The sequence below is a fragment of the Dendrobates tinctorius genome, unplaced genomic scaffold (assembly GCF_039654945.1).
Source record: "Dendrobates tinctorius isolate UK_male_01 unplaced genomic scaffold, ASM3965494v1 ptg000020l, whole genome shotgun sequence".
In the NCBI taxonomy this organism is placed as follows: Eukaryota; Metazoa; Chordata; class Amphibia; order Anura; family Dendrobatidae; genus Dendrobates; species Dendrobates tinctorius.
Window position 1 is genome coordinate 53,890,284 of NW_027361688.1, and position 247,217 is coordinate 54,137,500.

General features: G+C 44.8%; 2 protein-coding genes across 5 annotated transcripts in view; both read left to right on the forward strand.

The window, feature by feature from the left end:
* Positions 1-48,896: 48,896 nt before the first annotated feature.
* Positions 48,897-169,269, forward strand: LOC141083669 (protocadherin gamma-A4-like). 3 transcript variants are annotated; one of them, XM_073568049.1, is made up of 4 exons: positions 48,897-49,449; positions 161,500-161,558; positions 163,332-163,420; positions 167,670-169,269. In XM_073568049.1, exons 1-4 carry the CDS (start codon positions 49,255-49,257, stop codon positions 167,885-167,887), a joined length of 561 nt encoding a protein of 186 aa, XP_073424150.1. In that variant the 5' UTR covers positions 48,897-49,254; the 3' UTR covers positions 167,888-169,269. The 3 variants fall into 3 exon arrangements, with proteins under 3 accessions (XP_073424150.1, XP_073424149.1, XP_073424151.1); XM_073568048.1 differs by lacking the exon at positions 48,897-49,449 and adding an exon at positions 49,456-51,699; XM_073568050.1 differs by lacking the exon at positions 48,897-49,449 and adding an exon at positions 51,756-53,242.
* Positions 169,270-199,504: 30,235 nt separating this feature from the next.
* HDAC3 (histone deacetylase 3) overlaps positions 199,505-247,217 on the forward strand; it is a 91,918-nt gene continuing 44,205 nt past the window's right edge. Inside the window, exons 1-8 of one of the 2 annotated variants that reach the window (XM_073568051.1) lie at positions 199,505-199,651; positions 199,904-199,957; positions 203,877-203,959; positions 214,306-214,383; positions 215,266-215,408; positions 228,940-229,021; positions 235,047-235,103; positions 235,184-235,239. In XM_073568051.1, coding sequence (XP_073424152.1) covers positions 199,597-199,651; positions 199,904-199,957; positions 203,877-203,959; positions 214,306-214,383; positions 215,266-215,408; positions 228,940-229,021; positions 235,047-235,103; positions 235,184-235,239 — 608 coding nt within the window. In that variant the 5' untranslated portion in view covers positions 199,505-199,596. The remainder of the gene's footprint in view (positions 199,652-199,903; positions 199,958-203,876; positions 203,960-214,305; positions 214,384-215,265; positions 215,409-228,939; positions 229,022-235,046; positions 235,104-235,183; positions 235,240-247,217) is intronic. The other variant, XM_073568052.1, reaches the window with a different exon arrangement.

The window sequence follows — 247,217 nt, forward strand, 5'->3', positions numbered from 1 at the left end:
ACCTTCCCCCAGGCATGAACGTCTGATGACGAGGGTCAGAATGCTGTTCAAACTCTACTTCATCCTGCCCCAGATCCAAGCTAAAAAAAATTGGGGCATCAGTGCAGATTTCCTCCTCTTGACTCTGTGAAACTTTTGAGTACGCTTCTGATGACGATAACATATGTGAACAGCTCTTCAGACTCACCCATCTGTTGTTCCATACAGTCAGTTGTGCGTTTGGCGAGTTGGGACGTGGGGGGAAGCAAAGGGAATTTGGGTGCCACCTCCGTGGACTGTACTGGGTGTGATGTTGAGGTGGAGGAGTAGGGGCCACTTGAAGCTGCGTTTGCCATCCACTAGAGCACATGCTCTTTCTGGGCCTCATCCATGAGGCGTACTGCTGTGCGTCTGCTAAAGAAAGGTAAAGAAGTATCCCATTCATTAACAGAAGTTGTCAGTTGTCTTTGCATAGGACGCAATGTTGCTGGTTCACTAGTGCTTTCACAAACATTACCACTTACCCCATGTACACCTTGAACACCAAGCCTAATTCACTTTCTTAGCTTTATCCCAGTCATGTTGCTCAGATAGTAGGATGGTAGGAGCTTTGCAAACCCCCTCCCCTCATCAAACATGTGCCAAACACTAATGATACACCACGATTATCGTTGCTAAAGTGCTGAAAATACTTTCTGGCAAGGCAAATATTTTCCTGCAATTTTTACCGAATGTTACCATTGTTTTCTGATTTTATAAGATTTTGCTCGTGTCTCCGATCACTAATCCAAATGTGCCATATTCATGCCGAATTTATGTTTGATGATCGTATTCCGAATAAATTCACTCATTACTAGTCACAAGGTCTGGCCTTAAATGGCTGAAGGCCAGAGCTTTCAGTGTTCAGTAGGTGGCTGGAGAAGGAGCACTCCAGAAAAGTATTGCCTGGACTTGTAAAGCTGAATAGTGTGTGTTCTTCCAGTTGTGAGCAGGAGGAACTCTGCTCACAGAAGAACTGTTTGCTCTGCCACCATTTTGTTTTGTTTTCCTGTTTTGCCCAGAGGGCTGTATTTTCTTTACCCCACCATGGTTTATGCTGCCTACAATAAACCAAAGGAAGTTCTTAAAGCCGCAGTGTACCCGTGTCTACCTCCGTGTGCAGCCGAGTGAGCCAATCTACCACAGGACCTATATGAGGCCATGAGGAAATGTACATACTATGAACCTTTTGTGTGTAGTGCTGTGATTTAGATGTATTGTGAAAAGCCAGAGGACCTGTTTTTACTTTTATGGCAGTAGACCAGAGGTTTTTGATTTATATTTTAGGGGCATGAATGTGACAGCCTCGGGGTGGAGTGAAGTGTGGCATTGTTGAATTTTTTCGTAACCTCTTCTTTCCTTGGATGAGGTAATAATACGGGATAGAGGAGGTGTAAGGAAAAGAAGAAATAAGGAATGAAAATGAAAGGCAAAGTCGTGGAAAAGGAAAACATGACAAGAATAACGATGAAGACAAAGTAAAGAGAGAATGACAAGTATATGAGGTTTTTGCTGGGAGGTTAGTTTTGCTGGACTTTTAGTTTTTTAGGGCTGTGGTTTTGTTTGGGTTTTAAGTATTTATCGTTTTGTATTTTTATAATAAAAAAAGAGTTTCAGCTCCAACAGCGTACACTAAATCTCCCACCACTACCAAGTACACACGGATGGCACAGTGAAACTATGAATTGTCATTAAATCAATCAATTTGGATTACATTTTTGTATCTCTGTCTACAGATCACTGTTAAATTATGAACATGTCAATGAATGCATGGAAAGCAGCTAACATGTGGACTGTGGAGGAGTTGTCTTTGAAGAGACTGAACACTCATTTCCATCTGATTATACTGATGTGAAACAAGAAACAGAATAAGATGGATAAAAAGCAAGAACTTGATTCGGCATTTGAAAAAATTTTGGAGGAATTTAAAAAGATTATGAAGTGGATTGGATTTTAAAAAGTTTGAAAGATGAGGCCCTGTAGCATGACTGCCGCGAATACAAGGATGGTACAGTGAAACTGTGAATGGTCATTAAATCAGTCAATTTGGATTTAATTTTTTGAACCTCTGTCTACAGCTCATCATCAAGTTATGAACCTGTCAATGAATGCATGAAAAGGTGCTAACATGTTGTGGACAGTGGAAGAGATGTCTTTGAAGACACTGAAATAATTTCCATCTGGTGATACTGATATGAAACAAGAAGAAACAGAATAAGATGGCTAAAAAGGAACAAATTGACTTGGCCTCAGATGACATTTTGGGATGATTGTTAAGTGCATTGGATTTCAAAAAGTTAGGAAAAGGAGACCCTGTAACACAATTAACACGCACACAGATTGGAGAAGTTTGATGATGCAATGGGGGGGTGATGAGGTCCTAGACCCTACATGGCCAGTTCTGAGGAGGAGGTGATGGTCACGCTGCCCCAGCTGCACAGCAAACGAGGGAGCAGGGTGCAAAAGTGCCGAGGTTGCCCCCAGCCACTAAATTGGCTAATACTTTGCTCCGCTGCCGGCCCTTACCCTTTTCCCTTTTTTTATTTCTATACAACAACATATTCTGCAGCACTTTACATTTAAATTGGGACATATACAGAAAAAAGTCAAAACAAAGTAAGAAAGTTTAAACAGTTACAGGAGTAGGGAGGGCCCTACTACAATCTACATGTTGCCTCCTTCTCTACTCCACTTCCTCCATCCTTTCCCCATCCGGTAATAAAGTGTGAGCAGCGTGCAGGTTATTTTGGCGTTCTCACCCTGCTTCTGCACTCCACCACCTCATATGCGACATACCCACAAAGCAGAACTCCACCTTGCATGTGTAGAAATACTGTGCGAACAATACAGGATGATAGGTGAGGTTGTGGCACAAGAGGAGGAAGAACAGGGACCATTATCAGGCCAGGGGTCCACACATGTCTTTGAGGATGGGTTCCTGTACCAAAAGCTTCTAGGTACACAAATGTTCAGCCAGGGGACAGCTTTGAAGAATGGGGAGAAGGAGTATGAGGCGGAAGATGAGGAACAACCGTGTTTACAGCAGGGTGGCACTCATACCAGCTCCCGGGCATCACTAGTGCATGGCTGGCGGTATAGAGACGACACAGAAGACACAGCTTGTCCTCCCACTGAGGACAGGTTGTTGTTGCTTCTGGACAGCCTGGCACGCGTGAGCCAAGACATGCTGCTGTGTCTATGCAATGACCACGGAGTTATCCGAATTGTTACAAGTGCTGATTACTGTGTGGCCATCCTGCTACAAGCACAACGTGCCATCCTTACTTCTATCACTAGAGCGTGATTGGAAAATGTGTGAATTCTAGCGCACACTGGTAGATGCACTGCTAACGTAGTCCTCACCTTCAAGCGGGGGCTTAGTGGAAGCACAAGGCAGGGGAGGAGGAAGTCGCCAATGCAGCTGGGATACCGTCGCCACCTCAAAAGGAAGGGTTAGCAAGGCACAAATGGGCAAAACTTTACTCAGCACACCACAGCATCCAGCACCACCATTATAATAAACCAAACGTGGATTCCACAGGACTTGGTAATACCTTTGGCTAAATAGAGAAGTATACAAACTGCAACCAGCCATTGTTAGACTGTACCGCTTTTTGTTTGTTCTATTTTACATTCACAATGTTTTGAAGCCTACCCCCTCCCAAAAAAAAGCTGTTTTGCAGAGTATGACCACAGAGACTGCTTTGCAGAGTACACACACAGCTTTTTGGCACAGTATTGCCACAGACACGGTTGCAGAGTATAACTCTTTTTTAGGCCAACAACTCACAGAGACATGGATGCACAGAGGCTTTTTGGACAGTACTCCGAGAGGCTTTTTGGCACAGTACTCCCAGAGGTTTTTTGGCATAGTACTATGAGAGGCAGGGTTGCAGAGTACACACAGAAGCTTAAAGGAACATTTATTTTAGGCATAGCCACAACTGGTACAGATACAGCAGTAGAGTAGAATTATTATTTTTTTAGACCCACAATTCACAAAAAGAAGGATGCATAGCACAATTATGGTTTAGACACATTATTTGTACAGACACAGTGGTAGAATAAAATAGTTCTTTTGGCCCGCAAATGGGAAAGACAACCACAACCACACTAGAATCATTTTTTGGGAACACTATTATTATTTATTATTATTATTTATTATTATAGTGCCATTTATTCCATGGCCACAAAACAGGATGCAGTAGGTTGCAGTAGTCAAGGCGGAAGATGATGAGTACATGGACTAGGGTTTTTGCAGATTCTTGTTTGAGGAATGTACATACTGTATTTGTGAAATATTTTTGAGTTGAAGTCGACAGGAAGCGGAAATGGCTTGGATAAGTGGTTTGAGGGAGAGATCAGAGTCAAGAATTACCCCAAGGCAGTGAGCTTGTGGGACTTGGGAGAGTGAGCAGCCATTTACTTTAATGGATAGGTCTGTTAGGGGGGTCGAGTGAGTTGGGAAAAGATGATGAATTCTGTTGTGTCCATATTAAGTTTTAGAAATCTAGAGGAGAAGAAGGATGAAATAGTGGACAGACATTGTGGGATTCTGGTGAATAGGGAGGTGATATTGAGTCCAGAGAGGTAGATCTGTATGTCATCAGTATAGAGGTGATACTGAAAGCCGTAAGATTCTATGAGCTGTTCCAGGCTGAAGGTGTAGATGGAGAAGAGCAGGGACACTAGGACTGAACCTTGCAGGACTCCGACAGATAGGAAGAGAGCTGAGGAGATGGTGTGTGAGTGGGAGATGCTGAATGTCCTGTCTGTTAGATATGATGAGACCCAGGATAGGGCCAGTTCTGTGATTCCAAGAGATGAGAGGGTCTGTAGTAATAAGGAATGGTCCAATGTGTCAATGGCACAGGACAGGTCCAGGAGGAGGTGCACAGCATCGTGTCGCTTCGCTTTGGCGGTTAGTAGGTCATTGGTGACTTTAGTCAGGGCAGTTTTAGTGAAGTGATGAGGTCAGAAGCCAGATTGTAAGCAGTCAAAGAGGGAGCGGGAGGAGAGGTGGGAGGATAGGTCAAAATGGATGTGTAGTTCCAGTAGTTTTGAGGCAAACAGTAGGGGAGAAGTAATATGAGGCAATAGCTACAGCTCTGGGAAAAATCAAGAGACCACTTTCAAATGTTCAGTTTATCTGATTTTTCTCTTTATTGGTATATTTTTGAGTAAAATGTAAATTGTTCTTTTAGTTTACAAACTTCTGACAACATGTCTCCAAATTTCCAAGCAAGAAATTTTGGGGGTTTTTTCTGAAAAGGAGAAATGGTCAAAATTGAAAAAACAAAACAGTGCTTTCAGACCTCAAAAAATGCAAAGAAAACAAGTTCACAATCATTTAGAAACAACAATACTAATGTTTTAATTCAGTAAGAGTTCAGAAATCAATATTTTGTGGAATAGCCATGATTTTTAATCACAGCTTTCATGTGTCTTGGCATACTTTCCACCAATCTTTCACACTACTTCTGGCGCAAAAATTTAAGCAGTTCTTCTTTGCTTGATGGTTTATGATTATCCATCATCCTCTTGATTACATTACAGAGGTTTTCAATGGGGTTCAGGTCTGGAGAATGGGCTCCATGACAGGGTTTTGATGTGGTGGTCTCTTAATTTTTGCCAGATCTGTAGATACAGAGGATGGGTCAAGAGAGGGCTTTTTGAGGATGGGTGTGATTGAGACATGTTTGAAGCATGAGGGGGAAACACTAGTTGCTAGTAATAGGTTGAAAAGATGGGTTAGGGTTGGGATGAAGACTGTGGTGAGGCTTGGGATGAGGTGGGATGGGATCGGGTCAAGTACACAGGTGGTGAGATGTGATCTTGAGAGTAGAATAGAAAGTTGATCCTATGTAATGGTGGAGAAGTTGGTTTTGGAGGAGGGGCTTTTGGGGTTGTAGGCCAAAGCTTTCTCTGAGGTTATCCATCGACTGCTTGAAGAATGAGCACTACTCCTACAGACACAGCTGCAAAGTACACTAAGGCTTATTGGAACAGTACTACCTCAGGTGGGGTATCAGAGTACACAGAGTCTTAAAAGCACAGTACTTTCACAGGCGGAGGTAGTGGAGCGCCCACCAGGGCAGTGAGGTACTCGGTACCGGGCTGCTTATTAAAGGGGCAGTGTCACAGTGGCAGTGACCCGATCCATGGCCCTGGGCATCCAATAAAAGGGGTGTATTTACAGGGAATAAGAAAATAAAGAGTTTTTGTAATGAGAGTTTGTGACGTCACCTGTAGTATCTGGTTAGAGGCGACCAGCGCTGCAGTGCAGATCCTGTGTGACTCATGGTGCGATGCAGCAGAGGTGGAATAGCTCTCCACAGGCAGAGATTTGTCCCAGGACAGATGAAAGATGGTGAGGGAAAGATGGTGATGTAGTGTGGAGCAAAGGATGTGGCAGTGCTGAGAACGTGATGCAGGGAGAATTCAAAGGACACAACAGAGTGCAGTTTCTTTTACCTTTTACTGTGCTTTGTAGGTACAGCCAAGGATTCAGATTACAGATGGTACAGGAGTTGATCAGCCTGGAAGCAATTTGGGATACTCTCTATGCAGGTGGGTTGTGAGGTCTCATTTTCTAGTGCTATTCTGACGTACTTGCAGTTCTGAACTCCACTCAAGTTCCTCTTTCTGTCTGTTACTTAGAACTCCACTCGTATGACAGGTATCTGTAGCCTCCTTCATGAACTGCCCTTAATGGTGTCTCTGGCTCACACGTTGCTACTGTGTCGTCGAGTCTCAGTTTTGAACAAAGCATTTACAGCCTCTATTCCTCCGGTTTCTGCTGTGGGACCTTTAGTATCCACACAACCTTGGACTCTGGCGTCCAGTCTCTGCACTTCAACTTGGGGATGAGCTCTGCTCTAGCTCCAGTCCCCAGCACCTCTCCCATGTCCTGCTTCTTCCCTGTCCACACCTCTACTAACTAACTTCCTATTCCTGACCACAGAGAGCAGCTCCTCTGCAGTTAGGTTCAGAGCTCCCTCTGCTGGCTTGGAGAAGTAACTGTGTTGTGTGCTGGAACTACCTGATAAAAAGATCCTTTCACTGCTTCCAGGCATGACATCACTCCCCCTTAGAGGGAGGTAAGGTCACTGTGGCAACCGTACTCCTGGAGGCACCACAGTAGAGAGAACACACAGGAGATTTTTGGCACAGTACTCCCACAGATATGGGTGCAGAGTACACACAGTACACACAGAGGATTGTTGGCATAGTACTATCACAGAAATGGGTGCATAACATTAGAAAAATTCATTTTGACCCACAGTACTATCAGGCAAATGTGCATAAGAGTAGAAAAATCTGTTTGAACAGTTCTATCACAGACATGGGTGTATAATAGTATAAAAATTTGTTTGGATGCACCACACTATCAGAGACATGGGTGCATAAGAGTAGAAAAATCTGTTTGGACACACATGAGTCTCACAGACATGGTTACAGATTGCAAAAACTTTTTGTTTTGCACAGCACTATCATTGGCATGGGTCCAGAGTACAAATAGAAAGTGTTTTTGGAAAACTGTGCACATACAAAACTTAATACTGTCCCTCACTACAGCTGCATCCTGTCCCTACACTAAGCAGAGCAGAAATGAAAAATACATTTTGAACCAGAAGAACAGTTCTAAGTGGAGGAAGAGGTGGACATGGTGGTATAGGTGGAAGAGGCAAGGGAGGTGTAATCCAACACTGTTTGTTTTGGCAGTTTTTTTGGGAGGAACCTGACTTAAAAGAACGTAGAATGAACCCTAAATAAGTTAATAAACAACAATCAAGCGGCAGAAGTTCAACTGTAGCAGGAGGTAGATGTGACTGTCTAGGTGGAAGAGGCGGAGGAGGAGGTAGCCAACACAGTTTTTGTTTTTTTTATTTAGGGAGGAGGCATCCAAATGAAACAAATGGCAAATAGAGTTGAATACTGGATATTACGGCCGGTATAGTTTTCTAGTCATCCAGAGGTGTGGACAATTCCTGTCGGATACATGCCTGGTTCATTTTAAGGCATTTTAGCTTCCCCACAGTGGCTGTGGACAGGCGCATGCACCTGTCTATGTTCACAACCCCTGCCATGCTAAACACACGTTTCGACAGTACAATTGCCGAAGAGCTGGACAGCGCCTCCAAGGCATAAAGAGGACTCTCAGGTCATGTGTCCAATTTGGAGACCCAAAAGTTAAATAGGGCAGACTCATCATTTAGTATGTGAAAACATGTGTGTAAGGAGGTGGCGAGGAACCTCACGTGCCTCCTATCCCCTGGACACTGTTCACACAATTACTTGCGGCACCTCATTGTTATTAATATGTAGTGTAATGTTTATGTACTGTGATGTCTTGTATCTTCCATGTACTGTGTATATGTTTAGGATTAGGGATAGAAGTTAGCATCGAGTAATAGCAGGGTTAGAATAGAGGGGAGCACATTAGAGATAGATAATAGGATAGATAATAGTGCTAGTTTAGGCACAGGCAGCAAGGAGTTAAGTAGATGGGAGGGGCACAGAGTAGAGCAGCACAGAGCAGGTAGATATAGGATAGGCACTTCCTGCTTAGAATCAGACGCCCGGGCAGTCTGCCCAAGAGCAGGAGGTATGCAGTGGACAGTAGCAAGCTGTGGGGATAAGTCTGCGGATGGCAGTAAGGGGCCCCCAGCTGAAGAATAGTGTAAACGGGCACCAGCTTAAAAGAATCATCCCCAGGAAGGATTTGGAGTCTAAGACCGGGGCGGGAGCAGCTGATATGGTGTTTCCAGCACCTGTCCATATTGGAACCCGACAAGGGGCTGACAGAGAGCTGGTGATGCTGAAGGTACAGATGGAATATGGACTGTGCAAAGGGACTGCCCGTATGGCAGAGGAAGGGAAAGTACAGGAAACGTTGCCCTGTGTGAACTGTGCTACTGATGTGATGGATGCCTTACTGTTTAGTAAAGTTCAACTGTTGGAAAAGAACTGTGACTCTGTGGTGTTTCCTGGAACCTGGAAGGCAAAAGCTGGAGTAACAGAAGTAATCAACTGTATAGCACAACCAGGACTTTATTTATCCTTTCATGTACAAGGTGCCGGGATGCTCACTGGCTGTGACTTAGTGAATATGCCCACAACTACCACCCCGTGCCACCTTGTTACATTTGGACGGGTACTCTTACATGAAGTTATTGTAATACTGCCTCCTGCTAATATGGACCATATGACATGGTGGAGCCAGATGTGGTGGCCATGCTAATCCTGCCTACCTACGTGATGGCGGTACCCCAGTTGTGTTGGGCAATTACTCCTTCACCTCTGACTTTGCCTTGATCTTCCATTGAGCCCCCGCTGTCAGGTGGGTAAATGATCAGTAGTTTCTCTTGTTTTGGGATCACACTTTAGTGACGGAGGTAATGATGGAACATTGTTCTTGTAGCAGGGATCCAGTAGGGTGGCCACCCAGTGATCAGCACTGGTTGCAATCCAGCCAATTTGTTGGTAGTTAAGCAGGAACAGCATTTTTAGAGACAGTATTTGCAAAAAAAGCACTGCAGAGTACATTTATTTTTTTAAGACATACCACTGGCAAAATAACAGTGCAGAGTACAATCATTTTTTACACATACTACTAGAAAAAAATACTTCAGAGTGCACTTATTTCTTAGACATACTGCTAACAAAAAAAGCTCTGCAGAGTACACTTATTTTTTCAAACACAGTACTCACAAAAAACCACTGCAGAGTTGTGACGGATCGCACAGGGGAAGGGAGTGTTGACTTTGCTCACTTCAGGGGAGGAGAGCGAGAAGGATCCAGCAGGGATCGGCTCTCTGGCGCTACCACTTGCCCCAGGTCAGTCAGGAAACTGCACCGAGGGCAAATAGTTGCCAGAAAGGCTTCCCTTAGAGGTACGAGTTATTGAGGCGCTCCAATGAGGGGGATATATATCAACAGTCCAGTCTGTGGATATATATACAGAATAAACCTCCTGGCCATGACTGCCAGAGTTCCTCACTAAAAGAGTATGGTCTGCTGCCACCAGTTCCTCATTTGAAATAAGCCCCGTCCGTCAGCAGGGTTATATCAGGTCAGAAACCAACACAGGTAGCGTATAATAACTAACGGAGCATGCGGACATGGGCATTCATGTATCGAGATAAAAGATAAATGAGCAGCCCAAGATTAATTTTATATTTAATCGCCGGAAGGCACACTAGAAATATACAGGCATATATTTACAGAACAATATACAGGTATACAGTCAAGAGTGTAGTACAAGGATAGCGTATAGATAGGTTGCAATTACCGTGTTATGTAGCATGTCACCACAGGGAGGCGCTGATGGATCAGAGGTCCAAAACTTAGTTACGGGCATTCCTGGCCGAGTCTGGTAACAGATCCTCCTTCCCTCGCACACTCTGTGCCCACGCCTGGGCTTGTGCAGCCTCTCTCCTCCCATATCTGAGAGTATGATTTTCTGTCCAGAACCGTGGACCACCCAAAGCTCTGAATGGAACGGCAGCAGTGCCACTGGATTCTGCTAGATTTTATCTGCGCAAGGAGACCAAATATACCTGCATTATGTAATTCCTGGTAGCTATGCTTCATAACTCCATAACACAGGGGTCTACAGGGGGCTGCCGGAAGGAATGCCGATTCCGAGAATGTGCTCGGCTAGGCTCAGAGATATTGCATTCTGTTATTATAGGTAATTTTCCAGATTCAATACCTCAGAGCCTTGCTGTGACCTGTGGTGCTTGAGTTAGACAAAGGAATCCAGTTTGGCTGTAGGTGCACTAGAGCTCACATCCTTGTGCTAATTGCTAGCACAGTGCTTCAAAGGGCTTGTTCTTAAAGTTAATTAAAAGAAAATATTGCATTGCTTTTTATGGCCTGAGGGAATGCCAAGGTGGGGGCACATTTCAGGAGTGGGGGGGATCTCTTGAACCTATAATCCAAAATAGAGTCTCCCTCGTCCCTCACAAGAATACACTGATTTCTTTAGACACACTACTCGCAAATAAATGCAGAATTACTTATTTTTTAGACACACTACTTGCAACAAACCACTGCAGAGTGCAATGTTTGACACACACTACTCGCAAAAAAAGCTGCAGACTACACTGTTTTTTTTAGATACTACTCTCAAAAAATGATATATGTAGACTTATCTTTTAGACACACTAATCACAAAATAATGCTGCAGAGTGCAATTATTTTTTAGACACAGCATTCATAAAAAAACAGACAAAAAAAGCAATGCAGAGTACAATAATTTTTTACACACACTGCTCACACAAAAATGCTGCAGACTAAAAAATGTTTTAACCACACTGCTCGTATGGACGCAGCTGTACAGTAAAATTATTTGTTTGGCCTACAAATGGCAAAAAGACAGCTGATGCCAATATTTTTTTTTTAGACTACTAAATAACACAAACCGGTTCAGAAAAATTATTTCTTTGGCCTAGAAATAGCAATGAGCTGGCTGATGCCAGTTATTAATTTGCAACATTACTAGAAAACACACAGCGGTCATGAAAATTGATTTCTTTGGCCTATAAATTGCAACAAGATGGCTGATGACAATTATTTTTTCCCTGACTACTAGAAAACACACATTGGTCCTAAAGATGTTTTAATTATTTATTTGGCCTACTAATGGCACTGAGATGGCAGATGCCAATTATTTACTTCTAAGACTACTAGATAACATACAGCAGGAACAGCACTCCCACATGTGTGGGGGGTGCAGAGTACACACAGCGGCTTAAACGACAGTACTCCGACAAGTGGGAGGGTGCAGAGTGCAGACAGCAGCTTAAAGGAACAGTACTCTCACAGGTGGGCAGAGGGTTGCAGAGTACACACAGCGACTTAAAGGACACTACTGGTGGGGGGTGCAAAATACACACAGCACCTTTAATCACAGTACTAGCTCACATATGGGTTGCAGAGTACACATAGCATTTTTTTTAACCCAAAGGTATAAACTGGGATATAAACTGGTGTGCACGCAGGATGTAAGCACACATTCACATCGACCACTAGAGTTGAGCGAAACGGGTCGGTCATATTAAAAAGTCGGCGACTTTCGCTGAAGTTGGGTTTCATGAAACGAAACCCGACCATAGCGTGAGGTTGGCCACGAGGTCGGCGACCAGAGCGCCAAAGTCATGTTTCAAAAGATGCTTCCAGCGCCCTTTTTCAGCCAATGATGGAGGACGCACACTGTGGGCAACGCGATGACATAGGCATCGGTCACCACCATCTTTGAGAAGGGCATGCAAGTGATTTGCTGGCTTTGTGTGGTGTCACAGGGGCTATAAAAGGGCATGAACACCGACCGCCATCTTACTTCTGACGATCTTAGCATTAGGGAGAGGTTGCTGCTGCTGATTCAGAATAAGGGAGAGTGTTAGGCAGGGAAGGAGAGTCAAAAAACTGCTTCTGCTGTTAGCGATTTCCACTTACAACACAACACTTTGTGTGCAGCAACAGGTGAGGCTCTCTTTTTGTGCATCAGCTCTGTTGGTTATTAGGCTGCCTTATAAGGATCCCTGATAGCTGCATTGCTGTTTGCACACTGCTGTGCAAACTGCTTTTTAAAAAGCAAAAATACTTTTCTTCCTCTTTTCTGCACAGTTACAAAGCGTTCATTTTTCCACCCTTTTGTGTGTGCAGCAGTCCTGCTTATTAGGCTGCCTGGGCCTGAGACAATAGTTCAGCGTCCTCAAATCTATAGTGAGATTCAAATTTTCTCAAATCCTAAAGACACCCTCCACCTTGTCATTCACCATCCAATTTCAGCCCGTTACATTGAGGTGTAATCTCTCCTGGGCCTGAGACAACAGTTCAGCGTCCTCAAATCTATAGTGAGATTCAAATTTTCTCAAATCCTAAAGACACCCTCCACCTTGTCATTCACCATCCAATTTCAGCCCGTTACATTGAGGTGTAATCTCTCCTGGGCCTGAGACAACAGTTCAGCGTCCTCAAATCTATAGTGAGATTCAAATTCTCACCAATCCTATAGACACCCTTCACCTTGTCATACACCATCCAATTTCAGCCTGTTACATTGAGGTGTAATCTCTACTGGGCCTGAGACAACAGTTCAGCATCCTCAAATCTATAGTGAGATTCAAATTCTCACCAATCCTATAGACACCCTCCACCTTGTCATACACCATCCAATTTCAGCCTGATACATTGAGGTGTAATCTCTACTGGTCCCGAGACAGTAGTTCAGCGTCCTCAAATCTATAGTGAGATTCAAATTTTCTCAAATCCTAAAGACACCCTCCACCTTGTCATTCACCATCCAATTTCAGCCTGTTACATTGAGGTGTAATCTCTACTGGGCCTGAGACAACAGTTCAGCGTCCTCAAATCTATAGTGAGATTCAAATTCTCACCAATCCTATAGACACCCTCCACCTTGTCATACACCATCCAATTTCAGCCTGTTACATTGAGGTGTAATCTCTACTGGGCCTGAGACAATAGTTCTGCGTCCTCAAATCTGTAGTGAAATTCAAATTCTCACCAATCCTATAGACATCCTCCACCTTGTCTTACACCATCCAATTTCAGCCTGTTACATTGAGGTGTAATCTCTCCTGGGCCTGAGACAATAGTTCTGCGTCCTCAAATCTATAGTGAGATTCAAATTCTCACAAATCCTATAGACACCCTCCACCTTGTCACACACCATCCAATTTCAGCCTGTTACATTGAGGTGTAATCTCTCCTGGGCCTGAGACAATAGTTCTGCATCCTCAAATCTATAGTGAGATTCAAATTGTCATCAATCCTATAGACACCATCCACCTTGTCATACACCATCCAATTTCAGCCTGTTACATTGAGGTGTAATCTCTCCTGGGCCTTAGACAATAGTTCTGCGTCCTCAAATCTATAGTGAGATTCAAATTCTCACCATTCCTATAGACACCCTCCACCTTGTCATACACCATCCAATTTCAGCCTGTTACATTGAGTTGTAATCTCTCCTGGGCCTGAGACAATAGTTCTGCGTCCTCAAATCTATAGTGAGATTCAAATTCTCAACAATCCTATAGACACCCTCCACCTTGTTATACACCATCCAATTTCAGCCTCCTACATTGAGGTGTAATCTCTACTGGGCCTGAGACAATAGTTCAGCGTCCTCAAATCTATAGTGAGATTCAAATTCTCACCAATCCTATAGACGCGCTCCACCTTGTCATACACCATCCAATTTCAGCCTGTTACATTGAGGTGTAATCTCTCCTGGGCCTGAGACAATAGTTCTGCGTCCTCAAATCTATAGTGAGATTCAAATTCTCACCAATCCTATAGACACCCTCCACCTTGTCATACACCATCCAATTTCAGCCTGTTACATTGAGGTGTAATCTCTCCTGGGCCTGAAATAATAGTTCAGAGTCCTCAAATCTATAGTGAGATTCAAATTTTCTCAAATCCTAAAGACACCCTCCACCTTGTCTTTCACCATCCAATTTCAGCCTGTTACATTGAGGTGTAATCTCTACTTGGCCTGAGACAACAGTTCAGCGTCCTCAAATCTATAGTGAGATTCAAATTCTCACCAATCCTATAGACACCCTGCACCTTGTCATACACCATCCAATTTCAGCCTGTTACATTGAGGTGTAATCTCTACTTGGCCTGAGACAACAGTTCAGCGTCCTCAAATCTATAGTGAGATTCAAATTCTCACCAATCCTATAGACACCCTGCACCTTGTCATACACGATCCAATTTCAGCCTGTTACATTGAGGTGTAATCTCTACTGGGCCTGAGACAGTAGTTCAGGGTCCTCAAATCTATAGTGAGATTCAAATTTTCTCAAATCCTAAAGACACCCTCCACCTTGTCTTTCACCATCCAATTTCAGCCTGTTACATTGAGGTGTAATCTCTACTTGGCCTGAGACAATAGTTCAGCGTCCTCAAATCTATAGTGAGATTCAAGTTTTCTCAAATCCTATAGACATCCTCCACCTTGTCATACACCATCCAATTTCAGCTGGTTATATTGAGGTGTAATCTCTACTGGGCCTGAGACAATAGTTCGGCATCCTCAAATCTATAGTGAGATTCAAATTCTTACCAATCCTATTGACACCCTCCACCTTGTCATACACCATCCTATTTCAGCATGTTACATTGAGGTGTAATCTCTACTGGGCCTGAGACAATACTTCAGCGTCCTCAAATCTATAGTGAGATTCAAATTCTCACCAATCCTATAGACACCATCCACCTTGTCATACACCATCCAATTTCAGCCTGTTACATTGAAGTGTAATCTCTCCTGGGCCTGAGACAATAGTTCTATGTCCTCAAATCTATAGTGAGATTCAAATTCTCACCAATAGTAGATACACCTTCTACCTTGTTTTACAGTACCATATAGCTGGTGGTATTTTGGGTACATTTTCACAAAAATGAGGAAGTATGGTGGAAGATGCCATGGAAGTGGGCGGGGGTTGCTAGCTGGTCCCGATGGTGGTGGTGGTGGTGGTGGTGTTGCATGTGTTGGTAGTGGCAAAAGCACAATAGCACCTAAGGCAGGAGGTGTTGAGCCTGCGTCATCGTCTGGCTCCACAAGGCCTCGAAGGCTCTCTTTTCTGGGAGTAGGTAAACCACTTTTAAAGCCGGATCTTCAGGAACAAGTTTTGGCTTACATTGCTGACACAGCCTCCAGCTCTCTCGCCTCCTCTTCTGAAGTTTCAAAAAATAAAAGCACCGAGTCATCAGTGGAGGCTTCTGGTCAGGAACAACACCTTTCCTTGTGTCCTTCACCCCTACCAAAAGTGAAGGATGTGGCAGACCACACTACCGATTACTCCATGGAGCTCTTTTCACATACCATGCCTGGGTTAGCAAGTCAAATCGTGAATTCAGCAGTCCAAGATGAATCTGACATGGAGTGCACTGATGCACAGCCACTGCTAGATTTTTCTGCTGGTACATTCACTCAGAGCACTACATTGTCCTCGCAGTGTACTGAGGCAGAATCAGACCCTGATGAAACTCAGGTGCCCCTTTCCGCATACTATACCACCTTACACGGTGACACAGAGGAAGGTGCACATGAAAATGAAGAGGAGGTGATGGATGACCCAGTTGTTGACCCAGATTGGCATCCATTGGGGGAAGAGGGTGCCGCTGCCAATAGCTCAGAAGAGGAGGAGGAGGATCCGCAGCAGGCAACGACATCGCAACAGCTGTTATCTGGCAGGACCGTAGCAGTCCAAAAACGTGCTACAAAAACCAAAAGGGTTGCAGGACAGCTTAGCCAGATGGTCAAATTAGCACAATGTGCAAGGTCTCAAAATGTCTTCCATAGTAGGAAGAGTGCAGTGTGGCACTTTTTTGAACAAAATCCTAATGATCAGGCAAAAGTTATCTGTAAGAAGTGCGCAAAGACCTTTAGCCGAGGGTAAAATCTGAGAAATTTGAATATCAGTTGCATGCTTAGACATTTAACCACCATGCACTTGCAAGCATGGACGGACTTCCAAACCTCACGTACCACATGTGCACCTGCTCCGAATGAAGGTAGTCAGCAACGCTACATCGCTTCCCCCACTGTAAGCCCACCGGTTAGCACACCACCAGTAGTAAATGTCGAGGTGTCGTCGCAAGGGCAAAGCAGTCATGTTATCACAATGTTATTGCTATGAAAGACTGAATCTAGGCCATCAGCAACACCACCAACACCATCACCATCACCAACCCTCTCTCAGTCCGCCATGTCCACCGCTAGTTCCACCATATGCAGCTCTCAAGTCCAGCGCACCCTACCAGAGACTGGTAGGACAAAAAAGTACTCATCCTCTCATCCGCGTACACTGTGTTTGAACGCCCACATTGCCAAACTAATCTCATTAGAGATGATGCCCTACCGGTTGGTTGAAAGCAAAGCTTTCCGCGAACTTATGGCCTACGCAGTACCACGCTATGACCTACCCAGTCGGCACTTCTTTTCGCGATAAGCCATCCCAGCCCTCCACGTGCATGTGAAAGACCGCATTGTCCATGCACTCAAGCAATCAGTGAGTGGAAAGGTGCACCTCACAACAGATGCATGGTCCAGTAGGCATGGCCAGGGCCGTTACGTGTCCATCACTGCGCACTGGGTTAATGTGGTGGATGCAGGGTCCACAGGGGACAGCGGCGGTGGGACAGTGCTGCCTAGCCCACGGTATAGGAAACAGTTGGCTGTAGGCGTTCGACCCTCCTCCTCCAGAAGCGAAAGCTCGTCCACAGAGCGCAGTGGCACGAGAACTCCATTCGCAGCTGCCAGTGTTGCACACGAGGTGTCCCACTATCGAACAGCTAGTGGTAAGCGTCAGCAGGCTGTGTTGAAGATGATGTGTTTGGGCGACAACAGACACACCACGGAGGTACTGGCCGACTACTTGCAACGACAAACTGAGTCATGGCTGGGCAGTCTACAGCTTGAGGCAGGCAAGGTAGTTAGTGATAACGGCCGGAATTTTGTGGCAGCCATAGCCCTTTCAAAACTCAGCACATACCTTGCCTGGCTCACACCTTGAACCTGGTGGTGCAGTGTTTCCTCAATAATTATCCGGAGTTAACACCCCTGGTCCATAAGGTGCGAAGACTGTGCTCGCACATCCGCTGGTCGCCCGTACACTCCAGTCGTATGCAGAAGCTGCAGCGATTGCTCCACCTTCCCAAGCACCGCCTAATTATCGACGTTGCAACAAGGTGGAACTCCACCCTGCACATGGTTCAGAGGCTGTGCGAACAGAGGCAGGCTGTAATTCATTTGTGGGAGGATACATGGGCAGGCAGTTTGCAGGCAGACATGGAGTTGTCTGATGTGCAGTGGTCGAAGCTGAAAGACCTCTGTAAAGTCCTTCAGTGTTTGGAGGAATGCACACGGCTGGTGAGCGCAGACAACGCCATCATAAGCATGAGCATCCCACTTATGCGTCTGCTCATGCAAACTTTGACGCACATTAAGGAGCAGGCGTCTGCAGGTGAGGAGGAAGAGGAGGAGGGAAGCCTTGATGACAGTCAGCCATTGTCTGCTCAGGGAAGTCTCGTGGACGAGGTGGAGGAAGAGGAAGAGGAGGAGGATGATGGGGATGATTATTTTGGGGAGGAGGATGCTTCTCAGGGGGCAAGAAAAAATGTTGGCGTGGCAAGGTCAGGTACAGGGTTTGTGCGTGACTGGAGGGATGTTGATTTGCCAGAAAGTGCTCCTCCACCCAGCATTCGCAGTGCATCATTGACACCTGGAACATTGGCCCACATATCTGATTATGCCTTGCAGATCCTAAAAAGGGACCCCCGCATTGCCAAAATGATGAACAATGACGACTTCTGGTTGGCCAGCATCCTGGATCCACGCTATAAAGACAAATTCCAAAACATCATGCCATAGGAGAACCTAGAGCTAATATTGGCTAACAAACAAGCAACTCTGGTAAACCGTTTGTTTGAGGCATTCCCAGCACACAGTGGCGGTGATGTTTTTCCAACGAGCTGTAGTGAGCAACATGGAAGAGCTGTTCTTGGTGCACACAGCTGAAGTGGCATTGGACACAGGGGTTTCATGATCATGTTGTGGACTGATTTTTCAAGTACCGCTCACACGACTGGTAATACTGCATTGATCGAAAGTGACAGGAGACAGCAGTTGTCAACTATGGTAACAAACTACTTCTCCTCCCATATCGATGTTCTCCCTCACCGGTCATTCCCCTTTGACTATTGGGCCAGTAAACTTGACACCTGGCCTGAATTGGCACAATATGCCTTACAGGAGCTCACTTGCCCTGCTGCTAGTGTGTTATCTGAAAGAGTCTTCAGTGCTGCTGGATCAATTTGTTGACCCAAAATGTTGATGATCTAACCTTCGTTAAAATGAACCATGCATGGGTTTCAAAGGATTTTGTCCCACCCTCCCCTGCTGACACGTAGGTTGCCAGAAAAATGGCTTGCTTTTGTCCTCCTCTTCCGCGGACTTCTCCAATTACTCCATTTGCAGCTGCTAAATGTCCAACATCAACATATGCCATTTTTTCCACCTCCCTAACTGGGCTGCCTCCCCCCGCAGGGCCGGGGTCACCACCTGTCGCACGCAACCGTGCGAGTGCCGTTGCCCTGGACAGGTGGATGGGCACACTCTTTGGCAACGGCACTGGCACAAGGTCCCTCATAGTAGAATCAAGTGTCTCTGACAGTGGGGGTGCACACCTGCCGTCAGACACACCGGCGTACTATGCCAGTACCGCCACCCACGAGTGGGCCCCCCCTGCTTGCTCAGGGCACCAGCACTTGCAATACTTACCTCTCCCTGCTCCACTACTGTGTAGTCTGGCCTGTTAAATACTTAACTGGGACTGCCAATACAAATTTGGTGAAATGATAGATGATGGTTAAGACGTAGCTATGCCCTGTCCTGCTGGGCTCTATCTTCAGATGATCAATGGCTTCCATTTGTTATGGACGTCGACTCACAATGAGATGCAGTGGTGGTTTGTCATCAGCTTTCACAGTTTTCCGACTCACAGACGTGTGACATTCCTGCCCACATTTTTAAATGTGTCCTCTCATGCCAATCCAATAGAATCACCTACGGCCTGTGGCTTGTGCCTTTTGCACTCCAAAGTTACCTGACAGATCATGATAGGCAGTGAGGACAATGTCTACATCTGTCCCTGTGATCACAATTTGATGGAGATGAGTAACGGTGATGGGTTCCACAGTACAGCGATACAGCAAACCTTTCTTCACAAGAACTGTTTTCGCTGTCTCCACAGACAAAGTAATTGAGGGTCAGCATCGCCTCTGAGAATTCTCCCGGGAGTTTTTAAAGTGATTAGTAATTCCAAAATTTCTGCAATCAGTCGGCTTTCCATCTGTACTTGTATCCATCTCGTTTCCTCTTGCGGAGAGTCTGGACTGTCTTACTGAGACTGAAATATATATGAAGATTGAAAAATACCCCAACAGTGTATACTGGTGTACGCTTTGAATACATAGCCCTTTTTCTACTTTTTAGATTCTTGTCTAATCCATACTGAGGCTGTGAGTGTCTTTGTCGGACTCTGGAAATATACACGCAGATTTTTAATGTTTAAACTATGCTATATAAACCTGTTATCCGGTGATACTGTACCCTTTCTCAACTTTGTACAATCACGTCAAATCCATACTGGGCCTGAGACCCTCTGAGTCTGCCTCCTGATATATAGACATAGGTTTTTCATGTGTAAACTATGCTACATATATACCTGTTATCGGGTGATACTGTACCCTTTCTCAACTTTCTACAATCTTGTCGAATCCATACTGGGCCTGAGAACGTCTGAGTCTGCCTCCTGATTAGAGATGAGTGGTGTTCGAGTCGACCTGTTCGCCAAGTTAAAATTCTAGCTGTTTTGGGCGGTGTTCGAGCCGTTCGTCGAACTCGAACACTTTGCTTAAAATTCGGCTGTTCGAGGTTCCGTTCGAGAACGGTTCATTCACCAAAAGCGTAACTTCATTTTCACATTAATAATGGTTTTCAATGTTAATAGACTGTTTTATGGCATAGTAGCGGTGTGTGGTAGCAAGCGGTGTAGTACACCTGTCAAGGAGCTACCCGTGTGTGTTTCTAATTATTTTTTACTGCATCTTGTCCAGAAAATCCTTTTGGGCCTTGTAGCACTGTCTGCTACTCAGCAGAGGAGCCCACCAGTGAACCAAGCTATGCCGCCTGTTTATGTAAGAACTGCGTGCTACTCAGCATAGGAGCCCAGCTGTTAAGCAAGCTACAGCACCTGTGGTTTGGACACTTATTTTTTTCATTTTTTCTGGAATGCCGGTTAGGCCTAATTCCGGAATTCCGGTTGACCTGCACTTACTGGGAAATCCTCGTTCGCGGGGAAGAATTGGAATCCCAGATCCCCATCACTACCTGGGTTCAGCGGGTTATCTGCACCTGTGTGACGATCCAGGTTGGATCTGACAGAGTAAATGCACAAGGTAACCTTTTTTTTCCCTTGGCTGTGTGCCAAAGGTGGTTTTGCCCCCGGTGGCCATTAGGGTTATTGCACTGTGGTGATTTCAGTTGTAGTTTTCCCCCCGGTGGCCATTAGGGTCATTGCACTCTGGTTACCTTAGTTTGTGCATGTAATTATGTTACAGGTGTGAGTGCTCTATAAGAGAGTATCAGGTGTGTTGATCACTGTTGGTGATAGTGCCTCATTTGCAAGCAAGCCTTGGTGAAGGATGGAGCTAAAGGAGAGTCACAGGCAGCTCAGAGTGAGTCCTAGAGTGGATTGGTGAAGTCAGCGATGGTGTCTGCAAGGAGTGTTGGCATGGAGTGGTGGAGTCGCAGCGATGGTGTCAGCAAGGAGTGCCTGCATGGCTTGGTGGAGTGGCAGTTGCGGTGTAGAACTGCACTCACGGTGCTGAACTTGGTTGCTGAGAGCTGGACTCAAGCATGCTGGACTTTTTGGCAGAAAAGCTGGACTCATTTGCGGGACTCCGCTTCTGGACAGCTGCATGGAGGTGGTGGACTCTGGTTGCTCCAAGGCTGCACTATGGTGTTGGACCCGGTTGGAGGAAAAGATGCACGCAGGTGGTGGGCTCTGTTGCTAGGAGCGTAAGCAACAGAGCAAAGCTAAGTGGTGTTTCCCCTGATTTGTCACTTTTCCTTATGTGTTTTTAGTGCAGTGGTGGGATTAGTTTCCGCACTGACCAATTCCCTAGTGAGTATTTAGGTGCAGGGCGATTCAGGGATTTGAGGTTCCTGATCGTCGCCCGGTGTGGAACCGGCCTATGGAACACTAGGAGTGTAGAGACACTGACTCAGGGGAGTGCAGGAGGTCTCCACGTTCCCGTTTCCCTATCGCAGGGCCACCATTGTTATTGTTACCCAGGTTTTCCCTTTCCCTTGTCTTATTGTATTAGTTACCGGCCTGCGGGCCACGTCACATAGGACAATTACATGTGCCGCGTCCTGTTGTATCAGTTACCGGCCTGCTGGCCGTGTCACTCAGGACGGGGCACGTGACAACCTGTAAGCGACACACGCTGGACCTTTCAGTGTAGCGCGCATGCAGCCCCGGACATGTAAGGGCATGACAGACCTGTTATTGATCAATCTCGCGTGCCAGAGCCTCGTGTGTCCCTCTAGTAAGCTTGACGCGTACCGCGGGGGCATGCCGAAGTCTCGTTCGTTAACGGAATTAAGCTGACAAATCGCTAGCACAACTAAAAACGGACATCCACCACCACCCACAGAATCAACAAAGCTTGCAATCTGTCAATCTTTTCTGTATCTGGCATGTTTGAGGTTTCCCGGGTGGAGTCGAACTAAGCCGCAGGCTCCACTCCTGGTGGTGCCCTTCTGGACATTCCTTTAAGGTTCAGCTTTGCAACCATACTGCCCCCCCTGGAAACCAAACACTTTGCCTTCATGGACGCTGTTTGGAGGTTCGTGGGAATAACGCCGCCTGATCAGCAGTTGGCCTAATTTATGGTGGGAAGTCCGACGGTATATGATCGTTTTCGATTTCAGATTTTTACTGTTTTTTGGTATTTTACATTTTTATTCCAGCCTTTCTTGACTTCATAAGGGCATGACATGCCTATATCTGTGTCTCCTCCTCCTCATTTTTCTCCTCCACCTCTTTTCTATATGTAGTTGCCATTTTCCATATGTTATTTTTGTATTCTGAGCATTTTGTCTGCTTTGGGACACCTTTTAAGGTGTTTTGTAATTGCTTTCTATGTGTTTGTATGTGTTTGTGTTTGCCTACCATTGTTTTCAATGGTGTTGGACGTTGTTCGTCGAACGTTCGACAAACATTCGACAAACTTGCCTCGTGTTCGACGAACCAAAACGAACTGGAACACTAGCGGGGTGACTCAAGACTACTCCTGAAAATATAGACGTACATTTTTAATGTTTAAACTATGCTATATATACCTGGTATTTGGTGATACTGTACCGTTTCTGCCAGGAAGTCCTCCTCCACCCACCACTCTAAGTGTATCATTGACACCTGGAACATTGTCCCACATGTGTGATTATTTCTTGCGGATCTTCTTATTATATTGTAGTGTGATCCATCCTGAGCGTGTGACATTCTGTGGGTTACTCCTGCAATTTAGATGTACATTTAAAAATTACCCCAACACTAGTGTATACAGCTTAACGCTTGTGATACACTACCCATTTACTGCTTTTTATATTCTGGTCTAATCCAAACTGACCAAGTGAGAGTTAAGGTACTATCACACTAAGCGATATCGCTAGCAATATCACTATAACTTGTGATGTTATAGCGATATTGCTAGCGACATCACTGTATCTGATACTTACCTACGACCAGCTCCCCCGCTGGTTATCGCTGATCGCGCGAGAACGTCCAGGACAGTTTCTCGTTGTCAGCTTCCTGCGGCGCTTCCTGTGGAGAGACGAGCGACGAGCGTGGAACCGGGCGGGAGGACGCAGGATCGCCTAGTGTGACAGGTAAGTAGCGACCCCAGTCCCCAGCGATGTCGCTGGTGAGATCTGCCTGTGTGGCAGCTCACTAGTGACCACTTAGCGATGTACCAGCGATCCTGACCGCGTCATATCGCTGGTCAGGATCGCTGGTACATTGCTAAGTGTGACAGTACCTTTATTTTCTGACTGTGGAAATAAATACTGAGATTGACAACAATGACCCCTACACTGTGTACAGCTGTACTCTTCAGAGCCATTACCATTTTATGGCTTTTTATATTGTGTTGTAATCCATACTGAGCCTGAGAGCGTCTGTGTCTGCCTCCTGAAATATCTACGGAGATTTAGAATGTTTAAACTATACTATATATACCTGCTATCTGATGATACTGTACACTTTTTCTACTTTTTATATTCTTGTCTAATCCATACTGAGCCTGTGAGCGTCTCTGTGTGACTGATGGTATATATAGTGAGATTGACAATCATCCTTTGACTGTATAGAGCTGTACGCTTCTGATACAGTACCATATATCTGATGTTATTTTGGGTTCATTTTCTGCAACATTTTGAAGTTTGGTGGAAGAGGCCGCGGACGTGGGCGAGGGGGGGGGCAGCTGGTGCTGATGGTGGTGGTGCATCTGCTGGTAGTGGCAAAAGCACAATAGAAGTTAAGACAGAAGGTGTTGAGCCTGCATCATGGTCTTTACCTCCGGAACGCCTGGAAGGCTACCTGTTATGAGTGAGTCACCGAGGAGGAAAAACAAAAACAAGCTAAGCCCCAGAAAACCAGAGAGGTTGGTAACTAAGCAGATTGCAGGCCCCTGATCCTATCCACACAACTAGCAGTAGCCGTGGAGCGTACCTACAATGATCCTAGATGCCTCGTCACAGCCGGAGAACTAAATAAGCTTAAAGCAAGAAAAGAGGAAATCTAAACTGCCCCAGAGCAGACCCCAAAGCAATAGACAGCCCCCAAACATGTATTGTCGGTGAGTCAAGATGAAAACACAAACACAGATAGAAAGATAGGCTGAGCAAACGATGGGGCCCACACTAACTAGATAGGACAGGAAAGGAAAGATGCTGTCTGCAATCTCGCACAAAACCCTGCCAAAAAATATTCAACACTTTCTGATAACAAAAACCCTGAAGTCGCTAGACTTCAATTCCCTATATCAGCACTCTGGTATATTCTGAAGAAAGAGCAAAAATAGACCAATCTGATCAGGGACAAAAAGCAAACTGGCATAAACAGAGAAATAAGAATGGAAATTCAGCACAGCCCCAGCAGGTGCTGGCTGACCACAAAAACTTAGTAAACCAGATCAAATCTCTTGTGAAAAAATAGCAGAGCACACTTAGCTTGAGAAGGCAGGAACAGAACTGGAAACCAGAACCTCAGGGCAGGAAAAAATCACCAGCACAAAATTAGGTAGTCGGCTGTCTTAAATCCAGTCAGAGACTCCTAATGTCCAATCACAGTCCTCCTCCTCAGGTGGCAGGTCCCTGCCATTTAGATCAGCTTCATTACTGTTAGGAGTGGCAGAAGACACTAAATAAAAAATAAATAAAGTGCCTTCGCCACTTGGGGTCCACCGTGCGGTGGATGGAAAAACCGCTGCTAAAAGAGGCAGAGCACTATGGCGGTAATATGCACAGGGTTTTAACTGCACCCAGTGCACTAAAACAAGCTCTGTTATGCTCACAGAGCTGCAGGCACAAAGCATAAACTAAACGCCGAGTCTGTTCAGGTCACAGATTTTCAGCGACGCAGACACGGTATTAAGGGTCACAGGAGTAGCCTTATACAGCAGGACTACTCCATCTAGACCAACCGTCAAATGAGGTGCGTGGCGTCGCAACTGCGGACGCGCAGATAAGCTGCAACTGCAGGGCGGCAAGAACTGAGCCGCTGGCAAGGTGCTGCAATAACGCTGGCGCAATGCAGACGCTAAGCTGCTGAGCAAGATGGAGCTTTGGCGCGCTGGCGCTAGCGCTGCTAATGGCTGAACCCAAACACTCACACAATCGTATTATCAGAGGGAAGGGGTTTCTTAATAAGTCAGTCACCAGTCCAAGCATCCATCACCATACATACAGCAGCAAGTATGAAAAATACTAGCACATGGCGGAACAGCCAAGCGCTTTTTATACCAAACGGGACCTTCCGGAAATCTCCAAGGCTCCAGGAGGAGCCAATAGGGTTCGACACAGGACCTGAGCACCTGACCCCTGAACTCCAATGGGAGTTCATCCCATGAGCATGCTCAGTTGAGGGAACAAAGGACTTAGCCTCTGGAGAGAGTTGCCGCAAGGCACTCTCCTCTGCAATCACCTCTGCAGCAGATGAAGCGCAGGAGACTGCAGAATGTAAGGGTCTAGATTTCATCATAGGAGAGGAAGAAATCTGATTCCTAACATTTACCTGCTGTCACCACCAGGGGAAGCCTGGATGGAGAACTCACAACTCCTCTGTCAACACAGCCAGCTCCCCCACCCTCACCAGAAGCCAGAGGTAAACCAGAACATGAGTTCACAACAGTACCCCCCTTGAGGAGGGGTCACCGAACCCTCATCCACGCCACCAGGCCGATCAGGATGGGCCCGGTGAAAAGCACGAACCAATCTATCGGCATGAATGTCAGAGGCAGAGACCCAAGAATTGTCCTCCTGGCCATAACCCTTCCACTTGACCAAATACTGGAGTCTCTGTCTAGCCAGACGAGAATCCAGTATTTTCTCTACCTCATATTCCACATTACATTCAACCAACACAGGGTCAGGAGATGCCGCCATAGGAACCACTGGCTCAACAAACCTCTTCAACAGAGACTTATGAAACACGTTATGGATCTTAAACGTAACTGGAAGAGCCAATTGAAAAGAAAACGGGTTAAGAATCTCCAAAATCCTATAAGGCCCAATAAATCTTGGCTTGAACTTTGGAGACGCAACCTTCATAGAGATATTTTTTGACGACAACCAAACCATATCACCCACTTTAAACCGGGGACCAATGGTCCTATGCCGGTTGGAAAACTGCTGGGCCTTTTCTTGAGAGAGGGACAACTTATCCACCACTTGGTCCCAAATCTGCTGCATTCTCTCTACCACAGTGTCAACACCTGGGCAGGCTGAAGATTCCACTTGCCCTGAAGAAAATCGAGGATGAAACCCAAAGTTACAGAAAAAGGGCGACATCAATGTGGCAGAACTAGCTCTATTATTTAGGGCGAATTCGGCCAAGGGCAAAAATGAGACCCAATCATCCTGATCAGCAGATATAAAACATCTCAAATAGGACTCCAAAGTCAGGTTTGTTCTCTTAGTCTGCCCATTGGTCTGTGGGTGAAACGCAGAGGAGAAGGGTAACTGAATTCCCAGCTTGGAACAAAAGGCTTTCCAAAATCTGGAGACAAACTGAACTCCTCTGTCCGACACAATGTTCTCAGGAATCCCATGCAACCGAACCACCTGTTGTAAAAACAAGGGCACCAACTCTGAGGAAGTTGGCATCTTTGGGAGTGGTACAAGATGGACCATCTTAGAAAATCTATCACAAATCACCCAGATAACAGTCATTCTCTGAGAGACAGGAAGATCAGAATTATAATCCATTGAGATATGGGTCCATGGCCTCTTGGGCACCGGCAAGGGCATCAACAACCCACTAGAACGAGAACAGGGTTTAGACCGGGAACAAGTCCCACAAGACTGCACAAAATTCCTGACATCACGAGATAAGGCGGGCCACCGAAAAGACCGACTCACCAAATCTCTGGTACCAAAAATACCTGGATGACCAGCCAACACGGAGCAATGAACTTCAGACATCACTCTCTTCCTCCACTGGTCAGGAACATACAATTTTCCCATAGGACAGCGCTCAGGTTTGTTCTCCTGAAATTCTTCCAGGGCACGTATCAAATCAGGCGAAATGGCAGAAAGAACTACCCCCTCACCTAGGATGGTAGTAGGCTCGGTCACATAAAGAGAATCAGCAAAGAAACTCGTAGAAAGGGCGTCTGCCTTAACATTCTTAGTGCCCGGAAGAAAGGAGACCACAAAATCAAAACGCGTGAAAAACAAGGCCCACCTAGCCTGTCTAGGATTCAAGTGTTTGACTGACTCCAGGTAAATCAAATTCTTGTGGTCAGTGAGGACCACAACTTGATGTCTAGCTCCCTCCAACCAATGTCTCCACTCCTCGAATGCCCACTTCATGGCCAACAATTACCGATTCCCCACATCATAGTTGTGTTCAGATGGGGAGAACTTTCGGGAAAAGAAGGCACAGGGATTCATTTTAGAAGTCACCGGATCTTTTTGGGACAAAACAGCTCCTGCACCAATCTCCGAAGCATCTACCTCTACCTGAAATGGAAGTGAGACATCAGGTTGCCGTAAAACCGGAGCAGAAGTGAACCTCCGCTTCAGCTCTTGAAATGCCAAAACAGCCTCTGGAGACCAATTCAGCACATCAGCGCCCTTCTTGGTCAGATCAGTCAGTGGTTTGGCAATACCAGAAAAATTAGCTATAAATTTACGATAAAAATTAGCAAAACCCAAAAACTTTTGGAGAGCCTTTAAAGAAGTGGGCTGAACCCAATCATAAATGGCCTGTACCTTGGCCGGATCCATTTCAATAGTTGACGGACACAAAATAATTCCCAAAAATGAAATCCTCTGTACACCAAAAAGGCATTTCGATCCCTTAACATACAGGGAGTTCTCCCTCAAAATCCGGAACACAGTCCGAACATGTTCCACATGAGAATACCAATCACTGGAAAAGATCAGAATATCATCCAAATAGATGATCAAAAACTTATCCACAAAGTCCCGGAAAATATAATTCATAAAGGATTGGAAGACAGAAGGGGCATTAGTGAGCCAAAAAGGCATCACCAGGTACTCAAAATGTCCCTCTGGAGTATTAAACGCCGTCTTCCATTCATCTCCATGCTTGATGCGAATAAGATTATACGCCCCCCTGAGGTCAAGCTTAGTAAACCAGCAGGCACCTTTAACTCTGGAGAATAAATCAGAAATCAGGGTTAACGGATACTGATATTTAACAGTAATCTTGTTAAGGGAACGATAGTCAATACAAGGCCTTAATGAACCATCTTTCTTAGCCACAAAAAAAAACAGCACCTAAGGGTGAAGAAGATGGTCTAATATGACCCTTCTCCAACGACTCCTTAATATAAGATCGCATAGCCTCGTGTTCAGGTACAGATAAGTTGAAAAGCCGACCCTTGGGAAATTTACACCCAGGCCTCAACTCAATTGCACAGTCATAACTCCTATGAGGAGGCAGGGACGCAGACTTACTCTCACTAAATACATCATAAAAATCAGCCAAATAGTCAGGAACATCATGAGACTGGGGAGAGGTGGAGAAAACAGGAGTGTCACCACGAGCACACCGACAGTCCCAACTCACCACAGACACAGATTTCCAATCTGGATTTGCAACCAGGGGAAACCCAGAACAATAGTATCATGCAAATTATGCAGTACCAAAAATCTACAATTTTCTTGGTGGTCTGGAGCGACCCGCATTATCACCTGGGTCCAAAACTCAGGTTTATTCTCCGCCAAAGGAGTAGCATCAATACCCCTCAAAGGAATAGGCGACCGCAGGGGTATCATGGGAAAACCACAACGTTTAGCAAAATCCAAATCCATCAGATTCAAAGCCGCTCCTGAATCCACAAAAGCCTTGGCGGAAAATGTGGATAAGGAGCAGATCAGAGTAATTGCCAAAAGAAACTTAGGTTGTATGCCACCCACAGCAAATGTGTGTGCAAAACGTTTCTCTCGTTTAGGGCAGACATAAATAATATGAGAGGCATTGCCACAGAAAAAACACAGCTTAGTGCGCCTTCTATACTCCTGACGTTGCACCCTAGACAAAACTCTATCACATTGCATAGGTTCAGACATTTGTTGAAAAGGTGGCAACACCTCTCGTGTAGTTTTATGTTCACGTAAATGCAGATGAACTTGAATGGCTAATGACAGAATCGTCAAGACCAGAGGGAACAGGAAATCCCACCATAATATTCTTTACGGTTTCTGATAAACCCTTGCGAAAGAGAGCTGCCAAGGCACCATCATTCCATGTAGTAAGGACCACCCACTTTTGGAATTTTTGACAGTATAACTCTGCAGAATCCTGACCCTGGTTCAATGCCAATAGGGCTCTCTCAGCTTGATCAATAGCATTAGGTTCATCATACAACAACCCCAAGGCTTGAAAAAATGCATCCACATTAGTCAGAATAGGATTTTCAGGTGTCAAAGAAAACGCCCAATCCTGGGGATCGCCGCACAGCAAGGAGATGACAATTTTAACCTGCTGCGCAGAGCACCCCGATGAGTTAGGCTTCAAGGCAAGAAATAATTTACAATTATTCTTAAAATTCAAAAATTTAGACCGATCCCCAGAAAACAGATCAGGAGTAGGGATTTTTGGTGCAACAGCATGTGATTGAGCGAGATAGGCGAAATTCACCGCACTTCAGCAGTGAGCTGCTCCACATGATCAGACAATTGCTTAATCTCCATTAAGGAAAAAAATCCTCCTACGGCCCCAGAGAAACAGAGGAAAAAATACATATAAAAAAGAAAAAATTCTGACACTTTTTTTTTTCACAATTTTTTTTTTCCTGCTGTAGAGTACCCTAGAATCTGCGGTATGGCTGGTGATTCTGTTACGAATGAGTCACCAAGGAGGAAAAACAAAAACAAGTTAAGCCCCAGAAAACCAGAGAGGTTGGTAACTAAGCAGATTGCAGGCCCCTGATCCTATCCACACAACTAGCAGTAGCCGTGGAGCGTACCTACGATGATTCTAGACGCCCCATCACAGCCGGAGAACTAAATAAGCCTAAAGCAAGAAAAGAGGAAATCTAAACTGCCCCAGAGCAGACCCCAAAGCAATAGACAGCCCCCAAACATGTATTGTCGGTGAGAAAAGATGAAAACACCAACACAGATAGAAAGATAGGCTGAGCAAACGATGGGGCCCACACTAACTAGAAAGGACAGGAAAGGAAAGATGCTGTCTGCAATCACGCACAAAACCTGGCCAAAAAAATGTCCAACACTTTCTGATAACAAAAACCCTGAAGTCGCTAGACTTCAATTCCCTATATCAGCACTCTGGTATATTCTGAAGAAAGAGCAAAAATAGACCAATCTGATCAGGGACAAAAAGCAAACTGGCATAAACAGAGAAATAAGAATGGAAATTCAGCACAGCCCCAGTAGGGGCTGGCTGACCACAAAAACTGAGTAAACCAGACCAAATCTCAAGTGAAAAAATAGCAGAGCACACTTAGCTTGAGAAGGCAGGAACAGAACTGGAAACCAGAACCTCAGGGCAGGAAAAAATCACCAGCACAAAATTAGGGAGTCGGCTGTCTTAAATCCAGTCAGAGACTCCTGATGTCCAATCACATGTGGCAGGTCTCTGCCATTTAGATCAGCTTCATTACCTGCTGTCACCACCAGAGGGAGCCCGGATGGAGAACTCACGACTCCTCTGTCAACACAGACAGCTCCACCACCCTCACCAGAAGCCAGAGGTAAACCAGAAAATGAGTTCACAACAGCTACCTTTTCTGGGAGTAGGTTAACTGCTTTTAAAGCCAGAGCATCAGGAACTGGTTTTGGCTTACATTGCCTAAACAGACTCCAGCAAATATGCCCTCCTCTTCTGAAGTTTCAAAAAATGCAAGCACTGAGTCGTCAAGTGCTGGCTCCTGGTCAGGAAGAACCCCTTTCCTTGTGTCCTTCACCCCCACCAAAAGTGAATGATGCAGCAGGCCACACTTCACATTAGTCCATGTAGCTCTTTCTATCATACCATGCCTGGGTTATCAAGTCAAATCGTGAATTCCCCAGTCCAAGATGAATCTGACATTGAGTGTGGGTGGCCAGCCAGGGCAGTGGGGTTAATTGGTACCGGGCTGGTGTGTCAGGGGGATGTGTCACGTTGGTGGTGATGACACGTTCCGTGGCCCTGGGCGTCCATGCAAAGGGTTGAATAACGTTTATAGGTGAAGGATACATGACGCCACCTGTGGTTTCTGATCAGATTGACCCGCGCTGCAGTGTCGCTTCTCTGGGACAGATGTTGTGGTGCAGCTAAGATGTAGAAGCCCTGCACAGGTAAGGCCGTAGTCGCAGGGCAGATGAAAGAGTTGGTAGATGGTGTGCAGTGCAGGATGTAGCAGAGTCATGCGCCAGGCGCAGGAGAAAGATGACAGACACAGTCGTGCTGTTCCTTTACCTGTACTTGGTAAGTGCCGTCCAGGACCCAGAGTACAGATGGAGAAGGAGTTGGTCAGCCTGGAAGCAAATTTGGAATTCTCTCTCTGCAGATAGGTAGTGTGGCCTCCGTTCTAGCGCTTATCTGAATTACTCGCAGTACTGAGTTCACTGAAGTTCCCCCTGTTGACTCTCTTTTAGAATTTTCGCGTATGGCAGTCAGCCGTAGCCTTTTCCTTCTGGCTCACACACGTCGCTTCTGGGGCCTCCGAGCCTTAGTTGGGAACAGAGCATTTACAGCTGCTACTTCCTCCGGTTTCTTCTGCAGGACCGTCAGTGTCCCTACAAACTCGGAGACCGGAATCCCGACCATGAGCTTCAGCTAGGAGTGAGCCTTAACTCTGCTCATCCTCCAGCTTCCCTTCTCACATCCACACACTTCCCCTTCCCTTCACAGACTGCCCTAACTTCCCTCCTCCTGACCACAGAGAGCAGCTCCTCAGCAGTCAGGTTCAGAAGTCTCCCTGCTGGCCTGGAGTGGGAACTGTGTTGTGTGTTGGTTTAACTGCTAGAGACCTCCCAAGCATGACATCACACTCCCTAGGAGGAAGGTAATGCCACTGTGGCGACCGTACTCCTGGGGGCGCCACAAGTGCACTGATGACCAGCCACTGTTAGATGATTCTGCTGGTACATTGACCCAGACCACTACATTCCCCTCGCACTCTACACAGCCAGAATCTGACCCTGATGAAACTCAGGTTCCCCTTCCCGCATACTATACCACCTTACACGGTGACAAAGAGGAAGGTGCAGATGAAAGTGCTGGTTCCTTGAGCAGGTGGGGGAGCATACTCATGGGCGACGGCACTGGCACAGGGCCCCTCATAGTATGCAAAAGTGTCTCTGCCAGTGGGAGGTCCCACCCGCCATCAGACACACCGCCCTACTATGAGGGGCCCTGTGCCAGTGCTGTCGCCAACGAGTGGGTCCCCCTGCTTGCTCAGGATCACAGCACTTGCAAAGTTGAAATACTTACCTCTCCCTCCTCCACCGCCGTGACGTCTTCCGTGTTTCCTGACAGTAACATTCTGGTCAGAGAGCGCGATGACATCATGTCTGTACGCCCTCTGCCTAAACAGTCCAAGTGCAGTGAGATGGAAGATGGGGACGACGAGGAGTCCAGACTAGTACAGGGATTCCCTAGCGAGGAGTCTTATTTAATTGTTTTCAATGTTGGGACAGCTATTTTTGGGGAGCACTATACTCTGGAGAATGATATATGAGGCCCACCATACACTGGAGCATTCCAAAGGTGGACATCAGACACTGGAGCAGCATTTACAGGGCCCATTGTGCACTGGAGCATTAGAAATGGGGCCCATTATATATGGAGCATTATTTGGGCCCATAACACAGTGGAGCTTCATCCATGGGGACCAACATATACTGTAGCATTATGTGGAGCTCATCATATACTGTTTCAAACATTATATGGGACCAATTATTCTGTATGGAGAAATATATGGGCCTCATTACTCTGTATAGCGCACTATGCGGTGGCCATAATACTGTATGGAGTAATATACTGTCCGTTTTTGGAGCTATTGGAGAATTTAAAATGGATATCAGTCATGAGATGTAAGAAGTGAAGTATTTTTCATTGGACTATACCGCTATTACTCTGCCGTATCAGAGGATCATGAATTGTGGCATGTGTTAAAAGAGCCCAGTGACACTCTTTGGCCCAGGGCCCACGAAAATCTGGAGCCAGCCCTACCCCCCCCCACACAACTTTATCCAAATAACCCCCAGTTTTCAATGCCTAACTATTATTATAAAGTAAATTAAGGTTGACAGCTTACATAATAAGAATTCATGTTTTTGGCATTAAAATGGGCACTGTAGGTGTGTTTCCTGTCCTCCACTCCCTGCCGACCTTGGTTCCCCACTGACTTGCATTGGGTTTCGTGCTTCAGTCGGCCTTCGACTTTTCACGATAATCAGCCGATTTCGTTCGACCCGACTTTTGAGAAAGTCGGGTTTCATGAAACCCGACTCGACCCGAAAAAAGGCAAAGTCGCTCATCTCTACCGACCACTAAACAGAAAAAAACAAAGACAGAAACATAATGATTGAATACCCTGCATTAAATAAATAAACAACAAGTGCATAAAAATAATATAGGGTACTTAGTTAACATGTTGTTTGATAAAAAATCCAAAAGCCATCCCACCACTTCATGGTGACCCTAACTGGGACAGTCCTAACTCTAATATTAAAAACCTTGCCATTTGTCAAGTGACATGCATGTGAATAAGGGCTGAGAAGGACTGGGCCCAACTAGTAAACACACAGCCATGGGAGATCTGCCTGCCTTTCCTTAAGATGGGCATTATATGGATGTGGTCTCCAAAGGATAGGCCATCAATAAAAAAGTACAGGAGAGCAACTTCTTTAACTTTGCTAAAGTCCAAATGAATTTTCATCCTAAATCCCTATCTATTTATTGCCATAATTTAAACTATTTTCTAACATACGTAAATTTAAAAATTCCCTATCTTTCCCTAACTACTCTATCCAACTGTTTTTTTTTCCACTTCCGTTTTGATGACTCTTCATTTCAGTGAGGGAGCAGAGGCTGTGTAAGTGACCACAGCCTCTGCCCTCTAAGGACGCTTTGCTTGAGTATCTCAGCATGAGGGCTGCCACTAGGATTTTCAGGGCCCCATACTGGCAAAAATTTTCTGGGCCCCCTTGAGACTCCTCCCAGGCTCCACCCCAGTTCTGCCTCCACCCCTCGAACTGTTCACAGTCCCACCGCTCTCTCTTGGAAAAACTCCACTTCTCACTAATCACACATTAACAGTTCCCATCTCCAGATCACACATATAGCCAGCAGCTTTTGTTTTGGCCAAAAGATTTTTTTAATCTGTCCCAACGACAAAGTTGGCTCTTTTGGCCGAGCACTACTCTAACCTATTAAACATTTGTTAAAATATGCAGTACAATTTAAGTATATTTTTATTTATTTTTCAATTTTTAAAATGACCAATAATATCACATACAAGGGACAAATAAAACCACACCATGTCCAGACCACATATTACCACCACATTGACAAATAATAGCACATACAAGGAACAAATACCACCATGCCATGACCAGACCACATATTACCACCACAATGACCGAATAATATCACATACAAGGGACAAATACCACTACACCATGACCAGACCACATATTACCACCACAGTGACTGAATAATATCACATAAAAAGAACAAATACCACCGCACCATATCCAGACCACATATTACCACCACACAGTGACAAAATAAAAGCAAATACAAGGAACAAATACCACCACACCATGATCAGACAACATATTACCACCACACAGTGACCGAATAATAGCACATGCAAGGAACAAATACCGCCACACCATGGCTGGACAACATATTACCACCACATTGTGACTGAATAGTACAATACTAATCATTAATTTTAAAAAAATACTTTGACTATAAGTCCCATTATACACAGGAGATCTGTACTTAGTATGCAGTGTCCTCTAACCTATTCAAGTCTTTTCTTAGCTTTGCAGTAATATTTGTTCCATTTCCTTAGAAGTCTGTAAGATACATATTTGCTCCATATTTAGATAAATGTATTGATTTCATTGTATGAAGAGGAAAATGAGAGTGGAATTGCTACTGCTTGAGGTTTTTTACAAATGTAAAAATGGCAATTGTCAGTAGTAGCAAATGTGATGGTAACACTCTTCTAGATCAAAGGGTAGTGTATGTCTAGACTAGCTGCACAGGTAATAAACTTGATCACCAGTGCCATTATATACAGAAGCTCTGTATATAGTGTCAGTGTACAGGTAATACAATGATCACCAGTGACATTATGCACAGGACCTCTGTATACAGTATACAGTGTATAGTGTCAGTGTACAGGTAACACACTGACTCACCAGTGATGTCTCTAGCTGAAGTCCTTCATCTTTGCATTTCTTTTTAATCCAGCGCAGACTGCCATCATTTCTTTCAGCCAGGACTGCACGGGAACGCAACAAGTTGCATATTGTGCAGACAGCAGGTGCGTCAAAACGATGCATCCTCATACATCCGCATGTCCTGCGTACCCAATGTTAAAGATAGGTAAGCAGGACGCATGCAGAAGTAGGCAGACGTAAACCGAAGAAGTGCTGAAATGGGCAGAGATTCAGGGAGGAAGTACACAGCTCTCCGCAGAGCCCTGGTACACTAATGTGAAACCAGCCTAAGACAGTCGTCGACAGCTCCAAAGAGGCTCTGGGCCCCAGTGCCGATGTGTGCGCCCTAGTGCACAGTATTTTAGTGCACAATGGGGCCCGTTCAGCAGAAGCACAAGAGCGGGGCCCCAGACCTGCGGGCTCCTCTGTGTACTGCTGCTGACCGAGCCCCAAACAGTAGTGTAGTGATGGCGGCCCTGCCCATCACCCCCATGTCATCATTTTCAGTCCCCCATCATCCCCACATCATCATTTGCAGTCCCATCACCCCCACATCATCATTTGCAGTCCCCATCACCCCCAATTCATAATTTGCTGGCCCCATCACCCCCACTTCATCATTTGCAGTTCCCATCACCCCCACTTCATCATCTGCAGTCCCTCTTACTTCATCATTTTCAGCCCCCTATCATTTCATCATGAGCAGTACCCTCTCAAACACACTTCATCATCTACAGTCTCAATCCCCCCCACCTCACACATTTAAAAAAAAAAAAAAAAAGTTTTTTTATACTTACCTCAGTCGTTCCCGGGGAGTCTAGTGTGTTTTCAGCAGTGAAGCAACTAGAATGTGTGAGCTATATTCAGGACCTGCCTGGTGCCCATGCATTCTAGTGCATTCACTACTGAGATGGCTAGAATATATGGACTGTAGTCAGGATCTGCAGGGAGCCCATACATTCTAGCTACAGCTGAGCAGGAGCTAACGTGTGCGCCGCAGTGCACAGTATTTTAGTGCACAATGGGACCCGATCAGCAGAAGCACAAGAGCTGGGCCCCGGATCTGCAGGCCCCTCAGTGTACTGCTGCTGACTGGACCCCATACGACAGTAAGGGCAGTAATGACCTGATGGGGGCCCTGCTCAGCATACACTGGGATTCTCAAACAAAGCGTCATCAAACATGAAGTGGAAAAGCAGTTAGATAGCATAGGTAGGTAAGGATAGGGATTTTTTTATTCAAGCACATTAGAAAATAGTTTCCATTGATTTAGGCCACATATAGATGGTCAGTATTTTACTTCAGTATTTGTAATCCAAAACCAGGGGTGGGTGATAAATGCAGAAGCGGTGATGTGTTTCTTTTATACTTTTATTCTGATTGCTCCACTCCTGGTTTTATCTTAGAAATAATGATGAAAAATACAGACTAAATACTGAACATATGAACATGGACCAAATGTGATGATCAGCCCAAGGATTCATTTCAAAGTATATTTAACATTGACTGTTCTTCAGTAAAGTTATAGAGAGCAAGCACCGTAATTACCACTCCTTGCCAGATGAGGTCTCCTCTAACCTAGTCAAGTCTTTTCTTAGCTTTGCAGTAACATTTGTTCTATTTCCTTAGAAGTCTGTAAGATACATATTTGCTCCATATTTAGATAAATGTATTGATTGCATTGTATGAAGAGGAAAAAGAGAGTGGAATTGCTATTGCTTGAGGTTTTTTACAGATGTAAAAATGGCAAATGTCAGTAGTAGCAAAGGTGATGGTAACACTCTTATAGATCAAAGGGGAGTGTATGTCTAGACTAGCTGCACATACCTATAGTGGCTGTGTAAGGCTAGGTTCACATTTGCGGTTGAGTCCTCAGCGTATCGTATGCAACCACAAACGCGTGTAAAAATGCATGCAAATGCATGCAAACGCAGCTGTCAGGAACACCGCACTGCACTTTCTCACTGAGCCAGTGCGTGTGTCCTGAGTGCAAAAACAGTGCTCAAAGATACCTGTGGAGCGGGCAGCAGCGGTGACGGTGCATGCTCCAGGACTTGAAGCACGTGACTGCTGGGGGCGTGGCCTAAGCTCCACAGAGCTAGGAGCTGCAGGGAAACTCCTAGAAAGGTAACTACAGGACAATGTTACCAAGGGGCATAGACAGAGACAGAAGCCAGATCACGCCGGGTCAAAGCACGAGATATCAGGACAATACCAAAGGGTTAGACAGAGCGAATAGTCAGGATGTAGCAATAGATCAGAAAACCAGAACGGGCAATGGATGGTACAATAGGGACAAAGTGCAACGGAGTAACAATAGCCAAGCCAGGAGGTCAGAACCGGATAAGACAATAGTACCAAAACGAGAGACGGAGTACAGAGTGAGGGAACAGGCCGAGTCACACACAGGAATCAAACAAGCAATGCAGAATACATGCACACCAGGAGGGTCGGTCAGACACACAGCCAGTATAGCTGACAGAGAATGCTAGTCTGGAGTGAGTATAAATACCCCTCCCAGATCCAAAGAGAGGCCGGCAAAAGTTAACCCTGTGAGAACAGGACATTGACCATGTCCTAACCATGACAGCAGCGTATTTTAGCCGCATAATCTTACTTATGACGTCAAAAAACGCAGCGTTTTTATGCGTTTGCATGCATTTTTGCATGCATTTGCGTTTTTTAGGCGCATGCGCTCCATAGGGAAAAGAATTTCCTGGAGATTTTCCTTGACACAAGCCACTCCCAATGGGCGTGTTTCATGGGATTTTTGTATATAGACCTTTGGGCAGATGAAATCCTCAGATTTTGCTGCTGTATACTACACGTCAAGATGGATCTTTACATAGAGAGTTTCTATAGGAATCTGGATTTGGATATCAACTTGTTTCTTGCTTTTGCCTTTGCTTGTGAGCAAGAATGGAAAAGACAAAGTTGGAGAAGACGGCGTCGGTGTTTTTTGGTAACACCCCAATGTTGAAGTCCGGGATTGCCGTGGAGCCCACCACTCCTTATTCAGTGAGTTCCGTGAAAACCAGGAGAAATATTTTGACTACACGAGGATGTCTCAAGAGAGCTTCCGGGATTTGCTGGGTCGTGTACAAGGTTCCATCAGCAGGCAGGACACCCAGCTCCGTAGAGTGATTCCTGCTGAGGACCGTCTGCTGGTGACACTAAGGTGCGTAATATTTTAAAATAAATGCCTGTCATAATTATTATTGTTCTGCAATGTACTTAATTATTTTCCTTTTTTTGTTTTTCAAAACCCCTGTCGTAACTAATATTATTCTGAATATTTTTTTTCTTTCTTTGATTGTCAGATTCCTGTCTACAATAGAGAGCCTATCATCGCTCCATTTCCAGTTCCGGATTGATGTTTCCACCCTTTCTGGGATTGTTGCAGAAACCTGCCGGGCTTTGTGGGACGTTCTGCGTGAGGAATTTATCCCCTACCCACCACGGAAATCTGGCAGGAAACTGAAGAAAAATTCTGGGAAATTTTAATTTCCCCAACTGTTTGGGAGCAGTGGATGGAAAACATATTAGGATTACCAAACAGGCTCTAAGTGGATCCAAGTACTTTAATTATTAAAAATACTTCTCTATAGTCTCATGGCAATTGCAGCTGCGGACTGTAGATTTCTCACCGTGGACATTGGTTCTTTTGGCCGTGGTAATGACTCCCAGACATTTAAAAATTCGGACATGCGCCAACGGTGGTATGGGAATAACTTTAATTTTCCCCTGCCACGACATCTTCCCAACACTGAAGGCCCACCAATGCCATTTGTTGTGGTTGGGGATGAGGCCTTTCACATGTGTGGAAACCTCCTTAAACCATATTCCAGTCATGACTTGAACCACACAAAAAGGATTTTTAATTACCGACTGACCAGGGCACGAAGAACTGTTGAGTGTGTGTGGCGCCCCTGAGGCTCAGTCGCCACAGAGGTACTGCACCTTCTCCTAAGGTGTGGTGCCCCACTGCCTAGGTAAGTTGGGAACTCCTTTCCACACTCCAACATCTACATCCCACACACAGGATAGTTCAGTAGGTTCACCTAGCAGCTTCAGGCTGGGGGTAGCAGAGCACCCTTCGTGGAACCCTGCTTCGTAACACGAGATGTGCTGGGAGGTGGGTGGAGTTAGTATAAAAGAGAGGGAAAGTTTAGAATTGTAGGTCAGTCTGGGGTGAGTCACAGAGGAAGAGGAGTTCAGTTCTGAAGTTAGTTTTGAGTTCAGTTTAGAAAGAGTGCTGCAGCTGCCTCAGCGATCTGAGCCAGCTGGAACGGGAAAGAGAAGAGAAGGAGAAAGACGTAGACCTGCAACCTAAGCTTCCAAAAGAGAGAGAAGGAACAGCGCGGAACGAAGGAGTAGGAGAACAGAGAGGAGTTGTGGGTTGGAAGAGGAACCCTGCCTATAGGTTCTCAGCGCGAGGCCGGGGCCCTGTCCCCGAGGTTGTATGGACACTTATGGTTCTGCAGCAGACACCGGTGGAGTAGTTGGCTGTAAATGCACTACTCCTATCCAAGACTTGGGACACAACAGCAACCGATTAGAGAGCCAGCACTCTGAGAAGAGCCCCCGATATAGGCTACTGCTGTCTGTCATACAAGTAGAATTGTTAGGAACATTTGACAGGAGGAACTTCAGAGTAACCACGGTACTGGAGCTCTTCACACTAAAGGCGCAATAGAGGAGTCGTTCAGGAAAGGCACATGTTGGCGGAGTGTTGGAGAGGAGAACCCTGACTTGCCCGGGAGGTTGATTGAGTCTCTACCCCGGAGGACACGGCACGGAGGCAGGCACCAGTGGGTACCACGGACTGTGAGTAAAGCTTTGAAACTGCAAGCCCTGGTGTCCTCCATTCATTCGCCGCTAACAACTTCAGCACCGCTACATCTGGGTACCAGCATCTATACCATTCTGCGCCTCTCCTCATCCATTGCACCCACACTGCCCTGGGACTACAGCTCCACCTGTGGGAAGCTACCCCAACTTTGCTGCACCACACCATCAGTCCCAGTGAATCTGCATGCAGCGTTGGCTCAACATCTTATTTGCCAAACACCACGGGTGGCGTCACGAACTATCCATATAAACTATACTATTAACATCCCCGCCATTGATATTGGGCGCCAAGGGCCACGGACCAGGTCACTGCTGCTGTGACACATCCCCCTGACACCGGCCCGGTACCGAGTACCCCGCTGCCCTGGGTGTGGGGGCGACCCATGTGCCTTTGGTATGCTTGTCTCGAAATGGCGTATTTTAGGGACAGCAATTAATCCCAAAAATGGAGACAGTCGAGGAGGTGGTCAAGGCGTGTGTGGTTCTCCACAACTATATAATGGCTAAAGAGAGTCCAAACTTCAAACTTGATGAACCTGTTTGTAAGCCGTTGGCAGATTACCATCATCACCCTCAGAGGAAAACAAGGGAAGTTGCACAAATGAGGGATACATTTGCGGCCTACTTTGATTCTGAGATTGGACGTGTGGCGTGGCAAGATGAAATGGTTTAGTAAAATGTTCTTGTAATTTCATATAATGTTATGGACCTGGAATGTTAGAATGTAGCTTTAAGTTTTGATGACAATAAAAAAACTCTAATGAAACACCTGTCCACTCCCTGTCTCATGCAGATTGAGTTATGTCACCCATGCTTTACACTACACCTGTTCAATCTGTCAGTACTATGGTAGGTGACTTCTCATTAGCTCCATTCGTCTCTTCATTCTCCATTAATCTATAGTCTCCATTAATCTATAGTCCAATAGATTAATGCACATTGAAGAGATGATGGAGCTAATCCACCTCATATCTTTACTCACCTGCCCATGTGTCAGAACTAGTGCAATCAGGATGCAGAAAACACAGCATCCTGAGTCCACTAGTGCTGACACCTGGGCAGGTGAGGATTTTCAGTCCTCTTTGTGTTTTTGCCACCTCATAGCTCCATGACAGAGACATGAAGCAAAGCTGAAGTGTAAATCAAAGAAAGAAAAAGAAGAAAAGATTGTGTTTCATGGAGCTATGAGGTGGCAAAAACCACAGTGTGTGTAGACGCCGATATGTGTGTTGACGGCGCATGGTGTGTGTTGCTGGCGATGAATAAGACAAAGAACAAGCAGTGATAGGGGAAAAACAACACAATTTTATTTACAAAAAAAAAATTTACTTTTTACAAAATGAGGGGGAAATGTTACAGACCTGGGGGTGTGGAGATGAGAGGATTGGCTAGGGGTGGACAATGAAGGGGTTCCAGGGGAAATGTGGCGCTCCCAGGAGTATGGTCGCCACAATGGCATTACCTTCCTCCTAGGGAGTGTGATGTCATGCTTGGAAGCAATAAAGGATCTCTCTGGCAATTAACCACAACACACAGCACAGTTCCATTCCAGGTCAGCAGAGGGAGATCTGAACCAAAACTGGGGGAAGAGCTACTCTCTGGGGGCCAGGAAGGGAGAATTGCGAGTTCGTGTGAGGAGGGCAACGTGTGTGGACGTGAGGAGAAGAGCTGGGAGATTCAGCAGAGAGTTCAGGCTCATTCCCAGCTATAGCGCATGATCTGGAGCCCGGTCTCCAAGGCTGTACGGACAATGATGGTCCTGCAACAGAAACCGGAAGAATAGGAATCTGTAAATGCTCTATTCCCACATAAGACTCGGAGGCACAACAGCGACATGTGAGCCAGAAGAAGAAGGCTACTGCTGTCTGCCATACAAGGGAGTTCTAAAGAGAATAAGCAAGTGGAACTTCAGTGTAACACAGTACTGCAATTACCTAAAACTAAGCGCTAGGAAGGAGACTACACAACCCATCTGCCTAGAGAGATTCCTAAGTTGCTTCCAGGCTAGCCAGCTCCTGTGCCATCTGTAATCTGGACCCTGGACTGCATTTGCCAAGCAAATTAAAGGTAAAGAAACTGCACCCTGTTGTGTCCTTGCCTTCTTCCTGCAACCCCGTCAGCACGGCTACATCTCTGTGCCAGACACTACACCCTCTTCCTCAACACCTATCCTCACTGCCCTGGGATTACTGCACTACCTGTGGAGGGCCACAACATCATAGCTGCACCACACCAGCTGTCCCAGTGGATCTGTCTGCAGCGTTGGCTTAACATCTCCATTGCCGAACACCAGAGGTGGCGTCACGAATCATTCACTCATAAACTTTATTCCATCACATTCCCCTTTTACATGGGCGCCCAGGGCCACGGACCGGGTCACCGCTGCTGTGACATTCCCCTTTGAGAAACCGGCCCGGTACCTAGTACCCCACAGTCCTGGGAGGGCGACCCAGAAGGGCCTAATAAATGTGTGGGGTCTGGGAGGTCAAGGATGGAAGTAGACACATTAGGAGTGGAAACATGGGACGAAAAAAAAAAGATTGTAACACGCAGTATTGGGCATAGCACCCTCCGGTTCTTGTTTCACTAACACAATACATTTTCTGCTTCACTTTCAGTTCCACATGGACCATCACTATGCTTACTGGTTCCATCAGCCCCATGGATTTCCCGTCCGATGACACAGTATTGTCATTATTCACTAACTTTCACAAACACGGCTCCATGTCCATCTTCCTCTGTACGGAAAGGGTTAAGGTGCACTCCATAGCACCTGTATTGAGCCGTAGGGTCTGGACATTGCGGGAATGTCCACTGGGAGTCTTGTAAGGCCTCATACCACCCCGAACACTTTGTACTCACTTCTGCTGTCAGCCCACTTCATCTTGTCACGTAGCAAATTTACTCTCCTCTAAAAATCGGAAGCGGTTTCATTTTTACTGGCCCTAACCACTGGACTCAAATTCACAGACGGCCTAAATTTTTTATGGACATTTGACACGCCCCCTTAAGACCATGCCTCATAAAGACTACACAACCTTAAGACCACACCCCTTATGGCTAAACTTCAAAATGACCAGAATAGGAGCCAAAGGACTTTTACACAGTCTGTGCCCCCTATTCACCCCTTTATTACACAGTTTACGCCCCTATGAACCTCTCTATTACATCTGCTCCCTGAGCTCTGTAGCTGCTCATTATCAATCACCAGTGCAGTGCTCGTCTTCTTCTCCTGCTTCTTCACTGACATTTTGGAGTCTTCTTCTAAGGGAAACACCAAAACAGCTTCCTGTGCCCTCTAGCTCCATCCACCCGTCTCTGGTCACATGGCCATGACGTCATGTCAGATCCTTCAGCTCCACTAGCGCTGAGAATTTACAGGCTTTCTCTCCGGTGTGGAGCCACACTTTACGGTCCTGTCACTGGTGTTTATTTAACTCACAGTGCCACCAGCCAAGGACAATGAGCTGTTTGTGAGGTGGATGGGTCCTATCCTGTTTGTACGGTGCATGGCAGCTTCTTTAGAGCATGTGCAGTACAAACTTTAGGGTTGGGAGGAAAAGTCACGAACAGTGCTTTTTTCTGCTGGATGCTACGGATGGGAGAAAAAAAGCACTGGGTTTTTACAGACTGTCAGTAAATTTACGGACAGTTGGCAGTCATGCCCTGCCGATTGTTGCTGGGCAGATCTCCGTTACAAACACTATGCATCTTATAGCAGTATGCACTAAGCATAGTACACTTACAATGCTTATCACAGTCTATCTTATGTCCTAAATCTTAATCTATTCTTATCCTATGCAAGTCTTTTACTGTACGCTACCAACACTATTATTCTTTATCCTAAGCACTAAACTATGTCTTATCCTGTGCTTACACTTTGCACATTCTGCACTATACACTGCTCACATTGTGCATTAACGCTTTACATTACCTATACGCTGTACATTTCCATAACCCAATACATGGCAATTCACATCATATCACATGACGACCTAACACATCTATATATGAAAAGTTGCCCAAACGCAGTACTGAAAGTGATTCCCCGGAGAGAAAATTAACTCTATTTATCCTGGAAGCCTCAGCTTTCAGTCATAGAGGCTTGTGGAGTGTCAGCTTGGCTGCTGTAACCACGCCCCAGCACTTTCACTGACAGTCGGTTCTGCACTGATACACTGCACGGCCGACTGTCAGTGCTGGGTCGGTGACAGAAGCCGTGTGGGGACACATGTATGACTGAAAGTCGGCAGCTCCCAACAGGGAAAAAAGTTAATTTTCCCTTGGGTGGCGAACATTCAATATGGCGGCTGGTCACCTTTCTAATGCTATTAACCTGCAGCTTAACCCTATATCTGAAGGTTAATAGTGTTATCTGATGTGACAGGTTCCTTTTAAAGGGAACCTGACAGCTGATACATGCTTCCAGGGCCATAGAAGGCATGTATCACACACACAGGCTGTATCATTCCTACTTTTTTTTTTAACTATAAATACTGTGTTGTTTCAGAGAAATGTATATATTTAAATCTGGGTGGGGATCACGGGTAACTACTCCAAAAGTACAGTCTACCTAACTCCCTATAGAAATAAATATAGATAAAACTGTTAAAGAAGGAAAATGGTGCAGGGAAAAGCCACCAAAATCCACCCTTTTGGACTAGTCACCCAGGTGGCATGATCCCCGGCCAGCATTAAATGTATGCATTTCTCTGAAACACCGCAGCGTTGTGTAGTAAAACATGTCTGTCTGAAATGATAAGGTCTCCCAGCTAAGATGGCTTGCACTGCTCCCTTAACCACCAGGTCCTCATTAAAATTTTAATTCCAAGCTGTAAATGCTGGCTCAGACCCTGTCTCATGCATTGTACTTGCCTGACTGCTGCGCCATTATAAAATTTATACTGTAGGTCAATTGATGCCACTCTTCATGGTGTCTGCCCCTAATTTGAGCTTTTTGGGCAGCTTTTTGCCCCCCTCAAGGTGTTGGATTCAATGAGGTTCGAATACATTCGCCGAACTTGAAAGGTTCGCTTATCTCTACTTGGCACAAGCCACTCAGTCTGGCAGACTCCAGATAAATCCCAATAATATTTAACCCCTCTACAGGGATCTGGTTTTACAATAGGACCCAGTGGAATGCTACCATGAAAGCGCTGGCATCTAGAGGTAGGAATGGTCGCCAAGCAGGGTCAGACCTGAGAGGTCACTTCAAGGACAAAGTCAGGATCTGTAAGACTAGTCAGAAACAAGCTGGGGTCAAAACAGGAATACAGTTAACAAACCAGGAAGAGAAGATGCACACTTAACCAGGAAACACTAAGCTATATCTGGCAGCCTCCAGCAGTAAGCTGGAAGCTTTAGTTGGTTATGGTGCTCTCCAATTGGCTGGAGTAGGAAGCTGATAACTTTGGCGGGAAGCACACACACCCATACTGCCAGACTGGATGGCACCACAGGTCCCAAGCACTCTAACCTTAGTGACTGGACAGAGTCTGCCATCCAGAGCTCCTGGTTTTGACATTTCTATCACCAGCACCACACACAGAGTGAATATGGCGGCAACTGGCAACAAAAGCAGAAATGACAGAAGTATGTTCTGGTGGAAAATGTGCCACGTGGCAATACTTGAGCCTCCCACAATTCTACCGACCTGCACTTTGATCATCTTAGGATTCTTTAAGGTATGAGTGAAATACACTCACTTCTATGCTTTTTGAACTCCACGTTAATAAAACTTGTTTTACGAGTGCTCGGGAAATAAATATAGCACAGCCTTGTGTGGTGTACTCGGTATTTCTGCTTTATTAGCACATGCAAGCTATTTAAGTAGTGTCACAGAGAAATGAAATATTCCCTCCAAAATATGTAGCCAACAGGTATTTTAGGGGTGTGAAAAGAAATGAGAAACTTCCCCGTACATCAGTGTTATTTGATCACCATGACAGAGCTGTTATAAGGCAAGATGGATACCACAGAAGCAAAATGGAATCTGTTCTGTGACAAAGGGATTGTCCACTTTTTGTTTTTAAAAAATATGTTGGGGACATGATTTCATGGCACTTACTAATATAGGTATTAGAAGTCATATGTCCGTTCATCAAAGAGGAGTGCTGTGTAGCCAGTCAGAAAGACTGAACTATCAAGCATCAGATTCACCAGGGACGGGAACTTGTAATATTGTCTCTGATGGATTTGCTAGATTTCTAGCAGAATTGATTCAGTCTGAATACGATAAGTCTGACAACAAAGCATAATCAGTGGAGGAGAGATAAGGAGTTGAAAAATAACAAAAAAAACAATACTCACCTGAGCTTACATTGCCTCCACCGCTGCCACAACCACTTATTTACTTACGTTGAGCCCGGATTCACATGGTCATGTGGCAAGGGGTAATGAATGTCATTGAAATGAATGTCATACGACTCCCCCACATTACATGCGTTGCTCCCCATGTTACTGTTTGAGCCTGATCACTAGCCCCAGCACCAAAAGAACCAAAAACCGATATAAAGGACCAGGGAGCTGTGGCAGAGGCAGGGAAAGGCCTGGTGAGGACATAGGACAGGTATTTTATTATTTTAATAATTAGACAACAAAATGCAGGCCATTTGTCCGCCATCAGACTGGTTTCATGCTAATCGAATTCCAAATTTTCAGATTCATCAGAATCCAAAATTTTGTGGACATGTGTAATAAATTAGATAAGTTATGAATCTATTTTCTCATCTGTATCCTCAACATGTTTGTTAACATGGTGTTGACGTAGACAACCTTTTCAATAAAGGTCCTGGCACTGCAAACACAAGGGTGTAGCTGATTGTACATTTTAATCAGGGGCGAACATATCATTGGTGCAACCTGTGGGGCCTCACAGGAGCGCAAATGGTAAGGGGGCCACTTCCATCTTCATAGCACGTGGAATTGTGCATTGTGGAATTGTCAAAGCACAAATAGCACAGGGGCCCCCATCTGCATGTGCTCGACACTGATTGTATTCTCAAGACTATGAAGGTATACCTAAATGAGCCATTTACAAAATGAATCAGCACTGTGAGTATGAGTCCACATTTATACAGAAATGTGGGGAAAGAGGAGGGTAATACATGTACACATACATGTGTATTTAGCATACGAAATGTGCACCAATCATTTCTTTTGTCCGTCAGTCTACACTGAACTGATGGGTGCAGGGTAGAGGCATTGTGACCAATTCTTTTTGTTTCTTTCCCCCTCTTGCAGTGAATGGATGGATCCCTCCCCTCCTCTTTCTTGCCATTTACACTGTCAAAGAACAGATACTCTAGAGAAACACAGTTGCTGTTTGAGAAGGGAAGTACAGGATTTAATAAGCTCAGTAGAACAATGCCAGGACCATACTCATCAAACTGCATGGTTAGGTGGTACTCCGGATTTTTTACTTTTTTTATTTTCTGGATTATTATTTCTGGATATGCAGTCCCAAGGCTTCATGCATGATTAAAATGGCAAGTATTTCTTGGATTCTCTAAGTCACTGGTTGCTAAGTATTAACTCTATATAATCTTATTGGGTTGGATATGAAGGGTCTCTAGTAATATAAGTCACTCTTTGAACAGCACTGTGGAATATGTTACTGCTATATTGACTTTTTTACCTTATATAGAGCTTTTTCCATTGTAAGATGCAGAGATTTGGAAAGATGGCTCCTTCCAAAGTTGTTAATGTAACTAAGAATCTGCAAAAGTAGAAAGTGTAGTGTAATTTGTTGATAAACATGGTGAAATTGATGAATCGGTGGCTTTTTTATGGAAATGTTCCATATGTCTCGTGGACTCTTTGTGCATTGTGTCGTCAAACTGTTAACAGCAATTGAAGAGCTGATATTAGTCATTTAAGAGATAGTCTGTTGGAAGGATGACACTTGGAAAGTTCTTCCAATGTTATTTTAATTAGCTCCGAACATTAAAATGGCAGATTGTGTTGTGGGTGTAATGTTTTCTTCTGTTTCCCAAACACATTATAATTTATAAAGCCATCATATTTCGTTCCCAGCTCCTGCCTTCTTTTCTTTCACTAGCTGCAGAATTTTCATTTTTTTTTTTTTAAATATTACACATATACTGGATCTAAGAAACGCTCCCATTCAGTATTGGCCGCATGCATTACAAGCCCCTTTCAGCACAGGCTTGCCTCATGTGGGCGTACAAAGGGTTACACTACAATCCATCCTGACGTGAATTTCTATTTTTGCCTATTTTTGGCAGAACAGGATTGCGTTTTTTGACATTCGCAATAATTGACATTTAAATTTGAATTTGCTTTCTTGGAACGTCGGTAACTTATTTTAATACGTAGAAAATATTTTTCCAGCCGGTGATTGGATATACTAAAACATATCTCGAGCCAATGCAGTGCTGCATACAATTCAATGGCTGCTATGTGCTTGCCCCTCCTTCGTTTCCTTTCTGTTGCCAGCTAGATTTTTACCTTAGCCTCTCTGTCTGATGGAAAAAGAAATTACAAAACAACCTTGACTGCATCCTTCTTTTTTTTTCCAAAGGATTAACTGCTCTGTATTCAAGATGTGCTGAGACGAAAAAGGGACGGCTTTCAGACAAGGCTTTTCTGCAATGATTCATCCAGCAGGTTACCGTGTTTTGCAAGTAGGAATTCTGCATCTCTTTCCTTTGTGGCTGCTTGTAAACCTTACATATGCCCAGTTCCGATACTCTATCCCCGAGGAGCTGAACAGGGGTGAAATTGTTGGGAATATCGCTAAGGATCTTGGAACAGATGTGGCAAAACTAGTAGCTGCTAACCTCCAGGTACTTTCTGATTCCGATTCCCAATATTTCTCTATCAATGTAAACAATGGAGCCATATTGGTGAATGACAGAATAGACAGGGAGCTGCTATGTGCTCAGAGTATTACATGTATTTTAAATCTAAAATTTGCTATAGAGAATCCAGTGGAAGTATACAGGATCGAGGTTGAGATATTAGATATAAATGATAATTCACCTCGATTCCAGAGCGAAGAGCTGACTTTAAAAATAAATGAGTTGGCTTCCCCTGGTGCTAGGTTTTTAATTCCAAATGCACAGGATCCAGATATAGGCTCTAATGCATTGCAGGAATACCATCTTAGCCCAAGTGAAAATTTTGCTCTCATTGTTAAAAAACGCACTGATGGTAGCAAATTTCCAGAGTTAGTACTGGAAAAGGCTCTAGATAGAGAACAGACAGCAGTCCACCATCTGGTACTCAAAGCAGAAGATGGTGGGGTACCATGTAGATCGAGTACCATGCAGATCACAATTATCGTCCTAGATGCCAATGATAATCATCCAGCATTTGATCAGCCTTCTTATAATGTCCAGCTGAAAGAAAATGCCCCCAAAAACTCTCTAGTCATAAAACTTAATGCCACAGACTTAGATGAAGGGCCTAATGGAGAAATTGAGTACTTTTTTAGTAGCCACAATTCAGAAGCCTTAAGCAATATTTTTCAGCTTAATTCAGAAACTGGTGAAATCCGAGTACTTGGAAATTTAGATTTTGAAGAGATTTCAGTTTATGAAATTGATATTGAAGCTAGAGATAAAGGAAGCCCCATTATGGAAGAGCATTGCAGTGTAATTGTCCACATTATTGACGTAAATGACAATACTCCAGAAATGACTATAAGTGCATTTTCTAGTTCAGTTCCAGAAGACTCACCAGCTGGGACAGTAGTTGCTGTAATCACTATCAAAGACAAAGATCATGGTGATAATGGAAGGGTACAATGCCAAGTAGACAAAAATCTTCCCTTTACGGTAAGGGAGGATTTTGAGCAGCAGTTTTCTTTGATTACAAGCGATAACTTAGACCGTGAAAGTGTTTCTGAATACCAAATCACAATTACTGCAAAGGATATGGGGAACCCCCCTCTTTCCACTGTGAATGTTATATCAGTTGCAGTTTCTGATGTGAACGATAACACCCCTCAGTTTGTTGAACCAGTTTATGAAGTCTTCGTGGAAGAAAACAACAAAGCTGGTGAGTTACTTTGTACTGTTTCTGCTACAGATCCGGACTTGGACCAGAATTCACGCCTCTCTTATGCTATATTGCAGAACCCTAAAGAGGACTATGCTAGTTCATCTCATATATACATTAATTCAGAAAATGGACAGGTGTACCTTAAATTTCCTCTAGATTATGAAAGGATTAATTACTTCCAGTTCCAGATCGAAGTTTCTGATGCAGGCTCTCCGCCTCTTAGAAATAAGACTGTTGTACATGTTTTTGTTCTAGATCAAAATGATAACTCTCCAGTAGTTGTGTTTCCTGTAATTGGAGCCAATTCTGTTGCCCAGTGTAAGATTCCACGTTCTACTGGGCCAAATGTTATGGTAAGCAAAGTATCTGCTGTAGATCATGATTCAGGACGAAACGCGTGGCTTTCCTACAACTTACTCGAAGCAACAGATCCAACTCTATTTAGCATTGTTATGAGAACTGGTGAAATAAGAACTAAAAGAGCAATTCAAGATGTTGATCCTAATGTACATGAGCTCCTTCTACTTGTGAAAGATTCTGGAGAACCCTGTTTATCAACTTCAGTAACAGTAATGATGACTCTAGAAGACAAAGACCTAGAAGTCTCACAAGGTGTAAAAGACCATTCAAAAAAAAGAAATATTTCTAGTCTCACCTTGTATCTTATTGTCTGCTTAATTGTGATTTCAGTCATCTCACTAATTGGTTTGGCAGCCCTTGGAATTAAAATTCACAAATGTGAGAACAAGAATTTTCCTCTATGTTGTCGGCAAAACCAAAAGAAAGCATTGGTGGCAGGATCCAAGCTCCACGGAACTTTTCAACTACACCCCAGCCTTTGTAATACCATAATAGGTGTCCGAGTGGATTGTGCTGGAAATATTCCATCAAATCGAAGGGTCAGAACATGTTTCTCCCCAGTCTCAGATATTAGTGAGTTTATGTTTATGAGGCCACCTCATGTCACTGCTAGTTCCTCCTCCCCGGGAATACTGGTTCCAGATCCTAACTTCTCCATTGCTTCCAATGAGGTGAGCTCCCAGTATTTGCCATTACTTGAAACCAAAGTCAAACAAGATGAATGTCATTAAATTTTCTATATTTCATCTTTCATGGCATCTGTGAGCAGTGTGGTGAACATATCTACAGCCCATTTTTATCATCATTATGCCATAGACTCCACCTTTTGAAAGAAAGGAAACATTACTACATTAACATTGAAGGAGAAATCCACTAATAATCAAATTAATGATAAATTATCGTCAATATGACAGAATTTAGAAATTCTTTAATTTGGATGACAAAATAACGCACTCATAGACATCAAGGTCTTTACATTGACATTAGGTATTACTGTAACTAGCACCTTTGGCACGTGCCAAGTACAGCATTAACATGAACAACTACCAAACAGGCAAAGGTTTCAAATTAATTGATAGACATTTTACTGTTAATTTTTACAATAGACGAGAAAATACAGAATGTATACCATGTCTTAATAGTTTTAATATAGGTGTTAAGGGTACAGCATAACATAAAAATGTCAAATATGGTCTAAGCAAAAAAAAAACTCTGAATGCATTTGAGATATTCTGCTCTAGGATCAAAGTGCCTGAATAAAAGACTAAAGAAATTTTAGGAACAAGTTCAAATGGAGTAATGGTAATGCTAATAGTCTTTGTTAAATTCTAAAAGTGAATATTAATGTTGGTTACAAGTTTAAATTTAAGCAGAAATATATGGAGAGGAAATTTTAATAGTGTAAGGAACTCACATTGAGTCTTATAAAGCAAATATTAAATTTACAGGCCAAAATGTACTTTATTACTTGAGAACATAGAAAATTCTAGAATTATATTAATTATATTATTTAAATCAAGTATAGTCAACTTAGTCTCCATAGATAGACAATAATCGATCTAGCTGCAAAATTAATGTAGGATCATATGCTATTTGGAGCCCTACAAAAGTGGTAGTTTAGGGATTTTATGCTGTATAGCTTCTGCACATAAAATATGTTCATCCATTATAAATATTTAAGATACAATTACATGTGATCAGCCCCAGGGATTCTCCAGGCAATGATATTTTCACAGCCCATAGTCATTTGTGCCAAACCTGACTGCTAAATATGTTCCTTACGGACAATGATACTTGCCAAGATGAAGTCTAGAATTAGACTTTTCGATGCGGATTGTCAATCTGGAATATTGTACTTAACAAACTTCTTGCAACTTAAGAAAGATGAAAGTCCACCAGGCCTTTTTGGGTTTTTGGATCTTGGTTAAGCAACTGACTGACTGATGTGTCTTTATCTTCTATCTATAAACCTGCAGCACTTATTAAAGTGCCTTATTAAAGTTGGTTCTGTATTGGATAAGAAAGAAACTTTTGAGGAATACACACCAGCAAAAAAAAACAAAAAAAAACGCCATAATTACAATGTAATCAACAAGGCGTACAGAAGTACACTGTCATGTGTTTCGGTCTGTTCTAACAGACCAAGACTTGTTTATAAAGTTTTTAGTGAGTCCAGATTAATATACAAGCATCTATTGAAGACCATACGATGGGGTAAGAGACATCACGATTCATGAAATTCTTCTTTATTTTGTCATACAAAAATCATTTCTGTGCTTTACATTTTCTTACATTCATAATAAAGCATTTTCATATTTCCTTTGTGTCAATTGAGTGTGTGGAACATCGTTTTTTTCATCCTGTTTTACATATTTCTTATAATGCTCATAATTAATGATGCAATGATGCAAACATTACTATGGAAAGTTGGGTGACGGATATGAACATGAGGTATATTTTGCCAGTCAATTGTTTAAATGCTCCTGTACAATGTGGAGGTAAACATTTTATGGGTTTATCCAAGAGTTAAAATATAGAATTTCATGCCTGAGGATTTCAGTACCTTAAAGAGGTTGGCCACATATTTGGTGGGGGTGCAACACCTGCCGTTCAGCTCTTACCGGAAGTTCTCGAATGCTGCTGGAACACAGCAGTTCCATCATTTCTATAGAGGTCGTGCCTGGGTACTGTAGATCCACCTCCCTAGGAAGTGGATCTGCAGTACTCAGCCGTGGCCACTATAGTTTTGCCGGACCTGCTGTATTCAGGCAGCATCAAAGACCTTCCGGCTGGCCACGGTAACCGCTGATCAGTGTAGGTGCCGGGTGTGGCACCCTCACCAACCAGATATTGATGGCCAAAAAAAGGTAGTGGCCAACCCCTTTAAAGGTATACTCAAAAGTTGAAAATACACCCATTGCCTGTAAAGCAAGTACATAACTGTAGCTGAGCACCATATTTCACCCATGTTGTCCCTTTTAAGCTCACTTAGAAGTTTGTCATGAACTACCCATGAACAAGTAAAAGACTTATGCTGCACGAATGCACACACGCTTTACTGTAAGTCATTGTCTGTACAGGTTCACAGACATTTTATGGCAACCAATAACGATAAATAAAAATGCAAGCAGGAGTGGCCTGCTAAAAAACACTTGCAAATCCCACAGAAGGTTATGGCCATGTAGAAACACTGGAGATGATTCCAAGCAATTGCTGTATTTTCATCTTTTGCCCAAAGTATCACTTTAAAGAGATTGTCTTTATTTTTGGTTCATGCTAGTGGATGCTTGAATGGTGCCGAGCAGCAATATGAGGCACAACTAATGGCAAAAGTGGCACAGAACTTTCCGAATTTAAGACATTTATGGTACAGCACATGATTCCTTTATAAAATAGTGATGTTATCATAGATAATGGATATTGTAATAAATCTGTCCAATATAATATAATTTTTTATCTTTAAAGAGGTTTTCCTGCTTTAGTAAACCTCTGTCTCCAGGCGGTTTGATTTAGAAAATGTCCTTGGGTCCAGCACTGAGTCTTCGACACTGCTCCCAGGGTGTTATTGTCTGAAACGCTGACGTCACTTCGACAGCGCTGCAGCCAATCAGAAAGCTCAGTGGTTCTGAGCGGCTCATGCTGTCTATTCGGGCACAGCCATTGAGTTCACTGATTGGCTGCAGCGCTGCCAGCGTGACGTCAGCACTGCAGACAATAACAGCTATTGGAAGCAACTGAGGAGACTCAACGTTGGACCTTGGGAGGGTGAGTAAAGTAATGCAAAGTTTGTCTTTTTAAAACAAACTGCAGCCAAGTGAGGAAGGGGTTTTCCAAAACCTCTTTAACGTTGGCAAGACATTAACACAAATTAATTTTATATATTATATTTTTCTCAATATCAATGTAAACTATCGGTTAATAAGTGGAATGAATATAAAGGTGATATTTTTTATTTAAAACTATTATTTTTTCCAACTGTGACCTATTGGAAATATCACTTCATCAAACGTTTGCAAACACTAAATATCTATGCATTATTAGTATTTTAAAATGTCTTTTCATATCTATTAGTTAGCAGTCTTTCTATGTTTTAAAAAATGACAACAAGAAAGAGCAACTTATTCAAGCTCCTAAAGGGTTGTAAGCTAATTTTCCGACAGACCTTAATCAATGCAGTGGTGAAGGAGCAAACAAAGCATCAATATATCATATACTAAAACAGTTATCTCAAGAGTTTGGATATAAGAGTTGATATCATAACAGTCGAACAGCATCTTCTGGTAAGATGCCACTAGTTGTCACCCTGATCCAGCGGCCATGAACTACTGGGATGCTAGCCGCTTGAGAGCCCTGTGAACCAACTTTCACCTGCTTACCTCCTATCTTTTGTCAAGCCACAAAAATAACATCATGCCAGGCCTACAAATCCGATGAGATTAGAGCAGGTAGCAGGTGGTTTTGCTGGGCTCCCTTCTGTGGTTCATGGGCTTCTGACAAGGCCACTAGACCAGAGTCCTACAGATTGATTTGATCATCTCTAGTGGCAACTATATGAGTTATGCACGTAGCAACTTCCCAGAGGAAGATTGATGTCACTAGACAATACAAAGGTGACATCAACCCCACAAATATGAACTCCACTTGCCACTGCTACAAAGCAAGCAGGAAGAACTGGGCAAAGTGTTAGAATTGGCTCATCTAATAGATGTGCCTTTTCCAGGCAGCTGCAGGCTGCTATTTTTAGGCTGGGGGGTACATTTTTGACAACCAAGGCTGGTTGTCAACATGGGGGGACCCCACGTCATTTTTTTAAATGATTTAAATAATTTTAAAAATCAGAGTGGGTACCCCTCTATTCTTAATAACCAGCCTTGCTGAAGCTGTGAATTTTGCCTGGCTGGTTATCAAAAATACAGGGGAACTCATGTTGTTTTTTTTTTATTATCTATTTACGGGTGTCGGCTGATGAATACTCCCATCAGCCGCTGCCTGCTCTTGCTGTTATTTGCGGCAGCAGGTAACGACTGATGGGAGCAGTAGTCCCATCAGACAACACAAGTGACCAGAGGTAAACTTTATACCTCCGATCACAGCTGCGTGCTCACAATGTCTTTTGACAGCGTGAGAATTGCGACCGACTGACCCGAGGTGATCATTTTACTGCCAATCAGAAGCGGTGTTTGCTGTACTGTCATGCACATGACAGCATGCAGACACTGGCTGTTCCGGCCCCCCATTCAAGTGAATGGGGTCTGGGTTTGTGTTTTGGGTCCAGATTCTGGTACCTGAACCCGTACTTTTTGTAACTGTTTAGCTGAACCTGTCGGACCCGAACATACAGGTGTCTGCCCATCTCTAGTTGTAACGTCAATCATTTTATTTTTTAATTAATACTAGGAGATGACTAAGTTCTTAAAAATTCTTGAAAACTCAAGGGAAAAGAATACCGTAATTAGATTTTAAAGGTTTGTCAGAGATGTTTCAAATTACATGAAATACTCATAGCGTTATTAAAACAAAGGTGAATTTTATTCACTAAATCTAGATTCTAATTATAAGATGTTCCAAATGCTAAAAACATTCTGAAATAGTTACTTCATTGTTTTAGTTTGTGACCAATGCAGCCAACCACTGATTAAAATGAGGACATTAAAGTGATTACTGTGCTACTCATATAAAAATAGGAATCACCCGAAGATGCAAGTTATCACCAACACTGGAATTGCCCTAGTAGTTAGTATACTAGAGTTATTTTATTTTTTTTACATTTTTTTAACATTTTTTCTGTAGGGGAAAAAAACCTCATTCAGCAAACAATGATATCTGTTTCTATCTTTTTTTCCTCAGGAAAATTGCAATTATTTAATGAATTTAGTTCTTGATGTAGATGCTGAGACGGCTATACCAGTTTCCTTCGTCTTAGGCAACTTTCATGGATAATTTTCACAAAGAAGCCGCATGAATATTTATGGTTCATTTTTGCTATATACTATTAAGCCTTAGGACTGCACTGCAGTTTTTCAACTACAAAATCATGTACAGAATTTAGAGTATGACATTACTATCCTTAGAACTCAATGGAGTTACACTAAACTTACAATTTAATACCAACTGTACTCCATCTCCAACAGTAAAATGGCAGACTACTCACAAATGTCAAGTTAGAGAAAATATGGTGAGAAACGGTTGTAAAATTGCAGTGTCATTATATAGATTATAGTATTGCTCCAGCAGATTCTGTATTACTGGGGTATTGTTCCCTAGAATCATTGCTTCTAAGAACATAAAGTGCGGCACAGAGCACCATATGGAGGCATACAAGAATATTTGTGTCTCCAGACTCTTTGAGACACAGCATAACCACATCCATAAAACAAAGTTTCAAAAGAGTTATCCAGGACTATTTTTTTTACTATGTGCCTAAGAACTAATATTCAGGTAGTTCCTAACTCCCTATTTATTGTGTTAAGCGCTGATCTCTGCCAGCACAGATCGGTCATAGACCACTCATGCCAGCGATTCAGTGGTTTTTGTCATGGAAGACAGAGAAGCAGCTTATTTTCCACTGTGTTGACAAGGCTTGACGGCTGACGTCATGCTGATTGACAGCCTGCTCCCTATTGCCTAACTGCGGGTAGCTGGCTGTCAATCAACATGATGTCAGTAGTCATGCCCCGTCAACAGAGCAGCCTGGAAGAGAAAGAGTGGCTCCATTGGCATGGAGCAGCTGAATCGTAAGCAGGAGCGAGCGCCGGGTAGAACTGGCAGGTAGTTGCCTCTGGTAGCAACTACCTGCCTGTTAGTTTTTAAGCCCATAGTAAAAAATTAAAATAAAATAGTTTTAGGCCACCCCTTAAAATCTGTCAGCAGGTTTTTGCTACATCATATGACAGCAGCATAATGTCAACAAAGAGATGCTGCATAAAACGATGTATCACTTAGTTTACTTGGTGCAGCCGTTCTGACACATTCAAGAATAATTTATAAGGAAAAGTGCTGGTAAAATGCTCGAAAAGATGCCTGGGCATCTTCTGTATGTATCTTGTCCCTTCCCATTGACTTGTATTATAAAATATAGAGCATCATCAGGATGAAAGAAGAATGGTCCGCTCTTTTTTTTGAACCACTTGTCATCTTTGGAAACCTAAAGCTATGTGCACACGTTGCGGATTTTGATGCGGGTCCGGAGTGTTTTTGGACACACGGAATTGCATCAGATCCGCAGTGTAGTGCACAACCATTGTTAGTCAATGAGAAATTCAGAATTTGTGTGCACATGCTGCGGAAAAATAAGCGCAGATTTATTTTCCGCAGCATGTCAATTCTTTTTGCAGATCTGCTGCATTTCTGCACCCATTGACTTCCATTGAGTCAGTCAAATCTGCAGTAAAACCACAGGTTTAAAAAGATTTGCGGTTTTGCTGTGGAGTTGTGCGTGAGAAATGCTGCAGATAGGGAGGAGGAAGAGTCTGTGGGCAGAGACTATGTGTGTGGGCTGAGGCTATGTGTGCGTGGAGAATGTGTGTGGGTCTGTGTGCGGGTGTCTGTGTGTATCTGTGTGTGTGTGTGTGTGTGTGTGTGTGTGTGTGTGGGTGTCTGCTGGTGTGTGCGCATCTGTGTGTGTGCGGGTCTGTGTGTAGGCAGGCATCATCCGATGGGAGTACTAGTCCCATCCGGCTATGTCTGCTACAATGACAGCATTAGCCAATGATGCGACAGTAGTAGTCCCCTCATCCAGCTACTGTGTTGAATAGTAAAAAAAAACACATACACACATACACATACTCACCAAACAGCTAATCCCTGACGCCAGCAAAAAAAATAAAATAATAAACCAACAGTATACTCCCTGTTCCGATGTAATTAATTTATAATGATTGTCCCATGATGATCTCCCATGTAGAGCTGTCACATCGGGAGACGTGACCGCTCTACAGGAGCTCCAGTGTACAGTGACCGGAGGTGATCCTCCGCAGTGTATCCCTCCGCCGCCTAGAGGTCACGGGAGTTCATCCTGTCACTTGCAGCACCACTACGTGAGAAAATTCTCACAGCAGTGGTGCCATAAAGTGAGAGCAAGAACTCCAATGAACTACACTGTGGGAGTATTATCTCCGGTCAGTGTGTCATCGGAGGACCTGTTGAGAGGTCACATCTCCCAATGTGACTGCTCTATAGGGGAGATTGTCGCAGGACACTCATTATTAAATGGATTAGATCGAAACAAGTATTTGTGTTGGTTTATTATTTTATTTTTTTGCAGGAGAATGAGAGCGTCGCAGGAATTAGACGTATAATAAATATGGGAAACTGTTGGGTTTTATTTCATTAAAATACTTTATTCTGGCTGCATTTTTGTTTAGCCCCTTAACAACTATAGGATTAGTAATGGATAGGTGTCTTATTGACACCTCTCCATTACTAATCCATGGGCTTGATGTCACCTTATAATACAAAGGTGACATCAACCCCACAACTATTACCCCATATGCCATTGCTACAGGGCAGTGGGAAGAGAGAGGCTAAGTGCCGTAATTGGCGCATTTTAGAGATGCACCATTTCAGGGGCGGCTGAGACCTGGTGTTTGTAGCCGGGGGGCGGCCAATATCCATGGCCCCTTCCTAGGCTATTAATATCAGCCCGCAGCTGTCTTCACAGCTTTTCTGGTTATTAATTATAGGGGGACCCCATGTCATTTTTTGGGGGCTCCCCTATTTTAATAGCCAGTAAAGGCTAAATATACAGCTAGGAGCTGATATTAATAGCCTGGGAAGATCCATGAGTATTACCCCCTTCCCAGGGTATAAACATCTTCCCCCAATCACTGGCTTTCCCTGTTCTAGTTTTGAAAATTGCACGGGAGCCCACACATTTTTTTTCCCTTTTTTTAAATTAAACAGATATTGCGTTTAATGCAGATTTTGTGTGTGTGTGTGTGTGTGTCTTTATTTAACTCTTTATGTACCATTTTATTATGTTCATTACTAAATATCGGCCTTGGTATTATATATCTATCTATCTATAGATATATCTATCCATAGATATCTCTATCTATCCATAGATATATCTATAAATAGATAGAAAGATATATCTATAGATATATCTCTATCTATCTATCTATCTATAGCTATATCTATCTATAGATAAATCTATCTATCTATAGATATACCTATCCATCCATAGATATATCTATTGATAGAAAGATATCTCTATAGATAGAAAGATATAGCTATCTATAGATATTCACTTATATTTGTTTTGTGTGTGTAAACATTCTATGTAAACATGGTATGTGATGATATTATGGTCTTCAATGGAGTATGTAAAAGAAGAGATTGGACAAATCAATGACATCACATTTTTTTTTGTTAAATAATAGATCTTTATATAGCTTACAAAAACGCATACAAATCTGCACGAAAAAAATGCATGAAAATCTGCAAAAATGTGCGGATTTTCAACTGCGTTTTCTGTCAAGAAAGGAAGAATCTGCGCAGAAAATTCCACAGGCAAATCCGCAACGTGTGCACATAGCCTTAAGCAGGTACGAGACACCGAAAAGCATGAACATATACACAGTGTTTTTACATGGGAATGTACAGTATATGTTCATTCTTTTCTGCATTTAGTTAGCGCTTTTTCAGGCAGTTATTGTAATGGAATCCAAATTAAATAGACATCATGTGAACATACCCTTACTTTGCTTAAATGAGTTGTCCAAGCTTTCTGTATGATTTGTGTGTGTACCTAGGATGCAGAATGCTGACAGTGTGTAATATACTCCCTGTCAGCATTCTGAATGGTGTCCTAGCTACACAGTCATGTGAGCAGCCATCTCCTGATTCTGGAGGAGATGCTCACTCACCTACTAGAGTTTTCCTGTCTGGCAGAGACTGGTGTTAACCATCCCTTGTCTCTACCAGACAATCCCCTCTTGCTCCAACCTCCCCATGCAGTGCACAGTGGGAGACAGCAGGGGAATAACTCCGCTGATTATATGAACCAGGCAGAATAAGGTTACTACATAGGTGAATATAATATGCTGTGGGCATCCATCCCTCATTCCTCCATCCTTCCCTCCCTCATACTGTACATCCATCCATGAATCCATACATCCCTCCCTCCCTCATCCATCCACACACACATCACTATAGACTGAGGTTCTGCAGTAACTGAAGTGTATTATGTGGTACATACAGTATGTAGATACACACACACACACATCACTATAAACTCTTCACCTCACGGTACTCATATGTCAGGGGTAATGTGGGGACATTTGAAGCTCTATCACCACTGTGGTTGTGATTTGAGGACATGTGACACTCTTTTACCACTGTGGATGTGATGTTGAGATGTGTCAAGATCTGCCACCACTGTGGATTTGGTGTGGAGACATGTGAAGCTCTGTCATCACTGTGGATGTGTGGAGGCATGTGAAGCTCTATCACCACTGTGGATGTGATGTTGAGACATGTGATGCTCTATCACCACTATGAATGTGGTGTGGAGGCATGTGATGCTCTATCACCATTGTGGATATAATGTGGAGGCATGGGAAGCTCTATCACCACTGTGGATGTGATGTTGAGACATGTGATGCTCTATCACCATTAGAGAAGAGCGACTTTTCCTTTTTTCGGGTCGACTCGGGTTTCATGAAACCCGACTTTCTAAAAAGTCGGGTCGAACGAAATAGGCCAACTATAGGGAAAAGTCGGAGTCCGACTGAAACATGAAACACAATGCAAGTCAATGGGGAAGCAAAGTCGGCAGGGAGTGGAGGACAGTAAACACACCTACAGTGCCCATTTCAATGCCAACGACATCAATTCTTATTACTTAAGATTGACAACTTTAATTTACTTTATAATAATAGTTACGCATTGAAAACTGGGGGTTATTTGGCTAAAGTTGTGGGGGTGTAGGGCTGGCGCCAGGTTTTCGTGTGCCCTGGGCCAAAGAGTGTCAGTGCGCCCTTTTAACACATACCACAATTCATAATGCTCCGATACGGCACAGAAATATAGGTATAGTACAATGAAAAATACTTCACTGATTACATGACATGACTGATATCTATTTTAAATTCTACAATAGCTCAAAAACCGGACAGTATATTACTCCATACAGTATTATGGCCACTACCTAGTGCGCCATACAGAATAATGAGCCCTATATATTTCTCCATACAGAATAATTGGTCCCATATAATGTTCCATACAGTATATGATGAGCTCCACATAATGCTACAGTATATGTTGGCCCCCAGGGATGATGCTCCACTGTCTTATGGGCCCAAATAATGCTCCATATATAATGGGCCCCATTTCTAATGCTCCAGTGTATAATGGGCCCCGTAAATGCTGCTCCAGTGTCTGATGTCCCCCATTTGGAATGCTCCAGTATATGTTGGTCCCTATGGACGATGCTCCAGTGCGTTATGGGCCCAAATAATGCTCCATATATAATGGGCCCCATTTCTAATGCTCCAGTGTATAATGGGCCCTGTAAATGCTGCTCCAGTGTCTGATGTCCCCCATTTGGAATGCTCCAGTATATGATGGGCCAAATGGATAATACTCCAGTGTATGATAGGCCCCATATATCATTCTCCAGTGTATATTGCTCCCCAAAAAATGCTCCCAACATTTAAAAAAATGAAATACCTCTCATCGCTGGGCGCTGCTCTACTCTGGACTCCTCAGCAATGCCATTTTAAAGCTCTCTGCACTTGTACTGTTTCGGTAGAGGGCATACAGACGTGATGTCATCGCGCTCTGTAACCTGAATGTCACTGTCAGGAAAGGCGGAAGACGTCACGGCGGTGGAGCAGGGAGAGGTAAGTATTGCAAGTGCTGTGGCCCTGAGCAAGCATGGGGGGCCCACTCGTGGGCGATGACACTGGCACAGGGCCCCTCATAGTATGACGGTATGTCTGACGGCGAGTGGGTCCTCCCATCGGCAGAGACACTTTTGAATACTATGAGGGGCCCTGTGCCACTGCCATCGCCCATGAGTTGGACCCCCCCACCTGCTCAGGGAACCGGCACTTTCATCTGCACCTTCCGCTGTGTCACCGTGTAAGGTGGTATAGTATGTGGGCATGGGCACCTGAGTTTCATCAGTGTGACATTCTGGCTCTGTAGAGTGTGAGGGGAATGTAGTGCTGTGGGTCAATGTACCAGCAGAATCATCTAGCAGTGGCTGTGCAACAGTGCACTCCATCTCCAATTCATGTTGGACTGAGGAGTTCAGAATTTCACTTGATAGCACAGGCATAGCCTGTGAAAAGAGCTCCATGGAGTAATCTGAAGTGTGGGCTTCCGCATCCTTCACTTTTAGTGGGGGTGAAGGAGACAAGGAAAGGGGTGGTTCCTGACCAGAAGCCTGCACTGACGTCTCAGTGCTTGCATTTTATTAAACTTCAGAAGAGGAGGCGATAGAGCTGGAGGCTTTTTCGGCAATGTAAGGTAAAACCAGTTCCTGATGCTCCGGCTTTAAACGCAGTTTACCTACTCCCAAAAAAGGGTGCTTTAAAGGCCTTCTTGTGCCAGCTGATGATGCAGGCTCAACACCTCCTGCCTTAGCTGCTATTGTGCTTTTGGCAATACGAGCAGATGCACCACCACCACCATCAGTACCAGCTGGCCCCCCCACACCCACGTCCGCAGCCTCTTCCACCATACGTAATAATTTTTGTGAAAATGGACTAAAAATACCAGCAGATATATGGTACTGTTTCAGAAGCGGACAGCTCTATACAGTCTAGGGATAATTGTAAATCTCCGTATATATTTCATGAGTCAGACAGATGGTCACAGGCTCAGTATGGATTAGACAATAATATAAAAATTTCCAAAAGGATACAGTATCACTAGATACAAGGTATATATAGTATAGTTTAAACATACTGAATCTCCGTATACATTTCAGGAGGCAAACACAGACGCTCTCTGGCCCAGTATGGATCCGACAACAATATAGAAAGTTGAGAAAGGGTACTATGGCACCCCTGAGGGTATGGTTGCCACAGAGGCCCTGCACCTCATCCAAAGGTGTGGTATCCCACCCTCAGGTAAGGAGGGATCACCACTCAGGACTCCTAACCCTGCACTCAACACACACACATGTTAGTCAGTGCTTTCTGGGTGTACCCGGTGGGAGGATGGCCTCATCCCAGACTGACTAGGAAAGGGTGTTGGGGGTTAGTGTGGAGGGTAGGTACAGCGGGAAGAGCTTAGGTAGTGGAGTGATTGTGGGCATCCAATCCGAGAGAGCAAGCTGACAGTTGATGGGTGGAGCTAGTCTGAGGTAAATGGATCTTTCTAGAGAGCTGTCAGTCAGTGACAGGACAGAGTAAGAGCAAGATTGCTGTGAGAGGGCTGAGGGTCAGAGAAGAGAGAAAAATCTTGTCCAAGCTCCTAGACTGGAAGGAAGGGGTCCTTGGGGCACGGGAAATGCAATAAGCCACCTGTGAAGCCCGTTTCTAGAGAAGGAAGGACCAGGCCTCGTTGGGGAAGGTGGCTCCTGAAGGTAGTGGAGAAATACAGGGCTCAGTTAGAAAGACGGAGGCTGAGGTAACTTTAAGTGCCTCAGTTGCAGCCGCATTTAATACTCAAAAAGTCAGCAGTTGGAATAAAAGACCACGAAGCCTGACCCACGTCGCCCAGTGTGATCCATGGCTGCCAGCTTGGGACACTGTTTGCGAAGGCCCACAGCAGGAAGGATGGGAGAGATCAGTGCAGAGACACGGCCTAGAAAGGATACACAAACAAGAGTCTTGAACAGGTGTTCCTGATTTACCTTTGAGTTTGCTGGACCCCTCCCTCAGATGACACAGTACCAATCGGGTCATCTTGTGCACAAAACTTTTGAGGAAAAACTCAGAAACTACACCCAACTGCATCCTTGGTGGCTTTTACAACTCGCCTGCTACACACGCTACACTCACCATCACCATCAATGGCTCACAAACACCATTTCAACTGCCCTTGGATACAGCTCTGCCCATGGAGAGCTTCATCATCTTGCCTGCTTTAACACCGGCACAGAGGATCTGCATTGCAGCGTCGGCTACCCTAGCCGAGTACCACGGGTGGCGTCACGATCCCCCATTTCCAAATTAATTATCATACCATCTTCCCCCTCATCTGAACTGTCATCTTCTTTATTGGACACCCAGGGCCAAAGACCGGGTCCCAATCACCACCGTGACATACTTCCCCCTTAAAAGACGCAAACAAAAAGACCAAGTGGAGTAACCATGAACCACAAAAAAGGATGAGATAGATTGTATACAAAACACATCTTTATTAAAGTTAAAAATATCAAACACTTATAAAATAAGAGGTATCTAGAAGGTGCAATCCAGAAAAACAATCAGCAGTGAGGAGCTAACATGGTATAAATAATCCACAGCGGCAAGGAAATATTACAGGCGTGAGTCCCAATATGTAAGACACAGGGTATAAAAATAAGCCTAGATGGCAGTGCAGCAATATCAGTTCCAATTATAGATGTAAGCAATCATTAGCAGCCTATTACCAGGTGCACCCCATGCAGGTCAGATCAAGGTAAGTTAACAGAAATATATCTCCATATCTCCACATCAAGTGCTTAATCACTCACCCATATTGCCAAGGTACCCAGGTCAGCGCCTCACGCCTGTAATATTTCCTTGCCGCTGTGGATTATTTATACCATGTTAGCTCCTCACTGCTGATTGTTTTTCTGGATTGCACCTTCTAGATACCTCTTATATTATAAGTGTTTGATATTTTTAACTTTAATAAAGATGTGTTTTGTATACAATCTATCTCATCCTTTTTTGTGGTTCATGGTTACTCCACTTGGTCTTTTTGTTTGCATGCTATTGGGAGTACTCCACATTTATTCTTATGTCCATATATTAAGGGGGAGTTAGAGTGGGTTTTCACAATCTCCTGGCCTATTAATAGAATTATGTATGTTTTGATACTTTGGTTGATATTCCCCCTTAAAAGAGCCTGAAAGGCCCGGTACTGAGTAACCCCCAGCCCTGCGTGGTATTTCATTTTAACACCAGATAACAGGGATATATTGTATAGTTTCAACATTATAAATCTACGTATATATTTGAGGAGGCAGACACAGACGCTGTCATGGCCAGTATGGATTCGACAACAAACTAAAAAGTAGAAAAGGGTACAGTATCACCAGATCCAAGGTATATATTGCATAGTTTCAACATTCAAAATCTCCGTATTTATTTCAGGAGGCAGACACAGACACTGTGAGGCCCAGTATGGATTACACAACAATGCAAAAGGTGAATGGATCCCAAGCGTACTGCTGCATACAGTGTTGGGGTCATTTGGCAATCTACATATATATTTCAAGAGTAACACACAGCCTCTCACAGGCTCAATATGGATCACACCATAATATAAAAAGAAGATCCGCAAGAAATAATCACACATGTGTGCCAATGTTCCAGGTGTCAATGATGCACTTTGAGTGGTGGGTGGAGGATGAATTTCGGGCACATAGGGTATTGGATCAACAGATACAAGGTATATATAGTCTACTTAAAATGCAAAAAATATTCCGTATGTATTTCAGGAGGCAGACACATATGCTCACACGCTCAGTATGGATTTGACAATAATGTAACAAGTTGAAAAAGGGTACAGTATGACCAGATACAAGGTATATATAGTATAGTTTAAACATCCTAAATCTCCGTAGTCATTTCATGAGGCAGACACAGACGCTCTCAGTCCCAGTATGCAATAGCCCAGTATGCATTAATCCATACTGACCCTGAGAGCGTCTGTGTCTGCCTCCTGAAAAAAATAAGGAGATTTATAATGTTTAAACCATACTATATGTACCTTGTATCTGGTGATACAGTAACCTTTTTATACTTTTTATAATCATAAAAAGTATAAAAAGGTTACTGTATCACCAGATACAAGGTACATATAGTATGGTTTAAACATTATAAATCTCCTTATTTTTTTCAGGAGGCAGACACAGACGCTCTCAGGGTCAGTATGGATTACATAATATAAAAAGCAGTAAAAGGGTAATGGATCAGAAGCCTACAGCTGCATACAGTGTTGGGGTAATTGTAAATCTCAGCAGATATTTCCTGAGTCAGAAACAGACTCTCACTGGCCCAGTATGGATTAGACCACTATATAAAAAGTAGTAAATGGGTAAGGTATCACAAGCGTACAGCTGTATACAGTGTTGGGTTAATCTTAAATCTGCAAATATATTTCTGGAGTTACAGACAGATGTTCAGAGGCTCAGTATGGATTACACAAGAATATAAAAACTTGAAAAAGGGTAATGTTTTACAATCGGTCAGCTGCATACAGTGTTGGTGTCATTTTAAATCTCCTTATATTTTACCAGAGTAAGACACAAACTCTCACAGGCTCAGTATGGATTACACCCGAATATAAAAATGAGAAAAAGGGAAATGTATTCGAAACGTACACCAGTGTATAGTGTTGGAGTACTTTGAAATCTTCGTTTATATTTCAGTGTCAGTCTGCCAGTACAGACTCTCTGCTAGAGAAAGGAAGAAGGATAAAAGTACAGACGTAAAATCGAGTGATTTTAGATGTTTTTGAATTTGTAATCACGGGAAAACCTCCGTGGAGAATTCGCAGAGGCAATGCTGACCCTCAATAACTATAACTGTGGATACCGCTAAAACTCAAATTAGTGAAAAAGGGTTGCTGTATCGCAGTTGCGTCGATCCCATCACTGTAACTCGTCTCCATCAAATTGTGATCACAGGGAGAGCTGTAGACATGGTCCTCACTGCCTATCATGATCTGTCTGATCACTTTGGAGTGCAAAACACACAAGCCACAGGCCGTAGGGGATTCTATTGGATTGCCATGAGAGGACACATTGAAAAATGGTGGCAGGAATGTCACACATCTGTGACTATGAAAAATGTGAAATGTGATCATAAAGCACCATTGCATCTGATTGGGAGTTGACATCCATTACAAATGGTAGCCATTGGTAATCTGAAGGTAGAGGCCAGCAGGACAGGACATAGCTACATCTTAACCATCATCGATCAGTACACCAAATTTGTAGTGGCCAGATTTAACTGGCCAGACTACACAGCGGTGGAGCAGGGAGAGGTAAGTAATGCAACTGCTGTGTCCCTGAGCAAGCAGGGGGGACCCACTCGTGGGCGCCGGTACTGGCACAGGGCCCCTCATAGTACGCCAGTGTGTCTGATGGCGAGTGGGCCCCCCCCACCGTCAGAGACACTTTATTGTGCTATGAGAGGCCCTGTGCCAGTGCTGTCGCCCAAGGGTTGGGCCACACACCTGTTCAGGGCAACAGCACTTGCCCGGGTGCGGCAGGTGTTGACCCCGGGCCTGGGGTGAGGGGGCAGCCCATTTCAGGTGGTTTAAAAAACGGCATATGTTGATGTGTAGGCTAGACTTTCAGCTGCTGCAAATGGAGGAATTAGAGAAGTCAGAGGAAGAGGAGGACAAAAGCGAGCCTTTTTTCTGGCAACCTATGTGTTATCAGGGGAGGGTGGGACAAAATCTTTTGAAACCCATGCATGGTTCATTTTAATAAAAGTTAGATCATCAACATTTTGGGTCGACAGATGGGTCCTTATTTCTGTCAGGATTGATCCAGCAGCACTGAAGACTCTTTCAGATAGCACACTACCAGCAGGGCAAGCGAGCTCCTGTAAGACATATTGTGCCAATTCAGGCCATGTGTCCAGTTTTGAGGCCCAATAATCAAAGGGAATGACCTGTGAGGGAGAACCTCGATATGGGAGTAGTTTGTAACCATAGTTGACAACTGCTGTCTCCTGTCACTTGCAATCGATTCTGTATTAGCTGTCGTGTGCGCGGGACTTGAGAAATCAGACCACAACAAGGTCAGGAAACCCCTGTCTCCAACGCCAGTTCGGCTGTGTGCACCACGAACACCAATTCCATTTTGCCCACTATGGCTCGTGGGAGAACCAGCTCCACTGCTGTGTGCTGGGAATGCCTCAAACAACCTGTTTACCAGAGTTGCTTGTTTGTTAGCCAATATTAGCTCTAGGTTCTCCTGTGGCATGATGTTGTGTAATTTGCCTTTATAGCGTGGATCGAGGAAGCTAGCCAACCAGTAGTCATCATCCCTCATCATTTTGGCAATGCGGGGGTCCCTTTTTAGGATCCGCAAGGCATAGTCACACATGTGGGCCAATGTTCCAGATGTCAATGCTGCACTGCCAGTGGTGGGTGGAGGAGCAATTTCTGGCAAATCCACATCCCTCCAGTCACGCACAAACCCTGTACCTGACCTTGGCACGCCCACATGTTCTCTTGACCCCTGAGAAGCATCCTCCTCCCCAAAATAATCATCCCCCTCATCCTCCTCCTCATCTTCCTCTTCTTCCTCCACCTCGTTCACGACAGTTCTCTGACCAGACAATGGCTGACTGTCATCAAGGCTTCCCTCCTCCTCCTCCTCCTCCTGTTGCTCCTCAGCTGCAGACGCCTGATCCTTGATGTGCGTCAAAGTTTGCATGAGCAGACACATAAGTGGTATGCTTATGATGGCGTCATCTGCGCTTACCAGCCGTGTGCATTCCTCAAAACACTGAAGGACTTTACAGAGGTCTTTCAGCTTTGACCACTGCACACCCGACAATTTCAAGTCTGCCCTCAAACTGCCTGCCCGTGTATCCTCCCACAAACGCATTACAGCCTGCCTCTGTTCACACAGCCTCTCAACCATGTGCATGGTGGAGTTCCATCTTGTAGCAACGTCTATGATTAGGTGGTGCTTAGGGAGGTTGAGTGATCGCTGCAGCTTCTGCATACGGCTGGAGTGGACATTTGAGCGACGGATGTGCAAGCACAGTCTTCGCACCTTATGGAGTAGGGCTGTTAACTCCGGATAATTATTTAGGAAGCGCTGCACCACCAGGTTCAAGGTGTGAGCCAGGCAAGGTATGTGTGTGAGTTTTGAAAGGGCTATGGCTGCCACAAAATTCTGCCCATTATCACTGACTACCTTGCCTTGCTTAAGATGTAGACTGCCCAGCCATGACTCAGTTTGTCGATGCAAGTAGTCAGCCAATACCTCCGCGGTGTGTATACTGTTGCCCAAAGACATCATTTTTAAAACAGCCTGCTGCCGCTTACCACTAGCTGTTCGATAGTGGGACACCTCGTGTGCAACACTGACAGATGTGGATGGAGTGCTCTTGCGACTGCGCTCTGTCGACGAGCTTTCGCTTCTGGAGGAGGAGGAGGGTCGAACGCCTACACCCAACTGTTTCCTATACTGTGGGCTAGGCAGCACTGTTCCACCGCCTCTGTCCCCTGTGGAGCCTGCATCCACCACATTAACCCAGTGCGCAGTGATGGACACGTAACGGCCCTGGCCATGCCTACCGGTCCATGCATCTGTTGTGAGGTGCACCTTTCCACTCACTGATTGTTTTAGTGCATGGACAATGCAGTCTTTCACATGCCGGTGGAGGGCAGGGATGGCTTTTCGACAAAAGAAGTGCCGACTGGGTAGGTCATAGCGTGGGACAGCGTAGGCCATAAGCTCTCGGAAAGCTTTGCTTTCTACCAAACGGAAGGGCATCATCTCTAATGAGATCAGTTTGGCAATGTAGGCGTTCAAAGCCAGTGTACGCGGATGAGAGGATGAGTACTTTCTTGTCCTACTCAGAGTGTCTGGTAGGGTGAGCTGGATTTGAGAGCTACATATGGGGGAACTAGCATTGGACATGACGGACTGAGAAGGGGTTGGTGATGGTGAGGGTGTTGATGGCCTAGATTCAGTGTTTCCTCGTGAAAATATTGTGTTTGCGTGACTGGTTTGGCCTAACGACGACACCTCAACATTTCTTGATGGTGGTATGCTTAGCGGTGGCATTACAGTGGGGGAAGCGATGGAGTGTTGCCAGCTAACTTGAGTCGGAGCAGGTGCACACGTGCTACCTGAGCTTTTGTAGTCCGTCCACGCTTGCAAGTGCATGTTGGTTAAATGTCTAAGCATGCAACTGGTAATCAAATTTCTTAGACTTTTCCCTCTGCTAAAGGTCCTTCAGCACTTCTTACAGATAACCTTTGCGTCATCAGTAGGATTTTGTTCAAAAAAGTGCCACACTGCACTCTTCCTACTATGGTACAAATTTTCAGGGCTTGCACGCTGTGCTAATTTGACCGTCTGGCCAAGCTGTCCTGCAACTCTTTTAGTTTTCTTGCCAGGTTTTTTGACAGCTACGGGCCTGCCGGATAACCGCTGCTGCGATGACGATGCCTGCTGCGGATCCTTCTCTTGTTCTGACCTATTGTCACCAGCACCCTCTTCCCCCAATGGATGCCAATCCGGGTCAACAACTGGTGTCATCCATGACCTCGTCTGCAATGTCATCTGCACCTTCCTCTGTACCTTCCTCTGTGTCACCGTGTAAGGTGGTATAGTTTGCAGGAAGGGGCACCTGAGTTTCATCAGGGTCTGATTCATGCTCAGTAGACTGTGAGGGCAATGTAGTGCTGTGGGTGAATGTACCAGCAGATTCGTCTAGCAGTGGCTGTGCATCAGTGCACCCCATGTCAGATTCATCTTGGACTGGGGAATTCAGGATTTGACTTGATAGCCCAGGAATGGTATGTGAAAAGAGATCCATGGAGTAATCTGAAGGGTGTGCTGCAGCATCCTTCACTTTTGGTGTGGGTGAAGGACACAACGAAAGGTGTTGCTCCTGACCAGAGGCCTGCACTGATGACTCTGTGCTTGCTGTTTTTGTAACTTTAGAAGAGGAGGCAATAGAGCTGGAGACTGTTTCGGCAATATAAGCCAAAACCTGTTCCTGATGCTCCAGCTTTAAAAGCGGTTTACCTACTCCCAGAAAAGGGATCCTTAAAGGCCTTCTTGTGCCAGAGGATGGCGCAGGCTGAACACCTCCTGCCTTAACTGCTATTGTGCTTTTGCCAGAACCAGCCAATGCACCAACACCACCATCAGTACCAGCTGCGCCCCCCCCACGTCCATGGCCTCTTCCACCAGACTTCCTCATGTTTGGGAAAATGTACCAAAAGTACCAGCAGACAAATGGTACTGTATGAGTAGCGTACAGCTGTGTAAGGTGTATGTAAGAAGTGAAATCTCTGTATATATTTTGTGAGTCACAGACTCTCACCAAGTATGTATTTCACCGTAATCCAACAAGCAGATATACGGTACTGTATCAGAGGTGTACAGCTGTATACGTTGTTGGTGAAACTGTCAATCTCCGTATATGTATTTACGGAATGTCACACACACACGCTGACTCTGTGTAGATGTGACAGTAATAAGAACACCAGATATCTGATGCTGTTTGACAATCAGACTGCTCAATACGGTGTATAAAGAAATGAAAATGTCTGTATATGTATTTATGGAGTGTCACACATACACACTGACTCTGTGTAGATGTGACAGTAATAAGAACACCAGATATCCGATACTGTTTGACAATCGGACTGCTCAATGCGGTGTATAAAGAAATGGAAATGTCTGTATATGTATTTATGGAGTGTCACACATACACGCTGACTCTGTTTAGATGTGACAGTAATAAGAACACCAGATATCTGATACTGTTTGATAATCGGACACCTCTATTCGGTGCATAGAGAAATGGAAATGTCCGTATATGTATTTATGGAGTGTCACACACACACACACACGCTGACTCTGTGTAGATGTGACCGTTATAAGAACACCAGATATCCGATACTGTCTGATAATCGGACACCTCTATACGGTGTATGTATGGAAAACTGTTAATCTCTGTGTATTTTTTTTTACGGAGTCACACACATGTTCCATATATTTGTCCGTGATACCAGCCGGTACACGGTAGTGTGTGAGGAGCTTACACCTGTATACGGTGTGTGAAAAAATTTACGCTCAGTATCTACTGTGCAGAAAAAAACGAATAAAAGGATTTTTGCTTTTAAAAAAGCAGTCTGCACAGCAGTTTGCAAACAGCAATGCAGCTATCAGGGAGCCTTATAAGGCAGCCTAATCACCAACAGAGCTGCTGCACAAAAAAGTGTGAAAAAATGAATGCTTGCTAACTGTGCAGAGAAAAGAAAAAAAAAAATTTTGCTTTTAAACAAGCACCCTGCACAGCAGTGTGCAAACAGCAATGCAGCTATCAGGGAGCCTTATAAGGCAGCCTAATAGCCAACAGAGCTGCTGCACACAAATACATACTCCCCTCTCACTGCACACTATACAGTTGTGTTTTACAGTGACATTCGCTATCAACACAAGCAATTTTTTTTTACTTTTTCCCTGCCTAAACACTCTCCTTATTGAGAACGATCAGCAGCAACCTCTCCCTATGCTAAGATCGGCAGAAGTAAGATGGCGGTCGGCGGTCCTTTTATAGGCACTGTGACGCCACACAAAGCCAGTCAATCACTTGCATGCCCTTCTCTAACATGGTGGGGGCCGCTGCCGACGTTATCGCGTTGCCCACAGTGTGCGTCCTTCCTGATTGGCTGAAAATAGGCGCTGGAAGGATTGTGGGAAACGCGACTTTGGCACTCAAGTCGGCGACTTCATGGCCGACCTCACGCTATGGTCGGGTTTCTATCGGCGAAACCCGACTTTAGCAAAAGTCGGCTGATTCTGAATTTGGCAGACCCGTTTCGCTCAACTCTAGTCACCACTATGAATGTAGTGTGGAGGCATGTGATGCACTATCACCACTGTGGATATGATGTGGATGCATGGGAAGCTCTGTCACCACTGTGAATATGGTGTGGAGACGTGACGATCTATCACCACTGTGGATGTGATGTGGGGACATTTCTTCCCTTTGCCTGCTCCCGAAATGCTGCTGTCGAGTTTGATCGCCTCATTTAGGAAGTTAAAGTACCAGGAGCAGTGCGGGACAGCTCCTGGCACAGAATCAGCTGACACCTGGCGGCGATCACACATGCACAGCGTCTGTGTAGGCAAAATCACATGGATGTATCCATACGTCCCAGGTCTATAATTACGAGGTCACAGGGACGTATGGATATGTCTAAGGTGGGAAAGGTGTTAAAGAAGCACCCCCATCAAAATGTTTATCCTTTTAATATACTGTAATCATCATATTGTATAACACTGTGTACTTACAACTGCCCATTTTGCCCTTCTACTCAGCTAATTCTTCTCTTTTCCATTAGGTCTATGACATCACGTGATAAAAAACTGACTAGCTAAATTGTTCAAAGCTGTATGTAGAAACAGGAGGTCAATTTTCCCTGGGCACACCTATTTACAAAATAAATAAACCACACTTTGTTCACCTTCCACAGGTTCTCTGCTGAGTCTCTGCTGCTTCTGGGATCTGATATTGGCTGCAGCGCTGACATCATGTCAACAGCTAATTAATGAGCTCAGGAGCGCTGAGCGGGTTATACCCCTGCTAGAGGAGTATCACTCAGCTCAGTGATTGGCTGCCGTGCTGTCGATGTGACATTATCAGATACCGGGAGCATTGGCAAAGACTCAGCAATGGACATGAGGAGAGTGAGTAAAGCACTTTTTTTTAAAAACAAACTGCACCTTGGGCAGTGCAGAGCCAATGTCAGTCAGGGCCGGGAGCACAGAAACAGCAACCACTCTGTATTCTTACACCAGTAAGTACAGTGGCCAGGCATGTTAGTAATGTTATTAACCTACAGATTAACCCCATAGAGTTGGTGCCAAAAGTATTGACACCCCTGCAATTCTGTCAGATAATACTCAGTTTCTTCCTGAAAATGATTGCAAACACAAATTCTTTGGTATTATTATCTTCATTTAATTTGTCTTAAATGAAAAAACACAAAAGAGAATGAAGCAAAAAGCAAAACATTGATCATTTCACACAAAACTCCAAAAATGGGCCAGACAAAATTATTGGCATCCTCAGCCTAATACTTGGTTGCACAACCTTTAGCCAAAATAACTGCGACCAACCGCTTCCGGTAACCATCAATGAGTTTCTTACAATGCTCTGCTGGAATTTTAGACCATTCTTCAATGGCAAACTGCTCCAGGTCCCTGATATTTGAAGGGTGCCTTCTCCAAACTGCCATTTTTAGATCTCTCCACAGGTGTTCTATGGGATTCAGGTCTGGACTCATTGCTGGCCACCTTAGAAGTCTCCAGTGCTTTCTCTCAAAACATTTTCTATAGTTCTTTTTGAAGTGTGTTTTGGGTCATTGTCCTGCTGGAAGACCCATGACCTCTGAGGGAGACCCAGCGTTCTCACACTGGGCCCTACATTATGCTGCAAAATTTGTTGGTAGTCTTCAGACTTCATAATGCCATGCACATGGTCAAGCAGTCCAGTGCCAGAGGCAGCAAAGCAACCCCAAAACATCAGGGAACCTCCACCATGTTTGACTGTAGGGACCGTGTTCTTTTCTTTGAATGCCTCTTTTTTTCTCCTGTAAACTCTATGTTGATGCCTTTGCCCAAAAAGCTCTACTTTTGTCTCATCTGACCAGAGAACATTCTTCCAAAACGTTTTAGGCTTTTTCAGGTAAGTTTTGGCAAACTCCAGCCTGGCTTTTTTATGTCTTGGGGTAAGAAGTGGGGTCTTCCTGGGTCTCCTACCATACAGTCCCTTTTCATTCAGACGCTGACGGATAGTACGGGTTGACACTGTTGTACCCTCGGACTGCAGGGCAGCTTGAACTTGCTTGGATGTTAGTCGAGGTTCTTTATCCAACATCCGCACAATCTTGCGTTGAAATCTCTTGTCAATTTTTCTTTTCCATCCACATCTAGGGAGGTTAGCCACAGTGCCATGGGCTTTAAACTTCTTGATGACACTGCGCACGGTAGACACAGGAGCATTCAGGTCTTTGGAGATGGACTTGTAGCCTTGAGATTGCTTATACTTCCTCACAATTTGGATTCTCAAGTCCTCAGACAGTTCTTTGGTCTTCTTTCTTTTCTCCATGCTCAATCTGGTACACACAAGGACACAGGACGGAGGTTGAGTCAACTTTAATCCATGTCAACTGGCTGCAAGTGTGATTTAGTTATTGCCAACACCTGTTAGGTGCCACAGGTAAGTTACAGGTGCTGTTAATTGCACAAATTAGAGAAGCATCACATGAATTATATCCAATTTGGCTTTAGGACAATTCTTTTTGTGTTTTTTCATTTAAGGCCGGAGTCACACTAACCTGCGCAAAATACGGTCCGTAGTTTACTTGCGTAATACGGATGAATGACCACTAAATAGTGCTCCGTAGGTCATCCGTAAGCAAGGTGAGGTCGCGTATTTTGCGCATGTGTGCATCCGTATGTAATCCGTGTGGCATCCGTATGCAATCCGTATGGCGAGATTTTCTCGCAGCCTTGCAAAATGGACGTTTAACGGTTTTGAGGCCTGCAAACAATTTAAATCATTAGCCTGCACCCTATTTAGACACTCAGAAACAGGTGGATGCCTACATTCTGTACATTTGTCACCTTGCTTTCACGAGGTGTGTTGGTGTTCTTTGTGCAGCATGGCAGAGGGTCTGCGATTCAATACAACTGAGCAGGTTCTCTTTACCTGGCTTCTGTCACGGCGCTTTGGGCAACCATATCCTGTGATAGTGGATCCGCGGAGGAGGAGACGCATGTGGGTCCATCCACTTTTGAGGCAATGACTCACAAGAGGTTATTTTCACCGCCTCTATTCTTCTCTGCGGGAGCATCCGGATAAATTTTACCAGTACTGTCGCCTGAGCATTTCCACATTTGATCGACTCTTGGAGACAGTGCGCCCTGGGATAACCTTTCAGGACACAAGGATGCGCAAAGCCATATCTGCAGAGGAGCGACTTCTACTCACAATACGGTATGTACTACACAACCACATTCTCTATGTTCATAATGTGTGTGCTAAATTATGCTTTTTGGCCTTCTTGGACAAAGTTTAATGCCCTCATCTTACTCCAAATATGTTTCACCGGACACAACAGAATGTTAGATAAAATATGTCCTGCATATCACTTAGTCATTGTGCCACCAAATATGTGTGTGTTCTTCTCTCTCATTTCCTAACAAGTTTGGTCGCCATGTGACTGATTTTTTTTACTTTAGCCATTCTAAACTTTACTATTTCTGTTGCTCTACAGCTTCCTGTCCACTGGCCTGTCTTATGCCGCCCTCCACCATGAGTTTCTCATTGGAAAGTCAACCATTTCAGGCATAGTGAGGTCTACATGTGCACAAATCTGGACAAGACTCCATCAAGTGGTCATGCCCGAGCCCAGGATGGAAGACTGGTTAAGGATATCAAGGGACTTTGAGGAGGACTGCCAGTTTCCAAATTGTATTGGGGCCCTGGATGGCAAACATATCAGGGTGCGTAAGCCGCCGAACTCAGGCTCCCAATTCTTCAATTATAAACAATACTTTTCTGTTGTATTGTTGGCTCTGGTAGACCCTCAATACAAGTTTATAATTGTTAACATAGGGGCCTATGTAAGGACGGGAGACTCAAGAGTCTTCAATACTTCCATAATGGCTCGGCGGCTACGCACCAACCAGTTGGATCTACCACCACCACGCCAGCTACCATGCTCCCCCGAACAATCAGTCCCTTATGTCCTTGTGGCAGATGAGGCCTTTCAGTTATCGCGCAATGTCATGAGGCCATATCCCCGGCGCAACCTTGACCACAGGCGCAGAATTTTTAACTTGCGCCTATCACGTGCTAGTCGACTGGTGGAGTGTTCCTTTGGGATTCTTTGTGCCAAATGGCGGGTACTCCAGTCTGCCATTCAGTTGAGTGAGCAAAATGTGAATGAAGTTGTGAAAGCCTGTGTTGTTCTGCATAACTTCACCAGGATACATGATTGTTCCTCCTCTGATGGTGTTGTGCGTAGGCCGGACAATGTGCGCAGGGTGAGACCACCTATGAACCCTCAACGTAGACCGCTCTCTGGCCTAAAAGTGCGTGATATTTTCACTAATTACTTTATCTCACCTGAGGGGGCAACTTCTTGGCAAGAGCATGCTGTGTCTATGTTATAATTTGTTGCTTTATGTGTGTCTAAATATATATTACTCAAGCCTTTATGATTCTATGAGTGTTTCATTGCATTGGTTGGTGTCTGTTAGTATGTTGTGAGGGATTGTGAAAAATCACACAGAGACGTTAACTAGAGTAGACAAATTTTTAGTTTTGCCTTTTTTTTTTTTTTTTTGCTTAAAGGCAAACATAATATTGCCATAAAACAAATTTGGCAATGGCCAAAATGACCCTTTGTGCCTTCTTTAACTTGTTGTAAAATTAACATTACATAACAAAACAGCAACAAATATTAGGAAATAACAACATTGCTGCATGACTAGATTAACCTAGATTTGCCAACAAAAGGTGAGCTCCATCACCAAAATAAAGGCAACAAGATAACACTCACATTTCCTCATAATGTTATCCAATCATAGAAAGATTCCACCATGACAGGCAAGGCTACCTCACAGCTTTCACACAGATATTATCTGTCTGTAGAACAGACAATATTTAAGCATGCTATACTGGAAAGGATGAAAATACAAAACTCACTTGTTAAGACATAGAGAGAGCGTGATATTCTGAATGCTGGTCGCCTAGAATTTTTGTACTAGAGATTGCTAACAAAAAAGGTGACTACTTCACTAAGGCCAGCACGCCTTTCCTAGGCGTTAGCAAGTGAGTAGTGTATTTTCATCCTTTCATTTTACAGTATAGCGCATTTAAATATTCTCTTTTCTACACACATGTAATATCTGTCTGAAAGGCGTGAGGTAGCGTTGCCTGTCATGATGGATTGTTTCATATGTTTGGAAAACATAGTTTAAAAATGTGAATGATAAATTATGTTCTAAATGTTGGTGAAGGAGAACACCTGTTTTTTCATTTATATTAGGAGCACCAGTTACATCTCACTGGACATCTCCACCCATCAGAATCATAAATCCTCATATGTTGGGGAAGGTGAACGTGGAAGAACAGCCTGTGGGTGCTGCTAGACATTGTGGCCAACATCGCCCTGTGTGGGGCCAAACTGTTGCCCATGATGCTGGGATTGTCCAGCCTCCTGGGACTGTTGGGGATACTGGCCAGAGTAATGATGATGGTGAGGGGCTTCTTGTTGGCTCTGGTAGGCCCGTGGCTCATACCCACCAAGATAGCTAGATCGTCCTCAACCAGGTTGGGACCAGCCTCCAACACTGGGTGGGTACAAGTGGCCATATTGGTGGGGTTGCCTTGAGGAAGACATTTGGGGCTGTGGAATAGAAGGTTGGGTAGGGGGAGGAAGGGGTTGAGGTGTTGGCCCACGTATTAGGGGCTGTTCAGACCCTGCTTGAGCAAGCATCTGTGTGGATGGTCTCATGCGCATTAAATTTTGTGGTGAGAGCTGCCACCTCTCCAGAAATTCAAAAACCTCATATGGGGTATTGGGGGGGTGCTTGCATCAAGCAGGATCTGAATACATCCCCTAATACGGAGCCTGACCTCACGGGTAAGGGCACGGAGATAAAGGGTGAGGCTACGTGCATAGGCCTCCTCCCCATCATCTGTAGTTACTCTGGACAAATAATTGAGCACCCCTGTGTCCACATTGGTCCTGCTCTCTTGAATAGTGACCTGGCGCCTTCTTCTTGTTCGCCGTGATGCTAGAGCAGCCTGTGGGGAGGACCTGATCTGGGCAGTTGGGCTGCTGCTCAAGTTGCCCGGCTCTTCCAGGATGGGTGAGGTGGCAGCAGTAGTCCGTCCTGGTGGTGTGGTGTGTAGGCCAGCCATTGTGTGGTCTTGTGATGCCTCATCTTCAGCCATCCTTCTTGTAGGGGGAGAAGATGAGCCAGCCACCTCATCCCCTACAAGATCTATAATGGGCTCTGCCTCTGAGGCCGTTCCTCGATCCGTAAGGTTGGATTGAGTTCTGTTATGAAATTGAACAGAGGCAAAAATACATCAATATTTTTGTCCCTGTAAAGTATTTGTGTAATGTATTTGTGTAATGTGGTGTGAGGTATGTACTTACGGTCTCAGATCCAGAATTGGGGTGAGGAAGTTCAGCCGGTCATAGTATATATATTTTCTTTTCACATGTCCAGCATCCCCACTCCTGGACCGCTGCTGGCGTTCCCGGCGGAACTGGTCCCGGATGCTTCACCAGCGTTTCATCACATCTTCCACTGCAATGTGACAGGAAAGATTGTCAAAATCACATATTTGAGAGGTCACATTTTCTAACAGTAGTCTAGGCATGGGGCCTTCTGGGGTGTGCTTTCTACCCATGGTGGCATATGTAATTGGGCAGATACACAGGGTCTCATTAGCTACACTTAAACTAATTTTATTGGCTAGGAGGATGAGGAGCTTGTGGCCTAACCCCTAATTATGGCTGTGTGAAGCCTCGTGTCACATCCAAATGTAACGGCCTCATGAGGCTAATAAAATTACATGCACAGGAAGGGGGGTGCTGATTGTAGAATCATTTTTTAGCGCGCGCTAAGGTTAATGATGTTTTTGTGGTTGCACTTACGAATTTTATGCTGCTCATCACGTGGTCTGTCACCAAAGTCATGGTACATCTGGCGACAGATGCGCCTCCATGACGCCTCCTTTCTTGTCCGGTTCGCATAATTTGCATCGCGTGGGTCCCATATTTCGGGACGCTCCTGCACCAGCACAATTAGCATCTCAACATTAATATATGTGGACGCCATGCTGCTGCTGTACTCCGTGGAGGCGTACTTCCTGGATGTCTGGAGCGGTTTTTGAGCTCATTTGCATGTCTAGGCTTCCTGATGATGGATTGGCCCATTTCCTGTCACCAGCCAAAAGACCTGCATATTGCTCGCAGGTCACACGTGTGTTCCGTGTGTAATCCGTATTTTTTGCGCACCCATTGACTTGCATTGGCGTACTACGGGCGTAGTAGGCTGACAATCGCAGCGTGCTGCGATTGGCACGGAGCGTAGGATACGGATGAGAAATATACGCCTGGTGCGAGTGACCCCATAGAAAATCATTTGTCCGTGTCTAATGCGCGCTTTTTGCGCCTCTCACTCGCCCGTATTCCTCGCCAGTGTGACTTGCAATCATTTTCAGGAAGAAACTGAGTATTATCTGACAGAATTGCAGGGGTGTCAATACTTTTGGCCACAACTGCAGGAAAATAGCATTCTGAGGGGGTGAGAGGTTCCCTTTATGCGTCAATAATTTCTTCATAGTCAGTATTTTCTTATAGACTTTTTTTTTTTACAATTTTCAGCAGGGCATAAAACAGAATATAACAATATGACAACAGTGGAATACAGCCTGTTAATGCTATATGATTATTTGTTAACAGAAGTGAGAAGACTGCTAGAAATAGAAATTGAAGTTATTATGTTAATACTAGAGGTGTGCCCGGGAAGTGTGTGTGTGTGTGAGTACGTGTGTGTGTGTGTGTGTATGTGAATGCGTGTGTGTGTATGTGAATACGTACGTGTGTGTGTGTGTGTGTGTGTGTGAATACGTGTGTGTATGTGAGTACAGGCGGCGGTGGGGGAGTTCAGCGGTGGCAGTTCCAGTGGTGGGGGGTCCTGGCAGCGGCCAGCCGTCAGGAAAGACCGCGGCTTGCGGCCTGTGCACAGGCCGCAAGCCGCGGTCTTTCCTGCCGGCTATGACGGAGGTGGGTGGGAGGGCAGTGGCGGGTCTGGCGAGGGGGTCCTGGCGGCAGCCATGGAACTCCACACTGCACATGCTGGCAAGGCTTTGTGAGTGCAGAGGCAAGTTACCAGCTCCAACACACCCATCGGTGTTCTGGTCAGCCTACTCACCTATCAACTAAACAGTGGGTGTGGATGTCTGACTTTTGTGTAGTTATCCATGTCTTTGAGGATGGTGAGCGGCAATGACGCCATAATCAACGCAACGATACCAATCGTGTGCCTACTTAAACAGCCACTGCTAACAATTTAAGGTTATTTTTGCACGCGTACCAGGTGGAGATGGAGGAAGATAGGGAGATACTATCCACCCAGCCTCATCTTATCTGCTCAATGCGGATTGGGTAACAATGAGGAGGTAGAGGCGGAGGAGGAACAGGAGCTGCTTGGTAGCACAACAGAAGCTACTACCCATACAAGCTTTATCCATTCTCTCCTAAGTGAATGGGCTGAGGAGGAGAATGAGGAGGAAGAGATGGAGAGTGGTCATCATGGTGGAGACAGGGAAGTGTTGGCTGTAGGGAGCTTGGCATGTTGGCATATATGGCCGACTTTATGCATAGCTGCCTTTCCTGTGAGCCTCGCCTTACATTCATCTTGGCGAAAAAGAGTACTGGTTGTTCACCCTGCTAAACCCATGATACAAGGAGAACCTTGCATCGCTCCTTCCTGAGGCAGAGTGGTCAACTAAAATGGTGCTATACCAGAAGGCCATTGTGGAAAATATATTGAAAAAATTCTCATCAGACATAACTAGCAGCAGGGGGCAAGCCTCCTTGCCCAAACAAGGAGGAGAGATGAGGGAAAGTTTTAAAAGATGGTCAAGCAATAACTGGCTGACAAAACCAGCATACTCTCTAATTCCTCTGTGACCTTCAACTATTGAGTCTCAAAGCTGGACACCTGGAATGAGCTGTACTTCTGTGCTTTGAAGGTGTGCTGCCCTGCAGTTAGCTTCTTGTTTGAGAGGGTTTGTACTGCTGCAGGGGGAGTCATAACAGACAGGCTCTTTCGGCTCTCAACAGAAAATGCAGACAGGCTCACTCTGATAAATATGAACAAAGCCTGGATTAGACCTGATTTTTCCAGACCACCAGAGAGAGCCAGACTGGCCATCTGGCAATTCTGGCAAATGCCAGAAGAGCCTGTCTGGTCATGGGCCACCTTGTCTGCTACATTGTTGGTAGAATCTGTGTTCTCAAGACACCCATACTGTTAACAGTTGTGACAGATCACGAAGTCGCTGACTTCGTCACTTACCCCAGCAGGCCATGGATATCATTAGAAATATTGGTCTTGTGGTAAAACTTCCTTTCCTCCATCCAGGGAAATATTAGTAATATATGCCCATCTGGTGCTTGGAGACAGGGACAACATGGGCCTGCTTGATTGCAAATGCCAGGGCTGAATTTCATCCCCAGTCCGTACCTGCCACCAGATGATAGCAGCACATAAAGTGTTTCAATCAGGCCCGGATTGGCAATATAACCAACCGGGCATTTTCCCGCTGGGCCGCTGTCATGTGGGCCGCGGGCGGCAGCGCCCGATCATCTGGCCGCTTGCCAGCTGCTGCGGCCACTGTGGCTCCTGCCGCCGGCCCTCTGCGGCACGGCGGTGATAGTTTCAAGTTCCTCCCGCACTGCAGGGAGATAAGCCACCACGCCTCCCCCCACGCACCCCATCCTCGCCGTAACATGAGACCCCCCACCCCCCGCAGCCACTCACAGTGTCGCTTGCCTTCTCTGTTCGCAGGACCTGTGATGAGGTCACAGGAGGGGAGGAGTCAGGGGGTCACATGATCAGGAGCCTTTGTCCAGACCCCTGATCATGTGACCCCCTGACTCCGCCCCTCCTGTGACCTCATCACAGGTCCTGTGCGCACAGCCTTGCCTCTTGGTGTCTGCAAGACTCTGCTGTGCTGTTGTCATGGTGCTGGATGAGATAAGTATGTGTGGGGACAGGAGGGGTTTACAGGGTAGATGTAGCAGGGCTGTATGTGTATGGGGTGTACTGAGCGGAGCCGTGTGTGTATGAGGTGTACGGAGCGGAGCCGTGTGTGTACGAGGTGTACGGAGCGGAGCCGCGTGTACGAGGTGTACGGAGCGGAGCCGTGTGTATACGAGGTGTACGGAGCGGAGCCGCGTGTACGAGGTGTACGGAGCAGAGCCACGTATACGAGGTGTACGGAGCGGAGCCGTGTGTGTATGAGGTGTATGGAACAGAGCCGCGTGCACGAGGTGTATGAAGTGGTGCTGCGTGCACGAGGTGTATGGAGCGGAGCCGTGTGCACGAGGTGTATGGAGCGGAGCCGTGTGCACGAGGTGTATGGAGCGGAGCCGTGTGTGTACGAGGTGTATGGAGCGGAGCCGTGTGTGTACGAGGTGTACGGAACAGAGCCGCGTGCACGAGGTGTATGGAGCAGAGCCGCATGCACGAGGTGTACGGAGCCGTGTGTGTACGAAGTGTATGGAGAGGAGCCGTGTGTGTATGAGGTGTACGGAGCGGAGCCGCGTGTGTACTTGGTGTACGGAGCGGAGCTGCGTGTGTTTGGGGTATACGGAGCGGAGCCATATGTGTACGGGATGTACGGAGCGGAGCCAAGTGTGTACGAAGCATACAAAGCAGGCTTTTCCCACGGACACAGGAGTACACGGTGGAGCCCCGAGGAGCATTTTAAAACACACATGATGTTCCACCTGAAGTGATGTGCTTGAAGCTGACCGGAAGTGAGATAATTTCTTGAGGAGATTGTAACAGAACCAGGAATGCTTCAGATCCATCACCGTGTCCTCCTCCGACAGCGCAGACAGCGGGATCGCCTTGGAATCGGGGATGTCGGCCATGTGAGCGGATCATGATATGTCCTGCACCGGGAGGCTCAGGTGGGACTACAATGGGAGCCGGGCTGCTATAGTATCTTTATAGAATCTTTCTTTATTTCTTTCTCTCGTTTTCTTTCTTTCTCTGTTCTTTCTCATTCTCTGTTCTGTCTTTCCCTCATTTTCTTTCTCTCTCTCTCTGTTCTTTCTTTCTCTCTCTAATCTTTCTTTTTTCTTTCTCTCTCTGTTCTTTCTTTCCCCTCTTTCTTTCTTTTTCTTTCCTCTCTTTCTTTCTGTTCTTTCTTTCTTTTCTTCTTTCTCTCTCTATTCTTTCTCTGTCTCTCTCTGTTCTTTCTTTCCCCTCTTTCTTTCTCTCTATTCTTTCTCTGTCTCTCTCTGTTCTTTCTTTCTTTTTTCCCCTCTTTCTTTCTTTCTTTCTTTCTTTCTCTTTTTTCTCTCTCTCTGTTTTCTCTCTTCCTTAGTGCCAGTCAGTGTGCCCATAATGCCAGCCACTGTGCCCTCAATACAAGTCAGTGTGATCAGCAGTGCTAAATGGGTGCGATTAGGCGTGGACATGGGTGTGACTAGTTGCGGAATGGGTGTGGCCAGGCGTGGCCTAAAATTTGCGCCGCAGTCTTTGTCCCTCTTACCCTTCCTCAAAAGTTGGGAGGTATGATAGAGGCGGCTATGACCAGGGGGTCTGGTTGCCCAATGGATAGCAGTTCTGCCAGGAATTCTGTCACTGTGTGTACAAAAGGGGACAGAGCTTTGGGAGGAGTACTGTACCTAAAAGCAATAAATAGGACTGAGCTGAAATACTGGACACAGCTGTGACTACATGTTATATAGTCGTGTTAATCTCCTCTCACTGCTTGTAACCTACAACTATACAAAAATCTATAATAATAAATGCCCTAAGCAACTTCCGGTTGTAACAACTTCCGTCCAGTTGTAACCGGTGACGTCACCGCACACCTCTTTCCATGTTAACCCTCAACCAGCGTCGGACTGGAACACCTTGGGCCCACCAGAGAAAATCATTCTTGGGGCCCACTATGTAGCTGCATAGAGTTAAATACCAGACCACCAATTGTGCGGTAAAACACGCTAATATCCGGGTATAATATAAGGTTGTACATGTCTTAATTATGTAGCAGGAGTTGGGGTAGCCCCCTCATAGAATATAAAGCAGCCCCCTCATAGAATATAATGTAGACCCCGCATAGAATATAATACTGCCCCCCTCATAGGGTATAATGCACCCCCTCATAGGGTATAATGCACCCCCTCATAGGGTATAATACTGCCCCCCTCATAGGGTATAATACTGCCCCCCTCATAGGGAATAATGCACCCCCTCATAGGGTATAATGCTGCCCCCTAATAGGGTATAATACTGCCCCCCCATAGGGTATAATACTGCCCCCCTCATAGGGAATAATGCACCCCGTCATAGGGAATAATGCTGCCCTCCTCGTAGGGTATAATGCTGCCTCCTCATAGGGTATAATACTGCCCCCCTCATAGGGAATAATGCTGCCTCCTCATAGGGTATAATGCTGCCCCCTCATAGGGTATAATACTGCCCCCCTCATAGGGAATAATGCACCCCCTCATAGGGTATAATGCACCCCCTCATAGGGAATAATGCACCCCGTCATAGGGAATAATGCTGCCCTCCTCATAGGGTATAATGCTGCCTCCTCATAGGGTATAATACTGCCCCCCTCATAGGGAATAATGCTGCCTCCTCATAGGGTATAATGCTGCCCCCTCATAGGGTATAATACTGCCCCCCTCATAGGGAATAATGCACCCCCTCATAGGGTATAATGCTGCCTCCTCATAGGGTATAATACTGCCCCCCTCATAGGGAATAATGCTGCCCTCCTCATAAGGTATAATGCTGCCTCCTCATAGGGTATAATACTACCCCCCTCATAGGGAATAATGCTGCCCTCCTCATAGGGTATAATGCTGCCTCCTCATAGGGTATAATGCTGCCTCCTCATAGGGTATAATGCTGCCCCCCTCATAGGGAATAATGCACCCCCTCATAGGGTATAATGCTATATAGATATATAGATATAGAGTTAGATAGATATAGATAGAAAGATAGATGTAGAAATAGATAGATATAGAGATAGATAGTAGATAATGGATAGAAAGTAGATAATGGATAGATATAGATAGAAAGATTCATAGAGATAGATAGAGATAGATAGAGATAGATATAAAGATAGATATAGAAAGAAATATAGATAGATAGATAGATAGATAGATAGATAGATAGATCGATAGATCGATAGGTAGATAGATATAGAGATAGATAGAAAATAGATAATGGATAGATAGATAGATAGGTATAGAGATACATAGCTATAGATAGAAAGATATAGAGAGATAGATATATAGATAGAGATAGATAATAGATAGAGATATACAGAAATAATAATAATAATAATAATAATAATAATATAGATATAGAGATAAATATATATAGATAGATGGCTATAAATAAAAATAGATATAGAGATATATATAGAGATAGAGAGATAATAGATATAGATAGATAGATATAGAGATAGATATAGAGACAGATAGATATAGAGATAGATATAGAGATAATAGCTAGATATAGAGATATGTATAGAGATAGACAGATAGAGTTAGAAAGATAGATAGATAGATAGATAGATAGATAGATAGATAGATATAGAGAGAGATATAGAGATAGATAGAGATAGCTAGATAGATAGATGGATAGATAGATATAGATAATAGAGATAATAGATAGATGTAATAGATAGATATAGAGATAGATATAGAGATAGATCAATAGATAGATAAAGAGAGAGAGATAGAGATAGATAGATAATGAGATATAGAGATATAGTGTTAGATAGAAAGATAGATATAGAGATAGATATAGAGATAGATAGATATAGAGATAGATAGATATAGAGATAGATATGGATATAGAGATAACAGATAGATATAGAGATAGATAGATAGATATAGAGATAGATAGATATAGAGATAATATATAGATAGATAGATAGATATAGAGATAATATATAGATAGCTATAGAGAGAGAGATATAGAGATAGATATTGAGAGAAACAGATATAGATATAGAGATAGATATAGAGATAGATAGATATAGAGATAATAGATAGATATAGAGATAATAGATAGATATAGAGATAGATAGATATAGATATAAAGATAGATAGAGATAGAGAGAGCGGTAGATAGAGAGAGAGATAGATATATAGAGAGATAGATACAGAGATCGATAAATAGATAGAGAGATAGATATAGATAATAGATAGAGATAGATATAGAAATAGATAGATATAGATAATAGATAGAGATAGATAGAAATAGATAGATATAGATAATAGATAGAGATAGAAAGATAGATAGATATAAGAGAGAGAGAGAGAGAGATATATAGAGATATAGAGATAGATAGATAGATAGATAGAGAGAGAGATATAAAAAAACAAAACACAATACTCACCTCTCCTCCTCGCTCCCACGCTGATCCCGGCTTCAGTGTCAGGAGCTCCCCCTCTGCCAGACACACAGCGGGTGCGCGATGTAGAGGACTGAGGGCGGCGCCGGCCCTGATTTACAGCTGTAGTCTGCAGAGCGGCTTACTGGGCTGGGGGCGGGGCCTCTGGGGGTGTGGAGACCTGAAATGATATTCACTGCTTCGCAGTGAATATTCATTTCTCTTTAGCAGCAGGGACAGGGGCTCCTGCCTCCTGACACCCGCTGCTGCTCCGCTGGCAGGGGCCCCCATAGCAGCTGCATGGTGTGCGACACACCACTGGCTGGGGGCCCCTGGAGCAGCGGGGGCCCTAGGCAACTGCTGGCCCTGTATGCCTGCAGGTGCCATGGCCCACCAGATGCCAGGGCCCACCGGAGAATCCACCGGTTCTCCGGTGGGCCAGTCCGACGCTGCCCTCAACACACACACTCCACTCACCTTTCACCATCTCCACTCACGTCCACTCACTCTTTCACTCCACATACGACCCCTTCTCTCACTCCGTCTCTCATACTCACGCCATCATCGCCGCTGATCCACGATCCCCGACATCATCTTCCGCCGGCGCCATCCTGGATCCAGATGTCCTCCACGCCGGCGACATGTTCTTGCGGCGACGCCATTTTGGATCGGCGAAATCCCGCGATAGTCAATATGGCGTCGCCGCAAGAACATGTCGCCGGCGAGGACGACGTCGGGATCCAAAATGGCGTCGGCAAAAACTCGCGAGATTTCGCCGACGCCATTTTGGATCCCGACGTCGTCCACGCCGGCGACATGTTCTTGCGGCGACGCCATTTTGGATCGGCGAAATCCCGCGATAGTCAAGATGGCGTCGCCGCAAGAACATGTCGCCGGCGAGGACGACGTCGGGATCCAAAATGGCGTCGGCGAAAACTCGCGAGATTTCGTCGACGCCATTTTGGATACCGACATCGTCCACGCCGGCGACATGTTCTTCCGGCGACGCCATCTTGACTATCGCGGGATTTCACGATACTCAAGATGGCGTCGCCGCAAGAACATGTCGCCGGCGTGGACAACGTCTGGATCCAGGATGGCGCCGGCGGAAGAAGATGTCGGGGATCGTGGAGCAGCGGCGATGACGGCGTGAGTATGAGAGACGGAGTGAGAGAAGGGGTCGTATGTGGAGTGAAAGAGTGAGTGGAGATGGTGAAAGGTGAGAGGAGTGTGTGTTGAGTCCAATGCTATAAAATTAAAATTCTATGAATCACCTGTGGGTTTAAAATGCTCGCTGCACCCATAGATGAATCTTCTTGGCCTTTTTTCGGAGAATATGAATGATAACCCAAAAACTTTTTCTCCACTCATGGTTAGTGGTTGGGTGAAGCCATTTATTGTCAGACTGCTGTGTTTTCTCTTTTTAAATCTTTTTAATGCTCCTAAGTTCAAAAGAGTGAACATGTGAATTGAAAGTCATTTTTACATTAAAAAAAAACCAATAAGTCCATTCTTTTGAGCATTTTTTCAAAGCTTTTTGCAGCATTTTTCACTTTTGAAAAATGATGGCATAAGGCAAAATGTGACCATACCCTTAGGTAGTTTCCACTGATACTCATACAGAAATACAAACCAAAGCTTACAAAATGAGTTGGAATCACTTGTCTTGAATGGGACTGCCAACTAATGGCATTACCTAATGCATAGTGCTGCAGAAGCTAACACTCAATGAAACATTTATAAAATCGGATAACATAGATAATATGATTAAAGTATGACTTGTGATGACATTTACAATTACAGTTTATCAACATTTTCAGATTTTGTTTTGTCTGTTTGCATAGGCGTTTGTATAACACATCTGCAATGACAGACAGCTTTACGACAACTAGGAAGATAAAATGTCTCAACATTATTAGTCATACAGTATTCCCACGCACACACTCGGTTGTATGATGTAATATTCTCTTTATACAGGGTGGGCCATTTATATGGATACACCTAAATAAAATGGGAATGGTTGGTGATATCAACTTCCTGTTTGTGGCACATTAGTCTATGGGAGAGGGGAAACTTTTCAAGATGGGTAGTAACCATGGCGGCCATTTTGAAATTGACCATTTTGGATCCAACTTTATTTTTTTCAATGGGAAGAGGGTCATGTGACACATCAAGCTTATTGAGAATTTCACAAGAAAAACAATGGTGTCCTTGGTTTTAACGTAACTTTAATCTTTCATGAGTTATTTACAAGTTTTTGACCACTTATAAAATGTGTTCAAAGTGCTGCCCATTGTGTTGGATTGTCAATGCAACCCTCTTCTCCCACTCTTGACACACTGATAGAAACATAAAGTCTGACCCTTTATGAGGTAATAACTCTGGAACGCTTCCATGGATCCCGGTGATTCTGACATTGTTTTCTCATGACATATTGTACTTCATGAAAGTGGTAAAATTTATTTGATATTACTTGCGTTTATTTATGAAAAAAAATGGAAATTTGGTGAAAATTTTGAAAATTGCGCAATTTTCCAACTTGGAATTTTCATGCCTTTAAATCACAGAGATATGTCACACAAAATACTTGATAAGTAACATTTCCCAAATGTTTACTTTACATCAGCACAATTTTGGAACCAAATTTTTTTTTGTTAGGAAGTTAGCAATTTAATTTTTACAACACCATTTTTTTTAGGGACCACATCACATTTGAAGTCACTTTGAGCGGTCTATATGATAGAAAATACCCAAAAGTGACACCATTCTAAAAACTGCACCCCTCAAGGTACTCAAAACCACATTTAAGAAGTTTATTAACCCTTCAGGTGGTTCACAGGAATTTTTGGAATGTTTAAAAAAATGAACATTTAACTTTTTTTCACAAAAAATTTGTCAGGAACACCGCACTGCACTTGCTCACTGAGCCAGTGCCAGTGCGCGTGTCCTGAGTAAAGCGAACTGTGCTCAAAGATACCTGTGGAGCGGGCAGCAGCCGAGTAGGTGCGTACTTCAGAACAGCAGGACCTGAAGCACGTGACTGCTGCGGCGTGGCCTAAACTCCAGAGATCTAGGAGCTGCACGAGAACTCCTAGTAGGGTAACTGCGAGACAAAGTTTCCAAGGGGCATAGACAGGGAGGATAGTCAGGACGTAGCCAATAAGTCATACACAGAGATAGCTGCAAGGTACAAGAAGGGCGAGCAGAGAGTAGTCAGATCACAGGCAATGAGTCATAACAGGGAGGGTAGCGAAGTACAGAATCAACAGGCAAACTCACAACGGGGAACAGAACCGGGTCAGAACCATATAAACAAGCTATAACAACGATCAGGCACAGGCACACAGAGGTCACCACACTCGGCCAAAGGCAAAAGTATAACTGACAGGGATTGGAGCTTCCCAGGGGTTTTAAAAGCTCTCCCAGAACCATAGAGAGGCCACAATCATTAACCCCAGGTGTGCAGGTCAAAACCTGCACTGAGCTCCAGACATTAACCCCTGACGTGCAGCGCAAAAACCTGCACTGGGATCATGACAAAATTTACTTCAGATCTAATTTTTCTATTTTACCAAGGGTAACAGGAGAAAATGGACCCCAAAAGTTGTTGTACAATTTGTCCTGAGTACGCTGATACCCCATATATGCAGGTAAACCACTGTTTGGGCGCATGGCAGAGTTTGGAAGGGAAAGAGCACCGTTTGACTTTTCAATGCAAAATTGAGATCGGACTCCATGTCGCGTTTGGAAAGCCCCTGATGTGCCTAAACTGTGGAAACCCCCCAATTCTAACTCCAACCCTAACCCCAACACACCCCTAACCTAAATTTCAACCCTAACCATAACCCTAACCTCAAACCTAACTCTAACACACCCCTAACCCTAATCCCAGCCCTAACCTTATTCCACACCCTAACCCTAATTCCAACCCTATCCTTAATCCCAACCATAACATTAATCGCAACCCTAGCCTTAACCCTAACTTTAGCCCCAACCCTAACCCTAACTGTAGCCCTAATCCTAACCCCAGCACCAACCCCAACTCCAAACCCAACCCCAACCCTAACCCTAATGGGAAAATGGAAATAAATACTTTTTTTATTTTATTATTTTTCCCTAACTAAGGGGGTGATAAATTGGGGTTTGAATTACTGTTTATAGCGGGTTTTTATGTTTGGCAGCTGTCACACTAAAAGACGCTTTTTATTGCAAAAAATAGTTTTTGCATCACCGCATTTTGAGAGCTGTAATTTTTTCATATTTTGGCCCACCGAGTCATGTGAGGTCTTGTTTTCTGCTGGACGAGTTGACGTTTTTATTGGTACCATTTTCGGGCACATGACATTTTTGATCGCTTTTTATTCCGATTTTTGGGAGGAAGAATGAACAAAAACCAGCAATTCATGAATTTCTTTTGGGGGGCGTTTACACCGTTACGCATGTGGTAAAATTGATAAGCAGTTTTATTATTCGGGTAGGTACAATTACAGCGATACCGTGTTTATATTTTTTTTATGTTTTGGCGCTTTTATACAATAAAACCTATTTTATATAAAAAAATAATTATTTTTGCATTGCTTTATTCTGAGAGCTATAACTTTTTTATTTGATGGAGCTATATAGCAGCTTGCTTTTTGCGTGACAAGATGACGTTTTCAGCGGTACCACATTTATTTATATCCGTCGTTTTGGTGGCGTGTTATTCCGCTTTTTGTTCGGCGGTACGATGATAAAGCATTGTTTTTTTGGCTTGTTTTTTTAATGGTTTTGACTAAAGGGGTTGACTAGTGGGACAGCTTTATAAGTCAGGTTGTTACGGATGTGGGGATACCAAGTATGTGTACTTTTATTGTTTAGTCTATTTTTTTAATTCAAATATTTATTTATTGCTGGAATAAATATTGATTTTTTTCATTATTTTTTAAAATATTTTTACAATTATTTAAAAAAATTTTTTACTTAATTCTATGGGACACTCATTCTGTTCAGGCTGATTGCTTCTATAGCATGCAGATCTGCATGCTATAGAAGCTGTCAGCGCTGCAGCTTCTATACACTGACCTGAGAGACTTCCTGGTCATCGCTGTGCATGACAGGAATTCTCTCAGGCCTGGATACCCAGATGTCGTCATGACGACATCGGGTCTCTATGGCAGCAATCGGGACTCCGCGTCATGCTGTGGGGTCTCCGATCCAAAGGCAGAAGGGCTGTTTGATCGCAGTGTTACGGGGGTTAAAGTGCCGGAAGGCGTCCTTAGTGCTGAGTGTTAGCTGTGAGAATCAGCTGACACCCGGCCGCGATCAACCGTGCTCCTTCCGTGAGCGTGGCTGATCACGTGGCTGATCGCGTATGGCGTACTATTCCGTCCATGGGAATTAAGTCCCAGGGCACATGGATGGAATAGTACGTCTAATGGCAGAAAGGAGTTAGAGTGGCATAGGTGGACTAATATTTATGGAGTACAAAACACAAGCATACTTAATTATTTGGATGGGCGTGGCAGTGCCCCATCCCTCCCCAGTTTTAACTATTTCAACAAAGCTGATTCAAACTCATCTAAAAATATCAAAAGTCCAAAAAATTCTTGCACAACTACACATTCCACAAGCATTTTGCAACTTTTCAAAGCACTTACAACAGTTTTCTGGCATAAACATTTTGATGAATTGGCCACCATAGCTTGTTGGCAATCCCCCACTCAGTCATAAAATCAGAGGATTGCAGATGCCATGTTACATTTCAAGAGCCTCTGACAACTCAAAACAGCATAAACCCTCAAAAGTTATGTAAAGAGGAATGGGGGATAAGGAGAGTCAGCTCACCATTTGCGGTCTCTTCATGAGAGTAGATTCCACGCATGGAGCCACCCTGGCTTAGATGTGCAGATGATGAAAATGAAGGAAAGTTGGTTTTCCAGATTGGAAAGGTAAAAACTTAAGAGACCACTTTTAAATGTTCAGTTAGTCTGATTTTTCTCTTTATAGGTATATTTGTGAGTACAATGTAAATTATTCTTTTAGTCTATAATCTTCTGACATGTCTCTGAATTTCCAAGCAATAAATTTTGTATTTTTTTTTTTGACCAAGAAAAATTGCCAAAATTAAAAGCAAACAGTGCTTTGAGACCTTAAATAATGCAAAGAAAACAAGTTCATAATCATTTAGAAACAACAATACTGATGTTTTCACGCAGGAAGAGTTCTGAAATCAATATTTTGTGGAATAACCATGATTTTTAAAAACAGCTTTTATTCGTCTTGGCATGCTTTCCACCAGTCTTTCACACTGCTTCTGGCACAAAAAATTAGGCAGTTCTTCTTTGTTTGATGGCTTTTGTCTATTCATCATCCTCTTGATTACATTCCAGAGGTTTTCAATGGGGTTCAGGTCTGGAGAATGGGCTTCCCATGACTGGATTTTGATGTGGTGGTCTCTTATTTTTTGCCAGAGTTGTATATTCATAAAAATAGACACAACTAGCTGAAGAGCCTGGCATTGCCAGGCATAGTAACTAAGTATCATTATAATAATCATATTGCACATAAAAACATTTCCCATCATATATTCAACACTACAGATTTGCAACACAAATTAACTAAGCGATTACCTAAGTATTGATAGTATTTTATTTTCAACTCATTCAAGAGCCTTTTGATAAACAACATTTTTGGCTTTTCCTTTCGGTGCAAAGATGAACAGATTTTTGGAAGTTTCATCTCTTGAACAGCCATGTAAAGTTGACCATGAGAAAAGCATGGCGATTGCAAATCGATCCCTACTACTTTCAAGGACTGTCCCTGAGCCTTGTTAATGGGCATTGCAAATGCCAGTAGAAGTGGAAACTGGAGGTGTTTAAACTCAAAAGGAAAATCAGATGGAATGAGTGCAATTCTTGGAATGAAAATGACCTCTCCTTTGGCACATCCTGTTGCTGAGCTGTGTATCTAATCCTACCCTGTGTGATACTGACTGCTGAGCCAAGTATTTAATCCTATCCTGTGTGATACTGACTGCTGAGCCATGTATCTAATACTCTCCTGTGTGATACTGTCTGCTGAGCCGTGCATCTAATCCTCTCCTGTGTGCTATTATCTGCTGACCTGTGTATCTAATCCTATCCTGTGTGATACTGTCTGCTGAGCTGTGTATCTAATCCTATCCTATGTGTTACTGTCTACTGACCTGTGTATCGAATATTATCCTGTGTGATACTGTCTGCTGGGCCATGTATCTAATCCTATCCTGTGTGCTACAGTCTGCCGAGCTGTGTATCTAAACCTACCTTGTGTGATACTGACTGCTGAGCCGTGTATTTAATCCTATCCTGTGTGATACTGACTGCTGAGCCATGTATCTAATCCTCTCCTGTGTGATACTGTCTGCTGAGCCGTGTACCTAATCCTCTCCTGTGTGTTATTATCTGCTGACCTGTGTATCTAATCCTATACTATGTGTTAGGCTGAGTTCACACGTGGCGTTTTTTTAGAAAACGCGAAAAATAAGCATCCCATGCATTCCTATGGGATTCCGCAATGCTGTGCTAATGCTGCGATTTTTACTGCGGCGGAATCACTTCGCGGTAAAAAACGCAGCATGCTCATTAATTTCGCGGAATCGCAGCAATCCCGCACCCATAGGAATGCATTGTTCTGCTTACTTTCCGCATGTGGCTGTGCACACTGTTGTGAGTTCATTTTTCCCTTCACTATTGAGGTCTGATGAACTCCCTCCTCTGGTGAAGGAAGGTAGTGAGGCTGATTATCAGACACCTGGGCAGCTAGATGATGACTGGGTGGCTGGAATTGAGGACTGGATATAAGGCTGCCGATGCCCTTCTTCCTGGCTGGTGATTTTCCTGCTGGATTCTTGGAGACCAGTCTGATTCCTGCATCTCAAAGCTAAGTTTTTCTGCTCTGCTTTGTACTCTTCAGTTTGTTTTCGTTTTGCCTTGTTTTTTGGGAGTTCTGCCATCCCCGGCCGGTGGTGAGCTGAATTCCATTTTTGTCTCTGATCTTTTGATCTTTTGCTCTGTCTTCAGAATATACCTGAGTGCTGATATAGTCTTTTGAAGCCTAGCGACTTCAGGGCCTGTTTTTCCTATCAGTCGGTTGGCTCATTTTTATAGGGTTTTTGCGGATGGCAGACAGCAGCTTTCCTATCCTGTCCTATGTAGTTAGCTTGGGCCCCATCATTTGCTCAACCTATCTTTCTATCTGTGTTAGTGTTTTCATCTTGCTTCACCGTCATTATATGTTGGGGGCTGCCTATTGCTTTGGGGTCTGCTCTGGGGCAGTTTAGTTTTTCCCCTTTCTGTCTTTAGGCTATATAGTTCTCCGGCTGTGATCGAGGGGTCTAGGGCACCATAGGAACCCCCCATGGCTACTGCTAGTTGTTGTGGATAGGTTCAGGGGTCTGCAATCCGATAGCTGCCAACCTCTCTGGTTTTTCTGGACTTAGCTGGTATTTTGTTTTTTCCTCCTTCAGTGACTCATCATAACAGAATCACCAGCCATACCGCAGATCCTAGGGTACTCAATAGCAGGAGAGAATTGTAAAAAAAAAAAAAAAAAGTGTCAGAATTTTTTTTTTTGTGTGCATATTTTTTCCTCTATATCTCTGAGGCCATAGGGGGAATTTTTCTCTCAATGGAGATGAAGCAATTGTCTGATCGTGTGGAGCAGCTCGCTGCTGAAGTGTGGGGAATTTCCGCCTATCTTGCTCATTCACATGCTGCTCAACCAAAGATTCCCACTCCGGATGTGTTTTTTGGGGATCGGTCTAAATTCTTGAATTTCAAAAATAATTGTAAATTATTTTTTGCCTTGAAGCCTAACTCGTCGAGGGAACTCCGCGCAGCAGGTTAAAATTGTCATCTCTTTGCTGCGCGGCGATCCCCAGGATTGGGCGTTTTCTTTGAAACCTGATGATCCTATTCTGAATAATGTGAACGCATTTTTTCAGGCCTTGGGGTTGTTGTATGATGAACCTAATGCTATTGATCAGGCTGAAAAGACCCTGTTGGCATTAAGCCAGGGTCGGGATTCGGCAGAGTTGTACTGTCAAAAATTCCAAAAGTGGGCGGTCCTTACTACCTGGAATGATAATGCCTTGGCAGCTCTCTTTCGGAAGGGTTTGTCAGAAACTGTAAAATATACTATGGTGGGATTTCCTGTTCCCTCTGGTCTTGACGATTCTATGTCATTAGCCATTCAGGTGGATCGGCGTTTACGTGAACGCAAAACTACACGAGAGATGTTGCCACCTGTTGAACAAATGTCTGAACCTATGCAATGTGATAAGTGTTTTGTCTAGGGCGCAACGTCAGGAGTTCAGAAGGCGTAATAAGCTGTGTTTTTTTGTGGAGATGCCTCGCATATTATTTCTGTCTGCCCTAAACGAGAGAAACGTTGTGCACACACGTTTTCTGTGGGTGGTGTTCAACCTAAGTTTCTTCTGGCAATTACTCTGATCTGCTCCCTGTCCACATTTTCCGCCAAGGCTTTTGTGGATTCAGGAGCAGCTCTTAACCTGATGGACTTGGATTTTGCTAAACGTTGTGGATTTCCTATGACACCTCTGCGGACGCCTATCCCTTTCAGGGGTATTGATGCTACTCCTTTGGCAAAGAATAAACCTCAGTTTTGGACCCAGGTGGTAATGCGGGTCGCCCCAGACTATCAAGAAAATTGCAGATTTTTGGTGTTGCATAATTTGCATGATACCATTGTTCTGGGGTTTTCCTGGTTGCAAATCCATAATCCAGTTCAGGATTGGAAATCTTTGTCTGTGGTGAGTTGGGGTTGTCGGTGTGCCCTTAGTGATGCTCCTGTTTTCTCCACCTCTCCCCAGTTGCATGATGTTCCTGACTATTTGGCTGACTTATGATGTATTTAGTGAGAATGAGTCTGCGTCTTTGCCTCCTCATAGGAGTTATGACTGTGCAATTGAGCTGAACCCGGGGTGTAAATTCCCCAAGGGTCGGCTTTTCAATTTATCTGTACCCGAGCACGAGGCTATGCGATCCTATATTAAGGAGGCATTGGAGAAGGGTCATATTAAACCATCCTCTTCACCCTTAGGTGCTGTTTTTTTTTCGTGGCTAAAAAGGATGGTTCATTAAGGCCTTGTACTGACTATCGTGCCCTCAACAAAATTACTGTTAAATATCAGTATCCGTTACCCCTGATTTCTGATCTATTCTCCAGAGTTAAAGGTGCTTGCTGGTTTACCAAGCTTGACCTCAGGGGGGTGTATAATCTTATTCGCATTAAGCATGGGGATGAATGGAAGACGGCGTTTAATACTCCGGAGGGACATTTTGAGTACCTGGTGATGCCTTTTGGGCTCACTAATGCCCCTTCTGTCTTCCAGTGCTTCATGAACGATATATTCCGAGACTTTGTGGATAAATTTTTGATTATCTATCTGGATGATATTTTGATCTTCTCCAAGAATTGGGACACTCATGTGGAACATGTTCGGACTGTGTTCCGGATTTTGAGGTAGAATTCCCTGTATGTCAAGGGATCGAAATGCCTTTTTGGGGTACAGAGGATTTCATTTTTGGGATTTATTTTGTCTCTGTCAACTATTGAAATGGACCCGGCCAAGGTACAGGCCATTTATGATTGGGTTCAGCCCACTTCTTTGAAGGCCCTCCAGAAGTTTTTGGGTTTTGCTAATTTTTATCGGAAATTTATAGCTAATTTTTCTGGTATTGCCAAGCCATTGACGGATTTGACTAGGAAGGGTGCTGATGTGCTGAATTGGTCTCCGGAGGCTGTTTCTTCCTTTCAGGAGCTGAAGCGAAGATTCACTTCTGCTCCAGTTTTGCGGCAACCTGATGTCTCACTCCCGTTTTAGATGGAGGTGGACGCTTCTGAAATTGGTGCAGGAGCGGTGTTGTCCCAAAAAGATCCTGTGACATCTAAAATGAATCCTTGTGCTTTCTTTTCCCGAAAGTTCTCTCCATCTGAACGTAACTATGATGTGGGGAATCGGGAACTGTTGGCCATGAAATGGGCATTTGAGGAGTGGAGGCATTGGTTGGACGGAGCCAAACACCAAGTTGTGGTCCTTACTGACCACAAGAATTTGATTTACCTGGAGTCGGCCAAGCACTTGAATCCTAGACAGGCTAGGTGGGCCTTGTTTTTCACACGTTTTAATTTTGTGGTCTCTTTTCTTCCGGGCACTAAGAATGTCAAGGCAGACGCCCTCTCTAGGAGTTTCCTTGCAGATTCTCCTGTTGTGACTAAGCCTGCTACCATCTTAAGCGAGGGGGTAGTTCTATCTGCCATCTCGCTCGATTTGAGATGTGCTCTGGAAGAGTTTCAGGAGGACAAACCTGAGCATTGTCCCAGTGGAAAGTTGTATGTTCCTGACCAGTGGAGGAAGAGAGTGATGTCTGAAGTTCATTGCTCTGCATTGGCTGGTCATCCAGGTATTTTTGGTACTAGAGATCTGGTGAGTCGGTCTTTTTGGTGGCCCGCCTTGTCTCATGATGTCAGGAATTTTGTGCAGTCCTGTGGGACTTGCTCCCGGTCTAAACCTTGTTCTCGCTCTAGTGGCTTGTTGATGCCTTTGCCGGTGCCCAGGAGGCCATAGACCCATATTTCAATGGATTTTATCTCTGATATGCCTGTCTCTCAGAGAATGACTGTTATTTGGGTGATTTGTGATAGATTCTCTAAGATGGTCCATCTTGTACCACTCCCTAAGTTGCCATCTTCCTCTGAGTTGGTGCCCTTGTTTTTGCAACAGGTGGTTCGCTTGCACGGGATTCCTGAGAACATTGTATCTGACAGAGGAGTTCAGTTTGTGTCTAGATTTTGGAGGACTTTCTGTTCCAAGCTGGGAATTCAGTTGTCCTTCTCTGCGTTTCACCCTCAGACCAATGGGCAGACGGAGAGAACAAACCAGACTTTGGAGTCGTATTTGAGATGTTTTATTTCTGCCGATCAGGATGATTGGGTTTCATTTTTGCCCTTGGCTGAATTTGCTTCAAATAATAGAGCTAGTTCTGCCACTTTGATGTCACCTTTTTTTTGTAACTTTGGTTTTCATCCTCAATTTTCTTCAAGGCAGGTGGAGCCTTCTGCCTGCCCAGGTGTTGACACTGTGGTGGAGAGAATGCACCAGATCTGGGACCAAGTAGTGGATAAGTTGTCTCTCTCCCAGGAAAAGGCCCAGCGGTTTTCCAACCGGCGTAGGACCGTTGGTCCCCAGTTTAAGGTGGGTGATCTGGTTTGGTTGTCATCAAAAAATATCGCTATGAAGGTGGCTTCTCCTAAGTTTAATCCTAGATTTATTGGACCTTACAAGATTTTGGAGATTATTAATCCGGTCTCTTTTCGGTTGGCTCTTCCTGTCACATTTAAAATTCATAATGTGTTTCATAAGTCCTTGTTGAAGAGGTTTGTTGAACCAGTAGTTCCTGTGGTGGCACCTCCTGACCCTATATTGGTTGAAGGTAACATGGAATATGAGGTAGAGAAGATACTGGATTCCCTTCTGGCTAGACGGAGACTCCAGTATTTGGTTAAGTGGAAGGGTTATGGTCAGGAGGATAATTCCTGGGTCTCTGCCTCTGATATTCATGCCGAAAGATTGGTGCATGCCGGATTGCCCTGGTGGCATGGATGAGGGTTCGGTGACCCCTCCTCAAGGGGCAGGTACTGTTGTGAGTTCATTTTTCCCTTCACTATTGAGGTCTGATGAACTCCCTCCTCTGGTGAAAGAAGGTAGTGAGGCTGATTATCAGACACCTGGGCAGCTAGATGATGACTGGGTGGCTGGAATTGAGGACTGGATATAAGGCTGCCGACGCCCTTCTTGGCTGGTGATTTTCCTGCTGGATTCTTGGAGACCAGTCTGATTCCTACATCTCAAAGCTAAGTTTTTCTGCTCTGCTTTGTACTCTTCAGTTTGTTTTTGTTTTGCCTTGTTTTTTGGGAGTTCTGCCATCCCCGGCCAGGGGTGAGCTGAATTCCATTTTTGTCTCTGATCTTTTGCTCTGTCTTCAGAATATACATGAGTGCTGATATAGTCTTTTGAAGCCTAGCGACTTCAGGGCCTGTTTTTCCTATCAGTCGGTTGGCTCATTTTTATAGGGTTTTTGCAGATGGCAGACAGCAGCTTTCCTATCCTGTCCTATGTAGTTAGCGTGGGCCCCATCATTTGCTCAACCTATCTTTCTATCTGTGTTAGTGTTTTCATCTTGCTTCACCGTCATTATATGTTGGGGGCTGCCTATTGCTTTGGGGTCTGCTCTGGGGCAGTTTAGTTTTTCCCCTTTCTGTCTTTAGGCTATATAGTTCTCCGGCTGTGATCAAGGGGTCTAGGGCACCGTAGGAACCCCCCACGGCTACTGCTAGTTGTTGTGGATAGGTTCAGGGGTCTGCAATCCGATAGCTGTCAACCTCTCTGGTTTTTCTGGACTTAGCTGGTATTTTGTTTTTTCCTCCTTCGGTGACTCATCATAACAGCACACCATGCGAAAAGTAAGCAGAACATTTGTGGATGGTACCCACGGTCTGGAGGAGAAGAGACTGTCCTCTGGGCTTTGGGTACCATATCCCTGTAAAAAATAGAATTTAAAATAAAAAATATTGTTATTCTCACCTTCCGACGTCCCGCGCTGCCTTCCCGCCTCTCTCCACGCTCCCGGTCCCAGTAAGCCTTTGCGAGCGATGACGTCCATTCTCGCGGGATTGCGAAGTCTCGCGGTCATTCGCGCGACGTCATCGCGAATAACCGCGAGACGTCGCGATCCCGCGAGAACAGACGTCATCGCGGTAATTGTCGTAAAGGATTACTGGGACCGGGAGCGTGGAGAGAGGCAGGAAGGCTGCGCGGGACGTCGGAAGGTGAGAATAACAATATTTTTTTTATTATAATATTTTACATTCTATCTTTTACTATTGAAGCTGCATAGGCAGCCTCAATAGTAAAAAGTTGGTCACACTCGTCAAACACTATGTTTGATGAGTGTAAACAACCTGTCAATCAGTTCTCCAAGCGATGCTCAAGATCGCTTGGAAAACGCTAGCAATTCTGCAAGCTAATTACTCTTGCAAAATGCTAGTTGTTCCGTGGGAAAATCGCGGGAATTTAAAATGCAATTTTCCCGCTGAATTGAATTCCGGAATTCTCGAGATAATTTCCGCGAGAGTTCCGCTACGTGTGAACCCAGCCTTACTGACTAATGACCTGTGTATCGAATATTATCCTGTGTGATACTGTCTGCTGGGCCATGTGTCTAATCCTATCCTGTGTGTTACTGTCTGCTGAGCCGTGTATCTAATCCAATCCTGTGTGATACAGTCTGCCGAGCCGTGGATCTAATCCTATCCTGTGTGATACTGTCTGCTGAGCCGTGGATCTAATCCTATCCTGTGTGATACTGTCTGCTGAGCTGGGTATCTAATTCTATCCTGTGTGAAACAGTCTGCTGAGCCATGTATCTAATCTTATCCTGTGTGCTACTGTCTGCTAAGCCATGTATCTAATCCTATTCTGTGTGATACTGTCTGCTGAGCTGTGTATCTAATCCTATCCTGTGTGATGCTGGACTGTGTATCTAATCCTATCCTGTATGATACCGTCTGCTGAGCCATGTATCTAATCCTATCCTGTGTGATACTCGGCTCCCCCTGGGCACCCCCTGCTGTCTGTGTCAGAGGGTGGTCTGTGTCGGCACAGTAATAAATTGTGTTATTTCCAGCTTTACAGAAGGACGATATCACCATAGAAATTATGAGGCCTCAGTTACCACAAGGAACTGCTGCTCATAGCAAGCAATCACAGCTCTGTTTCTTTTAAACAGCTCTGGTGAAATGAAAGATGCTTAGTTATTGGCTGCTATGTGGAGTGGGTGTGGTTGATACACACACACTCACATACATACACTCATTTTTATATATATAGATGTGGATAACATTGAGATCCCGATGGACTACCAACCAACACGTCTCGATAGTGAAGTCTTAATCATGCTAGATTAGTTTGTGGTCTCTATTTACAGAGGCCCTAAGTGCAGAAGAGCAGAATGCCTCTTCAAGTGACCCCATTTTGGAAATTACAGCCCTCTGAAAATTTATCTACAGATGTAGTGAAACAATTGACTCAATTGGTGGTTTAGGCACACTGGGGCTCAAAAGGGGGTGAGACATTTAGATTTGGGGGAGGGGCAACATTTCCTGGATTTCTTTTGGATGGCAAGGTGACTTAGTGCTTTTCCAGAGCCTTTGTGCTACCAGTAACATGGAAACCTGCCATTGACATATGAAAGACCTGAGCGGGGACTTGATTTTTCATGGATTGAGTTGAAGCTTTTATTGGGAACATTTTTAAAAAAAATTTTGCATCACATTTATCTTGTGCTCTACATTGTGCACTTTCATCGGGATTTACATCAAAATCTCAGAGTGACATGATTCAGATGAAATACTCAATGGATCTAATTACTATAATGAGGCAGAAGAGTTACTCTGGACTTCATCTGGCCTTTGTTCAGCAGTGTCTTTTTGGAAGCGCACAAAACTGTGGCCACCCGCACTTTTATATATCTTTAACCCCTTCATGACCCAGCCTATTTTGACCTTAATGACCTGGCCATTTTTTGCAATTCTGACCAGTGTCCCTTTATGAGGTAATAACTCAGGAACGCTTCAACGGATCCTAGCGATTCTGAGACTGTTTTTTCATGACATATTGGGCTTCATGTTAGTGGTAAATTTAGGTCGATCATTTTTTCATTTATTTGTGAAAAAAATGGAAATTTGGCAAAAATTTTGTAATTTTCACATTTTGAATTTTTATTCCGCTAAACCAGAGAGTTATGTGACACAAAATAGTTAATAAATAACATTTCCCACATGTCTACTTTACATCAGCACAATTTTGGAAGCAAAATTTTTTTTTGTTAGGAAGTTATAAGGGTTAAAAGTTGATGAGCGATTTCTCATTTTTATGACAAAATTTACAAAACCATTTTTTTTAGGGACCACCTTACATTTGAAGTCACTTTGAGGGGTCTATATGGCAGAAAATACACAAAAGTGACACCATTCTAAAAACTGCACCCCTCAAGCTACTCAAAACTACATTCAAGAAGATTATTAACCCTTCAGGTGCTTCACAGCAGCTAAAGCAACGTGGAAGGGTGGAAGGAAGAAATGGACATTTTAATTTTTCCAACAAAAATTTTCTTTTAGCATCAATTTTTTCATTTTCACATGGGTATCAGGATAAAATGGATCCTAACATTTGTTGGGCAATTTCTCCTGAGTACACCGATACCTCATATGTGGTTATAAACCACCGTTTGGGTGCATGGCAGGGCCTGGAAGGGAAGGAGCACCATTTGACTTTTTGAATGGAAAATTAGCTCCAATTGTTAGCCGACACCATGTCGTGTTTGGAGAGCCCCTGTGTACCTAAACATTGGAGTTCCCCCACAAGTGACCCCATTTTGGAAACTAGACACCCCAAGGAGCTTATCTAGATGTCTAGTGAGCACTTTGAATGCCCAAGTGCTTCACAGAAGTTTAAAACGCAGAGCCATGAATATAAAAAATATTTTTTTTCCCTCAAAAATCATTTTTTTAGCCCCAATATTTTACTTTCCCAAGGGTAACAGGAGAAATTAGACCCCCAAAGTTGTTGTGCAATTTTTCCTGAGTACGATGATACCCCATATGTGAGGGTAAACCACTGTTTGGGCACACGTCGGGGCTCGGAATGGAGGGAGTGCTGTGTGACTTTTTAAACGCAAAATTGGCTGGAATAAATCATGGCGTCATGTCGCGTTCTGAGACCCCGTGATGTGCCTAAACAGTCGAAACCTCTCAATTCCAACTCCAACTCTAACCCCAACACACCACTAACCCAACCCTAATCATAACCCTAACTACAACCCAAACTGCCAACACACCCCTAAACCTAATCCCAACTGTAACCCTAACCACAAGCCTAACCCTAATCCCAACCCACCCCTAACTCTAATCTTAACCCTAATTCCAGCCCTAACCCTAATTCCAACCCTAACCCTAATTCCAACCCTAACCCTAATTCTAACCCTAATTCCAACCCTAACCCTAATTCCAACCCTAACCCTATTTCTAACCCTAACCCTAATTCCAACCCTACCCTAATTCTAACCCTAACCCTATTTCTAACCCTAACCCTAATTCTAACCTTAACCCTATTTCTAACCCTAATTCTAACCCTAACCCTATTTCTAACCCTAACCCTAATTCCAACCCTAACCCTAATTCTAACCCTAACCCTATTTCTAACCCTAATTCTAACCTTAACCCTATTTCTAACCCTAATTCTAACCGTAACCCTATTTCTAACCCTAACCCTATTTCTAACCTTAACCCTATTTCTAACCCTAACCCTAATTCCAACCCTAACCCTAATTCTAACCCTAAATGGAAAAATATTTTTTTTTTTCATTTTATTGTTTGTGCCTGGCTATGGGGGTGATAAACGGGGGGGTGCATTTACTTTTTTTTTCATTTTTTTCACCAAATTTCAATTTTTTTCACAAATAAACACGTCATATCGAAGAAATTTTACCACTTTCATGAAGTACAATATGTCATAAAAACAGTTTCAGAAAAACTGGAATTAGTTCAGAATTGTAAAATTTAGCTTTGTCAAAATGGCTCGGTCATTAAGGGGTTAAACATGAATGTTTTTATGATAGGAACTTATGGAGTGACAAATGACTGATGGCATTCATCAAAGACCTCTGTCACATCTCTGTTGTTCAAATTTTGTACAGCTGATTGGTGGGGGTGCAGAGTGTTGGACCCTCTATTGCTAACCTATCCTAAAGAAAGATTATTAATATCATAGCATTGGGCACACCCTTTTTAAATTGTTTCCTTTCTCTGTTATTCCACCTAGAAATGTAACATAAGTGGGAATTACCTTTTTTCCTTGACATGCAAATGTGTATGGACATGCTCTGGTATTGTCATCACTTATTGGATAATGTCAGACTGCATAAGACTACATCAGCTGGCAACACCCAGTTATGAGTTTATTCATAAATGATTATAAGAAAATATGCTCGAGATATGTTATTTCATATGTAATTTAGTTATTTAGTAAAACAAAGATGGTAAAATGTTTATCCAAGACTTTTTTTTTATTACATGCATATGTGCTACCTACCTGTTGTGCACGGGGCCGATCTCTGCCGGCACAGACCACTCATGCCGGCGATTCAGCGACTTCCATTGATGTCACATCAACAGAGCACAGGCTTCTATTTCTCTCTGCTCTCTTCATGGGGCGTGATTGCCAACGTCATCCTGATTGACAGCAGGCTCCCTAATTGCAGTGAGCTGGCTGTCTATCAGCATGTATGATGTTGGCAGTCATGCCACTTTGACCAAGTAGCCCAAAAAAAGGAAGAGCAGCTCTGCAGACATTGAGCAGTTGAATCACTGTCAATGATCACTGATGACCCTAAGTCGGCTCCATGTAGAATAGGCAGGTAGTTAGCAACTACCTGCCTGTTAGTTTTTAAACCCACAGTAAGAAAACAAATTTCTGCATAAGCCCCTTAAAGGGAACCTGTCGGCAGGATTGTGTTGAGTAACCTACAGACAGTGTCAGGTCGACGCCATTATCTACTATATAATTGTCTAATTCTGTCTGTCTGTAATGGAAATCCTGCATTGCTGATTGGTTGCACCCGGCTATAGGCGCAGTCCGGCTGTGAATTAGCGCGGCATTCGAACGACACATGCCACCGCTACCGTTGGGAGATCTGCGGCGCTAGCCGCTGATCTCCCGATGGTTGCCGCGGGTCATCTCCTGCCGCACGGTGGTCAGCGGCGACGCAGCCGGGAGATGACCGGCGCAGAGCTCAATGTGCGGATGGTACCCAGGGTCCGGAGGAGAGGCGAGTCTCCTCAAGGCCCTGGGTACCATAAATCTGTAAAAAATAGAATTAAAATAAAAAATAGTGATATACTCACCTTCCGACAGCCCCCGGACTCTTTCCCTCCTCTCACCACGCGCCCGGCATCTTTCGGTCCCAGTAATGCTTTGTGCGATAGACAGCTGATGACGTCACGCCCTCGCGAGAGTGACGTCATATCCGGTCCCTCGCGCTAAGCATTACTGGGACCGGAAGATGCCGGGATCGTGGAGAGGAGATCGAGGGCCATTGGAAGGTGAGTATATCTCTCTATTTGTAACGGAAATCCTGTGTGCAGAGCAATGTGCCCTCCTGATGCGATAGCATCGGGACTCCTTCTAGTACTGAATAAAATGATATCTTGGATGATTAAATCCGTCTTGTGGTTGCTGGTTGCTGTTTAATCTTTATTTTCAGTTTTGGGTTAATGATATGCCCGTGCTCCGGTGCATCCTGTGGGAGGAGTCTTTATGTGACTCCCTGCTTACATATACATCTGTATGGCTTCTGACAGGTCACTGATCCCTCACTGACCTGCCCCCTAGGTTACATACTTATTATGATATGTATTGAAAAAAAAATCACATTGAGCAGACAGACGTCAGCGGCGCCAGAAGCGCCAGCGCTGCAGCATGATTGCATCTATAATATGCATTAAATTGTTTTATTTAGTTATATACACTTATTCTGAAAAAAAATGGCGCCGGCCGTGCCTGTACCATAGCATCTATCGGCTAAACACAAAAGTTAAAATCACCCCCCTTTTTCACCAATAAAATGATGAAAAAAATGCATATATCTGGTATCTCTGCTCTGGGTTCCTAATCTATGAAAATATAAAATAAATGAATTCGATTAGTAATGGCATAATGAGAAGAATATAAAAAAAGCCAGAATTGCATGTTTTTGGCCACGGCAACATTGCAATAAAATGCAATAAGAGGCAATCAAAACATCTTGTCTATTCCAAAATTGTATCAGTAAAAACAGGAGATCAGGGCGCAAAAAATAAGTCCTCACAGAGCCCCATATCCTGAAAAATGAAAATGTAGCGACCACACAATCTCATTGCAATACAACCTAAATGGCAACACAAGATACATTTTTTTCTGGAATTTTTTAACCACTTAAATAAAAAAAATCTATACATGTTTGGCATCTGCGTACTCGTACTGACCTGGAAAATCTTATTGCCAGATCAATTTTACCATATACAGAACATGGTAAATTAAAAAAAAAATTGTGTAATTGCACTTTGTTTGCAATTTCAACGCACTTGGAACGTTTTTTCCTGCATTCCTGTGTATCACACAGTAAAATGAATGATAGTTTTCAAAAGTACAACTTGTCTCACAAAAAACAAGCTATATGGATGGAAAAATAAAATAATTATGGTTCTTGGAACAAGAGGATGAAAAAACGGAAAATCATAAGGTCATGAAGGTCTCAATGTAAGCTCTGGAGACAAATTCTCAGGGAGATCTATGTCCAAACCATAGATCTTAACAGCTCATTTACATAGGAATGAGACATCAGGTATCAAGATATCATTTTATTCATATTTTATGACTTGCCTGCCCATGTAGACGGCTTAGGAGTGTTGATCCATCCTATTGACATATTTCCTTTAACGATAGTTCTGTGAGTATGGGAGTGCAGAGAGTCTGTCTAAACAGTTTATTAAATGATCACCTATTAGCTTTCACATAGTTGATGGACAGTCGTTTAACAACCGCGATGTTGCTGTCTAAATGCAGCCTGCATCTCAGAAAACTTTAAATTTATGGAACTTTTTATTCTTTATGAAATTTTGTATGTGTGTATATGCTCCTCTGTCTCCCCAAATAATGGCCACGTGACCTGATTAGGTAGCTGCTTCATTCAATAGTTCCGGGATTGGCAATATTTTTTAATGGTCAAAGTGTAAAACCATGATGAATGATTGAAATGATGACTTCTGGCCAGAATACTGCTATAAACTCATTACTAGCATTTACTGAGCGTTGCCAAATGATAGTAATCGCAATCACCTTGACCGGCTCAAGGACCACCAGCCTCAGAGATCTAGGATGCACCTGTTACAGATTGTCCAGGAATGAAAGGACAGTTGGCAATCCTGAATATGCCTCAGGCAGTCTTTTTTGTGATATCTCTTCCTTTTATCGGAGCTGTTCTCCATATAATAAGCAGTGGGAGGGCTGGCATGCTCAGAGCCTAGTCCCAGACGGATGTAAGGAGGATGTCAGCAGTAATAACGGGCAATAACGGGCACAACATTTTTAATAAAAAGCTACTGTGAAGTTGTTATTTTTCTTGCAACAAAACAAATTATTGCAAATAAAAAAAATATGTAATGGGATTGTCTCAGACAAGGAAAAATTATTTTCTTTTCCTTTGGAAGCATTGCTAAACTTGCCCATAGGGCTTATTCAGATCACTTTACCTTGAGTTCCTGTGATGTCCTCATCCACAACAGATTGCACATGTACATCAAGCATATTAACTTTTCACTGTGGTCAATGTAAAAAAAAAATCATAGCATGAACTATTGGACTCCCAGAAACCAAGAGTTGGATTAGAGGAGTTGGGCAAAGTGACACATCGGCTCTATAAAGGCAGAGCTGTCAATCAAAGAAGGGGGAGCAGAGATAGAGGAAACAAGTAGATGGGAAGGTGCATTTAAGTGTTTGTCCACGCCATGGTGCACCGAGGATCTATACCAGTGTTCCCCAACTCCAGTCCTCAAGGCCCACCAACAGGTCATGTCAGGATTTCCTTTGTATTGCACAGGTGATCAATTATCACCTTGGCGATACTAAGGAAATCCTGAAAACATGACCTGTTGGTGGGCCTTGAGGACTGGAGCTGGGGAGCACTGGTCTATACCATGAAATGTCATTCTGTGCGGACAGACTCCCTTTAAAACATGTCTGATTTATCTGGCTAATTCTCAGTCTTTCTCTAGTACTGAACCTCCTTCGAATTCATGAGAATGGAGCTGAGCTGGAAAATCAGACAATGAACCAGATTAGCATTGATTCTTTTAATCCTGGGCAACCCCTTAAACCGGACAATGAAAATTTTAATTGAAATATGAAATGGCATTCTCATAAAATTACATAGAACTTATGTATATTACCTGATTTCTGTGACACTATATAATATATATTTGGTCTTGTATGGCTCTTACATCCTTTTTCTAGGACATCTGTTCGAAGGGCTGCTATACATCTTGCAAACATGAAGCATATTCTTTCAGAGTTTCGCTTCAGTACTTTTTTCTCTCTAGAAATATAAATTGATTTTCATATCAGTGACAGACTAATATACAATATACTGGTGAGAACCTCTAAAATATGTCCTGCTGTGTCTTTTCCGCTAGCTCGCCAAGAATTCAGCTCTGTATGCAGTTTTCGATGAGTAGTAACAGTAGACTGATGCTGGATTTTGACTTTGAAGGTTTTCGTTATACCAGTGTTCCAGTGTTTTTGGCTTACACTAACCTTCAGGGTTGTGTTATCGGAACAAAAGGCGGAACCAACATGACCATATTAAGACATATACCATGGAGCTAGACAGATTCCTTTAAATATAATGGGGTCTGTTTCGATTCAGCTTTGCATGCAAGACACTCTCCATTATTTGGATGGGATTTCCGAAAATTGCTCAGCACACTTGCCACATCCATGAGGCACCAATTTTTTTCACTAAAAATATTGTAGAATACTTCTGTTCTTTGCAATGCAGTGCTGCTTGCTATATGGAATCCATGCAAAATAACACAAAATTCAGAGCCACTCTTTGAAAACTGATCAAAGACTACATTTGCATTTGCTTGTACATTCTTCACATGTTTGCATGACTTTCTTGCAGAGACATCAGTTTACTCCCATATTAGAAAAACATACTGATTACCGATAGGTTAATTGGGTTGCCGTCGGTTTACTCGAACCAGTTCCTAATGCTTGGATGCTCGTTTCAAGTAACGAGTATAATGGGAGTCGATAGGAAATCCAAGCATTTTTTTGGCAGACCCTACAAGGAGGTTTGGAGGGCAGTGAAAATGTTGAAATGGATGGAAAAAAAGAGCTGAGTGTAAAGAGAACAGCATAGGGAAGACCCCTGGAATAATGTATGACTCCCAGATCGCTGCTGAGAACAATGGTGCATACTTTTACTTCACTTTGAGGACTGACAATAAACCATTAAAAAATTGGAGTTTACAGGGGAAAAAAGTTAAGAAACTTTCTTTCTTGTACAATGACTTGTATATAAGGCAAAATTTAAAAAGGATTTTAAAAATAATGGCAAGGGAGACCAAAATTTAGCAGACCAAAATTTAATTTTTTATTAATTTTTATTACATTTTCATAAAAAATTTGGAAATGTCAGTGTAATTTATGAGGGAAGCAAGAACTGTCAAAAATTAAATGGAAGAGGGACTTAGATACACCCTGTATTAGACATAAAGGAGGGCCTCATATAAATTATGTTCAAATTGTCATGTAGTGGTACTTCTACACTCATAAAGGCTTTGAAAAAAGTGCAAAACCAAGAAAAAATTAAAAGGAGGTTCATCCAGTCATCCATAGACCCTTGAAGGCAGCAACTGGCAGGCCTCATTCAAACATTAAATATTAAAAACACTATATGTGCTGCTGTCATCTGGTGGTGTGAAAAAGTTGAGGCTAATCCAGGTTTGTTAATTTTTATCAGAGTGAGCCTGTCAGCACTTTCTATTGACAGGCAAAAGCGCCTGTCTGTTATGACCCCCCGACTGCACTAAAAACACACTTAAGACAGTAGCGGTAGGGCAGGACACTCAAGACAAGATGGTAGCGGCAGTCTCAGTAACTGCATCGGTAAGGGTACGGGTGATGGTACAAGGCGGGCATACCACACTGGGACAAATAGTGGCCGATAGGGACCGAGTACAGAGGGACCAAATTTGTACACCTTTAGCAGGCCAATTTTGGTTTTTATTTTAACCAACAAAATTTCACACAAACCAAGTTCTATAGTACATATGACAATAGTCAATTTTTTAACAGCCAAATTTGTACACATGTAGCAGGCCAATTTTTTTTCCACTTAAAACCAAAGAAATTTCACACAAAGCAGGTTGTACAGTATGTATAACAATAGTCAATTTTTGGCACAAAAATATTTTGTGAATTGTACCAGGCAAAGCGGTTTCTAAAATTTTAAACTTCCGTAATTTTGCACAAAGCATGTTAAACTGTATGGATGATTAATTGAATCCCGAAATAAAATTTAACCCTTTTTTGCAGTTTATATACCACCAAAATTTAACAGAAAGCACATAATAGTCTGTGGATGTCTAATTAAATCCACAAACATTTTTTGAACGCTTTTTTGGAGTGTTATATACCACCAAAATTTAACAGACAGCACATAGATGACGCTATGGATGACTAATTGAATCCAGAGAAAAATATTCAACGCTTTTTTGGAGTGTTTTATACTATCGAATGTACCACAAAGCTTGTAATACTCTATAGATGACTAATTGAACCCCAAAATATTTTTGAACACTTTTCTAGATTGCTCTATAACACTGAAATTTAATAGCAAGCATATAATACTTTATGGATGACAATATAGTAAATTTTTTCACCCCCAAAAAAAGAATGTGATCATGTGCAGATATATATTTAGCAATGGACTGCAAAGCTCTAAGCCCTGCCTAGAGGCTGTATTCTGCCACTCTCCCTGCTCCTGCAGCTGTCCCTAGGCTAAATGCAGAATGTATCTCAGAGAAACAGAAAAAGAACAAGAAGAGCCCTAAGAAGGACCGTTAGTATAATGGTTCAGCTTTAGCACCAGTATCAACACTATAGGACTCTTCTTTGCCAAACTGTGCAGACACAGGCTTGGACAAGCACTCTCGCCCTCCAATAAGAAGTGTCCCTGAGCTGTGCAGTGGCATCAATGAGCCGAATGTGGGGGCTGTCCTTTGATAACCTCGGATGAGGTAATGCGGCCAGCCAATCACAGTAATGCCATTACCAAGATGACTATGGCATTACAGGGACTGGCAGGCAATCCCCGCATGTTTATTAGCTGCATAACAAGTGCCAAACATGAGGGACGGGAATTAGAGCTTTAAATCTGAGCATCAGCCAATGCTCTTTGATTGCTGAGCACATCCAATCACCCAGATGCTCGAGTGATATCCGAGTATCACCGAGCACTTTCTCTCATCCCTACCAGCTGTTCATCATGAGTTTGATGAGTGGGGGTCCTCATACCCTAGTTCTGGCCAATTTGTCAAAGCTGGATAAAAATGGTGTAAAAATAATAACATCACTTTTTTTTTGCACAACCTCTTGTTGCACAAAAATGCAACTCTTCAAAGCTTAAAGGTTTTTACAACAGAATTCTGGAAAAAGAGCTTTGATGAATCAGGGCTAGTGTGTATATTGCATAAAATGTGTTAGTGCTATGTAGGCAACATTAATAAATAATAAATATACAGCCAAGTGCACTGACATTTTTCCATTAGAATTAATAATTGTGTTCATTTTTTTAGCTTTACTTTTTTAGGGCAAATCTACCCCAATTTCTAGTTTTATTCAGTAATCTAATTTTTTTCTCACTTCCACAGGAAATTTCATAAATGTTTAACTGAAGTGGGTACAACTTCTGGGATTCTCATTTATCAGGAGAATGGTCACATCATACCCAGAAACCAATTTGCAACCTGTTGCAGTTTGGACCTGTTCTTATCATGCATTTAGGCATAAGCTGCTATGCCAAAATTGAAATTAAAAAGAACACCCCCTTGGCCAATATGAGTTACTGCCATCACCTTTCAGGGCTTATCTACAGCATCCTATAATGCTGTAGATAAGCCCCCGATCCGACCTGCAAGAAAAGAAAAATAAGATTTATTATACTCACCTGCGGGGGGGGCAGTTCGGTCTGATGGGTGTCGCAGGTCTTGGTACGACGCCTCCCATCTTCTTGCGATGCCGCCCTCCTGCTTGCTTCACAGGCTCCCCGGTATCGCGCTCCTACGCAGGCGTACTTATCTGTCCTGTTGAGGGCAAAGCAAATTCCTGCATTGCGCAGGTGCTGGGCCTCTCTGACCTTTCCTGGTGCCTGTGCACTCCAGTACTTTGCTATGCCCTCAATAGGGCAGATAAGTACGCCTGCGCAGGAGCGCGATGCCGCAGGGATGCGTCATTCACACGAAGCAAGCAGAAACCTGTCACCTGGTGACAAGTTGCCTTTAAGCCCAAACAAAGTTAGCATGCAATCTGTAACATTGTATTAATATATTTAATGCAAGAGAGCTTCCAGATCTTTCAGGGTTTACATTTTTGGACATTTCTTTTTTTCCCCAGCTTATTTTCATAATCATAAATTAAGTTTTATTTGGACCCAAAGTAAATATTTGTTTGTATAGTTTTAGACTCCATACAAAGTCCTTAGCATAGAGTTGAAAGACCTCTGTAGATTTTGACAGATAGGATGTGGTGTAATGTCAAATGAGACAACTTCAAGTTCCAGATGTTGAACATATCCTGTAAAACATGTAAGTGAAGTGAAATGTATGCAGGAGGTGCAGTGCGAAATACACGTAGGCATTGCATGTTGGTTTAAATTTGGCATTATATGCAGTGTTAGACTGGGTTGGCAAATGCCCACTGGTAACATCAATTCTTGGGGCCCACTATTCGGCTCCTGACCGTAGTACACAAATTTACTTTTGCTTCTATGTAATATTGATTTGGCTATCTTATTTAATGAATGATTAGATTACATTTTTTCTGCAAATTGTCAATTAATTGTAATAGCACTCCTTCTCAGGGGCCTACCGGAGGATTCTCCTGTTCTTCTGTGGGCCAGTCCAAAGGGCCTGTTACACAAAGCGATATCGCTAGTGATATCGCTAGAGCGTCACCGATTTTGTGACGCAGCAGCGATATCGCTAGCGATATCGCTACATGTGACACTCACCTCCGACCGGCCCCCCCGCTGGCTTTCGCTGATCACACGAGATCGGCCTGGTCCATTTCTCGTCGGCGGCTTCCTGCTGGCACCGAAAAGCGAGCGAGCCATGGACGCGGGCAGAAGACGTCACCCTCGCCATGTCTGACAGGTGAGTAACGACCGCTGAGCATCGCTGCGTCGCTAGTGAGATCTGCCTGTTTGGCAGCTCACTAGCGACCATTTAGCGATGCACCAGCGATCCTGACCGGGTCATATCATGGTCGGGATCGCTGGTGCATCTCTAAATGTAATGGGGGCCTCAAGCCTGATTATTTGACTCAGTCCTAGATAAAACTATTGTGTTATTTTGTGCATAGTGTAATGTGGCGCGGGGCTGTAGCCGTGGGCAAGTTACTCGCCTCTTACACCTCATCACGCTACGTGAAAATTGGGGTCCTGGCTGGGTGTGTGGACTTGTGCTATGGGGGTGCTATGCCCTTGCAGGCCACATGTTACTCATGACTTTGGTTGGCCAGGACCAGATGTTCGGGACTTCAATAAGGAAGACCACCAGTCAAAAATGAACTTTTACTTAACGATAACGTTGTGGGAAATATGTACGATAGGAAGCGGGTAATCCATTAATTTAATATATGTACTGTACTTCCAATAGGTGGAACTAGAGTTTGAATCCTCTTCCTCTCTGAAGAGGCAATTTGCTTATTTAATTTCCCATTGAAGCATTGCATGGCTTATCAGCCTCCTTACACTGGTATGCCAGGCATGTCACTCTCCACAAGCAGAAACGTTACCCTTTAGATGCCAACGGGAAAGAAATGACACATTTTTCTAAAAGTATATCTCAAACGCACATGCTCTGACTCTTTTCCCGAGATTCTCACTAATAAGGACATTGATATCTTCCTAGATCAGTGTTTTCTATATTATTTCCCCTGCTCATTTCCTCTAGTTTTTTGCTGGTTTCCATTATTCCATGCTTTGCTGTTATATTTTAACACCCACTTAAAGTAAAAGCATACCCCCTCGGCGATGTTCCTGCACCTCAGCTCCAACACACAGGGCCATGTAAACAAACTGGCAATAGGTTGCCATAGCAACAGTGACTGCAGACATGAGAGCTGAATACTCAGCTCTTCAGGCCGGCGCTGCCTTCATTCAGCAGCCCGCATTGATTTGTGAAGCGTAAAAGCCTATATAAAGATTGCTGACTATTTTAGCATCAGCAAATGCAAAATGAGGCCAGAGATAAATCACACAAATGGGAGGAATGTGTTAGTGTTCAAGAACAAGAGATCTTTTGTAGCAATCCCTTCATCTTAATTAGATGCTTACATTATTGGTATCTGTGTCACAGTGAGCTGCATTTTAATGTGGATGGCAGGAGAGCAGAGGATGTGGAAGGCATGTGGTACAAATACATTCCCTCATCCCTTTGTTATAGCAAGGGCCGGGCCTCGAGGGCGTACAACCTGTGCGTTCAGTCAGGAAGCATCAACCTGACGAAGGGGTCGCTACGGGTGACCTGGCATCCGAAACTTGTCACTCTCAGCAGTTAATAAAATGACAAAGACGGAATGATATGTCACCAGGGATGAGCGAGTATACTCAGGATTCGGTACTCGGCGAGTAATGAAGTACTCGCGGTACTCGAATCCTGGCGAGTATTTCACTACTCGCCTCGCAATATTCGGCCCAGCTCGCACAGTCCCCGCACAGCCCAGTACAGTCCCCGCATAGCTCAGCACAGTCCCCGCACAGGCCAGCACAGTCCCCGCACAGTCCCCGCACAGTACCTGCACAGCCCAGTACAGTCCCCGCATAGCCCCGCACAGTCCCCGCACAGGCCAGCACAGTTCCCGCACAGCCCTTCACAGTCCCCGCACAGCCAGCACAGTCCCGCACAGCCAGCACAGTCCAGCACAGTCCCTGCACAGTCCCCGCACAGCCCAGTACAGTCCCCGCATAGCCCAGCACAGTCTCCGCACAGCCCAGCACAGTCCCGCACAGCCCAGTACAGTCCCCGCATAGCCCAGCACAGTCCCCGCACAGGCCAGCACAGTCCCCGCACAGTCCCCGCACAGTACCTGCACAGCCCAGTACAGTCCCCGCATAGCCCAGCACAGTCCCCGCACAGGCCAGCACAGTCCCCGCACAGCCCAGCACAGTTCCCGCACAGCCCTTCACAGTCCCCGCACAGCCAGCACAGTCCCGCACAGCCAGCACAGTCCAGCACAGTCCCCGCACAGGCCAGCACAGTCCCCGCACAGTCCCCGCACAGTACCTGCACAGCCCAGTACAGTCCCCGCATAGCCCAGCACAGTCCCCGCACAGGCCAGCACAGTCCCCGCACAGCCCAGCACAGTTCCCGCACAGCCCTTCACAGTCCCCGCACAGCCAGCACAGTCCCGCACAGCCAGCACAGTCCAGCACAGTCCCTGCACAGTCCCCGCACAGCCCAGTACAGTCCCCGCATAGCCCAGCACAGTCCCCGCACAGCCCAGTACAGTCCCCGCATAGCCCAGCACAGTCCCCGCACAGGCCAGCACAGTCCCCGCACAGTCCCCGCACAGTACCTGCACAGCCCAGTACAGTCCCCGCATAGCCCAGCACAGTCCCCGCACTGGCCAGCACAGTTCCCGCACAGCCCTTCACAGTCCCCGCACAGCCAGCACAGTCCCGCACAGCCAGCACAGTCCAGCACAGTCCCTGCACAGTCCCCGCACAGCCCAGTACAGTCCCCGCATAGCCCAGCACAGTCTCCGCACAGCCCAGCACAGTCCCGCACAGCCCAGTACAGTCCCCGCATAGCCCAGCACAGTCCCCGCATAGCCCAGCACAGTCCCCGCACAGGCCAGCACAGTCCCCGCACAGTCCCCGCACAGTACCTGTACAGCCCAGTACAGTCCCCGCATAGCCCAGCACAGTCCCCGCACAGGCCAGCACAGTCCCCGCACAGCCCAGCACAGTTCCCGCACAGCCCTTCACAGTCCCCGCACAGCCAGCACAGTCCCGCACAGCCAGCACAGTCCAGCACAGTCCCTGCACAGTCCCCGCACAGCCCAGTACAGTCCCCGCATAGCCCAGCACAGTCTCCGCACAGCCCAGCACAGTCCCGCACAGCCCAGCACAGTCCCCGCACAGTCCCCGCACAGCCCAGCACAGTCCCCGCACAGCCCAGCACAGTCCCTGCACAGTCCCAGCACAGTCCCTGCACAGTCCCCGCACAGCCCAGCACAGTCCCCGCACAGCCCAGCACAGTCCCCGCACAGCACAGCACAGTCCCCGCACAGCCCGGCACAGTCCCACACAGCCCGGCATAGTCCCCGCACAGTACTTGCAAAGCCCAGCACAGTCCCGCACAGCCCGGAACAGTACACGCACAGTACCTGCACAGCCCAGCACAGTCCCTGCACAGTACCTGCACCGCCCAGCACAGTCCCACACAGCCCGGCATAGTCCCCGCACAGTACCTTGAAAGCCCAGCACAGTCCCGCACAGGCCAGCACAGTCTTCGCACAGGCCAGCACAGTCCCGCACAGCCCGGCACAGTCTTCGCACAGTCCCCGCCCAGCCCAACACACATACACACACAGCCCATTACTCGCATTTCCCATAGACTTACATTGGACTCGCTACTCGTTACGAGTACCCGAGTATTAGGAGGTACTTGTAACGAGTACAGCGAGTACGAATACTTCACTACTCGCTCATCGCTATATGTCACTATTGTAGCATGCCGACGCAATCTAACCCCGTGGATGCTCATGTACTTTGCATTGGATCAGCTATGCTGCGCAGTTTGAGTAGGAACGATCAGCAGGCCAAGTGTTACTGGCATTCCCATTGTCCGGTTAATCTTTGCTATATGTGTACACAGTGGTGTAGCATGTTGGGGGATTAAGGTAAACTACGGGGCCACAACATTTTGTTCCCCTCCACACACACACCCACTGGTGAATGAGTGTCATAGGCAAGCAGCACTTCCTAGAGCAGTGTTTCTCAACTCTAGTCCTCGAGACCCACCAACAGGTCATGTCATGTTTCCAGGACTTCCTTAGTATTGCGTAGGTGATGAAATTAATGCTTGAGCAGGTAATGAAATTAGCACCTGTGCAATACTAAGGATATCCTGAAAACTTGACCTGTTGGAGGGTCTTGGGGACCAAAGTTGAGAAACACTGTCCTAGAGCATTGCAGTGAGTTTCCTCCCAGCGCTGCTATGCAGAACAAAGCTGTGGCGATGAATTTATCATTGCCAACTGCTCTGCATAGAAAGTATCCTAGATCAAAAATATACAGGTGCTTCTCACAAAATTAGAATATCATCAAAAAGTTAATTTATTTCAGTTCTTCACTACAAAAAGTGAAACTCATATATTATATAGAGTCATTACAAACAGAGTGATCTATTTCAAGTGTTTATCTAATATATAAAGCTCAATGTGGGTGTGTATGTATGTGTGTATGTGTGTGTGTATGTATGTATGTGTGTGTGTATGTGTGTATGTCCGGGATTGGCATCCGCACCGTCGCAGCTACAGCCATAAAATTTGGCACACTCGTACGTCTAGACCCCGAGAGCGTCCTAAGCTATGTTGTGAGGTGAAATTTTAACCCCGTGCGTTCCAATTCACCAAACAATTTTACCTATTATTCTTATCATTTCTATGGTGTTATCGTCCTTCTGTAAAGCTGGAATTAGCACAATTTATTACCGTGCCAACACAGACCACCCTCTGCCACAGACTGCAGGGGGAGCCCAGTATCACACAGGATAGGATTAGATACATGACTCAGCAGACAGTATCACAGAATAGGATTAGATACACGGCTCAGCAGACAGTATCACACAGGATAGGAATAGATACACTGCTCAGCAGTCAGTATCACACAGGATAGGATTAGATACACGGTTCAGCAGTCAGTATCACACAGGATAGGATTAGATACACAGCTCAGCAGTCAGTATCACACAGGATAGGATTAGATACACAGCTCAGCAGTCAGTATCACACAGGATAGGATTAGATACACAGCTCAGCAGTCAGTATCACACAGGATAGGTTTAGATACACGGTTCAGCAGTCAGTATCACACAGGATAGGATTATATACACAGCTCAGCAGTCAGTATCACACAGGATAGGATTAGATACACGGCTCAGAAGTCAATATCACACAAGATAGGATTAGATACACAGCTCAGCAGTCAGTATCACACAGGATAGGAATAGATACACGGCTCAGCAGACAGTATCACACAGGATAGGATTAGATACACTGCTCAGCAGTCAGTATCACACAGGATAGGATTAGATACACAGCTCAGCAGTCAGTGTCACACAGGATAGGAATAGATACACGGCTCAGCAGACAGTATCACACAGGATAGGATTAGATACACGGCTCTGCAGTCAGTATCACACAGGAGAGGATTAGATACATGGCTCAGCAGGCAATATCACACAGGATAGGATTAGGTACACAGCTCAGCAGTCAGTATCACACAATATATGATTAGATACACAGCTCAGCAGACAGTATCACACAGGATAGGAATAGATACACGGCTCAGCAGACAGTATCACACAGGATAGGATTAGATACACTGCTCAGCAGTCAGTATCACACAGGATAGGATTATATACACAGCTCAGCAGTCAGTATCACACAGGATAGGAATAGATACACAGCTTAGCAGACAGTATCACACAGGATAGGATTAGATACACGGCTCTGCAGTCAGTGTCACACAGGAGAGGATTAGATACATGGCTCAGCAGGCAGTATCACACAGGATAGGATTAGGTACACAGCTCAGCAGTCAGTATCACACAAGATATGATTAGATACACAGCTCCGCAGTCAGTATCACACAGGATAGGAATAGATACACGGCTCAGCAGACAGTATCACACAGGATAGGATTAGATACACAGCTCAGCAGTCAGTATCACACAGAATAGTATTAGATACACAGGTCAGCAGTCAGTATCACACAGGATAGGATTAGATACACTACTCCGCAGTCAGTATCACACAGGATAGGATTAGATACACGGTTCAGCAGTCAGTATCACACAGGATAGGATTATAAACACAGCTCAGCAGTCAGTATCACACAGGATAGGATTAGATACATGGCTCAGAAGTCAATATCACACAAGATAGGATTAGATACACAGCTCAGCAGTCAGTATCACACAGGATAGGATTATAAACACAGCTCAGCAGTCAGTATCACACAGGATAGGATTAGATACATGGCTCAGAAGTCAATATCACACAAGATAGGATTAGATACACAGCTCAGCAGTCAGTATCACACAGGATAGGAATAGATACACGGCTTAGCAGACAGTATCACAGGATAGGATTAGATACACAGCTCAGCACACAGTATCACACAGAATAGGATTAGATACACGGCTCTGCAGTCAGTATCACACAGGAGAGGATTAGATACATGGCTCAGCAGGCAATATCACACAGGATAGGATTAGGTACACAGCTCAGCAGTCAGTATCACACAAGATATGATTAGATACACAGCTCAGCAGTCAGTATCACACAGGACAGGATTAGATACACGGCTGAGCAGTCAGTAACACATGATAGGATTAGATACACAGCTCAGCAGAAAGTATCACACAGGAGAGGATTAGGTACACAGGTCAGCAGACATTATCACACAGGATAGGGTTAGATACACAGATACACATGTTGTTTATCAAAAGGCTCTTGAATGAGTTGAAAATAAAATACTATCAATACTTGGGTAATCGTTTAGATAATTTGTGTTGCAAATCTGTAGTGTTGAATATATGATGTGAAATGTTTTTACGTGCAATATAATCATTATAATTTGTTATAACTAACCACAGTTGGTTACTATGCCCGGGTAACGCCGGACTCTTCAGCTAGTCTAATATATAAAGCTCAATGTGTGTGTGTATGTTTATGTGGCACCCACAGGAGTATGGTCGCCACAATGGCATTACCTTCCTCCAGGGAGTGTGATGTCATGCTTGGAAGCAAGGAAGGGTCTCTCTAGCAGTTAATTATTTTCATGCAACACAGTTCCCACTCCGGGCCAGCAGAGGGAGCTCTGAACCAGGATTGGGGAGGAGTGCTCTCTGAGGGCCAGGAGGGGAAATTAGTCAGTTAGTGTGAGGAGGGCAATGAGTGTAGACATGTGGAGAGAAGCTGGAGGTTGAGCTGAGGGTAGAGAGCTCCCTCACAGTGAAAGCGCATGATCTGGAGCCTGGTCTCCACGGTTGTATGGATACTGAAGGTCCTGCAACAGAAACCAGAGGAATATGAAGCTATAAATGCTCTATTCTCAACTAAGACTCGGCGGCACAACAGCGACGGGTGAGCCAAGAGAGATAGAGGGCTACAGCTGTCTGCCATAGGAAGTAGTTCTATGAGGCGATAAGAAGGAGGAACTTCAGTGTAACCCTGTACTGCATGTACCTCAAGCCAGCGCTAGGAAGGAGACTACACAATCCATCTGATAGAGAGATTCCTGAGTTGCTTCCAGGCTAGCCTGCTCCTGTGCCATCCGTAATCAGGATCCTGGACTGCGTTTGCTAAGTAAAGGTAAAGAAACTGCACCCTGTTGTGTCCTTGCCTCCTTCCTGCAACATCCTCAGCACTGCTACATCTCTGTGCCAAACACTGCACCTTCTTCCTAACCCTTTATCTACGCTGCCCTGGGACAATAGCCCTGCCTGATGTCTACAACATCATTGCTGCACTACACCATGTGTCCCAGAGGATTTGATTGCAGCGTTGGCCAGTGGCGTAGCAACTGTTTGTGGCGCCCGGGGCGGTCGAAAAATTTGCCGCCCCTTTGGTCGTTGATAATTCGGAAGCATCCGAAGAGCCCACACTACACTCAAAGGTCTAATTTTTAGTCTGCTACTAACTCTGCTATCATTTCTAAATTTCTAGACTTTCATCTTCTTGCAGTTCTCTATATATATGTATGTATTAGCTTGATGATGCTGGATGAAGACCTAATGGCTTTTTTAATAATAATTTTTAATAATGTGACAGAAAAAAAAACAGAAAGTACAAATTATTTTGGCGGACAGGGGGCGGACACTGACAGCTTGGGGCCCCTGTGCAAGAAATGTGTCCGGGCCCCCCTCCTTTTATGGCGTCAAAGCTACGTGTGTGTGTGTATATATACATATATATAGAGAGATAGATATTGATATTATATAGCCACACACACACATACAGGTATATATTACATAGTCTCCTTTATTATGTATATTGCTGTCCCTTGCACAGTGCCCTCTCTTGTTATGTACAGTACCGTCCCTTACATATTGGATTATATAGAGCCCTGTTATTTATTACATACCGTCCTGTCTTGTTGGCTGTATAATGCAATGATGGCTGATGGAGCATGGGAAAGCTTCCTTTCTAATGGAGGAGCTGATGGACTGGTAGTTTGGTCACCGGCCCCTCGATCAGCAGTCATTTTATATCTAAAAAGAGAAGGGACTATGTAATAAAAGAGGGCACTGTAAATAACAAAATTAACAAGAATACACTATGTAAGAGACAGCACTATATATAACAGCAGAGGAAGCTATGTAATAAGGGACGGCATCATATATAACTAGAGAGGATGATACGTAATAAGGGATGGTATCATACATAATAAAAGAGGAAACTATGTATCTAAGGATGGTGTTATACAGAATTAGTAAGTACACTATATACTAAGGGACTGTGTTAGACATAATAAGTGATAATGTCTTCCTCCACCTCCCCCTGTTCCTAAGGCCATTATAAGTCCCCCTTCCTCCCATCCCAATCCCCCACACCCCTCATTGTCCTCCTCCCCTCGCATCCCATTATTGTCCTCTCCCCACCCCATCATTGCCCTCTTCACCACCTCCATCATTTTCTTCTCCACCACTATCTTTGCTTTCTCCCCCACCACTCCCATCATTGCCCATTCCACCACCTCCATCATTTCCTCCACCACCCTCATTTATTGCCCTTTCCACCACCACCATCATTGCATTCTCCCCACCACCCCATCATTGCCCTCTCCATCACCCCCATCATTGCCTTCTCCTTCACCCCATCACTGCCTTCTAGACCATCACTCCCATCATTGCCTGCTCCATCACCCCATCATTGTCTTCTCCCTATCACTCCCATCATTGCCTTCTCCATCACCCCATCATTGTCTGCTCCATCACCCCCATCATTGCCTGCTCCATCACCCCATCACTCCCATCATTGCCTTCCCTGCATCACCCCCATCATGGCCTTCTCCCATTGCCTTCTCCCATTACCCTCACATGGCCTTCTCCCATTACCCCCATCATGGCCTTCTCCCATTACCCCCATCATGGCCTTCTCCCATTACCCCCATCATGGACTTCTCCCATTACCCCCATCATGGACTTCTCCCATTACCCCCATCATGGACTTCTCCCATTACCCCCATCATGGCCTTCTCCCATTACCCCCATCATGGCCTTCTCCCGGCGTCACCCCAGGCATCATGGCCTTCTCTCCCTATCACGATCTTCTCATGTCCCCATCTCCTGCAGGGCCAGGCTAACCTACAGACATGCACACACACAGACATACACACACACACACACACACACACACACACACACACATACATACACACACACAGACATATACACACACACATACACACAGACATACATACACACAGACACCACCTCTCTCCTCTCACCTGTCCGCAGCATCGCGCGCGCTTCCTCCCTCACACAGCAGTGGCCGCTGAATGATGACGTCATTCAGCAGCGCTCCACTGTGTGAAACAGGAAGCGCGGCCTCCGGGCAGGAAGCAGGACGGACCCTTGCAGCTCCGCTCCTGCTATTCACTCTTGCAGGCAGCGGAGCTGCTGTGATCGCTCCCTGCCCGCCGCTGCACTGCAGGGTGGAATTGCTGCTGCCGCGCCGCCCCCACACACATGCCGCCTGGGGCAGACCTCCCCCCCCCACGCTACGCCAGTGGTGTCGGCTTAACACCTCCCTTGCCGAACACCACAGGTGGCGTCACGAATCACTTATAAACTTTATGCCCAACTCAACCCCCTTTTTCATGGGTGCCCAGGGCTATGGACCGGGTAACCGCTGCTGTGACAATCCCCTCTGAGAGACCGGCCCGGTACAGAGTATCCCACAGCCCTGGGAGGGCAAACCATTTGTATGTATGTATGTGTGTATGTCTAGGATTGGCATCTGCACCGTCACAGCTACAGCCACAAAATTTTGCACAGTCACACGTCTGGACCCCGAGAGCGTCATAGGCTATGTTGTGAGGCAAAATTTTAACCCCGTGTGTTCCAATTCACCAAACAATTTTGCCTATTATCATATCTATGGTGTTATCGTCCTTCTGTAAAGTTGGAAATAACACAATTTATTACCATGCCAACACAGACCACACTCTGACACAGACTGCAGGGGGAGCCCAGTATCACACAGAATAGGATTAGATACACGGCTCAGCAGTCAGTATCACACAGGATAGAATTAGATACACAGCTCAGCAGTCAGTATCACACAGGATAGGATTAGATACACAGCTCAGCAGTCAGTATCACACAGGATAGGAATAGATACACGGCTCAGCAGACAGGATCACACAGGATAGGATTAGATACACAGCTCAGTAGTCAGTATCACACAGGAGAGGATTAGATAGACAGCTCAGCAGACAGTATCACACAGAATATGCCTCCAGTTTCCGGTTCAAACAGAATAGGAGTAGATACACGGCTGAGCAGTCAGTATCACACAGGATAGGATTAGATACATGGCTCAGCGATCAGTATCACACAGAATAGGATTAGATACACGGCTGAGCAGTCAGTAACACATGATAGGAGTAGGTACACAGCTCAGCAGTCAGTATCACACAGAATAGGATTAGATACACGGCTCAGCAGTCAGTATCACACAGGATAGGATTAGATACACGGCTGAGCAGTCAGTAACACATGATAGGAATAGGTACATGGCTCAGTAGTCAGTATCACACAGGATAGGGTTAGATACACGGCTCAGCAGACGGTATCACACAGGATAGGATTAGATACACTGCTCAGCTGTCAGTATCACACAGGATAGGATTAGATACACGGCTGAGCAGTCAGTAACACACAATAGGATTAGATACACAGCTCAGCAGAATGTATCACACAGGAGAGGATTAGGTACACAGCTCAGCAGACATCATCACAAAGGATAGGGTTAGATACACAGCTCAGAAACAGGATGTGCCAAAGGAGAGGACATTTTCATTCCAAGAATTCCACTCATTCCATTTGATTTGTTTTTTTATTTTAAACGCCTCCAGTTTCCAGTTCAACTGCTATTTGCAATGTCCATTAACAATGCTCAGGAACAGTCCTTGAAAGTAGTAGGGATCGATTTGCAATCTCCATGCTTTTCTCATGGTCAACTTTACGTGGTCTGTTCAAGAGTTGAAACTGCCAAAAATCTGTTCATCTTTGCACCGAAAGGAAAAATCAAAAATGTTGTTTATCAAAAGACTCTTGAATGAGTTGAAAATAAAATACTATCAATACTTGGGTAATCGTTTAGTTAATTTGTGTTGCAAATCTGTAGTGTTGAATATATGATGTGAAATGTTTTTATGTGCAAAATAATCATTAGAATTTGTTCTAACTAACCACAGTTGGTTACTATTCCCAGGCAACGCCGGGCTCTGCAGCTAGTTTCTGTTAATGTTGATGACTATGGCTTACAGCCAATGAAAACCCAAAAGTCATTATGTCAGTAAATTAGAATAATTAACAAAAAACACCTGCAAAGGCTTCCTAAGCGTTTACAAACGTCCCTTATTCTGTTTCAGTAGGCTCCACAATCATTGGGTAGACTGCTGAATTGATAGATGTGCAGAAGGCAGTCATTGACACACTCCAAAAGGAGGGTAAACCACAAAAGGTCATTTCTAAAGAAGCTGGATGTTCAATGAGTGCTGTATCCAAGCATATTAATGGAAAGTTGAGAGGAAAAAGTGTGATAGAAAAAGGTGCACAAGCAACCAGGATAACCACAGCCTTGAAAGGATTGTTAAGAAAAAGCAATTCAAAAATGTTGGGGAGATTCATAAGGAGTGGACTGCTGCTGGAGTCACTGCTTCAAGAGCCACCACACACAGATGTATCCAGGACATGGGCTACAAGCGTTGTATTCCTTATGTCAAGCCACTCATGACCAATAGACAACGCCAGAAGCGTCTTACCTGGGCCAAGGAGAACAAGAACTGGACTGTTGCTCAGTGGTCCAAGGTGTTGTTTTCAGATGAAAGTATATTTTGCATTTCATTTGGAAATCAAGGTCCCAGAGTCTGGAGGAAGAGTGGAGAGACACACAATCCAAGCTGCTTGAGGTCTAGTGTGAACTTTCCACAATCAGTGATTGTTTGGGGAGCCATGTTATCTGCTGGTGTAGGTCCACTGTGTTTTATCAAGACCAAAGTCAGGGCAGCCGTCTACCAGGAAATTTTAGAGCACTTCATGCTTCCCTCTGCCGACAAGCTTTTTGGAGATGGAAGTTTGGAGATGCGCCTCCATGCCACACCACATTGATGCAGTAATTGAGTAATTGATGCAAAAGGAGCGCATTTACTGATCATATATTTCAGTAGGCCAACATTTCGAATTTTAAAATCATTTTTCAAGCTGGAGTTATAAAGTATTCCTATTTACTGAGATAATGATTTTTGGGTTTTCATTGGCTGTAAGCCATAATCATCAACATTAACAAAAATAAACACTTGAAATAGATCACTCTGTTTGTATTACTCTATATAATATATGAGTTTCACTTTTTGAAAGGGCCCATATACTGTTCTTGCACAGTGGCCCTCTTATTTCTATGTCCGTCCCCGTCTTCAGTATAATTAAGTAAGCTCTGTCATCTAAGTTGCTGCTAGGGATGAGCGAGCACTAAAATGCTTGGATGCTTGTTACTCAAACCAAGCAGTTCCTAATGCTCGGATGATCATTTCGTGTAACAAGTATAATGGAAGTCAATGGGAAATCTGAGCATTTTTTTGGCAGACCCTACAAGGAGATCTGGGGGGGCAGTGAAAATGTTCAAATGGATGGATAAAGTGCTGAATGGAAAGAGAACAGTATTGGGAAGACCCCTGGAAGCATCTCTGACTCCCAGATTGCTGCTGAGAACAATGGTGTCACACTTTTTCTGCACTTTAGGACTCACAATAAAACATTCAAAATCGAAGAGAAATTGGAGTTTACAGGAAAAAAAAATGTTAAGAAACATTCTTTCCAGTATAATGACTTGTATAGGAGGCAACATTTAAAAAGGATTACAAAAAATAATAATAATTTATGTAAGTAAACCAAAACTGAATTTGTTATTAAAAAAAACTGAAATGTCAGTGTAATTTATGAAGGAAGAAAAAAGTTCCAAAAATTAGAGATTCGGAGGGACTCAGCTACACCCTGTATTAGACATAAAAACATTATCAATTATCATTATCATTATCAACATTATCATTGTCATGTAGTGGTACTCCAAGTCTCATAAAGGCTATACACTAAGTGGAAAGCCTTCAAAAAATGACAAGCAGGGTCATCCATACACCCTTGAAGGCATCAAATGTAGTGCCTCATTCAAATATTGTGAGCAAAAAGTAGTTGTGGTACTCCTACTCTCATAAAAGCTCCTGCCAGCCAAAAATTACAAGCAGTGCCATCCATACACCCTTGAAGGCAAAAACTGTAGTGCCTCATTCAAATTCTAAGAAAGTATAGTTGTGGAACTTCTACACTCATAAAAGCTTTATACACAATGCAAAGCCCAAAAAAATTATAAGGACCATAGACCATTGGAGGCAACAACTGGAGGGCCTCATTCAAATATTTTGAAGTGTAGTATCTTAAGTGTATTTTAAAGTGTATTTTAAGTGTAGTTGATGTACTCCTACACTCATAAAGGCTATGCACAAAGTGCAAAGCCAGGAAAAAATGATAAAGGAGGGTAATACAGTAATCCATAGACCTTGAAGGCAACAACTGGTCGGCCTCATTCAAATATTGAAGGTTAAAAACACTATGTGCTGCTGTCATCTGGTGGTGATGAAAAAGTCGGAGCTAATCCAGGCCTTGTTCATTTTTATCAAAGTGAGCCTGTCAGCATTTTCTGTTGACAACTGAAAATGCCTGCCTGTTAAGACCCTCCCTGTGGCACTAAAAACCCGCTCAGACAAGAAGCTAGCGGCAGGGCAGCACAACACCTCCAAGGCATAGAGGGATAGCTCGAGTAATTAGGGAGTATGCTGGTTTGGTCAGCCAGGAATTGCTTGACAATCTTTAAAAATGTTTCCCTCCTTTTGAAAAATTCCCAGTCATCAGGGCACTGCCCTGGGTGTCATGAAATTCGCCTCTTCCTGAGGTATATAGGGTCCAATGCCAGCTCACTGACCCCCAGAATAAAGAGAACTGTCATTATAATCCAAAGCCCGTTAGCCAACATTATGCCCAATAATCCATGTTTACAGTCCATTCGGTCCGTCATCAATTTTTAAAAACTGGGGTGTAATTAACACAGTCCAAAGTGGGATACAGTCCATAGAGGCCTGACCTGTTTAGATCATCAAGTCATTCATTCCCTCCCCTTTTTGCTAGTAACAGTTCCTTTTAATAGCAAAGTCCACAGGGACAGAAAGGGTCTTGTGCCCTTTAAGAGTTCAGAGTCGCTTAATCCCTTATCCATCACAGGGCGCCTCCCCCTCATTGGTGTGGACTCCGACACATGACAGCTGATCTGATCACCTGACATGTGCCCCTAACAGCCGAGGGTGGAATTGCGATCCACCCGCAGCTGTTAACATGTTAAATGTCGCTTTCAAACGCCGACAGAGGTTTTTAACATGGCCGCGCCGGAAGCATGTCTTAGAGCTGCCCATCGGCGCCCGTGTCACATGATCGCGGGTCGCCAATGGGTTGGCATGACAACCCAGGCTCTGCAGGAGACCCCTGCGGCTGTCATTGCCTGAATGCTAAAAGCGCCGCCCCATGCCAGCCCTGCCATGTGTAACAATTGAAGCAAGTGAAAAGTAAAAAACAAGCTTTTTTAAAAAATTAAAAACTTCAAATCACACCCATTCACCTGATTGAAAATAAACAATAATAATAAAAAAAATACACATATTTAGTATTGCCGCATTCAGAGGTCACCCGATCTATCAAGATATAAGGAGAATTAATCTGATCGGTAAACGGCGTAACGAGAAAAAAATCAAAACCCCAGAATTACGTTTCTTTTGGTCGCTGCAACATTGTCATAAAACGCAATAACGGGCAATCAAAACATCGTATCTATCCCAAAATGGTATCAATAAAAACATCAGCTCGGAGCGCAAAAATAAGCATTCACCCAGCCCCAGATCTGAAAAATGGAGGCGCTGTGGATCTCGGATAATGGTAATATATATATTTTTTTTACAAACTTTGGATTTTATTTTCACCACTTAAATAAGAGAGAACCTATACATGTTTGGTATCTACAAACTTCTAATGACCTGGGAAATCATAATGGCAGGTCAACTTTAGATTTAGTGAATATGGTAAAAAAAAAAAGAAAAAAAAACAATTTTGAAATTGCACTTTCTTTTGCAATTTCACCACGCTTGGAATTTTTTTCCAGTACATGATGGTAAAATTAATAGTAAGTTTGTACCAATACCAAATTATGCAAAGGAATTTAAATCAAGAGTGAACATATATTCCCTTAAAAATACACTTTAATTAAAGATATTGACTCGCCCCCAGAGGCCGTGGGGTACTCGGTGCCGGGCCCGTTGGTTTCAATGGGAGATGTCACAGTGGCAGTGACCCAGTCCGTGGCCTCAGGTGGTCGATGTAAAAAGGGGTAGAGTGATGGGGATCAAGTTATTAAGATGATTCGTGACGACACCTGTGGTTTCTGGTCAGTTTGACCAGCGCTGCAGGGTTGCTTCTCTGGGACAGATGGTGTGGTGCAGCAATGATTTTGAAGCTCCTCACAGGTGGAGCTGTAGTCCCAGGGCAGTAGGGATAGGTGTTGAGGTAGATGGTGTAGTGTTAGGCACAGAGACGTAGCAGTGCTGGATGAGTGGTGCAGGAAGAAGTGGAGGACACAAGGGCTTGTAGTTCCAAGGCTTTACTCACAGTCTGGTGCACACAGATGCCCGCATCGGCGCCGGGTCCTCCAGGTGAGGGGCTCAGCCAACTCCCAGGCAGGATAGAGTACACCTTTCCAGCACTCCTCCAACATATGCCTTTCCTGAACGTCTCCTCACTAGCGCCTAAACTGAGGTACTTGCAGCCCTGAATCAAGTTCCTCCTTCCAAATGTAACTTGTAACTCCACTTGTACGGCAGACAGCTGTAGCCCGCTTCGGGGACTTCCTACATCAGGTCCCGGCTCACACACATTGCTATTGTGCCCCCGAGTCTTAGGTGTGAATAAAGTGATGACAACTTCTATTCCTCCGGTTTCTGCTGCAGGACCATCAGCATCCATACAACTTCGGATACCGGACTCCGACCCATGCGCTTTAGCTTAAGGAAGGGCTCTGCGGTCACCCTTGTCCTCAGTTCTCTTCTCCCCACGTTCCGTACTAATCTATCACTCTTCTGAAGAATCAGGCTTTCTCTTGCTCTTTCCCGTGCCAACAGCTCCGACTCACAACAGTCTGCTGCTGCACTTCCTTCCACTCCATCCCTCTCCGGGGATCTTCTCTCACTAACTGACTCCTTCCTAACCTTCTTCCGCTCTCTTGTGCAGTCTAAGCTCCACCCACTTCCCCAGCACCCTTCGTGAACCAAAGCAGCTGACTTACAGGGTGCTCCGCTATTCTAAAGTGTCTGTGCTGGGTGCAGGTGTTGTAGTGTGGTCAGGTGTCTCCACCTTATGTGGATAGTGGAGTACCACACCTCAGGAGGAGGTGCAGTACCTCTGTGACGACTGAACCCTCAGGGGTGTCACATACCTCCCCGTTAAACACAGCACGTCCGCGAACTGCAAGTGAAACAAAGGATGTTACATAAGGAACATACAAAATTTTACTTTAACAACAGTACTGCCAGCAGTAAACATTATATACGATCTAATAAAACTTCTCCAAAAGACAGGCACTTTTAACGTTACTTAAAATAACTTTAGCTTTGCTACTACAACCTGAAGCGCTACCTTGGTGACAACTGTTGACCCTGGTTCGTCACCTGGATTCAAATTTTTATTCCAAACTTCAAATTTTTATTAAGCATTGCTCCTAAGCTAGATTCTGCAAGATATTCACTCCTAATCAGATAGCTAAACATTGCTACCAACATTTTTTTTTTAAATAAGGCATATTATAAAAGACTTGACGGTAAAACAACAATAATTCTTGTAAGTGCTGGACACTGCTCCCAGCCGGAATTTCTTGCAGTGTCCCTGGTGCTGAAGCAGAACTTTAGGTCTGAGGTAGTCCTTTGTTGAGGTTTAGTAAAACCAAGAGAGAGCACCTTAAGAGGCGCAAACTATATACAAGCAAAGTTTGTGGATCACTCCAAGTTCATGATCACTGAAGTTTTTGAACTTTCAATAACTGGTGCCAAACGGAGGCAAAAACTGCAGAAAACAAACAATGAGGGCACAACGGTGCCCATACCTTCCTGGGTAACAGTTCAGTTGTTTAAGGATGTCCTTAGTGGTTTTCCCCCCCTGGGGTGGTGGAAGCAGGTTTCTTTTGCTTACAGGGGAGATTTTCAGGGTGTCCACTCCCTGGCGGCATGGCTAATTGGAGGCACTCCTCCTGGTGAACTTTACTGATTGCTGCCTGCGGTTGTACTTCTGCAGCTTGTTGGCAAGATGCAACGAGTGTCACTGCTGCAATGGACATGGAAGCTGCGGTGATAGCTACTAGAGCTGCTGCTGTTGTTGAAGCGGCTGCGGTGTCTATTGGGACAGGCGGGGACCCGATGGGACCTGACAGGGCTTCCCAGGACTTAGGGGCGACGGCAGTACCTTTTTCCTCATGGCCGCTCAGGTCCTCCGCAGGTGTCGGCAGCAGGTTGGTTGGAGCATCCTCTGGTGTTGGAGAGATCAGGTCAGCGGTAGCAGCAGGTGCCGGTGAGGTCTGCGCAGTGACGACAGCAGCCGGTACCAGTGAGAAGGTCGGTGCAGCGGCCTCTGCAGTGATGGCAGTAGCGGTGGGGACCGGTGGTGAGGGTTCCAGGCCAGGGTCAGCATCAGAGTCGGCAGGTACCGGTGGCATAGGTACTTCAGGGGCAGACTCCTCCTGGGTGCGCTGCCGCCTCAGCTCCAGAAGCGCCTGCCTCAGCCGCAAGCTGCGGTCCAGCAGGGCGATCTCCTCCTCCAGCTGCCTCAGAACCAATGATTCCAGTGGACCAGAGCCGGTGACAATTGCGCCGGGGAGAGTTGTTTTTCTCCACCGCGCTCTCCTGGCCTCCGTCCTCTTACCATCATGGTGTCCTGGCATTCAGGCTTCCCTCTGGACTCCCTTCCCGCCTCACAGCTCTGCTCCTCCTTCCTTGGGCGGCGCCTCCTTCCTCTTCCTCCATACCAAGCCAGTATACAATCCCCTCTGGGGGTGGGCCATGTTGCTGTTGCATAGAAGTTCAGGCAGGGGAGGCCCAGGACAGTTCACTCTCTTTTCTTAGGGCCACCCATGTTGTCATGCCCTTCTTCACCTTGCAGGCGGCCATTTTGAGAGTCCATTTTACAGTCTATCATTTTGGTTCTTTTGCACATTTTCAGCAATATCCAATGTAATAAATCTTCAGCACACAGGACCCGGTGGCACCGGGCTTCGTCATCCTGTTCTTGATGCCAAAATTGACTCGCCCCCAGATGCCATGGGGTACTCGGTGCCGAGCCCGTTGATTTCAATGGGAGATGTCACAGTGGCAGTGACCCGGTCCGTGGCCTCAGGTGGTTGATGTAAAAGGGGTAGAGTGATGGGGATAAAGTTATTGAGATGATTCGTGACGCCACCTGTGGTTTCTGGTCAGTTTGACCAGCGCTGCAGGGTTGCTTCTCTGGGACAGATGGTGTGGTGCAGCAATGATGTTGAAGCTCCCCACAGGTGGAGCTGTAGTCGCAGGGCAGTAGGGAGAGGTGTTGAGGTAGATGGTGTAGTGTTAGACACAGAGACGTAGCAGTGCTGGATGAGTGGCGCAGGAATAAATGGAGGACACAAGGGCTTGTAGTTCCAAAGCTTTACTCACAGTCTGGTGCACACAGATGCCCGCATCGGTGCCGTGTCCTCCAGGTCAGGGGCTCAGCCAACTCCCAGGCAGGATAGAGTACACCTTTCCAGCACTCCTCCAACATATGCCTTTCCTGAACGTCTCCTCACTAGGGCCTAAACTGAGGTAATTGCGGTCGTGAATTAGACTCAAGTTCCTCCTTCCAGATGTTACTTGGAACTCCACTCATACGGCAGACAGCTGTATCCCGCTTTGGGGACTTCCTACTATCAGGTCCCGGCTCACACACATTGCTAATGTGCCCCCGAGTCTTAGGTGGGAATAAAGTGGTGACAACTTCTATTCCTCCGGTTTCTGCTGCAGGACCATCAACATCCATACAACTTCGGATACCGGACTCCGACCCATGCGCTTTAACTTAAGGAAGGGCTCTGCGCTCACCCTTGTCCTCAGTTCTCTTCTCCCCACGTTCCGTACTAATCTATCACTCTTCTGAAGAATCAGGCTTTCTCTTGCTCTTTCCCGTGCCAACAGCTCTGACTCACAACAGTCTGCTGCTGCACTTCCTTCCACTCCATCCCTCTCCGGGGATCTTCTCTCACTAACTGACTCCTTCCTAACCTACTTCCACTCTCTTGTGCAGTCTAAGCTCCACCCGCTTCCCCAGCATCCTTCGTGAAGCAAAGCAGCTGACTTACAGGGTGCTCCGCTATTCTAAAGTGTCTGTGCTGGGTGCAGGTGTTGTAGTGTGGTCAGGTGTCTCCACCTTACGTGGATAGTGGGGTACCACACCTCAGGAGGAGGTGCAGTACCTCTGTGGTGACTGAACCCTCCGGGGCACCACAGTATTAAAAGCACACCTGCCCCTGTGAACAAATTTGGAAAATACCAAAAATACCAAGACCATAAAATCCCTACAAAACCCTGCGATAAACCTGATTCAACACCTTCTTTGCTGTGGAGATTGGCACCCTAATATCTTTAAATAAAGCGTAAAATTAATACTGCAATTCAAAAGTTCAACTTTTCCTGAAAAATACAAGCCCTCACATGGCCATATTGATGGAAAAATAACAAAGTTATGGCTCTGGGAAGAAGGAGAGCAAAGAAAGGAAATGCAAAAACGGAAATACCCCAGGTCCTTAAAAGGTTAATCCAGCAGGGGACTGTGCAACAAAAAAAAAAACAAGACAAAACAACAAGCTAGGAGGGTGTAAACATAAATTCTTCTGGTCGTCCTGGCCAATACAGGGATCCCTGGCACATTTTAAGGCCTCCTGCCCTCAGGAACATAGAACAGATCAACAGTGGTTTCTTCTCCAGTACAACAGGCACAACTGCGCCTTACAGAGCAAAATCCTCTTCAGGTGTCCGCTTTTTCTTCTCCTTCCTCAGGAGACTGGGGGGACTGCCTTCACCTGCTTCCTGGAGCTCAATTTCCAGGTGGTGCCTGGGCTGTAAGTGACCCGCCTGGCTTCGGGTAGTGCCGGAGCCCTTGCCATGAGAAATGGGCGACAGCTCCATGTGTCACCTACACCATTGCCTGCTCCCACATAGGAAGTGGGGAAACCCAAGAACAGTGAAATCTCTCGGGGGTGGAAGCACTGTCTTGAGCCACTTTGAGGCTTCTCTCCCAGGCCCATTCATTTTGCAAGAAGGGTTGATCCTGCTCTGTTCTTTCTCAGATCACACCCACGGGGTCACAGCGATGTCGTCACTCCATTTTAAGGAATGTGACCCTGGTTACAGCTGTCAGCTCTTGCAGCCTTCAAAGCAAGTCTTCCGTCTCTACTGCCTGCTGGTTGAACATATGTAACGACGTCCCCCAGGGATGTCAACTCTTGGTACCTTATGGCTAGCATGTCTCCAGCCCTGGTCTTGGCTCACCCCCTTCTCTCTTCCGATCAGCTTATGCGCAGTTCACTCATTAGTTGCTGGATCCTGCCTCTCTCGTCCACAGCCCACGGGAAAAGTGATGAAGGCTGTGGCTTGATGATTTCGGGAAAGCATCCGGCTCCAGACCAAAAGCTCCTGCTACCTCCGCTGTAGTGCCAGCTAGGTTTCGCTCCTTTGGTCGCTCCCTCTGGGATTCAGCCATCTTTGTCGCCTCGTCGCCCACTAAGCACGTTTGTGAAGAATATTGGAGATATATTTTCATTCCAATTGTTTGCATCCTATGGGTCATGGGATTATAAGACCCCTTCAGTGTGCAGATAGCTCTAAGGGGAGTCTAGCTTCAATGGCTATGAGTAACAAATCTCACATTTTGAGTCAGCTCAAAGCAGAACCAAAGGCTTGCTTGCCATGTGAATCCAAACCATGCAGTCTAACTGCTTTGTTGAGTCACCCATGATTTCATAAGGAGAATATAGAGCTGTGTTTGGTCTTTATGCGTATCAGGGGCCAAGCGGGATCTGATGGCGTCAGAACTGCCACCCTAGGACCATCCAGAAAGGAGTTATGGTCTTTCATATGTTTTGGAGTTTGCAGCTACAGAGGCAAGGGGAGGAGATTTAGGTTCAGCCCAGAGGGCCAGAGGGGAGTGACTCAAAGAAAACAGAGGCTAGCCTACAGCCATGTGGTCTCTCTCTCTCTGTGATGCATGCGGTCCACTTTAGAAGTGGGGGCCGCATCCAGTAACGTGCTGAGAAGGGACCAAAGAGACAGCTGGCAGCCAAGTCCCCTGTGGCCCAGGACACCCATGATCTAACATCCACCACTATCTGTAATTAAATATCTGATCAATATATATGTGTAACCATCATGTATATAGTGTATTGTCTAGTGAGCCATTAGGGCGATTAAATATATAATTTAACCTTGGTCTGATCTTTTATCTCGATCCACAAATCCACACGTCTGTTTCTCGGTTTAACTTCCCATACTACCATACTTCTGGCCTGATATAATACCAAACTACAGCAGAAAAAAGGGCAGCAATGCTTACCTGCCCAGGTCTTTGAACAAATGCACTACAGGATGCAGGCAGCCCATATAGCAAAGATGTTGCAAAACACAGGTGCAAAATACTAAATAGACAGCCACTCACCACCTACCCATTCACTGGGTGACTGCTTAGTATACATTTGCACAATAGAGGTCTATATAAGGCACTGTTCACATGCAGGTAAAGGCCCCTTTACATTTAGCGATGCACCAGCGATCCCAACAACGATACGACCCGGTCAGGATCGCTGGTGCATTGCTAAATGGTCGCTAGTGAGCTGCCACACAGGCAGATCTCAAAGCGATGTAGCGATGCAGCAGCGGTCGTTACTTACCTTTGAGACGCGGCGATCCTGACGTCCTCCCGCCCGCATCCACGTGTTGCTCGTCGGCGCCAGCAGGAAGCCCAGCAGGAAGCGCCCGACGAGAAATGGAGCTGCACGATCTTGCGCAATCAGCGACAGACAGCGGGGGAGCCGGTTGGAGGTAAGTATCACACATAGCGATATCGCTGCTGCGTCACAAAATCGGTGACGCTTTAGCGATATAGCTAGCGATATTGTTATGTGTAAAGGTCCCTTAATGCATAGTGTCTGGTTATCAGCCTATTAGTCACGCCTGATATAATCCCGTTAACGGACTGGGCATATATGTAACAAGGAACTGGTGGCAGTCCTACCGAGGTGGCAGCGCTCTGTTTCGCTGGTGCTTGTGGGCCTCTTGGCCTGTCAGGGTTGTGAGCGAGTGTGGAGCCAAATCAGTGACTGTGTGGGCCATGTCCTCTCAACCCCCATGCCTCCCTGTACCCGTGTGGACGGGGGGGGTGTACAACTGCGCCAGGATGGCCTTGCATTTCCCTACGTGGTGTAAACTGTCACGTTGATGTAGGTGAAGAGACCATACCACATGATCTCGTTGACGTAATAGTGGCAAGGTGCGGGTTCATCACATGTGGTGTCAGCGGAGGGATTCTGCGTGATCTCTCTGGTGTCATCCTTCACAACATTACACTGGATTACTAATTCAATCCAGAAAGATTTTTTTCAACTTTTTTTGGAGGTTAGTATCACTGTAATGTAATACTAAACATGTTACACTTTATGGATTACTAATTCATTCCAGAAAGATTTTTTGATCCTTTTTTTGTAGATTAATGCTACCGTAATGTAGCACTAACCACGTTACACTGTAAGGATGACTAATTGAATCCAGAAAAAAAGTGAGCATTTTTTGCCATTTCATATACCACCGTAATGTAATAAATAACCACATTTAACTCTATAGATGACTAATTCAATCCAAAAAGATTTTTTTCAACTTTTTTTGGAGAATAATACCACCGTAATGTAACTCTTAGCACATTACGGTGTATGGATGACTAATTGAATCCAGAAAAAATTGTGAACTTATTTTTGCAGTTTTATATACCACCGTAATATAAAGGCCCCATTACACATAACGATGTCCCAGTGATCCCACCAACGATCCGACATGGATGGGATCGCTGGGACATCGTTAGGCTGATCGTTGGTGAGCTGTCACATAGACAGCCCCTCCAGCTATCCGGACCAGTGAGCAAGGTGCCGTCCGGTTTAGGAATTAGCACAATCGGGCTTGACCACGCACTGTGCAATTCCTCAATGACACCTAACTCTAACATTGCCTTCACTTCTCGGGAAACGGCTTCACGGCGCGCTTCCGGGATTCGGTAGGGCTTTACGTGAACTGTGACACCAGGTTCCGTTACGATGTCATGTTTCATTAGGATAGTCTGCCTGGGTTTTTCTGAGAAAAACTTTTGGTTGCGAAGTAGAAACTGCCTGACCTCAGTCTTTTGCCGCTCCGAGAGAGTCTCTGCAACCCGTACCTCCGGTACGGTATGCGAGCAGACGGGACGGGCCAGCTCCGCTGACAAGGCAGACCGATCTTTCTAGGGTTTTATCAGATTTACATGATAAATCTGTTCAGGTTTCCGTTTACCTGCCTGGTATACTTTGTAGTTTACTTCACCAACTCTTTCCTTAATCTCAAAGGGGCCCTGCCACTTTGCCAGGAACTTACTGTCCACCGTGGGGACCAGGATCAACACCTTATCTCCGGGTGCAAACGTACGGATCTTGGCGCCCCTATCATAGATTCTTTTTTGGGCTCCTTGAGCCTGCATCATGTGTTCTTTGACAATAGGCATAACAGCCGCAACACGGTCCTGCATTTGTGTGACGTGATCTATCACCGTTTTAAAAGGAGTGACCTGACCCTCCCAGGTTTCTTTTGCAACGTCAAAACAGTCCGCGAGGACGTCGGGCGTACAATAACTCGAAAGGCGAGAATCCCGTGGAAGACTGGGGTACTTCCCTGATGGCAAAAAGCAAATACGGAAGTAAATAGTCCCAGTTCTTCCCATCCTTGTCTATCACCTTTCTCAGCATCTGCTTCAGAGTTTTATTGAACCGTTCGACCAACCCGTCTGTTTGAGGGTGATACACGGATGTACGTAACGGTTCGATTTGTAACAATCGGCAGAGCTCCTTCATTACCCTGGACATAAAGGGGTTCCCTGGTCGGTGAGTATCTGTTTTGGTATACCGACCCGACTAAACACATGCACCAGTTCCTTGGCAATTGTCTTGGTGGCCGTGTTACGCAAAGGGATGGCCTCCGGGTAACGAGTGGCATAATCCAAGATGACCAGGATATGTTGGTGTCCACGTGCAGACCGTGGAAGGGGCCCAACTAAATCCATCCCAATCCTCTCAAACGGGACTTCAATAATAGGTAGGGGTACCAAAGGGCTACAGAACTGGGGCTTAGGTGCAGAGGCTTGGCAGTCAGGGCAAGACTCACAATATACACGAATATCGTGATGCATGCCTGGCCAAACAAAACAGTGTAATATCCTTTCGGTGGTTTTCTGGACTCCCAGGTGACCTCCCATCACATGTCCGTGGGCCAGGTCCAGCACCTGCCGCCGGTAGGGTTTTGGCACAACTAATAGTTGCACCGTATCTTCCCCCTTTTTCTCTATCTGATAGAGTAAATCATTCTCCAGAACCATGTAAGGATATGCCCGCCTAGAGCCAGGTTCTACGGGTACCCCATTTATCACTTTTACATTTGTCCTAGCCTGAGAAAGGGTAGGATCCTTTATTTGCGTGCTTTGGAAGTCATCTTTCTGAACTTCTAAATCCGGCAAACGGGGAGGTGGACGGCTGTCGGCCTCCTCCTCTTCCCTGGTCTCCTCCGTATCACCCACCATGACTGAAAACGGGAACTGCAGGTCATTTCCCGCAGACTCTTCCCCCGAGTCTTCCGGGGAGACCTCTTCCAGGGGTTCGGGACCCACACGCGCCCTGGGAGAAGAATCATGTACACTATTACCCGAGGGCATCAACTGATTCTCCCACAATTGCCAGAAGTGGGGAAAATCCCGGCCCAAGATAACATCATGCAATAACGCAGGGACGAGTCCCACTTTATGTTGCACAGACCCATAGGAAGTAGTAATGCATATGACCGTGGTGAGGTACGAACAGGTGTCTCCATGCACACACGTTACCGAAAATTTGTCTGATGGTCCAGTCGGGGCTGACACCAGACTGGCCTTCACCAGAGTCACCACACTTCCCGAGTCTAACAATGCCACCACATTTTTGCCATCAACAGTTAAATCACACAAGTGTTTTTCCACATCCTTTTGACCGGCATTCACACTCACTACCCGTGCAACCATAGACATGCGGTTTTTAGAGTCTGTGACGTCGCACTGCATGGGTTCAGTAGTGACCGGACAGTTCGCAGCAATATGTCCCATCTCTTGGCAGCGGAAACACCTAACGGGCCCCTTGCTTAGACCATAGTTCGTTACTCTCGGCCTCGCAGTGCGGGCAGTCCCGTTTTCCTCCCCACTGTCTTTGGGATTTTTCCATCTCCCCTACTCCCTGGAACAGTCTTACCGGTTCCACGTGGAGACGATGAAGAACGAGGTGAGGTAGCGTCGTCTCGGAGTCCTTCCGCCACGGAGTAACGTTCAACCAGATCCACCAGTTGATCTGCCGTCGTCGGATTTCCATGGCTTACCCACTTCCTCAGGGCTGGCAGTAGAGCTCTCAGGTACTTGTCCATGACGACTCTCTGGATTATCTCTGGCGCTGTCAGCACCTCGGGTTGTAGCCACTTCTTCGTCACGTGGATCAGGTCGAACATCTGTGACCGCGGTTGTTTATCCTGCTGATAAGTCCATTGATGCACTCTCTGTGCACGGACAGCGGTCGTCACTCCCAGCCGGGCCAAGATCTCGGATTTCAGTTTGTCAAAGTCCTGCGCAGCTTCAGGCTCTAAGTCATAATAAGCCTTTTGGGCCTCACCGGAAAGAAACGGGGCAATCAGGCCGGCCCATCGTGCCTTAGGCCATTTTTCTCGCACCGCCGTCCGTTCAAACGTGGTCAGGTATGCCTCGACGTCATCTTCGGTCGTCATCTTCTGCCATTACCGACTCACGTGAATCACTCTCAACTCGGCTTCCAGGTTAACCTCATGTAGGCTTGCCAGGCGCTGCGCCACCTGCTGGAGAAGCGAACGATCGGTAGCTGTCATGTCCACCAACTCCTTCAGCTGGGCCATCATCACCCGATTAGCTTCTTGCTGGACGGCGGTGGACTGTACCAGCGCTTTCACCACGTCCTCCATGCTCATGCTTGCAACGTGATGCCCGCATTCTCCTCCACAATGTGATAAAACACTCCGGGATCGCCTTTGCTGGGGTCAAAGGTCACGTGCGTTCAACATGAAACTCAGGCGCAGAGCTGGGATTCGGGTATAACTGACCCTGGGTCAGGTTTATTAATGGTGAAAGCAATGCAAAAAGGAAATAAAACAAATCCTTGCCTGTCCGGCACTAACTAAACAATGGACAACCTAACTACCAACTGGCGGGCTTCTCCCGTCCAGCCAAACCACAGTTGCAGTGGGCACTGCTTCCACTCACGTGTGTCTCTCACACAGACAGGCTCTCTGTGTTCCCAGGCTGAGACACTCACACAACCACCTGGCATCCTTTTATATCCACCTCCCATTATTCAATAGTAAGCAGGTGCGATACTGACCAGACTAGGCCACATAGGAAAGGAATCTGGGCGAGATATACCTGCCCTCATCCACTATTCCCACATGATTCTCACAATAGGTATAGAATTAGGTTTAGGGTTAGGGTTAGGGATAGGGCTAATGCAATAAAATAATTACTTTAAAAAAATAATAAATAAATAAAATATCAAAAAGAATATTATTACAAAGTATACATTTTTATTTTTTATAGATTTCAGCAAACTATACTTACTTCAGTATTTTTCGCAAATTACAACACATGTGCTTGATTGATAGTGGTTCAATACAGGACTGGTAAAAAGGACTCAGATAGTGCTAACAGTACACAAGTTTAGGATATACAAAATACTTGCCTTACCCTGGGTGCTGGCAACCTACAGTATACCACGCTGCTGTTTGTAATAACGAGATGCTATTTGGACATTGTATGTTGATTTAAAATGTATGGTAATATTTAGGCAATTCTTTATGTTATACTAGCTGAAGAACCCGGCGTTACCTGGGCATAGTAACCAACTGTGGTTAGTTAAAACAAATTATAATGATTTTATTGCACATAAAAACATTTCACATCATATATTCAACACTACAGATTTGCAACACAAATTATCTAAACGATTACCCAAGTATTGATAATATTTTATTTTCAACTCATTCAAGAGCCTTTTGATAAACAACATGTGAATCTATGTATCTAACCCTATCCTGTGTGATACTGTCTGCTGAGCTGTGTACCTAATCCTCTCCTGTGTGATACTTTCTGCTGAGCTGTGTATCTAATCCTATCGTGTGTTACTGACTGCTGAGCCGTGTATCTAATCCTATCCTGTGTGATACCGTCTGCTGAGCCGTGTATCTAACCCTATCCTGTGTGATACTGACTGCTGAGCCGTGTACCTAATCCTATCATGTGTGTCGCTGACTGCTTAGCTGTGTATCTAACCCTACACATACACTTAAGGAGTATTTGCTTATTAGTGAAATTTATTGAAAACAAGTGCTCTTATAGTGATTGCGACAGAATGACGTTTCGGTCATTCAAGACCTTGATCACATAAGTCGCCTTGAACAATGTAGTGGTTCATGAAGGATGTGGTCCTTATGATCAAAATAGGGACAGCGAGTATGCCCGTAGTAGTTCAGAACTAAGGGCTGTCCTGAATTAGGTAATGGTCACTTATGCCTTTAGGTTAGCCAGGGTCAGAGCGGTCGCTCTATGTGGGGTGGTGGCGAGACGGTAGAGTGTGTTAACACTCCTTGCTACAACTGAGTGTTAACACACTCTACCGTCTCGCCACCACCCCACATAGAGCGACCGCTCTGACCCTATTTTGATCATAAGGACCACATCACTATAAGAGCACTTGTTTTCAATAAATTTCACTAACAAGTAAATACTCCTTAAGTGTATGTGTGCAGTGATTCTAATAGACAACTGTGTGCTGAGCTGTGTATCTAATCCTATCCTGTGTGATACCGTCTGCTGAGCCGTGTATCTAACCCTATCCTGTGTGATACTGACTGCTGAGCCGTGTACCTAATCCTATCCTGTGTGTTACTGACTGCTCAGCCGTGTATCTAATCATATCCTGTGTGATACTGACTGCTGAGCCGTGTATCTAATCCTATCCTGTGTGATACTGACTGCTGAGCCGTGTACCTAATCCTATCATGTGTGTTACTGACTGCTCAGCCGTGTATCTAATCATATCCTGTGTGTTACTGACTGCTCAGCCGTGTATCTAATCATATCCTGTGTGATACTGACTGCTGAGCCGTGTATCTAATCCTATCCTGTGTGATACTCACTGCCGAGCCGTGTATCTAATACTATTCTGTGTGATACTGTCTGCTGAGCCATGTATCTAATCCCCTCCTGTGTGATACTGACTGCTGAGCTGTATATCTAATCCTATCCTGTGTGATACTGACTGCTGAGCCGTGTATCTAATCCTATCCTGTGTGATACTGACTGCTGAGCTGTGTATCTATTCCTATCCTGTGTGATACTGACTGCTGAGCAGTGTATCTAATCCTATCCTATGTCATACTGACTGCTGAGCAGTGTATCTATTCCTATCCTGTGTGATACTGACTGCTGAGCTGTGTATCTAATCCTATCCTGTGTGATACTGACTGCTGAGCTATGTGTCTAATCCTCTCCTGTGTGATACTGACTGCTGAGCTGTGTGTCTAATCCTATTGTGTGTTACTGACTGCTGAGCCGTGTATCTAATCCTGTCCTGTGTGATACTGACTGCTCAGCCATGTATCTAACCCTATCCTGTGTGATACCGTCTGCTGAGCCGTGTATCTAATCATATCCTGTGTGATACTGACTGCTGAGCCGTGTACCTAATCCTATCATGTGTGTTACTGACTGCTTAGCTGTGTATCTAACCCTATCCTGTGTGATACTGTCTGCAGAGCCGTGTATCTAATCCTATCCTGTGTGATACTGTCTGCTGAGCCGTGTATCTAATACTATTCTGTGTGATACTGTCTGCTTAGCTGTGTATCTAATCCTATCCTGTGTGATACTGTCTGCTGAGCTGTGTATCTAATCCTATCCTGTGTGATACTGACTGCTGAGCCGTGTGGCTAATCCTCTCCTGTGTGATACTGACTGCTGAGCTGTGTATCTAATCCTATCCTGTATGCTGACTGCTGGGCAGTGTATCTAATCCTATCCTGTGTGATACTCACTGCTGAGCCGTGTATCTAATACTATTCTGTGTGATACTGTGTGCTGAGCTGTGTATCTAATCCTATCCTGTGTGATACTGTCTGCTGAGCCGTGTATCTAACCCTATCCTGTGTGATACTGACTGCTGAGCCGTGTACCTAATCCTATCATGTGTGTTACTGACTGCTCAGCCGTGTATCTAATCATATCCTGTGTGATACTGACTGCTGAGCCGTGTATCTAATCCTATCCTGTGTGATACTCACTGCTGAGCCGTGTATCTAATACTATTCTGTGTGATACTGTGTGCTGAGCTGTGTATCTAATCCTATCCTGTATGATACTGTCTGCTGAGCCATGTATCTAATCCCCTCCTGTGTGATACTGACTGCTGAGCCGTATATCTAATCCTATCCTGTGTGATACTGACTGCTGAGCCGTGTATCTAATCCTATCCTGTGTGATACTGACTGCTGAGCTGTGTATCTATTCCTATCCTGTGTGATACTGACTGCTGAGCAGTGTATCTAATCCTATCCTATGTGATACTGACTGCTGAGCCGTGTATCTAATCCTATCCTGTGTGATACTGACTGCTGAGCTGTGTATCTAATCCTAGCCTGTGTGATACTGACTGCTGAGCTGTGTGTCTAATCCTCTCCTGTGTGATACTGACTGCTGAGCCGGGTATCTAATCCTATCCTGTGTGATACTGACTGCTGAGCCGTGTATCTAATCCTTTCCTGTGTGATACTGGGCTCCCCCTGCAGTCTGTGACAGAGGGTGGTCTGTGTTGGCACGGTAATAAATTGTGTTATTTCCAGCTTTACAGAAGGACGATAACACCATAGAAATGATAAGAATAATAGGCAAAATTGTTTGGTGAATTGGAACGCGCAGGGTTAAAATTTCGCCTCACAACATAGCCTAGTATATCCCACACCAAGATGGTTTACATGCCTGCAAATTCTTCATGGAAAACACAGGGACTGATCCTGATGCTGTGGTGAAACTTATAAAATTCATCCTCACCCACAATTACTTTGAATTTGACAACAGGATCTATCTACAGGAGACTGGCACAGCTATGGGAAGTAAAATGGCTCCACAGTATGCAAATCTTTTCATGGCCAAGCTTGAAAGCGATTTTTTGTCCTCATGCCCCATCAGGCCCCTGGCCTACTACCGCTTCATTGATGATATTTTAATCATCTGGACGGAGTCTGAGCAACAGCTAAAGACGTTCCACGAACAGTTTAATCAATTTCATCCCACCATCAATTTAACACTCAACTACTCCAGTACCGAGATTAATTTTTTGGACACCATCATTAAGCTAAAAAACAATGAAATAGAGACATCCCTGTATCAGAAGCCAATCGACCATCCAACATACCTTAAATGGGACAGTTTCCATCCAAAACACATAAAGAACTCTATTATCTATAGCCAAGCCATCAGATACAATCGTATATGTTCCAACCCCATGGATAGAGACAAACACCTTGGTTGCCTCAAAAAGACCTTTTTGAATCAGGGTTACCATCCAAGAACAATTGAAAACCAAATTACAAGAGCCACCAGATTGTCAAGGAATCACCTGCTACATTACAAAGCTAAAGAAGAAAATAACCGAGTGCCTCTAGTCGTCACCTACAACCCAAATCTGGAGGTGCTAAGGGGAGCTGCACGGAAATTACAACCTTTACTACAAAAAGATGCCCGATTAAAATCCATTTTTCCAGACCCCCCACTGCTGTGTTTTAGGCAGCCCCCAAATTTAAGAAGCATCATTGTCAGAAGCTCCCTGTCCTCTCCAACAGCTGCAGGAACCTTTCCTTGCAACCAGAAAAAATGTAAAACCTGTCCATTTATAATGACCACGGACAAGATAAAGATCCCCAACTCACATCAGGACTACAAGATCCCAGGTACTTTCACCTGCATTACATCTAATGTGGTGTACTTAATTATTTGTACTAAATGTCCAACTGGGGGTCTGTATGTGGGGGAGACAGGGCAAAAGCTTAGAACAAGGATGAATGCTCATCGTCACACAATAAGAGAAAAAAGAATGGATCTACCTGTGGCAAAACATTTCTGTATCCCTGATCACAGCAGCGTGGATATGAAATTACTGGTATTGAAAGGTAACTTCACATCTCAGAGAGAGAGACGAGTTTGGGAGTACAAATTTATGATGAACTTTGACACTCTCAGTGCTGGAATGAATGTGTCGCATGGATTTATGTCTTTTTACATCAATTAAGGAATTTCCTTTTAAAACCTTGCGGGGCAACACAGAACTAGACCCCAATCAGAGGACCATAAAACATCCAGACTCCTTATCTATGAACTGGTCCAATGTTTATATTTATGTTTCTCCCTCTCCCATATTGATAGTTCTGCTTTACGTCACTTGTCTTATCTATTGCATTTTTTCTAGGCTGTATTGTGCATAAATATGTGACTTCAGATTTTGTATTAGTGTAGCCTGATGAAGAGACCTGAGTAGTCTCGAAAGCTTGCAATGTATTACCATCTTTTCAGTTAGCCATTAAAAGGTATCAACTACTGAGGACTCTCAATCCTGAATATTTAACATAGCCTAGGGCACTTTCGGGATCCAGACGTGTGACTGTGCCAAATTTTGTGGCTGTAGCTGCGACGGTGCAGATGCTAATCCCGGACATACACACACACACATACATACATACACATACATTGAGCTTTATATATTAGATTAGATGGCATCTTACTGTATAGTAAAAGTGACGAGCCGACAAGAGAGCATTTTCTTGCTGGCTCGTCACTGACAGTTTGACTCCTCACCAGTTATAAAGAGAAGTGACGAGCTTATCGATTCATCATTTCTCTTTAGACAGAGCGCACTGTCAGTGCACAGTGAAAGTAACATCGCGGCAAGCAGGTACAGCAGATTGACAATATGTTGGTATTGACAACGAACGCATGCTTAACATAGCAGAGAATAACACTAGCCCTGAAAGGGTGACCCATGATGACGATCCATTTCTGGTTGGTGACAGAAGCTGCAGTAGTGAACACAGTGCCAGCCCCCCAATTACACCTCATTTGAAAATCCGTCAGTGCAAGCTGGGAGACTCAAGCAAAACATCATCGGAAGTAAGGAAAAAAACACAGGAAGTTAGAGAGGTAGCGAGGGAATGGTAGAGATTTATTTATTGAAGTATATTGGAAAAGTGCTTACTTTTTATATTAAATAAAGGTAAATATCAAATTTAGCTAGGTTTCAGACAATCTTAAAGTAACCCTGTAGCTTCTTCTTTTGTATGTAGAGTGCCCTATGGGCTATTATTGATAAATAATGTAGAGGCTTCTGTGTATGCCTTTTATATACAATTTTTGTTATTCTAAGATTTCTTGGTTGTCTGCCATGTTCATTCTTTCATTCTCTGTGATACTGTTTTTCTAATGTAGACCACATTTTCTACCATTGTAGTAGCTTTGCAGAGAGAATGAGTCTCATTTCATCAGTTCGACAGCTCCAAATCCTATCTCATGGCAGAAAGTTAGAGATTAGCAACATAGAACTGCTGTCTCCTCTTACTGTATCTGATGTGATGCAACGCCACACCGCAGAGTATGAGGATATCTGTAACAGGTGGGGCAGAAGACATGACCTAGTTGTGTATCAACACTCCACCATGCTACAGAAAAATAGGGATCCTGGCCGAGTATGTTTGCTGCTGTTACCTTGGCGATATGCCTCTGCAGTCCGCATGTTGTTGTTTGACATGGCAGGCTAGGACCAGATGGAATAGAAATGAATGAAGGAGACCGAAAATATACTTTTTTTTAACTGGACAACTTGATGAGAAGTATATACATCAGATAGTAGGCACAACATTTTAAGAATGTTTTCTGCACAATCCAGAGGCAGAAAATTCACGGTGACATGTGGGAGTACATTACTTCCATTACATGTTACATAAGTCTAGCAAACTGTTATAGAAAGCTCCATTTTTAACTGTGAGGACCAAACAGGTCAAGGTGTGTAGCTATTGCTCCTCATGGCTAGTCTCAACTCGATGTTGATTCGTGAGGACCTCATTGGTGGTACGACTCCTCACTACTACTCTCAACGTCCATTTGTTAAGGGCCACACACTCCTGGTTGTGCCAATCCATCTTCAGCTCTTCCTCCGTAGGAGAACTCGTGTGCCAGCCTGGCCATCCACTCTTTTATGACCCTCTGTGGCGAGTGGGTCACATTCTCCTGGGAGATCTAGGGTTAGAAAATCACTACGTATGGTGATTCGCAGATCTTCCATTTAGTCTGGGTATTCAGGGTATTTGTATTTCATTTTAAATGGATTTTGTTGCCTTTGGTGCTGAAGAGGTTAACGACTCTTTCTATGCTCGTTAGAAACGTGCAGCTTCATCTCACAGCTGCTCCTGACCTGGTCATTTCCTTTCCCTATAAAATCTAGACAGAATTTTCTCTTCCTCGCCAGTGAAAGTTTTACTTCCTAGCTCCTTGGAGTCACTGTGCTGAATTTGAGATCGTTGCTGTTGCTGTAAATTGTTGTGTGCTGTTTTTGGTTGTATTCTTTCCTCATTGTCTTATTCCCATTTGGTTTGTACATTCCTACCCTTCCCTATATACCTCTCTACCTTTGGTGAGTGTTTTTGATGTTAGTTGCTTTTTGCTATCCCTGTTTGTCATACATGTTTATACAATAGCATTTCTGAACCAGGCCTCTTGGGGAGAGTACAGCTTAGGGTATAACAGAAGAACAGAAAGGCTGGAGGCCCAAACTTCTTCACCTTTAGAGGTACCTTTGGGAGTCCTAGGGACAGTATAGGACCCCTTTCCCTATTTACGTACAGCCACAGCATAACACCCTCAGGCCTGGATAAAGGGGGTATCCGGGACTTTATAAAAAACAAAAAATGTACCTAAGCAATAACAGGCAGGTAATTGCAACTTGTCTCTTGTATCCGGCGCTGTTCTTCCCCCGCACAGGCCGCTTCTGCTGGAGATTCAAATTCATTCAAATTCAGAATGACGTCGGAAGTCCCACCCCGTCGTGTCAGCTGAGGAAGCTGAATCCACGGCAGGAGCAATCTGTGACCACTCTGTGCTGGGGAAGAACGGCACCATTTCAATTACTTGCCTGTTAGTGCTTAAGTACATTTTTTGTTTTTTATAAAGTCCCAGATATACCCTTTAAACTCCAGCTTCTTAGCTAGTATAGCTGGAGGTAGAAAAGCTAGTGGATAATCTCTGCACTGCCAACAGGATTAAGACATATATCCCAGTGTATTAAAGTAAGATGATGGTTTATTTCAACATGTTTCAAAGTGTAGAGTTACTTCTTCTTCAAGAAAAAACACAGGTCAAATGACAGTGTGAGCCCGCAGATGTGATTGGAGGTATAAAGTTTACCTCTGGTCACTGGTGTCGGTTGATGGGACTATTGCTCCCATCAGCTGATACCTGCTGCCGCTAATAATAGTGAGAGCAGGAGCGGCTGATGAGAGTATTCATCAGTCAGTGCCTGCGTTGTAAATAAATAATTTAAAAACAAAAAACAGCTTGGGTTCCCCCAGTATTTTTGATAACCAGCCAGGCAAAACTCACAGCTGGGGGCTGCAACCCTCAGCTGTGAGCTTCAGCAAGGCTGGTTATCAAGAATAGAGGGGTCCCAAGCTGTGTTTTTTAAATATTTATTTAAATAATTAAAAGGCATGGAGTCCCCCCATTTTTGACAACCAGCCAAACTAAATCAGACAGCTGGGGGCTGGTATTCTCAGGCTAGTAAGGGGCCATGGATATTGCCCCCCTAGCCTAAAAATAGCATCCTGCAGTCGCCCAGAAAAGGCAGATCTATTAGATGCCCTAATTCTGGCGCTTTTTTCGCCCGGCTCTTCCCACTTGCCCTGTAGCGGTGGCAAGTGGGGTTCATATTTGTGGGGTTAATGTCACCTTTGTATTGTGAGTTGACATCAAGCCCACAGATTACTAATGGAGAGGCATCTACAAGACACCTAGCCATTACTAATCCTATGGTTGTATTGTAAATAAAGACACAGCCAGAAAAAAAGTATTTTATTTGAAATAAAGCAAAACACACATTTACTTTATTTATTTAAAAATAAGAAACAAAGTTATACTTGCCTAATGCCCAATTCCACTGAATCCCTCATCTCCTGTAATAAAATAAAAATGAAAACAACAATATCCCTCCCCTATTTGTCATTCTGTCCCACGCCGTAATCCATGTCTGGGGAATAAGCAGTTTTCAACCTGGACGGTGCCAAGATGTCCAGGCTGAGAACCACTGTTGAATGAGCTGCTGCAAGTGCAGCCTCAGTGACTAGCGGTCATATCATCGAGGTTACTGCCGGTCACTGAGGCCGCGTTCCCAGCCGGGATGAACTGCGGTGATCTTGGTGAGATCGCTGCTAGCTTGAAAGTCTCATGGTGCAGAGGTGAGTTCACCGCAGTTCACCAGAATTTCACTGCAGTGAACTCGCCTGGTGGGCAATGAAGAAAAAAATTATATTTTTACCACCAAAAGACGCTTTTCTTCTTTTCAAAAACTATTTTTTTGCATCACCATATTTTGAGATCTATCATTTTTCCATATTTCTGCTGACAAAGTCATGTGGGGACTTGTATTTTTGCAGAACAAGTTGATGTTTCTATTGGCATCATTTTCGGGTTCATGACTTTTTTTATCGCTTTCTGTTCCAATTTTTGGGAGGCAAAATAAGCAAACTCTGTGGGGAGTTCTGCTCACGTGTCCGCCAAGGTCATGGCGCATGCAATGATATCATGATTCCATGATCTTGCATGTCATAGTATCGTGACCTTTGTAAGAGCATGTGCAAAACACTCGATGCTCTAGTCAAAACCAGAAGTCTGCACCCAGTGTGAGAGACACGGGGATTTCAGAGTAAGTGGCAATGATCTGAAGATGCAGGCAGTGAGGACCAAATGGGTGAGTGAGGATAGTCCAGGATGAGGGCTCCAGCTTTTCATTAAACCTTGATGTAAGTTGGATGCTATGTTATATAATATTATAACAATAATATTGTCTATAACAAAGGGACCATATTGGATGACTTCCCTCACTTTGTATTACACCTTAAGTCTGTGTGCATATGTTGCATTTTTATTGCGTTTTTCATCGCAGATTTGTCACAAAACCTGAAGGGTTTCCTGAGCCAGCAAAGTGAATGAGAATCCTGAAGCCTCATGAACATGTTGCTTATTTTTCACTTACAGATTTGGTGCAGATTTAAATCTTCAACATGTCAATTCTTTCATTTTTGCTGCAGATTTCACCCAGTCTAGTGAATGAGGAAAAATCTGCACCAGAAACGTAGGTAAAAATGCAGCAAAAATGAACTTTTTTTTCCTGCTGTGCTTTTCCTGCCAAGAGATGTAGAAATGGTATTGACATGACTGTGACATCATGACCCGGCCTGTATAAATGTATAAGTGCCGCTATTCTGCTCTGATTAGTGTAGAGACAGGATGCATCTGAAGTAAAGGACAGTGTTAGGTTGCGCACTCTGCAAACAAGACGCTGTGTGCACTCTGAACGTGTTTCAGTGGAAGAACTGTGCCAAAAAGCTGCTATATGTACTCTACACCCTCACTTGTTGGAGTACTGTGTCTTTAAGCAGCTGTGTGTACTCTGCACCCCCACCTGTGGGAGTACTATACCTTTAAGCCACTGTGTGTACTCTTCTGCAACCCCAGATGTGGGATGTGGGAGTACTATTCCAAAAATCCACTGATTGTACTCTGCACACATCTCTGTGGAAGTACTGTGCCAAAAATCCACTGTGTGTTCTCTGCAACCCCGCCTGTGGGAGTACTGTTTAAAAATCCTCTGTGTACTTTGCAGCCATTTATGTACGAGTAGTGGGCCTAAAAACTAAATGTACTCTGCAGCCATCTCTTTGACATTTGTAGGCCAAAAAAATAATTTTACTGTACTGCTGTTTCTATACAAGTAGTCTGGCAAAAAAACAATCTACTTTGCAGTCATGTATATGCTATTTTGGTACAAAAAAATTATTCTACTCTGCAGCCATTTCTGTGCCATTTGTAGGTCAAGTAGATAATTTTACTGTACCACTGTGTCTATATGAGTAGTGTTGCAAAAAAAAATAAATCTACTCTGCAGCCGTCTCTTTGCCATTTGTAGGTCAAGCAAATCATTTTACTGTACCGCTGCGTCCATACGAGTATGTGGCTAAAAACTAATTCTACTCTGCAGTTGTGTCTTTGCGACTCTTGGTACAAAAAAGTTATTGGATTCTGCAGCTGTCTTTTTGCCATTTGTAAGCCAAGCAATTAATTTTACTGTACAACTGTGTCTATATGAACAGTGTTGCAAATAAATAAATCTACTCTGCAGCCATATCTCTGCCACTTGTAGGCTAAATAAATAATTTTACTGTACCACTGTGTCTATAAGAGTAGTGTGGCAAAAAAATAAATCTACCCTGTCGTCTTCTCTGTGTGAGTAGTGTGCCAAAAAACCACTTCCAAAAATGAGAACATCAAATAGGGGATGTGGCTGTGGCCATGGTGGTGCTGATGTAGCTGCTGCAGGAAGAGGACATGGTTGTTCTGTGCCTGCTACATGCCCAAATACAACACCTGCCTCTGGTGCATGCAGGCAACAGGACGTTTTGTGTCTTTTTGTAGGGCTGAGTACCACTACATGAATAATGAGGCCACATGATGTTGAAGAAGTGTTAGATTGGATGGCTGAGAGTGCTCCTAGTTCCACCAGGTCCAGTGCAGAAAGTGCCAGTTGGCATGAGGACCATGATCATCCTGCTTCCACCTCACCCCCTTGCAAATCAGCTTAGCTGTTTGAGCCCCAAGTCATGGAGCAGTCTCTTCTGCTTTTTTGATGACAATGCTGGCTAGGGCTCCGTGGCCCATCCACCTGACCTTGCCAGTGTAGAGGAAGAGGCTGAAAGCACTGATTCTCAACCACTTGTTATGTTAGAGGATGAGAGGGCTAGTGCACACTGTCAGTGGACCATCGCAGCACATGTCAGAGGATGACAGAGGAGGCATCTACCCCTGTGCTAGGTGCTTTCCCAACCACTTGTCCAAAACACTTGCGCAGATGCCTCCTGCCCTGCACCTATCCTATCCTTGCACATTCTGACTTACCATCATCAGGCACTTCCAAATCCTTGTAGCAGCCCAGCGTTCAGCTGTCCATACCCCAGGCCTTGAAACCAAAAAGAAAGTTCCCAACCTTCCACCCACAGGTCCAAATGCTAAATGGGCACATTTCCAGGCTGCTTGCCGTGGAGATGTTGACATTTAGGCTGGTAGACACGGAGGATTTCCGCCGACTCATGGCGGCAGCCATCCCTTGGCATTGTCCACTTAACAACCAACACATGGACAAGCGCTTGTGGCCAGGAACACTACATTTCCCTGATGGCACATTGGGTGAGCATTGCGGAGGTTAGGGCCAAGTCACACCCAGGATTGCTGGCCCTACTTTTATCAGGGTTTCCTTCACCTCCTACAGCAGTTCCTGCACTCATTCCTGCTCCTCCTCATCCTCCACCTCCAATGTGGTATCTCAGAGCACGTTGTCCACATCAGCTGGAAGCTCTGCAGCACTGCCTCACTGAAGTGGCAACAGGCTCGGCTGAAGATAATTCATCTAGGAGACAAACTGCACTCAATGGTTACTTTAGGAATAACAGACCAGACAGATCTGTGGTTTTTGCAGCTGAATCTTCAACCAGACATGGTCGTGTCTGATAATGGGTGTAACCTGGTGGCGGTTAGCACACACACCATGCTTGAGCATGTGCTCAACTTGGTAATTCAACGGTTTCTGAAAATACAACCAGATTTGTCAAAATTTCTGGTCAAAATACACTGCATCAGAGCCCATTTCCACAATTCTCTAGCAGTGCTGCAGCAGCGCATGCAAGTGCCACTTCACCGACAGGTGTGTGATGGCACCACATACTGGAGCTCCACACTGCACATGCTGGCAAGTAGTGATGAGCGAGCATGCTCGCCACTACTTGTGACTCGCTCAAGCATCAGTGTGCTGGGAGGCTTAGGGCAGATTTTAAAAGCACATGTCAGTGAACTTTCTTGGGACAATAGATGTGGTATACAGGTAGCAGCCGCACCTTGATCCACATACCTGTATGAAATAACATAAATACATAGGTAGGACTATTAGTACTATAAATAGGACAGATTAATCTAATACTAGCACCCTAGTGTCCACTAACTGAAACTGACTTGGTGCGAGTTTTAATATTTTGTTTCCTTTAGTAGTTAATAATAAAAGTTAATTTTTAGGTCTTTAGTTAAGGGATTTTGTAACGAATTGAAGCGGAGGCAGAGATGGAGAAGTTCACATTCGTTTTTATTTTTTAAGTGGAACCTCGGGACCACGGTCCGGAGGGCTCTGAAGAGGGCGTGACTAGCGAGCCCCGGGCACCCGTAGTAAAGCCCCTCAGGCAGGGCCAGAATGGAATACAGGTGCTACCTCCAGTTAGACCCCGAACACGTGGCGGCTGTCCCAGCGGGACCAAAAGGGATAACAAAAGTTACAGCAGAGTCCAAAATGCGCTGGGTCCGGGATCCGGTTAATTCGTAAGGAGGCGGTTCCAGTGACCTTCACACAGTCCTTGGACTCAGATGGCTGTAGGTGGAACGGAATGCCTTAGGCCCAGATAGTTGCTGATACAACCAGGTAACACAGGATACTGATATGCTGTGGAAACAGAGAGCATTAGAAAATGCACAGAGACTGCAGATGCAGCGCACACAGGTTAGCATGAGAACCGGATGTAGCAATGATAGAAACTCGTTGCTCTGGCGCTCTCCCTATGGAGGAGAGGCCAGAAATAGCAGTCAGTGCGCTGCCATTGGTTAATTGCACTTTTTGAATAATGCACACTGCCCCTTTAAGAAGGCAAGAGAGCGGGCGGGCGGGCCCTAATAGCCTTAGCTACAGATCTCCTCACAGTACGCCAAGAGGAGGAGGCAGGAGGGAGGACAGAACGATGAGCAGCAGCATGAGAGGCTCGAGGTGAGTGCCCAGAACGGAGAGCAGCGGCAGGCCTGGACGCAGCACCAGGACGGGGGCCAGGTGTAACTGTGGCAGACCTGGGCGCAGCGCCAGGACGGGGACTGGGTGTAACAGATTTGTTGCCTTTTGGCAAACTGTTAATCATAGCTGTTGGTAGTCTGGCACACATGGCTGAGTTTATGTTCTGCTGCCTCTCCCATGGCCCCCGCGATGTACGCATTATGGCTAACACTAATTACTGGTTAGTCACCCTTCTAGATCCACGCTACAAGAACAACTTTACATCTCACCTTCCCGTGGCAGAGAGGTCTAATAAAATGTTGCAGTTCCAAAAGGCCCTAGTTGAAGAATTATTAAAAAAATCCCATCTGACACCACTGGTGGCAGAGGTCACAGTCCTTTGGAGTGGAGTGGAGACTAGGGAGACACACACCACATGTACCAGAGACAGGGGAACACTAAGGGTGTGTGCACACGCTGCGGAATGCTCTGCAGATTTGTTCGTGTGGATTTAGTAAAATCCGCAGGTAAATCTGCAGGTCAGAAGACCTGCGGTTTATCTGCGGATTAGCCTGCGGTTTTGCCCTGCGGTTTATCATCTCTACAATGGAGCAGATGGCAAACCGCAGCGGAATTCGCAGAAAGAAATGACATGTCAATTCTTTCTGCGGTTTTGAGACTGCAGCAAATCCGCGCAGAAAATTCCGCAGAATCTGCACTACGGTTTTCATTTTGCATAGAAAATAAAGGTACTGTACAGCGCAGCAGAAACTGCTGCGGATCCGCAGGGCCAAAACCGCTGCAGATCCGTAGCAGAATCCGCAGCATGTGCACACACCATCAAAGGTCTGAGACAGTTTTCTCAGACCCTCCCAGCGCTCAGGCTCTGATATGCGAGGTACTCTGACAAGGAGGGAAAAGTTTTGGAAGATGCTGAAGGAGTACCTTGCCGACTGTACCAGCGTACTCGGTTATTCCTTTGTGCCTTATAACTACTGGGTACCCAATAGACACATGGCATGAACTATCTCTGTACACCTTGGAGTTCCTGGCCTGCCCTGCCGCTATCGTTTTGTCAGAGCAGGTTTTTAGTGCTGCCGTGGGTATTATAACCAATAGGGGCATGCGCCTTGTAAGATAGCGCTCACTGAGTACGTTGGGGGACACCCGCTTGGCACGGGATTAATGTAGACAGGCATGGTTTTGCACATAAAACAGTCTATTTCGGTTTATTTCATATAGCATAAACCACACGGTAGGCCAGGTTGCAAATCACCGGCTTACACATGTAGTCCATAGTACTTCATGACATATGGCTTTAACTCGCAGTCTCTAAACACGCTGGACTTCTCACTGTCCAGTTACCGTGGGTGACCGTACGCCGTACAGTTCAGTAACATCCATGGAACATCACAGGCACCAACAGTCTATGGAGTTACCTTACAGGAGCTCCTGCTCCACATGCTGACTCCTTGTCAGTCCTCTTTCCTAGGGAAGCTGCCTTACTGGGATCACTGTCCTTGTTACCAGGGGCACTCCTGACAGTACAGATTCGCAGAAGGAATGGTAGCTTCCCCAATGCAGGGCCGTCAGACTCCGCAAAGACATGTGGCCTGTCCGGGTGCTATTCAGGACTCATTCGTCCAACACCCAGACCACCAGGTACCGGGCCTCACCGGGTGCCATCCAGGGATCTGATCCTACTCCCAGGATCTCCCAACACACCGGCCTTACAGGTCCTTGCACTCTGAACCATTCAGGTACACACACTCTCCTCATGTGACCCACCCTGGTCACATTATATGGTCCGTAACCACACCCACAGGTGATGTATGGATCACATGGTCATGACCTCACTGCAGGTCCTATTCCACACACAGCCACACACATACAGGCTTTACTTGGGTGTTCAGACACATGCTCTTGGGTAGGTTTGTAGGTGACTGGTACCACCCATCTCACCAAGTCACCTGGAAGCCATCCCAATGTAAAACAAAAGAAACCATCAGCAGTACATCTGCTGATCAACACACGTTCAGGCTTCCATCACAGGGCACTCACCCCTGTGATACATATTGGCCATTTTACAACAATAAAGGAAACGCCTGCATACATGTCCTGGGAAACCCATACAGCGCCCCCATAGCTGTCACAGGGGTCACTGCATCACAGCCTGTCAACTGAAAATGCTGACAGGCTGACTCTTATCAAATTGAACAAGGGCTGGATTGTGCCAGACTTCTGTACACCACTGGATGACAGCAGCGGAAAACAGCTCAAATCCAGTGGGGGTGTTTTTTCTGGTCTATTCGCATGCACCCCTTTCCACCCAAACATGGGTATACACTTCAGGATTTCGTCTTTTTTGTCTCATCCTCCATCATTACCATATCAACAGGGTGATCACGCTACCTTCACTATAAATTTTTTAAGGTTGTTTATGATGCCCACATTAACAATATTTAGAGCCATTCCTCGTACACTCTTTTATATATATGTATACCAGGGGTAAATATTTACTAAAAGTTACATTTTAGCATATCTAATAAGGCACAGAATCATCCATAGGGTATTACATACTCTTAGGCACATTTCGTTGCTATATAATCCTCCAAAAACTAGTTCAAAATTTATTGGTATTATATTCCTCATATATAGGGTATTACATATTCTTGCGTACATTTCGTTGGTATATAACACATCGGTATTATATTGCTCTCCTATAAACTATTCCATGGTCTGGATTACATTTCCTTTGTATTTAACCCTCAAAAGTGCATAGCCTTTTTGAGTCTAGGAGTACCAATACAGGACAATGTGATCAGAATGTGTACGAGGGCCTTGATGCACTTAGTGTATATTGACACACCCTCGATGCACTCAGCACATATTGATGCACCCTCGATGCACTCAGTGTATATTGATGCACCCTTGCACTCAGCGTATATTGACACACCCCGATGCACTCAGTGTATATTGATGCACCCTTGATACACTCAGTGTATATTGATGCACCCTTGATACACTCAGCGTATATTGATGCACCTTTGATACACTCAGCGTATATGGACACACACATCCTCGATACACTCAATGTATATATAGGCACACTGTTGATGCACTTACAGGCTAATTTGCATGTGACTTCCAAGCTTGATTTTTCAGCAATGGCATATTCGATTGTCCAGACAGGTTCCTTGTAAAGAGTAGGGAAAAAAGGATTGCACCTCACACAATACTTTTAATGTATCAGATGCACTGCGTTAAATTCAATTATTTAGGGTTCTTTCATGCTGTGCTTTGTCCTATGTTTGTTGGTTACGTCCAAACCACTGCAGTCTTGTATGTTTTAGTGGCCGCCTCCAGAAGGCTTTTACGCCCAAAAGAAAATGATACACAACAGACCACACGTGTTCTCTGTCACCACCATTATAGTCAATGACCCTGTCGGTACATACACCTGAATTCTGTTTTGCAGGGGTCTGGACGTAAGCCTAGACATGTGACTTACCCCCAGAGGCCGTGGGGTATTCGGTGCCAGGCATGTTGTTTACAATGGGAGATGTCACAGTGGCAGTGACCCGGTCCGTGGCCTCAGGCGGTCAATGTAAAAGGGATAGAGTGATGGGGATAAAGTTGTTTAGATGATTCGTGATGCCACCTGTGGTTTCTGGTCAGTTTGACCAGTGCTGCAGGGTTGCTTCTCTGGGACAGATGGTGTGGTGCAGCAATGATGTTGAAGCTCCCCACAGGTGGAGCTGTAGTCCCAGGGCAGTGTAGATGAGGTTGGCAAGTGGGGAGATGGTGTAAAGAAGTAGATGTAGCAGAGTCGGGTGTAAGGCGCAAGAATAAGTGGAGGATACAAGGGCATGCAGTTCCAAGGTTTTACTCACAGTCTGCTGCACACAGATGCCCGCATCGGTGCCGTGTCCTCCCGGTCAGGGGCTCAGCCAACTCCCAGGCAAGGTAAAGTACACCTTTCCAGCACTCCTCCAACATGTGCCTTCTTTGAGCGTCTCCACACTAGCGCCTAATCTGAAGTACTTGTAGTTGCGTATTAAACTCAAATTCCTCCTTCTTGATGTTACTTAGAACTCTACTTGTACGGCAGACAGCTGTAGCCTGCTTCGGGGACTCCTTGCTATCATGTCCCAGCTCACCCACGTTGCTGTTGTACCCCCAAGTCTTAGATGGGAATAAAGTGGTGACGACTTCTATTCCTCCGGTTTCTGCTGCAGGAACATCAGTATCCATACAACCTCGGGGATCGGACCCCGGCCATGCACTTCAAACTTGAGGAAGGGCTCTGCTCTGACCCTAGTCCTTAGTTCTCTTCTTCTCCTTACGTTCCGTACTAAACTATCTTCCTTTTGAAGAATCAGGCTGTCTATGGCTCTTTCCTGTGCCAGCAGCTCCAGGTCACAGGAGTCTGCTGCAGCACTTCCTTCACTGCATCCCTCTCAGGGGATCTTCTCTCACAGACTGACCTTTTCCTAATATTCTCCCACTCTCTTGTGTAGTGTAAGCTCCACCCACCTCCCAGCACTCTTCATGTTCCAAGCAGGGAGCCACCAAGGTTGCTCTGCTACACTACTGGAGTGCGTGTGGGATGCGAGTGTTGGAGAGTGGTCAGGTGTCTCCACCTTACCTGGATAGTGGGGTACCACACCTCAGGAGGAGGTGCAGTACCTCTGTGGCGACTGAACCCTCAGGGGCGCCACACATGACCAATGAACAAAAGATAGAGTGCAACGTGAAAGCACCGTAAGGAGCAATATCACTTCTGAGTGTGGATTGTATGTGCACTAAAATAATCCATAGTTGGTGCCCCCATAACTGTCACAACATGGTCTATAAATGTATGCACTTGTGGGCCAGTGATGAAACAAAATAAGGCACAATACTATTATTGCTTGTCGTTCCAAAATCAAATCAGTACAAATTAAAAGCTAACCTACAAAGTACATTGGCAAAAAAACAGACCCCATATTTCTCCTTTGATAAAAAAATGTTAGGAATATGAAAAATCCTGAAAAACTTGTCATCCTGAAAGCCAAAATGGCTGCTCCTAAAGGAGTTAATCAGTTAAAGGCTAAATTCACACTGCATTGATGCCACCAAATGTATGGACAGACATAGGGAACTGAATGTGTACACAGTTACTTATGTCTGGCATAGATTGCCATTATTAAAAAAAAGTGTACTGCGTGGTGTAAAGTAGTGGGTGGTGTACTGAACCTAACCTCAACCTGCCTGCTGATGCTTAATGCCCAACTACAGGCAGCATGAATCAGATTGGGCAATTAAACATATTGATTGTTTTATTATGTCACATATTCTACACATATTTTCCATATTTTTCTTTCCTTCTTTAGCAGGCACAAGCCAACATGGACTGGCACTTCTCACAGGCGCAGAGACCGGGGACCAGCGGGTTAGTAAATAAATATTTTTTTCCTATGACTTTCCACCATTATTATTATTATTATTATTTATTATTATAGCGCCATTTATTCCATGGCGCTTTACATGTGAGGAGAGGTATACATAATAAATACAAGTACAGTAATCTTAAACAATACAAGTCACGACTGGTACAGGATGAGAGAGGACCCTTCCCGCGAGGGCTCACAATCTACAAGGGATGGGTGAGGATACAGTAGGAAAGGGTAGAGCTGGTCGTGCAGCGGTTTGGTGGATCGGTGGTTATTGCAGGTTGTAGGCTTGTCGAAAGAGGTAGGTCTTCAGGTTGTTTTTGAAGGTTTCCATGGTAGGCGAGAGTCTGATATGTTGTGGTAGAGTGTTCCAGAGTAGGGGAGATGTGCAGGAGAAATCTTGTATGCGATTGTGGGAAGTGGAGATAACAGGGGAGTAGAGAAGATCTTGTGAGGATCAGAGGTTGTGTGCAGGTAAGTACCGGGAGACGAGTTCACAGATGTATGGAGGACTCAGGTTGTGGATGGCTTTGTATGTCATGGTTAGGGTTTTGAACTGGAGTTTTTGGGTAATGGGGAGCCAGTGCAGGGATTGACAGAGGGGAGAGGCCGGGGAATAGCGGGGGAACAAGTGGATTAGTCAATCAGCAGAGTTTAGAATTGATTGGAGGGGTGCGAGAGTGTTAGAGGGGAGGCCACAGAGCAGGACGTTGCAGTAGTCAAGGCGGGAGATGATGAGGGCATGAACTAGGTTTTTTGAAGATTCTTGGTTGAGGAATGTACGGATCCGTGAAATATTTTTGAGTTGAAGTCGGCAGGATGTGGAAAAGGCTATGTGGTTTGAAAGAGAGATCAGTGTCAAGGATAACCCCAAGGCAGAGAGCTTGTGGGACTGGAGAGAGTGGGCAGTCGTTTACTTTCATGGATAGGTCCGTGGGGGGGGGTCGCGTGAGACGGGGAAAGATGATGAATACTGTTTTGTCCATATTAAGTTTTAGAAATCTAGCGGAGAAGAAGGATGAAATAGCAGACAGACTTTGAGGGATTCTGTTTAGTAGGGAGGTGATATCTGGTCCAGAGATATAGATCTGTGTGTCATCAGCATAGAGGTGATACTGAAAGCCGTGAGATTCTATGAACTGTCCGAGGCCAATGGTGTAAATGGAGAAGAGCAGGGGCCCTAGGACTGAACCTTGCGGGACTCTGACAGATAGGGGGTGCGGTGAGGAGGTGGTGTGTGAGTGGGAGACGCTGACTGTCCGGTCTGTTAGGTATGACGCGATCCAAGATAGGGCCAAGTCTGTGATACCAAGAGATGAGACCGTCAATCTTATCCGTATCCACCCTGCACTGTGAGATGCATTAGGTCTGCACAGGTTTGCAGATGCTGAATGTAAATTAGAAGGTTTCCTTCCGCTATGGCCAGGGTCACACTTGCGAGTGCAATGCGAGAAACTCGCACATCAATATGCGGCACTGCCGCTGGCGGTTCGGACTGGAGTGTTCAGCTGCATAGAAAGACATGCAGCCGCACACTCCGGTCCCGAGTGCCGGTATTGATCTGCAAGTTTCTCGCATTGCACTCACAAGTGTGACCCCGACCTGTATTGGAAATACTGACAAATTGGAAGTAAATGTATTCTAATTTCTGATCACTGTTCATTATACAATAGTTCGACTTTATTCTACATAAATCTGAACAACAAGTTATTTGGCAATGAATTAACTCTTCTTTTTCTATGACATTTCCTACATAATAATTCACTCCCCAGCGCACAAACTTCGGAGGAGGCCGGCATCTGGCCAAACAACCCTGTAGAAACCGAAAGGCTTCAAGCAATGATTTTGGCATCGGCAACTGGTTAGTTACTTTTACAAATATCGCCTACTCGTCCCATGGGTAAAGCCTCGTTCAGACTGCAGTCGTATATGTTTTATCTGTGAGTTTTACGGATTGAATACATAGTACTTAAGCAAGGTCATATGTGTTTTTTGGAGGGTTTTTTGCAAAGGAGAGGCAAAATTAAAAAGAAAAAAACAAAAACTCTTTTTATTTCGCTCTGTGGCTATTAATATATGGTGAGTCCAGTTCAACATGAAACATTTAGTCTTCTTTTCCCCCACTATGAATATTTGGTGTGTTTTTCCACGGCACTGGTCCATGTGCAGTACGTTTAGACTTGAATGAGATAAAAAAACACACGTGCCATGCACCCAACAACGCGGTAACTGCACTTAGTACATATTTTACCCTGTTTCTCCTGCCAACACTCTGGTGTGCAGATGTCCTAGTAGTAAAAATGGCCATATACCCAAAAAGATTGTTGAAAATAGCATAAAAACAATAATAAAAATAAATTGACGTTTTTCTCGTACACAAAAAAAACATAGATGTCTGAACGAGGCCTAACACTTAGTGTTTTGTTTGTAAAACTGGCAACAAAGTATGCAAACTTTCCATTTAAAACTATTAAAGAAAAACGGTTGTTTTCATTTTTATTTCATAAATTAAAAGCACACATGAAAATATGCAACTTTGTAAAATATCTTTTCAGAGAAACCTGCTTCTTTCGCTTACTGGACTGATATTTCACTCTCAATTAATGGGTAAAATCTCTAAAATGTGCTTTCAGTGAAGATAGATTTTCCCATTACAAAGACAGGAGATGACAGTCGGTGCTTTTAAAATTCTATGGGGTTGAGAGGGAGGAGGAAGAAGCTAGAGGCTGACGCAGTTATTCTGCTGAAGGTTCCATAGAATCTGTTCCGTAGCAGCTCTCATCTATCTCAGGGACGTAACATTCCGTTTTGACTGAAGACAGATTTTACCCGTTCATTGAGAATGAATGATCAGTCCTGGTAGAGAAAGAAGCATATTTCTCAGCTAAGATATGTTACAAAGCGTCTTGTTTTCATGCGTACCATTGATTTATGAAAAAAAAAATGTAATGGCAGTCAGTCGTTAAAGATCTCACATAAGTTCACATGGCGCAGATTTTACATTTTCTGTGTGCTACATAGTTCTGTGGATTTTCACATCAGATTTCATCCTTAACTATTCTAAAACTTCAATAAAGGGAATCTGTCACCAGGTTTTTCTACTCCTTATGAGAGCAGCATGATGTAGGGGCAGATTACAGCGCTATATCACAGAGCCGTCTCGGGAGGTGAGAATAAGTAGTTTTATTTTATTGGGTCCAAATATGGGGAATAAGAAGGGCTTGTCCTAGTACTGGACAACCTCTTTAAGGCCGGGGTCTCACGTGCATGTGCAATGCGAGAATCTCGCGCGTCAATACCCGGCACTGCCGCCTGCAATCGGACCGGAGTGTGCGGCTGCATGTATTTCTATGCAGCCAGACACTCCTGTTCCGAGTGCCGGTGGCAGTGCCGGGTATTGATGCACGAGCTTCCCGCATTGCACACGCAAGTGTGACCCCGGCCTAACTGAGAATCTGTCAGTCAGGAAGCTACAATTGTCTTAGGCCGCTTTCACACTTCAGGCTTTCGGTATCCGGCATGGGGCGGCGAAAAACTGGACTGCCGGATCCGGCCGCATACGCAGACACCGGATCCTTCTTTCTGCCGGATATATTCCTGGCAGAGGTTTCCGGGCATGCGCAGTGCGAAAAACCAGTCCGGCGTTGGGGAAAAACGTTGCATGCAACGTTTTTTCCAGACGCCGGACCGGCTATTTTCTCCGGATCCGGAAAAAAACGGACGCGCCGCATTGCCTTCCGGCGCAATGCGGCAGCAATGACACAGCACGGGGAAAAAGCCGGATCTGGTCGTAACAGGCGCGGGATCCGACAGTCCGGTTTTTCGCCGCCCCATGCCGGATACCGAAAGCCTGAAGTGTGAAAGCAGCCTTACAGGAAAGTTTGAAACTCTTTTCTGAGCTCCTTATGGCCACAGACCACATTAACGTTGAATGCGTAGAGAGAAAAAAGAGTTTGAAAATCGGTGCAAAATTTTTAAGAAAATCCAATTGCAAAAAATGTTCAGTCCCAAATACAAGCATTTAAGTTTTAAATAAAGCCCACAAAGGTGGACAACGTCTTTACTACAACAGCATAATAAAGCAAGAAGAGGACTTGGATTATCTAAGCAGCAGCATCCAATGTCAGGCAACAGCTGCAAAAGCACACGCTCTACCAGTGTATAAAAAAAGAGAACTCTACAAAGGATCCAGATGTAATTTTGCCTCTCTATATTATTTATAATGCCTCGTATTAAAAGAAATGGTTCAGTTTTTAGCTCTGAACTCTGAATAGAATATAGAAAAGATAGATAAGATTCAAAGACAGGGATGGGATGGAATGGAAGACTAAAAAATTCAGCTTATTTAGTTTATAAAAGATGTCCATCTTATTAACCTGTATAAATGTGCAGTCGCTACAAAAAAGTTGCTTGACTTATAAGCAAATGTGCAAAGAACCTGCTAAAACCATTTATGTGCAGAGAGAAGATGATTTTAGCACAAGTAATAGACAACAACCAGGCTCTTTTGACCTCTCCTGTGATGGTTTTTGGTGTAAGAAGCAATAAAGAAGGTCAAAAGTGTCTGGTGAGTTCTACTTAATTTTTCTCCATTAATTGCAGATCGTGAGTAGAAGAATTCCTAGCCTTTTTTTCTCTCTAAATGAGGAGTTATTTTATTTAGCACAGGGTTTCAAACACTATGTTTACTTCTTGACAGTTCATAAAAACTGGACACTTTTTTGACCCACCACAAATGGCAGCTCATCTGCAGTGACCACTACACAGTGTATGGAGCTGTGACGATCCTCTTTGCTACCGGAAATGCAAGCAGCTGATTGGATGGGGTGCCAGGTGTTGAACCTCCACTGATCTAATATTGATGACTTGTCCTATCCAAAGGAACGGTTAACAATATCTAAGTCTTGGACAAATTTTTTACTGCAACCTTTACTGTAAAGACTTATAAACTCCTTCATGCAAATAGATGTGTTATTCATTTTAGGGTACTACATATTCATGTATGGAGGAGGCTCAGCAGCTGAGTTCTTTTCACATAAGGCCGGGATCACAAATGCAAGAAACACGGCCGAGTGTCGCATGTTAATACCCGACACTGCCGCCGGCACTCGGGAGTGGAGCGTGCGGCTGCATGTATTGCTATGTGGCCGCACACTCTGATCCGAGTGCTGGCGGCAGTGCTGGGTATTCACATGCGACACTCGTGCAAGTTTCTTGCATGTGTGATCCCGGACTTTTTTTTAAACTTAAATGCATGTATTTGGGACTGAACATTTTTTGCAATTGGATTTCCTTAAAAATTTTGCACCGATTTACAAACTCTTTTTTTCTCTACGCATTCAACTTTGATGTGGTCTGTGGCCATAACGAGCTCAGAAAAGAGTTTCAAACTTTCCTGTAAGACAATTGTAGCTTCCTAACTGACAGATTCTCAGTTAGGCCGGGGTCACACTTGCGTGTGCAATGCGGGAAATTCGCGCATCAATACCTGGCACTGCCGCCGGCACTCGGGACCGGGGTGTGCGGCTGCATTGAAATACATGCAGCCACACACTCCGATCCGAGTGCTGTCAGCAATGCCAGGTATTACCATGGAACACTCGTGCGAGTTTCTTGCATGTGTGATCCCGGCCTAAGGCAGATACCCGCTATATTAAATAGCCAGCATCTGCCTCTAACAGCAGCGGCTGAATTCCAACTGTGACTGTATGTTTCCAGGTCATTTTTTACCAAGCATGCATTTTACCATGCCATAAAAACAAAATCCTCCTAAATATATTTTTGGACCATTTCATCACACCTGGAATTTATTTGCTGTTTTTCAGTGCATTGTAGGGAAAAATGAATGGTGCTATTCAAAATTACAACTCGCCCTCTAAAAAACAAGCTACATTGAGAAATTTTTTTAAAAAAGTTACGAAGAACAAAAACAAAAAATTCCTGGGTCCATAAAGGATTAACATACCAAAATAGATCTATACCTGTTTTATGTATCGTCCATAACCATGCAAAAAATCAGTAAAACATACATGATTTAATCTTCTTGTAATACTTCATATATAAAAAAAAGATGCATAGATAAATAATAAGAATTTTTTTAAATTTTACAGAAGCTGCTGAAAGCTCCAATATTGGAGGAGGATCAGGGACAATGGGTCTCGGTGCCTGCTATGGTCCCCAGTTTACTCTGCAGCATGTACCAGATTACAGACAAAACATATATATTCCAGGCACTGCTACTCTTAACGCTGCCATAAAACAAGAAGCGAAAGTCCTTGCACCTTCAGGAGGGAACAAGAAAAAAGCAGCCAAAAAGGAGAAGAAATAACATTCTGCGCCAGCAGAGCAAAATCCTCTAAGCACTTAACCCCAGCCAAATCATATTGAATGTCATTGTTGCAATGAAAAGTAAAAAAAAAAGAAGACGGGGGATGTTCGTAGTTTATAGGAAGCAAGTAGATGATGCTAATGGAACATACTTTGGAGCTGTTAAAGTTATTTTTAATACATGCGATCATAATTTGTATTAACCAATCTTTTAATCTTTTTGCCTGTCCTATAAAATTCCCACTTTTAAAACTCATAGTAGAAAACACGTAAAATTGGGTTACAAAAAAATAGTGTCAAACAGTGACGAAAAAGCCGAAAGTCAATTGACTCTAAACCTTTGCACTTAATATTTACTTTTGAAAATTGTATCTTTAAATGATTCTAAAGATGACATTTACTACGCCGATATAGAGAGATTAAGAACATCATAATATATTGGGTTACGTAAAAGAATAAGGAAAATCTTACTAAGTACAGAGCACATTTTTCTTCTTCGTGGACATTACTTTCTGAAAAGTTTGAGCTATCAGAGCCCTCATCTAGCCAAAGCTCCCGGCATACAAGCTAAACCTATAAAATGAGATATTTATTCAACCCCAACGGAAATCAATGGCTATCATTGTTAGAAAAACAAAAAAGTTTAACTGAACAGACATGTATCCAAAAAGTGTGTGCCGTATGAGATGCACATTTATCTAGCTCGTAACGTTGTGATGTACGGACCTGGCTCTGAAGGCAATGAGGATTATCTAGAGAATGGATCTTGATCGAAAGAGTTGTCCCTTTAAAATACAAAGTGATTGTAATAACAAGGATGGAGCGGCAACAAAAGAAGGCAAAGTCCAGGAAAAGTCATACAAATGCTCTATATTTTGATATTCAAAGTGTTGCCCGGTTGGTATATACAGTACTGTGCCCGATTCTTTCTATACCTGTGAAACTTAAGCAGCATCAACGTAACAGAAAGACTGCATATAAAAAAAGGAAGAAAAAAAATCTGTTTATTCCAATGTAAAGAATGTATGTTGTGATTGTAATAATGTATAAGCGATTGTGTAGCAAATAATCTAGTACTATTCATTGTGTTATCTTGATTTTGGTTCTGATGGGACTATAGATTACATTTACAAGCCGATCTGTACAATTCACCTGTCCTCACCAAGCATTGAACACAGACTTCTGGATGAATTGATGCCTATCTTTAATACATATTACATGCATCTCTACAATCTATGTATATTTTTCTTATTGAAAATCTGAAGGGTTTTGTAGCTTGAATGTATGTGTAGGTACAGTAGATTTTCTGAAGAATTTAAAGGGGTTGTCCATTTGGAATTAAAAATGTGTTGATGTGTCTGAAATATAAATGTATAGATTTTACTAATATATTCATATTATTTATTTTATTGATTTTACTCATTTATATTAATTCCACAGCCCTTTACAGACATTAACGGCACAGTCCCTGATGGGGCTCACAATCTAAATTCCCTATCAGTATGTCTTTGGAATGTGGGAGGAAACCCACGCAAATATGGGGAGAACATAAAAACTCCTTGAAGATGTTGTTACTCATTTATATAGCGCCATTAATTCCACAGCGCTTTACAGACATTATTGGCACTTTCCCCAATGGCTCACAATCTAAATTCCCTATCCGTAAGTCTTTGGAATGTGGGAGGAAACCGCAGTACCCGGAGGAAACCCACGCAAACATGGGGAGAATATACAAACTCCTTGCAGATGTTGTTACTCATTTATATAGCGCCATTAATTCCACAGCGCTTTACAGACATTATTGGCACTTTCTCCAATGGGGCTCACAATCTAAATTCCCTATCAGTAAGTCTTTGGAATGTGGGAGGAAACCCACGCAAACACGGGGAGAATATACAAACTCCTTGTAGATATTATGACAGATTTCCCGCTCTTCAGATATAAGCAGCGCGCCCGTGTTCTGTCTGATACACCGAGTTTACCGGGTGAACATGTCAAAAGGGCTCTTATGCGGTAAAGACGTCTAACTCATTTCTACAGCTATGTCAAGCCATTTTATTTTTATACATTGGCTGTGACAAAGAGAGGGGCTGGTGTTGTGAGTTCATTTTCCCCTTCGTCACTGAGGTCTGGTGAACTCCCTATTCTGGTAAAGGAAGGTAATGAGCCTGATTATCAGGCACCCGAGCCTAATGATGATGACTGGCTGAGTGGAGTCACGGACTGGATATAAGGCTGCAGACGCCCTTCTGCCCTGCGGGTGATTTCTCTGTGGATTTCTAGGAAACCAGTCTAATTCCTGCTCCTCTAAAGCTAAGTTTTCTGCTTTGCCTTTTAGCATTTGTGTTTTGTTTTTGTTTGCCTTGCTTTTCTGGATTCTGCCATTCCCTGCTGGGGTGAGCTGATTCTCCTTTTGCCTGTTGCTCTGTCTTCAGAATATTCCTGAGTACTGACATAGTCTTTTTGAAGCCTAGCGTCTTCAGGGCCTTTTTCACTGTCAGTCTATTGGCTCTTATTTTCATAGGGTTTTTCACGGATTGCAGACAGCAGCCTTCCTGCCCTTTCCTATCTAGTTAGCTTGGGCCCTGTCTTTGCTCAGTCTATCTTTCTGTCTGTGTTGTGTTCTTTCTTCTTGCTTCACCGTCATTATATGTGGGGGGCTGCCTTTTGCTTTGGGGTCTGCTCTGGGGCAGTTTAGATTTCCCTTTCTGTCTTTAGGCTATTTAATTCTCCGGCTGTGATCGAGGGGTCTAGGGCATCGTAGGAACCCCCCACGGCTACTGCTAGTTGTGTTGATAGGTTCAGAGGTCTGCAATCCGATAGCTGCCAACCTCTCTGGTTTTCTGGACTTAGCTAGCATTTCTGTTTTTGCCTCCTACGGTGACTCAATCATAACAGAATCACCCGCCTCTGTTATGATTGAGTCACCGTAGGAGGCAAAAACAGAAATGCTAGCTAAGTCCAGAAAACCAGAGAGGTTGGCAGCTATCGGATTGCAGACCCCTGAACCTATCAACACAACTAGCAGTAGCCGTGGGGGGTTCCTACGATGCCCTAGACCCCTCGATCACAGCCGGAGAATTAAATAGCCTAAAGACAGAAAGGGAAATCTAAACTGCCCCAGAGCAGACCCCAAAGCAAAAGGCAGCCCCCCACATATAATGACAGTGAAGCAAGAAGAAAGAACACAACACAGACAGAAAGATAGACTGAGCAAAGACGGGGCCCAAGCTAACTAGATAGGAAAGGACAGGAAGGCTGCTGTCTGCAATCCGTGAAAAACCCTATGAAAATAAGAGCCAACAGACTGACAGTGAAAAAGGCCCTGAAGACGCTAGGCTTCAAAAAGACTATGTCAGTACTCAGGAATATTCTGAAGACAGAGCAACAGGCAAAAGGAGAATCAGCTCACCCCAGCAGGGAATGGCAGAATCCAGAAAAGCAAGGCAAACAAAAACAAAACACAAATGCTAAAAGGCAAAGCAGAAAACTTAGCTTTAGAGGAGCAGGAATCAGACTGGTTTCCTAGAAGTCCACAGAGAAATCACCCGCAGGGCAGAAGGGTATCGGCAGCCTTATATCCAGTCCGTGACTCCACTCAGCCAGTCATCATCATTAGGCTCGGGTGCCTGATAATCAGGCTCATTACCTTCCTTTACCAGAATAGGGAGTTCACCAGACCTCAGTGACGAAGGGGAAAAAGAACTCACAACAGGCTGGCTATGATGCCAACCAGTGGTAGGGCAGGGTTATACAGATTAGCTGGACTGCTGCACACATGAGACCTAGTCAGGCAGTGAAAATCTCCTCCTGATTGTATTGAAACTACAACACACAACCCAGTAAGTGAAACATCCCTGGAATCAGGCTCTCATTATATTGTTCTCATTATACTGTCAAATTACATATCAAAAACCAGCTGACTGATTATCTTTAACTCTGTGCCATTGAAATTCAACAGGCCTGGTCCCTTTCTCTATTGACACTATCTGTCAAGGGGGAGTCAGGAGGTCCACATTCACATTAGGCTGCTCTGCCAATATTGGTGGGTTTGGCCATTTTAGTCTCATGTGTAAATTGGGTCTTAACTGAATGTAAAAGTGGAGATGCTGGGACCCAGAACCACTGCTGATATTTAAAGACTGTGCCGCCTGCAGTAAAACAAGTATATAAGAAAGTTCTATATATTTACGTTTCAAACACCCCTAAACATTGTTTTCAAGTGAACAACCCCTATAAAGGATGTATCTGCTCCAATCTCCCCATCACACAGCAGCAAGCTGAAAAGATTGCTGAAGAAATTATGCAGCTTTCGGGAAGCAGGAATTAGTACAGGAACAATAAAGATTGTGAGTTATATTGTATCTGTGTACGTACGGGGGTGAGGATGGTGGGAGACACCGTATAGCAAAATTACCTTTAAAATTCTACACTCAGTCCAACAGGATTTCACTTCAACATCGTTTGAAATAACAGAACAAACAGCACATAAAGGATCAGATCATAAACCGGCCATCTTCATTGGGGAAAGGCAATGGGTCTCGGTTAACGAGAAACCATAATCAAATTGTTATATTGTCGATTAGTTTATTTTATTTGAAAAAATGCTTAACAATCAAAATGTAATATTTGGGTAGCATGACTTTGACATTTTAATTTTTTAGATACAGCTGCAACCCAGGGGTGGCAATAGATAATAGAGAGTACTATTCTTTAAAGTGACTGCTCGCCCTTGCCTTTTCCAGGTTGCACGTTCGCTATGTCGGCCTGAGGATGCAGACCAGTTACTATATATTATTTTATTTAATACTCCTATCTGTTCTTAATAATAGCCATATACAGACAATGGGTCTCCATATATATTAGATGGCGGTCACCAGAATGATGTTTGGCCAATAGTTTGGCTAACGGCCATCTCAGCAGACTCGCCCATACACAGGAGTGCCCGTTCGGCAGAGCTCTCCTGTGTTCTCTATGAGAAAGTTGGCGGCTGACAAATCGATCAGTGGCTTAGCTCCAGGACAACAACGCAATGGGCAGTCCGAAATCGGACATGTGTGATCGACATCTCCCAAAACCATCAGTTAGCTGGTGATCTAATACATTAGATTGTTGGCCAAAGTCGTCAATATCGGCAGGTTCAGACAAAATTAATCCAATGTGTATGGGGACATTGACACATGGTGAATACACGGCTGTTAAATGACCACCAATTAGCTCCATGCAAGCCGATCGGCAGTCATTTAATGGCCAGTTTAGATAGGCTGATGAACTTTCTATGTGTGCAGAATGATCATTAATATGATCATTCTGTATTGCATAGGATATCATAGGACATAAAAGTCTCTTGTTTCTGCAAGAAAATGCACAAAATTATTGCACCCAATGACTGTCCGCCTGTTTATATGGGCCGATAACTGGTGTCCCCCAATTATCAAGCCATCTAAATGGGCTTTAACGTTCCAACTAAGAGCCCATCAGAGTTAACAGCACTATACCCATCAAAGACATAGCTATTAGTGATGAGCGAGTAGCATTGTTGCTCGGGTTTTTCCGAGCATGCTCGAGTGTCCTCCGAGTATTTTGGCGTGCTAGGAGATTTAGTTTTCGTCTCCTCAGCTACATGATTTGTGACTGCTAGACAGCTTGAATTCCATTGTGGAATGCCTGTTTGTTAGGGAATTCCCACATGTATTCAGCCTTTCTACAAGTCGCAAATCATGTAGATAAGACAACGAAAACTAAATCTCTGAGCACGTCAAAATACTCGGAGGAAACCCGAGCATGCTCGGGGAGACCCAAGTAACGAGTATACTCGCTCATCAGTAATAGCTATACAAGCATAAAAGGGTGAAATTTCTTCTGATATACCGTAACCAACTACAAATGCTATTAAATTCACGTAAGACAATGACAATACAATCTGATTATTCTCCATTAAACCTTTTAGCCAATTGCAGGCCAAAAACACAACCGGACAAGTGACTGATGTGTCTATATACATCCATTGTTGGAGGTTAACAATATTGTTACATAGCTGTATAGGAATCTGCATGTTGACAATCCATAAGGTATCCAGAGGTGCATTGGGGAAAGACCATATGTGCATGTCCTATTCAAGCATGGGATTTATTTTATTTCTGCATTTAGGAAAGTAAAAAATTAAAAATAAGAACAAATTGACAAAATGAAACTATTTTGCACCTCTTACTAATTGAGGCAGCAGTATTGATGGTTGAACTGTCTCCCGGTTTTCATTATTTGCTGATAAACTGAAATGAAACACATTTTATAATACTCTTAAGGGCATAAACAAATTCACGACCAATTCATGTTTATACTCATTTTCTTAATGCAACAGAGATAAAACAAAGCCACAATTGTTCTATGTCTTTCTAATCTGTCTCCGTGGTAACAGACTACAAACACACACTGTGTAGTCAGATTCTACAGTCACGCTCCCTTTCGTCGGCCTTTACTTCCTGCTAACCTATTGAATGTATTTTATCAAGAAGTAGGGGAAACATAGACGAGAACAGGATCAGTCTATTCAGGATTTTTTTGTGGCCAGTTACCTTGGAGAAAATCTTTTAAATCAAGACTATTTGCAAACTTTTTTATTTTATTTCAAATGTGGTCAGTCAATCTTTTTTTTTAATAAATTAAATTAATGGTTGCTACTCCTTAAGTCATAAAAAATAGCTGTCCTAAGTCTGTGGCCATTAGGTACAATGTAAACACGAATGCTCTTCAAGAGACCATTTAGGGTCTACATGGGAGTCCATTAGGAGAGAGAGCTCTATTAGCTACTTAAATATAAGATTCTGGGTTTGGACATTGCATGATGTACAACAATGAAAATCCAGGTAGTTTCTAGAAGATAGGATTTACTGTAATGATGTGCAGAGGAAGGATATATTGTGAGCTAGGCGATGTTCACACTGATTTTGTAGTGTATGTGAACGAAGGGACAGAGGTACGACTGATACAGCCTTTGGGTACTGGCAATGGGGCCCACTTCCACCTCCAAAGCAGCGAGCAGTTTATTTCATAGACACATAAAAGGGTGCATTATAATCAGCTATTGGACTGCAAAGGTCGATTTTCTTTTCTTAGGCTTCTTTTACACTAACAGTGTTTTTGCTGGCCTTTTTTGCAGCCCCAATAGATTTCTATGGGGCCGCCAAATCGGCCCACAAAAATTAGCAGGTGCACCATGTGCCATATGGCCATGAGGGCCGTATTTGCGGCCATGAAAAAATATCGAGCTTGCTCGATATTTTTCACGGCTTACGGACACGGCCGCCATACATTTCAATGGCAACGCAAAAACAGCGGTAGCTTGTTTTTGCGGTACCCCTTATTTGCGGATCGCCGTATTTTTCCCAGCAATTGGTTAAAACAGGGAGAAGGGGCCGCAAAAAACCCGGTGTAAAATAAACCTTACACAGGGGCCATTTTCTATCTGTGTCTATTCCTGGTTGAAAGTATAAATCGGGAGATTTTCCCAGCGTATACAAGGGATGTGCATTACAAAGTATAGTGTGAATGGAGCCGAAAAACAAATATCCTTGACTATATCAGCCAGTAATATATGACTATAGGACGTGTTCTCATATCTCCAGCGTTTCGCCACAGTTCCCTCTGTCATTTTACATAATAGTTGGAGAAAACTGATGGCACCACTGATATCACAATTTTCAGTGGGCTAATTTGTGCCCATTTCTTTTGCAAAAATCCTATCAGTTGTACGTGAAAGAGAGTTGCGAGCTTGGTAATTCTTGCTAAGTTTTTTCGCAATTTTGCAACGCGAAATGTCTCTTATGAGAACCTGAAGAAGGGCTCACATTACTATGACCTACTTAAACCCTTCCACGTCTTACTTGGATATGTGACGCCACATGTTCCTCGAATCAGGTACTGTAGTTATCCTATGTGAAACATTGATGAAAATTTCGTAAAAAATATTAATTTATACCTTCTACTAGATGTCATTGTGAACTATACAAGTGCATACATTTGCAATGGGAAGCTGACAACTATAGCCTGGAGTTAGAACAAAGGACATCTGAGTTACATAGAAGCGTACTAATGATAACTTTTAAATTACCTGCACTTGCACGTTCTGCAGAATAGTCATACTGATGAATGCTTGATGCTGAGCTAACCATTTGCAATAGTCACAAAGACCTTTCTATGGTCTCAATGAAAGTTCCTTAAGTAATAAAGGCCATTCTAAGTCCTCCCCACAGACCAGCTGTTCTATAGGACATGGAAAGCCAATGACGTGGCATCTAACGGAGTAGTCATTTCCAACTAGTATTCATGGAAAATGAACCAATGGCATCACAACTCATCAAAGACGGACATGATATACAGGACTAATGCATTAACATAATTTCTGTATTGTATATTAAGTAACACGGATAGTTTAAAGTGCCTATCTTCAGTGTGCCAGCATACAGGAAAGGTAATCAGTACGTTTCTTAGATATACTATTGCACGTTACGTATATGATTTATGAGAATTTTTTTTTTTTGGAAGATTTTAGCAATGTTCATTATTGTATGTCGGGTTTGCAACAACTCTACTGCATCTGTGTTGCATATTTGCCAGACTGTGGCTCAGGACTGTAAGCATCCCAGCCTATAAGTGACAGGACCTAAGCATAGTGCACTTACGTACATGTTGAACTGAATGACAATTTATACTACTCTGTCCTTGGGGAAATATCCTACTGTACAGCTACCCCTGGGAATGTTAAACCGTATTGAAGGTCTACTCCAATAATTCTTTTTTTTTCATCTTTTTAGCAATGCTTGTCTTGTGAAGAGAACACCATTGTGTATTAGTGATTTACTCTTTTATGCTATTAACCTATAGATATCAGTTACCCGACCTTCCTTTCAATCCTCCTGTGTGGCTTGTGATGTACACGTCCATCCTACCAATGCACCGTTACGTCGCGTATGTCGCTATACATTTATCTCTGCATTATATTATACACTATGATCCATTTAATCCATTGTTGTTGTATTACATGCAAGTTTTATACTCTAATATTTATATTGCTTTTTTTTTTCCTATGGGGAAAATAAAACATTTTCTTCAAAACGAGTTGGTTGCTTTGCGATACACATTACGTTTCCACTATTTCCAAAAATATACTAACATTTAAAGGTAACCTGTCATCAGTTTTGACCGATATAAGTTACAGCCATCATCTTTCAGGGCTTATATACATCATTCTATAGTGCTGCATGTGTGGGGAAGGTGACTTGACGGACAGACGTGACTGGTAGTAGGAGGGGACGGTTTGTGCACAAGAGACAGAGATTGACAGGATAGAAGGGTGACAGCTAGGAAAGGTAGATAGGAGGGTGTAGTACCGAGAAATGACCACAAGATGGCAGAGGAGAGTAGTTGAGGACTTGACAACAGCTTATGGCTCGAGAAACGCACAGTCATGGGGGGCGGGGAGATAGGAACCCAGGAGGGGAATTCCCGGTGAGAGAGGGGATAAGTAGGAGCCGCTGGGGTTCCAGAGAGTTCAGTCCCGGGAGGAGCTTAGCAGAGGAAGGTGGAAGACGGAGAACGGAGAAAGCTCGGCCAGGGGACTGACAGAGAGGAAAGTCAGGGGGGTGGCCCTGACACGACGTACCGCAGGACAGGCGAGGTGACGTACCTCAGGACAAGTGAGGCCCCAGGAGTACCGATTGGACGGCGACCTCGGGCAGGTGAAGCGCTGGCAGTAGATGGGTCTAGGACAGCCCCAGTGAAAGATCCGCGAGGGATGCCAACACGACTAAAAGACAGGTGAAAAGGTACCTGGGCCTAGAAATGGAGAATTGTACAGGCGGCTGCGGTGCGTGGCAGTGGTCGTCAGGAGGACGACGAAATAAACCTGGAACTGATACAACTGGATTTTGTCTCCGTCTCCTCTGTGCCTCGTCTGGTAAGCAGCGGTCCACCCCCCAATCCCGGCCCCTACCACACATATCTGTCCCCAACAAGACCTGTAAGAGAAGAAAAATAACTTTCATTGTACTCACCTGTGGGCGGTCCTGTCTGAGGGGTGTAGCAGGTCTTGGTCCGGTGCCTCCCATCTTCTTATGATCGCCGCACTCCTGCTTGTGTCCCTGCATCATCCACACAGACTCCCCGGAATCGAGCTCCTGCACAGGTGTACTTATCTGCCCTGTTGAGGGCTCTTTGACCTTGCCCGACACCTGCGCACTGCAGTACTTTGCTCTACTCTAGTCAGGGCAGAAAAGTACGCCTGCCCAGGAACGCTGTGTCGAGGAGACTTTGTGGATGACGTAGAGATGCGTCATCCACACGAAGCAAGCAGGAGGACAAGCAGGCCTCCATATAGTAAAATGCACTCCTCATTGGCCTCTATAGTATAATGCTCTCCCCATAGGAAGACTGTATATAGTATAATGAACCACATAGGCCTCCATACTACATAATGCCACCCCATAAAAAAAATACAATACTCACCTCTCCTGCTTGTTTCCTCGCTACTCCGAGCACCCAGCAGGTGTGATTATATTAATGCTTGGCGCGCACCGTGTCTGCTGTCTGCGTCACTGACGTCAGACGCAGACGGGGAATGATGGGAGAGGGAGCGTGACATTCCCTGTCTCATCAGTGCTATCAACTGTATCAGCATCCAGTTGAAGATGCAATGACAGCTGGGGGGGCCCCGATGCTGGCACAGCCTACCCCCACGAGTAGCTACGCTACTGTTTTAACCCCTTTATACCCCAAGGCAATTTGCACATTAATGATCAGGTCAATTTTTATAATTCTGACCAGTGTCAATTTATGAGGTAATAACTCTGGAAAGCTTCAACTGATCTCAGTGATTCTAAGAGTGTTTTTCTGTGACATATTGTACTTCATGAAAGTGGTAAAATTTCTTCGATTAATATTAGTAAAATTTCTTCAATATAACTTGCGAAAAACAGAAATTTGGCAAAAATATTAAAAACATTTTGCAATTTTCAAACTTTGACTTCTTTGGTCCTTAAACCAAAGCAATATGTCACACAATATAGTTAACCCCTTTCCGGCATTGGATGTAATAGTTACGCCCATGTCGGAATCCCTCTGTGACGACTCCTGGAGTGGACCCTCTGGGTCGTGGCACCAACCCTCCCAGTGCGAGCTGACCTAGTGAAGACCACCCCCTATACAGGGAGTGTCAGGGGCAAGCCCCAGGGGGTGAGGTACCACGACTGCTGGCACCAGGCGGCCGGCTCACAGGAGACACGAGTGAGTGAGTGTGTCTGCAGGAACATGTAAAGCGTGGGCACGGGAACACGTGGTATACAGCGACTTCGTACGTCTGGGTGTGAGTAAAGCAGGATGCGTGCAAAGGGGCACGTCAGAGCACTGAGTCAGGCAGCAGATGTGCAAGGAGGTGTAACAGAGTACAGGAGCAGGGTGTGTGCCAGAGGGCACAACTGAGCATAAGACAGAGTACAGGATTGGAAAGTGTGCCAGGAGGCACAACTGAGTACGAGACAGAGTACAGGATCAGAGCGTCTGCCAGGAGGCACAACTGAGTATAAGACAAGGCACAGGGTCCGAGTGTGTGCCAGGAGGCACAACTGAGTATAAGACAGAGCACAGGATTAGAGTGTGTGCCAGGAGGCACAACTGAGCATAGGACAGAGCACAGGATTAGAGTGTGTGCCAGGAGGCACAGCTGAGTGTAAGACAGAGCACAGGATCAGAGTGTGTGCCAGGAGGCACAGCTGAGTGTAAGACACAGCACAGGATCAGAGTGTGTGCCAGGAGGCACAACTGAGCATGAGACAGAGTACAGGGTCAGAGCGTGTGCCAGGAGGCACAACCGAGTACAAGGCAGAGGACCCGAATACAGTGCACAGCAAGGCAGGGACACGGCAGACCAAGCCAGGAAGCACAACAATAATCAGGCACCTCCCCTAGGAAGAGGTAGCCTGATATAGCACATGATCGCTAGGGCTTCCAGGTCAAGTCCTCCAGTACCATAGAGAGGACGGACCTGGAGGTCGAACTGAGAGGAGCGCGCAAGCGCACACATAACATGGAGGAGACAGGGACCTAGGTACGAGAGGTGCGCGAACGCACCCGGCGGGACCCCCGGAGCGACCGCGGCTCCGGAAGAGATGACGTCGGGACCAAGGTCCCGCCCCCAGGAGAGCGCGGCGTGACACCCTCCCTTTGATGTGGGCTCCAGCGCTGAGCCCCACATCTTTCCTGGCACATGACAGCTGTTTTGAACAGCTGACACGTGCCTCTAACAGCCGCGGGTGGAATCGTGATCCACCCGCGGCTGTTAATCTTAAATGCTACTGTTAATCTCTGACAGCAGCATTTTACTCGCACTTACCGGAAGCGTGCCGGAAATCCCGTCCATCGGTGACCCCGTCATGTGATTACTGGTCACCTATGGGTTGGAATAACAAATAAAGGTCTCTAGCAGACCACTATGATTGTCATAGCTGGATTGCTATGAGCGCCGCCCGGTGGTTGGCGCTCATAGCAAGTAAGCATTTCTGCTACACACAGGCATTCTGATCATTGCCTGTGTGTAGCAGAGGCGGTCAGACAACTGCAGCTTCTAGTCTCCCATGGAGACTATTGAAGCCTGCAAAAAGTAAAAAAAAAGTTTGCAAAAATATTAAAAAAATAAAAAAAAATAAAAGTTCAAATCACCCCCCTTTCGCTTCATTCAAAATAAAACATAAAAAAAATCAAATATATACATATTTGGTATCTCCGCCTTCAGAATCACCTGATCTATCAATACAAAAAAAGAATTAACCCGATCACTAAACAGCCGAACGAGAAAAAAATTCAAAACGTCAGAATTACACTTTTTTGGTCACCGCTACATTGCAATAAAATACAATAACTGGGAATCAAAAGATCGTATCCACACCAAAATGGTATCAATAAAAACGTCAGCTCGGCATGCAAAAAATAAGCCCTCACCAGCCTCAGATAACGAAAAATGGAGACGCTACATGTCTCGAAAAATGGCGTTTTTTTTTCATGTGTCTAAACAATGAAGATCCCCCACGTGGGACACCATTTTGGAAACTAGTCCCCTCAGGGAACTTATCTGGATGTATGGTGAGCATATTGAACCCCCAGGTGCTTCACAGAAGTTTATAAAGTTGAGCATTAAAAATAAATTTTTCCCACAAAAATGTTTTTTAGCCCTAAATTTTACATTTTAATAATGGTAAAAGGAGAAATTGCACTATACATTCTGTTTTGCAATATCTCCTGAGTATGCCAATACCCTATATGTGGGAAAAAACTACATGGCAGGACTCGGAAGTGTAGGAGCGTCATTTGACTTTTTGAATGTAAAATATGCTGGAATCATTAGCGAACGTCATGTCCTGTTTGAAGAGCCCCTGATGTGCTTAAACAGTGGAAACCCCCCACAAGTGACCCTATAATGGAAACTAGACCACTCAAGGAATGTGTTTGGATGCGTGGTGAGCATCTTGAACCCCCAGGTGCTTCACAGAAGTTTATAACGTTGAGCCGTGAAAATAAGAAAAATCTAATTTTCACCACAGAAAATGTTATTTTAGCCCCAATATTTTTATTTTCACAAGTGTACCAGGATAAATTGAGTCATACAATTTCTCCTGAGTATGTCGATAACCCATGTGTGGGAGAAAACTACTTTTGAGGCACAGTGCAAAGCTCAGAAAGAAGAAGAGCTATATTGAAGTTCAGATTTTACTGGAATGGTTCGAGGGTGCCATATCACGTTGGTCGAGTCCCTGATGTGCCAGAACAACAGAAACCCTCTCAACGAATTCATCTAGGGGGTGCATTGATTATATTGACACCATGAGTGAGTCACAGAAATTTATACCAATAGGCAGTGAAGAAAAAAATAATTACATTTTTATCACCAAAATTTTGTTTTAGCCTCAGATTTTATAATTTCACACACGGGAAAAAATGGTACCAAAATTTGTACCACAATTTCTACTGAATGTAGCAATACCACATATGTGTCTGTACAGTACTACTTAGCCACACAGAGAGACTCAGGAGAGACGGAGCGCTATTTGCCTCTTAGAGCGCAGATTTTCCTACAATAGTTTGCGGATTCCATATGCAGAGACCCTAAGTGACAGAAGAGCAGAATCCCCCCTCAAGTGACCTCATTTTGGAAATTATACTCCTTTGGGAATTTATCTACAGATGCAGTGATGATTTTGACTCCATAGGTGTTTTTCAAAAACAAGTAGCAGTGGATGTTGGGAAGTGAAAATTGCAAACTGCCGTTGTAGTGACCAATACGTTATGCCCGCTCATGCTTATGGAGACAAGCACCCGTAAATTAGTCGGGCTTTCGATACAGAAATGCCAAATATGTTGACGCTATATGTGGCTTAGGCACACTTGGGCTCATAAGGGAAAGGGGCATTTGGGAGAACAGAATATGCAGAATATCTTTTGAATGGTGAGGCATCTTGGCACCATCCAGGTTTAAACGATTTATCGCAAATACAGCATGAAACAGAACGTTGCACAGGTGAGAGATACAGTTGTTTTTTATTTTAGTTTTTTTACTGGAGATAATTGCTTCAATGGACTGGGTGTTAGGTGAGTATTTTTGTTGTTTATCATTTACTGTTTTTTACAGGAGACAAGGGCTTCAATGGAATGTGTGTAAGATACTGTTTTTTACAGGAGACAAGGGCTTCAATGGAATGTGTGTAAGATGAGTATGTGTGGCGCCCCTGAGGGTTCAGTCGCCACAGAGGTACTACACCTCCTCCTGAGGTGTGGTACCCCACCATTCAGGTAATGTGGAGACACCTGACCACGCTCCAACACCTGCATCCCACACAACATAGTAGTGTAGCAAAGCACCCTTTGGTGGCTCCCTGCTTGGAACACGAAGCGTGCTGGGAGGCGGGTGGAGTTTAGTCTGCACTAAAAGAGCGGGAAGGGTTTAGGATTTAGTCAGTCTGACAGAGTCAGAGAAGGAGAGAAGATCCCGAGTGGGATGGATGAAGGAAGTGCTGCAGCCGACCTCAGTGACCTGGGTCCGCTGGCACTGTAAAGGAACTTTGATAGAAAGCCGGACTCTCCATAAGAAGGAAAGGATTAGTACGGAACGTGAGGAGAAGAGAACTAAGGAATAGGGTTAGAGGAGAACCCTTCCCAAGTTCTAAGCGCAAGGCCAGGGTCCGGTCCCGGAGGTTGTATGGATACTAATGGTCCTGCAGCAGACACAGGAGGAATAGAAGTTGTCACCACTTTATTCCCACACCAGACTTGGGGGCACAACAGCATCTATAGTGAGCCAGGACTAGGTAGTAAGGAGTCCCCGAAGCAGGCTACAGCTGTCTGCCGTACAAGTAGAGTTCATAGGAACATCTGACAGGAGGAACTCCAGTGTAACTCAGTACTGTGAGTACTTCACTAAGGCGCTAAGAGGGAGACGTTCAGAAAAGGTACATAAGTTGGCGGAGTGTTGGAAAGGAGTACTTCATTTTGCCTGGAAGTTGGCTGAGCTCCTGACCTGGAGGACATGGCACAGATGTGGGCTCTTGTGCCACAACAGACTGTGAGTAAAGCTTTGGAACTACATGCCCTGGTGTCTACTTATTCCTGCGTCAACCTGCCTGGCACTGCTACATCCCCTGCGCCCGACACTACACCATCTAAGTGTCACTTCACCTACTCTGCCCTGGGACTAAAGCCCGGCCTGTGGATGGCTATAACATCATTGCTGCACCACACCATCTGTCCCAGAGGATGTCTGCAGCATCGGCTTAACACCTTCATTGCCGAACACCACAGGTGGTGTCACGACTCATTCATTCTAATCATCTTAAGCACACTGAACATTCCCCCTTTTACAATGGGCGCCCAGGGCCACGGGCTGGGTCCCAGCTGCCGTGACATCTCCCATTGAAGCTCATCAGGCCCGGTACCGAGTAGCCCACGGCCCTGGGAGGGCGACCCAACTTTGGCGTCACTAACAGGATGACGAAGCCCGGTGCCACCGGGTTCTGTGTGCCTAAGATTTATTGGACTTAAACATTGCTGAAAATGTATGAAACATACTGATCCTTGTAGACAATACACTACATCTAGATCAAAAAAGTGTGATAGAAACACTCATTAAATAAAATTCCAATTTTTATTTCAACATGTAAAAATAAAGTGCCTCATACCATACAAAAGATCAAAATTTAGCGAATACATAAGTTCAAGGAACATGAAAGAGAGACATATATTGTAAACTGCATATCAAAATTGTGCATAAATATTTTCTGCAATGTCTGTGAAATTATCTTAGAAAATATAAGGCAGAAGATATCACTAAGATCTCATTAGGATTAGGGGTTTAGGATCTTTAGTGGGCCATTTGGCATCTATGTAGCAAGAGCTGGGAACAGGTAATATGTATTTATGAGACACTTATAATATGACTGATATGCCTGGTCTTGAGTTGTGATTAGTGTTGAGTAGAGTTGAGCGAAACGGGTCGAACAATTTCAAAAGTCGCCGACTTTTGGCAAAGTCAGGTTTCATGAAACGAAACCCGACCCTAGGATGAGGTCGGCCACGAGGTCGGCGACTTACGCGCCAAAGTCGCGTTTCAAAAGTTTGTTTAGCGCTCTTTTTCAGCCAATCAGGATCCACGGACACTGTGGGCAACATGATGACATAGGCAGGGGTCACCACCATCTTTCAGAAGGGCATGCAAGTGATTGGCTTGCTTTGGTGGGCGTCACAGGGGTTATAAAAGGGCGTGCACGAGGACCGCCATCTTACTTCTGCCGATCTTAGCATAGGGAGAGGTTGTTGATTCTGTAGGGAGAGCGTTAGGCAGGGAAGAAGACAAAAAAACTGCTTCTGCTGCTAGTGATTTTGCCTGTGCAACACACCAGTCACTGTGTGTGCAGTGCAAGGGGAGGCTATATTGTGGTGGATCAGCGGTGTTGGTTGTTAAGCTGCCTTCTAAGGCTTCCTGACAGCTGCATTGCTGTTTCCCCACTGCTCTGCAAACTGCTTTTTTAAAAGCAATCCCAATTTTTTTTTTTGTCCTGCTAAGGTACTGAGCGTGCATTTATTCACACCATACAGCGGTGTACGCTCCTCACACAGTACCGTGTAACGGCTGTTATCACAGCCACAGTGAAGCTATCTGTGTGTCACTGTGGAAGGATAAGTGGAGGACTTGTTCCGTTCTTACAGACCTACACTCTAGGGAGATTCCTATTCTGCCCAATTCTACAATTCACTTTTTTCACACCTGTGCCATCGAGCCTGTGACATAGCGCTCTGATATTCAGTGGGCCTCACACAATCCAAAAGTGTCCAGTGTCCACAAGTGTCTGCAGGAATTCAAAATCTCCCTTATCCTGTAGTCACTTTTTTCACACCTGTGCCATCGAGCCTGTGACATAGCGCTGTGATATTCAGTGGGCCTCACACAATCCAAAAGTGTCCAGTGTCCACAAGTGTCTGCAGAAATTCAAAATCTCCCTTATCCTGTAGTCACTTTTTTCACACCTGTGCCCTCGAGCCTGTGACATAGCGCTCTGATATTCAGTGGGCCTCACACAATCCAAAAGTGTCCAGTGTTCACAAGTGTCTGCAGAAATTCAAAATCTCCCTTATCCTGTAGTCACTTTTTTCACACCTGCTGCATCGAGCCTGTGACATAGCGCTCTGATATTCAGTGGGCCTCACACAATCCAAGTGTCCAGTGTCCACAAGTGTCTGCAGAAATTCAAAATCTCCCTTATCCTGTAGTCACTTTTTTCACACCTGCTGCATCGAGCCTGTGACATAGCGCTCTGATATTCAGTGGGCCTCACACAATCCAAAAGTGTCCAGTGTTCACAAGTGTCTGCAGAAATTCAAAATCTCCCTTATCCTGTAGTCACTTTTTTCACACCTACTGCATCGAGCCTGTGACATAGCGCTTTGATATTCAGTGGGCCTCACACAATCCAAGTGTCCAGTGTCCACAAGTGTCTGCAGAAAATCTAAATCTCCCCTGTCCTATAGACACCTTGTACCTTGTTTTACATTACTATATAGTTTGTAGGATTTTGTCTACATTTCTACCAAAAATGAGGAAGGCTGGTGGAAGAGGCCGTGGAATTGGGCGGGGGTTGGCAGCTGGTAATGATGTTGTTGGTGGTGGATCTGATGGTAGTGGCAAAAGCAAAATAGGACCAATGCAGGAGGTGTTGAGCCTGCGTCATCGTCTGGCTCCATAAGGCTTCGAAGGCTTAGTTTTCTAGGAGTTGGCAAACCGCTTTTAACGCCAGAGCATCAGGAAAAAGTTTTGTCTTACATTGCTGACTCAGCCTCCAGCTCTATCGCCTCCTCTTCTGAAGTTGTAAAAAGTAAAAGCACTGAGTCGTCATTGGAGGCTCATGTTCATGAACCACACCTTTCCTTGTGTCCTTCACCCCAACCAAGACTAAAGGATGACGCAGGCCATACTACTGATTACTCCATGGAGCTGTTTTCACATACCATGCCTGGATTATCAAGTGAAATGGTGAATTACCCAGGCCAAGATGAATCTGACATGGAGTGCACTGATGCACAGCCGCTGATAGATGATTCTGCTGGTACATTCACTCAGAGCACTACATTGTCCTCGCAGTGTACAGAGCCAGATTCTGACCCTGATGAGACTCAGGTGCCCCTTCCCGCACACTATACCACCATACACGGTGACACAGAGGAAGGTGCACATGACATTGAAGAGGAGGTGATGGATGACCCAGTTGTTGACCCAGATTGGCATCCATTGGGGGAAGAGGGTGCTGCTTCCAATAGCTCAGATGAGGAGCATCCACAGCAGATATCAACATCGCAACAGCTGTTATCTGGCAGGCCCGGAGCACTCCAAAGACAGGTTCCAAAAATCAAAAGAGTTGCTGGACAGCTTGTCCAGAGGGTCAAAAGATCACAGCGTGCTAGGCCGCAAAATGTCTGCCAAAGTAGGAAGAGTGCAGTGTGGCACTTTTTTGAACAAAATCCTCATGATCAGGCCAAGGTTATCTGTAAGAAGTGCGCAAAGACCTTTAGCCGAGGGAAAAATCTGAAAAATTTGAATACCAGTTGCATGCTTAGACATTTAACCAGCATGCACTTGCAAGCGTGGACACAACACCAAACCTCAAGTGCCACATGTGCAACTGATCACAAAGAAGGTAGTCAGCAATGCTACATTGTTTCCCCCACTGTAAGCCCACCGGTTAGCACAGCAGCAAATGTTGAGGTGTCGTTGCAAGGCCACAGCAGTCAGGGAATCCCACTGTTATATCAACGAAATACTGAATCTAGGCCATCAGAAAGAACACCAACTCCATCACCATCATCAACCCTCTCTCAGTCCGCCCTGTCCACCGCTACTTCCACCATATGCAGCTCTCAAGTCCAGCTCACCCTCCCAGACACTATGAGTAGGTCAAGAAAGTAATCAGTCTCTCATCCGCGTACACTGGGTTTGAACGCCCACATTGCCAAACTAATCTCGTTTGAGATGATGCCCTATCGGTTGGTGGAAAGCGCAGCTTTCCGCGAACTCATGGCCTATGCAGTACCACGCTATGACCTACCCAGTCACCACTTCTTCTCTCGCAAAGCCATCCCAGCCCTCCACCATCATGTGAAAGACCGCATTGTCCATGCACTCAAGCAGTCAGTGAGTGGAAAGGTGCACCTCACAACTGATGCATGGTCCAGTCGGCATGGCCAGGGCCGTTACGTGTCCATCACTGCGCACTGGGTTAATGTGGTGGATGCAGGGTCCACAGGGGACAGCGGTGGTGGGACAGTGCTGCCTAGCCCACGGTATAGGAAACAGTTGGCTGTAGGCGTTCCACTCTCCTCCTCCTCCTCCAGAAGCGAAAGCTCGTCCACAGAGCGCAGTCGTACGAACACTCCATCTGCAGCTGCCACTGTTGCACACGAGGTGTCCCCCTATCGAGCAGCTAGTGGAAAGCGTCAGCAGGCTGTGTTGCAGATGATGTGTTTGGGCAACAGACACACCGCCGAGGTGCTGGCCGAGTACTTGAAGCGACAAACTGAGTCATGGCTGGGCAGTGTACATCTTGAGGCAGGCAAGGTAGTTAGTGATAACGGCCATAATTTTGTGGCAGCCATAGCCCTTTCAAAACTCAGCCACATACCTTGCTTGGCTCACACCTTGAACCTGGTGGTGCAGTGCTTCCTCAAAAATTATCCGGAGTTAACAGCCCTGCTCCAGAAGGTGCGAAGACTGTGCGCGCATATCCGCCGGTCGCCTGTACACTCCGTTCGTATGCAGAAGCTGCAGCGATTGCTCCACCTTCCCAACCACCGCCTCATTATCGACATTGCAACAAGGTGGAACTCCACCCTGCACATGGTGGAGCGGCTGTGCGAGCAGAGGCAGGCCATAATGCATTTGTGGGAGGATACACGGCCAGGCACTTTGAGAGCAGACATGGAGTTGACAGGTGTGCAGTGGTCGAAGCTGAAAGACCTCTGTAAAGTCCTTCAGTGTTTTGAGGAATGCACACGGCTGGTAAGCGCAGACGACGCCATCCTAAGCATGAGCATCCCACTTATGCGTCTGCTCATGCAAACTTTGACGCACCTTAAGGAGCAGGCGTCTGCAGCCAATGTTGACGAGGAGGAAGAGGTGGAGGGAATCCTTGATGACATTCAGCCATTGTCTGCTCAGGGACCTCTCCTGGACAAGTTGGAGGAAGAAGAGGAGGAGGAGGATGATGATGGGGATGATTACTTAGGGGAGGAGGATGCATCTCGTGGGGCAAGTGAAAATGTTGGCGTGGCAAGGTCTGGTACAGGGTTTGTGCGTGACTGGAGGGATGTGGATTTGCCAGAAAGTGCTCCTCCAACCAGCACTCGCAGTGCATCATTGACACCGGGAACATTGGCCCACATGTCAGATTATGCCTTGCGGATCCTAAAAAGGGACCCCCGCATTGCCAAAATGATGAACGATGACGACTACTGGTTGGCCAGCATCCTGGATCCACGCTATAAAGGCAAATTACAAAACATCATGCCACAGGAGAACCTTGACCTAATATTGGCTAATAAACAAGCAACTCTGGTAAATTGGTTGCTTGAGGCATTCCCAGCACACAGCAGCAGTGATGGTTCTCACACGAGCCGTACGGGCCGGGGGCAGCTTGGCAGAGGTGTTCATGGTGCACACAGCAGAAGTGGCGTTGGAGATAGGGGTTTCATGACAATGTTGTGGACTGATTTTTCAAGTACCGCTCACACAACTGGTAATACAGCATCGATGGAAAGTGACAGGAGACAGCAGTTGTCAACTATGGTTACAAACTACTTTTCCTCCCATATCGATGTTCTCCCACACAGGTCATTCCCCTTTGACTATTGGGCTGCTAAACTGGACACCTGGCCTGAATTGGCACAATATGCCTTACAGGAGCTCGCTTGCCCAGCTGCAAGTGTGCTATCGGAAAGAGTCTTCAGTGCAGCTGGATCAATCCTGACAGAAAAAAGGACCCGTCTGTCAACCCAAAATGTGGATGATCTAACCTTCATTAAAATGAACCACGCATGGGTTTCCAAGGATTTTGTCCCACCTTCCCCTGATGACACATAGGGTGACAGAAAAATGGCTTGCTTTGGTCCACCTCTTCCTGGGACTTGACCTATTTCGCCTTTTGCATCAGCTGAATGTCCAACATCAACATATGCCACTTTCTAAAACTCCCTAACTGTGCTGCCTCCCCCCCCATGGCCGGGGTCACCACCTAGCGCACGACACCATGCAAGTGCCGTTGCCCTGGACAGGTGGGTGGGCCGACTCTTGGGCGCGGGCACTGGCACAGGGTCCCTCATAGTGCAATCAAGTGTCTCTGACGGTGGTGGTGCACACCCGCCGTCAGACACACCACCGTACTATGAGGGGCCCAGTGCCAGTACCGACGCCCACGAGTGGGCCCCCGTTGCTTGGGCAGGGCCCCAGCATTTGCAATCTTTACCTCTCCCTGCTCCTCCGCTGTGTAGTCTGGGCCGTCAAATCCATACTGTGCCTGACACCGTCTGAGCCTGCCTCCTGATGTAGACATATCTTTTGAATGTGTACGCTATCCATACATGTTATCCGGGGATACGGTACCCTTTCTCACCTTTGTGCAATCACGTGCAAGCCATACTGGGCCTAACACCGTCTGAGCCTGCCTCCTGATGTACAGACATATCTTTTGAATGTGTACGCTATCCATACATGTTATCCGGGGATACGGTACCCTTTCTCACCTTTGTGCAATCACTTGCAAGCCATACTGGGCCTTACACCGTCTGAGCCTGCCTCCTGATGTATAGACATATCTTTTGAATGTGTACGCAATCCATACATGTTATCCGGGGATACGGTACCCCTTCTCACCTTTGTGCAATCACGTGTAATCCATACTGGGCGTGAGAACGGCTGGCGAGCTGTTAAGCAAGCTACAGCACCTGTGGTTTGCACACGTAAGTTTTTCATTTTTTCAGGAATGACGGTTAGGCCTAATTCCGGAACTGCAGTTGACCTGCACTTACTGGGAAATCATCGTTCGCGAGTAATAATTATAATCAGTGATCCCCATCACTAACGTTGTTCAGCGGGTTATCTGCACCTGTAAGCGACAAACGCTGGCCTTTTCAGTGTAGCGCACATGCAGCCACGGACATGTAAGGGCATGACACACCAGTTATTGGCCAATCTCATGTGCCAGAGCCTCACGTGTCCCTCTAGTAAGCCGGACTTGGACCGCGGGGCATGACGGAGTCTCGTTCGTTAACGGAATTAAGCTTGCAATGTGTGCATCTGTTCTGTAGCTGGCATGGTTGAGGTTGCCCGTGTTGAGTCAAATTACGCCGTAGGCTCCACTCCTGGTGGTGCCCTTCTGGACATTCCTTTAAGGTTCAGCTTTGCAACCATACTGCCCACGTAAAACAAGCACTTTGCCTTCATGAACGCTGTTTGGAGGGTCATGACTCGTGGGAATAACGCCGCCCAATCAGTTAACCTGCTAGAGAGATCCTTCGTTGCTCCCAAGCATGACATCACACTCCCTAGGAGGAAGGTAATGCCACTGTGGCGACCGTACTCCTGGGGGCAACACAAGTGCACTGATGCCCAGCCACTGCTCGATGAATCTGCTGGTACATTGACCCAGACCACTACATTCCCCTCGCACGCTACCCGGCCTGAATCTGACCCTGATGAAACTCAGGTTACCCTTCCCATATACAGTTCCATCTTACACGGTGACAAAGAGGAAGCTGCAGATGAAAGTGCAGGTTCGGCCCACCCCCCATCAGACACACCACCGTACTATCAGGGGCCCTGTGCCAGTGCCGTCGCCAACGAGTGGGCCCCCCCTGCTTGCTCAGGATCACAGCACTTGCAAGGCTGAAATACTGTGCAGTGAGATGGAAGATGGGGACGACGAGGAGTCCAGACTAGTACAGGGATTCCCTAGCGAGGAGACTTATTTGATTGTTTTCAATGTTGGGACAGCAATTTTTGGGGAGCACTATACTCTGGAGAATGATAGATGGGGCCCACCATACACTGGAACATTCCAAAGGTGGACATCAGACACTGGAGCAGCATTTACAGGGCCCATTATACACTAGAACATTAGAAATGGGGCCCATTATGTTTGGAGCATTATTTGGGCCCATAAGACAGTGGAGCTTCATCCATGGGGACCAACATATACTGTAGCATTATGTGGAGTGCATCATATACTGTTTCAAACATTATATGGGACCAATGATTCTGTATGGAGAAATAGATGGGCCTCGTCATGAGATGTAAAAAGTGAAGTATTTTTCATTGTACTATACCGCTATTTCTCTGCCTTATCGGAGCATGATGAGTTGTGGTATGTGTTAAAGGGGCGCTCTTTCACCCAGGGCACATGAAAACCTGGAGCCAGCCCTACCCCCCCACAACTTTAGCCAAATAACCCCCATTTTTCAGTGCGTAACTTGTATTATGAAGTTAATTAAGGTTGACCAGCTTAAGAAGAATTGATGCTTTTGGCATTCAAATGAGCACTGTAGGTGTGTTTCCTGACCTCCTCTCACTGCCGACTTTTATTCCCCATTGACTTACATTGGGTTTCGTGTTTCGGGACGACCCCGACTTTTCCCTATAATCGGCCGATCTTGCTCGACCCGACTTTTGGAAAAGTCGGGTTTCACGAAACGAAACTTGACCATAAAAAACCAAAAGTCGCTCAACTCTAGTGTTGAGCGATACCACCCGATATTGAAAAATATCGGATCGGATTGGATTGGCCGATATGAAAAAAGTATCGGGTATCGCCGATTCCAATCCCGGAAGTCCCATTCAAGTCAATGGGACAGAAATATCGGAATTAAAAAAAACCCTTTCTTGCCTTGTACATCCTGTTCGGGAGGGGGGAAGAGTGTGGGCAGTGCGTGGGCGGACACTGTGCGTGTCTGTGTGTGCGGGCGGGCTCTGTGCGGGCCTCTCGGGGGTCTGTGCCGACTGTCGGGGGCCTGTGCAGGCTGCCGGTGGTCTGTACGAGCCTCTTGGGGGTCTGTACAGGCCTGTCGGGGGCCTGTGCCGGCTGCCGGTGGTCTGTACGGGCATCTCGGGGGCCTGTTCCGGCTGTCGGTCGTCTGTGCCGGCTGCCGGGGGCCTGTGCCAGCTGCCGGTGGTCTGTACGGGCCTCTCGGGGGCCTGTGCTGGCTGCCGGTGGTCTGTGCCGACTGCCGGGGGCCTGTGCCGGCTGCCGGTGGTCTGTACGGGCCTCTCAGGGGCATGACCTGCGACTGAGACCAAGCTTTCTGACACTGGGCAGCACATTGCTCTCTAGAATCCCTTGATAGCATTGAGATTTCATTGTACCCTGCACAGATTCCACACACTCTGTGCCAGATGCAGCAAAGTAGCCCGAGAACATAACAGAGCCTCCTCCATGTTTCACAATAGGGACAATGTTCTTTTCTTGATATGATTCATTTTCCATCTGTGAACATAGAGCTGATGTGCCTTACCAAAAGGTTCTATTTTGGTCTCTTCTGTCCATAGGACATTCTCCCAGAAGCTTTGTGGCTTGTCAACATGTAGTTTGGCAAATTCCAGTCTGGCTTTTTTATGATTCTTTTTTCAACAATGGTGTCCTCCTTGGCCGTCTCCCATGAAGTCCACTTTGTCTCATACAATGAATGATGATGTGATCTGACACTGATGTTCCATGAGCTTGAAGTTCACCTTTAATCTGTTTAGAAGTTTTTCTGGGTTCTTTTGTTACCATTTGTATTATCCGTCTCTTTGATTTGTTATCAATTTTCCTCCTGCAGCCACATCCAGGGAGGTTGGCTACAGTCCCATGGAGCTTAAATTTCTGAATATTATGTGCAACTGTAGTCACAGAAACATCAAGCTGCTTGGAGATGGTCCTATAACTTTTGCCTTTAACATGTTTGTCTATAATTTTCTTTCTAATCTCCTGTGACAACTCTTTCCTTCGCTTCCTCTGGTCCAAGTTGAGTGTGATACAAACCATGTCACCAAACAGCACAGTATCTGTAGCCTTCTATACAGGTCCACTCAATGATTTCAAGATTGTAGACACCTGTGATGCTAGTTAGTGGACACACTGTGATTTAACATGTCTCCTTTGTCACATTATTTTCATTATTTTCTGTCCAGGCATATTTCATGAGTTTTATTTATTTTTTTTTAAATTCTGTGGAAGCATAGTTGAAAAACAATGTCTGACTTTCATTTGTTCATTTTCATAGATTTTTTATTTATTTTTACTTTTGTCACATTCAAATTATTTCTGTCACTATTATGGGTTTTTCTGTCATTAAAAGAGGGGTGCCAACAATTTTGACCACGTGTGTATATTCTGCTTATATCTTTTGTCCTACTACTATCGGTATTTGCATATCTGACCATTATATACGTGTAACCATCATGTATACAGCGTATTGTCTACAGTAGTGTGCCCTTAGGTGATTAAATATATAATTTAACCTTGGGCTGCTCTTTCATCTAGATCCAAGAATCTACATGTCCATTTCTCAATTTAACTTTCTATGCTACCGGGGCTGGTTTCTGGCCTGATATAATCTGATTAACAAAATGGGCTTATATCTAATGAGGAACTGGTGGCAGTCCTATCTGGCTGACAGTGCTCTGCTTCACTAGTACTAGTGAAATGGACCTTTCAGCCTGTCAAGGTTATGAGCGAGTGTGGTGCCACATCCGTTCACTCCCCGTGCCTCATTGCACCGATGTGGACAGGAAGTGTGTGTGTAAAACTGTACCAAGCTGATCTTATGTGTCCCCAGGGGGTGCGGAAAGTCATGTTGGTGCAAGTGAGGAGACCATACCACGTGATCTTGTTGACATAATAGTGATGTCAGACGTAGTGGAAAGGTGGTGTGGGTTTGTCATATGTGGTGGCAGCTGAGGGAATCTGTGAGATCTCTCTGGTGTCATCCTTCACACCACCGTAATGTAACACTAACCACGATAAACTCTATGCATGACTAATTCAATTCAGATAAAAATTTTTGAAGGTATTTTTGGAGTTTTGTATACCACTTTAATGTAATATTAGTACATTAAACTGTATGGATGACAATATAGTACATTTTTTCACATTATAAAAAGAATGTGGCCACATGCAGCAGCTATATATTTAGCAACAGACTGCAAAGCCCTAATCCCTGCATAAAGGCTGTATTCAATCACTGTCCCTGCTCCTACAACTGTCCCTAGGGTAAATGCGGAATGTATCTGATACAAACAGCAAAGCACAGGATTGGCCCTTAGGACTGTTAGTATGATGGTTCAGCATCAGCACAAGTATCAACACTACAGGACTCCGTTTAGCTAAACTAAGCACACACACGCTTGGAAAACTGCTATCTCCCTCCAGTCAGAACTGTCCCTGAGCTGTGCAATGGCACCAGTCTTCTTATAGCCTCTGATGAGGCAATGTGGCCAGCCAATCACAGTAATGCCACTGTTAGGGACGGCAGAACGCACTAAATAATAAATAATAATAAGTGCGTTCACCGCCCGGGGTCCACCGTGCAGAAGATGTTACCCTGCTGCTAGGTAATGGCAGACACTCTATATGGCGGTATAACGCACGCGGGTTGAACGTCACCCGGAGTGTGCTGGACGATCTCTGTTCCTTCACAGAGTCGCCGAGGTGTTAAACACAAAGGCTGAGCCAGTTGACGTCACAGGACAGCAGAGGAATGCACGCACGGTATATGGTCACAGGACTTGGCCCAAGACACAGAGTGCACGTCTGTCTAGACCTACCGTGCGTGCGGCGTCACAACCGCGGACGCCAAGAGGAGCTGCAGACTGCAGCGCGGCGACAGACACTGCCGCTATACAATGCCCGGTAGCCGGCGCACTGTCGTACGCTAGTACTGTGGAGGAAGCGTATTGTGGTCTGTAGCTTGCCACTGACTGGCGCTGACTCTAACACTAGATCCCTATACACACTCATAATATCAGAGGGAGGGGAATCGTAATGAGTCATTTGCAAGTCCATACATCCATCCTCATTCACACAGTTAGCAACTAGAGTCTATACTAGCGCATGGTCGAGCGGCCATGCAAACCTTTTATAGCCAGGACCTTCCGGAAGCTTCCAGATCCCAGAGACGGACCAATCAGATCTGGAGAAGGACCTGTGCATGTGACTCCCGATCTCCAATGGGAAATCGTCTCGTGAGCATTCTCAGTGGAGCGACAGAAGGACTTAGCCTCTGGAGTGACTTGCTGCTATTGCTGGCCCAGAGGTGGTAGCAACAGCCAGACCCACAGAGCTGGTCTGAGCAGAGCGTCGGGAATGACGGGGCTGCTGAGCAAGCTCCTCTGCGGTCGATGGAGAATGGGAGACCGCAGAATGTGAGGCTCTGGATCCCTGCTATGCAGTTGCAGGAACCTGACGCCTAACAGCTACTACCAAGATGGCTATGGCATTCCAGTGACTGGCAGGCAATCCCCACATATTTATTGGCTGTGTAACAGGCGCCAAACATGCGAGGTAAAATACTGACCATGTGAACATAGCTTTATGCATACGCAAGCCTCCTAACCGTCCCGGATCCAGCGAGACAGTCCCAATTTTGACTGTCTGCCTCGCTGTCCCAGCCGGGAGTTTACTTTTCCCGCACTGCACTGATAAGCCGCCACGACCCCCCCATGCACCGACCCCATCCATTCCTCGTCCTCCCAAAGAGTCCCACCGCAGCCCCTCAGTGCTAATAAATCCCAGCAATGACGTCGCTAGGCTGTTCTGTGCGAACAGGACCTGTGATGAGGTCACAGGAGGGGAGGAGTCAAGAGTCACATGATCAGGGACCTCAGTGTATGCAGGACACTGCTGTGCTGATTGTCATGGTGCTGGATGAGGGGAAGTTTATGTGTGGGTCAGGAGGGGTTTACAGGGTGGATGTAGCACTGCTGTGTGTGTACGAGGTTTACGGAGCGGAGCCGTGTGTGCATGAGGTGTACGGAGCGGAGCCACATTGTGTGCGAGGTGTACAGAGTGGAGCCATGTGTGTACAAGGTGTATGGAGCGGAGCTGTGTGCGTGCTTGGTGTACGGAGCGGAGCCATGTGTGTACGAGGTGTACAGAGCAGAGCCGCATGTGTATGAGGTGTGCGGAGCAGAGCTGCGTGTGTACAAGGTGTACAGAACTGAGCCCTGTGTGTATGAGGTGTACGGAGCCCTGTGTACGAAGTGTATGGAGCTGAGCTGTGTGTGTACGGAGCGGAGTAGAGCCGTGTGGGTACGAGATTTATGGAGTGGAGCCATGTATGTACTGAGTGGAGCCGTGTGTGTGAGGTGTACGGAGCGGAGCCGTGTGTGTATGAGGCATACAAAGTAGAACAGTGTATGAGGTGTGCTGAGCTGTGCATGTACAAGGTGTATGGTAGGAAGCATTCACACCTCCCAACTGTCGCGGATCCAGTGGGACTGTCCCGATTTTGAGAGTCTTCCCCGCTGTCCTGGCCAGTATCTTACTTTTCCCGCGGACACAGGAATACACAGCGGAGCCCCGAGGAGAACTTTAAAACTCACACGTGATGTTCCACCGGAAGTGATGTGCTGGAAGCTGACCGGAAATGAGGTAATTTTGGGAGGAGATTGTGACAGAACCATGGAGGCACTTCAGGGAATGCTTCAGATCCATCGTGTTCTCCTCCGACATCACGGACAGCGGGATCACCTTGGAATCGTGGATGCCGGCCATGTGAGCGGATCATGATATGTCCTGCACCGGGAGGCTCAGGTGGGCATTACAATGGGAGCCGGGCTGCTATAGTATCTTTATAGAATCTTTCTTTCTCTGTTCTTTCTTTCTCTGTTTCCTTCTCTATCTCTCTGTTTCTTTCCCTCTCTAATCTTTCTTTCTCTCTCTGTTCTTTCTTTCCCCTCTTTCTTTTTCTTTCTTTCTCTCTCTGTTCTCTTTCTCTGTTCTTTCTTTCTCTTTGTTTGTCTGTTCTGTTTCTTTCCCCTCTTTCTTTATCTCTCTCTCCGTTCTTTCTTTCCACTCTTTCTTTCCCATTTCTTTCTCTCTCTCTATTCTTTCTTTCACCTTTCTTTCCCTCTCTGTTCTTTCTTTCTCTCTGTTCTTTCTTTCCCCTTTCTTTCTCTTTCTCTGTTCTTCCTTTCTCTCTCTCTGTTCCTTCTTTCCCCTCTTTCTCTCTCTCTCTCTGTTCTTTCTTCTTTCTATGTTCTTTCTTTCTCTCTCTCTGTTCTTTCTTTCTCTTTCTTTCCCCTCTTTCTCTCTCTGTTCTTTCTTTCCCCTTTTTCTCTGTTCTTTTTTTCTGTCCTTTCTTTCTCTCTGTTCTTTCTTTCTCCTCTTTCTTTCTCTCTGTTCTTTCCCCCTCTGTTCTTCCTTTCTCTGTTCTTTCTTTCTCTCTCTGTTCTTTTTTTCTTTGTTTATTCTTTCTTTCTGTTCTTTCTTTCACTCTCTCTCTGTTCTTTCTTTTTTTGTTCTTTGTTTCTCTCTCTCCTTTCTCTGTTCTTTCTTTTCCTCAGTACCAGCCACTGTACCCTCAGTACTAGTGATCAGAAATGCTAAATGGGTGTGGTTGGGGCGTGGACATGGGTGTGACTAGTTGTGAAATGGGTGTGGTCAGGGGGTGTGGCCTAAAATTTGCCACAGCCTTTGTCCCTCTTTGGCTATGTGCCCACATTGCAGAAATGCTGCGGAAATGTCCACAGCATCTCCGCAACTCCCTGCCGCGGGTAAAACGCATGCAGAATTCGCATGCATTTTCCCGCAAAACACAAGCGTTTTTAGCTTGCAGAGTGCTTGCGCTTTTCCATGCAATTTAAAGAATCGCTTGGAAAAGTGATTGACTTGTTGGTCATAGCGCTTGACAAGTGTGTCCAACTTTTTACTATTGATGCTGCCTATGCAGCATCAATACTAAAAGATAGAATGTTCAAAATAATTTAAAAAAATAAAAAATAGGGATATACTCACCTTCTGTCGGCCCCCGGAGCCCTCCCAGTCATCATTGACGCTGGCGGCAAGTTCTGTTCCCAGGGATGCCTTGCGACAATGATCTCTGATGACGTAGCGGTCTCCAACGCCATCAGAGGTCATTGTTGTAAGGCATCCCTGGGAACGGAACTTGGCGCCAGCGTCAATGACGACCGGGAGAGCTCCGGGGGCCGACAGAAGGTGAGTATATCCCTATTTTTTATTTTAATTCTGTTTTTTAAAGGAATGTGGTACTCAGGGCCTGCAGAGTCTCCTCTCCTCCAGGCCCTGGGTACCACCCGCACATGAAGTGCTCACTTCATGCATGGTGGGCATAGCGTAAAGTGAGCGTTTCACTGCAATCCTATGGCGGTGGAATTGCCGCGATGCCGCAGAAATAATGAACATGCTGCGGATTTTACCGCTGTGCGATTCTGCAGTGGTAAAATCAGCAGCATGGGCACAGCGACTGTAGGATTGCATGGGGATGCGGTTTTTAAATGTTTCCGCGGCCGTAAAACGCGGTGGAAACGCTAAAAAAACTCAGCGTGGGCACACAGCCTTTCCCTTCTTCAAAAGTCGGGAGGTATGACATGAAAATCACGGAGAGCCGCCATTTCCATCCATGTGCAAGAAAATCACTGATGGTAAAAAAGACAGAACAAAAACCTGCAGACTGAGGACAAAACGCACTGATCAGGTTGTGATATAGTTGGAAAATCAGTGGTGTCTGAACAGGGCCTCATGTGGAGCTGCAGTGTTTTATCGGGTTCCAGCTGTTTGTACATTAGGTACTGTCTTGGTTCCTGCACTCACATCTTATACCACTGCTGCTCTGACTCTATGGCGGCTAGACATGATGTCTGTGTGCACGGAGCGCTATCACTCGGTGCTGCCGCCGACATGACACGTTCTAGAAGTCTCTGCTGTGGAGCGTCTCGAGCCTGCAGACCATGTGCACACCAACGATCCACTAGACGGCGCCAAAGAGTACAGCTGCTTCCACCTGGTAACTGGTGACGCGCGGGGGCAGTGGGCGGTGCTGCCGATGACGCGCTCCCGATGACGTATTTCCGGTGCGCTGGCGGAAGCGGAGTTTTTTTTTCCCTACTTGGGGACGGATTTAATTTTTTTACGTAAAATGTCGAAAATCGTGGCTTACTTCTACGACCCGGATGTGGGAAACTTCCATTATGGTGAGACCGTACAGCCGCGGTGTGGAGGCTGATAGTGACACCCTGCGTGTGCCGGCCTCACTGTGCGGTACCACAGGACGGCAGCGCACCGTGTGTATGAGGCCAGCTGGCTGCAGTGTGCGGCTGAGCTGGAGCCACAGCTCTCCCCACACAGAATAGGAGTGGAGCCTGGCTTCTCCTCTGTGCCCTGCCCACATGTTATACCTTGTACATATCTTATTATACCTCATGTCTGATTGCTCTCACCTACAGGCATACGAGATTCGTGCAAGCGCAGCAGAGTCTCATTCAAGGGCTTGGCCAGAGGTACAGTTGCATTCTAGGTAGCACAGTAAATGGCCAGCAAGTATCATGCATGGGTGACGCGTATCTCTGGGTGTACCACATGGGCAACACGTATCTCTGGGTGTACCGCATGGGCCACGCGTATCTCTGGGTGTACCGCATGGGCCACGCGTATCTCTGGGTGTACCACATGGGCCACGCGTATCTCTGGATGTACCACATGGACCACGAGTATCCCCGGGTGTACCACATGGGCCACGAGTATCCCTGGGTGTACCCCCGTGGGCCACGCGTGTCTCTGGGTGTACCCCCGTGGGCCACGCGTGTCTCTGGGTGGGCACCCCCGTGGGCCACGCGTGTCTCTGGGTGGGCATCCCCGTGGGCCATGGTCTTGTGTACCCCATGGTTGTGCCCCATGGGTCACAGGTATCTCTGGGTGTACTATCCTATGGGTTACATGTATCTCTGCGTATACCATATGCGTTATGTATGCCCATGCACGACACCCCTGGCCAAAGATGGAGTGGGCACAAGGCACAACCCCTGTTAAGTGTCACTGCACGTTTCGTAGGTTTTGGACATAAATCTTGTTAATGACTAAGTGATGGAGTGGTCTGGCATTGAGAAGCTTCATTACAGCCTGACGCTATACATTTTTTATTGGACCTGTTTTAAAGACGCCTTCCCATTGAGTTTTTTATTCATTAAAATGTGTATATCTGCATGCAGTGTGAGTGTATTAAAGAGGTTGTCCAAAACTTTTACGCTGATGACCTATCATTAGGATAAGTCATCTATGTCTGGTCGGCCGGGTACTGGCACCCAGCACCTCTGCTGAGTGTCAGTCCCTGGCCGATCAGACATTGATGACCTACTGCAGCTTTCTTTGCGATCCAGTTCCATTCTGCTCCTTTTCTCAGTCACGTCACTGCAGTTGTGACTATCCACCTATATTTGGGAGCTGGCAGTCTCTTTTACAGTGAGAGCCTATGAAGCCTCATTCTTACGCACCATAGTCTTACATTGTAAGACCACATTCACAAGTTCAGTATTTGGTCAGTATTTCACACCAGTATTTGTAAGCGGAAATCAGAAGTGGTGACATGTTTCTATTACACTTTTATTCTGACTGTTCAACTCCTGATTTTACCTTACATATATTGGGGTAAAATACTGAACGTGGCCTAAAAGTCACTTTTGGGTCACACGGAGTGCAGTGCATCCTGAACAGTCTGAAGAGGAGAACAGTGTTTCTGGATGTGGGAGAGAGCAGCACTCTATTTGCACATATACCGCTCTGGCAAAAAAATAAGAGACCACTGCACAGTTTTATAAAAATCAGCTTTTCTACATGTCTGACAGCCATTCCATTCCACTCCAGTGTCAGTTGAATTCCAACCAGAGTACACCTCATTCTACTTAATGTGCTTCTGATTAGGTCATCACCTGAACCAAATCTTACTTAACGAAGGAAAGTATAAAAAGCCCTGCTGTGGTGTTCACAATCCTCTTACAATAGGACAAGCTGGATGGCAGAACAAGTGCTAGTAATATTCTAAGAGTAACAGGAATGAAAAAATAACTTTTAACCATGCCAAAGGAGTTGAAAAGAAAAGTCTTGAGTGAGGAAAAGAAGGGCTTAACTCTGGCTTTACTAGCAGAGTAATACAGTGAGCATCATGTTGCCTCCATCCTTAAAATTTCTAAGACGGCAGTCCATTAATAATAATAATAATAAATTTTATTTTTATAGCGCCGACATATTCCGCAGCACTTTACATTTCAGAGGGGATTTGTACAGACAATAGACATTACAGCATAACAATAATCACATACAGTAGATTATAACAAATAACAAGAGGAGTGAGGGCCCTGCTCGCAAGCTTACAGTCTATGAGGAAAGAGGTAGACACGAAAGGTGGGTGGTAACAGTTGCTCTGATTGTATGGACCAGCCATAATGTTAAGTGTGTAACAGTACAGACACAGAGGGCTAATGGATGCATAAAGCATGTGGGAACATGATGCTGGGAACCTGGTTATGGTAAAACGTTTGGCTCTGCCACACAGGGATAGGTTAGGTTAATGTGTTGAGGCGATAGGCCAGTCTGAATAAATGCGTTTTCAGGACACGCTTAAAATTGTGGGGATTGGGGACTAATCGTATTGACCTGGGAAGTGCATTCCAAAGAATTGGCGCGGCACGTGTAAAGTCTTGGAGACATTACAACAAGGTCAAGCAGCAGACATTGGGGACAACAAAGCTACAGACCTGCAGAGGGTGAAAACGACTCTCCACTGACCGTGATGACCGTCATCTTATTCGAATGTTACTCAGCATCCTCAGGATGACATCAAGTGACCTACAAAAGGAATGGCAAATGGCAGCTGGAGTGAAGTGCACGGCAAGAACAGTTCGTAACAGGCTCCTAGAGACAGGGCTCAAGTCATGTAAAGGTAGGAAAAAGCCTTTCATCAATGAGAAGCAAAGGAGAGCCAGGCTGAAGTTTGCCAAAGACCATAAGGATTGGACCATAGAGGACTGGAGTAAAGTAATCTTCTCTGATGAGTCTAATTTCCAGCTTTGCCCAACACCTGGTATTCTAATTGTTAGACTGAGACCTGGAATGGCGTAAAAGGCACAGTGTCTTGCACCCACTGTGAAATTTGGTGGAGGATCGGTGGTGATCTGGGGATGCTTCAGCAAGGATGGAATTGGGCAGGTTAATCTTTGCGAAGGACGTATGAATCAAGCCGCATACAAGGTTATCCTGGAAAAACAGTTGATTCCTTCTGCTCAGGCAATGTTCCCCAACTCTGAGGACTGGTTTTTCCAGCAGAACAATTCGCCATGCCACACAGCTAGGTCAATCAATGTGTGGACGAAGGACCACCACCTCAAAACCCTGTCATGGCCAGCCCAATCTCCAAGCCTGGAACCCATTGAAAACCTCTTGAATGTAATCAAGAGGAAGATGGATAGTCACAAGCCATCAAACAAAGAACTGCTTACATTTTTGTACCAGGAGTGGCATAAGGTCACCCAAAAGCACAGTGTGAAAGACTGGTGGAAAGCATGACAAGACACATGAAAGCTGGGATTAAAAATCATGGTTATTCCACAAAATATTGATTTCTGAACTCTTCCTGAGGTAAAACATTAGTATTGTTGTTTCTACATAATTATGAACTTGTTTTCTTTGCATTTTTTTGAGATCTGCAAGCACTGCATTTTTTTTTATTTTGACCATTTCTCATTTTCTGAAAATAAATGGAAAATTTAGTGCATGGAAATTCCTAGACATGTTGTCAGTAGTTTATAGAATAAAAGAGCAATTTACTTTTTAATCAAAAAATATACCTATAAAGAGAAAATCAGACAAGCTGAAAATTTTGCAGTGGTCTCTTAATTTTTGCCAGAGCTGTATACACACATAATGAATAAGATACTTACTGGGAGAGCTTCTTTAGAAGTGTTATCTGGCTCCATCAAGAGAGGTTCACGAGCACATCCGCAGTGCTGATGCCGTTACAAATCCACATGTCTACCAAGAAGCATGATCGTCAGGTGAGTGATGTAACATTATCAGCACCACTCTGTTCTAGAACACCCGGATAGATCACATAGACAATGGTGAGGCAGCACGGTGGCACACTGGTTAGCATTGTTGTTTTGCAGCACTGGGGTCTTGAGTTCACATCCCTCCAAGGACAACCTCTGCAAGAAGATTGTATTTTTACTCTGTGTATGCGTACTGAATTAAGATTGTGAGCAATGATAATATCTGTAACGCACTATGGGGTATAATGGCACTATATAAGTAAGCATAATAACTGGTAATTTAAGTAATACTCACACCTTATGACTTTACAATAAAATAACCCTCTCACCCTTTTCTGAAAAGCTTTTTACACTAATAACCTCTGTCCATAATTTTTAGGCACAGGACATCCCATGAAACCCCACCGCCTGGCTCTCACTCACAGCTTAGTTCTCCACTATGGACTGTATAAAAAGATGAAAGTAAGTATTATGTTCATGATTTTTTTTTTTTTTTGCTTGGTTCATTGTCATATACTAAGATAGACAGTCAGCCTTACGCCACATTCACGTGTTCAGTATTTGGTCGGTGTTTTACATCCGTATTTATAAGCCAAAGCCAAGAGTGGGTGACATATACAGAAGTAGTGATGTGAGGTCTATTATGCTTTTCCCTTGATTGTTCTTCTCCTGATTTTGGTTTGCAAATAATGATGTAAAATACTGATCATGTGCACGTGGCCTTGTGTCTTGAAAATTCTTTATAACCACTTCGCGACCTTTTACGTAGCCATACGTCCGAGTTAGTAAGTTCTTATCGATCTTGGACGTCTGGATACGTCATGGCGTTTTGTGCACACAGGAGCTGTGCACGCACGATCGCCGCTGGGTGAGCCGCTGATTTCCTAGCTAACACCTGGCACTCGCTGCCCGCACCGCACCCAGGATATTAACCCCCTAAATGCTGCAATCAATATTGATTTCAGCATCTACAAGGCAGGCAGAGGGAAGGGAGCCTTTATCATCACCGAACAAAAAGTGGAAAGAAATGCAATCGGCAAGATGAAAGTAAATAGAAATGATATTGCTGAAAACGTCATCTTGTCTCGCAAAAAACAAGCTGCCATACATCTCCATCAGCAAAAAATAAAAAAAAGTTACACCTCTCTGAATAAAACAATGCAAAAATGTTTTTTTCTGTAACACATTTTTTTATTGTGTAAAAGCGTCAAAATATAAGTTTGGTATCTGTAATCATAATGACCTGAAGAATAAAGCTGCCTTATCAATTTTACCACCAGCAGAACGGCATAAAAAAAAAAACAATTCCTTAGTTGCTGGTTTATGTTCATTCTGTCTCCCAAAAATCGGAATAGAAAGCAATGAAAAAATGTCATGTGCCCAAAAATGGTACAAATAAAACGTCAACTCGTCCCGCAAAAAAACAAGCAAGCCGTCACATTTCTGTCAGAAGAAATATGGATAAATTATAGCTCTCAAAATATGGCGATGCAAAAAAAAGCATCTTTTAGTGTGTGACAGCAGCCATTCAACAAACCCAATATAAATCTGGTATCTCTGTAATCGCACCGACCCAAAGAATAAAGTCATCTAATCCCTTTTAAACCGCACAAGGAACGGCGTAAAAATTAAATAAAACCAATTCTTCACCTGCTGTTGATTTGTTCATTCTGCCTCCCAAAGATTGCAGTAAGGCTCAGCGCATATTTATTCTGCGCTGAACGCTTATACCCAGGTTTCCATGTAAATTTCTGAAAAATATCATTCAGACAGAACATCCGGCGGAAGATTCCCTATAATGAGGCAGATGGAGGCATTGTGAATGCCATAGAACTTGTGATCCGGGGGTGTATATTTGGGTGTATATTTGGACAGAGACAACATTTTTCTAATTTTGGTTCTAGACATTACCACAATGAATTTAAAACAAAACAATTCAGATGCAGTTGAAGTTCAGACTTTCAGATTTCGTTTGAGGGTATCCACATTAAAATTGGATGAAAGGTTTAGGAGTTTCATCTCCTTAAGGCCTCTTTCACACTTCAGTTTCTTTGCATCAGTTCAAATCCGCCAAAAAGGCGGACAAGCGGATCCGTTCTCAACTGATGTGAACGGATGTCACAGGATCCGTTTTGAGACGGATCCTGAAAATGAGGAAATTTAAAGGAAACGCTGGAGAGAGAGAGAGAATGATTTTTTTTTTTTTTGTCCGGCACCCAGAAAGAATTTCGGGTTAAATTAGTGTGTGGAGGATCCGCCAGAGATAAAAACGTTGCAAGCTCCGTTTTGAAATCTTTGAGGATGGTGACGGACAGCAACTTTTGGCGGATCCGCAAAAAAAACGGATGCAACGGACGCCAATCCGTCACAATCCGCCAGTAATGGAAGTCAATGGGGAAAAAAACGGATCCTCAAAAGAAAATTGAGGATCCGTTTTTTTCAAAACCTGGCGGATTGTGACTGATTGTAAAAAACTGAAGTGTGAAAGAGGCCTAACGTGCCACCCTGTTTTTAAAGGGACCACAGCTGTCGGCCACAGTTTTGTGCACTTCTGAAAATAAGGACAATGATGAACCAGACGGAGTCCAAAGTAACTTTGATGCCTCATTATAGTGAATGAATCCCTCTGGGGTTTCATCTGAATCACGTCACTCAGATTTAGATGGAAATCTCTGATGTAAGTACTGAGCGTAGAGCGCCGGATAAATGTGATCCCAAATATTAAGTAAAATGTTCCCAATAAAAGCTTCAACTCAATCCACAAAAAAGCAAGTCCCCACTCAGGTCCGTCATCCGTCAATGGAAATATAGGGGCTTCCACGTTTCTGGTGGCACAAAGGCTCTGGCAAAGCAAGATGGCTCCTCACCCCCCAAATGAACTTCAGCAAATTCTGTGCTCCCAAATCCCTTATGAGCCTCACAGTGTGCCTAAACCACATTTAGCGTTAACATTTTTGGCATTTCTGTAGCTATGAGAGGCCATCTAACATACGGGTGCATGTCTCCAGAAGTATGAGATGGGCATATTGTATTGGGCACTACAACGGCAGTTGGCAGTTTTTACTCATCAATATCCACTGCTGCTTGTTTCTGGAAATACTCATGGAATCAAAGTCTTCACTGCACCAGTAGATAAATTTCCAAAGGGGTGTTATTTCCAAATGGGGTCACTTGGAAGGATTCTGCTCATCTTGCACTTAGGGGCTCTATATATGGAGACTGCAAACTATTCTAGGAAAATCTGTACTCCAGGAGGCAAATGGCTCTCCGTCCCTCCCGAGTCTCGCTTTATGACTGTACAGCCCACATATGGAGTATTTTCACGTTCAACAGAAATTGTGGGACAAATTTTAGTACCATTTTAACCTGTTTACCACTGTGTAAATATAAAATCTGTGGCTGAAACGTTGGATTTTTTTTTCGCCAGATAAATAAAAAAATATATATACGTATATGTTCGAGTATAAGCCGAGGCCCCTAATTTTGCCACAAAAAACTGGGAAAACTTATTCAGTCTAGTACACTCCCTGAGTTATGTCGCTTATCCATGTTATGTAAATAAAAGCTTATAACCTGACGTTAAATTCATCCATTGGTTGTATAAATTATTCTTTTGAAAGCTGCAACCCTCCGAAATGGGGTTTAGGTTAAGAAAATAAATTGCCATCAATGCAGAAATACTGATCATTTAATGGACACAGAATGGTCCAATTTTGGCAAGACAAAAGTTTTGTTGCCTGGTCATATAATGCACCCAATCCTAGTTTACATCCATCCTCACCTGTGCTCAATAAATGATTGGTTAATTAGTGGGTGTTGTGAGAATCATGGGGGAATAGTGGATGAAGGCAGGTATATCTCGCCCAGATACCTTTCCTATGTGGCCTAGTCTGGTCAGTATCTCACCTGATGACTAATGAGCAGAGGGAGGCGGGTATAAAAGGATGCTAGGTGGTGTGTTAGTTGCTCAGCTTGGGGAACACGGAGAGCATGTCTGTGTGAGCGACACTTGTGAGTGAAAGCAGTGCTCATGGTAACTGTGGTTTGGCTGGACGGGAGAAGCCCTCCAGTTGGTAGTTAGATCGGACCCTGTTTAGTTAGGTTTTTGTTTTATGCTTTATTTTTCTGTATGTTTTGCTTTCACCTGAAATAAATCTGACCCAGTGTCAGTTATGACCGGATCCCGGCTGTGCATCTGAGTTTCATGCTAAACCCACGTGGCCTTTGACCCCAGCAAAGGCGATCCCGGAGCGTTTTATCACAGTGTGCATAAAAAGAAACCCAGCACCCCAGACCTTCACTTGAGCTGCAACTTGAGCTCTGACAACATGCCAAAAATCCACCCTGCGACCAAAGCCTGAATTATCAAGAGGTTGAAGACCAGATCCACTGCAGAGGTGGCTGACACCTTTAATGTGTCTCCGCAATCAAGTACAAGGAATTATAAGATTCGAAGAGACTGGAGATTTGTTTGACAAGCCGAGGTCCGGCAGACCCCGCAAGACAACTGCTCAGGAGGAATGTTTGTTGGTTAGAAAATCCAAAGCAAGCCCGTCTTCCACTTCAGCAGAGCTCCAACAGGCCTGGTCACCTCAAGTCCTTGTGTCAACTAAAACAGTTTGTAGGATTCTGTCTCGAAATGGCCTCCATGGTCGAATCAGTGCCCAGAAGCCAGCACTAAGCAAAAGGCAAATAAAAAACCGTGTGGCATTTGCAAAGTCCTACAGCCTGCTAAACAGATGGACACTGGAAAAGTGGCAGAAGGTGATTTCTCTGACAAATCTTCAGTAGAATTACACCACAGCCTCCGCAAATACTGCTGGAGACCTACTGGAGCCTGTATGGATCCAAAATACACCCAGAAAACAGTTAAATTTGGTGGTGGAAAGATCATGGTCTGGGGTTACATTCAGTATGGGGGTGTGCGAAATATTTGCAAGGTGGAAGGCAATATCATTAGCCTAAAATATCAAGAAGTATTAGCTACCTCTTATATTCAAAATCATAAAAGGGGTCAAATTCTGCAGCAGAATGGTGCTCCATCTCATACATCCATCTCTACAACAAAGTTCCTCCAGTCAAAAGATCAAGGTGCTCAAGGACTGGCCAGCCCAGTCACCAGACATGAACATCATTGAGCATGTTTGGGGTAGGATGAAAGAGGAAGCTTGGAAACTGCATTCTTTGCTATTCCTGATGACTTCATTAATAAATTGTATGAATCATTGTTGAACCGCATGGATGCAGTCCTTCAAGCTCATGGAAGTCAGACAAAATGTTAAATATGACTAATAGCACCACAACTTCATTCACCAATGTTATGCAACATGTATTTGTATTTTAAGTTAACTATTTGATTATCACATTACTTTCTGTGGCCGACAAAACTTTTGTCTTGCCAAAATCTGACCATTCTGTGTCCATTAAATAATCAATATTTCTGCATTGTTGGCAATTTATTTTCTTAACCTAAACCACATTTTGTAAGGTTTCAGCTTTGAAAGAATAATTTATACAACCAATGGATGAATTTAACGTCCGGTTATAAGCTTTTATTTACATAACATGGATAAGCGACATAACTTCTGTCAGGGAGTGTATAAGCCTAGGGTGGGAAATGCAGCAGCTACTGGTAAATTTCAAAAATAAAAATAGATACCAATAAAAGTAAAATTAATTGAGACATCAGTAGGTTAAATGTTTTTGAATATCCACATTGAATCAGGATCCCCATATAATGCTCCATACAGTTCATCATGGCCCCATAAGATGCTCCATACAAAATACGCCCCATATAATACTCCATAAAATTCATGATGGGCCCCATAAGATGCTCCATAGAAAAATATGCTCCATATAATGCTGCACAAAGGTTAAAGGAAATATGTCACCTCATTTTCCCGCTGTACGTAAATTAGTTGCATCCGATCCGATGGGCGGTGTTTTTGCTCCTTCGCTCCACCCCTCCTTGGCCACTGTACGCAAGATTTCAGGTAATTTCCGTAGTTCTCGTCCATATTTTGCACGTGCGCATTGCAGTCTCCACTCGCACGTGCGCAGTATGCTTTGCCCAACTGTGGGCAAAGCGGAAAAGCATTAGTGCGCATGTGCCGGAAGTACTATGTCCTGGAAGTATTTCGCTGCCATTTCTGTGTTCCGGGACATAATTCACCGGCGCCTGCGCACTAATGCTTTTGGGCTTTGCCCGCAGTTGGGAAAAGTATATAGCACACATGCGAGTGGAGATTTCAATGTGCACGCGCAAAATATGGACGAGAACTACGGAAATTACGTGAAATCTTGCGTACAGCGGCCAAGGAGGGGTGGAGGGAAGGGGCAAAATCACCACCCACCGTACCAGACCCAACTAATTTACATACAGCGCGAAAATGAGGTGACAGATTCCCTTTAATGATGGCCCCATAAGATGCTTCATATTAAAATATGCCCCATATGTTGCTGCTGCGATTAAAAAAAAAAAAAATGACACTCTCCTCTCGTCGTTGGGTCCAGGTGCCGGTGTCGCAGCTGGCCCAGGCCCCCGGCACTTGAGATATTCACCTGTCCCCGTTCCACCGCCGCGCGCCGCTGTGTCTTCTGGGTCTCTGCAGTGACTGTTTAGGCAGAGGGCGTGCACTAAATACGTCATCGCGCCCTTTGACCTGAATGTCACAACCAGAGGACATGAAAGACACAGCCCGGTGGTGGAACGGGGACAGGTGAATATCACATGACTCAACCTCCCCCCGTCCTACTCACCCTCCTGGCGCTGCTACATCTCAGTCCGGGACGGGCACCGCCATTTCTCTTCCTTTCTTCCTTCCAGTGCTGAGCGGTCACGTGGTACCGCTCATTAAAGTAATGACTATGCACTCCACGCCTATGGGAGTGGAGACGCGTACATATTCATTACTTTAATGAGCGGTACCACGTGACCGCTTAGCACTGGAAGGAAGACGGGAAGAGAAATGCCGGCGCCCAGACTGAGATGCAGGGAGGGACTGATATGCAGCGATGATGCCAGGAGGATGAGTATGATGTTTTTTGCTCCCCCCCCCCCCCATCCCCCCTCCCTCGCTGGCAATGACTCGTGTATAAGCCGAGAGGTTGGTGTTTTCAGCACAAAAAAAGTGCTGAAAATCTAGGCTTATACACAAGTACATAGGTACTTGTCTTGTATCTGCGAATTCGTAATGACCTGAAGAGTCATAATGGCAGGTCAGTTTAAGCATTTAGTAAACAAGGTAAAAAAAAAAAAAAAGAGGAATTGCACTTTTTTTTTGCAATTTCACCGCACTTAGATTTTTTTTTACCGTTTTCCAGTACACTATATGGGAAAATCAATGGTGCCATTCAAAAGTACAACTTGTCCCGCCAAAACAAGCTGTGACGACACAGCATTTTATTTTAGTTAACCAGAAGTCTATATTCATTAAGCCAGGAATAATTGACTGTTTTTATTTGTTGGCTTTTTAATTTGTATTTCTTTCTGGTTGGTCATGAAAACACAGACTTTTGTTCATATAATCCTGTAATAGTGAATTGTAAGTTGACATTTAATGTAACATTGTGCTGTCATCCTGGATGACTATTTTCGCAGAATAATTGAACAATTTTCTGATATGTTGATTACACATTGTCCAAGCCAGCTAGCTTGTTGACTTGCAAAACAGTGCAACTAGATTAAATAATTAAACTATGGGAGTTGATCTCATCACCATTCTTCCGCTTTACCTCTGGATGCTGACTTGAAGGAGAGATGTTAACTATAACAAGAGGATATGCACCTCTGTAACAGATACCTACATAAACAGAGATTCATCCAAAGATCTAAAGAACCAGAGACTCTTTACAAGACAGCAACCAACACATCATGGCTTCATCATGAGGAACACAGATTTGACATTCTACAGCATGGCCGCTTAGGGGACCATGGCCCTGGCTTAAAGAATACAGATCTGCTCTATTGACCATCACTGAACTTTGGATACGTATATGGGTATTAAGTACTTGGACCTACTTGACACCTGAGTTCCATGGATACATTTTGGGAAAGACAGAGATGGAACCCACCAGTCACCTGACTCCATGGAGATGTTTGGAAAAGCCAGAATGTGACCCGCCGGTTACCTGGCCTTGTGCGTCAATGGACTGTCGGCTTCCTAAGCTTGTCGTTACCTCCTTTTTGTGCATGCCACATGTGGGGTAGTAGACCCTGGAAGCTCTGAAATTACAGATGCTCTAATCCCGGCGAGTCAGCGTAAGGGTGAGACTCTTTTGCACCATCTTGGTTATTTTGCTGGGACTGTTCCACGTATTATTTGCATGTTTTGTGGTTCAATAAATTATTGCCTCACTGTTTTACCCTGACCATGTGTTGTCTGAGTGGTATTATGCCTGCTGTAAAAGGAGAGCGGGCGTTTGGGATAATCACTAGTCCATGCGGTTTCGGCGAGCGGTCCAGGGCACCCGCAGACCACCGTGTCTCCATACAAACCCTCACATGGCCATATCGATGAAAAAATAGCAAAGTTATGGCTCTGGGAAGAAGAAAAATGGAAACAAAAATACCCCTAGGTGGAGAATCTCTTTACGATATCAGGCGTAATAGTACACCGATGTCAGACTCCCTCCCTTTGATGTGGGCTCCGTCAGTGAGCCCACATCTTTCCCGGCACATGGAAGCTGTTTTGAGCAGCTGACATGTGCCCTGAACATCCGCGGGTGGAATTGTGATTTATCCGTGGCTATTAACCCATTAAATTACGCTTTCAAATGCTGACAGCGGCTTTTAACATGTGCTTCCGGCAATCGTGCCTGAAATCTGCAAACCTGTGACCCTTGTCACGTGATCGCAGGTCACATGTGGGTTGGCATGACAACCAGAGGTCTACTGGAAACCTCTATGGTTGTCACTGCCGTCTTGCTGTGAGCGCTGTCCAGTGGTCGGGGGTCATAGCAAGGGAGTAATTCAGCTAAATACAGGCGAACTGGTCATCTCCTGTGTGTGTGTATAGCTGAGCCAATCAAGTTGTGGCAGCTTCTAATCTCCCATGGAGACTATTGAAGCATGCCAAAAGTTAAAAAAAAAAAAAAAAAAAAAAAGTTTTTAAAAATATAAAAAAAATTTAAAGTTTTAATCCACCCCCCTTTCGCCCCAATCAAAATTTAAACATTAAGAAAATCAAACATACACATATTTGGCATCGCTGTGTTCAGAATCGCCCGATCTATCAAATAATGGATTAACCTGATCGCTAAACGGCGCAGCGAGAAAAAAAGTCAAAATGCCAGAATTATGTTTTTTTTAGTCCCTGCGACATTGCATTAAAATGCAATAACGTGATCAAAAGATCATATCTGCATTAAAATGGTATCATTAACGCTAGTTTCACACTAGCATATGGCCGAGGTGCGGAGGGCTGCAGACTTCCTCTGTGAAGCTCCACCCACAGCCGCACCTCCCGTCAGCTCCGCCTACCTCGGCATGCGGCGTGCGTACCCTATCTTTAGCATTGGGTACGCAGGCCGTGCCGATGTATGCGGATGCCTCCACATGCGTCGTTTTGACGGTGCGGTGACCTGCGACGAACGCAACGTGTGGCATTTTGGTTCGGTCGCTGCACCGTCAAAATGACGCATGTTGAGGCATCCGCATACATCGGCACGGCCTGCGTACCCAATGCTAAAGATAGGGTACAAAAGAGGAAAAAAAAGCGTTGGCACTCACCGTTCTGTCGTGAAAATTCTTTATAAATTAAAAGGCATTGGCACGGGAGGAACGTACAGAGAATGGACAACGGCCGTTTCATGCACTTGCGCTTCCACGGGTCCCGTATTTTCTCTTTTGTACAAAATCAGATCACATGTTTGCTTTTCTGGATTGAGCACTCGTTCTGACGGTATTTTGGCGGTCGGTCCAGGTGTATGATTTTCGACTTGAATAGCAGTCATGCAACTGCTTTGGGGTTAAGGAGCAGTGCCGAATCTTCTGTCTCTCTTAAAGATAGGGTACGCACGCCGCATGCTGAGGTAGGCGGAGCTGATGGGAGGAGTTGCGGTCATGGGCGGAGCTTCACAGAGGAAGTCTGCAGCCCTCCGCACCTCGGCCATACGCTGGTGTGAAACTAGCCTAAAAATGACCTCTTGGAGTGCAAAAAATAAGCCCTCAATCAACACGAAATCACGAAAATTGGAGACGTTACAGGTATCAGAAAAAGGCCCCTTTTTTTTTTTTTTTTTTTTTTAACAAAGTTTGGAATTTTTTTCCACCTCTTAGATAAAAAAAAGAACCTAGACATGTTTGGTGTCTCTGTACTCGTAATGACCTGGAGAATCATAATGGCAGGTCAGTTTTTGTATTTAGTGAACCTAGTAAAAAAAAGCCAAACAAAAAAAAAAAAGTGTGGGATTGCACTTTTTTTTTGCAATTTCACAGCACTTGGATTTTGTTTCCCATTTTCTAGTGTCCGACATGGTAAAACCAATGGTGGTGTTCAAAAGTACAACTCGTCCCACAAAAAAAAAATGCACTCACATGGCCATATTGACAAAAATACCTCTGGGGGGTTAAGGAGTTAAATTATATGCTATGATCAAATGGAACTGTTCAGGAAACAAGAATGTAAGAGAATTGCCAAAGTATAATGGTGGTATGAGCACTACTTGCTGGAGCTACAGTAAGCTTCCAAAAATAGTACTGGGTCACTGGAGTAAGAATTTTTTTCATCAGGTTGTAGATTGCTTTGAATCTTGAATGAGGCACACGTCACTACAGAAATAATTTATTTTGCTGTTCCTGCCCGCAGGTGTTTAAGCCGTACCAAGCTTCTCAGCATGACATGTGTCGCTTTCACTCGGAGGATTACATTGATTACCTGCAGCCGGTGAGCCCCAACAACATGCAGGGTTTCACCAAAAGCTTAAAGGGAACCTGTCAGCTGTTTTGGTAGCTATAAGATATGGCTGCTGCCTTTCAGGGCTTATCTGCAACATTCTATAATGCTGTAGATAAGCCCCCGGTCCAATCTGAAAGATAAGAAAAATAAGTTTTATTATACTCGCCTGGGGGGCTGCCCGGTCTGATGGGTGTCGCAGGTTCGGGTCTGGCGCCTATCTTCTTGCGATGCCGTCCTCCTGCTTGCTTCATGGCTCCCCAGCATCACATTTCTGCGCAGGCATACATATCTGCCCTGTTGAGTGCAGAGCAAAGTCCTGCAGACGCTGGGCCTCTCTGACCTTTACTGGCACCTGCGCACTGCAGTTCTTTGCTCTGCCCTCAACATGGCTGATAAGTGCGCCTGCGCACGAGCGTGATGCCGGGGAGCGATGAAGCAAGCAGGAGGGCGGCATCGCAGGAAGATGGGAGGCACCGGACCCAGACCTGCAACACCCAGCTGAAGGGACCGCCCCCAGGTGAGTATAATAGAATTTATTTTTCTTATCTTTCAGGTGGGATCAGGGACTTGGCTACAGTATTACAGAATGCTGTAGATAAGCCCTGAAAGGCAGTGGCCGCATCTTACAAACTGCTGACAGGTTCGCTTTAAATTATAAGCTAGGTTCAAATGAACTGTTCAAAAGAACGTAAGGGAATTGCCAAAGTATAATGGTGGTATGAGCACTACTTGCTGGAGCTACAGTAAGCTTCCAAAAATAGTACTGGGTCACTGGAGTAAGAATTTTTCATCAGGTTGTAGATTGCTTTGGATAATGAATGAGGCACACGTCACTACAGAAATAATTCATTTTGCTGTTCCTGCCCATAGGTGTTTAAGCCGTACCAAGCTTCTCAGCATGACATGTGTCGCTTTCACTCGGAGGATTACATTGATTTCCTACAGCGGGTGAGCCCCAACAACATGCAGGGTTTCACAAAAAGCTTAAATGCCTTCAATGTTGGTGATGACTGGTAAGTTGCACTTTATCACACAACTGTGTTCATATTGGTATAGACTGAGTCTCATGAAAATGATGGGGCCGATTCCGCCAACAGTTTTCACCAGAATTTTGCCATAAAACTGTATGAAATGTTGCAAAATTTGTTGTGCAACTCAGTCATGCCAGCATTTTGTCTTTTTGTTTTTCCACCAGTCCCAGTTAGCTCTGCTTACTTTGTGAAAAGTGGCCAGAACTTATCCCGAAGTGGGTGATTCCTCATAAATAGCACTACAAAAGTGGCTGAAATGGTAACAGAAAGATGCACCACAGTCCTTAAAGGGAATCAGCAAGTGTTTGCTATGTAATTAATCTAAGTGCACCATGTTGTAGGGGCAGAGATCCTGATTCTAGTGATGTTATTTACTAAGCTGTGCTTTACTGTTCAATACAGTTAATGTTTTATCAACAGGAGATTATCACTACAAGACAAGGTGTCTTACGCCTCCTAGTCCAAGCCCACCCCCAGTGCTGATTAGCAGCTTTCTGTCTATATACATTAAGCTCAAAAAGATGCTGATCAGACATTTTAGGCAGGGTTATACACTGCTCAGCATTAGAGCTCTGCTAGTTCTGCAGCAGAGAAAACTGTAGTTCCATCATAACTGATGTACCCAGTAAATTAAGTGAGAGATCACTTGAATCAGAGACTTTATCCCTACACCATGCTGCTGTCGGGTTATACCACAAAAACCTCCTGACAGGTTCCCTTTAACCCCTTCACCCCCAAGGGTGGTTTGCACGTTCATGACCGGGCCAATTTTTACAATTCTGACCACTGTACCTTTATGAGGTCATAACTCTGGAACGCTTCCATGGATCCCGGTGATTCTGACATTGTTTTCTCGTGACATATTGTACTTCATGTTAGTGGTAAAATTTCATTCAAATAACTTGCGTTCATTTGTGAAAAAAACGGAAATTTGGCAAAAATTTTGAAAATTTCGCAATTTTCCAACTTTGAATTTTTATGCCCTTAAATCAAAGAGATACGGCACACAAAAAACTTGATAACTAACATTTCCAACATGTTTACTTTACATCAGCACAATTTTGGAACCAAATTTTTTTTTTTGTTAGGAAGTTATAAGGGTTAAAAGTTGACCAGCGATTTCTCATTTTTACAGCACCATTTTATTTTTAGGACCACATCACATTTGAAGCCACTTTGAGGGGTCTATATGATAGAAAATACCCAAAAGTGACACCATTCTAAAAACTGCACCCCTTAAGGTGCTCAAAACCACATTCAAGAAGTTTATTAACCCTTTAGGTGCGTCACAGGAATTTTTTTGAATATTTAAAAAATGAACATCTAACTTTTTTTTCACAAAAAAATACATCAGGTTCAATTTTTTTAATTTTACCAAGGGTAACAGGAGAAATTGGACTTCAAAAGTTATTGTGCAATTTGTCCTGAGTACGCAGATACCTGATTTGTTGGGGGGAACGACTGTTTCGGCGCATGGCAGAGCTCAGAATGGAAGGAGCGCCGTTTGACTTTTTCAATGTAAAATTGGCTGGAATTCAGATCAGACGCCATGTCACATTTGGAGAGTCCCTGATGTACCTAAACAGTGGAAACCCCCTACAAGTGACCCCATTTTGGAAACTAGACACCCCAAGGAACTTATCTAGATATGTGGTGAGAACTTTGAACCCACGAGGGCTTTACAGAAGTTTATAACGTACAGCGGTACAATTAAAAAATCATATTTTTTCCACAAAAATGATCATTTCACCCCAATTTTTATTTTCCCAAGGGTAACAGGACCCTAATAGTTGTTGTGTAATTTGTCCTGAGTATGCTGATACTACACATGTGGGGGTAAACCACTATTTGGGAGCATGGCAGAGCTCGGATGGGAAGCAGCGCCATTTGACGTTTTTGGCTGGAATTGAGATGGGACACCATGTCGCGATTGGAAAACCCTTGATGTACCTAAACAGTGGAAACCCCCCCATAAATGACACCATTTTGTAAACTAGACTCCCAAGGAACTTATCTAGATGTGTGGTGAGCACTTTGAACCCCCCAGTGCTTCACAGAAGTTTATAACGCCCGGGCGTGAAAAAAAAAATTCGTATTTTTTCCACAAACATGATCAATTAGTCCCCAATTTTTTCATTTTCCCAAGGGTAACAGGAGAAATTGGACCCCAAAAGTCGTTGTCCAATTTGTCATGAGTACGCTGACACCCCATATGTGGGAGAAAACTACTGTATGTACACACGTCGGGGCTCGGAAGGGAAGCAGTGACGTTTTGGAATGCAGACTCTGATGGAACGGTCTGCGGGTGTCATGTGCGTTTGGAGAGCCCCTGATGTACCTAAACTATTGAAACTCCCCACAAGTGACCCCATTTTGGACACTAGACCCCCACGGGACTTATCTAGATGTGTGGTGAGCACTTTGAACCCCCAAGTGCTTCACAGAAGTTTATAACGCTCGGACGTGAAAATAAAAAATCATTTTTTTCCACAAAAATGATATTTTTGCCCCCAATTTTTTATTTTCCTATGGGTAACAGGAGAAATTGGACCCCAAAAATTGTTTTGCAATTTGTCCTGAGTAGGCTGATACCCTACATGTGGGGGTAAAACACTGTTTGGGCGCATGGCAGAGCTTGGAAGGGAAGGAGCACCATTTGACTTTTTCAACTCAGAATTGGCTGGAATTGAGATCAGACGCAATGTTGCATTTGGAGAGCCCCTGATGTGCCCAAACAGTGGAAACCCCCAATTCTAACTCCAACCCGAACCCCAACACACCCCTAACCCTAATCTCAGCCCTAACCCTAACCCTAGCCCTAATGGAAAAATGGAAATAAATACTTTTTTTTTATTTTATTATTTTTCCCTAACTAAGGTGGTGATAACGGGGGGTTTGATTTACTATTTATGGCGGTTTTTATGTTTGGCAGCTGTCGCACGCTAAAAGACGCTTTTTATTGTAAAAATAGTTTTTGCATCACCACATATTGAGAGCTATAATTTTTCCGTATTTTGACCCACCGAGTCATGTGAGGTCTTATTTTTTGCGGGACGAGTTGACGTTTTTATTGGTACCATTTTCGGGCACGTGACATTTTTTGATCGCTTTTTTTTCCGATTTTTGGGACGCAGAATGAACAAAAACCAGCGTTTCATGAATTTCTTTTGGGGGGTGCGTTTACACCGTTCCGCGTGCGGTAAAATTGATAAAGCGGTTTTATTCTTCGGGTCAGTACGGTTACAGCGATGCCTCATTTGGGTCGTTTTTTTTATGTTTTGTCGGTTTTATGCAATGAAAACTTTTATATAAAAAATAATTTTTTGCATCGCTTTATTCTGCGAGCTATAACTTTTTTATTTTTTCGCTGTTGATGCTGTGTGGCGGCTCGTTTTTTGCGGAACAAGATGACGTTTTCAGCGGTACCATGGATATTTATATGCGTCTTTTTGATCGAGCGTTATTACACTTTTTGTTTGGCGGTATGATAATAAATCATTTTTTGCTTCGTTTTTTATTTTTATTTTTTAAGGGGTTCGCTAAAGGGGTTAACTAATGGGACAGTTTTATAGGGCAGGTCGTTACGGACGCGGCGATACCTAATGTGTACTTTTATTGGTTTTTTTTTTTTTTTTTTTTATTTCCAAAAAATGGATTTATTTGGGGGAATGTTTTTTTTTTTTTCTAATTTATTTGGCGATTTTTTTTTTTTTTTTTTTTTTTTTTTTTTTAATTATTTTAACACTTTTTTTTATTTTTTTTTTTAACTTTATTAAATAGTCCCAGGTGGGACATCTGTCACAGGCATTGAAGAAGACTTCCTCTTGCCTGCGCTTTGCAGGCACTGAGGAAGCCAGCTTCCTGCAGGCCCCCGAAGGCCCCCGTCGCCATCTTGGATTCGGGGGCCTGCAGGAAAGGAGCCCCCCGCAGCAGCACTGCACATTGCGCTGCTGTGGGGGGCTCAGGGAAGCACGGAGGGAGCCCCCTCCCTGCCGATGCTTCCCTTTAACCCCCGGTACACCGTGATCGTGTTTGATCGCGGTGTGCAAGGGGTTAACGTGTCGGGGGCGGTCCGTGACCGCCCCTGACACATTGTGCCGGGTGTCAGCTGTGATAATCAGCTGACACCCGGCCGCGATCAGCGGCGCTCACCACGTGGCATAGGGGCCCGGGTCCCATGGACGGGATAGTACGCCTCATGTCAGGAACGGGTTAAAGGGAATCTGTCACCCCTTTTTTGAGATATCATATAATGATATCCTTCAATTGTGTGTCAGATAAGGATTCTTTTAGTACTTTTGCTTCCCCCTGACCCCCCACCTTTCATGCATAAATACCTTTTTCCAGGACGTCCACCTGACAGCACCATGGAGGACGTCCTCCTCCTCCTTACAGGGGCAGGAAACACACGAGAGGTTAAAGGTCACGTCCCACCCCCTCTTCCTCAGTGTTTTTCCTGTCCCTCCACGGAGGGACACACGAGAAGCTACCGGAGGGGCTCAGGGGATCGTACGGCCAGTCCAAGCCTTCCCCTGTCAAGAGGTCCCGGGGCCGAAACTCTCCAGGGGGGAGTCCCTCTGCCCCAAAGGCCAGGAGCAGGACGACGCTCCTGGAGGGAACCGTTCCTCCCTATGGGAGGCTCTCGGCTCCTAAGACTCACCGCATGGCAGGTGATGGTCGGCTCCCCGCAGGCTGCAGGCGGGGCGGGCACCGACGGACGACCGGTGCAGCGGCACTGGGAGGCAGGAACGAGGCCCCCGCAGTCCGCCATTGCAGGCGAAGAGGCCGGAGCGGCAGTCTGACGCTGACAGATGGGGGTCGGCTCCCCACGGCGCAGGACAGAGGAGGCCGCCATAGTCGCGCGCAGAGCAGGAAGTGGGGGAGGCGGCCTAGCGCGAGAGGCCGCGCGTCACATCCGGTGACGTCAGACGCCGCCACCTGAATCCCGGCGCGCGCTTCTGACAGCCAGTGAGTGCTCGCCTCTGAAGGCCAGACAGCGCTCGCTATTGAGACTCGCCACTGAACCACACACCGCTCGCCTGGGGGGTCCACATCGTGGGCTCCTAAGGCAGAGCGCGCTTCTGGAGAACCAGGAAGCAAGCTTCGGTGACTGCGCCAGGATGGAAGGGGTCGCTCCAGCAGGTGGAGGGGTAAGTGCGCATAGCGCAGACCACCCTCCCCCGCCCATTACCCCAACCCAGATCTGAATAGGTGCCCCTTCTGTATTATTAGGAGAGGGGAGCCCCGACAGAATCCCCCTCGGGGATGAAGGACCCGGCAAAGGCCACCTCCAAATCGGTCAAGTGCCCAGTATGCAGGGTAAAGCTGTCAGACGCATATAACAAGACCCTATGCGGACCCTGTACCTCAAGGGTCGTAGGCGAGGAACAGCCATCCCTCCTAGCCGAAATGAGATCGCTGATAAGGGAGGAGGTTCGGGCCTCTACATCCAGCCTCGCACGGCGTCAGTCTCCCAGCCCAGGGCCGAGTCGCAAACGTCCAAGGTGGGAAGCGGACCCAGAGTCGGAAGAAAGCCCTAGTGAGGAGTCCGAATTCCCTGATTCGGATCAGGAAGAAGAAGGCGAGATCCGGGGGGATAGACAGGATCAGAGCAGGAAATACCTATTCAGACTGGAGGACACAGACGGGTTGGTCCAAGCAGTCAGAAATACTATGCAGATAGAGGAGGTCCCTAAACCACAGTCCAGACAGGACTTAATGTTCGGAGGACTGGTGGCCCGGAGACAGGTAATGTTCCCTGTAAGTGAACACATCAAAACGATGGTCCAGGAGGAGTGGAAGGAGGCAGAGCGTCGACTGACACTCTCCCGAGACTTTAGAAGCAGACTGCCTTTTGATCCTGAGGAAACCTGGGCATGGGAGGAAATTCCTAAAATAGACGTCCCAGTCGCTAAAGTTACCAAAAAGACGGCTATCTCATTCGAGGACTCATCAGGTCTTCGAGACCCGATGGATAGGAAAGCAGACGTCTTACTAAAAAGAGCGTGGGAGACGTCGGCGGCTCTTATTAGGGCCAACATAGCAGCCACCTCGGTGGCCAGATCTATGTTTTTGTGGATGGGGCAGTTGGAAGAGCAGCTAACCAACAAGACCCCTAGATCAGACATCCTAGCATCCCTTCCGCTCATGAAATCGGCTACGGCGTTCCTATCAGATACGTCGGCCGAATCGGTAAGATTTGCAGCCAGAAACAGCTCCCTCTCCAACGCGGCCCGAAGAGCAGTCTGGCTCAAATCCTGGTCGGGGGACAACGCTTCAAAAACTAAGTTATGCGCCATCCCCTTCTCGGGCCTGAGGGTATTCGGGCCAGCCCTAGATAACATTCTAGAGTCGGTGTCCGATAAAAAGAAGGGATTCCCGGAGGAAAAACCCAGGCGGCCCCAGCCCTTTCGGAGAGGCCCCTTTCCTAGGAGGCAGACCGAGTTCAGGGGTCGGGCAAGGTCCAGTAGAGGCTCCTATAAAGGCTCCTTCAGCCAGACCGGAAGGGACAGAGGTCCCCCATTCTCATCAACCTCTAGATCAAGGAGGCAATGACGCCATAGGTATTGGGGGGAGACTTCGCCACTTCGCAACAAACTGGTCCCGAGTTACCCACAATCAGTGGGTCCTCAAAACCATCGCGGAAGGCTACAACATAGAACTTTATTCGCCTCCCCCCGAAAGATATATTACCCCCACTGTCGTCCTGGAAGACTCCGCAATGTGGACGGATCTTCAGGACATGGTAAAATCAAAGGTCATAGTACCAGTTCCCCCGTCAGAAAGAGGGAAAGGGCACTGTTCGTCCCTGTTCTCGATCACAAAACCGTCCGGCGAGGCCCGTACCATCATAAACCTGAAACCACTGAATGCCTGGGTCAGGTACAAGAGATTCCGGATGGAATCGGTCCGATCCGCAACCCTGCTGATAGATCGGGACGCCGTCATGTGCACCCTAGACCTAAAGAAGGCCTACTACCAGGTCCCTATCCATCCCTCATCCCAGAGGCTGCTAAGGTTTGCGGTCAGTTTACCAGCCCGGACCTGCCACTTCCAGTTTCAGTGTCTTCCATTCGGGTTGGCCTCAGCTCCCAGAATCTTTACAAAGCTGGTGGGAGAAGTAGTGGCCTACCTGAGAGATCAGGGTATTGTGATCATACCCTATCTAGACGACTTCCTACTGGTGGCAAGATCCAGGGAAGCGCTCGTTCGCGACAGAAACCGAGCGACTACGGTAATGGAGTTCCTTGGATGGGTGATCAATTGGGAGAAGTCGAACATCAGGCCAGAAACCAGGAAAATATTTCTCGGGGTCCTCCTAGACTCAACCGACAGAATATTATATAGCGGGGGTGTCTCAAACCAATGTCAGATATTTAGAGGTAGCAAATTGGTATATCATAAACAATAAAACATAACCTTTAATGATTCTTTAAAAACCATACATCAAATCAAAACAAACATGTGCCAAAGTGCAATTGTGCAGTGTTCTATTAAAAACAAACCGTTTTGTACTAAATAAGGTACCATATGGCCCTAGACATTAACGTATTTCTTGTCAGGTGTTTCAAAACCTGGAATCTCCGACCATATGAGCCTTGTATATTTGTAATTGTGTGCCGACCAGGCCTTTATGTCATCAGAATTAATATTACTTAATAGACATATATCCAGCCCGTATATAAATTAGCACATCATATGTACAGCATCGGTCAAATGCATAAGCATAAAATCACCTCATGAGCAAATTGTATCCATTTATGATACCACTAAAGAAACTGAGACCGCTGTACTTATCTTTAAACGCTTCTATAAAGAACGGATGATCAGGTAAGGTCCATCTGAAAACCCAAAATCGTGACCCGATCTCCAGACTTGTCACCCAACGCGTTTCGTCGATGCCTGACTCATCAGGGGTATTGTGACACCTTCTTCTGGCGCATAGCACGCCCGTTGTAAGATAGCTGCCTTTTATAAATCGCGGCATACCGCGGCTTGTTGCCGTTTCCGGTTGCCCCGTACAGTACTTCCGGTTTGCGCATGACGCCGGCATCTGCTCAGGCAACTTGCCCCACTTCCTGGGTTTTCCTAAACAGGCGCCGCGCGTCATGTTGAGACAGGAACCGACCATACCCTGCCCCACTTCCTGGGCGTAACCGGGCATGTCAGTCTGCATATCAAGATATTGCGTGATTGGTCTAGGCAGTCACCTGACCATCACGTATCAGTAGGAGCCGCTCACTTTATTTTATTGCATCAATCTAATAGTGCTGCTTCATTTAATCAATCATAAATGTTGAATGCGTCCCCCTATCATTATTTATACGGGACCCGAATTGTTAAGTCATTTTATGATTGCATAGGCGTTATGAATCAGTACAAAACGCCAACACCCATATTATGGACATTGTCAGGGATTATCTTGTGAATGAAAACAACTGTCTCAACATGACGCGCGGCGCCTGTTTAGGAAAACCCAGGAAGTGGGGCAAGTTGCCTGAGCAGATGCCGGCGTCATGCGCAAACCGGAAGTACTGTACGGGGCAACCGGAAACGGCACCAAGCCGCGGTATGCCGCGATTTATAAAAGGCAGCTATCTTACAACGGGCGTGCTATGCGCCAGAAGAAGGTGTCACAATACCCCTGATGAGTCAGGCATCGACGAAACGCGTTGGGTGACAAGTCTGGAGATCGGGTCACGATTTTGGGTTTTCAGATGGACCTTACCTGATCATCCGTTCTTTATAGAAGCGTTTAAAGATAAGTACAGCGGTCTCAGTTTCTTTAGTGGTATCATAAATGGATACAATTTGCTCATGAGGTGATTTTATGCTTATGCATTTGACCGATGCTGTACATATGATGTGCTAATTTATATACGGGCTGGATATATGTCTATTAAGTAATATTAATTCTGATGACATAAAGGCCTGGTCGGCACACAATTACAAATATACAAGGCTCATATGGTCGGAGATTCCAGGTTTTGAAACACCTGACAAGAAATACGTTAATGTCTAGGGCCATATGGTACCTTATTTAGTACAAAACGGTTTGTTTTTAATAGAACACTGCACAATTGCACTTTGGCACATGTTTGTTTTGATTTGATGTATGGTTTTTAAAGAATCATTAAAGGTTATGTTTTATTGTTTATGATATACCAATTTGCTACCTCTCAACCGACAGAATATCCTGGCTACCCGAACAGAAGCAGAGGATTATTCAGACCAGAACCAGAGACCTGCTGAGACGTCAGTGCTCCATAAGAGAGGCGATGGTGGTCCTGGGCCTCATGACGGCCTGCATCCAGTGCGTCCGATGGGCACAATTCCACTCAAGATCACTGCAGAAAGAGATCCTTGCGAGGTGGGACAGAAGTCAGGCCTCGCTAAACAGACCCCTAAGGCTGCCAGAACAAGTAAGAGAGTCCCTTCGGTGGTGGACACGGTCCAGAAACCTTCAGGTGGGCGTACTTTGGACAGCCTCTCCATACGTGGTAGTCACCACGGACGCCACTGTGTGGGGTTGGGGAGCCCACATAGAAGGGAGAATCTTCCAGGGGAAATGGCCAGTAGACATCAAGGCCAGATCCTCCAATTTCAGAGAACTCTACGCGGTCTGGGAAGCGCTACGGCGGAACCGGTCGATACTAGTGAATCGTCACGTCCGTATACTATCCGACAATATGACGACAGTGGCATTCCTGAAGCACCAGGGAGGGCCCAGACATCAACCACTACAGGACCTAGCGGAAAAAATATTCGCTTGGGCAGAAAGAACAGTCCAATCAGTGACCGCGGTACACCTAGAGGGTTCCCAAAACGAAGTAGCAGACTACTTGAGCAGACAACGGATCCGCCCGACGGAATGGGAACTGAACGAAGAGATCTTCAACCATCTCTGTCAGCGTTGGGGGACCCCCAGCATAGATCTCTTCGCAAGCCGAAAGAATTCAAAAGTCCCTGAATCCGACGGACCACCCAGAGGGCGTGGATGCCCTGAGTCAGACCTGGGGAGAATCCCTCTCCTACGCATTCCCGCCACTGGCCCTCATACCGGCAGTGCTCAGGAAAATACGCGAGGACCACGCACGAGTGATGCTGATCGCTCCATACTGGCCGAAGAGAAGCTGGTTTCCCCTCCTAGGAGCCATGGCAGTCGGAAATCCAGTCGAGCTACCCCTGTGGAAGGACATCATCCACCAGGGCCCGATCTACCATCCAAACCCAGCAAGACTTCATCTATCGGCTTGGATCCTGAGAGGGACATCCTGAAGTCAAAAGGATTGTCGGACCAGGTCATATCCACCCTACTGGCCAGTAGGAAACCGGTGACATCCGCAATCTATAGAAGGATATGGAAAAGATTCTGTCTGGAGGGTGGCAGGTCCGATCTCGTGGCAGGCAGCCCCGACCTCCCTAGCATACTAAGTTTTTTGCAGGCAGGTTTTAATAAAGGCCTTAAGCCTAGTACTCTAAAGGTCCAGATTTCAGCCTTAAGCGCCTTCTTCGATTACCAGCTAGCTTCACATCCCTGGCTAATAAGATTTATAAAAGCCACGCAGCGCCTGCGCTCCACGATTAGGCAGCTCACCCCGCCTTGGGACCTGGGCCTGGTACTCAGGTTTCTCTGTACAGACCCCTATGCTCTAGACGAGAAAATAACCATCTCTGCCCTCACCCGTAAAACGGCCTTCCTAGTGGCCATTACCACGGCCAAAAGAATAGGGGAGATCCGGGCCCTGTCCACTAAGGACCCATATTTACAGATAAGAGAGGATAGTATAATCCTAAGGTTGGACCCGGCATTTACCCCGAAGGTAGTCTCTTCAAAGAATCTAAACCAGGAGGTAGTGTTACCATCGTTCTGCGACAATCCCCGTAATAAAAAAGAACAGCGCCTTCACTCGCTGGACGTGAGGCGCGCGGTGCTAGACTAGAAGCCACCAATAGCTGGCGCATCGACCCAAACTTGTTCATCCTCTTTGGGGGTAAAAATAAGGGGAGGAAAGCCTCTAAGGCGTCTATCGCGCGCTGGATTACCTCGGTAATCTCTGATGCCTACCAAGCCGAAGGCGTTAGCCCGCCAGGGTCCATAAAAGCCCACTCTACAAGGGCGGTATCAGCCTCATGGGCTGAACAGGCGGGGGCCTCGGTTGACCAAATCTGTAGAGCAGCAACCTGGGCCAATCTAAATACATTCTGCCAGCACTATAAGCTTGACGTGTTGGCTGGTCAGCAGACCGCATTCGGGAGAAAAGTTCTCCAGGCGGTAATCCCACCCTGAGGAGGTGCTTTGGTACTCTCCATGGTGCTGTCAGGTGGACGTCCTGGAAAATGGGTATTAGACCTACCGGTAATGATGTTTCCAGGAGTCCATCCTGACAGCACGGGTAGTTCCCTCCCTGTTATGTTATGCTGTGTTGTATTTTGATATGTCATATGCTGTAATATGATTATTTCATTAAACTGTTATTAGCATCATCCACCTTGCGGTACTTGTCAAATCACTGAGGAAGAGGTGGTGGGAAGTGACCTTTAACCTCTCGTGTGTTTCCTTTCCCTGTAAGGAGGAGGAGGACGTCCTCCATGGTGCTGTCAGGATGGACTCCTGGAAACATCATTACCGGTAGGTCTAATACCTATTTTTATATCTGTTCAGATGTATGTAAACTGCTGCTGTCCGGTCCGCTGGGCGGGGCTTATTCAACTGCTCCCCCCTCCCTGTCTTGCTCTACGCATTTCTTCTTGTGTAGAGCAAGACAGGGAGGGGGGAGCAGGGGAATAAGCCCCGCCCAGCGGACCGGACAGCGGCAGTTTACATACATCTGGGGTGACAGATTCCCTTTTAAGAGGAGCATTTACTGAAATTGGTGCTCTTACTCCAGTGCACTTTTCATTAAAACTAGTCTGCAAACTGCCAATATTGAGGATTCGAGGCCTTTTTTGCTTTAAAGGAAAGTTATGTTAGAAAGTATCGTCCTTGGCTCAGTCGTCCCTCGATATTTCCATCACTACATGAGTACATTGAGGAAACGTTCAATGCAGCTGTTAGGCGTCAGGATGCTGTCACTGCACAGCAGGAATCCCGAGCCTTGCCTTCGGCGGTCTCCCATTCCACTCCAACCGCAGAGGAGGCTGCTCAGCAGACTCATCAATCTCGGCGCCCTGCTCAGACTAGCACTGTGGGTCTTGTTGCTGCTGCCACCTCTGGTCCAGCTATAGAAGCGCATGCTGGTCAGCAGCAAGCTACTCCAGGGACTAAGTCCTCCTTTCGGTCTACTGAACATGCCCGTGGGACGATCTCTCATTGGAGATCGGAGGTCACAGGCGCAGGTCCTTCTCCAGCTCGGATTGGACCATCAGGAAGGTCCCGGAAGGACCGCTCGGCCATGCGCTAGTATAGACTCAAATAGTTATGGAGTGTATGATGATGGATGCATGTATCTGGTGACTGACTCATTAAGAAACCCCTTCCCTTTCATATGTATCTTGTTAGGGTTTAGAGTCTGAGTCAGCGCCTGTCACTGGCTAGTCTATAGGCCACAGTGCATACCAGTGTTCTGCACACTAGCGTCCGATGGTGTCACCCACTGCAGGGCACTATCGAACTGCGGCAAGTGACAGCCACGCCTGTGCAACGCCTTGCGCAACTTGTGCGCTCATCTGGCCCAACCCAGGGCAATTAGTGGCGTCCGCCTGAGCGGCACTGTGCACACTTGCATGCGTTATTTATTTAACTCTTGCTGGCACCGCATTCGCGGCGCCGAGCACTAGCGGTCTAGAGGGACTCCAGTCCTGCGGTCTAAGGGCTGAGCTCTGTGACCTTACGCTATGCGCTTCTTCTGCCGAGTCCTGTGGTGTTAACAGGCTCCGGCGTTTCTTTCAGCGGCTCTTTGAAGCAACAGAGTTCACTTAGTACTCCGTCATTACTAAGCAGCAGTATACCATCTCTGCATGGTGGACTCCGGGTTGCGATCGCACTTTCTTATATTTTATATTTAGTGCGATCCGCAACCCTAACAGCAGCAGGGATCACATAACCCGTAGAAGCGCTTTTGTTCAAAACGGCCATCGTCCTTGCATCCCAGATGGAACTCTCCTGTTCTGAATGTTTTAATATTGCCTGAATAAAGTGGATTTTATAGGACGGTGAGTGCAACCCTCATTCTTCCTTTGGCTGCATGGACTCATGCTCTGGTTTTTCTGTTGAGTTGGCACCTGAGAGCCCGGGTATGGTTGCTTACAGCGTTTTTGATAGCATATACAGGTGTGCAGATACTGGTGCTGCAGCAGTGCGCGGATCATTTGGTGCTTTCTTTGTGGTCTCAAGGATGTGTCTGCTTGGTTTAGGCACTTGTCACCCGTCCAAAGTACAGATGATAAAAGTCCTTTTATCAACGTGTGACATAAGAGTCCTGGATGAAGTCCCTTTGAAGTACAGTAAAACCAATAAGTCTTGATTCTTATCTCTGCAATCTTTTAATTTTTACTATTTATTTTTTAACAGCCCAGTGTTTCCAGGCCTCTTTGAGTTTTGCTCTCGGTATACAGGAGCCTCTCTGCAGGGAGCCACGCAACTGAACAATAAGGTATTTCTCACCGAATACAATGACCCGTCTTTATTTTCTAGAAAACTCTTATTTTATATAAGTATTATTTTTCTTTTTATGGATTATGAAAAAAAAGTAAAATGACCTGTGTCTAATCAGTGGAAGTCTGAAGTTCTGCCCCCCACCAATAAGCTGATTGAAGGCGTTGCACTGCACCAGAAATGTCTCAGCTCCGTACATTATGTAGTGGCTGTGAATGGGAAAGAAAGTTCTCACATTCACCTCCACCACTCTGTTATCCTATCCCTTATTTACTCCTCCTATATTGTGTTATGCTTTGAATTGTGGTTCTTGCATCACTAATTATTGTACTGTAGGGCAGAATGAGGGAATAGTTAACCGTTCCTTAGTGTTTTTCTGCAGCATGTGCATTTTATGCGACAGCTCTACAGCAACCACATTACGTACATAAACCGCAAACACTACTGGAGACCGACGAAAGCAACAGTGATAGAAAATTATGATGGTGGTGGGTAAGTATGAATCAAGGGGCAGGGACCTTAGATTAAAGGCACCACTATAGTGTTGAAATTTAAAAAAAAACAAAAAAAACAAAAAAACGCTGGAATGGTGCTTTAAATTCTATTATTTTTCGATCACCCATGACAGCAGCATGAACCGCCCTTCAAGGACAGGAAACCTACAGGCATAAAAGGGCCGCACCTCTCCCATGCATCAGTTAGTTTCCTGTCCTTGATAGGTGAACCTCTTGCCGGCATACCTGAAGATCAAAAGATGCATGACCATTTTTCCTCAGGCCCAGCTGGTCGGTTCAGGCAGTGATAATTCCCTCCCTAGGTCGGAGTGTGGTCCATGGAAGCACCACAGTGGGTCCAGGTGGACTTTCACGATTGTGTGCGGGCGCAGGTGAGCAGTATCCTGAGTGGGGATAACTAGCTTTGGCATGGCTCTGCCGGCGCTGTATGCACCAGAGAAGAGGAAATGTGCAGCGCCTCAGATGCTGCTGGCATATTTGCAGTTGGGGGGCGTGCCCTGATGATGTGGCCGTGGGGCGTGCACTGATGACCTATAAGGGTCACATGCAGGCCATGTGTTTGACCTGCTGACTCGGATCTTGCGTGGGGAGGTACTGAATCTGGAAGGGGCGGGCAGTAGTGTTTCTCTGGCATTTTTGAGGCTACTGGAGCATGGATCAGTGCTTCCTTGCCCATTTTCCCCTCTAGGAGAATGGATGCCCCTGAGCTTGAGCTGCAGCTTTTGCAGCTGCAGTTCGTTGGGAAATCCCAGCAGTAAACAGAACGGCATTGACCCCGTAGCAGTGCTGGCGGTGGTTGTGTTGGTGAGAGATGGAATTCTGCAGGCGGTAGCAGATTCAGTCAGAGGAGCTCCAGCAGAGTGGACAAGTCTTCAGCCTCCGGAGATGGTCTTTCGGTAGAGAGGTGTCCCCCTTTTAATCCATTACCATTTGATTGCCTCACACTGGTAAGTTATCTTCGTAAAAGTTCACTCAGTGATGCAGTCTTCCCCTTCTTTTTTCCCATTTTTGTTGCTAGGGAAAGAAGTGTACAGCATAGTTTAAGCACAAGAAGTGTGCACTTCGCAGGAATCTATTGCCTGTCTCCTACCAGAAGAGACTTTGCCAGTCTTGTCCTTTTCCCAGGAAGAAGGAATAAGGAGAAGAAGAATAAAAGAGCTAGGTCGGATGTGTATAGTGTCTCGCATAAGAATGACTCCTCCTCCGAATCCTCTTCATCAGCCTCTTCCTCTTCAGAGGACAAGACAGGTAGTCTCTGTTTCCCTATAGATCAGATGGACAAACTTGTTAAAGCGGTTAGAACCAACATGGGGATAGTAGAGTCCAAGACCGAAAGTTCGGTTCAGGACATTGTTTGGAGGCTTGGACCAAAAGAGGCAAAGGTCATTTCCTTTCAACGAAAGGATCCGCACCTTGATACAGTGGGAATGGAAAAAAACTGAAAGGAGATGCTCCCTTAACCCGTCATTTAAGATTTGATATCACTTTGTGCCCCAAAACTGGATGTGGCTGTAGCAAAGGCTTCTAGAAGATCCTCCCCTTTGAAGACCTGGGAAATTTAAAAGACCCCCTCAAGAACAAAGCCGATACCTTCCTTAAAGGGACATGAGAGACATCAGCGGGAGCCCTAAAACCGGCAGTGACTGTTAAGTGTACAACCAGATCCTTAATGGTTTGGTTGGACCGTCTGGAAACTCCGTTCAAGAATAAGGCGTCTAGAGACAACATCCTGTCCCGCTGATGCAAGGTGCTACATACAGCCTTTCTGTTAGACGCTTCAGCGGACTCAGTCGGTATTGCAGCAAGATCCACATACCTTTCAAACTGGGCCCGTAAAGCCTTATGGTTGAAATGCTGGCCAGGGGACATCCAGGCTCGATCAAAGCTGTGCGCTATTCCATGTGAGGTTGGAATATTTGTACAGCCTAGCTTGGATGAACTTCTGGAAAAGACTGGCAACGCTAACAAGAGAGATCCTAGCTTGTTCATCCCATCCTACAAGCAATCCTTCAGTAAAAGAGGGTTTGCCAAAGGAAACCCTTCAGAGATCAAGACAAATGGAAAGACTGGAAGAAGAAAGTTAGCGGTTTCATGTTCAGAACCTTCTCCCCGGATTCCAAGAAGCCGGGTCAAAGACTTCTAGCCCACGAGCGGAAAGTCTTTTGTCCTTCTTCCTGGCCAGGGAAGAAATATCAGGGAGTAATAGGATTATTGGCCTGATAAAATCTGGGCTGAAGATGGCGTTCCAATCAATCCCACAAGGGAGGTTCATGGTAACTCCCTCTCGGTCTTCCACAGCAGTGCATCATGCCCTAGAGGCAGAAGTCTCATGTTCCCTTGCTAGAGAGAAGCAAGGGGTTTTATTCTCCTCTTTCTAATTAAGACACCAGGCTGCTCCTTTAGGACAATAATAAATTTGAAAGGTTTTAATAAATTCCATAAGATACGCCCTTTCAAAATTTAATCTGTAAAATATACCATAAAATTACTCTTCCCAGATTTCTTCATGGCAGTTTTAGATCTGAAAGATGCTTAGTACCATGTGACTATCCATGTAGAACACCAGCAGTATCTCAGAGTTGCAGTTGTCCATGAGGGAGTAGTTAGACACTTCCCGTTTAGAGCCCTCCTGTTTGGCATTGCCATTGCCCCTCGTGTTTTCACCAAAGTGGTCGCAGAGGTCATGGCCCCATTTCTGGGAAAAGAATGTATTTAATGTCCCCTATTTGGATAATTTTCTAGTGGTAGACAGTTTGGCCCGACATTGCACTATACAGCTAGAGGGGGTAATATCCACTTTAGAGCAATTGGGTTGACTTTTGAACCTTACATTTCTAGGAATTTTGCTGGACTGTGAGGTGCAGGAGTGTCATCTCCTGGGCATTAAAATAAATGACATCCAACACTATGTGGTAAATGCTCCAATGTTTCCCACCATGTCTCTTAGACGTGCTATGTCCCTTCTAGGTTCGCTGACGTCTTGTATTCTGGCAATCCAGTGGGCCCAGTTCCATAGTAAAGCCTTACAACGAGATGTATTAAGAAATGATATTTTCCTTACAGGGCACCTGAAAGGAAGAATGGCGTGATTTCTGTCATCAGTGCAGTTCCTTCCTTGGTGGCTGGAGTTCACAAATTTGTCCAGCACCGCTGGTGTTCCCTGCAAAAGAAAAGGTGCAATTCCACAGTTGTAGGAAAAAAAAAAAAAATGTTCACAAAATGCTTAAATTGACCTGATATTATGACTCTCCAGGTCATTACGAGTCCATAGACACCAAACATGTCTAGGTTCTTTTTTTTACTTAAGTGGTGAAAAGAATCCAAACTTTGGTTGAAAAAAAAAAAACACAGGCACCATTTTCTGATATCTGTAGTGTCTCCATTTTTTGTGATTTGGAGCTGGGTGACGGCTTATTTTTTGCGCGTCATCAAAGGTCATTGTCGCAAGGCATCACTGGGACCGGAAGTTGCCGGGAGCATCGCTGAGGCCTGGGGACGCCTTGTGGGACGCTGGAAGGTGAGAATAACACCTTTTTTTTATTTTGTTTTTTTTTTAACTGGGATTTGGTACCCAGGGCCTGGAGGACAGTCTCCTCTCCTCCAGACCGTGGGTACCCTCCGCACATTTTCCGCATGGTGGCCAAAGCCACATGCGGAAAGTAAGCGGAACAATGAATTCCCGCGATTCCGCACAAAGAATGATCCTGCTGCGTATTTTTCTGCGATACGATTTTGCTGCGGAAAAATACGCCGCATTAGCACAGCATGTGCGGAATGCCATTGAATTCAATGGGCTGCTTATCTTATGCATTATTGCAGCATTTTTGCGGCAAAAACGCATAAATCCGCTGGAATTCCGGACGTGTGCACACGGCCTTTAAAAAGAACTGCCATGGGATTTAAACCTAGTCTTAACAGCCATGACAAAGTCACCTTTCAAGCTCATTGATTTAGCATATGTAAAAATGATTTCCCTTAAAACAGCCCTTTTGGTGTCTTTAACATCTGCCCGAAGGGTCAGTGACATTCATGCCCTTTCAAGAGTTCCACCATTTACTCAATTTCTGGAAGACAGAGTAATTTTGAAGTCGGATCCATCCCACCTACCTAAAGTGTCATTCCAGTTTCATAGGTTACAAGAGAGAATTCTTTCTTCTTTTTGCGCTAACCCAAAGAAGGAAAAGACTATTCATATGCTAGATGTAAGCAGATGTCTGCTAATTACCTGTCTGTTACTGATTCCTGGAAAAATGTAGTTCTTTGTTCGTGTCCTTTCGAGGCACCCAAAAAAGGGCTCAAAGCTTCAAAACACACAATAGCTAGGTGGATTAGGGAGGCCATTTCTTTAGCTTATTCTGCAAGTGGGAAAGTCAATCCAGAAGGCTCACTCCACAAGGGCTGTGGCAACGTCCTGGGAGGGTAGAAATCGGATGTCTCCATCAAGCAGCTGTGTAAGGCAGCAACCCGATTTTCTCTTTCCGCTTTCTATAAGCATTATAGACTGGATATGGGTTCCTCTTCCGCCCTCACCTTTCGAAGAAAGGCGCTCCAGTCTGTGGTTCCTCCTTGAATTCTTACTTTTCTTTGTAATTCTCTCGTGGTTCTGTCACGAGTGATCAATTTAAAATCTTTTTTAGGAACCCATGACAGTACCCTCATATTAATACCTGTCACTTCTTTCACTAGTGTATAAGTTCACATTTATGATTGTGATTTGTGGTACAGGTAAAATTTGTATTTATTTGCAATAACCATTGGAGGTCCTCTCGTGTTCTGTAATACAACTGATGTGTGGGAGAGGTGCCGCCCTTTTATGCCTGTAGGTTTCTTGTCCTTCAAAGGGGAATCCCTCCTCTTGTGCTGCTGTCATGGGTTCCGAAAAATCCCGTTTCCAGTAAGTAACTTAGACTTTTCTATCCTGCTGCCCATTCTCTTTGGCGTGATCTGCTTGTTCAAGCAGAAATGCCTGCCGACTGTACGACACTCACAATTTTAGGCAACTTTTTTTTTTCATTGTAGCAATGCCAGGTAGGCTAAGGTTAAATCCTAGCTCAACAGGATCTAAGTAGGTGCACCTTGTTATCTCTCCATATAACCAGGCTAGGAGTTAACCATAGTCAGCTGGGGAGGCTTACCAGAGTGGATTGAGTAGGAGCTGGATAGAGGGGCCATAATCTCTGAGAAGAGGCTGCACAGGCTGTATGCACCAAACTGCAAGTATCACTGGTAGCTATGGACAATAGCTGTTGTGTTTGGCCAAGATGGTGCTAGCTTAGCCGTGTATGAGTAGCCAGGGTCTACTTTGTTTAGTTGGTGCCTCTACAAGGCTAGAGATTTGTTTATGGTTTTGCATTTCCGTATTGTGCAACCTATGGAAATAAACATCACATTGTATTGACACATGAATGCAGTGGCTGTGTGAACGCTGCCAACTTTGAGAGCATGAATCCCTACAGCATTTATATATCACTTTATAATATTAACATTCCTCTATTTGTTTGTGCACAGATTTGTGATATTGCGATTAACTGGGCTGGAGGACTTCACCATGCCAAAAAATTTGAGGTAAATTCAGAGAATATAACGTTTTTAGGAACTCTCTATTTGTATGTCTTCATTTACTGATATCCAGCATTTTATCGTAGGCTTCTGGATTCTGCTACGTGAATGATATTGTGATTGGAATCCTGGAACTGCTCAAGTAAGACTTTTAGTGTAATAACCCTGTGTGTGTTGACGGAGATCTCTTTCGGAGGGCATGTTTAATCACTTGTAGCATTGAATTGTTGTTCTGTGTTTTAATGACTAGTATTGGTAAACTGCGTAAGCATTTTTTCCCTAATCATGCATTTTCCAAATTGCTCCTGTGTTCTTAACTTGCATGTTGTCCATCAAAAGGAGAGAGATCGGAATACCGCATGGTATAATGTGGATACAGTCCATCAATAATTGATGAGATTTGACCATCTGGAGCTTTGTGTAAAAAGACTCTATTTAAATTGTAAAGTGGTTGTCCTTCAAGGACTTCCCCGTCTATAAAAGTCCCTTACTAACAGGGGTTGTCTGAAAAGAGACATCCCTGTAATGTGCTGCTTAAGGCCATCAGTAGGTTTGCTAACAATCAGGTTGTTTTTGGATGGGTGACATGTAATGTCCTCAGTGACAGCTAGCTATTGTGGATGGACCTAAAAGGCCATTGGCTAATCAGGTCCAATGCCTCATAAAGCAAATATTTTAAGGGAGATTAACATTTTTCTACTGTCAAATATGAGTTTAGGATTTTCAGTTAAACATAAGGGAATTAAACAGAAGGGGATATACCACCTACAATAAAGATTTCACACACTCTTAACTGTATTTCTGGCAAAGGCTTTCTTTGTTCATACAATGTAGCAACAAGATATGAATAAAAAATGGAGAATAACTGGCAGACACGAAGACACTCACGTCCATTGTCAAAAAATTAAGTTGCGTGTATCCAATAATTAGTTAACCATTGATATATGTAGTCAAAAAGAATAGAAAGCCAATTCACCACAGTCTGATAAAAATCAGAGACGGACTACTTATAAAATACCTACTTGGATATCCAGAGACTAACCGGGATAATATGTCCAGCAAAGAATAATATAAAACACTATACAGCATAAAGAAGAAAATGGTTTCAAATATTGGTTATGCCAGAATATGTCGTGCGCATGAAAAACAGTCCAAAATTAACAAAAATACAGTAAAGTATCTAGAATCCATTTGTGCCATAGGACAGAGCCCCTTCACCCCATTGCGTATTTTGCCTTGGCTTTGCGATACCATGAAAAAGCCAATGCAAAACATACTTTGGAGTGCAGACTCTGTCCTATGGTAATAATGACCCCAAAATAGCAGCGCATGCAAAACAACACAGGAATCTCACAGAACTGGAAGAATTTTCCATGGAAGAATGGATGAAAATCCCTCAAACTAGAAATGAAAGACTCATGTCTGGCTACGAAAAGCATTCACAAGCTGTGATACTTGCAAAAGGGGGTGCTGCTAGGTACTAATTATCTGGGGCCCATTTTTCGTCTTGTAATTTTTAAATTTTAAAAGGTAAAAGAAAGTATATATTTGTGTGTATAGGAGATATATATCACCCACAGTGACACTAAAATGCTGTGTGACTTTCGGGACCACAGCATGTCAATTTCTGTTGCGGAGACGTATGTATTGAATATGCGGAAATCCGCACGGTTCAGTGAACACATAGGGATCTACCTGCGGTCAATAGAAGGCAGCGCTTTGGACGCAGCGAACATGCATGCAAAGCGCAGCTACTTCCGGATCATGGGCGCATAGCGTTGAAGGCCTAAAGTTAAAGGTGACACATTTCTTTTGGATTTTAGGTAGAAAAAAAAGTCATCATGTGCAGGGAAAAATGTGTGCGAGTCTGCATACATGAAAGGTGTTGAAAGGGTTAAGGAAAATCAGTGGAAAATTCTGCAATGGCGAAGTAAGCACCAAATGTCAACCCCCATTTGACATTATTTCATATGCTTAAGGGTGCTTTCACATTGCATTGTATGTCCCCGTCGGGGGCATACGTCTGAAATCCGCTAAGAAACTGGGTCCGGATGCATGCCCCGACCAGGCCAATAGAGTGCAATGGTAATGGAAGAACAAACGTGAGCTCTGCCATGCACTTTTTTTGGAAGTGTATGCTTCTGAGTGTCTGCTTCCTGTAGGTGAACACTCTCGAAATAAGTGCTCAGCAGAGCTCACATTTGCTCTGCCATCTTCATTGCAGTCTTTTGGCCCTGTCAGCTTGTGCGTGGGTGGGTGTGTAAAAAATAAATAAATCTATAATGTATATTTTCACTTTGAATGACTGAGTATTTATTGGATATATGATACTCATGATGTGGGTATCTCCATATTGAAGTGTTTTTTGTTAAACCATATGAGCAATTAAAGCCTTTTGCAAATACAGTTGCGAGTGTGCGGTGGAGCTTTGTTGTAGGTGTTACTGTCACAGGGCACATCCATGCATTTCACCCAATCTGCAGTAAATTTTGTTGACTCATAACAAAGATGATAAAGAAATATATGCACTGTATGGTTCAAGGCACATTCACAGTATGCTACAATAAATGCTATCGACCTTTGCCTCCTGATCTACAAAATACATTGCTCAAAAAAATAAAGGGAACACTTAAACAACAGAATATAACTCCAAGTAAATCAAACTTCTGTGAAATCAAACTGTCCACTTAGGAAGCAACACTGATTGACAATCAATTTCACATGCTGTTGTGCAAATGGAATAGAGAACAGATGGAAATTATTGGCAATTATCAAGACACCCTCCATAAAGGAGTGGTTCTGCAGGTGGGGACCACAGACCACATCTCAGTACCAATGCTTTCTGGCTGAGGTTTTGGTCACTTTTGAATGTTGGTTGTGCTTTCACACTCGTGGTAGCATGAGACGGACTCTACAACCCACACAAATGGCTCAGGTAGTGCAGCTCATCCAGGATGGAACATCAATGCGAGCTGTGGCAAGAAGGTTTGCTGTGTCTGTCAGCATAGTGTCCAGAGGCTGGAGGCGCTACCAGGAGACAGGCCAGTACACCAGGAGATGTGGAGGGGGCTGTAGGAGGGCAGCAACCCAGCAGAAGGACCGCTACCTCAGCCTTTGTGCAAGGAGGAACAGGAGGGGCACTGCCAGAGCCCTGCAAAATGACCTCCAGCAGTTCACAAATGTGCATGTGTCTGCACAAACGGTTAGAAACCGACTCCATGAGCCCTGCTGTGCTGCCAGCTCTGGTGTACTGCCCCTTCCGCTTTACTGCCTCTTCCGCCTCCCTGGCAGCCTTAGATAAAAGCTGAAGCATTAGTAATCTCAGTCTTCCCTGTTATACTCCCAGCACATTGTAATTACACTTATCTCTGCAGTGAGACCAGTGGAAGAGAGCAGGCAGTCTGTCATTACATGTCTTAAGCTATTGTCGGGTTGTTCCTTTTTTTTCCCTTGTTGCTGCCAGCTTATGAATGGTCAACTTCATGCAGTGTAAGAAGTACACGCCCCAGAGACAAATGTTTGGTAACATCCTTTTGGACATCATAAATTATAACCTAAGCTTCACAAGTTAATATCTCAATAGCGGAGAAAATAACTGAAATATAACAACTTAATTTTGCTTAGCTCAGCAGCCACTATTTCATGATGTGGTCAGTTTAACATTCTCATTCTGGTGAAATGTCACCCTTAAGGAGGTTCTTGGTTCAAATGTCAAGTCTTCAGTCACTTTGTGACTTGTGAATCCTCCCAGTGCAAGCACTGCATGCTGTGAGGTTTGCCAGTGTTGGCGCCGGGGATGTGGCCGCAATTTTGCGACATGCACGTATGCATACTGCTGGCCGTCTCTGACTACATCACCTGCATTGTGGATGCCTCCAGCTGTGACCTGGGCAAACCCCCTGAGATGCCCAGGTCACAGCTGTGGAAGGAGGTTGGCGCTGTTTTTTTTTTTTTTTTTTTTTTTTAATTTAAAGTCTACAACTATGCCTTAAGTTCCACTTTCCCTTGTCACCGCTCACAGTGCTTAGTGCAAACAGTGACAGAAGGTACCCAGATGCGGTGAACTTTGAACGGAGCTCCGGGTTGAGGTATTGTGAGCGTGTACCCAGTCTGACAGTAGTAGTACAATACCAGCCTACCACTCACCGCTTCCTGCCACTTTCACAGAAGTGTTCAGCGCTCTGCAGTGTATCGTCACACTGCTGTGCTCTGAACACTGAAACAACTCTGTCACTGCAGACATCAGAAGGAGAAAATGACATAGTAGGCTGTGTATCTCAGACCATCCTTCATGATACCCCCAGAGTTTTGTATCTAATGGCCAACATGTGCAATACAACCCAGATCTGTGTATCTATTCCCATCATGTGTGATATGTCTCAGAACTGTGTATCTACAGTAATACTATCATGTGCGATATTCCCCAAAGCCGTGCATCCAATCTCCATCATGTGATACGCCCCAGAGATGTGTATCTAATGCCTGTTATGTGTGATACGCCCCAGAGCCGTGCATCTAATGCCCATCATGCACAATCCGCGCCAGAGCTGTGTATGTTATCCCATCAAGCAAGATATATCCCAGAGGCGTGTATCTAATCCCATAATGTGTGATACACCGAAGAGCCATGTATCTAATTCTATCATGTGTGATACATCCTAGAGGCGTGTATCTAATGGCCATCATGTGTGATACGCCCCAGAGATGTTTATCTAATGCCCATCATGCAATATAGCTCAAAGCCATGTATCTATTGCTCATCATGTATGATATGCCTCAGACACATGTATGTAGTCCCATCATGCGAGATACAGTGGCTTGCTAAATTATTCACCCCCTTGGCATTTTTGTGTTTTGCTACCTCACAACCTGGAATTTTAGTTTTTTTTTCTTGAGGGTTTGCAGCAGTTCTCGTAAAGAACATGCTTACAACACAACAAACAGGACAAAGTAACTGAAAACTTCAGTGTGCATAACTATTAACCCCCCCAAAGTCTGTACTTTGTAGAGCCTACTTTTGCGGCAATTTACAGCTGCATGACGCTTTGAATAAGTCTCTATGTGCTTTCCACATCTTGCCACTGGGAGTTTTGCCCATTAATCAAGGCAAATTTGCTCTATCTCCTTCAAGTTAGATGGTTTCCTCTGTTGAACAGCAATCTTCGAGTCTGACCACAGAGATTCACTTGGATTAAGGTCGGCTTTCATTAGGCCACTCCAAAACATTTACCCTTAACCCCTTCCTGCCATCCGACGTACTATCCCGTCCACGGTACCCGGGCCCGTATGACCGGGGACGGGATAGTACGTCGGCGCGATCAGCGGCGCCCACGTGGTGAGCGCCGCTGATCGCGGCCGGGTGTCAGTTGATTATCACAGCTGACACCCGGCACAATGTGTCAGGGGCGGTCACGGACCGCCCCCAACACGTTAACCCCTTGCACACCGCGATCAAACACGATCGCGGTGTACCGGGGGTTAAAGGGAAGCATCGGCAGGGAGGGGGCTCCCTCCGTGCTTCCCTCAGCCCCCCACGGCAGCGCAATGTGCAGCGCTGCTGCGGGGGACTCCCTTCCTCCAGGCCCCCGAATCCAAGATGGCGACGGGGGCCTTCGGGGGCCTGCGGAAGCTGGCTTCCTCAGTGCCTGCAAAGCGCAGGCATGAGGAAGCCTTCTGCAGTGCCTGTGTCAGATCGCTGATCTGTCACAGTGATCTGTGATGTGACAGATCAGCGATCTGTCACAGGACAGTGATGTCCCACCTGGGACTATTTAATAAAGTAAAAAAAAAAAATAAAAAAAAGTGTAAAAATAATTTTAAAAAAATCGCCAAATTAGAAAAAAAAAAAAAAAAAAAATATTCCCCCAATAAATCCATTTTTTGGAAATAAAAAAAAAAACAATAAAAGTACACATATTAGGTATCGCCGCGTCCGTAACGACCCGCCCTATAAAACTGTCCCATTAGTTAACCCCTTTAGCGAACCCCTTAAAAAATAAAAATAAAAAACGAAGCAAAAAATAATGATTTATTATCATACCGCCAAACAAAAAGTGTAATAACGCGCGATCAAAAAGACGCATATAAATAGCCATGGTACCACTGAAAACGTCATCTTGTCCCGCAAAAAACGAGCCGCCACACAGCATCATCAGCGAAAAAATAAAAAAGTTATAGCTCGCTGAATAAAGCGATGCAAAAATAATTATTTTTTATATACAGTGGGGAAAAAAAGTATTTAGTCAGTCAGCAATAGTGCAAGTTCCACCACTTAAAAAGATGAGAGGCGTCTGTAATTTACATCATAGGTAGACCTCAACTATGGGAGACAAACTGAGAAAAAAAAATCCAGAAAATCACATTGTCTGTTTTTTTTTTCATTTTATTTGCATATTATGGTGGAAAATAAGTATTTGGTCAGAAACAAAATTTCATCTCAATACTTTGTGATATATCCTTTGTTGGCAATAACAGAGGTCAAATGTTTTCTGTAAGTCTTCACAAGGTTGCCACACACTGTTGTTGGTATGTTGGCCCATTCCTCCATGCAGATCTCCTCTAGAGCAGTGATGTTTTTGGCTTTTCGCTTGGCAACACGGACTTTCAACTCCCTCCAAAGGTTTTCTATAGGGTTGAGATCTGGAGACTGGCTAGGTCACTCCAGGACCTTGAAATGCTTCTTACAAAGCCACTCCTTCATTGCCCTGGCGGTGTGCTTTGGATCATTGTCATGTTGAAAGACCCAGCCACGTTTCATCTTCAATGCCCTTGCTGATGGAAGGAGGTTTGCACTCAAAATCTCACGATACATGGCCCCATTCATTCTTTCATGTACCCGGATCAGTCGTCCTGGCCCCTTTGCAGAGAAACAGCCCCAAAGCATGATGTTTCCACCACCATGCTTTACAGTAGGTATGGTGTTTGATGGATGCAACTCAGTATTCTTTTTCCTCCAAACACGACAAGTTGTGTTTCTACCAAACAGTTCCAGTTTGGTTTCATCAGACCATAGGACATTCTCCCAAAACTCCTCTGGATCATCCAAATGCTCTCTAGCAAACTTCAGACGGGCCCGAACATGTACAGGCTTAAGCAGTGGGACACGTCTGGCACTGCAGGATCTGAGTCCATGGTGGCGTAGTGTGTTACTTATGGTAGGCCTTGTTACATTGGTCCCAGCTCTCTGCAGTTCATTCACTAGGTCCCCCCGCGTGGTTCTGGGATTTTTGCTCACCGTTCTTGTGATCATTCTGACCCCACGGGGTGGGATTTTGCGTGGAGCACCAGATCGAGGGAGATTATCAGTGGTCTTGTATGTCTTCCATTTTCTAATTATTGCTCCCACAGTTGATTTCTTCACTCCAAGCTGGTTGGCTATTGCAGATTCAGTCTTCCCAGCCTGGTGCAGGGCTACAATTTTGTTTCTTGTGTCCTTTGACAGCTCTTTGGTCTTCACCATAGTGGAGTTTGGAGTCAGACTGTTTGAGGGTGTGCACAGGTGTCTTTTTATACTGATAACAAGTTTAAACAGGTGCCATTACTACAGGTAATGAGTGGAGGAAAGAGGAGACTCTTAAAGAAGAAGTTACAGGTCTGTGAGAGCCAGAAATCTTGATTGCTTGTTTCTGACCAAATACTTATTTTCCACCATAATATGCAAATAAAATGAAAAAAAAACAGACAATGTGATTTTCTGGATTTTTTTTTTTCAGTTTGTCTCCCATAGTTGAGGTCTACCTATGATGTAAATTACAGACGCCTCTCATCTTTTTAAGTGGTGGAACTTGCACTATTGCTGACTGACTAAATACTTTTTTTCCCCACTGTAAAATAGTTTTCATTGCATAAAACCGACAAAAACATAAAAAACGACCTAAATGAGGTATCGCTGTAACCGTACTGACCCGAAGAATAAAACCGCTTTATCAATTTTACCGCACGCGGAACGGTGTAAACGCACCCCCCCCAAAAGAAATTCATGAAACACTGGTTTTTGTTCATTCTCCGTCCCAAAAATCGGAATAAAAAGCGATCAAAAAATTTCACGTGCCCGAAAATGGTACCAATAAAAACGTCAACTTGTCCCGCAAAAAATAAGACCTCGCATGACTCGGTGGGTCAAAATACGGAAAAATTATAGCTCTCAATATGTGGTGATGCAAAAACTATTTTTACAATAAAAAGCGTCTTTTAGCGTGCGACAGCCGCCAAACATAAAAACCGCCATAAATAGTAAATCAAACCCCCCGTTATCACCCCCTTAGTTAGGGGAAAAATAATAAAATTAAAAAAATGTATTTATTTCCATTTTTCCATTAGGGTTAGGGCTAGGGGTGTGTTGGGGTAGGGTTAGGGCTAGGGTTAGGGCTAGGGTTAGGGCTAGGGTTAGGGGCGTGCTGGGGTTCGGGTTGGAGTTAGAATTGGGGGTTTCCACTGTCTGGGCACATCAGGGGCTCTCCAAATGCAACATGGCGTCTGATCTCAATTCCAGCCAATTCTGAGTTGAAAAAGTCAAATGGTGCTCCTTCCCTTCCAAGCTCTGCTATGCGCCCAAACAGTGTTTTACCCCCACATGTAGGGTATCGGCCTACTCAGGACAAATTGCAAAACAATTTTTGGGGTCCAATTTCTCCTGTTACCCTTAGGAAAATAAAAAATTGGGGGCAAAAATATCATTTTTTGGAAAAAAATGATTTTTTTATTTTCACGTCCGAGTGTTATAAACTTCTGTGAAGCACTTGGGGGTTCAAAGTGCTCACCACACATCTAGATAAGTTCCGTGGGGGGTCTAGTGTCCAAAATGGTGTCACTTGTGGGGAGTTTCAATAGTTTAGGTACATCAGGGGCTCTCCAAACGCACATGACACCCGCAGACCATTCCATCAAAGTCTGCATTCCAAAACGTCACTGCTTCCCTTCCGAGCCCCGACGTGTGTCCATACAGTAGTTTTCTCCCACATATGGGGTGTCAGCGTACTCAGGACAAATTGGACAACAACTTTTGGGGTCCAAATTCTCCTGTTACCCTTGGGAAAATGAAAAAATTGGGGACTAATTGATCATGTTTGTGGAAAAAATACGATTTTTTTATTTTCATGCCCTGGCATTATAAACTTCTGTGAAGCCCTTGGGGGTTCAAAGTGCTCACCTCACATCTAGATGCGTTCCTTAGTGGGTCTAGTTTTCAAAATGGTGTCATTTGTGGGGGGTTTCCACTGTTTAGGTACATTAGGGGCTCTCCAAAGGCAGCATGACACCCGCAGACCATTCCATCAAAGTCTGCATTCCAAAACGTCACTACTTCCCTTCCGAGCCCCGACGTGTGCCCATACAGTAGTTTTCTCCCACATATGGGGTATCAGCATACTCAGGACAAATTGGACAACAACTTTTGGGGTCCAATTTCTCCTGGTACCCTTGGGAAAATAAAAAAATGGTGATTAAAAGATCATGTTTGTGGAAAAAATACCAATTTTTTTTTTTCACGCCCGGGTGTTATAAACTTCTGTGAAGCACTGGGGGGGTCAAAGTGCTCACCACACATCTAGATAAGTTCCTTAGGGGGTCTAGTTTCCAAAATGGTGTCATTTGTGGGGGGTTTCCACTGTTTTGGTACATCAGGGGTTTTCCAAACGCAACATCGTGTCCGATCTCAATTCCAGACAAAAACGTCAAATGGCGCTGCTTCCCTTCCGAGCTCTGCCATGCGCCCAAATAGTGGTTTACCCCCACATGTGGGGTATCAGCGTACTCAGGACAAATTGCACAATAACTTTTAGGGTCCTGTTACCCTTGGGAAAATAAAAATTGGGGTGAAAAGATCATTTTTGTGGAAAAAATATGATTTTTTAATTGTACCGCTGTACGTTATAAACTTCTGTAAAGCCCTTGTGGGTTCAAAGTTCTCACCACATATCTAGATAAGTTCCTTGGGGGGTCTAGTTTCCAAAATGGGGTCACTTGTAGGGGGTTTCCACTGTTTAGGTACATCAGGGACTCTCCAAACGTGACATGGCGTCCAATCTGAATTCCTCTGAGCTCTGCCATGCGCCGAAACAGTCATTCCCCCCCACATATCAGGTATCTGCGTACTCAGGACAAATTGCACAATAACTTTTGCAGTTCAATTTCTCCTGTTACCCTTGGTAAAATAAAAAAAAATTGAACCTGAAGTATTTTTTTTATGAAAAAAAGTTAGATGTTCATTTTTTTTAAATATTCAAAAAAATTCCTGTGACGCACCTAAAGGGTTAATAAACTTCTTGAATGTGGTTTTGAGCACCTTAAGGGGTGCAGTTTTTAGAATGGTGTCACTTTTGGGTATTTTCTATCATATAGACCCCTCAAAGTGGCTTCAAATGTGATGTGGTCCTAAAAATAAAATGGTGTTGTAAAAATGAGAAATCGCTGGTCAACTTTTAACCCTTATAACTTCCTAACAAAAAAAAATTTTGGTTCCAAAATTGTGCTGATGTAAAGTAAACATGTGGGAAATGTTAGTTATCAAGTTTTTTGTGTGCCATATCTCTGTGATTTAAGGGCATAAAAATTCAAAGTTGGAAAATTGCGAAATTTTCAAAATTTTCACCAAATTTCCATTTTTCTCACAAATAAACGCAAGTTATTTGAATGAAATTTTACCACTAACATGAAGTACAATATGTCACGAGAAACAATGTCAGAATCACCGGGAGCCATGGAAGCGTTCCAGAGTTATGACCTCATAAAGGTACAGTGGTCAGAATTGTAAAAATTGGCCCGGTCATGAACGTGCAAACCACCCTTGGGGGTGAAGGGGTTAATCCACTCGAGTGTTGCTTTAGCAGTATGACTGAAACAGATTTTGCTCAAGAAAATCCCCGTGTTTCGCACCATCAATCTTCCCCTCGACTTGGACCATTTTCTCTGTCCCTGCTCCTGAAAAACATCCACACAGCATGATGCTTCAACCACCATGTTTCACTGTGGGGATGGTGTTCTTGGGATGATGAGTTGTGTTGGTTTGGCGCTAGACATAGTTTACTTTGGTGGCAAAACAGTAAGCAAAAACACATGTCTTTTGGCAAACAGAAAACGAGCCTTACAATTTTTGTGTTTAAGTGAAGGCTTTTTTCTGCCCACTCTTTCATAAAGGCAACCTCTTTGGAATACCAAAAACAAAACACAAAACAAATATCCTGGAATAAAAAAGTAAAAAATATATTGCAAAAATTGCATGAAGGTAGTAATAATAAGGGTCTATAAGGGTCTGACCTATACCATTACTGGCGGTTCAGTCCCTCTGTCCTTGTTCACATTTACGTCACTTGACAAGTGGAAAGGTTTTAAATACAAGAGTTAGGACTGTCCCACAGTGGTTGCCTTGACGTGGCGGGATGGCTTGTACATTATTTTGATCAAAATTATGTTAACTAAATACCCTTATTATTACTATTATTACTACCTTCATGCAATTTTTGCAATATATTTTTTACTTTTTTATTCCAGGATATTTGTTTTGTTTTGTTTTTGGTTTTCTCTGTGTAAAGGTCATGTGTTCATATGCAATTACATTTTGCATGCACATTAATTTACTTTTTCTGCTCAGACCCAGTTTCTCAACGTCTATGGAATGTACGGCTTATTGTGGTCGTATGGACAGATACTCCAGCCTCTGCTTGTGAACTCTGCAGCCAATTCGGGTTTCTCTTTGGTTTCTTTGCTGCCTCTCTGATTGACCTCCTTACCCAGGCTGAGAGTTTTGGTGGGTGGCCCTTTCTTGCAGATTTGGTGTGGTACCATGTTCTTACCATTTGATCATAATGGGTATGATGATGCTTCAGGGATCATCAGAGATAGGGATAATTTTTTATAACCCAAACCTGACTTTTACTTCTCAAAAACTTTGTCCTTGACTTTAAAAATAAAACATTAATACTTCACATTTTTTCCAGTTGTTGAAAAATCGTGTTTTTGTGACATATTGTGCTTTGTTGGTGTTTAATTTAGCTTGATATGTTTTGCTCTTGTTTGTGAAAATATCGGAATTTTGGCGAAAATGATGAAAAATTCGCACTTTTCAGTCTTTTAATTTTTATATCCTTAAAACAGTTAGTCATGCTGTACAAAACAATTAATACA

What these genes read in the sequence shown, in the direction of transcription:
- LOC141083669 (XM_073568048.1), top strand. Translation starts at nt 49,930, where the DNA reads ATGCAGATCACAATTATCGTCCTAGATGCCAATGATAATCATCCAGCA. An exon ending in CAGAGACCGGGGACCAGCGG is followed by an intron (nt 161,559 to 163,331) that starts GTTAGTAAATAA and finishes TTCACTCCCCAG; the next exon opens with CGCACAAACTTCGGAGGAGG. An exon ending in GATTTTGGCATCGGCAACTG is followed by an intron (nt 163,421 to 167,669) that starts GTTAGTTACTTT and finishes TAAATTTTACAG; the next exon opens with AAGCTGCTGAAAGCTCCAAT.